The sequence below is a fragment of the Pongo pygmaeus genome, chromosome 10 (genome assembly GCF_028885625.2).
Source record: "Pongo pygmaeus isolate AG05252 chromosome 10, NHGRI_mPonPyg2-v2.0_pri, whole genome shotgun sequence".
NCBI classification, from domain to species: Eukaryota; Metazoa; Chordata; class Mammalia; order Primates; family Hominidae; genus Pongo; species Pongo pygmaeus.
The window spans coordinates 88968050-89256407 of record NC_072383.2 but is presented as its reverse complement, the minus strand read 5'-3'; positions in this window follow the sequence as shown (position 1 = coordinate 89256407).

The window sequence follows — 288358 nt, the reverse complement described above, 5'->3', positions numbered from 1 at the left end:
ATTCACAATAGCAAAGACTTGGAACCAACCCAAATGTCCAACAATGATAGACTGGATTAAGAAAATGTGGCACATATATACCGTGGAATACTATGCAACCATAAAAAATGATGAGTTCATGTCCTTTGTAGGGACATGGATGAAATTGGAAATCATCATTCTCAGTAAACTATTGCCAGAACAAAAAACCAAACACCGCATATTCTCACTCATAGGTGGGAATTGAACAATGAGAACACATGGACACAGGAAGGGGAACATCACACTCTGGGGACTCTTGTGGGGTGGGGGGAGGGGGGAGGGATAGCTTTAGGAGATATACCTAATGCTAAATGAGGAGTTAATGGGTGCAGCACACCAGTATGGCACATGTATACATATGTAACTAACCTGCACATTGTGCACATGTACCCTAAAACTTAAAGTATACTAATAATAAAAAAAAGAAAACCAAAAGTTTCAAACACGTTTCTATATTTAAGTTTGTTACAGTAGGAGGAAACTCAAGGGTGAGAGAATAAATACATTGGTGAGTCTGTGATCTAAGGTCAAACTTTTTTTTTTTTTTTTAAATAACCTCCGACAAATAGTTTCACCCTCCATTCAACTTGTGTTAAACATGACCATTTTGATTTGTCTTCTACCAGATGTACTCGTTTAATGACTTACTTATTACAAACCTAGAAAAATGCTATGCCAGCTTCTGTGGAAGAAATTTAAAATATATTTGTATGTGTGTATATATTTGTGTGTGTGTTTGTGTGTGTGTGTGTATACATATATATGGCATAGTCATTTATTTTAGGCATTTTACAATCTAGAGAATGAATAAAGTCTATGTAAGGAATTCTATGCTCTGTTTCTCTCTTTTGTGAGTGGTAGTTACCAGAATAACTGTAGGAAATCATAAAGATCCCTTCCCATCAGGTGATCATGAAAGACTTCATGGAGTGGATGTGTTTTGAGCTTTGATCTTGATACTTTTGAAGTCAATAAGAGCATGAGTTCTAGAATAAGACTGCTTCTGTCCAAACTTCAGCTTATTTGGAAAATGTGCTTATGTATCTTTAGATACAATAATATCTACTTTATAGATCTCATTAAATACTTTAAAAAGTTAATATATGGGAAAGCTCAGAATAGTGTCTTTTATATTGTATGTGCTTCAAAATGTTAACTATCATTTCAGTAGGTGTAAAGATATGGTGAGAATTCCAGCAAAAGAAACCCTCTCAAGCAAAGGATATCTGCAAGAACACGTATCTTCATGAGGGCTAAGTTGACTCATTGTATTGGTTTCCTAGGAATGTCACAACTCATTACCACAAATTGGATGACTTGAAACAAGAGACATTTATTCCCTCACATTTCTGAAGGCTATATGTCCCAAATTAAGGCATCAGAAGGGCCACACTACCTCCAAAGGCTTTAGCGGAGGATCCTTCTTTGACTCTTCCAGCTTCTGGTGACTCCTGGCATTCCTTGGTTTGGGTAACTCCAATCTCTTCTCTATCTTCACCTGGCTGTCTCCTCTGTGTCTTTTCCCCCTTTCTTCACTTACGAGAACACTGGTCATTGGATTTAGAGTTCACCATAATTCAGAACATCCTCATCCCAAGATCTTTAACTTAATTACATCTGCAAAGACCCCATTTCCAAATAACTTCATATTAATAGGTTCCAGGTTGACATACCTTTTAGGAGGCCACTATTCAAAATAACAGTTTTATTTTTGGAATTAAAAAGTACATAAAGAGAAACTTTGGAATATAATTAGAATATAAAAAGTAGCTTTCAATACCTAAGGACAAACTTCATAATTCATTTTATAGACATTGGTAAGTCATTGAAAATTTGAGTGACAAGAAGAGGACTATGGTTTAAAAAGATTAATCTGGTTGCAAAAGGCAGAATTTGCTGAATAGGAAAGACGCTGGAAACAAAAGACCAGTAGGAGTTATGTGTGGAAGATCATAGAGAAGCTAAGACTTGGTCCAGTGTCATGATGCTAGACCAGTGTCATGATGCTAGAAATAAGAAAAATATTAGGAAGCAAGGATTTAAATAACTTAGTTTAAAAAATGAATGTGAGTGGTTAAGGATATGGGATAAGTTAAGGGTGCCTCTCAGAATTAAGTCCAGAAAGGAAGTTGTTTTTGGAGAAAGTGATTTTGTGTGTGTGTGTTGGAAATATTGAATTTGTGTTGGAGATTCAGGACATATGCCAATAAATCACAAGTCTTGAGATGTATATATATATATATCTCAAGTCTATATATATGTGTTTGTATATATATATATATATAGAGAGAGAGAGAGACTAATTTTAATCTCATTGTTTCAAGTATCATAATTATAAAAATTCAGGATTTTGAGAAACACTAAACTGGAGACAGTCCTCTGAGTATACACTTGCTGGTAAGAGTTCCTCATGCAAAACTTCCTGCAATTAATAATTATGATAGTTGAAACAATGAGATTAAAAGCTTACAGCCCAAAGGCTTTGAGAGACTCTATCCAGAGGTAGTCCTTAAAATGCCACATATAGTAATGTTGTTATTTGGGAACCTAGGTAATAAAGCAGAGAAACTTAACTCCTATTCAACCATACAGCCAAAAGTCATCCACATAAGATAAAATAAATATAACAACATGCCTCTCTATATTTAGAAGGCAGGTGGCCTAATTTTATCCAATCAGCTTTGTTACTGAGCTGTAATTACTTCAATTTACTGTGGTATCCAGTTATCTCGGCAAAAGTATTCTTTCAACATTTTGGGTCATTTCAATCTACCATCTTGATGTAGGTCAAGCCAGACCAAATATAAAAGAATTGTTTTTCTGTTCACTTCACCAACATTGTGTTCTTTGGTTTTTGGAGATGGAAAGTGTTGATATAGCATATTAATAGGACAGCTGAAACCAACTTCACAAACCCTCTCATTATTAATAGCATGGAGATATGCTTTGCCAAGAGCGTAATAATTCTTTTAATAAAGAAATTCTGCTCTCTCATTGAGAGAGTACCACATTGTTTTCAAAAGCTGTATCATTAGAGATTAAAAAAACAGTATGTAGTGTATAGAGAGAAATGGCAAATAATACACTGGAAATTAAAATAATGTCAACAAGTCGCCAAAAGAAGGGAAAGAAACTCAGGTAAATATGATCAAAAAGACGTAGAAATACAGGAAGTTTTGCATGAGCAACTCTTACCAGCAACTGTGTACTCGGAGGACTGTCTCCAATTTACTGTCTCAAAATGTGATTCCTATCTGCTCTGTAACTGTAGAAACATTCCCCTAAAGCCCTTAGAAGAAGTCAGTGAAGAAAGAACCCTGGCTACCCTACAGTCACCAGTTGCCTGAAATAGGTAGAGAACTTGCCATCTCTCCTGTCCTCAGGTGATTCTCTATTGAGGAGAAACCCAACCTGATGGGACACATGAACTTCCTTTCAGGACAGTCACCTTCAAAAAGGATTAAGTGAATTTTTCCTGCCAAGGCAACCAACTCATTCCGATATGCTTTTCTAATCCTCCACAGCTCATCTGAAATCTGAAATGCTTTCAGCAAATTAGAATTCTACTAACTCTTTGAAGTCACAAGGAGATACAAAACTGTTTAAAACAAATAATATCTTATCTTAGGCAAACATTTGCTGTTAAATCATTTTGTCAAAGTGTGAATTAGATTGTGTAAAATAAAGATAAATAAGTTTGCATGTGCACAGAGGAGGCAGTAAAGAGATCTGAAAGGCGACAGATAACTAACTCAGGACGGAAGGGAGAAAATGGGCATTAGAATGAGACATGGATTCAACTCTGAACTCCCAAGACATAGGAAAAAAATTCATCCTTATGGACCCTTAGTTTCCCAACCTGTGAAACAGAGATTATTATCACCTCTATCAGGGTTGCCGCAAGGATTAAATGTGACAATATTGTTCTGGCACATTATAGGTAATCAATGAAAAATGTTCCTTTTTTTCTTTCCTGGATTTGGGGAAATTTTTTTTCCTCAAGGGAGACAAATGGTTCAGAAAGTAGAGAATATGATACAATCCCAGTTTTAAAGCTTCACATTTAACTCAAGATATGGAATACATTTGCAACATGGAGAATGGGGCATGGAGAATTTGCAAAATAGTGGGAATGATACAACTGAGACTTTGAATATAACCTACTCCTGTGCATTAGCATTATGACCTAGCTCTTGAGTATTATCCAGCAAATAACATTAAATAGCCAATTTTAGGGAAGAAGTCCTGACTTGGTTGTTTTTAATGGCCAGCCTCACCAATTTTCTTGTTCCTTTCACACTTACTTTTTGATATGTTGACTTTTAAATCATGCTCCTGATCTAGGATGTCTAATTAGGCTCCTTTTCCTCTACCAAGATCAATCAAATTCCTAACTCTGTTCACTCAGTTTTAGCATCTACTCCGTATATCTCCTCAATCCACATAGCTCCCTCTCATAGTAGGGGCAGGGATACTGGTATCAAGTGAAATGCCTTACAACTCAATTTTTCTACAATTTTTATCAATAATCTCAATGTTATCAATGAGCAAGTTGGATATTTTTCTTATAATTTTAAAGCCTGAAATATTTTTCTCACATGATTTATGATTTTTTAAAATAAGACTGATTTTATGGAGAGAAGGTTTGGGCTTTAGGTTAGTAGATTAACAACAGAGGCATCTCTGTATACTGATTAAGATGCCCAGCTTTTCCTCTTGCTTCCAGCCAAATGCAATAGTCAAAATAAAACGTGTTCTCACTTGAGGTCAGTAAATCAAATACATGCTTAAGAAAGGTTCAACTGCTTGTGAATACAGTGTACCAAAATGTCTCGAATGTATTTAAGGGTGGTTTCTAATGTTCTTATATATGGTTAGGCCATAATTTTAAATATGTATAATGGTCAACTATTGGCCGACTTAGCCACAAACAAAAAACGCTAAGTGCTATTAAAGTTTGTAATAGGGAACATTGTTTTAGTTTTGCAAGTTACTCTTGCCTTCCTGAAAGAGTATTGACTGAGCAGAAATCTGAAATATGAGTCAACTCAGATATGGAATTGGGAGTTTTACACAAAGGGAAGGCAGCATATACAATGGTCCTAAGATGTGTAGGGCCATGATACATGCTAATTGACCTGCAAGAAGTTGGATGGGGAGGTAGTAACTGAGTACTAACTGGAAAGACAGGCAAGAATAATTAGTATATAAAGGCTTACACTCCATTTAACGGATTTAGGTCTCTCTCTTAAGAGCAAAGGGAAGCCACAAAAAGGTTTTAAGCAGAAAGTTGACATGATCAGATTTCTATTTTAAAAATACCACTCTTTTGAAAGAATATTTATTAAAAAGGCAAAAGTAGATAGTGGGAGAGCAGATAGAAAGTCTTTTGGGAGTCCATAAACAAGGAGCTAGCATCACAGATGGCGGTGAGAAGAGTCCCATGAGTAGATGTAGGGGTAGTGGTGAGATTCACACTTTGGTTAGAGAGAAGTGAGTATATTTTAGAATATTTGTAATAGAATATAACAATAATTTATTACATTGGAGAAGTGAAAGGGAGAGGGAGCACTCTATGATAACTCTAGAGTTTTGGTTTCTGGCTTGTTCATCTGATGGATAGTATCTTAGTTATGGATAAGAGCTTTGACTCTGGTGACACGTGTGGGGATAAATGGATGAATGATGGATAGGTAAACAGATGGATAGATAGATTTTACATTTCAGATGTTATTATTCCAAACATACTAACAAAAAGCAATATAGTACGAGCTTGGGCAACCTCTTGACACCCTAGGATAAAAGATCTTTATTTTTGGTTGTTGGGAGCTGACGTTCCTTTCAGCAAGTCGTAACAGATATAAAAATGATAGTATGCTCAAGTAACATGTTTATGTCCATTGTGGTTCTTATCAGTAACAACAAATATGACCAAGTATTTATTTTGCCCATCAATTTCAATGTAATACATTCACAGTTCAAACCAATACATGCACGTATCAGTGAGGCAGTATGATAACAAAATCATCATGTGCATTTCAAGACAGAACTTTCTGTTGTGCAAATCCTTATTTTGATATTAGGGCCTTAGAAAACTCATGTATTTCTTTGTATGGTAGTTTTCCATAAGAATAAAAATATATAAAATCTACTCTATGACGTTATTATGAGAAGTAAATTAGTTAATACATGAAAAATGGATAGAAAAATGCCTGACCTTAGACATACAACTTTTCTACTTAGCATTTCTGCTGACTGTCTTAACAGAGTCTTGTAGAAGATGCTAAGAAAAAATTTGGATCAAACGTATTTTATTATAATATATTACAGTTGCGCTAAAACAAAGCTAGAGGAAGACAGGGTTTCAGAGAGAAAATCATGATTTCCATTTTTGGCATGTTTATTTTTAGCTTGCTATGGGGTATCCAAGTGAACATTGTATACATCTGTGCAGTAAATCATCTGGAGTTCCAAGGTCATCCGGGCTAGAGATGCATATTAATGATTGCCAATATGCAGATGGGGGAAAAAAACTATTAAGATAGATGAAAATTACCTATGGAGACAGTATACAACAGCATTGAACTTTGAGTTCCCCAGGAAATAAGACTCTGCGGTGGAGATGAACACACTGGCAGTTTATTAGAAAGTGTTTATAGGATCAAAATAAATGAAAAGGAGGCAGGATTGGGCAGCAGGAGAAAAAAGACCATGGTGAGATATCAACAAAGACTTCAGATGACCCAACAGGGAAACTGAAATCAAGACAAATCTTCAAAATGGTCAAAGTTAAGGGATGTTTTGAGGTCTTTGTAGCACTCTGCTGACCAGTCATTGAATGTAGACTGTCCCAACGATAACGGCTTTCTGCCCAGTGACTGGCTGAAAGGGTACTTCCATGACACTTTTGAGAAGTGCATGACAGTATCCACCACAAATGAAAGAAAAGAGTGTAAGGATGACTCTTGAGCATCTCCCAGCTTTTAAAGGTCCAGAAGATGACGATAAGCCAGAAAAGAAGAATTAGAAGAGGAAGCCATACCAGTAGAAAAAATGAATGATGTCGGGTAATGGACACTAAGAAAGAAAGTATGTTGTAAAGGATGAAGAACTTCAAAGTATCAAATGTTGCTGAGTTCAAAATTTAAAAATACACTGTAAAGAGCAAGCTAAATCCAAAGGAAGGAGATTGAATAAAATATTTAAAATTAGAGTGAAAATAAAGAAACTAAAAAATAGAAAAATAATAAAGAATAAAAATGAAACCATTTTTTTGAAAAAAAATGAACAAAATTGACAAAGTATGAGCAATACTGACCAAGAAAAAAAAAAGACAAGACTCAAGTAACCTAAATCAAGAAGGAAAGAGGAGATATCACTAATCCAGTTGAAATAAAAAGGCTTATAAGAGAATACTATGAACAACTACACACCAAGAAATTAGATAATATAGATGAAATGAGAAAATTCCTAGAAGGACACAAACTACCATGACTGACTTAAGAAGAAATTGGATAGCTGATTAGACATATAGTAAATAAAATGATTAAGTTAGCAATTTGAAATTTTTCCACAAAGAAAATCTCAAGACCTAATTGTTTTACTGGTTAATTCTATAAAAAGCTTAAAAAGGAATGAATATAAATCCTTATCAAACTCTTTTAAAACATGGAAGAGAAAGAAACACATTCCTTTTTATTCTATGAGGTTAGTATTAATCCAATAATAAAACCAGAAAGAATACATTACAAGGAAAAACTACAGACTAATATTCCTTATAAATATAGATGCAAATATCAAATCCACAGCATCTAAACATTTGTACATATTATGACCAATTGGGATTTATCCCAGTATTACATGGTTGGTTTAATACTTTAAAAATCAATCAATTTTCACAAAGAATTAATATAGTGAAAGCAAAAACATGATTATTACCATAGACGCAAAAAAGCATTTGACAAAATCCAACAGTTTTTAATTTTTGTTGTTGTTGTTATTTTACAAAAAAAAAAAAACTCAACAAATTAGGAATAGAAGGAAACATCCTTAACTTGATAATGAACATTTATAAAAATCCTACAGTTTACATCACACTTCCTGGTGAAAAAATGAATGCTGTTTCCTATAACATAGCTATACTGAATGTTCTAGTTAGGATGATTAGGCAATAAAAAAAAGTTAACTAGACTAAAATAAAGTTGTAAATCTATTTCTACTTTTGGATGATGCAATCTTGTACATAGAAAATCCTAAATAATCCACTGAAAGACAATTAGAATTAATAAATGAATTCATCAAGGCTACAATATATAAGATTGATATACAAAAATAAATTATATTCCTATACACTAGAAATTAACTACCTAAAAATGAAATTAAGAAAATTTTATCTTCAATAGCATCAAAAAGAATAAACTATTTAGGGAAATTTTAACAAAAAAGTTCATAACTTATACAGTAAAAGCTATAAAACATTATTGAAAGAAAATAAAGACTTAAATAAATAAAAAGATATTTCAGATTAGAAGACTTAGTATTGGTTAAATGGCAATATTCCCCAAATAGATCTACAGATTCAACATGATTGCTATCAAGATCCAGAGGGCCTAGTTGCAGAAATTGACAAGCTGATTCTAAAATTTATGAGAAAAAAACAAAACCAAGAATAGCCAAAATAATCTTTTATAAAAAAGAACAAAGTTATAGGACTCTACATAATCTGATTTGAAAATTTACTGCAAAATTTTAGTAATCAAGAAAGAGACTGTAATGCTATTTTAAGGAAATACATACAGGTCAGTGAAATCGAATTGAAAGCCCCAAAATAAACATTTACATTTATGATAGTTGTCTTTGACAAAGTTTTCAAAACAATGTAATGCTGGGAAGAGAAATGTGTTTTCAACACATGGTACTGGGACAACTGGATAGCCACAAGAAAAAAATAAAGTTGAAGCTTTATCCCACAGCATATACAAATAATAACTCAAAAAGAATTGCACACTTTAATGCAAGAACTAAAACTATAAAACTGTTAGAAACAGAGGAGCAAATCTTTGTGACCTTGGATTAGGCAATAGTTCCTCAACATGACAACAGAGTACAAGTAATGAAAGAGAAATGGATAAATTGGACTTACTTGAATCATTTTGAAAATGTGCTTCAAAAGGACTCCAACAAGAAACATTAAATAAAAGAAATTAAGGTTACTTAGAACAAAAGTCCATCGTATTTAGCAAGATAAAGGTCATTTCTGACTTTATCAAAAGTTATTTTTGCTTGAATTGTGGAATTATAAGCCAGAATGGAATACATTGACAAGCAGATAGTAAAGATGTGGGTGCAGAATAAATGGACGACACTTTGAATATGTTTGGCTATGAATGTGTGAAAAAAATTGCATTGTAGTTGTTTCTGTGAGGTAAAATGTAATAAAGGGAGAAATTTTATTTCATGATGGAGACATAAAAATGTTTAAATGATAATAGGAAGGGGCTAGTGCAATGGAGAGATTAATAGGAGAGAGAACAGATTATGGAGAAAGCTGTCTGGCAAAGTACGAGAAGAGACAGTATCCAGAGTATATTGCAGAAGGAGATGTCCTCATGCAACTTACATTTATTGGGTTAAAGAGTATACATCTGAAAATATCATCGCTAATAGACAAAGGACAAATAAACTCAAAATACATAGTTTTAGATTTCAGGTATACATGAGATAATTCTGGACTAATGTATTTTGGTAAATTTTGTATATTATACGAATAGACTACGTCCTAGAACCAACAACTTCAAAATATCACTAGCTTTACAAAATTAAATTTTATTTCTTACTCATGTAGTAGTTTGTTGTGGATATTTGAAAATTAACTCCTTGGGGTGTTGGAGTCTTGCATTAGATCCTTGAAATCTGGCCTGCAGACAGAAAAGAAGGAAACCACATTCCATAAAGAACATTTTTATGACTCAAACTTGGAAAAGGCTTACATAACTGCTGCCCTCTTTTCATTGGTTAAAACTTAGTTACATGGTCTGACTTAACTGCCAACCTGAAGGTCCATCCAGTCACTGCATCTAGTTCAAACTCAAGGATCTCTCGATGATCCAAAGTGCTTTCTGTCAGTTTTGGATTTGGCTCCTCTTGGTCTGGGGTCCCATAAACTATAAAACAAACAAACAAAAAACATCCAAATGACTTATTTAACACCCAACCATCCCACCAAGTAAACAAAGATGGACCAAAAACTGCAATTTTACATAAAGAAGGCAAAACAATAAGATATACACAGTCATTACTATTCAATAGCAATTTTTAATTTCTGCAGGGTGAGCATTAAGAAAGTCTCCTACACACATGGACACACACACACACACACACACATTTTTCAGCTGTCCAGCCTCAGATTTCAGTATCTTAATTGCCTGCTTCTACCAGACTGCTAAGCCAGTCCCAAACATTTTAGGTTTATGTTATGATAGCAACCGTCTTCAAGTATATCACTTTCTAATTAAGGTTAACACTCATTGCTATAACCTACAAATCCCCAAATCTCAGCAGATTTTAACACAATATGAGTAGTACAATATACCTGGAAAAACACAATATGACTTGTGTTATAATTCAATATATAACTTGTTCTATATATAACTTATGAAATATATTTGTATGTACATATCACACTATATATAACTTGTGTTATAACACAGTATTACTTGCATAACAATTCAATGTGGTTATTTGGCAAATGGCCACAGGTTTAGATCCTTATAACTTACCTTTCTGTCATTCCGTATGTCTTTGGAATCGTCTACTGGATCCTCTAAAGTTGCAAGGTGACAGGGGAAGAGTATGGAGGATCCCCTTTAAGTTTTTAGGGATAGAAGTATGTATTAATTTCCTGAGGCTGCTATAACAAACTACCACAATGAATTACCCAGTCATGGGCAGTCCATTTTCACACTGTTATAAAGAACTGCGCAAGACTGGGCAATTCATAAACGAAAGAGGTTTAATTGACTCACAGTTCCAATTTATAAAGGAAACAGGTTTAATTGACTCATAGTTCCTTATGGCTGGGGAGGCCTCAGGAAACTTGCAATCATAGTGGAAGGTGAAGGGGAGGGTCTGTGAGTGAGAACTGACCCAAAACAAAGTGATCAGACAAAAGAGAGTGAATGTGCTCAGGAGGCAGATCTTGAGCAGAACATTCATTGGAGGTACTGTTTGTGTAAGATGACAGCCTCCCATGGAACAATTGTAGCAGAATCTTGACTGAGGTGATGTACAAGGCTGTTAAAAATGCTAAAGACTTGGTTGAGACGCATGTATAGAAGTCATGAAAGGCAAAATTAAATGATAATATAACCAGATTTCTCACTGAAAGCTGAACAAGCCATGTAAAATGAAGCCAGTGGACATTAATGAACCAGTATGTATTTTTGAAGATAAATTATATGATAAAATTCTTTGAGATAAATTAATGATGTTTTATAGAGAGTAGTGGTAATGATGGTAGTGTTGACAGAGTAAGTTAATAGGAAAATTTATTAGTACATATTTGAATGAGTATGGTATGGTAAGGGACTTGGATTGGGGCCACAGCGGTGGAAATACATTCAATTTTTTGTTCATCAAGCACAGATTTAGTAGTTTCTTGGAATGCAAGGTAGACAAATCAAAGTCTCTGCCTACATGAAGCTTACACTCTAGGTAAAAAGCAGATTATAAATAATTAAAGAGTTATGTGAAATAATGTCAGAAGCTGAAAGGTGTTATATGTAAAAATAAAGTAATTTAAGGGGACAGTTAAATAGGTTGCTATTTTAGATAGGGTGGGATCAATAGGCCTCTTAGGAGAAACAGTGTTTAAGTAAATGTTTAGTTAAAGCAAAGGATTGATCCATTATGCTTTCCAGGGTAGAAGCTTCCAGGCAGAAAAAAAACTCATCTACAAGAACCCTGAGTAAAGGTAGGGAAAGGAGTAAGTGACAAGACATTAGACAACAAGTAGAAAATTGAGGCTGGGTGCTGTGGCTCATGCCTGTAATCCCAGCAATTTGGGAGGCCGAGGTGGGCGGATCACCTGAGGTCAGAAGTTCGAGACCAGCCTAGCCAACATGGTGAAACCTCGTCTCTACTAAAAATACAAAAATTAGCGAGGCATGGTGGTATGAGCCTGTAATTTCAGCTACCCACGAGGCTGAGGCAGGAGACTCGCTGGAACCTGGGAGGCAGAGGCTGCATTAAGCAGAAATCATGGTACTGCACTCCAGCCTGGGAGACAGAGCAAGACTCCGTCTCAAAAAAAGAGAGAGAGAAAAAAAAAAAAAAGAAAACTGATTGAAGTCAAAGGAATAGTCACAGTTAAGTCATATAGGCCATGGTGAGATTTTTAATTCTTTTGAAAATGTTGACTTTGAGACATTTGTTGGACAATTAGATGAGAATATTGCTCAGCCATGTGGATTTACTAGTTTGGAGTTTAGGAGAAACCTGAAGCATAAAGGTGTACATTTTGTACGCATTAGCATATATAATATATTTAAAGCTAGAAGACTGGATATAATGCAAATTGAACATTATAGAATCTATGAAAATGATTTACTCAGTAGATGTCTTATTAGATATATTGGGGTTCAAGAGATGAGTATATTTTGCAGCATAGCAGACTGATTATAATAAAACTAAAAAAATTGATTTATGTAGGAAGTTGCATTTTAAAGACAATTAGTGACTTTGATTTCAGCTATGTTATGTTTAGAAGACATAAGATAAATCTTATAAAAAATGTAGAGTAGGCAACTAGAGAAGAGGGAGCAGAAATTGGAAGAAAGAAAAGGAAAAAATGTAAAGATTTTGGTGTTCTCAGCCAAGAAATGATACCTGAAGTTAAAAAAAATAGGATATAATGTCATTTTATCAGCAGGATACAGTATGGTGAGAATTCCAGATTCATAACTGATTGTGTTAGTCTGAATAATAGCGTCCCCCCAAATATATCCATAACCTAATCTCTGGGACATGTAAATTACCTCACATGCAAAAATAACTTTGCGGATATGATTAAGTTAGAGATCTTGAAATGCGGGGATTACCATAGATTATCTGGGTATGCTCTAAATAATACATGCACATTCATAAGAGGGAGGGAGGCAGATGGGAAATATATATATATATATATTTATATATACACACATATATATGTGTGTGTATGTGCTATTTCTAGCACTTGTAAAGATTCCTTGAATAGTAATTTTTTATATTTAGATCTCTATTAAATTTTATTCTGTGTATATAAATGTACATAGTACAAATCTGAAAACTTTCATCAATAAGTTATCAATAGTTCCAAGAATGCTTATGGGAAGAGACTAAAAATTAATATATATAAGCATTGTAAAGAAGTACTTTAAATGAATTTCTATATAGAAAAATTAACCATAAAACAATATAATGAGAAGCTTGTAAATAGTGATGTTAACAGGAAAGTAGGAATCTGTCTTAACTAGAGATGCAACTGAAATATATCAACTGATGAAAAATGAAATCAATAATCAACATGTATTATATTTACTGCTTGCCTGTTACACACTTAAACACCTGATGGCTTGAGCTACACAATGAACAAGACATCATAGTTCCTCCATTTTTTTTACCAATAGTTTTAGGTTTACAGGAAAATTAAGAAGAATGTACAGAATGTCCCCATATACCCCTCATATATTTTTCCATATTATTGACATCTTACATTAGCATGGCACATTTGTTACAACTAATGAACCAGTCTTGATGTATTATTATTAAGTCCATATTTTTCAGATTTATTTAGTTTTACCCTCATGTCCTTTATCTGTTCCAGGGTCCCATATGACATTTAACTGTCATGTCTCCTTAGGCTCCTCTTGGCTATGAATATTTCTCAGATTTTCTTTATATTTTGATGACCTTGACAGTTTTGAGGTGCACTGGAGAAGTGTTTTACAGAACGCACCTACGATGGGATATATGGAATTTGTCTGAACATCTTTCCATGGGTAGACTGAAGTCATGGGTTTAGGGGAGGAATACGGCAGAGGTAAATGTCTCTTTTTATCATATATCATATGTATAAAATGTCAACATGACTACTGATACTGTCCTCAGTCACCTGGCTGAGGTTGTGTTTGGCAGGTTTCATTGCTGTAAAGTTACTGTTCCACCACCTACCTTTCCATGATGTGTTATTTGGAAGGAAGTCACTATGCTCAGCCCATACTTAAGAAGTGGGAAGTTATGCTCCACCTTCCTGTGTGTCTACATAAATTATGTGGAATTTTTTTTTCGAGACGGAGTCTCTCACTGTCGCCCAGGCTCGAGTGCAGTGGCCCAATCTTGGCTCACTGCAAGCTGCGCCTCCTGGGTTCATGCCATTCTTCTGCCTCACCCTCCTGAGTAACTGGGACTACAGGCACCCGCCACCACACCTGGCTAATTTTTTTTGTATTTTTAGTAGAGTCGGGGTTTCACCGTGTTAGCCAGGATGGTCCCGATCTCCTCACCTCGTGATCCTCCCGCCTCGGCCTCCCAAAGTGCTGGGATTACAGGCATGAGCCACCGCGCCCGGCCAATTATGTGGAATTTTTATGCATGGGAGATTTGCCTCTTCTCCCCGTTTATTACTTTATTCAATCATTTATTTTTTAATTTTAATTTTTTTAATTTTTAATTTTGGGGAGTACGTAGTAGGTATATATATTTCTGGAGTACATGAGATGTTTTGATACAGGCAGGCAATATGAAATAAGGACATTATGTGAAGAATGGGGTATTCATTCCCTCCAGCATTTATCCTTTGAGTTACAATCAACCCAATTACACTCTAAATTACTTTAAAATATACAATTAAGTTATTGACTATAGTCACCTGCTTGTGCTATAAAACAGTAGGTCTTATTCATTCTTTCTATTGTTTGTATCCATTAACTATCCCCACCTACTTCTTATTTGTGGGATTTAAAAAATCAAATCAATCATTTATTTAGATCAGTATGGACTCATGAATATTTATTTTATACTTTGGGTTATTATCCAATATTACTTTATTTATTCTGTTGCTCCAATTATTCCAGGTTTGGCCATTAGGAGTTCTTTCTGTTATCCCTTAGGTCCCATTGACATTCTCCATCAATGTGTGTGTGTGTGTTTTAACAGTTTATTACTTTCTGGTAATCCAAGGTGCTTCAGGGTCACCTTTCCCACCCTGGTTCTAGAATAACCAATTTCTCTGAGAAGCTGTGCTTCCTTTTATCAGAGAATAGTATTAGACACAAAGATCTCTGTGCTAGGTGTGCTTGTTGCTACTTGGGCAATTTTTAAAGTACTTTCAACTAACAGAACAAGGAAATATACATGTTTATTTTACCCTTCTGTATATACACATACCTGTAAGTATTTTCATAAGTAAACTGTGTCTATGTTAATCTAAGCATGAGTTTTTATTGATGTCTCCAACTGTAATCCTTCATCACATGGGCCTTTCTAGGCTTCTCTTTTTCTTAAATTTAAATTCTCACTCCAACAGTGAGAAACCTGGCTCCCACCACTCACCCTCCATTTACTTATTTCTGCACTTCCAATATATATGTGTAGCAGTATCAGAATTGTAAACCTTGTATCTCATCCTACACTTTCTTAGCAAGCTTCTCAGGTGATTTTTGTATACATGAAAGTGATATGGTGGGTCAACCCCATTGAATAATTAATTTCTGGTTTTAATTACATTCAATTTTCCTCCCATTATAAGATTAAAAAAATTCATCTTAATTAGGACCACAATTTTCCAACTTTGTATTTTAAATATTATATATTAAATATTAAAATTAAATGTTGTCTATTTACCTTTAATTTATAGACTTATCAGTAATAAAAGTAAATAACCATAGCAAAAATCACAATAATAAATTTGTTTCCACATTTAATCTCATTTTGCTAATAATAAGTGATAGATTCCTCACTTTGAATGTAGTTAGGTAATATCGTTCACCTCTGCAGGCTTTCCTTATTAATAATAGCAAATGTAATTCATTAGGATATATAAAAATGAAAACAGTTAACTGCCTACCAGAAGAAATACCTTAGTCAAGATTTAGGATGTAGGTAGCAGTGACCTGCATAAACTAGCTTAAGGGGAAAAACAGAGTGGAGGTGGCTTAGATTAGAGCTTTCTAATGGGAACACAGGGGACAAAGGTAGGTCAGAGAAATATGCAACAATGGGGAACTGCCAAGCCATATAAACTTTTGTTTTCATATTTTTGTTTCTGTGTACGTTGTTTATTTTTCCCACTTAGCCTCTCTGGTTCATATGTCTGATAGAAGATGGTCATTCGTGCCTCCTAAACTTGTGCTTTACTAGTTCAGCCATTCAAAACAAAGGTCTTTTCTATGGACTGTGTTAGTCAGGGTTCCCTAGAGGGACAGAACTAATAAGATATATATATATATCTTATTATACTAAGACATATATATATTTATCTTAGTATAATAAGATATATATGTCTTAGTATAATAAGATATATATATGTCAGTATAAGTTATATATCCACATATATATGAGTTTATTAAATATTAACTTATACCATCACAAGGTCCCACAATAGGCTGTCTGCAAGCTTGAGGAGCAAGGAGAGCCAGTCCAAGTCTCAAAACTGAAGAACTTAGAGTCCAATGTTTGAGGGCAGAAAGCATCCAGCATGGGAGAAAGATATAGGCTGGGAGGCTAGGCCAGTCTCCCTTTTCATGTTTTTCTGCCTGCTTTATATTCACTGGTGGCTGATTAGATTGTGCCCACCAGACTAAGGGTGGGTCTGCCTTCCACAGCCCACTGACTCCAATGTTAATCTCCTTTGGCAACACCCTCACAGACACACCCGGGATCAATACTTTGCATCCTTCAATCCAATCAAGTTGACACTCATATTAACCATCACAGACAGTGAGAGACTCTTATTGGCCTCTGATTTAGCCAAGCAAGGCCTTAAGGGCAGGAGATACATTTGTCTAAATGGCTGGTCTAATCATGGTAAGGAAGCTGGGCACTAAATAACTGGTGTCTGCGACTAGGCAGTATATTCACATTGTGAGCTACAAAACTTAATAAGACATTGAACATCAATAAAGGAGCACATCTACTTAGGTTAAAATGATTTTAGGTTAGTGGGCCTACAGTGCTGCCTGAACCATTTCTCTGGTATATTATTTCATCTAATATATTTTATATAAGTTCTAAAACACTACATTCATTTATTAATATTTTTCCTTTCAAATAAATTTTATTTTTTAGGGAAGTTTTAGGTTCACAGAAATATTGGGCAGAAAGTACAGAAATTTTTCAAATACTCGTACTTCTTGCCCCCACACATGCATAACCTCCCCCACTGCAAATATTCCCCACCAGAGTGGTACATTTGTTACAATTGAAGAACCTACATTAACACATCTTTATCATCCAAAGTCCATGGTTTACAGTAGGATTCATTCCTGGTTTTTACATTCTATGGGTTTTCAGAAAATGTATAATGGCAGTATCCATCATTGTGTTATCATACAAAATGGTTTCACTGCCCTAAAATCCCTGTGGTCTGCCTAGTCATCCTTCCCTCCCCTCAACTTCTGGCAACCGCTGATCTTCTTACTCTCTCCACAGTTTCGACTTGTCCAGAATGCTATGTACTTGGAATCATGCAGTACGTATCCTTTTCCTATTGGCTTCTTTCACTTAGTAATATATGTTTAAGGTTGTACCCCATAAATATGTACATCTAGTATGTACCCACAAAAATTGAAAATAAAAAAATTTAAAAAGATTCCTCCATGTCTTTTCATGGCTTGTAGCTCATTTCTTATTTCTCTTATTTTTTTATTTTTTTGGAGACAGGATCTGACTCTGTCACCCAGGCTGGAGTGCAGTGATGGGACCTTGGCTCACTCCGACCTCCACCTCCTGAGTAGCTGGGATTACAGCTATGCCATCACACCTGGCTAATTTTTGTATTTTTTTGTACAGATGGAGGTTTCACCATGTTGGCCAGGCTGGTCTCAAACTCCTGGGCTCAAGCGACCCACACACCTTTGCCTCCCAAAATGTTGGGATTACAGGCATGAGCCACCACACGTGGCTCATCTCTTTTTAGTGCTGAATAATATTCCCATTCATTCACTGTTGATCAGTCATATCCAGAGTCCTCACCTCCATAAGAATTGTTACTACTCCCAGTCGTGTATTTAGGAGTAGGAGTTGTTCATGTCAAAGTTCCCATAAACGAATAAATCTCTAAGCAAGAGAGATACATCATTGTTTGCCTTATTCCAAAAGATAAACATCCCAGCTTTCCTAAGTTTCTCAAAACTCACGTTTTCTACTAATAAACATTTACTGATCATAAAATTGCTAGTATTCTAACACCCCAGAGACTCAGCGATCCCAGCTGAACTCAGTGAATATCTAAAAAGAATAAAATAAAGGTCAACAAATACACAGCCCAGCACCTATGCAAATACACCTTCAAAATTACTTTTCTCACTTGAGGCAATGTTCTATCATTAAATTTCTCAAGTGAGAGAAGGATTAGCCTGAGTGGTTTAAAGTTAAAGTGTGTACTTTATGAGTTAATGAAATATGAGGAACACATATAATTTTCCTGGAGATGATAAAAAAATGTACTGTCCAATCAAAAGATAATTAAAATTTATCTTCCTATGTCCCACTTGACTTAAAAAAAATCAGTGCTATAGAAATTATAAGATGTATCCTTATATTCCTAAAATTATATCACTCTTCTTCTTTAACTTCTGGAGTTTACCTAGTTTCCAAGTGAATAAAAAGTTTCCAAGTAAGAGGGCATACTTACTATTTGATAACAGAGCTGTATTATTAAGCCATAAATGTCCGGCTTTCTGATGTCTGACACACAGTGGCAAAGTCTTATACATTCAAGAAGAGCACTTTGTCTCTAAAAGGTTTCCCCTGTAACTCCTTCCAAGATGCTAACATTCTTTTTGAACACTGGATTCCATCAAGAATTGCTCTTGCAATGTCAAGTTAATTATTAATTTCATAATTTATTCTCAAGGGCAAGGCTCCCTAAGAATGATGCTCCCTTAAAATGAATCTTAGACTAATTTTACAGTTATACAGCCACTAAAATGTAAACAACCTAATACCAACTAGAAACTAACTGCAAAGAAAGAGAGAGACTAGACAATTTTCTTTCTGAAATAACAAGAGTTTAAAACCTACACATGGAATATATTACTTACATTCATTTTTAAGTCTGAAAACACTGAATCATATGGATGGATGGTTTTGCTGGCAGCAAATACGGAGAAGGCCTTAAGGCAGCAAGTATATGCTAAGTATTAGGTCCTAGGGGAATACTATAATAATTACATATAGCCACTAGCCTTAAGAATATTATAATGACATTAAAAGCAATGCCAATTTTAAAAAATTAATATCCATTAAATTAAATTTATTTTGTAAAGTATTCTTTAATGTGAGAGCCAAAACAAGCATACTAGAAAATATAAATAAAAATATATTTCTAACTATATTTATAGGGTTCCTGAGCATTATAGAAATGGAAGATGGTAAAAGTGGGGAAATTTCTATTTTAGGCGTATGTGAATATATTATGTAACTTCTGCAGCATTCAAATTTTTGATTTGCATATGGTGTCACTTGCCAGAAGCAGATATTTTATGCATAACCACAGATGGGAGCTGTTAGCTGGGATTTTGTCTTCAGCTCATCATCATTAGATATTAACTGGAATGGATCAGTACCTACCTGCAGGCTCTCACAAGCAGAAAAAAGAAAAAAAGCAGAGTTAATCAGTTTGAAGATCACAGCTCAACTGGCTATAAGGAAAGCATCACAAATTATGGAAAATATTTGGCATATATTCTTCAAAATTAAATTGGTTGTACTTGAGTAATTGTAGAGTGTTTAAAAGGAAACTCTGATACTCTAAAAAGTCCAGGTCAGGACTGTGAAAGAAATGAGAGTTCACCATTCCCTTGTACTAGTTCTGGGACAATACCCCTGAAAATCTATCAAAATAGAGGCAAGAGTGTAAAATCGATGCAACATTTCAAAATAATTTCCCTTTAAATTTTATCAAGTTTGAAAATGCTTATATCAATGAAATTTACAAATAGGCTTTAGCAAGTTATTGTTCATATTATAGTATAATACAGGTTTGTTTCATTCACATAATAGAGTATGATGACTTTTTTAAAAGATTGCTCTATGTCTTATGTCTTATACCTTCAGAATGTTTAGTATCTTTTATTGATTATCTTGTATTTAAACAACACAAGTATAATGGGAAACATATTTGAGAACAAAAAGTTAAAGACAATTCAAAAGAAGCAAACAGGGAAGAAAGGTTATGTTACTATTATTTGGCTTCTGGTTTTACATAGTTACTTCAAGAAATTTTCTTTGGGAGGTGTGAATTTTTAATTTTATAGTTTTTTTTTTTATTTTTTAGGGACTAGTCTTGCGCTGACATGCAGTGGCACAATCATAGCTCACTGCAGCCTTCTGCCTTGAATTCCTGGGCTCAGGTGATCCTCCAGCCAACCTTGGCTTCCCAAAGTCCGGGAATACAGGCATGAGCCACTACACCCAGCTTGGATTCTGATCTCAACTCCGTCACTCTAAAGTTCAATTTCATTTGTGTGGCATTCAGATGCTAAATTCTATATTTATTTCACAAGCTTCTTAGGAGGATTGAATAAGACCATAAGCTCCAGAGCGCCATTCAGATTACACAATAAAATCATTTCCAGAGCCTTGTGCAAGGATGGGAGAAAAGATAGGGGAGAAAGACATATTCAGAATGAGAAGAACTATTCCAGATTAATTGATAGGGGAAGGAGAGGTGAACTAAAAAAGAGAACACTCACATAGCATTTCCCATCAAACTGCCATTTCCTCCAATTGTTTTTTATTTTTATTTTTATTTATTTTTATTTTTTATTTTTTCTTCTGGCAGGGGTTGGCAACTTCTGAACAGGTAAGCCAGATTTTATTATTTATTTCTTTGAGGGTAGTTGTGAAAGAAGGTAGTTCCTAAAGAGAAAAGGCAGAGACGTGTTTCTGACACACTATATTTAGGAAGCTCCTCTGGTCACATGTGTTTACTGGGAGAAAGCAATGAAAAGTTTTGACAATTTTGTACACTTCTCAAATATTACTTATTTGGTAAAGCAATGGGTCCGTTTATACAATAATATTAATAGTTGTCATCTAATTTTTTCTAAGTTTAAATTTTTGAACAATGGCTTTATTAAATAAACCCAGAAGTATCAACTATGTCTTAAATATTGTTGTAAGTGAGAGAGAGACAAGTGGAGATTAAGTACAAGACTTTCCTTGAAGAATTTGCAATTTGATTTAGAAAATAAGACATGTATGGCCAGGTGTGGTGGCTCACGCCTGTAATCCCAGCACTTTGGGAGGCCAAGGCAGGCGGATCACAAGGTCAGGAGATCGAGACCATCCTGGCTGACAGAGTGAAACCCCGTCTCTACTAAAAATACAAAAAATTAGCTGGGCATGGTGGCGGGCGCCTGTAGTCCCAGCTACTCGGGAGGCTGAGGCAGGAGAATGGCGTGAACCCGGGAGGCAGAGCTTGCAGTGAGCTGAGATAGCGCCACTGCACTCCAGACTGTGTGACAGAGCGAGACTACATCTCAAAAAAAAAAAAAAAAAAAAAAAAGAAAGAAAATAAGACATGTATACAGGCAATAAACAAAGAGAAATCCATACAAACTTAAATATATTGTTTTCCAAGCACCAGATTATATGGCAGTGGGTATGAAATGCTGTAGGAATTCAGCAAAGAAATGCTAAGTTAAGAAAAAACACTGCAGTTCCATGCAACTCTTAAAGTAGGAACAGAACTTAGAAATCACATATGTAGACAATCCTCTTATATACAAACAGACTTCAAACTCAAGCAGATAATGTGGCTTAAGTTAGAGGTGACTTGAGAACTAAAATCTTAATTTTCAACACTCTAGTCACCTTGTGCTAAACAAAACTTGACATTGGCAGTGGAGGCTGGGCAGGCTTTGGATGATAAGGGGAGTTAGTATTTTAGGAAAGCAGTTGGGTAAACTGTAAAATGAACAGCTTTAGGAGCTGGCTATATTTTATTATAGCAATAGATCCTTTATGAAAGTAGTTTTATTGATTTATAGGATTAATCACATTAACAAAGAACTTTGTTTCACACATTGGAGAGCCATCAAATAAATATTTGCTGAATATAAAAGCATAAAGATAACTTGATTTATGTAATGGAATCTATTTTATTTTTTTTTCTTTACGATTCTAGAAGAATGGATGATAGAAACAATAGTAACCTCACAATTAATGTTTTTGACTAGGAAATAGTGATTGTGAATTTAATATTTGGAGATTACCATCTCTCCATCTACCACAAATGAACACCTTTTGTGTTCACCTTTATATTGTGAACACCTTTTGTGAACACTTTTATATCCTCAACTGAAAGGGAAAAGTAAGTAATCTCATATTCCCTTTCTGAGTCATCATTCAGACTTTAAAATGAACATCTGTTTGGGTGATGGACAAACATCATTTGTGAGCTAATATTTGAAGAAAACAATGCAATAGAGGTCTTAAATGCTTCCATTATATACCTCAGACTAGTTTTTTCTTTGATTTCTAATTGTTTAAAATTCCTATCATAATTTTGAACCAATTTTATTGATTTTTTATTCACTTTAAATAAATTAACATTTATTTAGTGCATACTCTGGGTCAAATACTATGTTTGGTGCTAAAAATATGGAGATGGAATGGCAATTCCTTTGCCAAATAAAACAGTAATTAAGGCATACTACAGTGAGACATACTTTAGAATCCATTATACCTAAGGTACTTTAAATATGCTATGTAATTTAATTTTTATAAAAATATATAAATTATCCCATTTATAGAAGATGAATATAAATATTGCCTAGCATAAAGTAAAACCCACAAAAACATAGGCAGAAAAATGTATAACATCTTATTAATTACAAATAGAAAATGTTTTTGTATTTTAAAAACTTCTAAAAAACGTTATCTTTATTTTCCTGTGTTTGAATTTAAACATAAAATTTACAAATACAATACAGATTTTTCAAAAATAACCATTGAAAATCGTTTACATACTGGAATATTTACATTTAAACAAATTATCTGAAAATAATAAAATGTACTTTACTTATTCTCTCAATTGTTTTTGAAGAGACGTCGGCTTGGGAGATGATTAAGCGTTTACAGTGCAGTGAATAAATGTAAACTATTCCTTTATATGTCTTAAAAACAAAAAAGAAAATAGTTTCGTGACTGCAGTTATTAGCACAAAAGCTATTTAGCCTTTATTCCTGTGCTCTGACTGGGAAACTTTAATAATCATTTAAGAACTATTTCATATGCCCCTCTTATTCAATTATTAACACATTTTATTATTAGTAATATGTTCTGCTAGAAGATGCAAAAAATAAGAAAATATAGGTCCTATAACCTCAGGATGCTACTGATCTGTTAAAGAGGGAGACATCAAGAAAATAATTAAAATATAATCAAAAAGTTGCTTATGTCTATTTATCAATCAAATAAAAAAGCCACTTTTAATTATTCAAGAATTAAGTTTTAATATAAGGAAATAGAAGCTTAAACAATCATTGCAAGGTGTGGTAGAAATGAAAGGGCTTCATCCCATTCCCCCTCAAAGGATTTCGGCAGGTAGTTTGGTCAGCAGATGGTTTCCAGCTATTTGCTTTTTAAAGGTCTGCTTCCTTCATTCATGGTCACACCATTCCTGGAGCAGCTCACATCTGGTGACAGCCAAGAGTGGTTATAAAACCAAGCCATTTTAACCCAGTATAGAGCAACTTTAATAGCAATCATCATTCCATAGCTCCCTATCAGATTGACTGAAAATTTTCAGGTCTGCGTCACGGTTTGACCTCTTTTTTTTCCCCTATCTAGTTATTCCATCTTCCTTTCACAGTGGATCCCTGATAAACATCTTGCATCCTAAATATGGTCTCAGCCCCTGGTTCTGGAAAATGCCAACCTGAACAGAAGAGCTGGGGGACCCCAAGTCAGGAAAGTTGCCATGGAAAATCTCAGTCTGTTCTTGCACTGCTATAAACAATTACCTGAGACTGGGCAATTTATAAAGAAAAGGGGTTAAATTGACTCACAGTTCTGCATGCTATACAAGAGGCATAGCTGGCGAGGCCTCAGGAAACTTACAGTCATGGGAGAAGGCAAAGGGGGAGCAGGCACATATTCACATGGCCAGCAAGAGAGAGTGAGTGGGTGGGAGAGAGGTACTACACTCTCTTTCTTTCTTTCTCTTTTGTTCTTTCTTTCTTCTTTCTTTTTTTCTTTCTTTCTTCCTTTCTTTCTTTCTTTCTTTTTCTTTCTTTCTTTTTCTTTCTCTTTCTTTCTTTTCCTTCTTCTTTCTTTCTTTCTTCCTTTCTTTCTTTTTTTTTTTTTGAGTTGGAGTCTTGCTCTGTTATCCAGACTGGAGTGCAGTGGCATGATCTCGGCTCACTGCAACCTCTGCCTCCCAGGTTCAAGTGATTCTTCTGCCTCAGCTTCCTGAGTAGCTGGGACTACAGGTGCACACCACCACACCTGGCTAATTTTTGTATTTTTAGTAGAAACGGGATTTCACCATGTTGGACAGGATGGTCTAAATCTCCTGACCTCGTGATCCACCCGCCTCGGCCTCCCAAAGTGCTGGGATTATAGGCGTGAGCCACTGTACCCGGCCTAGAGAGATGCTACAAACTTTTAAACAACTAGATCTCCTGAGAATTCTACAATGAGACAGCACTAGGGGGATGGTGCTAAACCATTAGAAACCACCCACATGATCCAATCACCTCCCACCATGTCCCATCTCAAACACTGGGGATTACAATTCAACGTGAGATTTGGGTGGGGTAAAAGAGCCAAACCATATCAGTTGGCAACACCAAAGACTGTCTTTCTATCTTTATCTCCCCATCAAAACTATTTTAATAAATGTTATTAATGTTTCCTTGTTGCTGAAACCAATGAACTTCTTTCAGACCTTTATTCGACATGCAGGAACTGATGCTGATAGCCACTCCTTTCTCTCAGGCTTGTTTCTTCTCTTGTCCAGATGGTGATTAAGAGCCTCAACTCAGGCTCTGAATCCCATGTCTACCATCAATTAGCTGTGAGACCTTGAGAACATTACCTAGCCTCTTTGTGCCTCACTTTCCAGTCTGTAATATGGTGATAATCGTTATATCTACTTGACAAGACTGTTGTAATGATTAAATCTCTGTATGTATGTAAAGTGTTTAGAATAGTGCCTGCTACATAATAATCACTATACGTGTGTCTTCTATTTTCATCCTGTTGTTCCACGTTATCTTGTTTTTCGTTCCTTCTGAAATTTCCTTATAAGCCTATTCACTTTATCTCCCTTTGTATCCCAACTGCTGCCTTAAATTTTGATGCTATCTTTTCTTGACTCTTTCCTTGTGTTTCTCTAAATCATCTGACACATATCTAGTTTAAAACAGGCCTTATTTCTAAGTAGCAGACCCAAGTTTTCAACTTTCTACTGAATACCTACTTCTTAGTATCTCATAGGCATTGAAACACAACATATCTTCATATGGATTATTTTTCTTCCCCATCTCCTCCCAAAAAGAGCACAAAACAAAACCCAGTGAATGGTACTACTAAGGTTATGTATATTCAGTTGCCTAAATCAAAGTACAGACTGAGATCCCCCTAACCCATATTTGTCACATCCCTAGAGCATACAAAAAAAGTGATCAGCAGCATTAATATGTATATATTCCATAGCACTCTTTGAATTTCTTACCTCCTTTCTACACCCATTGCCACTACCTTAGTTTCGGCTTTTTTTTTTTTTTCCAGCATTTCCAGCTCCTAACTGGTCATTCTAAAGTTCAGTCACATTCTCCAACCCATTTCCCATACTACAGTCAGTCAGCGTGACTCTTCTAAAATGAACGTCTCTTTACATCTCCTCTTGCTTAACGCTCTCTGCTTATTTGCCTACATCCTTCAAGAGCAACTCTTAAATCTTTTGTGTGACATACAATGCCCTGCATAATCTATCCCATATTACTTGTTTTACATCATTTCTAGCTAATCTCACATTATGCCCCAACTTTATGCCCCAGTCTATCTGAAAAGCCTATAATTTTCCAAGTGTTATTTAATCCTGTACACATGTTCTTCTGTTTGCCTAAAATGCCACCTCCATCACAAAAAAGTTTCTGCTTTGCAATTGCTGCTTATCGAACAACCACAAATGTGAGTCGTGTCTATGTACACAGCTGGGATTCAGCTGGCTAGTCAGCTTATTTAAGCTGGGCTTTACTCGAAGTGTCTCTCATCTTCCCCTTGGAAGTTGTGGGCTATTTCCATGGTGATGGTAGAGGTGCAAGAGGGAATGTGAAAAAATGCAAGATCGCTTAAGGCCCAGTCACAAAACTAGACAACTATCACTTCTGCCTAATAATTGGTCAAACCAAATGACATGTGTCTATTCTGAGTAAAAACGATGGGAAATATGTCCTCCCTCCCTCTTTTGTGGGAGGGACTGCAAGGTCATATGGTAAAAGTGTGAGTACAGTGAAGAAAGTGTTAGAACCAGTAATACAATCTACAACTGCCTATCCTTTGCCTTGCCTAATGATTCTGTAGGTTTCATTTCAGTCACTGCTTCTTCTAGATAGGTTGGCCTGGCTTTCAGTCTAATTTTGGTGTTCCTACGTGCTTTCCTAGTAGCTGGAACAGTTTATTTTGTCATTATGAGCACATTTATAATTGTTATTTGCCAGGACCTTTATTTTTTCTTTCCATTGTACTAAATGTTCTTTTAGGGTAACAATTGTGTTTTGATTTTATCCCACTCAGCAACCTAGAACATAGGATATATACTCACTAATTGTTTGGGATATTGTTGAATAAATGGATACATAAACACAAGAGTAATTGAATGAAAGAATGAATGCATGAGTGTTGCAAAGAGAAGGTGATAAAGACCTGAACCAGGGCAGTAGTTATTAGAATAGAGGGGAGGTAATCAATGTAAGCCATGTTTAGGAGATAGAATTGGCAAGCCTTGGTGATGATTGATTGTAGGGGAAGAGAGTAGTAGAAATAAGCAAGATATTTAGGATGTCTCTTGGGTATATGTTTAGAGCAGTTGAGTTAATTAAGGACCATTCACCTGAATAAGAAAAAAAGGAGGTAAGAAAATACCGGAGAGGAAAAAAATAAAGATTTAAATATGGTATATGGCTCTTCATTTCAACATGAACCCTACAATTAAACAATGAGTTACTAGGAATGCATATTTGGATAAAAACTCATCACATTAATATGGTGTAATTTATGTGGCTATACATTTCAGAAGTTACTCACATACTGAGATAAAGGAAAGACAATTCTGCCTATAATCTTACACTTAAATTTCAAGACCTTAAGACTGCCACCTGTCCTTAAGAGTCATGGAAAATCGGGCAACTCTGAACACTCTCAACTTCAGTTTCCAAACTTGCAAAATAGGGACAAAGTCTAGATCAGTGCGATGTCATGGGTTAAAATAAGACAATGTACTGGAAAACACAGCCTTGCAAATAACAAATAAACATAAGTATTTTATAACACTCCATTTCAGGGTTTCTCAAACATGATTGACATTTTGAGCCAGATGATTCTTCATTAGGGTGAGGAGTGGGAGTTGTCCTGTGCATTTTAGCACTTTTAGTAGCATCCCTGGCCTCTATCCACCAGATGCAGTAGCATTCCCTAGTGTTACAACCAAAAATATCTCCAGGCATTGCCAGATGACCACATTGGGATGGCAAGTGGGTATATCAAATCAATACTCCCCACTCCTTTTGACAACTACCACTGTATCTGAATCTGAACCTAGGAGGTAGATGGAAGTTGCAGGGTATTTTAGGAGGCAAGGAATTATTAAGATATAGACAGGAATATTTTCCATGCACAATTCACACTAGTAAACTGACTAAAGGAATCTTAGATAAAAATGGTCTATAGTCAATGCCATTCCCATTAAACTACAAATGACATTCTTCACAGAATTAGAATAAACTATTTTAAAATTCATATGAAACCAAAAAAGAGCCCAAATAGCCAAGACAATCCTAAGTAAAAAGAACAAAGCTAGAGGCATCACGCTACCTGACTTCAAACTATACTATAAGGCTACAACAACCAAAACAGCGTGGTACTGATGCATAAACAGACACATAGACCAGTGGAACATAATAGAGAACTCAGAAATAAGACCACACACCTACAACTGTCTTATCTTCGGCAAACCTGACAAAAACAAGCAATGGGGAAAGAATTCCTTATTTACTAAATGGTGCTGGGAGAACTGGCTAGCCATATGCAGAAAACTGAAACTGGACCCCTTCCTTACACCTTATACAAAAATTAACTCAGAATGGATTAAAGACTTAAAATCCAAAACTATAAAAAACGCACAAAAAATCTAGGTGATATCATTTAGGATGTGGACACAGGCAAAGATTTCATGATGAATATGCCAAAAGCAATTGCAACAAAAGCAAAAATCGACAAGTGGGATCTAATTAAACTAAAGAACTTCTGCATAGCAAAAGAAACTATCATCAGATTGAACAAACAACCTACAGAATGGGAGAAAATTTTTTCAATCTATCCATCTGACAAAGGTCTAATATCCAGAGTCTAAAAGGAACTTAAACAAATTCACACACACGCACAAAAAACCAAACGACCCCATTAAAAATTGGGCAAAAGACATGAACAGACACTTCTCAAAATAATACATTTATGCAGTCAACAAACATAAGATAAAAGGCTCAGATTCATTGATCATTAGAGAAATGCAAATCAAAACCACAGTGAGAGACCATCTCACATCAGTTATTATGTTGGTGCAAAAGTAATTGTGGTTTTTGCCATTGTAAGTAATGGCACCAGCCCAATAGAATGGCAATTATTAAAAAGTCCAGAAACAACAGATGCTGGCAAGGTTGCAGAGAAAAAGGATTGCTTTTACACTGTTGATGGGAGTGTAAATTAGATAGACCATTGTGGAAGGCAGTGTGGCAGTTCCTCAAAGATCTAGAGACAGAAATACCATTTAACCCAGCAGCCCCATTACTGGGCGTATGCCCAAAGGAACATAAATCATTCTAGTATAAAAATACATGCACACATATGTTCATTGCATTATTCAATGCACACATATGTTCATTGCATATGTTCATTGCATTATTCACAATAACAACGGCATGAAATCAACCCAAATGCCCATCAATGATAGACTGGATAAAGAAAATGTGGTACATGTACACCATGGAATACTGTGCAGCCATAAAAAGGAAAGAGATCATGTCCTTTGTGGGGACATGGATGGAGCTTGAAGCCATTATCCTTAGCAAACTAACACAGGAATAGAAAACCAAACACCACATGTTCTCACTTCTAAGTGAGAGCTGAACAATGAGAATACTTGGACACATGGGTGGGAATAACACACACGGGGGCCTGTCAGGGGTGGAGTTCGGGGAAGGAGAGCATCAGGAAGTGTAGCTAAAAGATGCTGGGCTTAATATGTAGGTATTGGGTTGATCTGTGCAGCAAGCCACAAGGGCCCACGTTTACTTATGTAATAAACCTGCACATGCTGCACATGTACCCACAAACTTAATAAAAGTTGAAGGAAAAAATAAGTGGTCTAAATATCCAAAGCATAAAGTTGGTAGTATATCCTTCCACTTCTCCCATTTCTAACTCCATGTCATGAATTCAATTGCTATCATCCATACGTTCTAAGTCTCCAGGTTATTTTTTAAAGCTAGAATATTCATCTCCAAGCTTCCTTTGGTCTTTTCCCCCCAGGATCTGTAAAAGTCAGTTCTCCCATTTTCCAAGCCTGAACTCTATTCTCCACTATCTCCTTCCAAAAAATTTATCTCTTAGATATTTCTTGCTCTATGTAAGGTAATTTTGCACAGTTGCTAGATATTAGCAGCAGCTCTGATTTGTTTGCATAATTGATGACATTTCTAATGTAAAAACTGGAATTCTTTCATGGCCTTAAAGGTTATAGAAAATCAGAGGTCTCTTTAAAATGGAAGATGGAAGAAGGACTGTAAGAGATGGGAAATCAGAAAAGTTTGAAAAGAATGAATTTTTCAAAATAAGGATGTATTTCTTTTGAAAATTCAAAGATATAAAAAGAAGAAAAATATGCTTAAAGCACAGGTGGATCATGATAATATTTAATGTTCAGATAGAATTTTTATGATTAAACATTTTGTGAATTGGAGACAGATAGCTTGATCTGGCCAGAGAAACATATTTTTAACCTTAAATTACCTGTCACTCTAAGTCAGATAAAAATAGTTGGACCAATAAAATATTGATTTTCACTCCCTAGACTGGATTTTAAGTGGAAATAAGTCAATGAAAAATAAGTTCCCACTTAGAAGATATTCTCTAGGGAGAGAAGGATCCAGGAAAAAAGACAGATGTACTCTGATAGGCAGGACCTGGAGTTGATGACCATGAGTACACAAAGGAACCCTGAGTCCCAACCAAGGGGTAAGGAGAATATGTAAGATGGGTTGTTCCTTCAGATTATGCTGTGGTATCAAATCTACTGCTCAGGTCTCCTTTTTTTTCTGTAAGAACAGATCCAAAATAAACTTTGATCCCCAAGCACCCAAGTCCTAGCATAAGAAGGTCATCACTATCTGTCCTTTGCCGAGTGCCCATCTTGAGTACAAAAGCCCAGACAAGGAATATCTTCCATTTGAAACCAGGATGGAGACCATGGATAGCTCACGTGTTTTATAGAACAACTATAAAAGTTACCCATTTTTTTTTCCGATTTCAGCCAATAAATAAGTCTTCTTGCCTTGTACAGAAAAACTTCTGAACAATTTGAGTTTTGCCCAGGCGACAACTACATGGGAATACAAGTATATAGTTAAATATTTGAACCTTGAACTCACTAAGAGCCTTGGCTAAAGATAAATATTTGGAAGCAGTGAATCAATAGGCAGTAATTGTAACCATGGCGATGTACATATGGATTATTTATGTATGTATGATGGATGGGTTTCCTCAGGCTTTCAAGTTAGTTATTTCCTTTTATGGGTCATTAAAGTGATTTGTCTATACATTATTAAAACATGCTACATTCTGTGTCTGTTTACATGTTTATTTCCTCTGTAGAAATAGGAACTCCTGTGGACAGCTTGTGTATATTAATATTTCTGGTGTCAAATGTTTAATAACTAATTGAAGAAAAGTTACAGAGAAAGCTTTAAAATATACTCTTACATTGAGTATGACGTTCTCTATCTGAAAGTTCACTCATAGAGCCAGTAATGATGCGTTTTTTCTCCACAGTTTAGGGGGCTTTCATAAACTCATTTATATAATCTACCTCAGATTATTAAAGGAAAGGGCATTAAAATTGCAAGCTGTTGTTTCAGAAGAAAGTTCTTTGTATGCAACTATAAAATATGTCCGTTAGCTGTATGTACTCTGTTTTCCCTAAACAATCCCATCGAGTAGATGATATAAATGAAAAACTATTTATAACCAAAAGTTTCTAAAATTTTTATTTGTTGAAATTCTGTTTTCCAAATGTTAAACACTTTAAGCAGAAAATGTTTAATCATATTATCAAATGAAGAATAATAAAATAAAAGGTATGATTTTGTAGCCATGAATATTTAACAAGAGGAATCTGAAACAATTATTGTAATAAAAAATTTTTAAAAAGCACAACTTTCAATATTTTTCTCTCCCTCATTTTTGTTTGCTCATGTGCAAATAAAACAAATGAAGTGAAATTTCTGTCTATAGATGACATGGTTTGTGTTTGTCTTTTTCTAGTGTAGTATTTCTTGTACTTGTGCAGAAAGTAATTATTATTACCAAAGGATTAGAGAAATATAAATTATAGTTAGAAAAACGGGTCATTATTCACAATAGCAAAGACTTGGAACCAACCCAAATGTCCAACAATGATAGACTGGATTAAGAAAATGTGGCACATATACACCATGGAATACTATGCAGCCATAAAAAATGATGAGTTCACATCCTTTGTAGGGACATGGATGAAATTGGAAATCATCATTCTCAGTAAACTATCGCAAGAACAAAAAACCAAACACCGCATATTCTCACTCATAGGTGGGAATTGAACAATGAGAACACATGGACACAGGAAGGGGAACATCACACTTCGGGGACTGTTGTGGGGTGGGGGGAGGGGGGAGGGATAGCATTGGGAGATATACCTAATGCTAGATGACAAGTTGGTGGGTGCAGCGCACCAGCATGGCACATGTATACATATGTAACTTACCTGCACATTGCGCACATGTACCATAAAACCTAAAGTATAATAATAATAATAATAGTGACAATAATAAAAGAAAAAAAAAAAGAAAAACGGGTCATAAATAGACATAAAAAATAACATTTTCACAGGAACTCAACAAATAAAAATACATTAATTAACCTCTTAAAAGCAACATTCACTTACAAAATTCTATCATGTAACTTAGCTAGTTTCTGCAGAACTCTTTAGCAAGCCATCAATTTGATACAGAAGAAAAGGATAAACATCAATTAGGTAAACAGTTAAGGCTGGTCTTCAGAGGAGCACACTGCCTGAAAAATCACAGCTACAGGCAAAAATAGAACTGGCTGGGGAAAATTTGGGCTGCACCTGCACAGATAAGCAGGCAAAGCAGGCATGGTCCAACACAGAAGCCTTTTGTTCTTTGTGTAATTGGCAGGCACCCAGGAAAAGTTTCCTCCCCTTCTCAGACATGTACACGATGGGAACTTGCACAGGGAGGAGAGGGGCTTATCTAAAACAAACCCACAGTTATACAAACAAAAGAAGTGCACACTGTGCCTGTCTAGAGACATACCCAGAACTACATAGGGAAGGGGGAATTATGCAGACAGTTTTATGGATAAGAGAAGTTACTCAAACAGCTATAGAGATGACAGAAGTTTCTCATAAAAGCTTTTGGATTCAACTGTAAAAACAGCAACCCACTTGGGTTCCCCTCTCCACCGAGGAGAGCTTTTTCTTTCACTTATTAAACTTTCACTCCAACCTCACTCTGTGTCCTCAATTGTCTCAGTCATGAGACAACAAGATAAGATAACACCTTAGATGAGACCAGTGACCTTCCACGGTTTCAAATTAACATAGTAATCTGAAATACTCATTTGAATATAATTTTAGTTTTTTTAATCACTATGAAGTTAATCTCTGCATAATTATTTCAATATAAAGCAGTGTCACATAATCCACATCATGTATCTTTTGACCTTTAGGTTGTGGACTCAAACCTTGGAATTTATTTCTTTACCCCAAACCTGATAGTTCTCCTAAAGTCAAAGTTTTGCTTTCAATACATATGCAGCACTTTCAAGGTAAACCATGTCACCTTGGAAATTGTTATAAGATTTTTAACTGCATTCAACTTTGTGCAGTTTAGATCAGAGTGTTCCAGCTTAATTTCTGAATCTCATATGATTATTAAGATAATAGAGAAGCAGGGAGTGGGGATTGTGAATCCAGGTTGCAGAATTTCAAGTTTTTTAGTTGCTTCCCTATGACTAACGACATCAGCATACAATAGTGTTCATTTTGGGGTAACTCTGACCTATGAAGTGGAGGAATTTATAAATATTTAAAAATCAATTCTAATTTTATATCAAATAGCAGGTTGATAGAGCTAAAAGATGTAGTAGCAGTGAGATAACTGAGCCATTTGTATCATTTATGCAGAACAATTCTATAACCAAGGCTTTCTGTATTCTAAAAGCTGATAATTATAATTTATTCTGAAGCATACACTTAACACTTGTTTGAGTACATAAAACAGCGGACAATGTTTGAGTGTTTTATCAATCATTTTACCTACATTTTTCCTCTCTCATGATAAAGAGACTTTTAGAAATAAAATTCAGATGAACCAAGCAACAATCACAGAGACAGTGACCAAAAACCCCAATTAAAATGGAGAACTTAGAAATTACTCAATGAATTTCAATTCCTTAAAGTATATCATTTTTTTTCACGAAACAAGTAACCAGCCTGCCCTCCTTTTCCCTAACCTATAATTTCCCTACTCCCATCTTTGCCCCAAATAATCTTATTGCCTGATTCATTTTTCTTATATAATAATAATAATGTATCACCATTTACCTAGCTCTTAAAATGTAAAGCTTTCTGTGCAAAAGAACTTGGCATATTCTGTCTCTTCTAATCCTTTGAATAAATGCAGAGTTAGGTAGTATTTTACAATTAGGAAAATAGATTCAGAGACTAGACATATCTAAATTAAAGGCACACAGGTACTAAATAACACAGCCAGGATTCTATTTAGGTTAGTCTGTTTACTCCATCTTTGATGGTGTTAACCACCAATCTATAAGGCATCCTTGAAGGATCAGGACTCAGAAGGCCTAAAAAGTTAGATAGAAATCTCTAACTTAAAACTTTACAACCTAAAATAATGCATGATTTTCCCTTTCAGCATTTATGTGCATTAATGTGGGTGTGTTTTATTGTAGCCCCAACTGTATGCATGGCATTGATGATCTTACCAAGTATTTTTAACTGCTAAAATAATTTTTGATTGTATAATAATATTACATTAGACTAAAATCTTTTGAATTTTTAGGTTGGCACAAAAGTAATTGAGGTTTTTGCCATTGAAAGTCAATGTATGCCAACCTAATATTATTTAGTTTTGGAATAGAATGCATTTTCTCTCTTTCAGTCTTCTTTCTTCATTCTTAATAAAATTTCTAGAATATATCCTAAAGTTTATACTGAGAAAAAACTCAGGTATTTAATATATGGTCAAGATGCAAATACATAGAAATGTGTGTGTGTGTTTGTATGCAAATGTATACACACATATATGTATATTGCATGCATATAATAGCATATACAATTATGAATATATATACTGCAAATATATGTATATCTTTTTATTTAAAGAAATTTTCTGAAGTCAAAAGAGCATTAAATATTATAAAAGTAAGTGAAGAATAGAGAACTAATATTCTTTAACACAATTCAATGCATTAAAATAGGTAGTGGCAAATGAATTCTGAAAAGCAGAATCTTAAATAAAACTGAAAAAGATGCTATGTTACTGCCATGAATTTAACATGAACATAACTTGTCTCTACCTGCAGGTGTTAAGTGTGATATTTCTTTGTTTTTACAGTGAAGTAGAATAAGTATCACAACTCTTAACTGTACACAATAAAGGAAATTTTGGTTGCAAAAGAAGCATCTAATTGTGTATTTGACTTTTACAATATCATGATACTTTAACCCTGATTATCAAACTGAATATTCTCCTTCCAAAAAGAAAAGAAAAAAAGAAAAATAAAGATCTTAGCAACTCAGAGTAAATTATTGAAAAGTGATCTGTTTTATCTCTGCCTGCCTTGAAGAAGTATTGTGCTTTAAAAGGTTTTCATGTAAACAGGACACATTGACTCTTTTCTTTCTCCATCCTTACTTCTTTTTTGTTATCCTTCTCCTTTTTCTCCCTTTCCTTTCCCTCCCCTTCCTCCCTCCCTCCCTCCCTTCCTTCTTTCCTTCCTTCCTTCCTTCCTTCATTCCAACTAACTTGTTCATTTTGAGTCAACGCTGTCCCCACAAACTGCCATGGTTTTTGCAACAGAATATTGTGGAGTGAATAAGCACACATACTGTCTAATTTCCCATTCCTCGTACACAGAACTAATCCCAGAGCTCTGCAACCATACTTCAGTCAGAGGTTGAATTGATAAAATATTATTATCAATTATTAAACAAACATAGATTACTTCTACTGTAGCAAAGTTTTGATTTTGTTTTGTTTTGTTTTGTTTTTTAGATGGGTGGGGCTGTAGGTGCAGTGGCTCATGGCTGTGATCCCAGCACTTTGGGAGGCCAAGGCAGGAGGATCATTTGAGCCCAGGAGTCCAAGACCAGCCTGGGCAACATAGGGAGATCCCATCTCTACAAGTTTTTTGTTTTGTTTTGTTTTTAATTAGCCAGGTATGGAGGCATGTGCCTGTAGTCCAGGCTACTTGGGAGGCTGAGGTGGGAGTATCCCTTAGACCAGGGAGTTTGAAGTTGCAGTGAGTCATGATTGCACCACTGCACTGTAGCCTGAGCAGCAGAGCTAGACCCTATTTCAAAAATAAAGAAAGAAAGAAAGAAAAGAAAAGAAAAGAAAAAGAAAAAGAAAGAAAGGAAGATAAAAGAAACTCTAGGGGAGACAGCTGCTGATTCCTTTTTGGATATTTGTGCATTAAGCTATGAAAATGAGTCCTAGACGCACCTTAGTGCCAGGGGAGCTGTGACATCCTCCTAAAGACCACTATTTGTTATGGCCAAGAACCAAATAAGGTCTAGTGGATGGTATAACAGGTATTATTTGTAATACCTTCAATATTGAGGGGGTTTTCTCAGGAGGATTATCTGTCCAGAAACATCAGGAAGCTTTGCTAAGAGGATGACAGTGCAGGAGGTAACTGCACTTGCTCTTCAGTCTGAAACGGCAGAGTAATTTCTGTCCATCATAGAAACATTATAACAATGGGGCACTCCCTTTTAAAGAAAATGCCAGGGCTCCAGTAAGAGGGGGCTTGCTGAAAAGAATTAAGGTGCAATGGAGAAAGATATTGCAGGGCTTGCAGAACTTTGTGCTATGACTCATTTGCAACCTTTTGCAAAACTTAATGTGGCAAAAGTACTGCGTTATTATGATGTACCATGTGGTATCCCAATTTGTCATCTTCACTTGACATAGCTTTTATTGAGGGGTACAAGAAGAAACCCCACATTGGCTGAGGAAAATTTCTCTACTTACATCCCACACGGAGATTTAAAAATATATTCCTAGAATATGGCATTTACAGGAACATGTTTCACTTTAGTACTTCTGAAAGAAGACAGCTTTTTTTACCCTTTCAGTGGGAAGAATCGATGATTCTAACACATCACCACTAGAGGGCCAATGGAACACACCTTATTTGGTAAATGGTGGTGGGTCGGGGCGATGCAGTCTCCAAACATTTGAGTTTCCTTTGCATCTTTTATCTTTTTGCAGTATTGACTGTTTTATTATTTAAAATGATATTTTAATTTCTTTTTTCTTGTCACTTTACTGCTTGTAATTTTAGAAAACATTATGTCCATTATTTTAAGCACTGAGTCAGGAGCAAATTAGAATATTTTATTCTGCAGAGAAAAAATTATTGCATGGAAGACTATTCCTTCCCAAGCCCCATTATTTTCCAATATAATCACTTAATTTAGTTTATAATATAGTTGTTATAATGATATGAGATATGGGAAGCCGAAAAAGGAAAACATAAAAACCTGTACAATGTAACAATGATTGGAGAAAGGCATCTCATTTCTTTCTTTCATTGCAAAAGATGGAATACTTTCCATGAGATAGCTCATAAATGAGAACATCATGGTAATGTAGTGGTTTTGGAATGTACAGAAATTAAACTTTATAAAGACAAATATAAATATATCTCAAGCAAAATGTCTGCCCAAAGTAATCAGTAGCAAATGTCTTCATATATTTATTACTAGACTATTTCTAATTTCAGATAATAATAGTCTGTTATGTAAAGCATAAGACAATAGAATTTCTGCTTTCAGAGACTAATTTTTATGAATGGTAATGTATAGAGATGACAGAAATAATGGGTTATGAAGTTTTCAATGTTAACTTTGTTCAAAATTCTTGTTTATAATGTTAGGGAACATCATATTTCTTGAGTGCAATAAATGTGTCAGAGATGACCCCAATGTAAAAGACTTAGGTTACTTTCTGGGTTTTATCAAACCTTACTTGGTTTGATTTTCAACTGAACATTTGGATCAAGTAATTATATAATGATTTGTATATGATGACAATATGGTGACCTGACTTGCAAGCATGCTTAAAATGAATGAATGAGTATATATATATAGTCTCTCTATCTCTTTCTATATGTAATAAATACTCCTACTAATAACAGGTTTCCTCTCCTTTTTCCTTTAATAATACTTATTATATATATATAATGAATATATATGTCTTTATGATGTGTATACATAGTTTTTCACATATATGTGGGTTTTCATATATATGTAGTGATTTTAGAAATATTTGTAGTTTTTCTTCTTCTACTAAAAAATTAATTATATATTATCCTATTATTCTTTACCGATTTCTGTTTTAGTAACTGCCACATTGCATAGATTATTTGCCCAAGTGTTAGTTGCTCCTACTCTTCCATGAACTCTCTGAGGGGCAAGACAGTGTACATTATTCATCCCCAAATCATCACATCTATTTAAGGTTTGGTTCTTAATAGAAATTCAGTAACTTTAATTAGACTTCTTTTAGTGATGGTAAATTTGGGAACAAATGAAATAGACTTTATTTCATTTTTTTTCACTCCAGTCTCCTGTGTGTAGATATTTATTGTTCTTTGCAGATGACTTATAACCTAATCTCAAAAGCACTGCTAATTAACACCTCTATGATGTGTGATGTGCACTGGTGTCAGACAGAACAGATTCTAATCGTTGCTTCACTACTTAGCAATATTGATAGTAATAGGAGCTAACATGCTGAACATTTGCTGTATGTCAGGTGCTCTTCAAAATACTTGATGCATTCTTTAACTCAATAAATGCCTTGATAAAATTTGGCAAAATGCCCATTTAAAAAAAAACTTTAAACTTGCAGTATCCGTATGTCTTTGTCTAGAGTTAATGACATACCGAATATAAAGCAACTGCCACTATTAGCTTTCCTACTAATAACAGGTTTCCTTCCCTCTTTCCTTTAATAAAACTTTTTTGTTCATCGATGATCATAATTCCAATGTTCACTGCTTCTACCACTGACTCAACACTTGCATTGAGGCAGTAACTCACTAGGTATTTTATGTAAGTATCTTGTCTCATTTTTAAAATAACTGCATGTAGTTGCTAGCATCTTCTTTCTTTAATATGCTAGGAAAATGAGACAGAAAAAGGGTAATGTATAACTTGCCTATTGACCCTATGAAAGAGCAGTGTATAACTTGCCTATTGACCCTATAACCATTTGGGGATTTAAGCACAGTCACAGTCTGATACAGAAGACTGTTGTTTGTTAACCTCTATGTGATACTGTTCCCTAAATCCACAAAAACAGAGTTCATCATTGATATGTTGTGCTTCAGTAAATGACTTCTGGACCAGCTTTATATACGGATACCTTTTTGTTTACACTATATTGACTCATTATTTTGTCACTCTGTTCTGTGGCAACACACTTAAATTTTTTTTTCTCATGTTCTTCTTTTAAAATTTTAATTTTAATTGACAAATAATAATTCCATATATTTTTGTGGTACAATGTGATATTTTGGTATATATTTACAATGTAAATAATTAAATCAGGCTAATTCACAAACTTTTTATTTCAAATGACATTATTTGATTTAGCATTGACTTAGGTTATTAGTTAGAAGAATGTAGACTGATTAGGTGTTCTTCCTCTGCCTCTCTCTTCATCTGTCATGCATAGTAGATCATATTCTCTCGCCTCATAAGGTTGTAAGAATAAAATGAAAACAAAAACAGGTGAGAAGTTAAGGAAATAACTTCAATTAATTATTACCACATATTTGATTTTAAAGAAGAGATTTAGAATATCTTTAAATCTTTGTTTACAGAAACGTTACACAACATGATTCCATGTCAGGTCACAATATTTTCAATGTAGAACTGCTGCCTCAATATAACCAAAAAATCAATCTCATTAATGGTTTATGAATTAAAATATATCTTATATCATTATGCTCTTTAATCAAGAGACTTACTTGAGACTGAAGGCTGAATTGAGAGTTACATTGACTTTGTTTGATCTCCAAGCAATTATTTGAAATATATGCTGCTCTTTTTTGTTACCTTTATAAACAAGCAAGTAGCCCTTGTAAGCTATAGCACGAAATACAGTTTGAATTAGAATATCCACATATATCTAGTTAACAAAAATTTAATTTTGTACATACATATTATATTATACATATTTTTATGTTTATAATAATTTATGAGGGTTTGAATGTTGGTATTTAATGTATGATGTGAAATAATTTGTAGTGAACTTGCTGTTTACTAATATTGATTATTTTGGAATGTTACAAGATTATTTTCTAAAGTGTAACTTGCATAATCATAAGCAAAATCCCACTTAGTTATGGGCCACATGCAGCCAGAAGAAAAGTAAAAGGTGTAAAGATTCAGGATTAAGAGTGAGGAATTGGGCTGGGCGTGGTGGTTCGCACCTGTAATCCCAGCACTTTGCAAGTCTGAGGCAGGGGGATCACGATGTCAGGAGACTGAGACTATTCTCCTGGTCAACATGGTGAAAGCTGGTCTGCACTAAAAATACAAAAATTACCTGGGTGTGGTGGCAGGCACCTGTAGTCCCATCTACTTGGGAGGCTGAGGCAGGAGAATCGCTTGAACCAGAGAGGCGGAGATTGCAGTGAGCCGAGATTGCGCCACTGCACTCCAGCCCGGTGATAGAGCGATACTCTGTCTCAAAAATAAATAAATAAATTAATTAAATTAAATAAATAATAAAAAAAGACAGTGAAGAATCAACTGTCAAAACCAAAATGGTTCAAATTCTAACACTTCCTTAATAATCCTGTCATGATGAGCAAATCATGTAAATTAATTCTGCCTTAATTTTCTTATTTGTAAACTGGAGTAATAACTATATTTACCTTATAGTTTATAAATTAAACTTTTTATTTTGAGATCATTGTAGATTCACATGCAATTGTAAGAAGAAGTACAGTGAGATTCCAGGTACTCTTCACCTTGTTTTCCCCAATGGTATTGTCTTGCAAAATTATACTACTGTTTCACAACCAGGATATTGATATTGACACACTCTAGATACAGAACATTTCCATCAGAATTCCTCCTGTACACTTTTATAGCCACATTTATTTCCCTCCCACTTATACACTTTCCTCAATTCCTGCTGGTAAAAATAAATAAATTTTAGAGTCTATTTGTGCATTCAGAGTTTCATGAATCCAGGCAATACAAGTCCTCAAGTGGCTAGCACTTTGCTGGGAGAGGTGAAAGGGAAAATTTTTATAAAATCTTTGTAGAAGTAAGAAAAATAGAATAGTTTTGACTGGTTAGAGTGGAAAGTTTCTAGTTACAGGTTAGTTGGTGGTTTCTTATTGGTGCAGTTTCTAGTTTCTGTTTACTATTGACATTGCTCTTTGGTCTGCTTATATAGGAATTTAAAGTGAGATCAACAGCGTCCCAATTCGATTTTTTTTTTTTAAAATAATTCTCACCTTTTGATGAGCCTCTTATTTATGAGAGATTGACCATTTTGGGCATGAAAGTCAGTCTGTATGATCATCATGCCAGAGTTGTCTTTGTCTCTGTGGAACTCATAAGTCAAGGCATCAGGCTTGTTGAAGAGATTTCTTTTGTTGTTCATTTTATTTTTGTTGCTCTGATCACAGTGAGACCATCTGGCATACTGTCGATGTCTGCAAACACACATTTAAGACCCTTGAGAAAATATAACATACCGGGACGATTATAATGATGGCTATCAGGCGGATAGTACCAAGAGAGTGGAGTGTGCCCCTTAATCAAGGTCCCCATGAACCAAATCAACTATTTCTAAAGAAACAGAAGAAAAGCAAAGGTCAATGACGAAAATAAACCAAAAATTCAGCTCTGAGTCCAGAGGGTAATTAGTTAAGAAGATTTCTAGATTTTAGCTCAAGGCATATGTTCCCAGTTTGCAGTTTGAGTGTCCCTGCTTATGGCATTGGACATTTCAGGCAACTTCCTGAGTGGCCCGCACGTCAGGCATGAGGAATATCCTTTGAAATTACATCAAGTTGTTGATCTACAGCTTGTCGTGTTTCACAAACAGAGCAGTTCTTCTTTTTAGTGATTCCAAGTCAGGAAAGTGGGAGAAAATTGGATTGTAGGAATCTATACCAATTCAAGATCCAGTTTAATTTATAGGTAAATAATAAAACTCAAAAGCAATGATTAGAGCCATGAGCTAATAACAGGTGTACTATAGTTTCTTCTGAAACATAGTTTTTCTCACTATAGTCATCCAAATTTTTACTGAAGATAATCAGAGTAAGAATAATTTGATTACCAAATAAATTTAGTCTCATCCAACTTGGCCTATTTATGTTAAGTGCAGCAAGACAGTAAGAATAGTGATTGGCCATATAGGTGCTTTTATTTATTTATTTTTCTGTTGTTGTTGTTGTTATTGTTGAGATGGAATCTCTCTCTGTCACCCAGGGTGGAGTGCAGTGGCACAACCTCAGCTCACTGCAACCTCTGCCTCCCAGGTTCAAGCGATTCTCCCACCTCAGCCATTCAAGTAGCTGGGACTATAGGCATGCATCGCCACACCCAGCATATATATATTTTCACCATGTTGGCCAGGCTGGTCTCATCTCCTGACCTCAAGTGATCCGCCCACCTCAGCCTCCCAAGGTTCTGGGATTACAAGCATGAGCCATGGCGCCCGGCCTGAGGCTCTTTCTAAGCTTGCTTTGGTGAAACTGATAAAAAACCTCAGATAGACTTCTAAAAATCCTCTCCAGGGTGAGAAGCCAAGCTGAAGACTCACTATCAGACTGTGCCTCTAATACCTATAGACTTGAATAAACTCTTCTCAAAGTCTCTAGAATATTTAGAGGTTCTTGGGATTGCCAGAAAGTGACATTCTTAACTCACTGTAAGGTGAGGAACCTTGTAAGGAAACCATGTATGTACCTGATACATTCAAAGTACCGGGTCAGTTTTTCCAGGGGGCTTTTATTATCTGTATAAAGTCAATCTCAGTTTCTTATAGTTGTTTGGTTACATCTGGTTCTATGCTCATTCTTCTATATGGCATTCCAGTCAAAACATTGGTAATATGAACAGTTTTTCTAACTGTCTTGTCACAAAAAGAGCAGATTCTTATTGAACTTATGCAATTAACTACATAGCCATAAAAATAACAATACTCACAGACAGTTTCCAAATTCTGGGGGGATCAGGTACATAGAAAAAAGTAATCTTTTTTTTTCCAAAAGTATAATTTGCAAAATTGCCGTAAGTTATAGGTAGCTTTAAAGAAAAAGAAAAAATATTCCTTAAATCTGAAGAGTAAAGCATTGAAGAACTAGCAATGTTTCAAATAAAAAATCATAAAAACATTGTCTTCATCAGTTATTCAGTCCCATGCAATTAAGACTTGTTCTGCTTGATCTTGGTTAGCAGTTTCACGAACACAGTTTCTTTATTAGGGTCCTGGAAATTCTTACCCAGTCTGATAGAAACAATTTTGGACTGTGGCTGAGTGCAAATGCTTTTGAGAAAAATCAAAACAATAACTGTCTATGAATGACAAAGAATGGCCATGGTTAAAAATCTGAGAAGAGTTTGTTGTAATAATAACACAACTGGCAAATAAAAGTAGCCCTTTTCTGTATCATACAGCATTTTAACATAATAATCAAAATTATGATTGGTAACATTGGATTTCTAAAAATTTCATACAGTTTCTGGAATACATATTAGCATTGTATTGATACGGGTTAACATACAACTCAAAGAAAGTTAAACATCATTTCTCATTTGGCAATACTTCCCACATAATTTAACACATCAAATGAACCCAATAAGTTTTATATACTTTTCCCCACCTATCATGGGGTATATGTTCTAAGACTCCCAGTAAATATCTGAAATCATGGATGATACTGAACCCTATGAGCACTATGATTTTTTTCTATGCATACAAACCTAGAGTAAGGTATAATTTACAAATTAGGCAAAGTAACAGATTACCAATAATACCTAATAATAAAATAGAACAATTTTAATCATGTAAATGTGCTCTCTCTCTCACTTTCAAAATATTTTGTTGGCCTACACTCACCTAATATCAGATCACTGTTAACTGTGAGTAACTAAACCCTTGGAAAGAGAAAAACAGATAAAGGGAGGATATCTCTCATTTAAAGATTCTTTCAAGCATTACAGGAACCCTCTGGTATGTTGCAAAGTTAGTTTGAGGACAAACAGACTTAAATTACAGTTTTATTTTAAGAAGTTTGTAAAAAATGTCAAAAGGTCTAAAACACTTGATTAAACAGAATCATCAGTTATTCTGAAACAAAAGGCAAGTACAGGAAGGTTGCAGAGTTGTACAAAAAAGCTTAGTTCTTCTAATATTGAAAAGACTCACTTTTTTCAGTTATGAAAGTCCTAATAAAAGACAACAGGAAGCACAAGAAATTATGTTGATAAAACACAACTCCTTGTTTCCTGCGCCAATTACTTAAAGGTAAGGAAAACGTTTTACCAAGTAAACTTTACTTTTTTTAACAGGGAAAAATCCAGCTTTTAGTTTTGTGCCAATGTACTTTCGATTTTATGGCTCATTTTTGAAGCAATTCTTATAAATTCATTCAATTATAGCTAGCTTCACTGCACATGAGATTATTCTTTCAAATTTTCTTTTTTTAGAAAGCTTCTATAACTTTCTTATAACAATTCAGTTTGTCCTATATTCTTTATCTTTTTAATTGTGGAGCAATTAGTCACTCTAGGACAAAAACTACTCTCTTTTTTCGTTAAACAAAACACATCCTCATACTTCTTTCTTTATAAAACATGCCTACTTCTCTTGCATACAGTCATTCTCCTATTGTTTCTAGAAGTTTGTATTACATATAGTAATCCTAATTTTTAACTTTTAGTAACTTTAACTTTTACTAAAAACTAGTAGGCATTGTTAACTGCTTTAGATTAGCATTTTGTAGTAAACATCCTCTCATCATACAATTTTTATGTCTTTAATTAATGGATTTATACACATTCAACTTCTTTATTCCATATAAAAAACGAGATGCCAAAATATATATACTTTTTTTTTTAATATATATATATTTTTTATTATTATTATTTTTTCTTTTATTATTATTATTATTATTATCATTATTATACTTTAGGTTTTATGGTACATGTGCGCAATGTGCAGGTAAGTTACATATGTATACATGTGCCATGCTGGTGCGCTGCACCCACCAACTTGTCATCTAGCATTAGATATATCTCCCAATGCTATCCCTCCCCCCTCCCCCCACCCCACAACAGTCCCCGAAGTGTGATGTTCCCCTTCCTGTGTCCATGTGTTCTCATTGTTCAATTCCCACCTATGAGTGAGAATATGCGATGTTTGGTTTTTTGTTCTTGCGATAGTTTACTGAGAATGATGATTTCCAGTTTCATCCATGTCCCTACAAAGGACGTGAACTCATCATTTTTTATGGCTGCATAGTATTCCATGGTGTATATGTGCCACATTTTCTTAATCCAGTCTATCATTGTTGGACATTTGGGTTGGTTCCAAGTCTTTGCTATTGTGAATAATGCTGCAATAAACATACGTGTGCATGTGTCTTTATAGCAGCATGATTTATAGTCCTTTGGGTATATACCCAGTAATGGGATGGCTGGGTCAAATGGAATTTCTAGTTCTAGATCCCTGAGGAATCGCCACACTGACTTCCACAAGGGTTGAACTAGTTTACAGTCCCACCAACAGTGTAAAAGTGTTCCTATTTCTCCACATCCTCTCCAGCACCTGTTGTTTCCTGACTTTTTAATGATTGCCATTCTAACTGGTGTGAGATGGTATCTCATTGTGGTTTTGATTTGCATTTCTCTGATGGCCAGTGATGGTGAGCATTTTTTCATGTGTTTTTTGGCTGCATAAATGTCTTCTTTTGAGAAGTGTCTGTTCATGTCCTTTGCCCACTTTTTGATGGGGTTGTTTGTTTTTTTCTTGTAAATTTGTTGGAGTTCATTGTAGATTCTGGATATTAGCCCTTTGTCAGATGAGTAGGTTGCGAAAATTTTCTCCCATTGTGTAGGTTGCCTGTTCACTCTGGTGGTAGTTTCCTTTGCTGTGCAGAAGCTCTTTAGTTTAATTAGATCCCATTTGTCAATTTTGGCTTTTGTTGCCATTGCTTTTGGTGTTTTAGACATGAAGTCCTTGCCCATGCCTATGTCCTGAATGGTAATGCCTAGGTTTTCTTCTAGGGTTTTTATGGTTTTAGGTCTAACATTTAAGTCTTTAATCCATCTCGAATTGATTTTTGTATAAGGTGTAAGGAAGGGATCCAGTTTCAGCTTTCTACATATGGCTAGCCAGTTTTCCCAGCACCATTTATTAAATAGGGAATCCTTTCCCCATTTCTTGTTTTTGTCAGGTTTGTCAAAGATCAGATACTTGTAGATATGTGGCATTATTTCTGACGGCTCTGTTCTGTTCCATTGATCTATATCTCTGCTTTGGTACCAGTACCATGCTGTTTTGGTTACTGTAGCCTTGTAGTATAGTTTGAAGTCAGGTAGTGTGATGCCTCCAGCTTTGTTCTTTTGGCTTAGGATTGACTTGGCGATGCAGGGTTCAGCAATTAATGCTAAAGTATTTTAACTTAGGCCGGGCGCAGTGGCTCACGCCTGTAATCCCAACACTTTGGGAGGCCGAGATGGGCGGATCACGAGGTCAGGAGATTGAGACCATCCTGGCTAATACGGTGAAACCCTGTCTCTACTAAAAATACAAAAAAATTAGCCGGGCATGGTGGCGCGGCCTGTAGTCCCAGCTACTCGGGAGGCTGAGGCAGGAGAATGGTGTAAACCAGGCTGGCAGAGCTTGCAGTGAGCCGAGATCGCGCCACTGCACTCCAGCCTGGGCGACAGAGCGAGACTCCGTCTCAAAAAAAAAAAAGAAGTAACTCAGATATTTAATGACAATCTGTTGTCATTAACAGTTGTTTAAAAATGTGTAGCACTTCCCCCTTTGTTCTCGCTCTCCTGCTCTGCTATGTGAAGATGTGCCTGCTTCCCCTTCGCCTTCCACCATGATTGTAAGTTTCTTGAGGCTTCCTCATCCATGCTTCCTGTACAGCCTGAAGAACTGTGATTCAATTAAACCTCTTTTTTTCATAAACTCTCCAATCTCAGGTAGTTGGTTATAGCAATGTGAGAATGGACTAATATATTCTCCAAGTGGGCTTTGAAATCAGTAGCAATTTCTTTTCTCTGCAGGTCTAGTTGATGGATCAGTCAGCGTGGACAGGAAACACTTTAGGAATGGCTTTCAAAAGACTATGTGTGTGTTTCTTTTACTGGCTCATACATGGGCCAGATAGGGGTTTGTGATCACTAATATCTTAAAGGCAATACCATTCTGACTCTTGAGTCCAATTTGAGCTTCTCTGTGTCCTATCAACATGGATTTAACTAGATTACTAAATTTAGAGTGAAACTCATTAATGCATAGGACAGACAGAGCCTTTCCTTTGCCAACAGGGATACCTTTCATTACTGCTCTGAGCGCCAAGATTTTAATCAATGCATAAGGGTGGCTAAAAGCAGACCTGGGCCTGGCATGGTGGCTCATGCCTGTAATCCCAGTAGTTTGTGAGGCCAAAGCAGGAGAATCACTTGAGTCCAGGAGCTCAAGACCAGGCTGGGGATCATAGTGAGGTCCTGTTTCTACAAAATCAATCAATAAATAAACAAATAAATAAATAATTAGTCAGGTGTGGTGGCATATGACTATAGACCCACTACTTTGAGGTTAATGTGAGAGGATTGCTTGAGCTTGGGAGGTCGAGGCTGCAGTGAGCTGAGAACGTACTGCTGCAGTGAGCTGAGAACATACCACTGCACTCCATCCTGGTTGACAAAGCGAGATCCTGTCTCAAAAAAAGCATACCTGGTTGATCTGAGAACCTGTCATTAGCAATCACTTATCTAGCTCTTTCTCCACCAGCTCTTTGTTGTGGGGAGGCAAGAAAACCAGTAAAAATGTTAGCAGATTCAGAGTACAGAGGAGGATAGAGAGACAGATACAGTGCTTAGAAGCATCTATATGCCAATTCAAAATACATCCCATTGTTTTTGAGGCATTCACGATGTTTCATTTTTTTTTTTTCTTTTTTTTTCCCCCTGGAGATGAGCAATTTGGTTTGGGTTACAACTTCATTGTGACCCAAAAAATTCTAAATTTTGGTAAGATTTACCTATTTTTCTAGAGGTTATGATGCGGAGTCTCAGACTCCTTGGATTTAAAGAAATCCATTATGTGCTGTCTTTCTGGAAGCTTTTTCTTTTTTACCAGAGGTCTTTCATTAAACCCAATTCAGTTTCTGTCTGACACAGTCAGAAATCTGAAGCCTCCCTACCGGACCCAGTCTTATTTCTGTTGCAACTTTCAAACCCAGTTGAAATAAAAAATGCTCAAGTAAACTTGGAGAAACGACAGAAGCTGTGGGGCTCTTGTATTCTATGAGGATTCCCAGTGATGACTTGCAAATGTGCAGCAAGAAGCAGGGAGCATGAGGTCAGTAGGGGGTCTACACCTGCCTGCTTGTTGCTCCCAGATGTCTTCACTGGGTAGTGTCCTTCAGATTCTCACTTCTGACCCCAGATACAACAAAAGAAAAACTTGAGCACATTTAAATTTTAAAGAGTTTATTTGATCACTATTTCTTTAAAATTTAAATATTCTTACGTTTTTATTTTATCATTGCCAATCACTAATTTGTTCTTCATGTCTCTAATTTTATTGTTTCAATAATGATATATAAATGAAATCATAAAGTATAAAAATTTTTTGGATTTTTTTTTCTTAGCATAATTCTCTGGAGATTAATCTAGGTAGTAGACTGGATCAATAGTTTGTTCCTTTTTATTACCTAGTAATATTCCATGATAGGTACTACAGTTAGCCACATACCTATTGAATGATAGCTGTGTTGTTTCCAGTTAAGAGCTGTTCAAATAAAGCTTCTATAAACATTTGTGTACAGGTTTTTGTATAAAAATAAGTTTTCATTTCTCTGGGATAAATACCCAGAATGCAATTTCTAGGTTATATAATACTCACTTTTTTTTTGCCTTAAAGAAACCTCCAAATTGCTTTCCAGAGCAGCAGTTAAATTGCCACCAGCCAAGTATAAGCAACTCAGCTCCTCAGCTTCCCCACCAGCATTTAGTGTTGTCACCACTTTTTGTTTATTCATTCTGATAGATGAACAGTGGTATCTCATTGTAGTATTAATTTGCATTTCCCTAATGGCTGATGATGTTGAACATCTTTTATGTGCAAATTTTCCACCTGTGTATACTGTTTGGTGAAATGTCTTTTCTTGTCTTTACTTGTTTTGTAATTAATTGGATGGTCCTTCTACTGTTGCATTTTGAGGTATGTAATATTATATTCCATATATGATATGAATAAATTATATTCCACATATAATATGGGATATATAGTTATATATTTTAGATACAGTATTTTTGATACACATGTTCTGCACCTATTTTCTCCAATCCTGTAGCTTCTCTTTTTTATATTTTTAACAGGGTATTTCATGGAGCAAAAGGATATAATTTTGATGAGTTCTAATTTATGAATTTTTCTGTCAGAAATCATGTTTTTGGTGTCAAGTTTAATAATTCTTTGGCTAGTCCTAGATTCCAAAGATTTTCCTCTTATTTATAAATGTTTCATAGTTTTACATTTTACACTTAAGTCCATAATCCTTTTTGAGTTGAAAGTGTTTTTGATTTCCTTGAGACTTCCTCTTTGGTTCTTGGATTATTTAGAAATGTGTTGTTTAGTTTCCAAGAGGCTGAAGATTTCTCTATTTTCTTTCTATTATTGATTTCCAGTTTGATTATATTTTGTTCAGAGAACACACTCTGTATGGTTTCAATTTTTAATATTTTTGGTTATTTTATGGCCCAGTATTTGCTCTGTCTTGGTATATTACATGGGCACTTAAAAAGATTAGCTCTCTGTTATGCCAATATAGAAGTCTGATTCTGAATATATTTAACACGAACATGAATATATTTTGTCAAAATTTCTCAATTTATTGAAAAAACTCCTTTTAAGCAACTGTATGGTAGAAAGAGTATTAATTATAACTGCTAGAGAACTTGTTTCTCTCTGGCAGTTCTTTCAGCCAAAAAATTAAGCTAAGAAATTCGAGGCATAAATGCACTTCATTCATTCATTTGACAAATATTATGAAGTGTGTAGTACTACATTTTGAGATACCAATGTCAGTCAAACCCACCAGTTTGCTGAATGAGACAGGCTTTAACAAATAATCATGGTAGTGGATCTAAAAATTTCAATTCCAAGACAGCATGTAACAAGTAAATTTCCACTAGTCAGGAAAGTTTTGCTGAGCAACATCTGCAGAATAAGCAGGAGATGAGTTTTGGTATAACTAACTCTACAAGGAGAAATTTGCTGAATTTTGAGCACCAGTTCTCAAAGTGGACATAAGTGGTTATCATAAGGGATGACAGTGTGACTTTGATGAAAGATAGGAAACCACCGTAATAACAGAACATGAAATATGTCTTTAGCATTTGTTTTAGTGGTTGTTGACTAGTTTTCTCCAAATAAATCTCCAATAAGCACTTCCTTCCTGTTTCTTCCATTTGGCCAACAGTTAGCTCATATCCTTATGATGTATTTTTTTTCCACAGGATACACTTGAGATGATTTAATATATGATGAATATTTCCTCTGTATTCTACCTTTTCATTAGTTCCTCATTTCTGATTTTTTTAAATGAGTGTTTCTATATATTATGGAATCCATGTGATTATTTTTTGGATGTATGTGTATGTATATGATGTGGTAATATTTATCATAGAGGACAGAATAACCTTATTGCAGATGAGATGCTTGTTGATGGGCGATAGGGAATGGGATAAGAAGTTATAATCAGTAAGCAAAAAACAGTCCACAAATATAGATATTTAGATTCAACCTTTGATGTTCTTATATTTCTCTTTCCACAATATGTTTCCACAATCTTTTCTCGCTAATGATGTATCAGATGTATTCATGATCTTCCTAAAGCAGCGTTTTCTTGAATTATTCTTTCAAAAGCCAAAAGATTTATCTTAGTTTAGGACCTTTGATGTTAAACTGCAGAAGCTTTTCTTCAAGGGTGAAAAGAATTTTCATTTCAATTTCCATCTTAACTTGTTTACAACATTCAAGATATTTGCTTGCAATTGAAATGTTAGCCTTGGTCTTATGAGAAAAATTTTATTTATTTATTATTTTTAACAATTTATTTTATTTTATTTTAACTCCTGGGATACATGTGCAGGACATACAGGTTTGTTATTTTTTTATTTGTTCCACATCTCTTCACTACCATTCCTCTCCCAATGCCCTCACTTTAGAAAGAGTAAATTAAATTGGCTCAGTTATTTTTAAGATATGAGACAGTGAAAAATATATTTTTCATCCGCTTAAAAATTGCTTGAAGCTTTATTTGTACTGATTTAACTCAAGAGTACATATAAAATTCATACTTGGCAGTATTACACAAGGGAATAAAAATAAAGCCAAACTAAAAAAAAATCCTATATGATTTAAACCTTAAAACATATAACAAATATTTTATTCTTAATTTTGGTTATCCAAATACAGTATGTGCATTTTCATGTAACAATACAAGTATCAAAGGACAATACTTTTGTTTATTTTGCATAAATAATCATCAACTACCTGCTACATAAAATGCATTCAGAAACCAGGAGAAAATAGAGGTGAGCAAGGTTTAGTTTCTGCTACCAAGAGTCTAAAATGGGTGTACAGGATTATTATAGTACAAAAAAAGGGGTATAAACAAAATGTTACAGGAATTCAGAAGAGGAAGAGATCCCAGACATCCTAAAATTCCACCACAACTATCCTGTTTCAACAGCCATCATCTGCTGTTTGGATCAAAGCAATAGTCTTCTGATTTGTCACTCTGATTTCGCTCCTGTTTCCCTTTAATTCATTCTCTCCAAGTGCCCAGACTGACTTTTTTAAAAATGTAAATCCAATCATATCACTCCTTTGCTTAAAATCTTCTGGTTGTTTCCTACTGCACTCCAAAGTCTTCACTAAACCCAGGAGGTCCTACATGATCCAGACCCTGCCACCCTCCCTTTCAGTTCTGTAAATGCAAGCTCCTTCCTGCCTTGGCCCTTGATTCTTCATGAGCTTGGAAACTTTTCTCCAAAACCTTGCCTTGACTTGCTCCCTTACGTAGTTCATGTCCTAGGTCAAGTATGCATGTAAAATGCTCACGAACACCTGCCACTTCTATGAGGCTAATTATGCCTTATAGAAGTGTTTGCTGGAGATGACCATGTAATCTCACATAATCCTTGCATTGCTTTTTTTTTTTTCAAGAAGACATTACTTGGTGTTATCTCTTAACGCACTGTAATACAGGACATATGTTTTGATTTATTTGCTGGCTTATAATTTATCTCCCCTTACTAGTATATAAGCTCTGTGGGCAAAAACTATGTGTTTTGCTTTCAATTGGATTTCCAGGGCCTAGATTAGTGCCAGCTATCTTGTGGACATTTAATAAAAAATATGCCACAGGAATTTTTTGAACAAAACATTAATAAAAATTTAATTGTCTCAGTTTGGTTTAAAATTAGGAATCCTCTTTAGACAAGGTGAGTGTGCATGTTATTATTCTTGGCTCTAAAACTGTGTGTTAGGAGTGGAATTAAATGGGAGAGATTTTTTTAGGCTGTGAAGGATGTAATGATGTTACTGTGAAGACCACCCCTGGCTCATAACTGCTCATCACAGTGTCCCCCAACCTCTATACCATTATGATGGTTTGTCTCTGAGACCTGAAAGCTTTAAGAAGGTTAAGATTTTAATTCTTATGTACATTCCACAAGGCCAGGGATGATACTTTTATTGACCATGAAATTGATTTTCAGCACTACTTGCTGAAAGGGCCTTCTTTCTGCATCATAACATGGCAATAGGGCAAGTCACATAGCGGTAGCTCAATAAGTATTTGCAGAATGATTGAAGCAACTAACATCTTGAAGGAATTATAGGAACTAATAAATGAGTCAGGCAATAGGCTCTTAGGTCCAAGCAATAGACACATTTTTCCTCGGGAAGAAAAAGATTATAGAATATTACAGACTGAACAGCATAGTAATTCATCCACAAACTTGGGTGACAGATGTGGCAAAGTTTAGACCCATTTTCTGTTATTGATGACATTGGGGGCTTATTCAATAAGTATGTCACTACAACTTGTGACTTTTATGACAAAGTGGTCCTAATTCATTCAGTGGGAATACCTTCAAGATGGCTTTGGTACGTTTTCAGTTATAGGCCTGTTGTTAGTGATTACTATGTTGATTACAAATATATCTTTAATGTTTCATAGCCTACATAGAGTTAGTATTAAACTCTTAAATATTAAATATTAAAATATAAGAACCTTGCAACCACATAGCTCCATTTATATTGCCCTCCATCCTTTATGTTATAGTTGTCTTATGTATTTCCTGTACATACATAATAAATCCCACAAAACAAAGTTACATTCTTTTTGCTTTCAACAGTCCTGCATATTTTTTAAAAATTGGGAGAAAAAAGTTATGTTTTCTCAAATATTTGTTATTTCTGGTACTCTTTTGTCCTCCATGAAGATCCAGATTTCCCTTTGGTCTCATATTCTTTTCACTTAAGCGACTTCCTTCAGGCCTTTCTTACAGTGTAAATCTACTGGTGATGAATTCTCCAAGTTTTTTTGTATCTAAAATGTCTTCGGGTTGCCTTTATTCTTGTTTTGGACTGAATGCCTATGTTCCCCTGCCCCTCTCAAGCCCCCAACACACACCCAAATTCAAATGTTGATGCTCTGACCCCTAGTGAGGCTGTGTTTGGAATAAGGAAGTAACTAATGTTAATGAGGTCATAAGAGTAAGGCCCTGATCCAATAGAGCTAATGTTCTTACAAGAAGAAACAACACAGACCTCTCTCTCTCTCTCTCTGTCTCTGCCTCTCTCTCTCTCTCTGTCTCTGTCTCTCTCTCTCTCTCTGTCTCTCTCCAACTGCATGATCAGGGAAAGGCCATACTAGCACACAGCAAGAAGGCAGCCATCTACAACCCAAGAGGAGAGCTCTCATCAGACACCAAACCTAATGACACCTTAACCTTGGACTTTCAGTCTCCAGGACTGTGAAAGATAAATTTCTGTAACTTGAGCCACCTGGTCTGTACTAATTTGTTATGGCAGCCTGAGCAAAATCATACAGTTTTAAATGGATATTTTGCTGGATATAGATTTCTGGGTCAAAATTTTCTTTTGTGTTTTTCTTTCTTTCAGCACTTTAAACATATTTTACCATTTCTTGGTCTCTATAGTTCTATCGTTTCTGATGAGAAATCAGTGGTTATTCAAATTGTTGCACTCCTATATGTAATGTGATGATTTTCTCTGGGTGCTTTCAAAATTTTCTCTATACCTTTGTTAATCAGCAGTTTTACTATGGGATAAGAAGGTATGGTTTTCTTTGTATTTATCCTGTTTACAGTACACTAGCTTCTTGCATTTATAAATTAACATGTTACATCAATTTTGAAAAATTTTAGGCCATTATTTTCTCAATGATTTATTTGTCTCATATTTTCTTCTCCTCTCAATATTTCAACTAAATGTATATTGGATCTTTTGGCATTATTTCTCATATCCCTTGTGTGTTCATTTATTTTTTTTCAACATTTTTCTCTGTTCTTTGTATTGGATCACTTATATTCATCAATTTTTATACCCATGGACTTCTTCCCCTGACACCTCAAAATGCCCATCCAATGAATTTTTATTGGTTTTTCTTTTAGTATTTTTAACTATCTTTTATAGTTTCTATTTTTTTTTCTGCTGAGATTTCTTACCTTTTCATTTATTCTGAGAAAATTTAATTTTACCTGATCAAGCATAGTTATAATATCTTCTTTGAAAATCCTTGTATACTCAAGAAAACATCTGGATTATTTCAGGGTAGATATCTGGTGATTGTCTTTTCTCTTGAGAATGAGTCAGATTTTCCTGGTTCTTTGCATGTTGGCTAATTTAAGATTGCAGTCTGGATATTATGTTGTAGATTCTGTTATATTTTTCTAAAGAGAACTGATTGTTTTTTGTTTGTTATAGTAGGCAATTTAAATTTGGCTGGATGCAAATTGTAAACTCTATTTTAGGAAGGCAGCTCAAATTTTCATCAGTTCTTTTATGTTATGCAAGAATTTGTCCTTATATTTATTGAGAGTCAGCCAGAGCTTCTGGTGGATTTTGTCAACAGAATTTTGGTAGGTAGTCTAATAAAATATGCTAAAACAGGTGTTAATCAGGGGTTATAAAATAACATTAAGGGCCTATATTTGTCAGATCATGGCAGGGAAGTATATACAGAACCACATAGTATCCTGTTACTAATTATAGACCAGAATAAGTCATTTGAGCAGTTGGCTTTTCATGTCTTCTACATGGATGTGGGTCTTCTACTGAAAGCTACCTCAGGGAATATCAAGCAGATGGACACATTCCTACACCTTGAAACTTTGTCATGCCACTTTTACTTGTCCCATAAGGGCTATCCACTACATTTTCAATGGTTAAGGTTACTCAAAAGCTGCCAGAATCAATGGGTTGGGTACTTGATGCAGAGTGCTTTTCAGGGTATGTAAAGTAAAATATCTAGGGTCTGCACTTGACTTGGACAGTGTAACATTAAAACCCACCTTTAATCAACCCCTATCACCTCATAACCAGGTAGAAGACCAAAATATCATATTTTGAATAGCTCTGTGATTTTAGACAAATCACTTTAACCTCTCTAAGTCATAGTTTACTTGTTCACAAAATGAAGGTAATAATATCTACCTTTAAGAGTTATTAGAAAAAGATAAGATGACTTTTAAAAAAAAAAAAAAAAAAAAAAGAAAAGAAAAAAAAACCCTGGCACATAGCATGTACTTTAAAAATGGTAATATTTTTACCATAAAAAAAATTCAACAAGTAGTTCATACTACCTCAAAAGTGATCCTGTTCAAAGGACAATCAATAATTAAGTGTCATACTTTTCTACTCCTTTTGTTAAAATGTTTATATTTAATTCATTTATTTTTTATTTTTTTTGAGACCGTCTTACTCTGTCACCCAGAATGGAGTACAGTGGCACTGATCTTGGCTCACTGCAACCTCTGCCTCCCAAGTTTATGTGATTCTGCTGCCTCAGCCTCCCCAGTAGCTGGGATTACAGGTGCCTGCCACTACGCCCAATTAATTTTTGTATTTTATTTATTTATTTTTTTGAGACGGAGTCTCGTTCTGTCGCCCAGGCTGGAGTGCACTGGCGCGATCTCGGCTCACTGCAAGCTCCGCCTCCTGGATTCACGCCAGTCTCCCTTTTCAGCCTCCCAGGTAGCTGGGACTACACGGGCCTGCCACCACACCTGGCTAATTATTTGTATTTTTTAGTAGAGACGGTGTTTCACCGTGTTAGCCAGGATGGTCTCGATCTCCTGACCTCGTGATCTGCCCGCCTCGGCCTCCCAAAGTGCTGGGATTACAGGCGTGAGCCACTGCGCCCGGCCAATTTTTGTATTTTTAATAGAGACAGGATTTCACTATGTTGGCCAGTCTAGTCTGGAACTCTTGATTTCAAGAGATCCACCTGCCTCGGCCTCCTAAAGTGCTGGTAGTTTAGGCATGAACCACCACCTGGCCTGAATTCATTTATTCTTTAATTCATTCATCAAATATTTATTGCTGTGTCCAAGACACTCTGATAAACACATGGGCTCAGCAGAATGACTGCAAACATTGTCTTGTTTTTTTATGGACCTTACAATATAGCACAACAGACATTAAAAAATGAATTAATAATCATTAATTACGATTGTGAGATACATTGCAAAAGTGATAAGACAAGGCTTGCAGTTCAGACTTGGAGCTTTTGGAACTTTCCATTTTGGAGCCTTTAATTTCTTTTTAAGAAGTTTGACTCCCTGGTTGGAGAGTGCAGGTGTAGCGACTGTGAGACCACGTGAAAAGAAGGAAGAGCCCAGCTGAACCCAGTCTTCTACTTGTTTTCAGCAAGGTGCCAGGCATTTGAGTAAAGCCTTAAGCATTAAGCACCCTGCAGACCAGAACAGACATTAACTGGAAATGAATCCCTAGTTGATATCATATGGCACCAAATTACTCAGCCAGACCTAACCGAATTCCTGTCCAAAATGGTGAGATAGGATAAAATGGTAGCAGTGATTATTTTAGCCCTAAGATTTGGGGGGATGTGTTATGCAGCTATATATACTAAGAGAGATGTTGATTTTTATTAAGAGAAAGAATTATGCCCAATTTATTTTTTAACATTATAAGAAACATTTATAGATAAGATAAGTAAATAAACAGATAAACAAGAAAATGTACATGAGTACGAGGTTTGTTTTATTGGAAAGAGCTGAGGTGATAGTCTTCCTGCTCCAAGACCACTGCTGTAACTTTCCTTGAGACGAGTGGAAGAACCATGTTAGATGTGGAGTTTCCTATCATTGAATGAGGCCTGTTATATTTCTGGCAGAGGTCACTTTCAAGTAAATACTGTCAAACAGAAAGTCTAGGAAGAAAGCATGTTGATATAAAGCAGATATTCTTTCTCTGGCTCTGTGCAGTGCTTGAACTGCTGACTTCAGATAACATTCTTGCTGACAGGCCTGCAGAAGAACCACAGTGTAGCACAGACAGAGCGCCAATAGCCTCACACATCCAACACTTTTGCAATGAAATTCTAATCATCTGATTTTTGGTTTGGCTCTGTTTATCACAGTGCTCCATGTGTCTACACAGACAGGAGCTCCGTGTGATCACAAAGATACAAGGATATCAGGAGTCGGAAAAACTTGGCTGATGATCTGAGCTCTACCACTTACCAACCCTGTGGCTTTGCAAAAGCTACTACAACTCTCCTCTACAGTTTTCTCAACTGTAAAATGGGAACAACAATATCTGTCTCATAAAGATGAGGTTCGAATGAGTTAGTCTACATGTGAGTGCTTTATTGAAAGTAAAGTAACAAGCATTTTCTTTTTTAATATCCCCAAGTCGTTTACCATTTATTCTTACACATAATATGTCAGCAGTGCTTTCAGAAAGTCAGTGTAAACTATAATTGCCTATTTTGATAATTAGCAATTTTGTAATAACTTTTCCCTTTGCTGCTGATTGCTCATCTAGATGACTGTGCTTGCTTTTTAATTGTATGAGTGTCTATTAAAGTGAGGGAAGAGCATTTTGCTTTTGAAAATAAAGAACCTTAGTTCTTTCAGAGCTATTCAGCAGTTTAAAAAATCCATTGAAATGTTCACTAAGTAAAATAGGGAAAATCAAATGCTTATGCCACTTCATTAAGGTACTTTCAAATCAAAATCACAAAATCAAGGAAAGTTTATAGCCATTTTTCACTAAGTTTTGAGATATATTTTGAGTTCTAAGAGGTAGTAAAATTGAGAACATGGAAAAGTATTTATTTTTATTATTTCTAGCAGAAAATTTGAGGGTTTTATGGTATTTATTTATCTAGAAGTCACATAATATAAACTACCTATTTTACTGGAACCTTAAAATAAAGTCCTCATGTATAATAATTTTATAAGACTTAAAAAGGATGAAGTTATATAGCTCATTTTCTTAAACTATTGTGTCTGTGAAAGGTACAGATACAATAAAAATAAAGTTTACTATAATTTGACTTAAAATATCAATGACTTTGCTAATGAATTTGCTAATCTATGGGCTAAGAAAACTTTTTTGAAAGCTGTAAATTAATTATTTTCAGATTATTTTTCTTATCAATTTAAAGATAAAATATCTGGTAGTTGATATTAATACTTTTCTCATTGCAGTTCCAATAATACAAACATAACTGTTCTGTCAAATTACAAACCTCGAAAATCTGAGACAGGTGTCAGTTAATTTAGACAGTTTATTTTTCCCAAGGTTGAGGATGCATGCCCATGACACAGCCTCAGGAAGTCCTGACGACATGTGCCCAAGGTGGTAAGGTCATAGCTTGGTTTTATACATTTTAGGGGGACGTGAGCCATCAATCAATATGTGTAAGATGCACACTGGTTCAGTCTGGAAAGGTGGGACAACTGGAGGCAAAGGCAGAACAACTCAAAGTGGGGAGGGACTTCCAGGTCATACATAGATAAGAGACATGGTTGCATTCTTCTGAGGTTTTGATTAGCCTCTCCAAATGAGGCAATCAGATAAGCATTTATCTCAGTGAGCAGAGGGGTGACTGAATAGAATGAGAGGCAGATTTGCCCTAAGCAGTTCCCAGCTTGACATTTCCCTTTAGCTCAGTGATTTTGGGGCCCCAAGATCTATTTTTCTTTCATAAAATACTACTACTTAATACACGTTAAAGATATATGTTGCATTTAATGAAAATTTTGCAAGCAGTCAATAATGGAGTGTTTATAAAAATGAAGGCAGTAATTAGGACTATTGGATGTTTTATTCAAGTTATTTTGAGAAAGGAAAACATAATACTTCAATCGTAACCCTTTGATATACCCTCTTTTAATATTAAAAAAGAAAGAAAAAAATTACAAATATCAAAATTACTCCAAATTTTCAGATAAGGCTTATAATGTGATCAAAGGCATTTGTAAAGGCCGTTATTAATATTTACATTGTTTAATGATACATCTAAAGGGAGAGAGTACTCTGATATAAAATAGTTAACTCATCCTAGGAGTATTTGTATTAAGAAGAATTTTACTAATTTGATTTTCAATTTCTGGCACTATGCTCATTGAATGCTTGTGTTCCTTATGCAGGAGGGGCTAAGATGATAGAGTTCCAAAGGTTTGAATCAGAAGTAACCCAGGGACTAAAGCTGTGACAAAACGTGATTCAGGATATTATCATAAATAAGCTATTGCAGAGCCTGATATCAGATTCAATTCCTATGATGAAGCAGATGTTTTCCCCATATTTACGTACTCTTTTCCCCTAATATTTGTTTTCATCTTCAAGAATGTGTTTGATTTGTGGACAATCTAGTGGCAAATACATTTGTACAAAATTGTTTTCAGTACTTTAATTGCTAAAAGAATGATTAGGTTTTAAAGAAAACAATCTTCAAGTAACCTTGGACTTGCTCAAACTGTGTAAAATATTAAAAAAAATAAAAGGCCAGAAAAAAGAGACAACTATACAAGGCAGATACTACAATATCCTTTATATTTCATTTCAACTTAATTCTATAGTCTGGTTATGGGGATTTTCTTCTATCCCATATTCCTTCCTGAATATAAAATATTATCATACCAAGATTAAGAATGGAGAATATTAGGTTCTTTTTCTAAGATTGTTCTTTATATACACACAGCTAAGCATAAATTTAAAACTGATAATATAATCTCTTCTATGACTCAAGTAATAAAAACTTCAATTTAAGAAAAAAAATTGAGTATGTACTCTTTACATGATACTCTAAATTACTTAGTGAAGTATGATAACCTTAAAAGAAAATAATTTTTCCAAGGAAGTCTGCAATCTATTCACGGATACCAGGAATAAATATATGTGGAGTTAAAATAATGGAATAGGCAGAAAACACATAGCACAGAATAGTTCATCATTAAATTGCGGTTACCCTAACATTAAGGAGCAGCCCTCAGTCTCCCCAGTATTTCAATCAGGTCTGAGAGCTTCACCCTGTTAAAAGATCAAAATAAGCACCTCAGCCACATTCCCATTTATAATAGTTAAAACAAGAGGTGTTTGCCTTTGAGTCCATCTCTTCCCATACTTGATGCATCTCTTCTGATCTGACTCAATCTGTCATAAAGAAAAGGAAAAGTGTCTCTCTTAAGACTTTATCTCTCCATCCTTTTGAGCTCTTAGTCTGTAATCAGTGAACATCTTTAAATTATTACTCTTTTCTCTGATTGTTCCTTTCATGTCTGTGTTTTTACTGAAATTGAGCTGTCCCCTGAGGAAGCTACTTCTCTTCAAATAGAATCAAAATTGTTTTTCTTTTCTCTTTTATACCATGTTCCTCAGGGCCAGGAGGAAGTTCGCTTCCCCTCCTGGCCCACACTGACAGTTTCCAAGTGTAACAACCTGTTGCTTTTGCAAACCCTTGCTCATTTGAAGCATATGCTATCAGGTTATATTACCCACTCCTTTGCCTCCCTAATTACCCACTCCTTTGCCTCCTACAATCTCTTGTCGAGCTCTCCAGGCATTCAAACTTTTAACTGGCTTGTTTGCTCGAAAGTCCTCAATATAATTATTTTTATTGCTGTTCTCACCAAAACCTCTAATCTGCTGACTGACTGCTTTCTTATTATTCATCAGCTTTCACCTGTCTTCACTTTCTTCATTGTCTAGCATATATTTCATAACCCATGGTAATATGACAGTAACAATATTTGGTGTTTATTAAATACTTTACCAGACACACTGTTTAAAGAGTTGTACATGCTTTACATTCAACTCACCCAACTGTATGAGGTAAGATCTATTATCCCCATTTCAAAATGAAGAAATCAACAGTCAATCATTTAAATATATATATGCAAATGATCCCCAATTTCCTCACTTGCTTCCTTCTTGCCATTGTTCTAAACTTGCACAACCTTGATCCTGAAGCAACCTAATCATGTTTCCTCTTATTTGCCCACAGACAGGTGAACTTTGCTGGAATAACTAACACAATTATTCAGACAGATTGTACTTTATGTTCTCAAGTGGGGACTCAGTACTACTGACAAGCGTATTTATGTTTTTTTGTGGGGCTTACTTCCCATTCTTCGGGATAACTACTACTTCTAGGGTCTCTTCTCACATGTCACACATCTCCGTGCCTACACTTCCCTCTCACCTGATGACCTCACGTCATACGTTGTTTAGAAGTAAGATGGCATTGAGGAGCAGACTCCCTCATTTTCATACTAATCCATCTGTGAACATACCTGCCCCTGCCACCTTTTGTCTCTCCCTGCTGCTGATGGACCTTTTCTTCCTCCTGTTGAAGGCCAGTCCTGCACTTCTGAGCTGAATCTTTCTTCTCAAGTATTGTGTTTCCTTCTCTCTTTGGAGCTTTTAACATTCCTTTAAATCTAAGCTGCCATTAAATATAGGTTGTGCCATCACTTTATGTACATTTATTTTATTTTCTTTAATTCTGGTAAAATATACAAAACATAGAATTTGCTATGTAAACCATTTTTAAGTGTGTAGTTCAGTGACAACAAGAACATTCACATTGTTGTATGATCATCGTCCATCTCGAGAACTTCTTTCACCCTCCCAAATAGAAATGACATACCCATTAAATAATTACTCCCCATTCTCCCCTACTCCTACCTCCCTTACCCTAGCACCACCATTCTGCTTTCTGTCTCTATAAATTAGACCTTGTGAGATACATCTTGAGGTACCTTTAGGTATCTCAGATAAGTGGAATCATACATTATGTTTTCGTCATCACTGGGTGATTTCACTTAGCATAATGTCATTGAGTCCCACCTGTGCTATAGCATGTGTCAGCATGTCCTTCCTTTTTAGGGCTGATTATACTCTGTCATATGTATGTACCACATTTTGTTTATCCAGTCACCTGTTGATTGACACTTGGGAATATTCTACCTTCTGACTATTGTGAATAATGGTGCTATAAACATGGGTGTGCCTTCAATTCTTTTACATGCATACCTAGTAGCAGAATTGCTGTATCATATGGTAATTCTATGTTTAATTTTTTTGAAGACCTACTATATCATTTTCCGTAGAGACTGCAGCATTTTACATACTCACCAGCAATGCAGAAGAGTTTTGATTGTTTTTTTTTTACATCCTCATCAACATTTCTTAATTTGTTTTTTGTTACCACTTTTATAATAGCCTTTATCTGCATTTCACAGAGATAAAAAGCATATGCTTGAAGACAGGAAAGCTAATAAAAAATTCCCAAATACTTGAACATCAAAGGCCTTCATCTTCAATGTAAGGATGTGTGAGGACAAAAGCCTACTAGGCAGAAAGGGAAAGCAATGGAATGTGCCAATTTTAACCTTGACACAGAATGAAAAGAGGAGGGGGAAATAGCCCAAGAATTGAACACAAGTGAGCTTCAAAGACCTCAAGTGGAAAATTTAATCTAAAAAGGATTTTGGTGAATATTGCCTCAAGATGACTCGTAGAAGCTAATGCCAATCCTCTATACTTCATTTAATGGATTATGAAACATATTCCAATTTCAGAATCACTAAAATGTGAAAAAAACCCTGTATTTTAAAATTGAAGAAATATGATATTTCTACCCAGAAAATCATTCCCAATTAACGTATACACAGTGTCCTTCATCTTAAAAAATATAACAAATCTGAACCCCTATTTTCCTCAGCTATAATTCAATTTATTTGATTGTCTTTGTTGATACAGGTTTTTCAAAAGTAATCTCTACAAGGCTCTATCTGCTTTCTTTACCACGATTTACAGTTTTTAAAAAACACTTTTTTTCTTTTTAAATAATATAAATAATACATTACCATTGTATAAGGCAGAAAAATTACACAAGAATGCAAGTTTTAAACCATTCTCTAATGCCTCCTTCCCTTCACAGTATAAATAAATAAATATATATTTATTTCACCGTGTTAGCCAGGATGGTCTCAATCTCCTGATCTCGAGATCCACCTGCCTCGGCCTCCCAAAGTGCTGGGATTACAGGCATGAGCCACCGCGCCCAGCCATATTTATTCTTTCAAATCTTGATTTTAAAAAAGTCATTCACTAAGAATATGTCTTGGACAACTGTCCTTGTTAGTACATTTAAGGCTACCTCAGTGTTTTTATTGATTGTCTATCTTACAGCAGAGATGCACACTTCCATTACTGAGACAAATTAAAATTATTTCTAATCTTCACTATTTCAATGCTGCTAAGAATAGATCCCTAGAAGTAAAATTTCTGGCTCTGAAGAGTGCATTTTACATTTTGACAGACATCACTAGTTGATGCTACAAAAAATACTTTCATGACTTACATTCTGAATGAAAGTTTAATAGACAGCCAGGAGCTGCGGCTCACACCTGTAATCCCAGCACTTTAGAAGGCAGAAGTACGCGGATCACTTGAGCCTAGAAGTTCAAGACCAACCTGCACAACATGGTGAAACCCCATCTCTACAAAAAAACAAACAACAACAACAAAAATTTCAGTAGACTCCCCATCTCATCACATCACTAATTAACTCCGTGCCACTTCAACTTTTGTTAAGAACTAATCCTTCAAGCTGCCAAATTCACAAGCACTGTTCTGTTCTGTTCTTACTTGGCACTTCTTCCATCTTTCATAAAACTGACTGATTGATTCCTGCCGAAAAAAGTGAGAGCTGAACTTTGAACAAAGTTTATGGAGAAACATTAGCAAAAGTGTTTCCAGAATTCCCTCAGAATTCTTACCTCATTGTCCAGGACTGAGTTTTATGACCATCTCAGCTGCAAGGGAATCTGGAAATTTGGGTAAGATCGTTTCCATGTTGGTTTAGATCAATCTTAATTTATATCCTTTTATATATTTACTTAAATTATGTTAAACCCTTAATTAAAGATAACTGAAGTCATTTTACCAACCAGGGGCTACTGATGAGAGGTCAGTATTACAATATTAATAAAAGAAAATTATATAAAATTGCCACATGGCATATTACCATGTAGTTATACAAGTTACACTAATTTGGTATCAAAAGGTATGGATTTGGTCTCAGTTCTCTCACTAGCTACATAATTTTGAGTATGTCGGTAAGCTTCCTATTTTTTCATCTGTTAAATGAGGTTGATATAGCCACCTTAAATAATTCTCAGAGGTGCTAAAGGAATTAAAATGAGATAGTAGATGCAGAAGTCACTCACAAATACTTATGTATCATATAGAGTGGTCTTTATTACATATATATACACACACACATATATAAACTTTAATTTTGTTAATGGAAAATACTAGTATTCTAAGTTTAAACAAGGAGTATAATATGACAGCTTTATATTTGAAAATGAGTATGTCTGACACACAGAAACTTTATACAACTACAAAAGAAAAATGTACAATTATTAAAATTACTACATGGGGAAATTGAAACAATTTTATTTAAAAGACACATACACACACGAAACACACACAAACAAATAAAAAAAAAAAGCCTTTGTATATAGCACTTCCTATATGCCAGGTGCAATTCCTAGTCTTTTACAAATATTGACTTCTACCTCATTAAATCAATTTGAACTGGTAAATACCATTTAAGTTTCACATATGATGAAACTAAGGCAAAGAGGGTTGGGAAACTTGCTCTACATTATAAAGCCAGTCAGTGGCAGGACTGGGATTTGAAGCCAGATATTCTGCTCCAGAATCTGCACTCTGCTACTGTACAGGGTGCCCTATTATTATACAAGTTGGGATCAGGCTTAACTGCAAGAATACTGTGAATTATGAATTACATAAATAGGAAGTTATTTATTCTATAACTTGAGGTCTCGAAGTGGGCCATGTTGGCTTGACTATATAGAAAAATGGCATTAGGGACCCAGGATTTTTTTCTATTTTGTTTATTACCTTCCCACGTTAAGATGGTTTCCCTACACTCACAAACACATTCAAACAAGAGAGTCAAAGGTAGGACTACAATGCTTAGAATTTGTCTCCTTTCTGCTCAGATCTAGGCCAATGTGGTTTCTTTGCTTTGCAGCTAGTAGGTGGAGAGTCAGCATGGGGCAATAGGGATAAAATGGGTTTGCATATCAAACTAACCAGAGTTCAAGTTGTTCTACCTTTTTTGTTCTGTTACCTGGAACAAGTTATTTTTAACCTCTCTGAACATCAGTTCTCTCTTCTTTATAATGGAGACAACAGTTCCTTTCTTTCAGGTTTGTGGTACAGAATAGAAATTATAACGCAGTGACCTAGAGCCAAGTTACTACCTCTTTAACCTACAAGGGGCCATCCCTTAATATCTGAATTGAAAAGGCCCTAGTACAATCCTGAATGGGCCTTGCCAGGCACTGGATTTATTTTCTTGCATTCTGAGGTGAGATTAGCAGAATGAACCTATATTAACTCAAACTAGCCCTGCTGCTCAGTAGTATTTAGCCTTTCTTGTTTATTTAGCTTCATCACCACCTCACAATTTATTCTTAACTGCCCTTTCCCTATATCTTCACTTGCAAAACTTGGTTAGAGAATTAGAAACATCTTTTCTTCTTGAAGACCCTACCCTATTGCTCCCTGAGATCACAATTATCCTGAAATAAATATCCTCATTTTCAACTCAGCAAGGCTTATCCACAATGAAGGACGGATATCTTCTTGGAATACTCATTCCCTGAGCCCCTGAAGTCTGAATTTCCTCTGAAATAAAGAAGTTAACTTTTAACTTTGCCTTTTGTAAACCCTGAGTCCCACTGTTATCACCTATGTGTCCCTTCGTCTTCCTCTACAGAGTTTAAGGAGAAAAATAAAATGATAAGAAAAAGAGGACAGGCAGGAATCTTTGAGCGCACAGCTATTTTTCTTTCCTTGCAGCAGAAAAGCCCCTTGAATTTTCAAAAGTGGCCAGTTCTGGGATTACAGAGTAACAGGAAAACTCCAGGACTATTCTTGGCACCAGCATCAAGCCAGAGAAGGAAAGACACAGTGAAGCTGAAAAGAGAAATAGTGCAGAGGCTACTTCCTGTGTTCTTCATGAGGAATGAGCAGATGGTATGGAGCCAAGACTTAACTGGGAGCCACTTTAGATAGCTATGTTAGCAAGAAGTCCAGGTTGTCCACACAACCACAGTTCTAAATTCTTTTGCACCCTTTGAGCAAAAAGCCCTCTTCTTGAGAACATGCCTACTTATACTGAATTGTTTTTGTGTGTGCAGAATATGTTTCTATTATGAAAATGTTGCTAGGGTACCTTAAAGGGTCACCTTGGCAGATGACCTGATTATTTACCGGGTTCAGACACTGTCGGCAGGCAGAAACTTAGATGGGGGATCTAATATGATTAAAATGTAAGAGAAATGAGTCCGTTGTAGGATGTTGGAAACTGCCAATGGAAAGCAAATAGGTTCTAGCCATAATGGTGCCTGCTACCGGATCACAAGTGAGACTGGACCCAGAGGCTGAAGAAAATAGGGAAAGAAAGAAAGCTTTTTCTAAAGGAAGAATCAGCTTTAACTCTGGTTAGTGATCATGCCTCAAATAAATTCAACAGATCCAAAAAACTTAGACAAATATGAGTTGTAGAGACTCAGTCCTTTAACCCTCCAAGACAGGCATAAGAAGTAATTTATATATTAGCTCTGGACGGTCCTCTTTCTCATTTAGGTATCAATGACTATCATATATGTCAATGTCTTTCACACTCATGATACTCTTAACCTACCTATCTCTTGACAGTTTTCCTGAAACCCCTAGACACTAATTGGGATCCTGACCACTCAGATCCATGTTGCTAACACCTGTATGCAATACTTTATGTCACTCACTGAACTGACTCTCCCTTTTCCCATATATACCAAACATAAGAATGGCGCTGCTGACTGAGTCATATGAACACTATATATTGGAGTATCCAGTTGCCTTCTTTGCAGTCAGTATCAATTGAACACATTGCTAGTACCTAAGCATATCAATCATGATTTTAGTAAGTTCGATGAAGATAGGAATTAGACTTGTATCATTGGCCATGTAGTCCCACCTACAACTTATTAAGTGTTCAATGAATGAATGAATCAGGCTAACAGCATGTATGATGCATGTCTGATTATTTTTTCAACCAACATATTATTATAAGTGATGGATTCAATATCATTTGTATATTAGTTATATCAGGCACATTCTGGATTAAATAGGATCTTATGGCCTAACCTGGGTGCCCAACTGACAAGTAAAACATTGTTTTTATGGAGGAATACATTCCCATTTTGAAACAACTCATCTGCAAATGAACTTTTAGAATACGAACCATCTGTATATTGGAGACTGCGTGTCTTTAAATTTATTTGAGTCATTTTTTTCCCCATCTCAAATTTTTTGCCTCACAGGATGTGTCTTAACATGTTGCACTGAGCTTTTTTTTTCCTTTTCTTCCTATTTTTTCCCTTAAAAATCAATCCTCTGAAGGTCTTGGCCACGTGTCAGTGCTATATTCACAAAGATTAAGGATCAGCAGGGCTGCTGTGCAGCAATTCAGAAATTGAGTACATCCTGTGGATTGGCAGCACATAGCCTGCTATTGTGCAGGAGGCACTGGTGTTCCAGTAAAGGCATGTTAAATTTAGCAGCTGTCTTGTATTTGTCACTGGAGATAGGGTGGAGGCAGTTGGCTGTAATTTAGATCCATTTGGGAATTTTACTTGAAAGTTTACTTTAAAGGATTCATCTGAGGGAGAACATATTTCACTTAGTCTTATTTTCTGTAAATTGTAATAACTGCTCTGAAAACGCACACACACGGACGCACACACACTCACACACATGCATGTACTGCGCAACCTATGTTCTTTGTGGTATCTTCCTTGTTGTAAGGATTCCATTCAATTTCATATAAACTACCAGGCCTTTCAGTGAGAGCTTATGGAGGCCATCATTCTGGTTATTTTTATTCATACTCTTAAGTCTGTTCACGACAGATGAATAAATCATTTTGGAAAGAAGTGAGAGAGGGTAACAAAGGAGTTAGCAATGAATCAATTGTCATGATGACAGCTGAGTTTTTTTTTTTTTCCTCTTAATAGACAGGTGGGTGGGCAATGATGCTAAACTCATTTATTTTATAGTCCCTCCTTACGCCATCTATAGTCTAACTATGCTAAACTATGATAGGCTCAAGGAAACTTCAAGATGGAAGTCAGCCTTGGAAATCATCTAAATGAAGCGTTTACTATACTGCAAAGAAGACTGAGGTACAGAGGAAGGATGAAGGAATTAGAATAAGGCAGTTGTGGTATACATGACAACAAGATACTTAATTTCTAGTCTAGTGCTAATTTAACTGCTTAACAATAATTAAGGGGGGGTGGGATAAAACCTTTCTCTACACCAAGCTATGAGAATTGGGTGTTTACATTCTTGAAACCTGCAGAAGCACAAAGTATTTCTGGAATTGGTTTTCTTATGGTCCCTCACTAGGCCTTTCAATGGATAGAAAACAGCATTGGCCAGGTGTGGTGGCTTTCGCTTGTAATCCCAGTGTGTCCAGAATTGGTGGGTTCTTGGTCTCCCTGACTTCAAGAATGAAGCCGCGGACCCTTGCAGTGAGTGTTACAGTTCTTAAAGATGGTGTGTCCAGAGTTTGTTCCTTCAGATGTTCAGATGTGTCTGGAGTTTCTTCCTTCTGGACCTTCGCAGTGAGTGTTATAGCTCTTAAAGGCCGCGCTTCCGGAGTTGTTCTTTCCTCCCTTCTGTAGTTGTTCATCTCTCCCGGTGGGTTCGTGGTCTCGCCGGCTTCAGGAGTGAAGCTGCAGACCTTTGCAGTGAGTGTTACAGCTCTTAAAGGCAGCACGTCCTGAGTTGTTCTGTCCTCCTGCCTGGAGTTGTTGGTCCCTCCCGGTGGGTTCGTGGTCTCGCTGGCTTCAGGAGTGAAGCCGCAGACCTTCACGGTGTTACAGCTCTTAAAGGCGGCACGTCCAGAGTTGTTCTTTCCTCCCGTCTGGAGTTGTTCATCCCTCCCGGTGGGTTCATGGTCTCGCTGGCTTCAGGAGTGAAGCTGTAGACCTTCTCAGTGAGTGTTGCAGCTTATAAACGCAGCACACACCCAAAGAGTGAGCAGCAGCAAGATTCATTCCAAAGCACAAGAGTACAAATATTTCACAGCATGGAAGGGTACCCCAAAAGGTTGCCGCTGCTAGTTTGGGTGGCCTGCTTTTATTCCCTTATCTGGTCCCACCCACATCCTGCTGATTGGTCCCTTTTACAGAGCGCTGACTGGTCCATTTTACAGAGAGCTGATTGGTTTGTTTTTGACAGAGTGCTGATTGGTGTGTTTACAAACCTTTAGCTAGACACAGAGTGCTGATTGGTGCCTTTATAATCTTTTAGCTAGACACAATAGTTTTCCAAGTCCCCACCAGATTAGCTAGACACAGAAGCCTGATTGGTGCCTTTATAAACCTTTAGCTAGACAGAAAAATTCTCCAGGTCCCCACACAACCCAGAAGCCCAGCAGGCTTCACCTCTCAATGGCACTGGCTCAGGACTTTGCGGCACCTAGCCTGGGCACTCTGGCTCCCCCAGTCAAGCCCAGCAGGCGCCTGCAGACCAAGCCAGAGTGCGGCCCTCCAAGCCCGCCCCACGTGGAACCCGCGCTGGCAAGCGAGTGCGGCGCACAGCCCCAGCTCCCGCCCGCGCTTCTCCCTCCACACCTCCCCGCGAGCAGAGGCAGAGGGAGCCGGTTCTGGCCTCAGCCAGCCCCAGAGAAGGGCCCTCACAGCGCAGCGGCAGGCTGAAGGGCTCCTTGAGCATGGCCAGAGTGGACGCCTAGGCCGGGAAGGTGAGGAGGTGCGGAGAGCGGGCAAGGGCTGCTAGCACGTTGTCACCTATCACCAGCACTTGGGAGGCTAAAGGGAGAGGATTACTTGAGCCCAAGGGTTCGAAGTCAGCCTGGGCAACATAGCTACACCCCGTCTCTAAAAAAAAAAAATAAATTGAACAAAATTTGCTGTGCATGCTGGCACATGCATGTAGTCCAAGCTACTTGGGAGGCTGAGGCGGGAGGTGCACTTGCGTCTGGGAGATTGAGGCTGCAGTGAGCTGAGAATGTGCCACTGCACTCCAGCCTGGGGCAACAAAGTGAAATCATGTCTGGAAAAAAAAAAGAAGAAGAATAAGAAGGAAAAACAGAAAAAAGTAAAAGATATTGACCCCAAACATCATCCTCACAGTGTTCAACCCATTGGCATTCAATGCTATGTGCAAAGTGAGGAAAAAGAGATGCTAGAAAAAGAGGGAGTGTAGAAACCATAACTCCAACAAACAACCTAAGTGTGGAGTCTGCATTCTACTCCATGTACCAGGTAGGTGAAAATGTGTTTACATAAAGTAACAGTTTGGAAGTTTCTGATTTAGGCTATGGTAGTTTAACAGGGATGATCAAGCATTCTAAGGAAATACAATGTGAATAACTTCAGTCTTAAGGTGTGCTGAGGAAAGAATGGGCAAAGCTGGTAGTGGGGGCACCTAAAGCTGTTTCATGCACTTATAGAGCACAAACCAATTTTTTCCTTTTTAAAAAACTCATCGAGAATCACAAGCTCTTCTTTTAAAATACTTCTGTTCTTGAAGAAGTATTTTTATAGATCAAGCATTTCACTCTTTGGGGTAAATTTTTCAGATCATATAATCCACCATAAATGAGACAAAGCATTCAATATTCAAAGAAATGTAATACACATAATGTGCTAATTATGAAGCTTTGGAGATTCAAAAATGAAGAAGGCACATCCCTTGTCCTTATGGAACTCATGATTTTCCTGTCCCATCTGCACTATTATTTACTTTGAATTTTTTTCTCACTTTAATTTAAATTAACTTTTTTTTAACTTTTTTTTTAAACTTAGTTTAATTCTTTTTTTTTTTTTTAATTTTTGCGACAGCATCTCACTCTGTCACCCAGGCTGGAGTGCAGTGGTGCAATGTCAGCTCGCTGCAACCTCCACCTCCCGGGTTCAAGCAATTCTCCTGCCTTAGCCTCCTGAGTAGCTGGGACTACAGGCCCGCACCACCACGCCCAGCTAATTTTTGTATTTTTAGTAGAGACGGGGTTTCACCATACTAGCCAGGCTGGTCTCAAACTCCTAACCTCGTGATCTGCTCACCTTGGCCTCCCAAAGTGCTGGGATTACAGGTGTGAGCCACCACGCCTGGCCAACTTAGTTTAATTCTAAGCAATTTTATGCCTGAAAATCATGAGTTTCAAGTGCACAATATATTTTTCCTGTCATGCATGAAAATACACATAAAACTATTAACATAACATAGCATATTTATTGATGTGTCATCTAGAGTCACTCAAATACCATTAATGTTATACACACCCTGTTTAGGAAAATATGTTTTTAGAGATAAAAGCCCATAAAGAAGTACTATATTGTCTCAATTCCATAACACCAGTGTAAAAACACAATTGATACAGTCACATCAGTTAAACACATTAAATGTAAGATTAAATTCAAATACTACTAATTTTTTTAAAAATGTGCATTTTAGAATCATTAGAATGATGGATAAATGTATGGAGCAGGTATAGTAATATCACAAAACAAGGCATGAATTACTTTAAAGATGGCATTCTGATTTTAAGGAGAATTAGAGAGAGGGAGGGATAAATTTGAAATGGACACGTGTGATGAAGGGAAGTTCTAGGTGACATTTTGCCATTGAGATTATATTTTAAAAGGGCCAGAGGGCAGCCCGAGAACACTGAGTGCACATACGAATGAGATCCTATAAAAGAAACAATGTGCCAAGATGTTGGAAAGGTAAAAAGGAGTTTTATCCAGGACGTTGAAGGCCTGGATCCAAGTGCCGGTGATGTTCACAACCAGTTTGTTCACTGCTGACACCAGTCCTGTAGAATTGCTGAAGTTTGTCCTATAATTTATTCATCTGGGAATTTTGGGGGCTTTAGCTGCAACATTTTCAGCAAAGGGGGAATATTTTTTTCTTGCTCTTACAGTGGTTTTTTTTTTTTTTTTTTTGTAGCTGATTTTCTTTCTTTTTAAATGATTAACATGTTTGTGTCAATGGTGTGAAAGTTAGGCCTTAACATAGTTCCAGATTATGAAGTCTCTAAGGAAAAAATAGTCTAGAAATCACCCGTCATCTTTAGGATTTCACATGTGGGTTAAACCTTATCTAAATTACGATATCACATATCTAATACAAAAAATCCCCAACTTACAATGATTTGACTTAACGATTTTGGGACTTTACAATGGTGCTAAATTGACAGGCGTTTAGTAAGCGCTTCAATTTATGATGGGTTTACATCTGGAAACACTCACCATAAGTACAAAATATTCTAAGCAAAACATACTTTTAATTTACAATATTTTCAAATTACGATAGGTTTATTGGGACATAAACCTGTCATAAATCGAAGAACATCTGTAGTAAGTCTTTGTTTTTGTTGTTGTTTCGGTTTTGCCTTTTCATTTTAAGATACGCTATTTAAAAAAGAATCTGAAATCTGTTTCCCTTAAACAAAAAATAGTAGTTTTTAAGATGGCAGATATTAGAAAAATCAAACCATTTTAAAATTTGCTTTTTGAATGAATTTGATCACATCTAAATAAAATGGAAATTCAAAGATTATAACTGAAAGGCTAGATTCTTATTTTAGTCTTAAGCTTGAGCCAACCCATTATGATAAGTTCCAAAGTCTAATAAATTTACTTAAAGTTCTAATTTATTTTAGAAAATTTTAATTGGAATCATCCTTCAACCCATTTAGAAAGATACCTAACAATCATTTTGAATGGAAAATGTGATATACTGAAATTCTGTGTGTGTGGGTGTGATATGAAGCCATGTAATATAATTCTTACTTTCAATAGCTATACAGACTGTCTTTCATTCATATTACTTTGTCCAGTTAAGTACTAATTCTGTGATTTTGAGGACATTTTAAAACATTTGTTCAGTTGATTAGGTGGCGGCAGATTTTTGTTGTTGTTGTTAACCTGGACTATGTTTCCATAGTTATAATGCACATTAATTCATCTGGGGTAGGACATAACATGGTTGCCAGAAGGTCATCAAAGATACGCAATAAATAGAAACTCAACATATAAATATGAAATGCCAAGTGAACTGTAACCTATTTTTGAAAGCTCCTCTTATAAAAATAATTTAAATCAATTTCAACAAATTCAATATAGCAAATTATAGAAAGGAAATAATTTAGAAGAAGATTATTGAATGATGACTTTTTAAAATCAATTTTTTGTTTCTCTGACTCATAAAAATAAACCTGGAGCTGAAGTACTTGAATTAAAAAATAGACCGCTAAGTTGGATTTCAACTACCTGGATATTTAATATAAAAGATCAAGACTTAAATAGTTCTGGCTGATTTTTAAAATCAAGTTAGTGGCAAAGAGGGTCTTTTGGCTAGTCTTTGGTCAACTTGGTCTTCATCTTTATTGTATATCAGAATGAAATCATTTTGACTACCTTAGTTTTGGCAAAATGACATTTATTTTCTACATAAGAGTACCCCAACCCCCAGTGCAATGTATTCATGTCCACTGATGCTTTTTTTCTCTGGGATTTCTGAGCTCTTTTTTCATCCTCACTTGTAGCATGGAATAATGGATTATATCCCTCACATGTATTTACATCATTTTGGTTGATTTTCACTCATATGCAAAAGGCAATATAAATGGAGCTAAATAGGGCTGTAAAGCAATAAGATGTTGACAGCAAGTAGTCAAAAGAATTTGTATGCAAGGCAGTTTCATTTATCCCCATCAATTTTCAGTGCAAACAAGAATATGCAGCTCAGTTAACTGTACTATGAATATTCATGCTGGATTGACTGTATTTAGAATCCAAAGAACTATGAGCATATTTTCACATAATGTTGCATTAACATATGTTTGTTTATATAATTTTGTTTTTCTTTGAATAAAAATAAATAAGTGAATACATTACAAGATTGGCAAGATGAAGACAGTAATGGGGATTTAGCAGAGGGTCTGTAGTTCTCAACTCTGATTGAAGGTCAGAATCACCTTCAAGGCCTTTAAAAACTAGGACTCCACGTTGTACCCAGTAAAGAAGGTCTACAGGACAATAGTGATATCTCTTCTCTGTTCCAGCCACTTCTTCCCAGTATGTGTAAGATAGCCAACAAATTTTAATGAAGATATATAAGGCTTCCTTTTTATCATCAGTAATAATGGTTCCAAGTTGTCAGAATGTCACCATTCTTGCTGAACTAAATTATGGAGTCAGTGGACATTGTGGATTAGACAACTGAGTAAATAAGTTGTAAAGATCTTCCTCCTAATGTTCTGAACTAACTATGATCTCCAGGTGCTTTGCTTTGCTCAAGCTAGGCCAGAAACCACCACAGTACTCAGATTAAATGTCCTATTGGCTAGAGGCCTGGTGACTTCCAAAAGTTAAGTGAATCAGATTTATAATAGCATTTAAAACTGAATTATTTAGTGATAAGTTAGCAAAATATTTGTAACACTTTTATGCTCAAAACTGTAAAATATTGATGAGAAAGTAAATAGCAACTAAATAAATTGAGTGATGTAATATGTTCATGCATTAGAAAAATTAATATTGTTAAGGCATCAATTTCATTCAAGTTGATCTCCAAATACCAATAAATATCTTAGATTTTTGTAGAAATTGATATGCTGAATCTAGAAAAGCAAAGAAACTAGAATAGTCAAATAATTTTGAAGAAGAAGAAGAAGAACATGAGAAAACCCACACTACCTGATTTGATTATATACTGTGACGTGATCACAATGAAAACAGTGTGGCACTGGTATGAGAACATACATGCAGATCAATGGAACTGAATAGAGCACCTAGAAATCAATTGACACACAAAGTGGTCAATTGAGTCTTCAAAAAAGATGCCAAGATGATTCAATGAAAAAAGAAAAGTCTTTTCCAAAAATGATGCTGGAACAATTGGTTATTTATACACCAAATAAGCAAACAAATAAAGACAACTTGAAATGGAACATATACCTAAAATCTAATGCAATAAAACTTCTAGGAGAAAACATAAAATAAATTCCTAGTGACACTGGCTAAGCAACAATTTCTTAGAACACAAAAGTCATGAACCACAGGAAAATTTATATACTTCACAAAACTACAAAAAAACCTACCTTGCCTTGAAAGATACTGTTAAGAAAACAAAGAGTTAAGCCAAACACTGAAATAAATCTTTACAAAATGTATTTGATAGAAGACTTGTATTTAGTATACATTAAAACTCTTAACTCTCTGTACTCAGAAAAAATTCCAACTTAAAAAAAATGGACAAAATATTTGAAAATTCACTTCACCACAGATGAGATACTAATGTCATGTAAGCTCATGAGAACATCCTCAACATAACTAATCATTAGATAAATACATATAAATTCCAAAGTGAGATACTACTATATATGTACTATAATGGCTAAAACTAAAACAAATACAACTGCTGTTGAAGATAAAAAGTAACTGGAACTCTCAACATTGCTGGTAGAAATGCAAGGTGGTACAGATATTTTGGAAAACAGCTTGGCAGTTTTTTATAAAGTTAAACCTACATATATATCAGATAGTCCCGCAATCCCACTCCCAGCTATTTTTTTTTAAATGGAAAGAATATGTATAGCCATAAAAATGACTGTATGTGAATGATTTTTTAGATATTTCTTCACAATATCTGAAAATTGGAAATAACCCATTGTTCACCAAATGAGGAATAAACAAATTGTGATATATATGGATATACTTCTCAGTAATAAAGAATAGCAAACTACTACTATACACAAAAACACAGATAAATCTACATAGAATTATGCTAAGTGAATGAAGTCAGATTCAACAGACTTCATTCTTTATGTCATATCCGGGAAAGGTAAACCTATGGTGACTGAAATCAAATCAGTAGTTTCCAGGGGCAGAGATGGCAGCAGAAGATTGATGACAAAGGAACATGAAAGAATTTTTGAGAGGGAGATGGAAATACTCTATGTCTTGATTGTTGTGATGGTTAGATGATTATATATACACAAAATGAAAATAGCAGCTCAGAGAAGAAAAATATAAATCTAGAATGTAATTAGACTCATAACAGACACAATTTTAAATTTCTCTGCTCTTACCTGGTGGATTCAAAGAGGCTATCAGCAAGAATATAAAGCTGCAGCAAGGCTGGGAATTGGAGATGGTTCCCGTGTGGCTTTATAGCACAAGATCTAGTCCAGTCTTGAACACAGCTTCATCTGGAGGATTATCATAACAGAGCTGTAGGACTGCACTGTAGGACAATTGATAAGTTACTATGGGACTCTACAGCTCCAATTTCTGGAATCACCCAATCAGTTCTACAGCTTCACTTATCTCCTGGCCATTCTATATTAAGATGAAATACAGAGGGGTAGTAACAAGAACAGGGAAACAAGAAAACATATTTGTTCTGTAAATTGGATTTAAGTTCCTTACTATTTCTAGATCCAAATTGTTCTTATCTATAAAATGAGAGTATTTGAGTCCACTTCACAGGGTTGTCTAATAAGTAGAATGATGCATTTGGAAGCATTATGTAAGCCTCACAACTTTACTCAAATAACATTATTAGTAGTAGTGTGAAAGCTACCCTTACAGAGTCTTGAAATTGTTCCACTATGTTTTACGTTAGTCATCAACAGAGTATTGTGTCAGTTTTCAATAGTTCTAGGAAGAAAAAAAGAATCTGGTGAATAATAAAAATGAGTCAGGGTGTGGAGGAGACACTATGAAGGAAGGTTAAAGTGGTGGGAGGCAGTTAATCTGAAGAAAATATAATTATTTGAATTGGCTCCATTACTGTTTTCATATGGAGAATGGAAGTCAGTTATTAGTCATCAAAGAGTCATAAACAAGATTGAATAGGCACACCTTGACCAATTGGAGCAAACACAATAGAGCATAACAACTTCTTGAATATAATGGCAATTACATCCTGGAACACCCTTCAAAAAGAAGCTTTACTTTACTGGAGATAGGTTAAAAAGCCATCAGTAAAATGATTTAGAATTCATATGCACAGTGAATGTGTGGGCCAAGTCATTTGCTGAGGTGCATCTATCTGTCTGCTTTAACAGTGAACACAAATATAAATGCTTATGTGCTAAAGGTAACTACACAGGGTTGTCTGAGAGTTCAAACTTGGCTCCATTTTCAAGGTTGCTTCTCACAGTCTGGTCTATGCACTAGTTCTATCCAAATCATTCTGGTTTTTTTTTCTGTTAAAAACAGCAAGTATCTGGATGTTGCCACACCAGTGCTACTCAGTCAGATTCCCAGAGAGTCAAACACAAAATTTAAATTTGATAAATACTCAAAGTGATTTTTAATACACAATAAAGATTGTTAACCATTGTTTTAACAAGTGACCTAATCAATTTGCCATGACTCTTTTCATATAAAAGTATATATTTTAAACTTAAATTGTATTTTCCAGATAAAGGTTCTCTAGCTCATCTGGTTTAGTGAACCTCCATAATAGTTTAATTGGTAATTAATATTTTAGTCATCTTTATGAACAATTAATAAATGTTGCTTATATTTCATTTGGTTCTTTAATTGTCCAGTTGTTCAGGGAGCAATATCACCCCACAAACATACATACACTTTTCTATACATGTCATATCTGGTTGGCTTTTCTAAAGACAGTAGGGAAAAAAGTGTTAGTTAAAGTAAATATGTGTTAAATGCACAATAAAATTTTGACAGGACATACAGTTACTTTAGTTTTTTTTGTTTGTTTTTCTTGTAAGATTATAAGCAGGGAACATTTGATACTGTAATAGTAGATACAAGTCATTACACATTTGTCCAACCACAAAGTCAGGTTGACTATATAAGAGTGACACAAAGAATGAACCCTAATATACGCTATGGCCTTTAGTTAATAATAATATATCAACATTTCCTTATCAATTATAACATGACAATTATAGAAAAAACTGTATAGAGAGAGGGTAAATGCATAAACACTCTTATATTTTCTGCTAATTTTTTTTTTTTTTTTTTTTTTGAGACGAGTCTCTCTCTCTTGGCCAGGCTGATCTGGCCAAGAGAGAGAGACATGCAATGGCGTGACCTTGGCTCACTGCAACCTCTGCCTCCTGAGTTCAAGCAATTCTGTCACCTCAGGCCTCCCAAGTAGCTGGGATTACAGGTGGGTGCCACCATGCCCGGCTAATATTTGTATTTTTAGTAGAGACAAGGTGTCACCATGTTGGCCAGGCTGTTCTTGAACTCTTGACCTCAAGTAATCCACCCTCCTTGGCCCCCCAAAGTGCTGGGATTATAGGCATGAGCCAATGTGCCTGGCCCAATTTTTCTATAAACCTAAACTTCTTCAAAAAAATAAAGTCCAACAAATGTAGTCTATTATAAATTAAATCTACTTAAAAAGAAAAACATTGATATTTCAGGCTATCACTGATGCTATGATAATTTATATCACTAAATGTCATTTATTAAAAATTTACTTGTTATTTTACTAGAAAATGTGACTGTTTTTTCTAAAGTCCTACAGAAATTATAAAACTTGCAAACAAAAATAGTTTAGTATAGCCTACCTATAATACATATTTTGATTACATTTTCTTCACAAATAAACCTCTTGTCATTCAAAAATATTGTGTGGTAAGAAAAAGTTAATAATGACTTGTATATTTAGTTAATGTCATTTTAAGACTGTAAATTGCAAAAATAATTGAAATGAAAAACTAGTAACTCTCCTAGTTTACGACAAAGAAATATGACTCTTATTTTAAGATTAAATATACCGTCTTTCTTAACATTTTCTCTGCATTAATGCACAACTTTTATTTCATATCGAAAAGCCAAGAATTAAAGTCTGGTTGAAATAAATAGTTTACTCTTGAACAACACAGAGGTTAGGACTGCTGACACCTGCATAGTTTAAAATTCATATATAATTTTTGCTTCTCCAAAAACTTAACCACTAATAGCCTACTGTTGACCAGAAGCCTTACCAATGACATAAACTGTCAGCACATATTTTGTATCTTATTTATATCACATACTGTATTCATACAGTAAAGTAAGCTAGAGAATAGAGAATGTTACTGAGAAAATCATAAGAAAGAGAAAAATATATTTACTCTTCATTAAGCAGAAGTGGATCATCATAAAATTCTTCATCGAGTAGCCTGAAGAGGAGGAGGAAGAAAAGAGGTTGGTCTTGCTGTCTCAGATGTGGCAGGAATGGAAGAAAACCAGAGTATAAGTGGACCCATGAAGTGCAAACTCCTGTTGTTCAAAAGTTAATTGTACTTCAGGTTTAAATGAATTCATATTTCTATAAGAGGTACAACAGTTAAGCTAAAGAAAACAAGACTGCCTTCTTCTCTGACTGGATCTTATGAGATAATAAGGCTTGATACATTTTTATTTCTGATTTAATATATTTGGGAAGAGGAGACCAGTGAAAATGGTGGTCAGTGGAACGCCCGATACAAACATTAAGCCCTGGTGACAGACCAGTGCTGTTGTTGTTACATTCTGTCTGTTTGATTGATGCTCTGAGGTTCATTCCTTTAAATCTAGCTCAGGTTTCTGCAGAAAGTTTCTCCCAACTCTGTTTATGTTAGTTGCTTCTCTATCATAGTCACTTGCATTCTCAAAAGTGGAAGCATCTGTGCCAGTCTCTTTCAAATCCCTGCTTTCCTGGAGCTTATTTTCTGATGGGGGAAGACTGACATAAAAGAAGATCATGATGGAGAGGAAATACAAGCTACTTAATATAGTCAAATGGCACCATGTGCAATGGTATGAACACCAGAGAAAAGAGAACAGGTTGTGTGTATGAAAGGATATTCAGTTTTGAAACAGGATTTGTAATGCCACATTAAAATATGACATTTCATGGAAAATAAACTGGAGGACATGAAGGAGTAATCCCTGTGGATATCTGAGGTGAGATTACTCCAGACTGAGGAAAAATCAGGTGCAAAGACCTTGAGGCTGTGGTATGATGGGCACATCCCAGAAAGAGCTGGAGTATAGTAAGCCAGGGGCACAGTGGTAGGTAATAAAATAAGAGAGTCAGTGGAACAGGAGGGTTAATTGAGGGGGACGGTAGTCTGCAGCAGAGTTTACCAACAGACAAGGATTATAGCCCAAACTAAAAACATTAGAACAAAGAAGAAAGAAATTAAATACTATTATTGCATACTTCCAGATACCAGAAGTATTTGTGGGCTATCTTCTCTTACTAGATCTTAAGTCCTTTGAGTATGAGTTACTTAGTCCTATACATCTTCAGTTCCTCTGGAAATTGGGAGAACTGCTTCCACAGAATAAGCACCAAATATAAACTTCTTGAATAAATGAGTACCTGATTGGATGAACTGAGCAAATGAAATGTATTATAAATAGATAAATAAGCAAATACAATATCTTAAACAGAGTGGGAGTCTGTTGGTCTGTTGGCTTGCTTCGTTGAGAAGTCCAGGGTCTGGGGTTGGCTTCCAGAACTAAAAGAGCACCACAGCCTGATTCCTCTCCTACCTGTTCTCAGTTTTACTCTGTTCCATGTATTGACTCAATTCCCAGTTTTTATGTAGTGAAAGTAATAAACGAATAGACATTATTTTTTAAGGACAGTTTTTGTTTTGTAGGTAAAATAATGGAGCAGAAAGTTCCATATGCTCTTCCCAAATGCCTGTTTTTCCTATTTTTAACATCTTTCCTTAGTGCGATATCTTTGTTACAGTCAATGAGTCAATATTGGTACAGTACTATTAATTAAAGTCCATAGCTCCAGCCTACATACTTTTAGATTCAAGACTACAGAAAAAAATTTTACAGAGAGATAGAGAAGAAAAAGTTTATTCTCTCCCTTATCATTGAAGTGGGTATTTGACATGGTTAATATGGGCCGAAATTGAGTGAACTAATCACTGTAGCCAGGAAGGAGGATTATGAAGCTTGACTAATTGACTAATCAGGTCCCACTTCTAGTTCTAGTTCCTCAAGAAAATTCAATTCATATTTTACAACAAGAAGAGCTAGATCCACAGTAGTAACATAGCAGATGTTAACTAAAAAGAGAAATTTAAATTAATCTTAAATCTGTGGATCTCAATGGGTCAGACACTATGAAATCACAGAGGACTTGATCATCTTCCAAACTAGTTCTAAAAGGAACTCTACTAATATGGCAGCACACCTTAGTGGTTAATAGAAAGCAAGTATTACCATTAATGGCATAATGTGCACAAAGATCAAAGTTTAAAATAACACATAAAATCATTTTCTCCAACTTTAGGAACAAATAAATAATCTAGTAAAGATTCTGGTTGTTAAGAATTGGCTATTCAGCTGCTCATTTTGGATCATTAATTGTTGGACTTTTGTGTAATATTCAATTAAAATCATAATTTATTATTAAGATCTTGTGAAGATGAACCATGCTGTGTGTATTAGCTTTCCACTGTTGAATAAAAAATTACCCCTAAACTTAGTGGCTTAAAATATCAAATATATATCTCACAGTCTATGTCTATTAAGTATCTGGGTTTGGCTTAGCTAGAGTACTGTAGCTCAGAACGAGTTCTCTTATAGCTCAGAGTGTTGGCTGAAGCTGAGTTATTGGTCATCTCCAGGCTCAGTTGTGGCAGGCTTTGAAGCCAAATGCATGAAGCTGTTGTAAGGCCTCAAGGTGGATCTTCAATGATTGGTCATAGACATCAGTTCCTTGGCAAGGGGTTCTTTCCATAGGGCAACTCACAACATGGCGGCTGGCTTAACTCAGAGAGAGGGCTGTCAGAGAATATGAGCAAGAGAAAGTGCCCAAGATAGACGACAGAGTCTTTTTAAAATTTAATCTTAGAAGTGACTCCCGTGGCTTTTGCACTGAGTTATTTGTTAGAAGCAAGTCACTAGGTCAAACTCACACTCAACAGAAAGTGATGTTACAAGAACATGAATGTCAGGAATCAGAAATCATCTTAAGGCTGTCTACCACAATTTTGGCATCTCACCGATCTATGTAGTAATGAACAAAAGGAAGCCCTCAATAAATGCTTATTAGTTGATGGGTGCATCTTAAAAACTTGATATCTTCATAGAAAAATGAAACATTTTTTCTCAGAACTTAATCTAACAATTTAACTTTAGAAAGGGTCATATATGTCTTCAAAAGGCTTTGGTATTATTTCATGAAATAATGGCATTAATGTATTTAGGCATGTATTCAGGGTGTTATATATAATTTTGATGTAATATAAGCAAAATTAGGTGATACTTCTTTTGGAAAATATTCTATTAACAGGTTTTTGCTCTTTCCAATTGAATACTCTGATTTGAAATGCTTTAGTATATTTGTTCTTCTCTTAGGTTTATTTTATCCTTAAATTATCTAGCATTTGTAAAGCTAACACAAATATCATTGGCATTTACTTTGGGATTCTCTGGAATTCCTGGAAAATAGACTTTCTGAATTTTTATTTCACATTAGAGTTATGATCTGTACAGAAAAGTGATTGAGTGCTATTAGAATTAGCCTTTGAGTATACTTTCAAATTACAAATTTCTTAATTTGTTACATAGATAAATGACTAGAATATATTATATTAAAATTGCATCATTATATAGATTCCATTTCAGGTTATAATACATTTCAAATACAGCAGTAATTTTATTTGAAAATCTTTGAGAATTCTCTGAAGACATACTATTTTTTGTAATATACATGAACACTGAGGATGTTAAAAATTTAGGAATCAATATTGACTTAAGAAAATTATTTCCTCTCAACTATGTTAACGAAGGACAATATTTTGTCACTCATTAAAAACCAAACTTTTCTAATTGTTTGGGAAAGGGAAAATAATCATTCATTTATGTATATAATAACAATGTATCCATTATAACACATGATCATCATAAGAAATTGTATTAGTCAGCTTTTTCTGAGGTAAGAAACAGCCCACTAAATCAAAATGGTTTACACAAATAAACATCAATTTATTTCTCATGTATGAAGCCTGAAATTTGTCTGTGGCTCCACTGTAGGTCTATGGGTTGACTAAAGGTCTGCTTCACTTGAAATTCCATTCTGTGATCCAGGTTAAAGGAACAGCTCTTGTCTGGAATATTCTGTTCCTATAGGAGAGGGAAGAAGCACAAGACAGATCAAGCTGAAATAGCCAATTTGCATTAAAGCTTTTATTATACATGTGTGAACCCCGAAAATCTGAGAAAGGTCTCAGTTAATTTAGAAAGTTTATTCTGCCAAAGTTGAGGATGCGCACCTGGGACACAGCCTCAGGAGGTTCTGATGGCATGTGTCGAAGGTGGTAGGGTCACAGCTTGGTTTTATACATTTTAGGGAGACATGAGACATCAATCAATATGTTTAAGATGTACATTGGTTCAGTCTAGAAAGGCGGGACAACTCGAGGTGAAGGCAGGACGACTGGAATCAGGGATGGTACTTCCAGATCATAGCTAGATAAGAGACAAATGGTTGCATTCTTTTGAGTTTCAGATTAGCCACTCCAAATGATGCAATCAGTTGTGAATTTATCTCAGTGAGCAGAGGGGTGAGTTTGAATAAAATGGGAGGCAGGTTTGCCCTAAGGAAATATATATTTTGTTTTGTTTTACCTGTTTCTGCCCAACTTCAAATGAAGTAGCGCTTCTTTTGTCCAAAGCCAACCCAGGCATTTGTATTTTGAACTTCATTCTTCTTCTATCTTTGCAAATTTTCATCTTGATTCCTTTTGCTTTATCAGTTTTCCCTCCATTATCTCTTCAATCTCTTTATTCTGCCTGTAACCTCTTGCTATTCAAACTAAAAAAGTTGATTTTTTTTTAGTCTGAGCTTAAAAAGATATTTTTTAATCTGATATTTATTAGCATGAACTAAGTAAAGACAAACATGCCAAAACCAAAATTATACAACTAAGTAGAACTCTTTCTAATGACCTCCCAACAATGAAACCCAATTTTATTTATGTATTTATGTATTTATTTATTTATTTTTGCCTTTAATTTATTGTACTTCTTGGCACTCAGCCTCTGTTGATACTTTCTACTCCCCTGGGTTTTCAATGCATCTCTCTCTTGGTTTCCTTCACAACTTTCTGGTTAGTCCTTCTGTTTATCTCTTCCAAGATTTTGCCTTCTCTGTTTGTCCCAGAGAATTGAAGTTTCCTAGGATTCTGTCTGTAGAGTACTGAAGTTATCACATTAACTATAGATGAACTTATAGTTGTATGTTGTTTTAAATGTGCTTTTTTTTTTGTTTTGTCTTGAGTGTCTGAAAACTTAGAGGTTAATAATTGCAAATTTGGGAGTCAGGTTATGAATTAAGTTTGCCACTTCTATTTATGTACAAGCTTCTGAAATCCTCCTCTATCCCAGGCTTAGATGGATATTTCTATTCTGGGTCGGGTCGGCCTCTATTCTTCTGAATTCTAATTAATATTGTGACATATGTATAATTAATATTGTGATGATATGCTTGGGTCTCCCTCAATTCCATTAGGCCATGAGAATGTGTATGGGACAGACACAGGAACTTCATTCTATTTATGTGTGTATCTTCAACAAATGGCACAATGACTAGAACATGGTTGTATGAAGCCTTCAACAGCATTAACAAATGGCTTTTTAATGAATTTAACTTTAAATAAATAGTTTCTAAAATGATTTGCTCAAAGCACGTCATTGAGGCACTGGAGGAAAATAAGGTTGTGGGTTCACATGGCTGCTGCTGGTCAACTTTGCACTTTTGTGTGAATTACAAATAAGCTTCCCTTCCTGCAGGCAGATGCAACTGCACACCACGTCTTACAGCTTAGTAAGCAGTGTATACCTGCCCCAGTCTTCCTCTTGGGAATAGATTTGGTGTGAAATAAAACCTGTATGCATTTATGGGATGTCTCTGAGTGTTCAAAAATATTTTGCTGATGAGTAATTATTTTCTAGCCTTGAGCAAATATTGACAATTTTCAAAGTAATTCTGGATTACTACAGTTTAAACTGTAAGTCATCAGTACTGATCATTATTTCTAGATAACATGACTTCCTTACTAGTAAATAATCAGAAATATATAGATAAAAATAGTTTTTTTAATGCTCGTGGACATAATAACCTCATTTAGAACTAGGGTATAAATTACTTAAGTTCAATAGGTTTAATTTATGTATGTGGTGAAATAATACAGCATGATAATTTATATTTATATAAACTATATGGATTTATTATGAGTCAAGCACTCTTCAAGATGTTTTACGTGAATTATTATTTTTTCTTTCCTCAGAATAAGGTAGGTACTCCTATGGACAAGGTTTTCCACAGAAGAGGGAAATGAAGCACTTAACTTGCCCAAGAGCACATGCCTACTAAAAGAAGAATTCTATGAATATTTAAAGGGCAATTTAAGAAGTTGGTCTTGATTCAACTTAAGATGACTACAAAACTTGTTTGAGAATTATAGCCCATTAGAATTATATGTGGGCTACCGTGAAAGACAATTACTTTATCATCTGATAGCTTATTCATTAATTCACTTAATAAAAACTATACTCATTAAGGGCCTACAATATGCTGGTCATTTTCTAGGCACTGAGGATAGAACTATGAAATTATTTCAAATCCCAAAACCTCATATATCTCAGTAGGGGTGGGGGTCTTAAGCAGCATATTCTTTTTTTTTATTTTTTTTTATTTTTTTTTATTTTTTTTTCTTTTATTATTATTATTATTATTATTATACTTTAGGTTTTATGGTACATGTGCGCAATGTGCAGGTAAGTTACATATGTATACATGTGCCATGCTGGTGCGCTGCACCCAAAATTAATAAAATAGAGTAGAGCTATTGCGCCCTTCTTAAAGTACACTCTAAAATCTTAAAGAAAAGGAAAAAAAAGTTTTCAGTTTTTTATTCTGTTTTGTTTTGTCTTACACATTTGATGTTCCCTGTGTAGTTATTTATATGCCTGGAAGGGGTTTTATATATATTTTTTAGATCATTTAACTTTTTTATAAAAGGCTACAGGGTTGAAAAATGTGAAACTAATGTTATTTTCATTATGATGCTCTTCACTTCTACTATTTTATCCACCCACCTTGTATTATCTTTGATCCTGCAGAGTCTTTCAAGTCTCAACTTGAAAATCCACTTTGTATGCTACTGTGTTTGGTTAAAATCAACACACTGTGACACTAAGCAAAGTGGATATTAAACACAGAAGAGAAATATTTTCAAATAACTATTTAAATTCCTGTGATGCAATTCAGTTTCCTATCATTTTACCTTCTGAAGCAATGTACAGGTTGATGAAACCAAATACTGAGTAATTTTTTGGTGAACAGATTTCTGACAGCTTCAAGCATCTAGAACATGAATGCAAAATGGGAAGTGAACAACAATAGTAAAGTCTATTTATCCAGCATCTAGAATGGCACATTTGTTACAAAAGCTCATGGATTTTGTTTTGTGAGTGAATAATATAGCAATTGATGACTAAACTGTCAGAAATTTTAGGTTTATAAAAGATTTGTTTCTGTTTTCTTCTGTACCTTAAGTCTTTAGTAGAATTGCAAAAGACAGAATATTAGAAGCAATGATAGAAATAATTAAGACTCATCAATATAGTTATTCTGACAAGTGAAAGAAAGAAAGAGAAGAATAGTCAAAGTCATGATGTGCTGGAAAACAGCCTGGAATCATTAGGTAGAGGAGAAAATAACCTTTCACAGCTCAATAACTCCTGATGGCATTACTGTTAAACATTATAGGATGGTAAATTCAAATAATCAGGTATTATTCACTCTACCTAAACATTCAAGAAAGTGAGTAATATAGAACTCTAATGGCAATACAGCTAGAATCCACATTCTGTGACATTAACATTATAAAATATATATCGTAAAATGAAAGTTAGACCTTTAGAACTGGACAAATTGTATGTTTTATGTGTCTATTTCATGCTCTAATCATTCTCAAACATTTATTTCTAAAGGTATAATTCTCCTCCAAGACTAAGGATGTTCTCTGACAGCAGCTGCATCCATGTTAATGTAAGTTCATTATACTTTGATGAGCTAGTAATGTAATTCCTCATAAGGGAAGAGAAAATGATACTTTTTAGTTAACAGACTATTGTATGGTCCTTCAAACAACCAGACAACATTTTGTATCCTATAGATCTATGTGATTTCTACAGTAGATTAAAAAGGATTTAAAATGAAACTACTGATGTCATTAAACTAATCAAAATCCAATATGGGATACTAACTTACAGGAAAAAAATACTGTCGTATAAAATGAATAGGATTCTTGATAAAAAGAACATTATTTTATATTAGAGTCCAGATAACATATACTAAATATACATGTAATTTAGTGGAGTCTGGAATATAGGCAAATATCAAATCATTCTATAATGTTATGCCACAATATATTTTCTCAGGCAAAAGAACTTTTAGTACTGATATGTGAATTTTAAAATTTTTACTTTCAGAGTTTCCCCAGTTAAACAAATTGATGAGTGTCAAACACTAAAATTGGTGGTATCCCACTTCTGATCATTTATGTTACAAGGAATTACTACTCTAATATATCTGGTTTGGATTTTTAATCTTGATATGGCTAATTAAAACCTCTTCTCTTGTCTATCAATAGCTCAATATGCCTGTTACTCTGCAATCTTACTCTATAATTAAAATATGTTATTTTGAAATAATTACTTGGATATTTGAATATAGGTGGAAAATGTGATTATTTGATCCCATTGGCATCATCACCATGGTATATAGCTTAGAAACAATGTGATTATGATTACATAAAACATTCTTAAGCATATAAAATAAAACTACCATTCTCATAACTCTATTATTTAAAATAATGTGACCATGTTTGCATAACATATCTTTTGGCACTTTTTCTTTGTTTCATGCGTTATCACTGCCGGAAATACAGCATAAAAGTTCAAAAATGTCTTAATCAAAAGCTATGCTAACCAAAATGTTAAAGATATTTCTACTTAGTGGTAAAATTTGCTTATAGAATCAACAAAGCTTTCCTTTTTAAAAAACATTTTAGGGATTTGCCAGTATATGAAATGGTATCTTGAAGCTATGTAAACGTAAAACAGACATTCCATAATAAAAAGGTTATCTTTTCAGTAATCATGCTGGAATAAATTTAGAAAACTGCTACTTTGTTGAAAGTTAGCATTGCCTAAACAAAATTTTCTTTGATTGATTATAAATGGGTCAGATTTGTATTCTGCCTTAAACTTTACATAAAAACTGGTTCTATTTTTTTTACATTTAATTATAAGCCCACATAATTCCCACATGCTTTCTATAACTCTCTAATTGAGTAGTCTCATAATTTATATCACTGAGGGCATTTTTTGGGATTAAGGTATTGTATGAAGTTTTCTGTTAAATCCAACACCCAAGCCCAGTCAAATTAAAGGCAGTTAAAATATTTTTTAGATTGATACATAATAATTATATGTATTTATGAGGTACATATCATATTTTGATACAGTATACAATGTGTAATGATCAAATCAGGGTAATTAAGATATCTATCACCTAAAATTTATCATTTCTTTGTGTTAGAAACATTCCAAATCTTTTCTAGCTCTTTTGAAATAGACAATAAATTATTGTTAACCAACACTTGGCAAAAACACATAAAATGGAATTTAAACTATATCACAGACTTAAAACTAGAAGATAAAATCATAAAACTTCTAAAAGGGAACAGAGAAAAAATATGGGTAACCTTGGGTTAGGCAAATATTTCTTAGATAGTACACAAAAAGCATAAACTATAAAAGAAAAGATAGATAAATGTGACTTCATCAAAATTAAATCTTCTGTTCTTAGAAAACTTCTATGAGAATGAAAAGGTAAGACACAGACTAAAGAAAATATTTGCAAAATAGTGTTCTATATTTAATAAAAGACCTGAATCTAGAGTACATAAGAACATTTTAAATTAAACAACATGAACATAAAAAATGCAACTTACAAATGAGCAGAAATATTTGAGCAGGTAATTCATAATGTATATGGATGATAAATGACAAGAAAAGATACTTAGCATCAGTAGTCATTAAGAAAATGAAATTTAAATCAGGTACTTCTACCTACACACTAGAAAGGCTGAAAAAATAAAAAAGAAAAATTATACTAACAAACAACCAGACAATGCTAATTGTTGGTAATGATGTGGAACAGCTAGATACTCATATATTGCTGGTGGAAATGTATAATGATGTGGCCACTTTGACAAACAGTTTGCAAGTTTTTTACAAAGTTACAAATACACTTATAACCTAACCCAAGTATTTAACCAAGGAAAACGATAAGTACATATAAATAGTTATATGCTAATTTTCATTGAAAGTTTTTTTTAAAATATAATAATTGCCAAACACAAGAAGAGTTCCCAAACTCCATTAACTGGAGATAGATAAACAAATTGTGGTACATCTATTAAACAGAATACCACACAGCAATGACAAGGAATGAATGCTGAGATATTTGACAAAATGGATGAATGTTAAAAGCATTATGCCAGCTAAAAGAAACTAAACACAGAAGTCTATGTGTTTCCATTGGTTTGACACTTGAGAAGAGATAAAACTATAGGGACAGGAAACAGATAGGTTAATAATTGACAAGACTTTAATTGGGGAGAGGGGATTAACTGCAAAGTGATCCGAATAAATTTTTCAGGTTTATAGCATGATTTATATTTTGATTTTAATGATATTTGCATAATCACATAGAGCTGTCAGAAACTCATCCAACTATAAACGTAAAATGGATACATTTTATCCTATTTATAATATGGCTTAATAAACCTGACTAAAAAATATGTAATAGGCCAGGTGTGGTGGCTCAAGCCTGTAATCCCAGCACTTCAGGAAGCCAAGGCAGGAGGATCACTTGAGGCCAGGAGTCTGAGACTAGCCTGGGCAACACAGTGAGGTCCCATCTCTACAAAGAATAAAAATAAAAAATTAATTGGGCGTGGTGACACATATCCATAGTCCCAGCTATTTAGGAGGTTGAGATGGGAGGGAGTAGGGCTTGATTCCGGGAGTTTGAGGTTACAGTGAGCTATGATCACGCCCACTGCACCCCAACCTGGGTGATAGAACAAAACTCTGAGTCGGAAAAAAAAAAGTGAAAACAAAAATCTTACCAGTTCATTCCCTTTCATCTTAATATTACTGTATCATTCCACAATCTACACTTTGGGGCTTCATAGGATTGGCATTCCCAGAGCACTAATCTGGAGTATAAATATAGAATATAATTAAAGGGAGAAAGAAATGACGATTGGACCGAAATTAAAAATAATCATTAGATCTGGCCAGGTGTGGTGGCTCACGCCTGTAATCCCAGCACTTTGGGAAGCCGAGGCAAGCCGATCACTGGAGGTCAGGATGAGGCAGGAGAATAGGGTCTGGAGGCAGGAAACCTAAGGCTGTTTCATGCCGACATTCTACAACTAAATTGAAAGGAAAATCCTGACTTTCCACTCTAAGTAATACAAGGACCAGAGGCTACTCCCTTTGACGCTTTCTGCATGGCAGATGGGAGATTGGCTGTCTGCAACAAATCATACTGAGTGCGGGTGAGTTTTGGTTTGCAACTTTGTAACTTCACTCTAGCCTCTGAATGGCTGCTGTCTGCAACCAATCAGACTGATTGAGGGCTACTACTTCGGTTACATGAGGTGAGCATGAAGTAGCCAATGGGAAACTTCTAGAGGGTATTTGGACCCAAGAAGACACTGTATCCAGGCCTTTGAGCTGCTGCTCGTGTTTGTTGCTTCATACTTTGTTTGCCTTGCTGGATGTTCTGTCCAATTCTTTTTTCAAAATGCCAAGAACTTGGACAACTTGCAGTCGCGATCCTCTACTAGTGACAAGGAGTTCAAGACCAGCCTAGCCAACATGGGGAAACCGGCGCCTGTAATCCCAGCTACCCCGTAGGCTGGCAGGAAAACCGCTTGAACCCAGGAGGCAGAGGTTGCAGTGAGCCAAGATCGTGCCGCTGCATTCCAGCCTGGACGACAGAGCCAGACTCGGTCTCAACAAAAAAAAAAGGCCCCAAAACAATAATTATGGTCGGGAGCAGTGGCTCACGCCTGTAATTCTAGCACTTTGGAAGGACAAGATGGGTGAAACACTTGAGGTCAGGAGTTCGACACCTGGTCAGTATGGTGAAACCCTGTCTCTACTAAAGAAAATATAAAGATTAGCCCGGCATGCTGAGGTGCACTTGTAATCCCAGGCACTTGAAAGGCTGAGGCAGAAAAATCACTTGAACCTAGGAGGCAGAGGTTGCAGTGAGCCAAGATGGCACCACTGGCACTCCAGCCTGGGTGACAGAGGGAGACTCTGTCTCGAAAACAAACAACAAAAAAACCCCACAATAATCATTAGATGAAAAACCTTAAAGATATCATTGCCAATACAGGATACGAGGTTAGGAACTACCAATAGTAAAATAGTTGGGAAATAATCAATGCCACGTGGAGAATGTAAATAAAATTAGTGTGCTGAGAGATCATTACTGGGTATTGATACAATTGCATGTGACCTGGTAAAGATTAAACTGGTAGTTACTAAAAAAACACAATGTTGAAAAGACACAAGTATGCAATCATTACTTGTTTTTGTTTTCCACTTGCTAGCTATCATTAAACAGGGATCAAAGGCTGTGAGATAGTGCATCATACAATAGGCATGATTCAGTGTGAAGAGTGAGTCAGGAAATAACTGTAAAGTGAGAGTGGGCCATGGAAGCCCAAGTTGGCTCAAAGGAGGTCCTGAGAGACAAGGAGCTCATTAAGGATGCTTCTCTAGGGAAGTGGCACAAATATGGCAAAACAAACATGGTAAAAGGGACTCGCAAATTTCATTTTACAGTTTCATGCTTTCTATATATTCATTGTTAAAAACATATGAAAAATGCTTTAGAAAGGCTAAGTGTAGAACACCTATTATTTTAGATACAGTGTATCTATCTGATGTAGTTTGGATCTGTGTCCTCGTCCAAATCTAAATGTAGTCCCTAATGCTGGATGTGAGGCCTGGTAGGAAGCAATTGGATCAACGGGGTGATTTCTAATGGTTTAGCACCATCCCCTGAGTGCTGTTCTCATGATAGAGTTCTCAGGAGATCTGGATGTTTCAAAGTGTGGAGCACCTTCCCCCCTTCTCTCTCTTCCTCTTTTTCTGGCCATGTGAAGATGTACCTGCTTCCTCTTCACCTTCTACCATGATTGCAAGTTTCCCGAGGTCTCCCTTGCCATGCTTTCTGTATAGCTTGCTGAACCATGAGCCAACTAAATCTCTTTTCTTTATAAATTACCCACTCTCAGGTATTTCTTTATAATGGTGTGAGAATGGACTAATGTACTATCTCTATGTCTATCTCTGTAGCTACTTATCTATGTATAACATATGATATAAAACATGATAATTGATATAAAACATATCTATGATATAAAACATACAATATAAAATTGATATAAAATATATGATCTAAAGCATGATATGAAAACATATGACAGTATTGCAAAGTTATAAAATGCTATCTTATGTTCATAATCTATTTTTATCTGTTCTTGCATTTTCTCAAGGATTATGTTAAAAATAAAGTGAATAGTCACATATTGTGTTACAATAATTACAAATGTCTTGTTTATAATTGAGACCTTAAACTTTTTAAAATTAGGTGTTTTAAAATTTCATAGTCAACATTAAATTCCAAGCAATCGGCAATAAAATTTGCTTTTCCACCCTAAAGACTCAACTTTTTGAGTCACCTTACTGGTTTAGCTGACTCATTTACTGAGTAGCACTTGTGTCACAATAATTGTTTTAAACAACATCTTTATATATATATATACTTTAAGTTCTAGGTTACATGTGCACAACGTGCAGGTTTGTTACATATGTATACATGTGCCATGTTGGTGTGCTGCACCCATTAACTTGTCATGTACATTAGGTATATCTCCTAATGCTATTCCTCCACCCTTCCCCTACCCCACGACAGGCCCCGGGTGTGTGATGTTCCCTACCCTGTGTCCAGGTGTTCTCATTGTTCAATTCCCAACTATGAGTGAAAACATGCGGTGTTTGGTTTTTTGTCCTTGCGATAGTTTGCTCAGAATGATGGTTTCCAGCTTCATACGTGTCCCTAAAAAGGACATGAACTCATCCCTTCTTATGGCTGCATAGTATTCCATGGTGTATATGTGCCACATTTTCCTAATCCAGTCTATCATTGATGGACATTTGGGTTGGTTCCAAGTCTTTGCTGTTGTGAACAGTGCTGCAAAAAACATACATGTGCGTGTGTCTTTATAGCAGTGTGATTTATAGTCCTTTGGGTATATACCCAGTAATGGGATGGCTGGGCCAAATGGTATTTCTAGTTCTAGATCCTTGAGGAATCGCCACACTGTCTTCCACAATAGTTGAACTAGTTTACAGTCCCACCAACAGTGTAAAAGTGTTCCTACGTCTCCACATCCTCTCCAGCACCTGTTGTTTCCTGACTTTTAATGATTGCCGTTCTAACTGGTGTGAGGTGGTATCTCACAGTGGTTTTGATTTGCATTTCTGTGATGCCCAGTGATGATGAGCTTTAGCAGATTAGGTCTTAAAATAATGACATTACATACTTGTTTTCATGAACATCTCTGCTAGCTCTGTTATTTTTCAAAAAATCAATCTAAACAATTATCTTTTAACTAAAAAATATTGTATTAAGCCTGGATTTTTTGAATCATTATGTGGAGAAGTTTTAGTTTTATTACTAAAATTGCTAATGATGTGTTGAGTTATATGTAAAGATAAGTCACACGAACTCAGATTTTTAGATACTAAAATAAATTAACAAGGCTAGAACCAGCATGGGGTTAATATACCAGAGTAAGAAATACACAAGCTAGAGTAGGAGAGAAAATGGCAATATCAAAGTAAGATCTAAAGTTTTGATAAATGAATCAGGTAAAGAACAGCTCAGAAAAAAAAAAGGCATGTTTAGTTTCAAGCTGACCTTGGATTTCAATCTGACTCTGACTGTGGAGTTGATTTCTTTATTTTTAGCCTGACTACTTCCTAGCTCAACTTCCACATATTTGGTCATTTTTTTTCTTGCTCTCTCCTGCTTTCCTGCTGTCTTTCTTGCTGTCTTTCTTTCCTCAGTTGACAAATATTTAATGAGCACTTACTATCTGCTAGGAACTTTACTAGACACATGCATTTAGGTTGTTTTTTTTACTTAAAAGGCATTATTTAGTTAGCATTCAATAATATTACTTAATATTAGGAATATTATATATTTTTAATAATGCCTATTTTCACATTATAACAATATATTTGAGTGTAGCATGGTACGGATTATTAAATAGAAGTCAATGGTTTCATTTATTTTACTTTTTCAATCAATTGCTTGGAAATTTTTACTCTCAAAATTTGCAGAATGTTCAGTGTTCTCCATTTGAGGCTTTCCTCTTTTCTAATTCTAGACTGCCCAAGACTCTAGATGGTTACTCTGTCAATGGGAAATTTGTCTTGTGTCTGATACATGGTGCATAGGTGAATGGCAAATGTATAGCTGTGGCTCCTCCTGTCACCCTGATGCTGTCTAATTTGGTGGAGGTGTCAGTGCAAAGATGGAACTGTGTCCTCATTGAAGGCATAATTAAAATGTAAGCTTCTTTCGTGTTTAGGAATACAAATCACAGAGATCTACTGGATCAGATCTTCTTTCATATGTACCCCTACATACCCCTAGAGCAGGCTTTTTGACCTAGGCATTATTGACATCTTGAAACAGATAATTTTTTTTTCCTGTGGAGCGGAGGGGCATTCTGCGCATTTCAGAAGATCTAGCAACATCCTTGGCCTTGCTAGATACTACTAGCAACCCTTCAGTTAAAATAGTAAAAAATACCTCCAGACATTGCCAAGTGTCCTCTGGAGGTGGTGGTGTAATGGCAGAATTGCTCCTTGGCAGAAAAACACCAACCTAGACTTAGGAAAGTATAACATTTAATTTAATTATCTCTCACTGGAGACTTAATTTAAATTTTTCCTTATGATTGTTCTCCTTCAGTAGGATTTGAAAATTTTATGAAATAAAAAAAAAGTAAAGTCTATGCATAAGTGGCTAACCAGTGATAACTAATCACTGTTGGCCCCTTCAAAATTTCCTTATGTTTTTCTATAAATATTTACACATTATATAGATTTGTGTATGCAAATTATTGATTCCTATTTTTGCAATGAATAATATTCTTTGAAAAATACAAGAATTGTGAATGCTAATGTATGTGGTCATGCATTTAATCACTTGATTAGCTGTTAAACAAATCTTCTCTAACTCAGAATTACAACTATTTTTAAATTTTGACTATTAGACAAAGATAAATATTACTGTGAAACTAAATATTTAATTATTTCCTTAGGAAAAAAATCCTGAAAAGGACAAAGGATATAAACTTGTTAAAAACTTTTAATATAAATTGATAGAACACTGTCCAGAAAGACTAACATTACTATAATGTGCAGAAATTCTTGTTTACATGTATATTCTCTAACACTGGAAAATAACACTGCAAATTAAAACATAGTGAAGCAATACTATCAATCACGTGAGGGGATGTACTTTAAATTTATATGTATCCCTAAATAATCAGTCAAATGTAACAAAGAAATAAGAACATGATTATTTCTGAAAAATCACAAAAATTGAATTTCTCAGCTATTAGAGAATGTACTTAACAAAGAGGGGGAAAATAAAAATGAAAAAAAAAAAAAAGAACATAGAATATAGGAAAGAAAGAAACAAACATAGGGGTTAAGGGAAAAGAAGTCCCAGGAGAGAGGTCTCCTGGAAAAAAAAAAAAAAAAAAGGATCTAAAGGATTATATAATACATTTGTCTATATGATTAATTATATTCTGGGTAGTCAACAGGCTGAATCCAAAGTGGCCCCCAAGGATTCCCACTTTCTAATATTTACATCTTGTGTAATTTCCCTATTTTGAGTGTGGGCAGGGTCTGTAACTTGAAACTAACCAACAAATTTAGGCAAATATCATCGGATGTCACTTCTGTGATGACATTACATACAATTTCAACTCATTTTATGAGGCGACACTCTCCCTTGCTGGGTATTAGAAAGCATGTGAGCATCCCGGGAAGGGCCATGTGGCAGGGAACCAACGGTAGCCTCCAGTACCCTTAACAAATCCTCTAACAGCCCGTAAGAAACTGAGTGCTGCCAAGAACGACCTGATGTTGGAAGCAAATCATTCGCTAGTCAAGCTTCAGATTAGACAAGAGTCCCAGTTTTCTCTTTCACTGTAGCTTTTTGAAAACCTCCAGCAGAAGACCCAGCAAAGCTATGCTGGGACACTTGACCCACAAATGCACTAAAATAATAAATGTATATGTTTTAAGCTGCTAAGTTTGTAGTAATATTTTACTGCAGCAGCAAAAACCAATAGTAATAGATTAATAAAGTCAATTGTATATGGAAAAATTAATAATATATGGAAACTAAGCAAATATAAAAAGTTGATGATTAGGGAATTTTATAAAGAAAACTGGGCCAGGTGCGGTGGCTCATGCCTGTAAACCCAGCACTTTGGGAGGCCAAGGGGGCAGATCACGAGTTCAGGAGATCGAGACTATCCTGGCTAACATGGTGAAACCCCGTCTCTACTAAAAATACAAAAAATTAGCTGGGCGTGGTGGCGGGCACCTGTAGTCCCAGTTACTCGGGAGGCTGCAAAAGGAGAATGGCATGAACCCAGGAGGTGGAGCTTGCAGTGAGCCAAGATCAGCCACTGCACTCCAGCCTGGGCGACAGAGTGAGACTCCGTCTCAAAAAACAAACAAACAAACAAACAAAGAAAACTGAATAAAGTCTTACGCATGCATGTGTTCTTTATTTTGTATTACTCTTGGTTTATTTCAAGGGGTTTTTTTTCCAGGAAGTATATATATATAACATTATTATATATATATTATAAGCCTTTATCTCTGTGAATTGTGACTTGTCTTAGAACAGAAAAAGCTAGATTACAAACATTAACTGTCTAAATTCCTTTTACATCTTCTGGGATTCAGTGTTGCAGATACCAACCAGATATTTTCCATTGTCAGTGACCACTTTGATAATTTAGTATTTTTCATAATGCTTACATATTTCTTTATTATTGTTTTGCCTAACTTTGTCTCTCTTCTTGTTAATTTTACTCATATGTTATAAGCTGTATTTCCATTCTATTTTCAAGCTTAGAAACTATTTTTTAAAATACATATTTTTATTATTTTTGTTTTTTTTCCGTTTGAGAACATACATACTTTTTATGTTGATCCTGGATTATTTTGCCTCCATCCTCCTTCAATATCTATCATCTAATCTATCATCATGTTTGTCTTCTATTCTTGTCTAAATTGCATCTTTTGTTTTAGTGATTGAATTTTCCAGTGTTAATCGTGTTCTTTGGGTTTACCTGTGCCAACTTCTCACTTAAACCAACTCGAACATTATTTTGAACTTTGTCTCAGCCTATTTGGTCCCTGTAGTTTGTTTCCATACCTCCCAGAATCTGTGTTGTCTTATATCCTGAAAGGACAACCTTTGGGTTGTTCCAGTACAAACAAACAAAAATATATTCTCTTCTCCCTTAGCTCATGGCTGCACAGGTACAGACTACATTTCCCAAAAATGTAACTTGATGTGACCATATTATTTTATTCCAGCAAAAAAGATTAAGTAGGAGTTTCCACTTCCATGTAATTTCTAAAATATACATAATTCACTTTCCTTGGGCCGTATCTTTTCTACCTTCCTGCAGTCTGCCCTGTGAACATGGCAATGACCTTCAGCCATGGAACCAAGTATAACAATGGCAGAGCAATAAGATGGCAGAAACCTGGGTTCCTAAATAACCCCGTGGAAGACTGCTGACTCCTGCTGTAGATTGGCTGTACTGTCACATCAGAAAGAAACCCTCGTTTTAATTATTGTGCATCAGAGATTTATAGTTACAGCAGCTGATGCTTTGCTCAGATCAATACCATTGCCAATTTACTTCTTAAATAATTTCTTCTCTTTATGTATGAATTACTTTTTGGAGGTAGGCCTCTACATCTTCAGGATTGTTTTATTTTATATTTTTCTTTTAGGAGAAAATGCTTTTTAGAGGCCCTACATAAGTCTTTCTTTTCTTTAAGACTCAGGCTTGATGAAACAAAGAGTTCTCCCAGTATCATTGTTGCCCAAAATTTAGGATATGCAGCTTGTGCTTGGCCCTGATCCCTGGACTAGTCCTCTTGTATAGTATCAGAGGGAAGGCTGAGAAGGAAGCAGACCGGGAGCAAAATGAAAGATAGAACAGTCCCAGAGATGACATGGGCCAGTGCCTACAAGAAACATTATTGCATAGCCTTATTTTCTATATAAACAACTCAAATGGCAGAATGTTCAATTTAAAAACAAATCCCTAGAAACACCACAATCAGAATTAACAAAACCTGACTCTTCTGTTGATCCCTGCAGAACTGAAGAAAGGTCCCAGCCCTTATCCCCATGTTTAGTGTTTCATAGCCATTCACTTCCTGTAGCTTCATTGGGTTGCAATATTATCTTCACTCACTCTATTATTTCTTTATAAAACTTTGAAATGACGAAATACAAGGGAGAATATATTTTACAAGATGCAGTACTATTCATTCTTTCCCTCTCCTTAAATATGTTACTTATTTGGTGTCTTTGTCAATTGGAATTGCTGTAACAATGTAGCATTGACTGGGTAGCTTATAAATAAAAGAAATTTATTTCTCACACTTCTGTAGACTAGAAGCCCAAGACCAGGATGCCAGCATGGTGAAGGCCCTCTTTACAGCTGCAGACTGCTAACTTCTTGTTGCCTTCTCCCATGGTGTAAAGGGAAAGAGATAACTCTCTGAAGTTCTTTTTATAAGAGCACTAACCCCATTCATGAGGACTCCACCTCATGACCTAATTACCTCCCAAAGGCCCCATTGCCTAATACCATCACAGTGGGGGTTAGAATGTCAACATTCGAAATATGGGGAGACACAAACATTTAGTTGGTTGCACTTGTGCACCATCTGCTAAGATGTAATGTGAAGCTGTTATTTCTCCTATTCTTGAGGTATTCATTATTTGCACTAAGATTTTGGAATATAGGAATAAAAAAGTAAAATGTGATCACGTGTATTTTTTGGGGGGTGTGGAAGATTAGGGGATGCATTCCTGTTGCCTCATAAATTGAAATCAATATGATGTAGAGAAGACTGCTCTATTTTCTTGATTATGCAATCCGTGGACCCACAAATCAGGAAGAAAATGTGTGAGAAAACATTTTCTGGCCATCTTGCAGACAAATGAGTCTGTTTACTTTCCAAGGGTAATTTTTTTCAGTTTTAACTCACAAAATGATTCTTGTTTTTCACGTTGTAGGCCTTATAATTAGTGCAAATTGTCTGAAATTAGATTGTTGTCATTCTTACTTTCATATGTTGTTATAATTGTGGGTTGTCATACTTTTGTTAAGTCCTCATACATGTCCTGAATGGAATTTTGAGATAATGAGCCAGCTTAAATAGGAAGGATGGTTATTACCATATATAGTATCAATATAATTTTTAATTATTTGGGTAGAAAGCATTAATAATTAAAAGAAAACTTTTAAGAATAAAGTTTGGGAGTTATATCATTAACATTGTACTTTTAGCACTTTATTGAAATTAGCTAGCTATTTAATCAGCTATAATGTATAAATTAAAATCAGCTACGTATTATAGTTAGTTTCTATTGCTCCTGTCATGGGCCAAGATATATTTTTGTCACACATATTTTACATTTGGGGAGCAGTAGACATGGGGAATGAAATTCTGAAGACTTGTTTAATACCATTTTAATTCTCAACCTGGGTATGTTTAAAATGTTTTTTTTTCTCAGTTGCCCATGGATTTTTTTTTCAAGACAGATTGAGGCAAGAGAATATGTACACATATTCATTTGAGTTTATCTACACAAACTACAGGTAGACTCTTTATTCTGTAGAGATAAAAGAAAATCTAAAAATCCTTGGTATGACTGTTGATATCTAGAATACTGTACTACATGTTAAGTAGACTGAATATCTATCAACAGCAGGTTAATGACAACATAAAACATAATGTGGAGCAGGATCATCTGTTTAAATGATGTGTATTTTTTTCAGTCCTATAAGAAACTCAAAATAACAAAAAGCAATTTCTGCATATGAAAATACCCACCAGATTCCACACTAAAGAGAGCCAAAAGCTTGTCTCAGGTTTTGTGAGTCCTAAAAATTAATTTTTAGGGCCCTCTTTAAGAAAAATAATACAAAATTATGAATTCATAATAAAGTATGAAAATGAACATTTACTTAAGACTAAGAAAACAAATCATAATACACTATAAATTTTAAAAAGTCAGGAAACAACAGATGCTGGAGAGTATGTGGAGAAACAGGAACACTTTTATGTTATTGGTGAGAGTGTAAATTAGTTCAACCATTGTGGAAGACAGTGTAATGACTCCTCAATGATCTAGAACCAGAAATTCCATTTGATCCAGCAATCCCATTACTGGTTATATATCCAAAGGATTATAAATCATTCTACCATAAAGATACATGCACACGTATGTTTATTGCAGCACTGTTCACAATAGCAAAGTCTTGGAACCAACCCAAATGCCCATCAATGTTAGACTTGATAAAGAAAATGTGGCACATATACACCATGGAATACTATGCAGCTATGAAAAAGGATGAGTTCATGTCCTTTGCATGGACATGGATGAAGCTGGAAACCATCATTCTCAGCAAACTAACACAGGAACAGAAAACCAAACACTGTATGTTCTCACTCATAAGTGGGAGGTGAACAATTGGAACACAAGGGCACAGGGAGGGGAACATCACATACCAGGACCTTTTGGGGAGTTGGGGGCTAGGGGAGGAATATCATTAGGAGAAATACCTAATGTACATGACGGGTTGATGAGTGCAGCAAACCACCATGGCACGTGTATACCTATGTAACAAACCTGTACGTTCTGGACATGTATTCCAGAACTCACAACAACAACAACAAAAAAACTGAAAAGCATCACAAAATCCTGAAAAAATGTGTAATTTACTACCCAACCCATCTCCATAATGCTATTTGTTCCTTTATGCTTTTCTTGTATATTGTTTGATCCTTTTTATATGAAAATGACTCTACAATATCATTTATAGAAAGAAAATGGTAATTCAGTTGTCATCTAGTGAAGTTGGTCACAATTTACTCTTATTAGTAGTGATTTAGAAAGCTTTTAGCTTCGCAACTATCCCACTCCCTAGCCTGTGAAACCATGCTAGCAATATATCTGGCAGTACTGCAAGCCAATAAATATATCCATTCCACCAAACTTAACTCCTTTACCAAATTTCTAAAATACTGTCATCTACTCTAATGTCCCTCTGTCAACCCCTGCAACCTTCACCCCCCCACATTTGTGAAGAGAATCTACCTAGAAGTTCACAGAGGAAAGGATATTAGTTTAACCAAATGTGATTAAATTTCTTTACTTTTGTGAATTTTGCAGAAACATATGACTGCCACATGAGCAAATTGCTAAAATCTTTCCAGGGATTTGGAAGGGACTCAGAAAAGTGAAGTTCTGAAGCTTAACCTTCTTTGACTTCTCAGTATACCTGCTCCTGGTGTTATTACGAATCCTCCTACATCCTCCAAACACACACGTACGCTGAGATTAACAATGTGGTATGAAGAAAACATCCTAAAAGTCTTATTTTGGAATGTTTGTTTGTTTTGGTTTGGGTTTTGTTGTGTCTTATCAAGAAAGGGGCTGCAATTGCCACAGATAAGCAGGAGGAAAATGAGTCAAAGATGGTGGCCCTATGAGGAATGGTTCTATAGGGAAGAAGTTCTCCAGAGGCTGAAAGAATACATACTGCTGCTGATTACACCAATAATGGGAATTTAAGCCCCAGCCAAATGTAGTACCTCTCAGACAGTGATGGTTAAATGTGAACCAGATGTTAGATGCTATACATTAGAAACTTTGGATAAAAACTATGGACATGGTATGGAAAGACTGAAGAAAGGGTTTTTGAATGGACCATCTCGTCATGCCCAAGGGGTAATAGGAGATAAGTGATGGCAAAAATGATAACGATTAAATTTCACAACCAGCTGGTGAACAGAGACTATTCCAGAGTTAATTTGCTTAAGGAAAATGACTTTTATTTTTTAACCTCAGAATCTATGCAGCAGATTCACACTTGTTACAAATACTTTGCATATTCATAATTATCAGTAGCATTTAAAAATAGATCTGTAATCACATGAACCTCTTCATCCCTTAGCTTGTAAATATAAAATTGTTAGGAAAATACATCTAAAACTTAGAAATAGGCAAGGAAGATCACTGTTTATTCTGTCAGGGTCATGCAGTGACACTTTATGTCTCTAGGTGAATATGCCTTTGTTTAATTTCCCATTTACTACTTATTAATATATTTTACAGCTCTAAAGTAAAGATGTTAATTTGTAGATAAGCAAAAAGTATGCAAATAATACTTGTCCTATAGCAATGATGACTCCTCTCTCATAGCTTTGCAAATGAATTTTATTTGGTGGAGATTCAAATGATATCAGCAAAATTATGGCTTTAATGTCCTTTAGGACATTAACCAGCTTTGATTCTATATTAGCAATCTAATTGTAGCGTCCTGTTTTTCTGCCATAATTACTTGTGCTCTCTCCAATTCACTTTGGACCTGCCTTACCAAGTCGCTGTTCCTTCGTTAATGAATTAAGTAAATCTTTGACATATGCTCACTTTATTTGTATCACAATGAGGCTCTAAAGTTTTGGAAATTATAATCAAAACTACACATACTTGAAAGAGAACATTTTGGTTCTCTGAATCGTGGGCTGGAAATGGGGATGTTGCTTCCTGCTAAACTGACTGCCAAAATTAACTACTCCTGAAAAGAAAGCATCACATAATTCTCCTTGTTAGCCATGGCTTCCACATTTGTTTAAATAACAAAATATCTATAAATGAAAACAGAAAGTTGGAAATTGAATAACCAAAAAGATAATGATGATTTTTATTACTAATAATAACTTTGGCCATAGGTCTTTAGAAAATTAAATGAAGAAGAAAAAGCATAGAGTGAGCACATATTTATTTAAAAATCTTACTGAATTAGAGTGAGAGTACATCACATAAAAGATGTGACAGTGTGTTTGATTTCTTTATTTTTTCTGTATTTCCTAATTTTTCTATAACAGGCAAGAGTTTGGTTTAAAATGTTTAATTAAACATTTTAAATGTTTCTATTATAAACCAAGAGTTTGGTTTAAAATGTTTAAAACAAGGTTTTTGTCTTAGACTTTTTTCTTATTTCTCTGTTTTACTTGTTTTAGACTTAATTTTTTAGAGCGGTGTAGGTTCACAGCAAAGGACAGGAAGTTTCAAAGATACCCCATATACTCTGTCCCCGCCACATGCCTAGCGTCCCCAATTATCAACATCCCCCACCAGAATGGTACATCTGTTAGAGTCAATGAACAAACATTGACACGTCATTATTAACAAAGTTCATAGTTCATATTGGGGTTTATACTTGGTGTTTTACAGTCTATGGATTTGGACACATGTATGATGACAAGTATCCAACATGATAGTTTCATTTAGAGTATTTTCACAGCCCTAAATATCCACTATGCTCTGCTAATTCATTTATCCTTATTCATTCCTCGACCCCCGCAACCCCTGGTAACCACTAATATTTTCACTGTCTCAGTAGTTTTGCCTTTTCTAGACTGTCATGTAGTTGAAATCATACAGTATTAGTCTTTTCATATTGACTTCTGTCACCAATATGCATTTAAGTTTCCTCCATGTCTATTTGTGGCTTTATACATCATTTCTTTTTATCACCTAATAATATTTCTTTTTTTTTTTTTTTTTTTTGAGACAGAGTTTTCCTCTGTCACCCAGGCTGGGGTGCAGCGGCATGATCTTGGCTCGGCTCACTGCAACCTCCACCTCCTGGATTCACGTAATTCTCCTGCCTCAGCCTCCTGAGTAGCTGGGATTATAGGTGCTCACCACCATGCCCGGCTAATTTTGTATTTTTTGTGGAGATGAGGTTTCGCCATATTGGCCAGGCTGGTCTCAAACTCCTGACCTCAAGTGGTTCCCTGCCTCAGCCTCCCAATATGCTGGGATTACAGGCATGAGCCAATGTGCCTGGCATCACCTAATAATATTTCATTATTTGGATGTACCACAGTTTATTTATCCATTCACCACCTGAAGGAGATCTTTGGTGATATCCAAGTTTTGGAAATTATGAATAAAACTGACATCTGTGTGCAAGTGTTTGTGTGGACTTAAGTTTTTAACTCTGTTGGGTCAATATCAAGAAGTGCACTTGTTGGTTCATATGGTAAACCTGTTTTACTTTTTATCATATATATGGATTTTTTAGGTCAAACTTTCTGGCTTTTTACTATAAAGGAAGTTGAGCCACCAAACTATGCCCCAAGAATTGTGCCAAGTTCTCAGATGGTATAAAATAATAGATATTTTATTAAAATTTTACCCATTTTGTTACATATACCATGTTAGTTTTCTAAGTTTCTTTAAAGTGGAGATTTATTTAGACTAGAGTACATCTGAGCCTTTGTGAAATCAAAACAGAGTATGTTTATGCTCATTTTGTGCATGTTGGTTCAAAATTTTATTAGCTTCAACAAATTGGCTTATTATTTTTGTTTCATGGCATTTTGTTGATCTTATCTGTCAAGACTGTAGACCTCAAATATTACACCTTTCTATGGGAAATAATTTATAAGATGGATATTTACATTTTAATATAGCTTTAATTCCATATGTCACATTTAATGGTTTTATTTCTCATATGGCAAAAAAGAAGAGACTGCCTGAATACATTTTCATATACTATGCTATTGGTATAAATTTTTATTTCCCATTACACAATCAGTTTTGAAGTCATTTGAATTAGTGATTCCTTCAAAATTATTACCTGTTAGATTTGATTTTGTTTTCTTAGGACAAAGAAGTGAGATGTAACAGTAGGCATCAGTCTGGACACACTTTTCTTCTTGTCCATAAAGAATCTATTTTAATTATATTACTTAGTCAAAGATATTCAAAGGATTAGGTGTTGGTGTTTTATTTAAATGGAATGTTTCCAAAATGGGACTATTTACCCTGATTTGATTATTAGATTATACACATATATTGAACTATCCTACTGTATGCCATAAATATGTACAATTATTATGTGACAGTTAAAAGTAGTAATAAAAGTACAAACTGCTTTTATTTGAACCCTCGAACAGGTACCATACAAGTAAGGAAAATTTCATTATCTTGACACTGTGGTGTCTAGTTACTACATTTCTAAAACTATCACTTATAGTTAAAAGTTAAAGTCAAAAAATTGACTTTTTCCTTTGACATAAAATTCTATGAGTCTTAACACATGCATAGCTTCATGCAACTACTACCAAAATAAGGATACAAAATTGTCTCATTACTCCAAAAAAATCCATCATGTTGCCCCCTTGAGTTACTACTTTCCCCTATCACTTTTGGCTGCCAATGATTTGTTCTCCATCTTCATAGTTTTACCCTTACCTGAATGTTATGTAAATAAAGTTTTACTGTATGTTAATTTTGAGGACAGGCTTCTTTTGTTATGATTCACTTGAAATTCTTCCACATTGTGCATGTTCAATCATTTGTTCCTCTTCATTGCCGAGTAGTACTCTATTGCATGAACATGCCATAGTTGATCTATTAATTCATTGAAGAACATTTAGGTTGTGTCAAGTTTTGGGCAAATGTAAATAGAGCTGCCATAAACATTCATATACAGGGTTTTTTTGAAGATTTTTTCATATTTTTAAAGTAAGTACCCCAAAGTGGAGTTGCTGTGTTATTTATAAAAGTAGATTTTACTTTACAAGAAAGCTCCAAACTGCTTTTCAGGGTGACTGTGGCATTTTTCAGTTTCATTCCCAACAGAAATATATTTGAGTTCCAGCTTCTGCTCCACATCCTTGCCAACACTTGCTAATATTTGCATATTTGTGTGCGTGTTCCTTGCTAATAATAGTGTAGCGGTGTCTCATTGTGGTTTAAATTTGTATTTTGCTAATGGTTAATTATGTTCAACATCTTTTCATTTGATGCCTCCTTGCCATCTTTTAAAATTTGTTGTTGTTTTTTTTTAACTGTTGAATTTTGACAGTACTTTATAAATTCTTTGTAGAAGATATTTTCAGATAAGTAATTTGTATATATTTTCTCCATTTGTATCTTGTTATTTCATTCTCAACATACAATTTATCAATGTTTTCATGCGTCATGTTTTCAGTGTTGTGTAGTATCTGAGAACTCTGCTTAACCCCAGGTCTCAAAGATTTCTTCCAATAATTTCTTATGATTTACTATTGTACTTTAAGATCTATGATTCATTTTGAGTTAACTTTTAAAATAAGATGTGAAGCTTGAGGTTCATTTGTTTTTGCCTATGTATGGTTTGCCAATGGTTTCAGCACCATCTGTTGGAGACTAATTTTTGCATATTTGTCAAAATCAAAGGGCCATATTAGTGTTTATTTCCAGAGTCTGTTTTCTATTGTGGCCCATTGATCTATATACCTATCCTTTCACCCATACCACACTGTATTGATTACTGTCTCAAAAACCATCTAGTGTGAGTCCTCTAACTTTATACTTTTTTACATATAATTTTTATACAACCGTTGGTTTTTAATATTTCATTGACTTTCTATATACATTTTAGAATCAGCTTTTTTATATCTACTAAAATCCTGCTAGAATTTTGATTGCAATGGCATTAAATCTATAGACCAATTATGGAAGAATTGCCAACTTAACAATATCTATCTTCGTAGTTCATGAACATAATAAATCTAACGATTTCTTTGGTTCTTGTTTGTTTCATGTCATCAGCATTTTAGTTTTCAGCATACAAATCTTGTACATATTTTTAGAATTATACTCAAGTATTTCATGTTATGTAAGCTACTATAAATGGTATTATATTTTTAAGTTGCTTTTCAGTTGTATATTGTTAGCATAAAGAAACTTATTTTGTATGTTGACTTTTAACCTATGGTGTTAACCTCAGTTTTACTAGTTCTAGTGTGTCCGGAATTGGTGGGTTCTTGATCTCACTGACTTCAAGAATGAAGCTGCGGACCCTCGCAGCGAGTGTTATAGTTCCTAAAGATGGTGTGCCTGGAGTTTGTTCCTTCTGATGTTTGGACGTGTCCAGAGTTTCTTCCTTCTGGTGGGTTCGTGGTCTCATTGGCTTCAGGAGTGAAGCTGCAGACCTTTGTGGTGAGTGTTACAGTTCATAAACGTGGTGCGTCTGGAGTTGTTCATTCCTCCCGATGGGTTCGTGGTCTTGCTGACTTCAGGAGTGAAGCTGCAGACCTTCACGGTGAGTGTTACAGCTCATAAAGGTGGCATGGACCCAAAGAGTGAGCAGCAGCAAAATCTATTGCAAAGAGCGAAAGAGCAAAGCTTTGACAGCACAGAAGGGGACCCCAGCAGGTTGCTGCTTCTGGCTTGGGTGGCCAGCTTTTATTCCCTTATTTGACCCTGCCCACATCCTGCTGATTGGTCCATTTTACAGAGTGCTGACTGGTGCGTTTACAGTCCTTTAGCTAGACACAGAGTGCTGATTGGTGCATTTACAATCCTTTAGCTAGACACAAAAGTTCTCCAAGTCCCCACCCGACCCAGAAGCCCAGCTGCCTTAATCTCTCACTAGGAGTGAGTTTATTGGTTTGTTTGAAAGATTATTTGGGATTTTCTACATAGGCAATCATGTGGTCTATAAATATGATCAAAAAAAATTTTTTTTTTTTGAGATGGAGCCTTGCTCTGTTGCTCAGGCTCGAGTGCAGTGGCACAATCTCGGCTCACTGCAAGCTCCACCTCCCAGGTTAACGCCATTCTCCTGCCTCAGCGTCCTTAGTAGCTGGGACTACAGGTGCCTGCCACCATGCCCGGCTGATTTTTTTGTATTTTTAGTAGAGATGGGGTTTCACTGTGTTAGCCAGGATGGTCTTGATCTCCTGACCTAGGGATCCGCCCGCCTCAGCCCCCCAAAGTGCTTTGATTACAGATGTGAGCCACCATGCCCAGCCTATTTAGGATCAATTTTATTTCAAATTTTCAATCAGAATTATTTGTATCTTTCTTGCCTTAGTGCTTTGGCTAGGACTTCCAGCATGACCTTGAATAGAAGTTGGGGGAATGAACATCCTTGCCTTATTTTCCCCACTGTGTTTAAGTTTTCTTGCCATATAAGTAGTTATCAATGTCTTGGCAGCTTCAAGCAACACAGATTTTTTTAATCACAAAGCTTCCATGGGCCAGGAGTCTGAATATGGCTTAGCTGGTTCACCTGCTCAGGATATGACTATGCTGAAATTATAGATTTGACTGGGGCTAGAATCTCATTTCAGGTGCAGTGTTCTCTTTCAAACTCACATATGGCTGTTGCCAGAATTTTGTCTCTTGAGGTTGTGTGATTGACGTCCCCGGTTCTTGTTAGCTGTTGGCTTAAGATTGCTGTCACCTTCTAGAACCTGTTCTCAAATTCTTGCCACATGGCCCCTTCCATCCTTGCTGTCTCAAAATGCCAGTTTACTTCTTCAAGGCAAGGAAAACAACTCTCTGACTCTCCACCTTCATTTAAAGGGCTCCTGATTAGGTCAGGCCCTGCTAAGATAATCTCCCTTTTGATAAACTCAGTTAACTAATAGTAATGTAATCACAGGAGTGATGTGCCATTATATTGTCTGTTCTCACCCACTCTCCATGGCAGTAGAATATTTAAGGTGTGTACAGCAGGGAACAGGAATCTCAAAGGCCATTTTAGATTTCTATCTACCACATCAAAATCTTAGGAAGAAACCATTTAGACTTTCATCATGAGATGTGATGTTACCTGTTGTTTCATTTTAGATGCCTATCAGCTAAAGAAGTTCTTCTTTATTTCTAGTTTGTTGAGTTCCTTTTTGTTTTGTTTGTTTTGGTGAATAGATGTTGAATTTTGTCAAATGCTTTTTCTGCATCAATTGATATGATCACATGGTTTGATCTTTAATCTGCAAATATGATGGATTACATTGAGGTCTTTTTTTTTTTGAGATGGAGTCTGGCTCTGTCACCCAGGCTGGAGTGCAGTGGCACAATCTCGGCTCACTGCAAGCTCCACCTCCCAGGTTCACACCACTCTCCTGCCTCAGCCTCCCCAGCAGCTGGGACTACAGGCACACGCCACCATGACTGGCTAATTTTTGTATTGTTAGTAGAGACAGGGTTTCACTGTGTTAGCCTGACCTTGCAGTCTGCCCACCTTGGCCTCCCAAAGTGCTGGGATTACAGGCGTGAGCCACTACGCCCAGCCTAATTGAGTTTTTTTTAATACAGAACTAATCTTGTTTTTCCTGGATAAATTGCACATGGGCATGGTATATTATTTCTTATATATATTTTTAGATTTTATGTACTAGTGTTGTGTTGAGAATAATTTGCATATAGATTCAAAAGAAATATTTGGCTAGAGTTCTCTTTTCTTGTGCTATCTGGGTACTAATAGCCTCACAAAATGAATTATGAATATTCACTCCAATTCTATTATCTGGAAGAGATTGTATAGCATCGATGATATTTCTTATTTAAATGTAGGTTTATTTCTTATTTAAATGTTCCCGTGAAACAACTTGGTGCTAGAAACTGTCATTTTCAGAATGTTTTGCACTACAATTTAAATTCCTATAATTATTATACAACTATTGACCTTCTCTATTTCTTTGTAAGTCAATTTTCATAATTTGGGACTTTCAAGTAATTGGTTCATTACATATAACTTGTATTTATGTGTTTATATTTTTCATATTATTCTTTATTTTTTTTGTTAAATGTCTGTAGGGTCTGCACTGATAGCCCTCTTCCACTTCTGCTATTGATAGTTTGTGTCTTTACTATTTTTTCTTTGTCAGTCTAATTAAAGGTTTTTCAAATATATTGAAATTTGCAAATATAAACAGCATATATTGCACAGAATATGAAATTTTCTGAATCATGATACATTTGTTGATTGGTAGATATACATATAGATATTGATTATAATTATGAGAACAGAACACTATACTATATCTACCAAATTCCACTAAAAGATTTATTTTTTTCACACTCATTAACATGATTTCCATATAGCATAATCCAATGAATTTAGAAATGACCAAAAGTACTATATGATGTTGATTATCATTCTATATATTCTGGTGTTCATAAAAATTGAAATAAATAATAATTGGTTTTAATTGCAAAATATTGAATTTCAATTTAAACTATATGGAAAGACACATGGTTATTCACTGAGAATACAAAAGCAGGATTAATATTAAAAGTAGCAAAAAATAATATGGGCACTGTCTTTGATTTAGCTATGAATATAAATTTACTTTTTTACGTGATCAAGGTTGACAACATATAGAAAGTACAAGAATTTTAAATAATTCTTTAAAAATATTATTTGAAGCTTTTATTCAGAATAAATGCAGATGTGTCTTGCCAAAAATAAGACTCATTAGTTTTGAAATATTGCATTAAAGAAACCAGGCATTCTTTTAGGGGCAGGGAGTGATGGTGAAATTTTATATTACATTTCAGTAAGCAAATAAATACATTATAATGGCTAGAATTAATAACTTCTCATCATTCAAGCTTCAAAAATTAAACATTTGTATCAAGAAAGAAAGAAATCAGAATATTTTGTTAAGTTATTCAGTCTCTTATATATAACTGTCCTTTACTTTGAAAATAAATAGTGCTTTCCAAAAACTGATTTTTTTTGTTTAGGAAGCATTAAAATGTACCCTTTAAAATACTGCTTGCTTCAAGTCTGTCAAGCTTAATGACAGTGACACATAACATATTGAAGAATAAACAAAATAGCACAGCATAATTTTTCTTCTAATGCTATCTAAGCAGTTTCTTTACTTGTTAAAAATTGTTTTTGCCCTCCTAAAGTTCACTTGTCAAAATGATAAAAAATAAAAATGAATTTCATGCTTCAAATTATGCTAGCCTTAGGTAAAATATCTTTTAAAGCCCACTGCTTCTTTATTTTCCAGTAGAAAAGGTTACTAGCAATATGGAGATACATTAAAAAGTCACTTTTCTAATATTGTAGAAACTCAGGGAAAGAATCCATGAAGTAGTAATGTGTAAACTAAGTAGAAGTTATACACCAAGGGAGATGGCACTTATTTTTTAATTTGTAAGATTTTTTTTATTTTTTAGTATTAATAATAAACCCAAACTATGAATTAAATAATTTTTATTAAGGCCACCAACAGAGCATTGACAAGTTATTATAATTTCTTTCTAATTTCTTTCTCATTGTAAGTTTGGATATAAATGATATAAAAAGTAAATGATTAATTAGATATATAATATTGAAAATCATTTCTATCTGGTATGATTATGATATTTATTTAGTACTAAATCCAACATCACACTGTGTACAGTCTATAAAAGTAAGTTGAAGAGTTCTTAGTTATTCACATGTTCTGTAATTAGCTGAAACATTCTATCTGGCCATCGATCTGTGGGTATCTAGTGGTATAATTAGACGTGAAACATTCTCAAAGTTGTTTTCCAAATCAAACACAAACCAAGAAGATTGTTTTAAGTGCCTGGATTTGTAGAGAAGGAACACTCTTTAATGAATAGGGATGGATATCTTTACAGAAGTAAATGAGAGGTTGATAACAGAGAGTAATTGTATCACTTTGATGAAAATATTCATTTCCATAAGAGTATGATAGAGCTGTAAGAAGAAGGTTTTAAAATGTAGATATATTCTTAGTTTGCCCTGGGATATTCAGAAATTATGAATAAATGTAGCAGAAGTTCAGTGGACAGCCGAGATGGCCGAATAGGAACAGCTCCGGTCTACAGTTCCCAGCATGAGCAATGCAGAAGACAGGTGATTTCTGCATTTCCATCGAGGTATTGGGTTCATCTCACTAGGGAGTGCCAGACAGTGGGCACAGGACAGTGGGTGCAGCACACCGTGCGCGAGCCAAAGCAGGGCGAGGTATTGCCACACTCGGGAAGCGCAAGGGGTCAGGGAGTTCCCTTTCCTAGTCAAACAAAGGGGTGACAGACGGCACCTGGAAAATCGGGTCACTCCTGCCCTAATACTGCGCTTTTCCAACAGGCTTAAAAAACGGCGCACCAGGAGATTATATCCCGCACCTGGTTCAGAGGGTCCTACGTCCACGGAGTCTCACTGATTGCTAGCACAGCAGTCTGAAATCAAACTGCAAGGCGGCAACGAGGCTGGGGGAGGGGCGCCCACCATTGCCCAGGCTTGCTTAGGTAAACAAAGCAGCCAGGAAGCTCGAAATGGGTGGAGCCCACCACAGCTCAAGGAGGCCTGCCTGCCTCTGTAGGCTCCACCTCTGGGGGCAAGGCACAGACAAACAAAAAGACAGCAGTAACCTCTGCAGACTTAAATGTCCCTGTCTGACAGCTTTGAAGAGAGCAACGCAGCTGGATATCTGAGAATGGGCAGACTGCCTCCTCAAGTGGGTCCCTGACCCCTGACCCCCGAACAGCCTAACTGGGAGGCACCCCCCAGTAGGGGCAGCCTGACACCTCACATGGCCGGGTACTCCTCTGAGACAAAACTTCCAGCAGAACGATCAGACAGCAGCATTCGCGGTTCATGAAAATCTGCTCTTCTGTAGCCACCACTGCTGATACCCAGGCAAACAGGGTCTGGAGTGGACGTCTAGCAAACTCCAACAGACCTGCAGCTGAGGGTCCTGTCTGTTAGAAGGAAAACTAACAAACAGAAAGGACATCCACACCAAAAACCCATCTGTACATCACCATCATCAAAGACCAAAAGTAGATAAAACCACAAAGATGGGGAAAAAACAGAGCAGAAAAACTGGAAACTCTAAAAAGCAGAGCGCCTCTCCTCCTCCAAAGGAATGCAGTTCCTCACCAGCAACAGAACAAAGCTGGACGGAGAATGAATTTGACAAGTTGAGAGAAGAAGGCTTCAGATGATCAAACTACTACAAGCTACAAGAGGAAATTCAAACCAAAGGCAAAGAAGTTGAAAACTTTGAAAAAAATTTAGACGAATGTATAACTAGAATAACCAATACAGAGAAGTGCTTAAAGGAGCTGATGGAGCTGAAAGCCAAGGCTCGAGAACTACGTGAAGAATGCAGAAGCCTCAGGAGCCGATGTGATCAACTGGAAGAAAGGGTATCAGCCCTGGAAGATGAAATGAATGAAATGAAGAGAGAAGGGAAGTTTAGAGAAAAAAGAATAAAAAGAATCGAACAAAGCCTCCAAGAAATATGGGACTATGTGAAAAGACCAAATCTGCGTCTGATTGGTGTACCTGAAAGTGACGGGGAGAATGGAACCAAGTTGGAAAACACTCTACAGGATATTATCCAGGAGAACTTCCCCAATCTAGCAAGGCAGGCCAACATTCAGATTCAGGAAATACAGAGTATGCCACAAAGGTACTCCTCGAGAAGAGCAACTCCAAGACACATAATTGTCAGATTCGCCAAAGTTGAAATGAAGGAAAAAATGTTAAGGGCAGTCAGAGAGAAAGGTCAAGTTACCCACAAAGGGAAGCCCATCAGACTAACAGTGGATCTCTCGGCAGAAACCCTACAAGCCAGAAGAGAGTGGGGGCCAATATTCAACATTCTTAAAGAAAACAATTTTCAACCCAGAATTTCATCTCCAGTCAAACTAAGCTTCATAAGTGAAGGAGAAATAAAATACTTTACAGACAAACAAATGCTGAGAGATTTTATCACCATCAGACCAGCCCTAAAAGAGCGCCTGAAGGAAGCACCAAACGTGGAAAGGAACAACCGGTACCAGCCACTGCAAAATCATGCCAAATTGTAAAGACCATCGAGGCTAGGAAGAAACTGCATCAACTAACGAGCAAAATAACCAGCTAACTTCAAAATGACAGCTAGCATCAAATTCACACATAACAATATTAACTTTAAATGTAAATGGACTAAATGCTCCAATTAAAAGACACAGACTGGCAAATTGAATAAAGAGTCAAGACCCATCAGTGTGCTGTATTCAGGAAACCCATCTCACATGCAGAGACACACATAGGCTCAAAATGAAAGGATGGAGGAAGATCTGCCAAGCAAATGGAAAACAAAAAAAGGCAGGGGTTGCAATCCTAGACTCTGATAAAACAGACTTTAAACCAACAAAGATCAAAAGAGACAAAGAAGGCTATTACATAATGGTAAAGGTATCAATTCAACAAGAAGAGCTAACTATCCTAAATATATATGCACCCAATACAGGAGCACCCAGATTCATAAATCAAGTTCTGAGTGACCTACAAAGAGACTTAGACTCCCACACATTAATAATGGGAGACTTTAACACCTCACTGTCAACATTAGACAGATCAACGAGACAGAAAGTCAACAAGGATACCCAGGAATTGAACTCAGCTCTGCACCAAGCGGACCTAATAGACATCTACAGAACTCTCCACCCCAAATCAACAGAATATACATTGTTTTCAGCACCGCACCACACCTATTCTAAAATTGACCACATAGTTGGAAGTAAAGCTCTCCTCAGCAAATGTAAAAGAACAGAAATTATAACAAACTATCTCTCAGACCACAGTGCAATCAAACTAGAACTCAGGATTAAGAAACTCACTCAAAACCACTCAACTACATGCAGACTGAACAACCTGCTCCTGAATGACTACTGGGTACATAACAAAATGAAGGCAGAAATAAAGATGCTCTTTGAAACCAACGAGAACAAAGACACAACATACCAGAATCTATGGGACACATTCAAAGCAGTGTGTAAAGGGAAATTTATAGCACTCAATGCCCACAAGAGAAAGCAGGAAAGATCCAAAATTGACACCCTAACATCACAATTAAAAGAACTGGAAAAGTAAGAGCAAACACATTCAAAAGCTAGCAGAAGGCAAGAAATAACTAAAATCAGAGCAGAACTGAAGGAAATAGAGACACAAAAAACCCTTCAAAAAATTAATGAATCCAGGAGCTGGTTTTTTGAAAGGATCAACAAAATTGATAGACTGCTAGCAAGACTAATAAAGAAGAAAAGAGAGAAGAATCAAATAGACACAATAAAAAATGATAAAGGGGATATCACCACCGATCCCACAAAAATACAAACTACCATCAGCGAATACTACAAACACCTCTACGCAAATAAACTAGAAAATCTAGAAGAAATGGAAAAATTCCTCAACACATACACCCTCCCAAGACTAAACCAGGCAGAAGTTGAATCTCTGAATAGACCAATAACAGGCTCTGAAATTGTGGCAATAATCAATAGCTTACCAAACAAAAAGAGTCCAGGACCAGATGGATTCACAGCCGAATTCTACCAGAGGTAAAAGGAGGAATTGGTACCATTCCTTCTGAAACTATTCCAATCAATAGAAAAAGAGGGAATCCTCCCTAACTCATTTTGTGAGGCCAGTATCATCCTGATACCAAAGCCTGGCAGAGACACGACCAAAAAAGATAATTTTAGACCAATATCCTTGATGAACATTGATGCAAAAATCCTCAATAAAATACTGGCAAACCGAATCCAGCAGCACATCAAAAAGCTTATCCACCATGATCAAGTTGGCTTCATCCCTGGGATGCAAGGCTGGTTCAATATATGCAAATCAATAAATGTAATCCAGCATATAAACAGAACCAAAGACAAAAACCACATGATTATCTCAATAGATGCAGAAAAGGCCTTTGACAAAATTCAACAACTCTTCATGCTAAAAACTCTCAAGAAATTAGGTATTGATGGCACGTATCTCAAAATAGTAAGAGCTATCTATGACAAACCCACAGCCAATATCATACCAAATAGGCAAAAACTGGAAGCATTCCCTTTGAAAACTGGCACAAGACAGGGATGCCCTCTCTCAACACTGCTATTCAACGTAGTGTTGGAAGTTCCGGCCAGAGCAATTAGGCAGGAGAAGGAAATAAACGGTATTCAATTAGGAAAAGAGGAAGTCAAATTGTCCCTGTTTGCAGATGACATGATTGTATATCTAGAAAGCCCCATCGTCTCAGCCCAAAATCTCCTTAAGCTGATAAACAACTTCAGCAAAGTCTCAGGATACAAAATCAATGTACAAAAATCGCAAGCATTCTTATACACCAATAACAGACAAACAGAGAGCCAAATCATGAGTGAACTCCCATTCACAATTGCTTCAAAGAGAATAAAATACCTAGGAATCCAACTTACAAGGGACGTGAAGGACCTCTTCAGGGAGAACAACAAACCCCTGCTCAATGAAATAAAAGAGGATACAAACAAATGGAAGAACATTCCATGCTCATGGGTAGGAAGAATCAATATCGTGAAAATGGCCATACTGCCCAAGGTAATTTATAGATTCAATGCCATCCCCATCAAGCTACCAATGACTTTCTTCACAGAATTGGAAAAAACTACTTTAAAGTTCATGTGGAACCAAAAAGGAGCCCACATCACCAAGTCAATCGTAAGGCAAAAGAACAAAGCTGGAGGCATCACACTACCTGACTTCAAACTATACTACAAGGCTACAGTAACCAAAACAGCATGGTACTGGTACCAAAACAGAGATATAGATCAATGGATCAGAACAGAGCTTTCAGAAATAACGCCACATATCTACAACTATCTGATCTTTGACAAACCTGGGAAAAATAAGCAATGGGGAAAGGATTCCCTATTTAATAAATGGTGCTGGGAAAACAGGCTAGCCATATGTAGAAAGCTGAAACTGGATCCCTTCCTTACACCTTATACAAAAATTAATTCAAGATGGATTAAAGACTTAAACATTAGACCTAAAACCATAAAAACCCTAGAAGAAAACATAGGCATTACCATTCAGGACATAGGCATGGGCAAGGACTTCATGTCTAAAACACCAAAAGCAATGGCAACAAAAGCCAAAATTGACAAATGGGATCTAATTAAACTCAAGAGCTTCTGCACAGCAAAAGAAACTACCATCAGAGTGAACAGGCAACCTACAAAATGGGAGAAAATTTTTGCAGCCTACTCATCTGACAAAGGGCTAATATCCAGAATCTACAATGAACTCCAACAAATTTACAAGAAAAAAACAAACAAACCCATCAAAAAGTGGGCAAAGGACATGAACAGACACTTCTGAAAAGAAGACATTTATGCAGCCAAAAAACAGATGAAAAAATGCTCACCATCACTGGCCATCAGAGAAATGTAAATCAAACCACAATGAGATACCATCTCACACCAGTTAGAATGGCAATCATTAAAAAATCAGGAAACAACAGGTGCTGGAGAGGATATGGAGAAATAGGAACACTTTGACACTGTTGGTGGGACTGTAAACTAGTTCAACCATTGTGGAAGTCAGTGTGGCGATTCCTCAGGGATCTAGAACTAGAAATACCATTTGACCCAGCCATCCCATTAGTGGGTATATACCCAAAGGGCTATAAATCATGCTGCTATAAAGACACATGCACACATATGTTTATTGCGGCACTATTCACAATAGCAAAGACTTGGAACCAACCCAGATGTCCAACAATGATAAACTGGATTAAGAAAATGTGGCACATATACACCATGGAATACTATGCAGCCATAAAAAATGATGAGTTCATGTCCTTTGTAGGGACATGGATGAAATTGGAAATCATCATTCTCAGTAAACTATCACAAGAACAAAAAACCAAATACCGCATATTCTCACTCATAGGTGGGAATTGAACAATGAGAACACGTGGACACAGGAAGGGGAACATCACACTCTGGGGACTGTTGTGGGGTGGGGGGAGGGGGGAGGGATAGCATTAGGAGATATACCTAATGCTAAATGACGAGTTAATAGGTGCAGCACACCAGCATGGCACATGTATACATATGTAACTAACCTACACATTGTGCACATGTACCCTAAAACTTAAAGTATAATAATAATAAAGTAAAATAAAAAAATTAAAAAAATTAAAAAAAAAAAGAAGTTCCTTCTACTGGGATGTCTTTGCCCATGGAATGTGCATCATACATGTTTGTATACCATCAATTAATAAATATCATTGAACACCTTACTCAAGCAAATATAGTAGTCTAGGAACAATGTACACAGAAGTAAACTAGACAAGGTCCATTCCTTTCAGAAGGTTGAAACTCGCTGGTCTGATTTAGGGCCATCAATACTCACTGTAGTCTATGTTTTGGTTTTAGAACACAGCCCCGTGTCCTGCCAAAGCGGTGTTATTGCCAGCCTGCCAACTAATAGAACCACGCTTTGCTCTGTTTCCACTTTGGGGCTACATCTGAAAGACTTTGGATCTTACTCTGTTCTTGTGGCACAGAAGACTCTGCCTACTGTAGCCTTGGATAATCATAGTGTTGATTGTCAGTAACACTCAATGCCATATGGATTAATTTACTTTACCCAGGACTAATTACATACTAAGGCAGATATAGGCATTTAAGGAGGAAGAGCCTGGGTGATATTGTCATAAACAGCCTTTCCCATTGTTTGGGAAAATCTATTTTGATGGTTTAAAGCTGAGGGGCAGCAAAACCCATTATTGATGCAGCTGTAAGTAGTATTTGTGGTGGATGCAAGGTTTGAAATTGATAAAAGACGAGAAAATTCCCTTACTTTCTGTGACACAATTACCAAGGAGCTTAGGTTGGAGAAATGGTGGATGAGAGAGGTCTAAAAACATCCATGGAACTCCCTAAATCTCTGAATATCCTTGAACGTTCAGGGCTTTCCACGTGAGACCACTAATATCAGACTGATGCCTTAATTAGGTAGGAATTCCTCCTATTGGATTTCAGTAGACATTAATATACATTTCCTGGAATTGGGTTGGAGATGGTGCTGTGGCAGTAGCATTTACCTAGTTCAGAGATTAATGAGCCATCTATCTAGTACATTTGAATGAAACTTCCAATCAGTAGGTCATATATGGTCCAAATTAAGCTACTCCTGTTTTAGCTACATGAGTGATTTTCTGAAAGGAGGCACCCAAAATCTCTCAAAGGATGTTTTAGGGAATGCTTATATGTTACAATGTTAAAAATTGTATTTTAAGGAGAAATAAAGTTGCTACCCATTGATATAGTGATGTAATTTTAATATTTTAAGACACATTATTGGAATAAAGGAACCTGAAAAAATAATTTTATATCTGCTTTTAATATTGTATTTTATCTCTAATTGTAAATTAGATTTAAAGTTACAGAACAGTGTGTTCCAGTTTTGTATCTGAAGAAGGGATGTTTGTGGTATTTGGAGAAGCTGGGCTATAAATGTATTATGCTGGTGTTATGGGATAATGTGGCATATAAAAATCCTCCATTAGTGCATTGCTTTCATTACCCTTTAATTGACTATATTACCCACTCATCGGCAATTATAAGGCATCTAGCAGTTAAGGCATTTTTTTTTTTTTTTAGGATGGATTCTCACCCTCTCGCCCAGGCTGGAGTGTATCAGGGTGATCTCGGCAGACTGCGATCTCTGCCTCCCGGGTTCAAGCAATTCTCCTGTCTCAGCCTCCCAAGTAGCTGGAATTTCAGGCGCCCCCCCACCACACCCAGCCAGTTTTTTGTATATTTAGTAGAGATGGGGTTTCACCATGTTGGCCAGGCTGGTCTTGAACTCTTGACCTTGTGATTGGCCCGCCTAGGCCTCCCAAATGCTGGGATTATAGGCGTGAACCACAACACCTGGCCTAAGGCATGTATTTTAATATCATAATTATTTTATGAATTATTAGTAGCCTGGATCTATCCTATTCACTTTACTAACTACACCATCAATGTATTTTATTAAATGCATCAGAGAATGGTTCAGCAAAACTTACTGATATTGTATCTGGTTAAACATCACATGGTGGTAATTCACTCAAATTGTATACAAACTACTCGAGTGAAATGAATATGCTTTTCATTCTTAAATTTGAAAGGGCAAACCTATAAAACGAAGGCAGATTTGTTATGTAGTTATGCCTTTAAATGTTTTAATAAATGACGCAGATGGAAATGAATCATTAACAGCTACATATTGCAAGACAAATAAGGTCCAGAGGTGTCAAGGTCAACCTTGGCTAGAGAGTAATGAGATGTACATAACTAAAAGGGATATTGTTAGATATATAAACGAAGTGAGGTAATGAGGTATTCCAAAAGGGAGGCAATTGGAGAACCACACATATGTATGGTAATGAGATGCCGAAGCCTTTGAAAAGTTAGATTTTAAGAAGAAAGAGCCACAGACTGCCCAAGGCAACACATTTTAATCTTTGCTACTCTAGGTAACCACAAGGAAAGGCTCTTCTCATCCCCAAATCCCAAGTATGTTCCTCACCTTGCCCCCAGCAAATCACTTTCTGATCTTGTTTTGCAATATTGTTTGCATTTCTGTGATAGCACCTCCTAGCAGGGTAAGGTGATGTGGGCAAGAGGTGGCTGATGCAATTGAATTAATTAAAACTGCACTTTAACTGAGGTCATTCTGTGTGAAAACTCTTGCATTTAAATGACAAATGGATCTAAATGTCATTGCCCATAATGAAAAATGAAATAAAAACTACAGGCTCTTTCTACTGAATCAAATTACAAATGAGAATTTTATTTCAATAGAAAATATTTTTGAAAGACTTCAATAGCAAAACTTATTAATACAATGAAGAGATAATAATTAGGCCAATAATGTAGTTACATGTAATTTATCAATTTTAAAACTGTTTATATGTTTTTATTTTAAAAATAAATTCACAAAGAATGAGCATTGCTCCTAGTTCTCCCTTTTGTTAGCTTAAATACATAAAGTAACTTATTTTACATGTCTAATATATATGTGTTGATTATTAGAAGAACCAAAACAAAAACACAGATAACCAAAAAGAAAAAAAAAATCCTCACATTTAGTTTCAACAATGAAAATAACAGTTAAAACTTTCACATATATATATCATGATATCAGTTCATTTCCTGAATATTTGTAACATTAACTTCACTATATGCTCTATTAAATAATTCTCGTTCTTTAAAATACTGGAGAAAAGCATATTTATATATAAATATATATGTAAATGATGGAGAGTTAACAAGAAGCTGGTCAAAGTCAGTTTGTTTTCTTGGGATCTGGAGCATGATACTTTGCTCAAAATGAGCCGTGTTGTAAACCATAGCTAGTTGCTCAAATAGAGCATCTGGGTGGTCAGGCATCTCCTTAACTACATTCAGCCTGTACAGAGGATTAGCAAGTGAACATGTCTTCATCATGCTCCCCGTTATATAGATTGTAGGGTATACTATCAGAGCCTACTGCTCTAACTTCCATTGGCGGAGTCACTAATATAGTCTCCTTTTCTCAGAGGCAACTGGCCCAGGGGATCCAGCTGGTATAGGCTTAGCCTGGCTAATCCAGTACCTGGGGAAATCAATAACTCTGACATCTTAGTGCAGTGCTGCTCTGCCCACTATTTAAGTGTCTTAAGGAACAGTTCTGGTCTCTTTTTCCACTTTCTTTTACCTTTTTGTCCTAGATGAGCTCCTCCATTCCCAGAACTTTCATTACCATCTATATGCTAATGAATACCAAATTTGTATCAGCAACCCACTTTTCTCCTTCGAGTTCCAAATTGGAACATCCAACGGCCTAATTTACATCTACTTTTAATGTCTCACAGATATCTCAAATTTAACATGTCAAAAATCAAACTCTTAATTTCTACTTGCCTTCTCCACAAACCTCCACCTTTTCCAAATTTTCTCTATCTAGTTGTTCAGAACAAACTTGGGATTTGTCTCTCTTTTAGTAAAACAAAACAAAACAAAACACGACTTCTAGAAATCAACAGTGAAAGACAAATAACCCATTGGAAAAGCAGTCAAAGAATGTGAACAGATAGTTGATTGGACAAATGTATGAAAATATATCAAATTGCACATATATAAAAAGGAACACATTTATTCTAAAACTAACAAACTATCCAAAAAATTGAAAACTGCTGTATCTGTGAGGTCAGCTCATACACAATGAAACAGTTCCTTTGAAGAAGGTAGATGTCTGAAAATATTCACCAAAATTGAACATGCATTTACCCTTTCACCTGGAAATTCCAGTCGTGGAATTTAAAAAATTGGGTCATGTATATGTGTGTGTATATATATATATATATATAATATATATATATATATATAAAACACACACACACACACACGAAGTTGGTAAGTGTGGCACGCTTCAGGATAACAAATGATTGGAAACAATTTAAGTATCCAGCAATAAGAGTCCGGCAAAATAAATTGTCTTTTATTTAGTAAAGAAGTACACAGTTAAAATATTTTCTAAGTCCAGGTATGGAGAGATTTGGGGAATATTTTTGTTAAGAGAAAGAAAAAACAAGTTGCATAATCATGGACATATTATGCCACATTTTATAAGATTAGGAAGGTGCTAAGTAGAAACATATTTGCTTTTATTTATATAAAATGTGAAAGAATAAATGAGAAACTAATAAAAATTGTGGAATGAAGTGAATGGACAGAGATGGAGTGACGTTTCTCAGAATATATTTTAAAAATAGTTTTGTTTTTGAATCACATAAATATATTACCTAATCACAAGCTTTTCATGAATTAAATTAATAAAATTTAACAAGAATAACAGAAAAATTAAAAATACATGGTAGCCAAGAAGATTTCAACTAAGAACCATTAAACATTAGAAAATACATTAATGTAATTTACAACATTAACATATTACAGGATAAAATTTTTATGATTGTTGTCATATTTCATTAAAAAGAGGATTGTTAAGGTTGGATATCAACTTTCAAAATACATCTCCTAGCATTTTCTCTCTTTTTCCTGATTTTATCTTAAGAATTCACGTGGTATGTTTTTAAACTTCAAGAAATGAACAGTAAAGCATCACTTGAGTGAAAACCATACCTGTTTATTTAGCAAACTTAGTACTGACAGTTGACAGATAATTAGTAACTACTTTCAAGAATTTCAAATGTCTCTGAGTATCCTTTCTTATAATCAAAATTTTAAATATTTTAAGACATTTAAACATGGCTGGCCATGCGTAAGAAATCTTAACATTATAAAAGAAATGCTAAAGGAACAGAACATACAGGTCATACCAAACAATAAGCATGCATATTAATAAGTTAGGACGGCTTGTTACAACACTGATTCTTCACGTCTCCCTCAGAGATTCTGATTTGGTGATTCTTGGGTGGGGCCCGAGATGTTGCATCACTAACAAATGTTAAACAAAATGTATAGGAGGTCATTGGTCTGGACTGAGCTCCTGCACTAGGCCCAACAAACCAAACCAAAATGGAATCATTCATTCTGAAGTTCCAGGCCACCAAGCAGAAACTAAGTTATTTGACCTTCCAAAAAATCAAGAGAGAGAAACAGTCAAATATCAAAACAGGCCAGTGAAAACTGGATAAAGAAATCCCCAAATCCCCTCTGCTTTGAGTTGTACAAGAAAAGTAACTTTTAAACGACATTTTGTTTTCTGTTTCTGCTTTCCTCTGCCCTTTTCTGTCTATAAAACCAACCTCCCCAGATCGGCTCATTTGAATACACATTCTGCCTTACAGAATGAGTTGCTGCATGATTCTAGAATTGCAAATAAAAGACAATTAAGATCTTTAAACTAAATTTATTGTAATTTTGTCTCTTGACACAAACTACCATGTGATGCTGAAGATGCCCGCCAGAGGATGATATGTGTAGTTGCACTGAACTAGACCATGAAGCTAAGATATAAAGATGAATAGAAAGAAGACACTGGGAAAAGAAAAAAAAAATTTTAAGGGTAAAAAAAGTATTGATTGGATGAATATATGTCACCTAATTTCCTATATTACAGCAATACAAAAGTCTTGGGAATCTCAAAAATTTACCATACTTTTGGGTAAATTTTGGGTAAAAAACACACCTTTTGTGTCCTTGCACATTGTATACCTTTCTTTTCAATAGGCCCCCCTCTACTATCCAAAATTGTGAAGGATATTTTGGACAATGTGAGTGTGCCTTGAATTTATTCTGTTGGGAGTGTGAAATCACTAAAATATTCTAAGTAGGAGAGTGGGATGACAATATTTTTATTTTATATGGGTCAATAGGGCAGCAGTGTAGAGGATGGATTGCTAGGGTCAGAAAACAAGCATTTAAAAATTACAAATTATAGATTCATGTTTAAGCAGTAAATTGATTTTTGGAATTATGTGCCAAGATAATTTAACAGGGAAAAGATAGTCTTTTCAAAAAATAGGGCTAGACTAATTCGATAACTGTATGGAAAAATAAATGAGCCTAGATCCATATTTCATACTACCCCCATAAATTAACGTGAAATAGACTACAGACTTAATGTAAGAGCCAAAACTCTTAAATTTCTAAAAAAAAAAAAAAAAGGCAGAAAGCTTTGTGCTATTTGGTAAGGTACAAATTTCTTTACAAAGGCCAAAAAAAGGTACAAACTATAAGAGAGAACATTTACTAGAATGAACTTTATGTGCTTTTCTAAAGATACAGTTGAGAGAACGAAAAGGCATGTCAGATTTTGAGAGAAAATAATGTAAAATACATATTAAACAAATGTTTTTCATCCAGAATAAAAAAATACTCATATGACTCATTAATAAAACTAACAATCCATTTTTGGAAAAGCAAATTATTTGAACAAGCACTTTAAAAAGAAGATATCCTAGAACTTAAACTATATATGTATAAACTATATATATATATATAAAGATATCTGAATGGCCAATGAGCTCATGAACAGATACTCAACATCACAATCATCAGGGAATGCAAAGAGAAACCACAATGAGATCCCATTATCCACCCACAAGACTTGCTAAAGTTAAAACAAAAACAGAAACAACTGACAATGGCATTTGCTGAAGATAATGTGGAACACGTAAAGCTCGTGTATTCTTAATGAAATACAAAGTGGTATAGCCACTTTGGGGAACAATTTGGTCAGTTTCTTTTAAAGCTAAACATATTTTCCATATGACTTAGGCATATTTTCTGCATTTTTTCAAAAATAAATGGAAACATATGTCTGCAGACTTGTATGTAAATTTTTTTTTTTTTTTTTTTTTTTTGAGACAGAGTCTTGCTCTGTAGCCCAGGCTGGAGTGCAGTGGCATGATCTCGGCTCACTGCAAGCTCCGCCTCCCAGGTTCACGCCATTCTCCTGCCTCAGCCTCCCAAGTAGCTGGGACTACAGGCGCCCGCCACCACGCCCAGCTAATTTTTTGTATTTTTAGTAGAGACGGAGTTTCACTGTGTTAGCCAGGATGGTCTCAATCTCCTGACCTTGTGATCCACCTACCTCGGCCTCCCAAAGTGTTGGGATTACAGGCATGAGCCACGGCGCCCGGCCGACTTGTATGTAAATGTTAATAGCAGCATTATGAATAAAAGACAAAAACTGGAAACAGATGTCCATCACTTAATTAATAAAGAAAATGTGCTAATATCTATAATACAGAATACTATCTTATAATTGTAGGGGTTCTACAGGATTTGGGAAGTTATCAAGAAAATACATATGATCAATAAGTCAGTAAAACAGAACAAGCTTTATTGGTTGATGTTTGGACAGAACTGCAAGAGAGGGGCGGTCTCTTATAGCATGAAACTGTCCAGAGGCTTAAGGTGAGGGACACCGTGTAGACAGAGAACTCTCGGGGCAAAGGGGAATCAGAGCGAGAGCTTACATGTCTAGGTATTGTCATTCAGCAGCAGGGGAGTCTGTTAGTAAGTTACCAATGACCTCTGAATGGCAATGGTCATTTGGGGTCTTATAACCAAACGGTTCTAGGTTATCAATGACCAACAGATGTTGTGTGTAGTTTTGCAGAATATGCAAAGCAAGCAGACCCTAAATGACTAAAAACTCTGCTTGTTTGGCTGTTTTAAAAAACAATTACACGTGTAAAAATTTGAATGTGGTGTCAGTAGGCTTTTGTGCTAATGGATCTCAGAGTGCCCTGAAGAAACAAACAACCTATGGGCCAAAACACATGGTCCAAATTGGTTCATTTTATATTACAGTAATGAAAAGGGGAAAAATTACTAATACATTTATCCATATACATAAATCTCAAAAGCATTATTTTAAGTAAAATAAGTTAAAAACAGAATATACGTTTGTCCGCCTTATCCATGGTTTTGTTTTCTGCAGTTTCAGTTACCTGCACTTAAGTATGATATTTTGAGAGAGCAAGAGAGATATCACATTCACATAATTTTATTATACTATATTGTTATAATTATTCCACTTTATTATTAGTTATTTTTATTAACCTCTTATTAGACCTAAGTTATAAACTATATATAGTTTATAATATATAAATCATACACACACTATACATATACTCTACTATATATATATATGTTTACATATATAAATATACTAGGTATATATATACACACCTAGTGTGTGTATTTATGTGTTTATGTATATATATATAGTGTGTGTATATATATATACATATACACGCACACACTTAGGGTATATATACATGTGTGTATACACACAAACATATATATATATGTTTGTTAATAGCCATGGTTTTAGGCATTCACCGGAGGTCTTGGATTGTATCCTTCACACACACACCCATATATAAGGACAGTTTACTATATACTGTTTGATTAAATTTATATAAAATACTAGCAAAGATAAAACTATAATGGCAGAAATCAGATCAGTATTATATATCTAAAGACAATGATCGAGGAAACACAATAAAAAGGGAAGAAAACATCTGAAAGGGAATAAAGCTGTTCTATATTTTGATTGTGATAGTTGTTATACAACTGTGTATAATCACCAAAATTCATAAAACTGATCATTAAAATAGAAGATGTTAGTTTATAAATAAATAGAGCTAAAAAATAATTAATAAGGAAATCTGTTTTACTTAAGAATTGTTCTCCTGGAGAAATATGAATTAAAAATCAAATTTTGATTTTTTTCTGTCATAAGAATTGTTAGCCATTAAAATAATAGCAAACACCTTTATCAGTTAGTGTTACAGTTTAAGTGTGTCCTCCGAAAGTTCTTGTGCTGGAATTTAATCCCTCTGCCCTCATGAATGAATTAATGCCAGTAACTATCATGAGAGTTTGTTATTGCTGGAGTAGCTTTGTTATAAAAGAGAGCTCTCTGTGGTTCTCTTACTTTTGTTCTCTTGCCATATAATGCCTTCTGCCATGTCATGCTGCAGCAAGAAGGCCCTCACCAGATGCCAGTGCCATGTTCTTGGTGTTCCCAGCCTTCATATCTGTGAACTAAATAAACTTATTTTCTTTATAGATTACTCAGTCTGTGGTATTTTTTATAACAATAGAAAATGACTAAGACAATTAGATACATGCCATAACAAAAATTATATTCCTTGAAATGGGATGTGGAACAGGTATATTTCAAAAAGTTAGGAAGGAAAAGTATGGTTATTTACAGGAAACTACTTTGTTTAGACAAGATAACACTGTACTCTGGGCAAACAATGAGAGCCACACACTTCCGGCGAACACACTGGTTTTTGTTGATTAATGGATTGCGTTTGAATGAGCGGTACAACATGCCACAGATTAGAAGGTAACTTAAGTGGGAAGTCATAAAGCACCAGAAGGAAATATCTTATGTTTAAATTCTTCTTAACTTTACTTCTATAGTATTACAGTTTACTTGTTATTATTCCCCACTGTATTATGATACAACTGGAATGGTGCATGATCCACGATCATTAATATTCTAAAAAAACTTTTAATTGTCTTTGTAGTGCACCTTTCCACCCAATTTTATGTCTAGAAAAGTCTGTCCTACTAAAATGATGAGAATAAAATTAAAAAAAAAAGAGAGAGAAACAGCAATAGTTAACTTTTCTTTCTATCCCCAAACCTTACCCACTTACCCCCTACAGCCCAGTTTGTATACCCTTAGCTCTAGATTAGAACAGATACTAGATTTTTCAAGTCTTCCAAACTTTCTGTGGAGTAGGGCCTCATTAAATTGTGTGATTTCAAAGAGGATCATCGTAGACAAAACAAGGCTTAACGCATACTAAGCTGTGAACACAACTAGTAATTATGTTCCTTAGTTTTAATGTATTTCTATTGCATCTTAGAAGGAATTCTTCTAAAATTGCAGGTAATTGCATGGAATAAAGCAAATACGAAACCTTAAAAGACTTTCTGAAGGGATACTTTGCAAAGATAATACAGTGTTCAAAAATGTTTCAAAGTTGTACTTTTGAAAGTGCACTGGTATTTACAAATTCTCTTAGGGCAGAAATCGGCAGAAATTATGATTTTGTATTTCTTCTTTCTCCACTGAGAATTCAAAATAGATAGTTCACCTTATTTGGTAGTAGACAACTCAATTTTCCCTTGTCTATATGTAATAGATAACATAAACTAGAATGTCACTTTATATTTTACTATTTATGAAGTCAAGAGATCTGGGTTCTGGTGTAGTTTTTTATCTTAGTTTATTTAGTCTTTTTTGCTCTAAACACCAATGCCCTCATCTCTAAAATGAGACAATGATATCAGCTCTGTCTGCTTCACAGTGAGGTTATGAATATCAAGTACTTTTGAAAGGACTTAAAATATGGCAAAGCCATCTATAAAAAGAAGATGTGCTTAGCTCCAAAGGGGAATAATAGTAAACATACCATACAAGGTCATTTTTATTCATTCAGGTATTCAGTAATACAATCCCTTTTATTCCCCACTAAGCAAATATGAAATACTCGTGTTGTAGGGGCTATTTTATGTGCTTGAGATAGAGAGATGTAAAGGGCACAGTGTTATTCTTCAGGCACTCGATGTCTAGGCTAGGAGAATGACATGTGAGCTGCTAATTAAAATACAATGTCCCAGTTGCCATACTAGACATGCTAAACACCATAAACAGAATGCTGAAGAAACAGAAAAGTCTAGTAACTCTGCTGAAGAGAAATTCTTCATAACAAGGATAATTAGAGGTGCATTCTGAAGATTGATGTGATTAGAAGCTTGACTTGTGATAAGAGGATAGAGTTGAAAGTAAAGATTTAGGTTGGAAAGTAGTTGTAGAAGACCCAGTAGAAAACTCTTGACTGAAGTTTCGCATGAAAGATACAAACCTTAGTCAATATTGCTAAAAATTGAAGCGAAGTAAATCAGGAACAGTCATCAATAGCAGACTTCTGAATGGTTCAGAGTAATAAATTCAATCACATAATTGTATGCTCTTGGAAGATTATGACAGCGAACATCACTCTAGGAGCCAGAGAGAAAACAGGAGTCTGGAGTTACTGGAATGATAAACACATATGCTGTCCATTGAGAGTGATTACTGTGTCTAATTGCAAAGTCTTACAAAAATTTCAAACCAGTCTTAAAGGAGTCCATAACAGGAGTAAAGGCAAGACCTGACTATAAAACTTCCTGAATGATGGAGGTAAGTACAGTAGTCTACAGATTTCTTTAAGCTGTCGAAATCTTGTTTGCCGATGGAAGCACTTTGTAGTTTCTTCCTTTTCCCAGACTTAGACTAAATGGGAAAATAAAAGTTTTTTTCCAGGTGATATTATCACTTCTAGACTTAAATGTTAATTTTGCTACTAAGTTATGAGAAATTTTAACCAGGAAAAGTGATCTGAGCATTAATATTTGATAAGGAGCTTCAATTTAATCTTATAGGCAATAAGGACTCTAGCGAAAAAGAAAAACAACAATTTATTTTGTCTTCAGACAAAATCATATTTTCTGCCGATTTCTGCCCTAAGAGAATTTGTAAATACCAGTGCACTTTCAAAAGTACAACTTTGAAACATTTTTGAACACTGTATTATCTTTGCGCAGTATCCCTTCAGAAAGTCTTTTAAGGTTTCGTATTTGCTTTATTCCATGCAATTACCTGCAATTTTAGAAGAATTCCTTCTAAGATGCAATAGAAATACATTAAAACTAAGGAACATAATTACTAGTTGTGTTCACAGCTTAGTATGCGTTAAGCCTTGTTTTGTCTACGATGATCCTCTTTGAAATCACACAATTTAATGAGGCCCTACTCCAGAGAAAGTTTGGAAGACTTGAAAAATCTAGTATCTGTTCTAATCTAGAGCTAAGGGTATACAAACTGGGCTGTAGGGGGTAAGTGGGTAAGGTTTGGGGATAGAAAGAAAAGTTAACTATTGCTGTTTCTCTCTCTCTTTTTTTAAAATTTATTCTCATCATTTTAGTAGGACAGAATTTTCCAGACATAAAATTGCTAAATTAGTTTTTTCAAATGATTATCTGGAAGCATCAAGATAGAAATAGAAATGGGGATGAGGGTGCAGTTGAGAGGAGAAAAAGAAAATAGTTGAGAGTGATTTACTGACTTAGACATAATATCATCCATGAAGGAGTAATGATGGTGGTAGTAGTGGTAAAACAGTGATAGGGAGAAAGGATTGTACTTAGAAATACTTCAAAAGAGGCACTGACAGAATGCGATGAGGCTGGTGTGAGGTGGAGTTAGAAAGAGGCGTTACGGATTCTGGTTTTGGAGTCAATGTAAAAGGCAGTACCCCCAATCTCAGATCATTACAACCTCTGCCTCCTGGGTTCAAGTGATTCTCCTGCCTCAGCTTCCCAAAGAGCTGGGATTACAAGCATCTGCCAATATGCCCAGCTAGTATTTTTAGTAGCCACACTGGTCTTGAATGACCTCAGGTGATCCACCCGCCTCATACTCCCAAAGTGCTGGGATTCAGGCATGAACCACTGCACCTGTTAGTAACCTTAATTAAATATAGTACATAAGTGGGATGGGTAAGGCAGGAAAGATAATAAGTGCAATTTGGACATGTTCATTTTCCAGGGGCTTGTGGGGTATTCGGGTATAGATGTCAACATGACAATTAGAAATATCATTCTAATATTCAAGAGAAAGATAGATCACTGGAAATAAACACGTAGAATCACTAACATATTTCAAGTCATGGAATAAGATGGAGTGATCAAAAACATCATTTTAACTGAAAAGAGAAGGAAAACATTAATAGTTAATCTCAAAATGAAGCACAAGCAAATAATTCTGAGGAAGAATGTTGCAGAGTAAAGGAAAGTACTATAAAAGAGGGTTTTAAGAAAAAAGAGAGAAACTGGTGTAGACAAAAGAGCAAAGTGCAATGGTGAGATTGGTAGGTGAAAAAAATGAGAGTACAAATGCAGAAAAATCAAGGTCGTTGTTAACCTTAATACAATATTTTTGTATTATGGTTGAAATAAAATTTAGGGTTTAATGGCTTGAGAATTTAATTGATGCTGAGAAAGACTGTAGAAAATGCAAAATGGACATCGATGCTTCAGAAGGTTTGTTTCAAAACAGTAAAAAAAATTGTAACTTGGAAGGAAATTGAAATAAAGAGAAAGAGATCATTTTCTAATTGATTAATCAATCATGAATTGATTTCATTTCATGGAGGGGATAGATTGTTAATAATAAAGGAGGCCAAGACTGAAATCTGGATCCAGTTTTTCTACTGTGGGTGATCTATAATAAAGATGGATTCCAGCTGGGCATGGTGGCTCATGCCTGTAATCCCAGCACTATAAGAGACCAAGACGAGTGGATTACCTGAGGTCAGGAGTTCGAGAACAGCCTGGCCAACACGGTGAAACCTTGTCTCTACTAAAGAAATACAAAAAACGAGCCAGGTATGGTGGCCTGTGCCTGTAATCCCAGCTACTCGGGAGGCTGAGGCAGGAGAATCGCTTGAAGCCAGGAAGGGGAGGTTGCAGTGAGCCGAGATTGTGCCACTGCGTTCCAGCCTGGGAAACAAGAGTGAAACTCCTTCTCAGAAAAAAGAAAAAAGAACAAAAATGGATTTTAAATAAGAGAAAGAGGGGAAGAAGAAGAAGCAGAAAGAGGAAGAGGAGGAGGAGTATTGAAAAAGTAGGGAGTGGAAGAGGCAAAGGGGAAGAGGAGAAGAGGGTGAGGAAGAAGATAATGAGAAAAAATAGGCCGGGTGCGGTGGCTCACGCCTGTAATCCTAGCACTTTGGGAGGCCAAGGCGGGTGGATCACGAGGTCAGGAGATCGAGACCATCCCAGCTAACGCGGTGAAACCCCGTCTCTACTAAAAATACAAAAAATTAGCCGGGCGTGGTGGCGGGCGCCTGTAGTCCCAGCTACTCGTGATGCTGAGGCAGGAGAATGGCATGAACCCGGGAGGCGGAGCTTGCAGTGAGCCGAGTACGCACCACTGCACCCCAGCCTGGGCGACAGAGCAAGATTCTGTCTCAAAAAAAAAAAAAAAGTTGGGGGGGGATGTTGGGTATGTATATAGAGCAACAAACCTGCCACCATCACTACCCAAATACACCAATTTCATGAAAGAGCAAATTTTTAAATCCTGCATTCATAAGAAGATATCCTAACATCATAGCCCAATTGGGTGTACAGGAAGATACCAATTTATTCTTGCCTATACCAGAATTCCTCCTTCTTCGTGGTTGAGTAAGGGGCAGGAGAAATCTAAAATAGCACACTGACAGTTAAGCACCTGTAAACAAAGGAGATATTTGAACAATATAAGCTCAAGTCTAGAAAACAAAGTAAGATTAAAAATAATAGAGAAAATATTATACTTATGAAATGAAATCTTAGGGAAAGAAGAAGAAATCTATCTTTAAGCATGTGTGCTGAAAGGAGAATAATATATGTTGATGAAAATATGTACATTGAAAGGATGGGAGTATGGACCTGATCTTCCTATGGCCTCTGATTCTCTGAAGCGTGTAAGAATATCTTATGTACTCAGAGTGAGAGGGCTTCAGGAGATATATAACTGTTTACAACAAATCATGGAGCATCCAAATATTAAGATTATTTAATGGGATTACTCTCTAGCATTGTGAAGTGGGGAGAAATTATAAGAATCATAAAGACTAGTACATTTCTTTCACTGGATCTTGTTCTTCTCAAAGGCAGGAAATAGATCTTATCTGTGACCTCTATGCTGAACACAGGGCATAGCATATTGCAGTGATGAAACTAAAATTAATGTAAAATTGGATCATAAATCATTATAACTTAAACAGATATCAATTCAGTTTCTGTATTTTAATTTTTAATACTACATCTGTATATACATTAGGGTTCTCTAGAGGGTTAGAACTAGTAGGATAGATGTGTATGTGCAAGGGAGTTTATTAGGATAATTGACTCACACAATCACAAGGTGAAGTCCCACAGTAGGCTTCTGCAAGCTGAGGAACCAGGAAACCAGTCCGAGTCCCACAACCTGAAAAGTAGGTAAGGCGATACTGCAGCCTTCAGTCTGTGGCGGAAGGCCTGAGAGCCCCTGGCAAACCACTGGTGTAAGTCCTAAGGTCCAAAAGCTGAAGAACTTGGAGTCTGATGTTTGAGGGCAGGAAGCATCCAGCACAGGAGACAGTTGGCAGCCAGAAGACTTAGCCAGTTTAGTCCTTCCATGTTCCTCTGCCTGTTTTTATCCTAGCCATGCTGGCAGTTGATTAGATAGTGCCCACTTAGATTGAGGGTGGGTCTGCCTCTCCTAGGTCCATTGACTCAAATGTTAATCTCCTTTGCAAATACTCTCACAGACATACCCAGGAACAATACTTTGCATCCTTCAATCCAATCAAGTTGATACTCAATGTTAATGATCACAGTATAGACGTAAACTTTCTCCAGTTTTTAAAACTCATATAAAGGGGCAATGAGAAGGCTTAAAAAAAGTTAGAGGTAATAAACTATTCTCATTGTTACAAGTAAAAGCTGTTATTATATATATAAAGCCCATTCATTAACTTAAAAGTATGAGATGATCTAAATAACTTCAGGCACTCATAAAATTATCCTATGTTACATGTTAAATTGTGTATTATAATTTGTATATTAATTAAAAATTGATTTTTTCAGTTATAGAACAACCATGGAGGAAAAAAAAACCCTAATAGCTTAGCAATACAATGAAAATTAATGTATTTTATCAATGAACTATTTTCCATAGTGGCAAGCAGTTATAAAACCGTTGACTTTTAGAAACTGGAACTGTGAATGAACCCAAGCTTAATACATCTTCAAGAAACTTTTCCTAATTAGTCATATTTGGATATCCATATTTCATTTGACAGATTTTGCACATTGCTTTCTCCCACCCTCAGAATAACACAGAGAACATGCTACAGGTTAATTTCCTCATTTTTCTGAGCAATTGTTGGAGGCAAGTGTGGGAAATGAGGAAAATGTAGCAGTGACAAGGGACAGAAGTTGAAAAAAATCAGAAAAAAAACCCTTACCAGTTCCTATTAAGTTAAAATAGAAGTTTCATTCTTCGCAGTCTCAACCCACTGTTGAGTGTTGATTTTGCCAGAAAATAGTGAACTAATAAAAATTTAATTATTTCATGATTTGTCACATCACTTAAAATGTGCCAGTGCTGCTAACGTGATTTTCATAGTGGAAGTTCCGTTCGGTGATATCTCTACCCATCCAACGAAAATTTTGTTTTTGACTTCTCTGAAGATATTAAAGCTAAAAGGCTGTAAGAAGTCAGATGGCAACTGCTTTCCAATTTAAAAATCCTTAAAATCTACTGTATGTGCCTTCTTCTATAGCTTATGTTTTTATTTATTTATTGTTTTGTTTTGAGAAGAAAAAGGGCAGCAAACACTGAATTCAAGTCTTAATAGCATGAGTATAGGTGCTAATTGTATCAGCCTGTCTACTTTAAAGGCATGATTAAGAGGAACAAAACATTTTTTTTCATTTTTATCTCAAAAAGCAGGAACATTTGAGGCTATTTACATGAAGATGGTTGTAATACACCGTTTCTTGGGGAAAAATATATTTTTTCTTCAAGATGAGGTGCAATTTATCCTTGAGGCACTACAGATGATTTTATGTAAAATTCTAATCATGATATTGTTTTTAGATAATTTTTTTTGGTGACAATATTTAACACTTTATCTTAAATATCTTATTCATCTAATAATATAATCCTTGCTTCTGTTAGTGTTCTTTATGATGAACCAAAGAATGACTCTGGGTTACTGAGGCACAAAGGGAAGATTCATTGGAAGAGCAGATGGTGGCTTGGGCAGCCTGGGAAAATCTAATGGATGGGAAAATGAGTGTCATAAATAATACGAAACAAGACAGCTCTAAGGATCCAGGTAGCAGGAAATAAGAGAGAGTTTCCTAGAGCCCCTCCTATTTGAGGAATCAGCTCTAATTCTTACTGTCTTTGTTGTTCTGCTGAAGACAAGACTTAGAAGAACGTGTCTGATGGGCTTCCATTGAGTCATAAGTCTACCCCTTAGTAAAAACAAAACAGAATACATGGTAGTTCCAACCAGAAGGCAAAATATATAGGAAAGAGGCATTGCCTTATAGGAATTTGGAAAGCTAAAGGAAAAGATATAAATTGGAGGAAGGGAGATGGTTCTAGAAATACTATATTCTTGGTTTTTTGAAACCAAAAGTTATTCATATGTTCATAAATAAGAGCTCCCTAATTTCTGTTCAGGTTTTGAATTTTTTAAAGTTTTTATTTCTTTTTTAATAGGTCTTTTTGGAGGGTATTTTCTTTAAAAATCATATCAATCATAGAAAAGTTAATTTTGTCTTTTCAAATTATATCAATAATGTAATCTTGTTCTAGTTTAAAATTGTTTCAGTTGAAATCTACACCTGGAAGGGAAGAACAAAAGGCACAATGGTGTTAGATTGTGTTTAATCTAAGTAATGAATGGAAATAATAAACTTTTCTAATTTAGTCTAAGAACAGAATACTATCAAACAAGGTTCATCAGACAAATCAAAAATGAATCAGAATAACCACCAGTGTACAGCCATTTTTTGACAGAAATATTGTCTTGCAAAAGTATTCTTTTTTGATTTGGTACACTGGAGATAAATTAAATGCTTCCTTTGACACTTCTGTCTATTTGATATCTGTGCTAGTAATATAAACTAAATAAAAATAAAGAAATGCCATTTTGTTTTTCATAGTCATATAATACCACTTAAATTACTATAAAGTAATTAAAGTCCATTACAAAGATAATGGGAAAGTTAGTTTGGTTTGCTTTTCCTGATGAAATACACAAACTCAAGAAAGGTATATTTTGAAGTGAGGTTATGTTAAATTAGTTCAATTTGATTTAGTATGGAAACAGATCAACCTTCTAGTGGGAGGCATTTTTTTCTGTAAAAGTTAGGTACTAAGGAAAAATATAAAGTACATACATTTTTGTGTGAAAATATATGTGAGTTCCTGAGTCAACTTTGCTCTGTCACCTTGAGTGATTTATTCATTTAATTTCTGTCTTCCTTTCTGCCTCCCTAGGTGATGCTTAAATGTTCCCTAAAGAGTTAAACATGTACCCGAATTCTCTACAAGATACAATGCATTTTATGGTTGTGTCAAACATTCTGATGATTACTGTGATGATCAATCACAAAGTGAAAAAGTTCATTGGGATATTAAAGCAGCAGCTACAGTTCTAAAGAATATGTGTTAATTTCATCTGTAAGCACCAGCTTTCAAGCCACTTAGCAAATCTTTTTTGTGTGAAATCCTCTATTATTTATAGCATTTCTACTTTGAGAAGCATTTTATTTTTTAGGAATGAATTTTTAATGTCTTACAAAGTGTGGAACAATTCAAAATGGTGATATTACTACTAATAATTTTTGAATTAATAGGTTTTCCCAGCATGTCTTCATTAGGAGTAATTTACTAAAAATAAAATCAAGTTAAGCTTATATCCACACATGCATCTTAACACATGTGCAGAGTAAAATGACTTGGAAAAATGAAATAAACCAAAATGTTGGCAAGTAGTGAATTTGTGGATTTTTACTTTCTTTATGCCTTTCTTCATTTTCCAGATTTCCTATATTTGCCACTTTTGTAAGTAGTGAAAACCTTTGCTAGACTGGAACTTGACATGTCAGGAAAAATTTTGATGCTTCTGTTGGAAAGTTTTTGTAAGTTGGCAGGCCTAAAAAGACTACTGAGTTTCTCTTTCTTCCCCATCACCAGTTTTGGAAACACAAATTTATCAAAGTTCAGGACTACTGTATTAGTCCATAATCATACTACTATAAACATACTTTCTGAGACTGGGTAATATATAAAGAAAAGAGATTTAATTGACTCACAGTTCCGCATGGCTGGAAAGGCCTCAGGAAACTTACAATCATGGTGGAAGGGAAAGAGGCATGTCTTACATGGAACGAGGTGAGAGAAGTGAGTGTGTGAGAGCGCAAGAAAAACTATCATTCGTAAAACCATCAGCTCTTGTGAGAATTCACTCACTATCAGGAGAACAGCATGGCAGAAACTCCCCTCATAATCCAATCACTTCCCTCCAAACCTTTCCCTAGTCACGTGGGGATTATGGAGATAAGATTGAAGATGAGATTTGGGTGGAGAAACAGCCAAACCATAATAACTACTAAAGGAATTCTCTCAAGTACAGATCAACAAAATTTCTCTATGAACAGAAGTGAAAATTAAAAATTAAGTGACTATGAAACAAGGTTCTGCTTTTGTTACTGTGTTTAGAATAAATTTTTGCCTGTAGAGGATATAAAATTCGTTTCCTTGGTAAAATTTATTAGGTCATTCAGTTTTATGACTTTCTCCAATTCAGCTTTTTTTCTGCATAACTTCTTTTAACAATAAAAAATTACATTAGCATACTTTCAACTTAATGTTAGTTAAAAATAAACGCTAATGGACTAACTTTCTCTCAAAAATACACTGCGATTAAGTCTTCCACCTTCTGGGGTTTGAAACAGTTCTTGGAATTAGGCAAAATGGTTTCATTTACCCTCCAAGGGTTCATTGTAAATTGATGATTTAAAAATTATTTAAAATTTCAGAAGACATGATTTGGCTCTTGTACAAGCAAGAAGATCAAAGATATACAAAGTAAGACAAACAAGATTTTAGAACTAAGAATGCCAACCAATTTAAACATCCAATAATATTAATGAACAATTTTTTAAGTGTATTCTAGACAATTGGTTTATGCCATCGAGTAATTTTTTTTCTTTTACTTCAAGGTCAATAAGACAAATATTTGAAGCAGTTGTAGTTCAACGTGCAAAAGAAGAAAGTGGAGTTGCTTGGTTTGAAATGGGGCCTGCCTACTTGTCTCTTGACTTTTATTACAGTTTCCAAACTGGAACTTAGGGTTTCTTCAGAAACCTTAGGATTTCTCAAAGCTCAGTTAGCAAACGCACTACTCAATTTAATATTGTTCATCATTTTTAAATTGTAACCAATAGTTTTAGTTATATTTTGAGGATGGTTGGAAGGAAGCATGTGAAACACAGAAACAGCTAGTCAGGCTCTAATGTCCACTTAGCCACAATTCGTTGCTATTCTGAGTATTCCATTTCAGTCTAATAGATCTCAAAAATATTACTTTGTAAATTATGTCTCTGCTAGTAGGAGTGCCCTCAGCAAAATCACATTCTGTTACTCTTGAAGCAAATAAAGTTATAAAAAAATTAGTTAATTTAATTGCACGTTACCATTTCAGAAACAGGAACTTATGGGGAGCTTTCAGTTAATCTGGTGATTAACAATCTGTAAAGGCTATGGCTTTTGGCTAAAGTTCGTTGGTCATTTAAGTATATTTTTTAAAATGCAAAAGGAATTGGGGCAAGTATTTACCTTGTAAAAGAGACCTGAGGATAGGAGGGATGTGCTCGAGTCTATAAAAAGCTGTGAAACTACCTCAACTGGCACTGCTACCCCAAAATGTTTCAGGGAGAGAGAAAATAGTGGATGTGAGATCTGTTGGAAGTTAACCATGAATAACTTTCTGCTGAAAAAAGAGAAATGATCACCTAATAAAGTTGAACCAGTTCATGCAGGTATTTCCTTCCCTACTTTATTCCCATTTTCCTATATACTGGTCCAGGATTTGTGTTTCCTCTCTACTTACTAGATTGAAAGAAACAAGTCCATAGACCTGGTGTTGTTGGCCAGGTGACCAGGCTTTTGAAAACTGAATGTATAGCTATGTAATGACAACTGATATGTACACACACACTTACATTTAGGCCTCTTTAAATTCTACCTGAAATCCACATCTTCTTTAAATTAGGATGAAGGTGTCACTAAATCAAATGTTTTCACAATTTAAAATTTGATCCCAAAGTAGAGTTTTTTTTACAGCCACCACATAAGTAGATGCTTAACAAATATGACAATAATCCCAATACAGCCATTATGAGTACAAACTTTTTTTTGGCTAAAATGTATAAAACGATGACTCTATGTGGGCCATTGGTTTTCATTCTCTACTGAAGAAAGAGCCAGTAGAATTAGGCTTAATATCCTGAATGATCATAGACTGCATTTAGAAATAAGCCTTTTATCACACTGAGAGATTTTAAATATTCAAATGACTTATGAGGCCTATAAAAGGCCCTTTTCTAGGGGCATCTGTGTGATTTGTAGCATTTGTGTAAATGATCATATTTATTAACAACTACTGACCTTCATTATTCTGCCCTAACAGCCAGACAAAAGCAGCACATTCTCATTTCTTGGACTATAAATATATATTTCTTTCTGTATATTTTCTGAGCTTTGAGTGGTTGAGGCAGTTTTTTTGTTTGTTTAAAAGGATGGCACTAACAGACAGCAGTGTTAGGAGTGACATTGATGTGAGCAGTCTTCCTTTTACATGGGCTATTTTGGGGAAAATATATTTATGTTCCTGTTTGAACACCAGTTGTACAAAACAAAAATAGCCACAGTTACTGGTATTCCTATATAAGCTTTATTATTCAAATCCCCAAAAGTTCAAATACAAACCTTATATTATAGTGAGTAATTGGTCTGTGTTTTCTTTGAATTCAAGCATCTCAAATATACTCAAAGGAAAAGACAGAGGTGCTTACTTTACCTACTTTTACTTAAAAATTCTCTTCTCATAGTCTACATCCAATAATCACATGGCATATGCATTCAGAGAATGTTGCAATAAATAATAAGTGTACATCTTATATATATATATATTTTTTTAAAAAAAACGGAGAGTTGTTGATCCTATTTGTAGTTTTGACTGGTTATATGCACCTGATCATTTTTTATATTGATCATATAGTCTTATTGTTAAAAAGCTTAAATCAGCTTTAATTCATATGCAGTCTTATTTGCTTCATAAAGTGAGCAACATCCACGTGCTTATCATTTAGAGAAATAATCTCAGCAATTTCTCTTGAGATTTGTTCACTGGAAAAAAAAAGGCTTTTTAAAAGCCTCTGGACTTTGAGGCAAAACAATTGGCATTGTCTATTACGCTTGGATAAATGTTTGTACTTTATAGCAGTTTCCTAGCATTCTCTTTTTAAACAATGCCTAGTCTCAAAATCAACATTGCACTTAATAATGCTTCTATTTTTGTTTTCCTTGATCAGAACCAGGGAAGAGAATATAATGGATTCTCCAGTAAGACTTTTCAGGGAGACATGAAACTCAAGGGAAAGCTAATCATCTAATGATTTCAAGGCAGTTTAAATTCTTGCTACCCCGTTCACTTCTGTAAACAATTGGTGCCTGATGGGTGCCCAAGGGGCTAAAACATTGACTGCACATTTCAGCTACATTTACAAGAGTAAAGCAGGACACATGTACAAAACATGTGAGACAAAAACTACCCCATTCTTTTGCCAGAGCTCAGCTCAAATATCAAGACAGAATGAAATAGAATGTAAAATAGGTTATAAATATGAATATATGTGCTAGTTTGAATTTTTCTAAATACAAGAGAATATAATAAAGAAAATATATACAATTGTGTTGAATAAGAATATGTTTTGCACAAATGAAGATTTGGAAGTGTTTAATATTGTATTTAAAGGAATTACAGATTAAAATAACCCAATGTGTATGAAACCAAGTTTGTATAGGGAAAATACTAAAGATTGAATAGGAATTGTCAAAGAAAAACCAGATATGGATAGTAGTTAATGTGGTAAAACAGGTTTTATTTAGGAACTATTGTAATAGGAAAAAAAGAAATCTAAATGTAGAACTGGCCTCAATTCAGAATACAACAAGGAAAAGTGGCAATTTGTAGCCACAGAGGAGAGTAGAGTAGGGGAGTTGGTGGATGGAATTATAAGAGGAAATGTCTTGGGTAAGAAGGTTTCTGTTTAAACTGACTTATCAGAATTCTTACTGAAGGTAGGCCAGAGTGATGAAATAACTGTTCTTGATAAACTGATTTAGCAAAGCTTTTCCCTAAAGCTGGGTGGTGGATGCCCAACAAGGACAGACATTGAAGGCTGGGACAGACATTGAAGGCTGAGGCCTTAGCAAAGCATGACTAAAGTTAGGTCAAGGAGAGTCTTTGTTAGGAAGCATTAGAAATAAAATGCGTTTTTATCTAAAAGCATGGTAACTTGGATTCTAAAAATTCTTCCAATAAAGTTATTTATACAATTTTGTTTTCTTACCTAAATTATTTTTAATGCTGAAAACCTGCATTTGTTGGTTTTTCAGTGATACATTTCAAAAGAGAATTGTGAGTTTCATAGTTTTCTTTTCCTAGAACCACAATGAAATCCTTTAACAAAAAGTCTTTTGGTAGTGAATCACTAGCAATGAATAGCTCAAGGCTTTGTTTAAAGAACCTCAATAATACCAAAAAACAGAAGAGGTTATGAAAAGGAAGAAAATCTGGACCAAGTACGGTCTAAAAAATTAATTTAAGACATTCTTTTTCCCCTTGTTTCTTCCAACAAAGTAACAACAGTTGGGAGTCTTTCACATGGAATTGGCCTCAAGCAGTCCATGAAATACAGAGAGCATAGAGACAGAAAATTTAAGCTTAAATTGTTTCAAAGACCTCTAACTATATTGTCCTTAAATATGTAGAAGACTTTAAAGATGGATTCAGGAAAATCTGCCTGTTGGGGGAGAAAAATGGATTCCCATTTCATTACCCAGACTTGATAATGAAAATATATTTTAGATTATAAGATCTGAACACTTTACCTTACTTTCTAAGGTAATTATTGAACATATAATTGTGATAAAAATTAGAAATTAATAATGGAGTCCCTATTATTTGTTTTCTAAAATTACAGATTTTACATTTACCATTTATTTGCACAAAGAAATTATATTAAAAGATTTTTACCTTATATGGTGGTAAAAGCTAAGTATTTTATACATAAATATGTATATGTGATTACAAAAATGTAAACATACAATGTATCTATACTACAAATCATGTTCTTCCACACCACACAAAAATATGTATTTGTGTGAATTTGTGTATATGTGTATATACACACACACACTATATAACATGTAATATTTTATATAGTATATGTATTACTCCATTTTCATGCTGCTGATAAAGACATAACCAAGACTGGGAAGAAAAAGAGGTTTAATTGGACTTATAGTTTCACATGGCTGGAGAGGCTTCAGAATCATGGTGGGAGGTGAAAGGCACTTCTTACATGGCAGCAGCAAGAGAAAAATGAGGAAGAAGCAAGAGTGGAAACCACTGATAAACCCATCAGATCTTGTGAGACCTTTTTACTATCGTGAGAATAGCATGGGAAAGATTGGCCCCCATGATTCAACTACCTCCCCATGGGTCCCTCCCACAAAATGTGGGGATGCTGAGAGATACAATTCAAGTTGAAATTTGAGTGGGGACACAGCCAAACCATATCAGCATATAACATATATAATACATATACATGCATTATATATGTACATATAAATTATATAAATCTCGGGGATTTCCAGCAAGATGGCCAAATAGGAACAGCTCGGTCTGCAGCTCCCGGTGAGATTGATGCAGAAGGCAGGTAATTTCTGCATTTCCAACTGAGGTGCCTGGTTCATCTCATTGGGACTGATTGGACAGTGGGTGCAGCTCACAGAGGGCAAGCCAAAGCAGGGCGGGGTGTCACCTCATCCAGGAAGCATAAGAGGTTGGGAGATTTCCCTTTCTTAGCCAAGAGAAGCCATGAGAGACTGTACTTGGAGGAACTGTACATTCCTGCCCAGATACTGTGCTTTTCTCATGGTCTTTGCAATGAGCAGACCAGGAGATTCCCTCTGGTGCTTGGTTTGGCAGGTCCCATGCCCATGGAGCCCAGCAAGCTAAGATCCATTGGCTTGAAATTCTCACTGCTAGCACAGCAGTCTGAGATCAACCTGGGACGCTAGAGCTTGGTGCAGGGAGGGGCATCCACCATTGCTAAGGAGTGAGTAGGCAGTTTTACGCTAACAGTGTAAACAAAGCCTCCGGGAAGCTCTAACTGGGCAGAGGCCACCACAGCTCAGCAAGTCCAACTGCCTCTCTAGATTCCACTTCTGTGGGTAGGGCATCTCTAAACAAAAGGCAGAAGCCCCAGTCAGGGACTTATAGATAAACCCGACATCTCCCTGGGACAGATCACCTGGGGGAAGGGGCAGCTGTGGGCACAGCATCAGCAGACTTAAACGTCCCTGCCTGGTAGCTCTGAAGAGAGCAGTGGTTCCCCCAGCACAGATTTCAAGCTCTGATAATGGACAGACTGCCTCCTCAAGTGGGTTCCTGACCCCCGTGTAGCCTGACTGGGAGACACCTCCCAGTAGGGGCCAACAGACACCTCATACAGGAGAGCTCTGGCTGGCATCTGGTGGTTCTCTCTGGGACGAAGCTTCCAGAGGAAGGATCAGGCAGCAATACTTTCGTTCTGCAGCCTCCGCTGGTGATATCCAGGCAAACAGGATCGGGAGTGGACCTCCAGCAAACTCCAACAGACCTGCAGCTGAGGGGCCTTACTGTTAGAAGGAAAACTAAAAAACAAAGGAATAGCATCAACATCAACAAAAAGCACGTCCACACCAAAACCCCATCTGTAGGTCACCAACATCAAAGACCAAAGGTAGGTAAAACCACAAAGATTGGTAGAAACCAGTGCAGAAAAGCTGAAAATTCCAAAAACCAGAATGCCTCTTTTCCTCCAAAGGATCACAACTCCTCGCCAGCAAGGGAACAAAACTTGATGGAGAATGAGTTTGACGAATTGACAGAAATAGGCTTCAGAAGGTGGGTAATAACAAACTCCTCTGAGCTAAAGGATCATGTTCTAACCCAATGCAAAGAAGCTAAGAACCTTGAAAAAAGGTTAGACAAATTACTAACTAGAATAACCAGTGTAGGGAAAAACAAAAATGACCCGATGGAGCTGAAAAAACAGCATGACATCTTTGTGAAGCATACACAAGTTTCATTAGCCAAATCCGTCAAGCAGAAGAAAGGATGTAAGTGATTGAAGATCAACTTAATGAAATAAAGCAAGAAGACAATATTAGAGAAAAAAGAGTGAAAAGAAATGAACAAAGCCTCCAAGAAATATGGGACTATGTGAAAAGACCAAATCTGTGTTTGATTGGTATACCTGAAAGTGATGGGGAGAATGGAACCATGTTGGAAAACACTCTTCAGGGCATTATCCAGGAGAACTTCCCCAACCTAGCAAGGCAGGCCAACATTCAAATTTAGGAAATACAGAGAACAACACAAAGGTATTCCTCGAGAAAAGCAACCCCAGGACACATAATCATCAGATTCACCAAGGTTGAAATGAAGGAAAAAATGTTAAGGGCAGCCAGAGAGAAAGGTCAGGTTACCAATGAAGGGAAGCCCATCAGACTAACAGCAGATCTCTCATCAGACATTCTACAAGCCAGAAGAGCGTGGGGCCAAAATTCAATATTCTTAAAGAAAAGAATTTTCAACCCAGAATTTCATATCCAGCCAAATTAAGCTTTATAAGTGAAGGAGAAATAAAAACCTTTACAGACAAGCAAATGCTGAGAGATTTTGTAACCACCATGCCTGCCTTACAACAACTCCTGAAGGAAGCACTAAACATTGAAACAAACAACCAGTACCAGCCACGGCGAAAATATGCCAAATTGTAAAGACCACTGAAGCTATGAAGAAACTGCATCAACTAACGAGCAAAATAAACAGCTAGCATCATAATGACAGGATGAAATTCACACATAACAATATTAACCTTAAATGTAAATGGGCTAAATGCCCCAATTAAAAGACACAGACTGGCAAATTGGATAAAGAATCAAGACCCATCAGTGTGCTGTACTCAGGAGATCAGTCTCATGTGCAAAGACACACATAGGCTCAAAATAAAGGGATGGAGAAATACTTACCATGAAAACAAAAAGCAAAAAAAAGCAGGGGTTGCAATCCTATTCTCTGGTAAAACAGACTTTAAACCAACAAAGATCAAAAACGACAAAGAAGGCCATTACGTACTGGTAAAGGGATCAATGCAACAAGAAGAGCTAACTATCCTAAATATATATGCACCCAATACAGGAACACCCAGATTCACAAAGCAAGTTCTTAGAGACCTACAAAGAGAGTTGGACTCCCACAAAATAATAATGGGAGACTTTAACACCTCACTGTCAATATTAGACAGATCAACGAAACAGAAAATTAACAAGGATATCCAGGACTTGAACTCAGCTTTGAAACAAGCAGACCTAATAGACATCTCCAGAACTTTCCACCCCAAATCAACAGAATGTACATTCTTCTCAGCACCACGTCGCACTTATTCTGAAGTTGACCACACAATTGGAAGTAAAACACTCCTCAGCCAATGTAAAAGAACAGAAATCACAACAAATTTTCTCTCAGACCACAGTGCAATCAAATTAGAACTCAGAATTAAGAAACTCACTCAAAACCACACAACTCCATGGAAACTGAACAACTGCTTCAGAATGACTAGGGAATAAATAACGAAATGAAGGCAGAAATAAAGATGTTCTTTGAAACCAGTGAGAACAAAGACACAACGTATCAGAATTTCTGAGACACATTTGAAGCAGTGTGTAGATGGAAATTTATAGCATTAAATGGCCACAAGAGAAAGCAGGAAAGATCTAAAATCGACACCCTAACATCACAATTAAAGGAACTAGAGAAGCAAGTGCAAACGAATTTAAAAGCTAGCAGAAGACAAGAAATAACTAAGATCAGAGTAGAACTGAAGGAGATAGAGACACAAAAAACCCATCAACAAATCAATGAATCCAGGAGCTGGTTTTTTGAAAAGATAAAAAAAAAAAAAAAGATTGATGGCTATCCAGACTAATAGAGAAGAAAAGAGAAGAATCAAATAGATGCAATAAAAAATGATAAAGGTGATATCACCACCGATCCCACAGAAATAAAAACTACCATCAGAGAATATTATAAACACCTCTATGCAAATAAACTAGGAAATCTAGAAGAAATGGATAAATTCCTGGACACATACACCCCCCAAGACTAAACCAGGAAGAAGTGGAATCGCTGAATAGACCAATAATGGATTCTGAAATTGAGGTAGTGATTAATAGCTTACTAACCAAAAAAAGCCCAGAACCAGATGGATTCACAGCCAAATTCTACCAGAGGTACAAAGAGGAGCTCATACCATTCCTTCTGAAACTATTCCAATGAATAGAAAAACAGGGAATCCTCCCTAACTATTTTATAAGACCAGCATCATCCTGCTACCACAACCTGGCAGAGACACAATGAAAAAAAGAACATTTTAGGCCAATATCACTGATGAACATCGATGTGAAAATCCTCAGTAAAATACTGGCAAACTGAATCCAGCAGCACATCAGAAAGCTTATCCACCATGATCAAGTCAGCTTCATCCCTGGGATGCAAGGCTGGTTCAACATACACAAATCAAGAAACATAATCCATCACATAAACAGAACCAATGACAAAAACCACAGTATTATCTCAATAGATGCAGAAAAGGCCTTTGACAAAATTCAACAGCCCTTCATGCTAAAAACTCTCAATAAACTAGGTATTGATGGAATGTATTTCAAAATAATAAGAGCTATTTATGACAAACCCACAGCCAATATTATACTGAATAGGCAAAAACTGGAAGCATTCCCTTTGAAAACCTGCACAAGACAAGGATGCCCTCTCTCCCCACTCCTGTTCAACATAGTATTAAAAGTTGTGGCCAGGAAAATCAGGCAAGAGAAAGAAATAAAGGTATTCAATTAGGAAAAGAGGAAATTGTCTCTGTTTGCAGATGACATAATTGTATATTTAGAAAACCTCATCATCTCAGCCCCAATCTCCTTCAGCTGATAAGCAACTTTAGCAAAGTCTCAGGATACAAAATCAATGTGCAAAAATCACAAGCATTCCTGTACACCAATAACAGACAAACAGAGAGCCAAATCATGAGTGAACTTCCATTCACAATTGCTACAAAGAGAATAAAATACCTAGGAATCCAACTTACAAGGGATGTGAAGGACCTCTTCAAGGCAAACTACAAACCACTGCTTAAGGAAATAAAAGAGGACACAAACAAATGGAAGAAAATTCCATGCTCATGGATAGAAAAAATGAATATCATGAAAATGGCCATACTGCCCAAAATAATTTATAGATTCAATGCTATCCCCATCAAGCCACCACTGACTTTCTTCACAGAATTGGAAAAAACTACTTTAAATTTAATATGGAATCAAAAAAGAGCCCACATATCCAAGACAGTCCTAAGCAAAAAGAACAAAGCTGGAGGCATCACGCTACCTGACTTCAAACTATACTCCAAGGCTACAGTAACCAAAACAGCATGGTACTGGTACAAAAACAGATATATAGAGCAGTGGAACAGAATATAGGCTTAGAAATAACACCACATATCTACAACCAACTGATCTTTGATAAACCTGACACAAACAAGCAATGGGGAAATCATTCCCTATTTAATAAATGGTGCTGGGAAAACTGTCAAGCCATGTGCACAAAGCTGAAACTGGATCCCTTCCTTACACTTTATACAAAAATTAACTCAAGATGTATTAAAGACTTAAATGTAAGACCTAAAACAATAAAAACCCTAGAAGAAAATCTAGGCAATAACATTCAGGACATATGCATGGAGAAAGACTTCATGACTAAAACACAAAAAGCAATAGCAACAAAAGCCAAAATTGACAAATGGGATCTAATTAAACTAAAGAGCTTCTGCACAGCAAAAGAAACTATCATCAGAGTGAACCTATCATCAGAGGCAACCTACAGAATGGGAGAAAATTTTTGCAATCTATCTATCTATCCATCTGACAAAGGGCTAATATCCAGATTCTACAAAGAACTTAAACAAATTTACAAGAAAAAAACAATCCCATCAAAAAATGGGCGAAGGACATGAACAGACACTTCTCAAAAGAAGACATTTATGCTGCCAACAAACTTATGAAAAAATGCTCATCATCACTGGTCATTAGAGAAATGCAAATCAAAACCACTATGAGATACCATCTCACACCAGTTAGAATGGCAATCTTTAAAACGTCAGGAAACAACAGATGCTGGAAAGGCTGTGGAGACATAGGAATGCTTTCACACTGTTGGTGGGAGTGTAAATTAGTTCAACCATTATAGAAGACAGTGGGGCAATTCCTCAAGGATCTAGAACCAGAAATACCATTTGACCCAGCAATCCCATTCCTGGGTATATACCCAAAGGATTATAAATCATTCTACTATAAAGACACATGCACATGTATGTTTATTGCAGCACTGTTCACAATAGCAAAGACTTGGAACCAACCCAAATGTCCATTAATGATAGACTAGATAAAGAAAATGTGGCACATATACACCATGGAACACTATGCAGCCATATAAAAGGATGAGTTTATGTCCTTTGCAGGGATGAGGATGAAACTGGAAAGCATCATTCTCATCAAAGTAACACAAAAAGAGAAAACCAAACACCGCATGTTCTCACTCATAAGTGTGAGTTAAACAATGAGAACACATGGACACAGGGCAGGGAACATCACACACTGCAGCCTGTCAGGGGGTGGGGGGCTGGGGGAGGGATAGCATTAGGAGAAATACCTAATGTAAATGACGAGTCGATGGGTGCAGCAAAACAACATGGCACATGTATACCTGTGTAACAAACCTGCACGTTGTGCACATGTACCCCAAGTTTTAAAGAATAATAACAATAAAAAGAAAAGATAAATCTCATATATATATATATTTTGTTAATAGATGCCAACTTCTTTCAGTTGAAGGCACACAAACATGATTTTTTCATATAATGGCATGAAATATGAGGCACAAACCACCAAGACAAACTTAAAAACTTGTGATGCAATTATTAACCTTAATAGCTAAAATTAAAATCAAAATTAAGATGCCAAGAGCCCCAAACTTAGAATACTATATATCGTCTTTGTAAAATAATTTCAGGATCTGTTATATTTCACAATTTTTTTTTCAGTATCTAATTTTTTACTTTGTTTCTAACTGAGGATGGTATACAAAATCATAAGAAGTGGAAGTTTCTTATGGAACTAGGATTATATTATTATACAATTAAATGCAAAATAATTTTTGCAGCTTTCCAAATACTCAATATCTCCCATATTTTCAGTAATAACAATAGCAAACACTTAAATTACACTTATATGTCAAACAGCGTTCTATAAACTTATTATTCATGTCAGGGAGGCTAAATTTTACTTCTACCTTCTTACGCATTTTTGTGAGAGCCTAGGAATTAAATTAACATAAAACAGCTTAGCAGGAAAAAAGCAAACAAATATATTCACTGTAAGCTTGATGAGGCACAGGAATCCTCATATGGAAATAATGACCCAAAATGAAGTGACAAAAAACCTGAATGTTTTTCCTGAACCTGAATGTTTAGTTCGAACAAAGACAGACAATTTTAAAAAAGTAACTGAACTATTTGGACAGGCTAGTGCAATAAAAGAAGCCCTGGCCATCACTGTGCAATCTATCCATGTAATGAAATTACACTCGTACTCCATAAGTTTATGCAAATAAGAAACAACTTAAAAAATACGAATTCTTTTGAGGAGATCTGTTTGTACAGGATTCTCTTGATCTCAACTTCTTGTTCCCGGTAACAATAATTTTACTTTTTTTCCTAATATACCTAAGACATCTTCCATCTTCTGCTTTTAGGAAGAGAAACAGAGTGTCAGAGTGTCCTTCCTACACCTGATGTTTTGTTTTTGTTTCAGTTTTAAAAATATATTTAGCTCAAAATATACCTATGCCAAAGTGGTGTATATTGGGGTGGTGTATTCTGCTCCTCCACTCACGTAAACCTATGATATTTTATAGTTGACAATAATAATAGTTTCCTTTCCTTCCAACCTTGATTAATGCCTGCTAGGAAACAGTGTAGTATGGTGTAGTTTGTTATTATTGAGCAATGTCCAGCTTTCTTCTTAGGAAAAACAATTTTCTGATACTCCATCTTGTTGATTTAACTTTCTTTTGTTGTGATTTTAAATAAATATGATCAAACCTACTAGCTATAAACTCCTTATGCTTACGAATTTAATAAAAACAATGAAACTAAATGTATTTACAAATTAAAAATGAACAAATCTATAAAAGTAAAATGACCACTGCTTTAGTGTTTCTTTTGTGTAATGAATAATTTTTAAATCTAATAATTATTATTTAGATGGGTCCATCAATCAGTGTGCCCTAAAATGTAACTGCAAAATTTTAAAGTTGCTACATAATGAAAAATTGTTCCTTGAAGCAAATAAAAATACACCACACACAATACTGCCATGGTAACAAATCACATTCTCATTTTATTAGCTTAATTAAGAAATAAAATATTGCTCTCTATAATGTCTTTCTGTTAGGCTTGGAGGCCACCTCTTGATTCAAACCTCTTAGTGAGATGACTGGTGACCCCAAGTTGCTAATCCAAGGCTTAGTTGTTAGTCTTCCTCATATTTAACAACCAGCAGCATCAGACACATTTGATTACAATTGAAACATTGTTGTTTGGCTTTCAGTAGGCAGTACTTTCTAGCTTTTCTTCCATTTCTCTTGTTGCTTCCTCATTTTCCTTTTCTTTCCTTTCCTTTGCTGATTCCTTCTAATTTCCCTGACCTCTAAAATTAGAGGTGTATGGCTAAGTTCTCCTAACTCATTCCTATCTATACACATTATTCAGTGTATCCTTCTCTTTCTTGAATATTCATGCCCATATATCCATCTTTATGCTATTAGCTTCCAAAGTTACATCTCCAGCCCACATCTCTTTCAGGCTCGTATACTGAACTTCACTAATAACTCCACTTGGATGACTAATAGGCATTCCAAACCTAACATATCAATGACAAACAAAAACATCTTCAAATCTGTAAATTTGTTTCTTCCTTTCCCAAACTCTATTTTCACAAAGATTTCCTCATCTCATAAATGATAACTTACTTTTAAGTTCTTAGGCATTAAAACTTGGAGACATCTTTAGCCATGCATTCAATACACACCCTCCTACTGTGTCTGGAATTGGTTACTTCTGGTGGATTCTTGGTCTCGCTGACTTCAAGAATGAAGCCACGGACTCTCACAGTGAGTGTTACAGTTCTTAAAGATGGTGTGGCCGGAGTTTGTTCCTTCAGATGTTCAGATGTGTCTGGAGTTTCTTCCTTCCGGTGGGCTTGTGGTCTTGCTGACTTCAGGAGTGAAGCCGCAGACCTTCACAGTGAGTGTTACAACTCATAAAGGTAGTGCAGACCCAAAGAGTGAGCAGCAGCATTTATTATGAAGAGGGACATATCTACAAGTATCTGATCTTTGACAAACCTGACAAAAACAAGAAATGGGGAAAAGATTCCCTATTTAATAAATGGTGCTGGGAAAACTGGCTAGCCATATGTAGAAAGCTGAAACTGGATCCCTTCCTTACACCTTATACAAAAATCAATTCAAGATGGATTAAAGACTTAAATGTTAGACCTAAAACCATAAAAACCCTAGAAGAAAACCTAGGCATTACCATTCAGGACATAGGCATGGGCAAGGACGTCATGTCTAAAACACCAAAAGCAATGGCAACAAAAGCCAAAATTGACAAATGGGATCTAATTAAACTAAAGAGCTTCTGCACAGCAAAGGAAACTACCATCAGAGTGAACAGGCAACCTACAAAATGGGAGAACATTTTCGCAACCAACTCATCTGACAAAGGGCTAATATCCAGAATCTACAATGAACTCCAACAAATTTACAAGAAAAAAACAAACAACCCCATCAAAAAGTGGGCGAAGGACATGAACAGACACTTCTCAAAAGAAGACATTTATGCAGCCAAAAAACACATGAAAAAATGCTCACCATCACTGGCCATCAGAGAAATGCAAATCAAAACCACAATGAGATACCATCTCACACCAGTTAGAATGGCAATCATTAAAAAGTCAGGAAACAACAGGTGCTGGAGAGGATGTGGAGAAATAGGAACACTTTGACACTGTTGGTGGGACTGTAAACTAGTTCAACCCTTGTGGAAGTCAGTGTGGCGATTCCTCAGGGATCTAGAACTAGAAATTCCATTCGACCCAGCCATCCCATTACTGGGTATATACCCAAAGGACTATAAATCATGCTGCTATAAAGACACATGCACACGTATGTTTATTGCCGCATTATTCACAATAGCAAAGACTTGGAACCAACCCAAATGTCCAACAATGATAGACTGGATTAAGAAAATGTGGCACATATACACCATGGAATACTATGCAGCCATAAGAAATGATGAGTTCACGTCCTTTGTAGGGACATGGATGAAACTGGAAATCATCATTCTCAGTAAACTATCGCAAGAACAAAAAACCAAACACCGCATAGTCTCACTCATAGGTGGGAATTGAACAATGAGAACACATGGACACTGGAAGGGGAACATCACACTTCGGGGACTGTTGTGGGGTGGGGGGAGGGGGGAGGGATAGCATTGGGAGATATACCTAATGCTAGATGACAAGTTGGTGGGTGCAGCGCACCAGCATGGCACATGTATACATATGTAACTTACCTGCACATTGTGCACATGTACCATAAAACCTAAAGTATAATAATGATAATAATAATAATAATAATAAAAGAAAAAAAAAAAAAAAAAAAAAGAAAGAACAAAGCTTCCACAAGGTGGAAGCAGACCCGAGCAGGTCGCCGCTGCTGGCTTGGTGGCCAGCTTTTATTCCCTTATTTGGCCCCAACCACATTCTGCTGATTGGTCCATTTTACAGTGCTGATTGGTCCTTTATTACAGAGCACTGATTGGTCCATTTTACAGAGCACTGATTGGTGCATTTACAATCCTTTAGCTAGACACAGGGTGCTGATTGGTGCGATTTTACGGAGTGCTGATTGGTGTGTTCAGAAACCTTTAGCTAGACACAGAGCGCTGATTGGTGCATTTTTACAGAGTCCTGAATGGTGCATTTACAATCCTTTAGCTAGACAGAAAAGTCTCCAAGTCCCTACCTGACCCAGAAGCCCAGCTGGCTTCACCTCTCACTACCAAAAATCCTCTTTGCTCTACCCTTAAAATATATCCAGATTCTAGCCACCATCTCATCATTCTCATTCTCTTCTAAGTCACCAACGTCTCCCATGTGATGGCAACAAGCCGCCAAACCTCTCTTTCTTGGACATTTGCTATAGCATCCTGACTGACTCACTGCTTCTTATTTTGTACATTTACTCTCTTTTTTTGAAAGTGCAGTCAGAGTAAGTTTTTTCCAAATATCCCACATGAGTTTAATGCTCTGCTCAAAACCTTCCAAGTGCTCCCATTCCTTCTTAAACTATCCACATTCCTTCTTTCTCCTACTACTTTCACCTTGCTCATTTTGCACCTGTACAATAAATTATTTGCTAATCCTCTATTTCAGCCAACAACTTGAAGCCTCACGCTCTCTACTAGGACTGCCCATAATCTGGATTTCCAGATAACCTCAAGACGTGCTCCACTAGATTATCCCACTCAGTTTTTGGATTAAATATCACCTTCTTAATGAGGTCTTTATTAACAACTTTATTTTAAAATGTAACCCCATAACCCCTTGGATCTCTTTGTTTCCCCCATGCCCTGTTTTATTTTTTAATAACATCACTATATTATATGCATTTTTATTTATTTATTGTTTATTGTCTGTCTTACATCACTGAAAGGCATACTGCATGGGACAAGTATTTTTGTGTGCTTAATTTCTGATCTGTCCCCAATGCCTATCAGAGTGACTGGACATTCTGATCAATGAATACTAAAAAATATGGAGGCAAAATAATTCTTTAATACAATGTTAGATATGGGCCAATTATTGCTTCTTTCATGAGAAAATGCTGAACTAATGCCAGCCATGCATTGTTACTTAGATAGAATTCTCAAACCCCTGAGAATATATCTGCAAACTTTTAAGTAGGAGAAACACTGGCATAAGGCTTAATTTCATAGCTTTTGGATTTTACAGACTTGGTAGAAATCCTGGTTCTGACACTAGCTTGTAACATCTGTCAGTTTACTTAACCTGCAAGCCTTAACGTTATCTGCAAAATACATAAAAATTTTATATGATGAAGTGAATCATTTGATGGCAATTATTTATTACAGCATAAAGTAATATTATTTTTAGTTTTAATGTTATATGATTCTAAGGCTTTTAGGACAGGGATCGTAGTTTCTAGATGGGGACCAACTGTGACTAGTTATTTTGGAGCAAATCCAGCTAACTCAAGGAATACTCAAACCAGTGATAGGGTCCTCAGTAGCATCACACTCTAACCTTTTGAACAATCATTCTTCATAGGAAAAAGATGTTGGGCACTAATCCTAATTCTGTTCCTGCTAAGAGACTGGGAGATAAAATAAAGCTTTAGAAACTACTTAATTACTTTGTAAAAGTTGAAAGAGTCTCAAGTGGACTCTTTATTTTGCCTTTATAATGGCTTTGTACGACTAAGTGAAATAGTTCTGATGTTTATCAAGTGAATCCTGGGATTCTGACAGACTAAGACTTTCCTACCTTCTTTGACTGTGCCTCAAAATATTAACCTTAAATTAAGTAGGATGACCACATTTGTCAATTTATTTATTTATAAATATTTGGAAATAATTAAGAATTTATCTGGTTTATATTCTAAACATAGGTATATTGTAGAAAGGCTATGTATTTTTAGTTTAAAGACTTTTTTTCTGAAATGATCAATAGAAAACTGGAACATATAAAGAATTACACAAGAAAATCTTATACAGTATTGACTTGGAAACTTCCTTGACCTAGCTATAGATCCTGTGAAATGGTTCCGAAGCTGAAAGATTCCCCCTTTTAAAATTCTGATTTTATTAATGGGTCATGCCTGATATAATTAGCATTTATGACACAAAAGTAAATTGTTATATATAAAATATACATCATATTTCAGTATAGAAAAGCTCACAGCCAAACAAAAATTTCACCAGAATATTTTATAATATCACAAACGCTTAACTTGTTCAAATGCTTAATTTGTTCCTCTAGAATTCATGAATTAATTCACTTACTTTTGTCTCCTAAACAAAAATGGGCTTTTAAATTAAAACTTTCCTTTGCTTCTGAAGTAAGATATAGCTAACTTCATATATTATTTCCCTCATATCAGTTCAAAAAGAGATTGTACAACTAATGAAGTTACTCCTACCTGTCTGTTTTCACTATTGGATCATACCTAATGCAAGAGTTTCCAAACTCTGACCCTCATTTATTTATTGTAGCCTCCAAATGAGCATTTTCATAATCCATGGTAGTTGCTTAATTAGTTAGTTCAGTTCTATTACAAATCATTTATTGAACACTTACGGGCTAGGCACTGTACTATGTAGAAGAGTAGCAAAAAAAATAAATTCTATAGACGTATTTATGGCATCTTTATCCCCCATAGGATCTGAGGTATGTTACAAAATGTATATACAATATACAAAGTATAAAATAATCTTCTTACAATTGTTTTTGAAGTAATATGAATATGAAAAGAATAAAAAACAAGATAAAATAAAATCAATAGGAAGGTGTAGCAGAAACAATAATACTCAATATTTTTAAGGGTTGCAGTTTTCCTGCCATTGGGACTGAAGCCATGAAAACATTTTTTTACTTATTGGTTTCGATGAATAAATAAAATTTAGTATATCTTAAAGAATAGATATATCTCTTTTAAGCCATCTTTATTGAGTACTTATTATATGTTTGGAATTTTCTAAATACTAGACATTTGAGAGTTATGGTATATTTTCAGGGTGAGTGCCTAGAAGGTTAATATTCTGTGTTACTTTCTTCCTTTTTTTTTTTGAGACAGAGTCTCACTCTATCTCCCAGGCTGGAGTACAGTGGCTCAATCTCGGCCCACTGCAACCTCCACCTCCTGGGTTCAAGTGATTCTCATGCCTCAGCCTCCCAAGCAGCTGGGATTATAAGGCTTGCCACCATGCCTGGCTAATTTTTGTATTTTTAGTAGAGATGGGGTTTCACCATGTTAGTCAGGCTGGTCTGGAACTCCTGACCTCAGGTGATCCGCCTGTCTTGGCCTCCCAAAATTCTGGGATTACAGGCGTAAGTCAACTCACTGGGCCTCTGTGTTTCTAATTAGAGACATATCCATGGGCTTTGGCAGTTTATCAGACATTGGGTTGGATTAAGGCTGTTTTGTGAAATGTAGACATGATAGTTGGCTTCAGTCATATTTCTATGGAAGAGGGGTTGCAAAGATACACAGCAAATTGGGAGAAAACTATAATTGAATGCAACTATACCTTAATACAACCATATCTGGAAAATATATTTCCAAGCTAGTTGTATTTATTTAAACAGCCATCATCGAATACCCCTTATATAACTAGTACACAGGTTGCAAAAATGAAATAAAACAGTCCCTGATTCCAGCAAACCAGAACCATGCACCCTCTTAAAATCTTCTGTTCCCAACAGCTGTCCCAGGAATAACAGAGTAAAAAATATGACTTATCAGGACCCCCACAAGAGGTGACTTTTCTCCTGAAATTTTTACAAAGAAAAGCAAAGTCAGGGATCATATGCATTGTCTGTATTCCCATTTAATTAAAAAACCTTCATAAACATATTAAATCATATTTGCTTATATGAAATATTTACATTTTATAAATAGACATCCTAATCATAAGCTACACTGAAGGCTCACAAACTCTTACATCAGAGAGGATAAAGGAAGACTTGGCATGTCCTTCCCAAAAGGTTCCCAAACATTGATTTAATTGTTGAATGCTAAAAGTGGTATGTGCCATATTTGTAATGAAAACCAAAACAAACTCAAAAAGGTAAGCACATAGGGCAAATACTTTGATAAATGAAACTTTTTTTGTTGTTCATAGGGAAAAAAAAAAGACTGCTTGCCTCTGTATGGAAAAATCTCATTAGCATTTCAAAGACCATAAGCTGGTAACTTGATCAAACTGTCCCCTGAAGATAAAGTGTCATATACATAAATGCAATTCATTTGTGAACACCTTTGTTTTCTGTCTTTGAAAAAACTGAGATTCTCATCATTTTCTGTGACAGGGAATAAAAATAGAATGAGGTAAACAGCACCATTCCCTTAATGAAGTTTTTCTTATTAGAAACCCCAGTGTCTCTGTGTTCTGCTGACGTTTGTGCCTTTTGATTTTAATGGTGCAGCTCTATCTTTTGGGCAGAGTGCTCTGACACAGAACCTAATATATATTTGCCTAATTAAAATTCAGAAGGTGATGAGAGGCAGGACGTCTCTTAAGCTGTTTGCCAAATACTATCCCTTTCATGGCTATAATTCAAATTATTTAATTGAATGAAAATTTTATTTAATATCTTCTGGTTAAAGAAAAAAATACCAAGATAGAACAAACATGACAAATAGAAACCAAGAGCACACCATCCTTATTTTAATGGGTAACTTAACTGTTGCTAAATATATATGAAATTGGCTTTTCATTTTGAGTATAAAAATATCAAATAGATGTTCACTTGAACGTCTTACAGAGGATCAACTGAAAAGTCATTAAAGCTAAAATTTGCTTAGTTTTTTAGTCCTTTAAAATAATTTAGAATAAAAGATACATCTAAATCAGCATATTCAGGATCCCGGTTGGATGCCACTTCATCTAAAGCTTTCATTTTTCTCATTCTACTCACTCCCATTGGTATTGTTCCTGGATCACACCCAAGACATCTGCTCAGCTGTGCTCTCATCTTTAAATATGATGATGTTGTGATTAGTGGGATACAGTGCTTAGCTCTGGGATTGTGTTTTATACTACAGTCCACTGTTACCTACTGTGCCCTTCTGCTCATTTGCTAAGCAGATGGTCAGGATTAGGGGCACATGTGTAAGCACGAAAGAAATATGTCTTCAGTGTAACCCTGACTGACCTAAACAGGGAATGAACTTCTGGTCCTCACCTTATTTAGCCCTTACTCTAACAAACCAAGATAATCAGTCCAGGTGCAAAGTAAATAAATTAAGGAAACCCTAATTTTTACCCAAGAAGAAAATAATCAGGGTCAGAATGGTATTTTTGTTGCATCAATATTTATTCAGGACAACTTCCCAGAAAGAAATGCTGAAGACTTCAAAGGTAAAGGACAAAACTTGTCAGATGATTAAATTAATATATAATGAAGAATAGTTGAAATACTATAAGCAGTTACCTGGAGTAGCAAAGAAAGGAGGGACACAATTTGGAAGACTTAAAGAAGCTACGCTTTGAAATATGAAACCAGATTAGTGATTACCATGGACCTTGATGTTGAGCACTGTGCTAAGTTCTTTACACACATTATTGCATTGAATTCTTACATAATCCCTCCAGAGTAAATATCTTTATCTTCGTGTTACAGGCTGAGGAATCTGGGACTCAGAGAGGTGAAGTGACTCTCCCAAGATCACAAATATCTGCAAAAGTCAACATTATGAATAACTGAAAAGAAGATGACATAAGAAATACAATAAAGTCAGCAAGTAAGAAAGAATAGCACCCTTAATGTGCCCATGTTTTAAAAGAATTAAAGGGAAAAAAAAGGCAGAAATGTACTAGGTCATTCTATAAAAGAGGTAGCTGCAAAAGATAGAAGGGGGGTTTGGGTGCTTCCAGGCTGGCTTGTTATGCCAAACATTTACATTTATTTACATGTCTGCACACGTGGTTGACATCTTGGTGTTGACAATGGGTGAAAATGTGTGAAAATGGGCACGTTCTGAATGTCAGCAACATATGCTTGAACAGGTGGTTCTACAATAAATGACAATAAAAGTAGCAATTCAGTTGGGTCATAATGACAAAAGAAACAGAAAGCAATGCCTTAAGATCCTGGATAGAATAATCTGATTAAGATTCAGACAATTGTTGCACTTTGGGTATTAAATATTTCAATTTGGGGAAAAGGTAGAAATAGATGTTTATATTGGAAGTGTTTATACACAGATAAAGCTAATCATGCTCATAAATCTCACAGTTTAGGCTAAAGTAATATTATGTATGTCTACATATAAATACATAAATCACATATATATAAATGTTTTATCTTTTAAATCACATATATAGTACACATATAGCTTTATGTAAAAATTACCATCCTACATATTACAAATATATGTATAAGTTAATTAGGCTATTACATATGTCATTATACACAATTATTTTAACTTTATCTTGGCTTTTATATGTATAAATTGATTTCATTATTGCATATTATATATGCTGTATATACGATTAACCCTTAGTCAAGAATACATATTATTTTCATCAGCTTTTTATAAAATCAAGGAGGAAAATTTTTGTTGGGTTAAAATAAGAACAGTAAAAAAAGTTTTGATATTATTCTCTTTTTTTATTCAATGTATATAGGACTTATTATGCTATCAATATCTGTCTCTCCCACTAGACTGGTTTATGAGGTCTGGAACCCTACGTAAGCCGTGGTTGACCACAAGTAACTGAAACGACAGAAATTACAATTGTGGATAATGTGGGACTACTGTGTAACTTGGCAAATGCTTCCTTTGCCCTCAATAACAATGTGTATACTGCAAAATGGTTATAATAGTCTATAAATGTGAATCATCTATATTCTTACTGATTTTTCTTCTCCTATTTGTGTTACCAATTAATAAGAAAGAGACATTTAAATTTCCAATAAAATTGTGGATTCATCTATTCTTTTCCCTTCAGTTATAACCATTTCTGCTTTATGTATTTTGAAGCCTTTTTATAAGAGTTACTTAGGATTGTTATTTCTTCTTGATGAACATTATTAAATGTTCTTATTTTTACTGTTCATGATCACTTTTTGAAGTCAACTTTCATATTAACATAGCCACACAGTCTTCTTTATGCTTATTGTTTTCCAGATGTATCAATTTCCCATGTTTCTTTCTACTTCTTGGTGTCCGTAAATTTAAAGTGTATTTCTTATAAACAGTATGTAGTTAAGTTCTGACAATCTCTGCTTTTTTAATGGATTCTTTTGTATGGTTACATTTAATCTAATTGTTAGTGGTACTTTAAGTCTACTATCTTGCTCTATTTGTTTTCCATTTATTCCTAATGTTCCTGGCTTCTTTGTTTCTTGTTTCCTGTCTTCTTTTTGGTAAATGAAATCAATGTTAGTATTCCATTCCAAATCCTCTGTTGACTTTTAGCTATACCTTGTATCATGCTTGTTCTGGATATTAAAAGTACAGCCCTAACTTATCAGAATCTACCTTTAAATTATTTTTAAAGGACTTCAAATGTAACAATCCTGCAAGAGTTTTATTTTATTCACCCATTTATCCTCATTCTTTATTATATATATGTTGTTAACACACATTTTATTTACATATACTAAACCACAAAATGCATTGTTAATATTTTTACTTAAATTGTGAGTTGACCTTTAAATGTTTCTTAATAGAGAGAAAAACATTTATTTTTATTTATCTTCACGGATACCTTTTATACCATTACCAGTACTCTCGATTTTTGTCTATATATTTTAATTTCTATCTGGTACATTTTCTTTCAGTTTGAAGAACTTCTTTTTGCATTTCTTTTGTGGCATATAAAGGAAAGAGATTTGATTAGCTTTTATGTATAGTTTTTCTTTTATAATTCTAAACATTATTTCATTATATTTGGCATTCAATTTTTCAAATGAGAAATCAGTTCTCATATGTATTGTTGCTGTTCTTTACATAATGTATTATTTTCCTTGATGATTAAATATTTTCTTTTTATCCTTGGTTTTAAATAATTTGGTAATGTACCTAGATTTTTAAAATATTAATTTATATTTTTTGTTGTTTTGGATTTGTTGAACTTTCTTGATCAGTGGTTACTCTAAATAGCCCTAGAGATTCATAAAACGTTGGTATGAGGCTGATTCTGTGCTTTTAATGTCTTGAATTCAACTCTCTTAAGAACCTGATTGTGTAGCACATTTAGGCATTAAAGGTATATGTTCTTAGACCTAGAGAATATAACTCACATTTTGTTCCATTAAAGTTCAGTAAATTACTAAAATGATGTTGGAAAAAACAAGGCAAGTCAATGTAGAAATGAACCATTAAAATAATAGTAGAGAAAGTATTTTTGATAGTAGAAAAGCAAAGGAAAAATAAACAATTTGATTTCAAATAAAGTAGAAAAAATATGATTTTAAATTACATTTTGATATAAACCTTAGAAGTTTTTATGCAGAAGATAATTTTTGTGATACAGGGAAGGAAGCTCATGACAATTCAGTCAGTTATTCTAGTAAAAATATATTTACAAAGTAACAGCAAAAAAAGGATACTACATTTTTGTTTATCTCACATTGTGTAATGGATACTTAGTGAAACATAAAACCCACTGGTCCATATAGTTAAAGAGATTAATACTTAGTCCCCTTTAAAGGATAAATGTAAAGAAACAAAAACAAAACAGGTTGCAAATAACTACACCCGCACTATCCAACTAAAACTATATACATCTTACAATAGCTGCCTCTCTATATATTACTATATAAATTTTATAATGTGTTTATATATAATTTTATCATAATGGTAAGTTTCTTTTGAAGCAATCTTAGTTTGGGGTCATTTTTACTGCTTGCTTTTTTCAATTGTCATAAACTAATGTAAACCGAAAATAAAATTATAACCCCCACTCAACTGAATGCATCCCTCCTCTCTGCCATGGTCATTTCTAAAGTAAACCTGAAACATTTGTTCAGGCCGTGATGGAAATGGGTGGTTGAACCTGCCTTTCTATACCTCTCTCCCTTTGGAATTCATACACAGTTGACCAGCATTAACATTAAAACAGTTTTTAAGGGTGACAAAATATAATCTTTGTAGCAATAAAATACCAACCTGACTGATGACAGGCCCTGAAAAAAGATCATTTTACCCCAAAATATATTGGACATATTTGGAAATGGCCCTCCAAACCTGTCTCATGGGGGAAAAATCTACACTCTGTAGATAATCGTCTCCTCTTTCCAGGTCTTTTTCCTGATCCAGGAGAGAATTAACTAAGCATCTAGCACTTTTTGAAGTCTGAAAAGAAACATTTACAATCTATTCTCTCTGAAGTCTGCTACCTGGAAGGCCCAGTTGCATAATAAGAGAAGTAATGAGAACCTTGGTCTCCATGGCCCCTCATCCTAAATCAGACCCTTCCTTCTATGGATTCTATATCTTTAGATAAATTCTTTCAACCAATTGCCAATAGGAAAATATTTGAATCAACCTATGATCTGAAAGTACCACTCCCCACCACACTTCAAGTTGTCCCACCTTTACAGACTGAGCCAATGAACATTTTACACGTATTGATTGATACCTTATGTCTGCCTAAAATGTATAAAACCAAGCTGTAGCCCAACCAGTGATGCAGGAATTTCTCAGCCACTTTACCAACTGGGCAAATCCATGGCCAGCAATGTTCCCCTCTTCCCCCTCCCACAAACTCCCTTCCCCCTCCCCCAAACCCCTCTGTCCCCTGCCCCCCTCCTCCACCTCAGCCTGCTGCTGGAGGTGCCCCACCCACTAAGCTCACCTGTGTTATAGCTTGTGCCCACATTCAATGGTTCCTGAGCTCTTGTTCCGCTTCCAAGAAAAATGAGGATACACTGAAAATCGAAGTTTGAGGACGGGCAGAGAAGAATTTTTTGAGTAATGGAACAGCTCTCAGTGGAGAGGGGATGCCCTATGGTGGTTCCACATTCCTGCTGTTGGGTGGTTTCTGTCTCCCTGTGGCTGGGTCTGTGGCATTTTACGGACTCAGAATGGGAATTGCATGCTGATTGGTTTGTGAGTATGCAAAAAGGTTAATGCGAAGACACCACTCAAAGGTGGGTACAACAGTATATAAAACCCATTAGGAAAAGGCAGGTATATGTCAAATCTGTCAAGGGTAGGGATCAATTAGAGGAAAGCACACCAAACAGGAAGACAGGTTCTCAATCCTGTCCATGGATTTGACTTGTAGCTTGGCTTTCAGGCTGTAAACTGTCTTTGGCTTGGGGTGGGCTTTCACCCCTGTCTGCATAGGCATTTGCCTGCCTCCTGCGCCATCACCACCTTGGGCACATGTTCTCAGGAGCTGTGTGTGTGTCTTTGTGTGTGTGTGTAATTACTGTTTATATTATGAATCTCCCTCAAGAACAACTCTTCTTTAACATCTTCAATTTGTCATTCTCCTTTGACCTGTCGACCCAACATGTCACATCCTCAAGAAGATTTAAGTACACTGACATGAAATGAGACTTTTTCCTCATTTTCAACTAGACAACTTTATTTCTGGATCTAAGCTCTCATCTTTTTTCTATAGCTTTAGGAAGAAGAAACTTCCCTCTGGTGATTCATTTATATTTGTTTCCTATTTCTTAACTGATTTTTTTGGATCTGACTACCATACATAATTCAATTTCTGTATTAGGCCATTTTCATACTGCTATGAAGAAATGCCCGAGACTGGGTAATTTATAAAGGAAAAGAGATTTAATGAACTCACAGTTCCACATGGCTGGGGAGGCCTCACAATCATGGTGGAAGGTGAAGGGGGAGCAAAGGCACATCTTACATGTTGGCAGGCAAGAGAGAGTGTGCAGCAGAACTGCCCTTTGTAAAACCTTCAGATTCATGAGACTTATTCACTATCACAAGAACAGCATGGGAAAAACCCAGTCCCATGATTCAGTTACCTCCCACTGGGTCTCTCCCACAACACATGAGGATTAACAGAGCTAAAATTCAAGATGAGATTTGTGTGGGGACACAGCCAAACTATATCAGCTTCCTAAATTTTTTTTCTAATTTACATTATTTTGTTTTTGTCTTTCTTTCTCTCCTTGAATTTAGTTTCCTGAGAACTACATCATCTTCTTGTTCTTATTTTAAGTTGTGTCTGTTCCTGCATAGGGATTTGCCCCAGTGCAGAAGAAGGGTGTAAAGACTTACTGGATGGAGAATGCTAGAATAATCTACTGATTTTTTGACTCTTCCTGCCTATTGTCCAGATTCTTGATTTGAACGTTGGTCTTTACTTCATCTTTAACCTTAAATTCTGACACTTCTAGCACAACTACATGCTGATCCGTAAACACTTGGCTCAACATTTCAGGACTGTGTCAACTCTGACTCCTGCCTTTTTTTTTTTTTTTTGACCCCTTCTGATATTGTTTGACTCTGCATCCTCACCCAAATCTCATCTCAAATTGTAATCCTCACCTGTCAAGGGAAGGACCTGGTGGGATGTGATTGGATCATGGAGGCAGTTTCCCCCATGCTGTTCTCATGACAGTGAGTGGATTATTATGAGAGCTGATGATTTAAAAATGGCACTTCTCCCCTTTGCTCTCTCTCCCTGCCACCCTGTGAAGAACATACTTGCTTCTCCTTCACCTTCCACCGTGATTGTAAGTTTCCTGAGGCCTCCCTAGCCATGTAGAACTATGAGTCAATTAAACCTTTTTTCTTTATAGATTACCAGTCTCAGGTAGTATCTTTATAGCTATATGAAAATGGACTAATACAGAGAATTGTTACCAAGATAGTGGGGCACTGTTATAAAGATAACCCAAAATGTGGAAGTGACTTTGAAACTGGGTAACAAGCAGAGGTTGGAACAGTTTGGAGGACTCAGAAGAAGACAAGAAGACATGGGAAAGTTTGGAACATCCTAGAGACTTGTTGGATGGTTTTGACCAAAATGCTGATAGTGATATGGAAAATGATATCCAGGCTAAAGTGGTCTCACATGAAGATGAGGAACTTATTGGGAACCGGATCAAAGGTTACTCCTGTTATGTTTAGTAAAAAGACTGGTGGCAATTTGCCCCAGCCCTAGAGACCTGTAGAACATTGAACTTGAGAAAGATGATTTATGATATCTGGTGGTAGAAATTTCTAAGCAGCAAAGCATTCAAGATGTGACCTGGCTGATACTGAAAGTGTTCCATCATGATCATTCACCAAGAGATGGTTCAAAATTAGAACTTATGTTTACAAGGGAAGCGGAGCATTAAAGTTGGAAAATTTGCAACTTGACCATGTGGTTGAAAAGAAAACCCATTTTCTGGGGAGACATTAAAGCTGGCTGCAGAAATTAGCACAAGAAATGAAGAACTGAATGTTAATAGCCAAGACAATGAAAAAATGTCACTAGAGCATGTCAGAGATTTACAAGGCAGCCCCTTGCATCACAGGCCCAGAGGCCTAGGAGGGAAAAATAGTTTCGTGGGCTGGGCCCGGGGCCCTGCTGTACAACAGCCTCAGGACCTAGTTCTCTGTGTCCCAGCCACACCAGCTGCAGTTGTGGCTAAAAGGAGTCAATGTACAGCTCAGGGCATTGCTTTAGAGTGTGCAACCCCCAAGCCTTGGCAGCTTCCATGTGGTGTTGGGCCTGCATGTGTGCAGAAGAAAAGAGCTGAGCTTTGTGAGTTTCCACCTAGATTTCAGAGGACGTATGGAAATGCCTGGATGCCCAGGCGGAAGTCTGCAGGGGTATAGCTGTCATAGAGAACCGTAACTGGGGCAATACAAAGAGGAAATGTGGGATTGGAGCCCACACACAGAGTCACAACTGGGGCAATGCCTGGTGAACCTGTGAAAAGAGTGCCATTGTCCTTCAGTCCCCAGAATGGTAGATCCACCAAGAGCTTGCACCATGCATCTAGAAAAGCCACAGGCACTTAATGCTAGCCCATGAAAGCAGCTGTGGGAGCTCTACCTCACAGAGCCTCAGGGGCAGAGCTGCCCAAGACCTTGAGAGCTCACCCCTTGCATCAGCATGCCCTGGAAGTAAGGCATGGAATCAAAAGGGATTATTTTGGGGCTTTAAGATTTGATGAGTGCCCTGCCAGGTTTTGGACTTGCATGGGACCTATGGTCCCTTTGTTTTTGCCAATTTCTCCCATTTGGAACAGGAATATTTACCCATTGCCTGTAGCCTCACTGTATCTTGGAAGTAACTAACTTGGTCTTGATTTTACAGGATCCTGGGTGGAAGGGACTTCCCTTGTCTTAGATAAGACTTTGGACTTGAACTTTTGAGTTAATGCTGGAATGAGTTAAGACTTTGGGGGACTGTTGATAAAGGATAATTGTATTATGCAGTGTGAGAAGGACATGATATTTGGGAGGGGCCAGGGGCAGAATGATATGGTTTGGCTCTGTGTCCCCACTCAAATCTCATCTCAAATTGTAATCCTCATATGTCAAGGGAAGGACCTCATGGGAAGGACCTGGTGGGATCATGGGGGCAGTTTGCCCCATGCTGTTCTAGTGATAATGAGTAAGTTCTCACAAGATCTAAGGTTTAAAAGTGAAACTTCTCCCCTTCGCTTTCTTTCTCTCTCCTGCCACCTTGTGAAGAAGGTATTAGTTCCCCTTTGCCTTCCATCAAGATTATCAGTTTCCTAAGGCCTCCCCAGTCATGTGGAACTGCGAGTTAATTAAACCTATTTTCTTCATAAATTACCCAGTCTCAGGCAGTTTTTTTATAACAGTGTGAAAATGGACTAGTACAGTTTCCCACCCCATTATCTAATTTTTCTTGTGTATTTCTTAACATTAAACCAACTTCCTGAGCATGAACCCTCACAATTAAATTTAATTCACTTCAGCAGATGTTTTTGATATTCCCACTAAATGCCAGGTACTTTCATAGGCCCTGAAAACACAAACCTGAAAAGGTATTCACATCTGCCTTCTGGGAAGTCACAATAAATTGAGAGAGAATGGAAAATAAAGAAATAACTAAGACCTATCTAGAAAGTGATCTCTTACATCCATCATCTCAAGACTGGCATACTAATTCTCCCTTTTTAAGTCCACAATTGCCTCTACTATGTTAACAATAGAAAAATCAAAAGTTGTTCATTTGACCTTGATCATCACTCAAATTTTATCGTTCTCTCCTTATACCGCCGCTCCCTAGTGCACCCCTTCCAGATTTCTCCACTTATAGCTTTGCTTCATCTTCACTCCCCTTACTGCCTTAACCTTCTGCCAGCTCGCTTCTATCATAACTACTCTAATGACATTGTTTTCTTGAAGGTTGCCAATGGATTATTTCTTCTAAAATTAAAAAGGTGTGAAGTTTTTAAACTTATTAAAAAAATTCTCTTTCTCCTTAACTTTCTCCTAATTTTGCCTCTGTTGAGCATCCACTTGCAACTCTCTCCATCTACTATAGATAGGCAGCATCCACTTGCTGCCTCACTCTATCTACTATAATATTTTGGTTGTACTCTAATCTCTCTGCTTCATTGTCTTTTCCTTGATAATAGTTTACTAACCCAATTGATACTAGATCTAATATTAGATGTAATATTAGTTCTTGATTTTCTACTCCCACTTTGCAATGTCTTCCTAAAGCAAAATGTACAAACAGCAAAAAAAAAAAAAAAAATTTAAAGATAATAATTCTATGGCAATGCAACAACGAATTCAACCTCTCTCAAGCTCCTCATTTAAATTTATAGGTGCTTGCTTGACATCAGGATTTCTATCACTGATAAATGTTCTATCACAAAGTACTTTATCTTTTAATATATCCAAAGTTTAATTATTTTTCTCCTTGGATACAGCATCTCTTTTATGTATCCAAATTTCTACTAGTAATACCTTGAAGTAGACCTGAATTTAAGAGAAAGCAAATTCTATTTGGAGAATACTTGAGAAGCTCCATCTTTCAGAGACATTTTGATTCAGTGTTCTAATAATCTAGATCTGGAATCTTGGAATAATTTTTCCTTTCCTTTACTTCACTTTCCAAATAAAAGAAGTTGCCAAATGTTTAAGATTTAGCCTCAGCGATACATGCAAGAAAAAATACTACCACATATTGGAATATGGCTTGAAAATTAACAGTGCTTCCTTTCATATTTGATTTCCTTAAATGAAGAGGAGACAGATATGTAGATAAATCACAGCATTACTTTATCATAATCCTATGAGTTTGCTTGTGCCATTTAACATATGAGAATGTTGAGGCTGAGTTTGGTGACTCGTAATTCACAATTTATGCGAAGACTATCATGCCATATGACAGTACTTCATGATGTAGTGATTCTCAAATCGGTTTTCTCCTTCCCATATCTACTTATATAATTTAGGTCCTTATTATCTTCATAGTAAATTATTAGAGCAATTTGTTTTGTATTGCTACACCTTTGTTATGCCTCCATGTTGTTTAATCCTGCTAGCTGTTAGCCTTCTCTGTCATCTCACATTCCCTTTTAAAATGTTTTCTGACTACAAAATGGATAAAGACATTCCCGAATACCTGAAGATGTTTTATTTGTTTCTCTTTGGTATTTATTCTTGTGGAGAAAGAAATCTGAGGCCATTTAAAATTTAATTTCTTTGAAGGTGACTATTTTTTCTTAACTGTATGTAGAAATCTACTTACATTTGTGCAAGTCAATATCTACTCATTCCATTGTTTTTATCTGTGCTTTAAATTACTTGTGGCATCTGTTATATTTCTTTTCTAATTCTAAAATTTATGTAACAAGTATATTTTATTCCTGAATTTGTTTTCATAGTGCTTATATTTTTTTCTCATTTTAATTTTCATAACTTTCCCTGTAAGTTTGGGGAAATTTATCAAGCCTGTCTTTCACACAAAGTTGCTTTTCTGATTTTTCTTCTCTTACTGAAAGTTTGAATTCAAATAAATTGTTTTTAATTTTATGCAGTCTTTTCAGATTTTACACCACACTTGTTTTGACTGCCTTCTTCATTACTGCAGCTTCACTATCCTCTTGAACCGTGTTCCAGAATGATTTCCATGTCCATTCTTATGAATTTATTCTTATGAATGGAATTTCCAGAATGATTTCCATTTATTCTTTTGAATGGAATTTCCAGAATGATTTCCTTGTCCATTCTTATGAATTCATTCTTATGACTGAAATTCATAAGAATATATTTTCTCTGATTATTAAAAATGGTATTTTTCAAATGCAGTATTTTTTCAAAAATGATATGACTATTTTTTGTTTTCCTTTACAAATGAAGACTCTTTAAAAAATTTGTTTTCTGAAGCAACTGTTTCTTACCAGCTCTACTGCAGGATGGTGAAAGCCACCATCCTCTCTCACTGGGTCTTCTGCAACATCTTCCTCTCTCACTAGCAACCCTTCTTCCCATATCTTTCCTCCTAAAAACTATTCTCCACACAAATTCCATAGTAGTTTGTCAAAATTCTAATCATATCCCATTGCTTCCCCACTTAAAAAAATACACTATTTGAATAAATTTCAAACTCTTTACTACATCATACGAGGCCCTTCATGATATGCATTCTTACCCTCCTTGCCATTCGACTTGGTTCTTCACCTATTTTATTTATTGTCTTCTGTTTCACCCTAAGCTTTCCTGACCAACCTACTTCAAATAGAAATCTCCCACCCTCCATATCTCTCTAAGTTGTTTCATTGCTTTTCTTTGCTAGTTTTTTCATTATGTTGGCTATCACTACCTGATATTATATTTATTAAGTATCATGTTTATTGCCTGCTTGCCAAATTACAGAGTGAGCTTATAAATGCCAGGGAATTGTCAGTTTTATTTTCATCTGTATCCCAATACATGAGAGAAACTCAGTATTTTTGGATGAATGAAAGGGTAATGACTACAGGCTTTATGTGCATATCAGTTTTTGTCAAATGCACAACAGGACGCTATTACAGACCATCCATTCACAGTTGCCTCCAATGTCAGGGCTGCTTTCAAGTCAGGTGTTTTTAAGTGTTTATTATTGTGAAAGAATATTTCCATGTTCTGCCACATGGCTGGCCATGTATTTGAATATTTTTTTCACTACAAACACCTGGTGTTTCATAGAATTAAATAAAACTGTAAGCTAGAATTATCAGGCCGAACATGAACAAAAGCTGGATACACTGAAAAGTAAACTGAGAACAGAAGCTGCTTCTTCCCAAGGTCTTTTAGAAATCTCGAAAACTTGAGCTGTAGTTTAAAAGAATATTTGGATAAAGGAACAGATGACAAGCCCATTGTGTGACCAGAGTGAGGAATCTAATGAGAGTATGTTCTTCAATAAAGCTTGGACTTGGATACCCTCAGCATCAAAGTGACCGCAAAGTCAAACTACAGAAACCCAACATTCAGAAGGTTACAGGGAAAGTTATCTTGGTATAGAACAAAGGGAAAAATGTCCCCAAGTTATTATGATAACAAATGAGCCCACTTGTAATTTTCAGGAGAAATTCACATAATGAAGGTGATCCAAGAAGTTCAATAAGTAAATTTGATTTAAGATTTTCCTGGACTAATAATATATTTGGAAATTTGTCAACAGTAAGCACAGATAAATCACTGGAAAAAACTTTCTTTAGCACAGATCTAAAATAATAACACAGTAGGCCTGTGTGGTGACTCATGCCTGTAAACCCAGCACTTTGGTGGGGCCTAAGTGGGTGGATCACTTGAGGTCAGGAGTTTGAGACCAGCCTGGCTAACATGGTGAAACCCTGTCTCTAGTAAAAATACAAAAATTAGTTGGGCGTGGTGGTGCATGCCTGTAATCCCAGGTACTTGGGAGGCTGAGGCACAAGATTCTCAAGCCAGGGAGGCGGAGGTTTCAGTGAGTCAATATCATGCCACTGCAATCCACCCTGGGTGACACAGCAAGACTCTGCCTTAAATAAATAGATAAATAAATAGCAGCACAGGAGAGACTTCCAAATATTTATCTATAACATACACATGTACACACACATCAAAATTTCTCCATGGCTCCATTTCTAGTGAGGGGAAGGAGTCAGAAAACAAAACAAATAAGATAAGTAATATGTTAAATGATGAAACATGCCATAAAGGAAAAAAAATAGTAGGGTAAGGTCAAGAAACTGTGTAATAAAAGAGTTTTGAGCATTGAGTAGCTAAATGGCCTCATTAAAAAGGCAGAATTTGAGAAATGGAGTGCTCTCAAAACGTTTTGACAGAGTAATATGAAGAATAGATGGAAGTGGAGTAAGGGCTGAAATAGGAAGATACTTAAAAGGCTACTGCAATAATCCTGGTGAGTGGTGATGAAAACTTGACCCAGGGAGGTAATGGTGAAGATAGTGATAAGTGCTTGAAGTTTGGAAATATTTTGAAGACAAAAGCAATAGAATTTGAACACAGAGTTGATGTGGATATAAATGAATGCATTCAAGAGTTTGGAGATTAGGAACTACAAGAATAAAAACCTCTGAAACAATGTGCTCTAAACCAGACCTCACATAACTTTCACAGATAAAGATGTAAAATAATGAGCTCAAAATAATAAATCCATATGAAGACAAATATTCATCATTACTAGGAGGCAGCAGAAATAATACAAGGAATTAGACTTTCAACGTTTGGGATATTGGGATTAAGATATGCAGGATACAAAATACATATAGTTGAAATATTTGATTAAATTCAGGAGAATATAAACAGCATGAAAAGTGAATCAGAGGCTTTCAAAAATTACCATGAACACTTGAAAAAGAAATATTTATAATGTATGAAAATTTAAAAAATACAGTTAAAATAAGATAATGAAAAGAAAGTATAAATACATCTTCAGTAACCCTTATCTGAAATTCTTGTGATAAGAAGCATTTTGGATTTCAGAGTTCTTTGGATTTGGGAATGTTTTCATTATAGTTACTAGTTAAGCATCCCAAATCTGACAATCTGAAATTCAATATCCTTCAGTATTTCCTTTGAGCAACATGTTGGTGCTCAAAAAGTTTTTATTTTGGAGCACTTCAGATTTTAGATTTTTGGATTTGGGATCTCAACCTACTATAGTATATTAAATATAACTGATATAAGAATTAGTTCATCAGAAGATGTACTTGAAATAATTACCTATATTGCAACACAGCAATACTAATACTAACTAGAGAGAAGATAAGGAGTGAAGAAATGCAAAATTCAAAGGGATGGCTGTGAATAATCCAGCATTTTATCAGACAAATATTCTCAAATTCAAGAAAATCAGTGAATAACACGCATGAGAAATGCAAAAGATATATACATCTAGACACATTGTAATCAAGTTGCAGAGTACCACTCGTATAGAAATATATAGAAATGAGCTTAAATATCACCAGTGAAGAAAGACCAGAATGAATGACACTTAGATTAGCAGCAGGTATTTATATCACAAGGGAAGTAATAAAATGGTAAATACTATCAATGAGCTGAGAGAAAACAAAAGACAACTTAGAATTGCATGGCCTGTGAATTTTTCATAGAGGAATTAAGATAAAATAATGATGTTTTCAAAACAAAACAAAGAAACAAAGAACTAGGAGTTTAGTACTAACAGAACCGCAGAAAAAGAAACTTCTAAATTACATATTTTGGGAATAAAGAACATGTTCCCATAATAAAGGCCTGAGATACAAGAAGCAATACTAAGAAAAGAAAGTAGCAAATATTTTGATAAGTCCAAACACTGACTACATGAAATATCACTGACTACATAACAACATGAGCAACAATAATATCTAATTGTTGGAGATAAAATAAGAAAAGCATCAAGATAAGAATAAAACATTGACCAGTGATGATGAGCTTTTTTTCATATGTTTGTTGGCCGCCATAAATGTCTTCTTTTGAGAAGTGTCTATTCCCATCTTTCACCCACTTTTTAATGGGATAAAGAAAATGTGGCACATATACACCCTGGAATACTATGCTGCCATAAAAAAAAGATGAGTTCATTTCCTTTGCAGGGACATGGATGAAGCTGGAAACCATCATTCTCAGCAAACTAACACAGGAACAGAAAACCAAACACTACATGTTCTCACACATAAGTGGGAGTTGAACAATGAGGACATATGGACCCAAGGAGGGGAACATCACACACTGGGTCCTGTCGGGGGGTGTTATGTAGCCTGTAGGGAGGGATAGCTTTAGGAGAAATACCTAATATAAATGACGGGTGGATGTGTGCAGCAAACCACCATGACGCATGTATACCTATGTAACAAACCTGCACATTCTGCATATGTATCACAGGACTTAAGCATAATAAGAACAAAAGAGAAAAAAAGAATAAAATATTGAAAGCCATCAATATACAAACCAGGAGATGGTTTAGGAGATTACATACATTTAAGTGTCTTTTTTCTTTTGTGGGTAAAAGTTAAAACAAAAGATTAACTTTAAACTATATTAAGTGTGACTGTTCAAATATCTCATGTTACCACTAAAAAGAGTAGTGCTTGCAAAATGTGAAAATTGGAAAGGAGAATAAAAAAAAATAGCCTGAAAAGTAATGAAGTTAGATTTTACCTTAAGAAGTTAGAAAGAAATTATAAACATTAAGAAAGTAGAAGAAATTGCACTATAAGACTTTGAACAGAACTTAATGAATAGAAAGAAAAATACAATACAGCTTCAATAAAACTGAAAGTTAGCTTTCTAAAAAGATGAATAAAACCAACAAATCTTTAGCAAGGCTAATGAAGATTTAAAATCACCCTAAAATTTGGGAGACAGATAAAACTGAGGGATAGTGTAAATACTTCCCTGGACTTTACTAGCTAATGTCTATATCCCTTCAATTCTTTTAAGATGAAAATATTTAATAACTGTTTCTGCTCAATAAAATGTAAGTATGCCACAGGATCTAGCATTACACTGCATTTAAAGATAAAATTGGTGTTAATAATATGGAAACTAAATATTGTAGATTAAAAATTGTCAAATAATAAAGAAATTTATCTTTAGATTTCTGGTTCTAAAATTGGTTGAAGTTGCAACTTTCTGGAGGCAAATGAATTAGTTTGACTTATTCAGGAAAGTCAAAATTTCAGCCGAATAAATCTTTGTTAAAGTGTTTCAGAAATTGTGAAACATTTAAAGAGCTTTCTCTGTGGTAGTTCCCAAAGAAAGTACCCTGGTCAAACTTCAGGAAAGTTGTGAAACTATCAGATTTGCAGAAAAAATAGGATCTGTAAAAGAAGGCAATGATGGAAAAGAAAAAAAAATTAAGAACTCTAGGAAGAAAAGACACAAATGAAGACTTATCTCCTTCAATCCTAATTTGTTCAAGTTACACTTTTGTCAAGTTAAGTCAGAAATTACTAGATTCTCCAAAGAGGAGATTCTTAGTAAACTATCGCAAGAACAAAAAACCAAACACCGCATATTCTCACTCATAGGTGGGAATTGAACAATGAGAATACATGGACACAGGAAGGGGAGCATCACACTCTGGGGACTGTTGTGGGGTGGGGGGAGAGGGGAGGGATAGCTTTAGGAGATATACCTAATGCTAAATGACGAGTTAATGGGTGCAGCACACCAGCATGGCACATGTATACATATGTAACTAACCTGCACATTGTGCACATGTACCCAAAAACTTAAAGTATAATAATAATAATAATAATAATAATAATAAAAAGAAAAGAAAAGAAAAACAGGAGGTTTGGGGATGGTATTTTCCAGGAATGCTAAAAATACGATGCTCCACCTTTCCCTTCATTCCACCCATCAAATGTTCTGCTTTCCTGTCTAGGGCACAAAGAATGCAGAACACATCTGGAAGGCTTTTTCTACTCTGAGTTTTTTGGTTTTTCTTTTAATCTTTGTCTTAAATAAACCTGAAATATTGAAAAATTAGAAGAAATTATAGAAACGTGTAGGTATGCTTTGTGGCTAGCAGCAGTGCTCAAATTTTAATATAAAATAGATTGGTTTTATAGTTAATATCCAAATTACTCACGATAAGTGAGCTTTAGAGCCTATTAAGCAGAGCTCAATTAAACATGTTAGCAAAAGGAGACATTTATTTCTTATATCAAGGCAGTTCTCCTTCATAGAAAACAAAAGGCGAACACTCATTTTATTCCTCCAAATCTGAAATCAAATAGAATATAGGAATTTGAAAACATGAAAATGTGTTTGATGCAGAAATTTGGCACAGATTTTGCTTGCTTGTTTAATGAACACTGTTGCTTCCATCAGTAAGACACTGAATATCACGATAAAACCATTGTCCAGAAACAAAAGGCTGAATTTAAAGGCCACCAGCTGGCTCTAATTTACACACATACCTCACCCTGAAATCTGAAAACATGTATAGCATCAAGGGATGTCATCATTATTACGAAGTTTAAAGATAGCATTGTTCAATGAAATCAGAGAAAAATCTAGTTTGAAGGCATTTGCCTTGAAAAGTTAGGAAAATCAAATAGTTATATGTATATATATATTTCCTTTCATCAAAAAGATAACACATGCCATATATGAAGAAAATTACAGATGTTGTTATAATTAATCTGCCATTGAAATATCAGGATTTTTAATGTCAGTATCTTTCATAAATAAGATTGCTCTGTGACTAATTAATGCTCTAACATCAATTTGGTAGTAAAAAGTTTAAGACAACCTAAATTCATTTCTTCCTCAAATATTGTTTTGGAATTTTTTTCCCCCACAAACTTTAAAAATAATATTCTATTTCATATTTAATATGGGTCATAGACAAAATATGCTTCTGTCTAGGGGTATACAGAATATTCCATAGCTTCTAATAGAGCTATGCGAATTCAGTAGCCTTTAACCACATGTGGATATTTACATTTCAATTAATTATAATTAAATAAAATTTGAAAATTTGGTCCCTTGGTGCTTCATATTTTAAGTACTTAGCCATATATGGCTAGTGGTTACTTTTTTGGACAGCACAGATACAGAACATTTCTATTATTACAGGAAGTTCTCTTGGACGAGGCTGCAAATAGAGAGACCTAGAAAGGATTTGGGGGGTAGGCATTCAGAGCTTCCAGAAGAGTTAAAAATGGCAGAATTATTTAGCCTAGAAAAAAGAAACAGGAGGACTGGCCTTACGAAGACTTTTGAATGACAGAAAAGATATAAAAAAAGGCAGCCAGCTGTTTTTCATATACTGGTCAGAGACAGGAGGAACTGATTTAAAATATAGTGGAGAGATTTAGAGTAAGCAGAAAAAGTGGGAGTTATTAAACAACTAAATGACTTACAGGAATTTCTCCTTTCAAGACTTTCTACGAGAAAGCCACATACTTAGTGACAGTCAGTGAATATTTATCATTGATAATTAAGCCAAATTCTCTGGTGTCCTTTCTAAACTCAGAGAGATGTAGTCAGTTAATTAATCAATAAATAACCATTGGATTTGTATTATGTTTCAGGCAGTGTACTAGAGAGAAGGTACATGGCAGGAGCACTGAACATTATTTACTTAAATCCTACCCTTACAATATCATGCTTTAGGAGTAAGGAGAAGTAGTGACTACATAAACAAATACATTTTAAAATAGTTTCAGGTAATTAATGGGGTTCAGAATTAGTTAAAGTAGTGTAATAATGAGGAAGTGACATTGAAGAGTAAATGGATTTGGAAAGACAAAGAAGATCGCTGAGTGGCTGACATTTGTGTTGATATTTTATTAGAGGGGAGGAGGTAGCCATAAGAGAATCAGATAATCTAGGGGAAGCCTGGTCCAAGTATAAGAAACAGCAAGTTCCAAACTCTCAAGCGTCACATATTAGGGAAACAACAAAAGCCACTGTATCTGGAGATGAATGAAGGCGGGGATGAGTGATTTGGGGTGAGTTGGAGAAATGCAGAGGCCAGTTCATGTAGGGCCTTGTGGACCAAACTATGGAGTTATATATTACTCTGTTGAAATAGCAAGTCAATGGAGGATTTAACAAGATCATTCTGGCTCCTCTTCCACATCTCCTCTGGAATGTGAGGCTGTGAGGGGAGGGTCAGGGCAGGGAGGACAGTTAGTGAAAGATACTATAATTGGACGGCAGTTTTATGAGTAGAGATGACAACAAATAGATTTAATATGTTTAGAGGCAAAATGGAATCTATTGATGGATTGTATGAAGTATGTAGTATAAAGAGAAGTAAAATATTTACTCATAGTGTTTTGACCTGAGCAAGGGGCAGAAGAATGGATGGTAATGGAAATTACTGAAATAATGGAGGCTTGATGGCAGGACCAGGGAGGTATATTTGGGCAGAATATGCTAAGTCTAAGATAAATTTTAGACATTTAAGGCATTTGAATATGTGAATCTGTGAATGAGAGGAAGGCCCACTAGAAAGAAATCATTAAGGATTTCGAAAATTTGAACACCTCTTTCAAACATCTTGATCTCACATTTTTAGAACACTACCACAACAAGTGTCAACTATGTAAATTTCATGTGATCATAAAAAATTCACCACAATAAACTATCTGTGGGGCCATAAGTCTACTTAGTTCAAAGATTAAAATCTTACAAACTTTGATGTAAAAAGTTATCAATGAATTACATTAGAAGTTAACAACAACAAAATATCTAGAAAATACACAAATATTTGAAGATTAAGTAATAGATTTGTAAATAAACCATAGCTTAAAAGAGCAAAAAGTAGGACAATATTTTCACAAAATAATGAAAAAACAGCACACTAAGGTTTAGCAGATTCAGTTAAAACTTTTCTTAGAAATTTATACTTTTAAATTTATGTATTAAAGAAAGGATTAAAGCAATGACCTAAGTTTTCCACTTAAGAAACAAGGGAAAGAAGAACAAATTAATCCCAGAGTAAATAGAAAAGGAATTAAATGACTAAGAGAAGAGCAGTGAAATAAAAAACAAACAAAAAGTAGATAAAAATTTCAAAAGCCAGAATCTGCTTCTTTTTAAAGGTTAAGAAATTTGCCAGTTTGACCTACAAAAAAGAAGAGATGATACAAATAACCCAGTAGGAATAAAGATTGAAATAAGTGAATTATAACTGTGTTTATTCACAGATGATATAATTGTTTTCAAATAAGCTTCTAACAAATGTACAAAAATAGTACTGGTACTAATTAGAAGTTAAAAAATATATTACATACAAAGTTAATATGCAAAACTTAGTGTGTTTTTATGTACTAATTGCAAACAATTGCATAATAAAATTAATATACGCATTTACAATAACATCAAGAGGGACTTAGAAATAAATATAACAAATGGCATGCAAGACCTCTACACTGAAAACTAACATATTGCTAAGAGAAATAAAAGAAAACCTAAATCAATGAAGAGATATACTATATTCATGAATTGAAAGGCTAAATATCATTAAGATTTCACTTATCTCCAAATTGATATTTAAACTCAGTACAACCCCAATCCAAATTCCAGCATTCTTTGTGTACAGTCAGCTGTCACATGTGGAAATTTCGGCCAATGACAAACTGCATATATGATGGTGGGCCCATAAAATTATAATGGAGCTGAAAAGTTTCCATTTCATAAATACTTACCACTGTTACCATTTAGTACAGTAACATGATGTACAGGTTTCCTAGCCTAGGAACATTAAGCTACACTGTATAGAATAAGTGTGGAGTAGTCTATGCCATTTAGATTTGTGCAAGCACACTCTATGATGTTCACACAATAATAAACAATGCATTTTTCAGAATGGATCCCAGTTGTTAAGCTATGGATGATTGTATATGATAATAAGCTGACCCCCAAATTGTTATAGAAATTCAAAGGATAATAATCACGTAAAATAACAAATTTGGTTAAATTACATTTCCTGACTTTAAGACTTACTTTAACACTATGATAATAAAAAAAGTATAGTTAAGACTAGACAAAAAAAAGGACAAGAATTGACAGTTTTATAATATATCAATACTTGTATGGTCAATTATTTTTCAACCAAAGCAATTAAGTGGATGAATAAATGTTTTAAGCAAATGATGCACAAAGTGGCTCTCTAAATGGATCAAGTTGTAGCTAATCTATACTTCACAGTACACACTAATATTACTTTCAGATAGTTTATAGACCTAAACACAAGTTAAAGCTATACAAATTTTAGAAGAAATCACAGGAGACTACCTCCAAAAACTTGAGGTATGCAATATTTCTCTGGAAGTAATGATAAACCACTAAAGACAGAAGAAAAGAAAAGAAAAATTTATACTGGATCAAAATTTAGAAAGTCTTCTCACGAAAGAAATCATATTAATGCATAAGGAGGCAAGTAGCATTCAGAGAGAAGCAACACTATATACATTATACATATAATATATGTAATATATATATCTTACATATACTTGACAAAAGATTTCTACCCAATGGATATAAAATAATCACTATATATCGATATTGAAAGGATAAACTAATTAAAGATGTGCAAACAACTTGAACACCTGTTGGAGGAGTAAAAACATCTGTCCACAAAAAACGCTTGTTAAAGGATATTAACGTCATTTTTCTTCATAAATAACCCCAAACTGACAATAATCCAAGTTGGACAATCCAAAAGAAAAATGTATATACAAATTGTAGTGTTTTCAAAATATGGTGTATTTCTTAACATTAAAAGGAATGAAATATTGATATGCATAACACAGTAGACAAATTCCAAACTTTTTTTTTTGTCTGGCAAAAAGAAACAAGCTAGATACAAGAGACTATATACTGTGTAAGTCCATTTACATAAAGTTCAGTAAGTACAGCTAATCTACTGTTATAATAGAGGAAATGGCTGCCTATAGAGATTTGGGATTGACTATAAAAGGGCACAAAGGAATGATCTGAGATGATGAACATGCTCTGTATCTTGAGTGGAATATTGATTAATTACATTAGTTAAAATTCAATAGTTTTGTACTTAACATCTTTAATAATAAAAAGAAGCAAACAAAGATGCAATAATGGGCCAGGTTCCATGGCTCACGCCTGTAATCTGCAGCACTTTGGGAAGCTGAGGCAGGTGGATCACAAGGTCAGGAGATTGAGACCATCCTGGCCAACATGGTGAAAACCCGTCTCTATTGAAAATACAAATATTAGCTGGGTGTGGTGGCAGGTGCCTGTACTCCCAGCTATTCAGGAGGCTGAGGCAGGAGAATCGCTTGAACCTGGGAGGCAGAGGTTGCAGTGAGCTGAGATTGTGCCACTGCACTACAGCCTAGGCAACAGAGTGAGACTCTGTTTCCTCCCCCCGCCAAAAAAAAAAGATGAAATAATGACAAAATTATCTGAATGTACTATAGCTGTCTTTTGATTCCCCTTCAAAAAACATATTGTCAGATCCAACCAAAAACCTCAGTCTCTAGTGTTACCTTCTTTCCCCAATTCTAGTTTGTGTGTGTGTGTTTGTCTATTTCACAAGGTTACTTGCCAATGTGCTGGATTGAAAATCACACTTAAAATAATTTTAATCCCTGCTCCACTTCATAAACTTCAGTTCTTTTCTCTTCATAGTATCAGTCTTACCTATATAAAATAAGTGTGAAGAAACCGATGGAAATCTTGTTTCCTGAGAATAATCAGGCTCACAAGTGGCAGTTGCTTGTCTGTTCAGGCCCAAGTTCTTATTCCAAAATTGCCAATCAGGGAAGTCATTTCTTTTCCTCAGGGAAAAGCAAGTCAAGAGGTATAATGCAGCTAGGATTCTAAAGCAAAGAGCATGACTGTTCATGCGAAAGTAGACATTAGCAGTCTTAATTCGAAATGGGATGGTTTGGCAGTGTTGAATGCTCACTTAAAGTTTTTGGTCACAGATTTGACATGAATCTAAACTGTATAGCTGTGCAATTTTTCTACCTCCGTATTTCTCTGCTCAAATGCAGGCCTAGAAGAGAAGGATATTAGACTTTAACCAAGCTTGGGATTTTGCTGATTGAAGGTGTCAGAAAGATGGGAAAGTAAGTGAGTAATCATATTTTGTTATGATTTTGGATTATGGAGTCCAACCTACCCCAAAGAGGAATGCAGCGGCTTGCTGGGGTATGAGTGTCAGTGAACAATGAGGTTACGTTATTTGATTTCGGAATTTGGCTGCTTTAGGAAGGAGCTACTCATGCACTCCACTCATTCTCCTGTTTTTTGTTTTTATTTTCTTTTTCTTTTTTTATATCTGCCTAAGGCAGCATGTATTCCTGACGCTTCTTGATCATGAATTAAGCTTTGTGGGACAGTTTCTCTTCTGGAGGAGTAAGAAGAGGCTTGAAAATGTTGAGTGCTGTCCATGATTTACTCTAATTTGGTATTAGGAAACTCCTTGCCTAGCAGATTTAAAGTTCTCCATTTGTCTATTCCCTATGTCTATCTCTCAGGTGTCCACAGAATCATGTAAAGAAGAATATTACAATTATATCTTCAAAACCTCAACACTGGAATGTGTAAACTCCAAAATAAAATTTCCTGTTCTTATACTTGCATTAAAAGGAATGCATTGAATCACTGAATTATTTTTCGTAACTCCCATTAGAAAAATGTTTCATTCATTCATTCATCTCACAAACTTTCACTGAGAATTTTGTGTCAGGTACTGTGCTAAGAACTGAGAAAATCAGAAGCTAATACAGTCTAGTAGAGTTTTGTTACACAATAAAGTTATGTTAACAATTCAGGATAGTAAAAGTTCAAATCAATATAATGCATTACTGTGTAACTATAATAACAGAATGTTTGTTGAGCTGCTCATAGTTTCGTTGCCTGGGCTTCAAGGCTCCTATTAATACTTGGGCAGTCAAGGCAGAAATAGTCAACACATCTCTGAATGGATCAGTTTTCAAAAACTGGAGCATAATAATGTACAGGATACATTTCTTAAGGAATATTGGAGTCATTGTCAAATGAGGGCTTTTTGCAGGGAGGGTGGGGAATGAAACGCGTTGTAATTATGCGCATTGTATGTGTTAACAATTGTCCTAGATAATTTAACATAATCATGTAATATTGTCTTCACAGTACTCTCAGATTTTTTATTCCTGTTTTCATAGAAAAACAAGACTTATGCAGGTTGAGGATTGTCTAAATTCATTTAGGCACTGTAAAACCTTGTCTACAAGATGTAAGAGAACAGACACTTCATTCTATCACATTTGTAATTCATTCTGAGGACGATATTGAGGATTCATACAAAAATAATTGCAGCACCGTAATATATATTTTACTTTAGAGTTTATAAAGCGTTTTCACATATATTATCTCAGATGATCTTTGCAATGACTCTTGTTCTTGGCACTTACATTGATAGAAGTGTTTTGAAAATAAATGAAAATCTGGAATCCTTTTGATGACTTCTCGATGGGAGTTAAAGGTAATTAGGTGTATTTCAGAACCAGAATAATGAAACAAGGATCAGAGAGCTTAGTTAAGAAAACACAATGGCGCTGCAATCCCAAAAATATTTCAGAAAGATATTCCGGACCACCTGGTTATTTTTTTAGAACTAAGCACAAAAGATTACTTAAGTAGTTTCCCAGGTAGAATCATTTCTGTCTTATGTCAAGCTCACTTAGTGACAGCACTGATCGAGAGGTTTGGCTATAACACAAAGACATATGTGTTGAAAATCATGAATATTATGGTGAATGGTGATTTATGATCTGATATCTTAATATGTGGACTGAGTTTTCCTAGGAGTAAAATATTTTAATTTTAAGTATGTTATCACTGTATTACATTAGCTTTGAAAACAAAAACTTTGTATTTCAAAATAACTGTAAACTCTACATGTAAGTACAAAATAGTACAGAGTTCATGTGTCCTTCACCCAGCTTTCCTCAATGACAATATCTTACATAACAATAATACAGTGATCGAAACTAGGAGACTGGCACAATGCTACTAACGTAACTACATATTATATTCAGTTTTTACATGGGTAACCTTTAATTTTATTTATATAAATTTATTCTCTTATTTATTTATTAGTTGATGCTTTTGTTGGGGGTAGTTTTAACCTATTCTGCTGAGTTATCATGAGATGCCAACTTTTATATCTATAATCACAAACGGGGAGATAAATAGAAGACTTCTTTCTGGAGAATAAAAGAAAATGTTTTTACATTTTTCCAAAGGAAAAAAGACACCTTGTCTTCCGTTTTGTGACTCAGGTAATAGAGAAGTTCTCTTCTTTAGATTGGCTGGTGCTATTCAAGAAGAATAAAAATACAAATAGAAGAATAAAAATACCATCTGCACTGAATATAATCTAGTTTGTAAAACAGAATATAATATATTAAAATGCATAATTAATATTTTGTATTACTCAAAACTGTTAAAAAGATTTTTTGGGGGGAAAAATTAATGTGTCTAAAATCAAGTGATACAGGCACTGCTCAAGTCAGGCAATGAGGCCAGGTTATTTATTTTAAGAGAACTTCACAAGGGGCTTTTGGGAAAGCCAAGTTCCCTTGGTGATTATTGGTTGGAATACCTGGAGGAGAAAACTGTTAACATCCCAGGACCATGTGCCTTGGGAAGGAGGCATGAACACTCCACTTTCTGCCTTCCTATAATGATGTCAAATGATTTGCCTCATTAAGTCAGCTGTGTGAGAAACCTGGAGCAAACAAATATATATTTAAATTTTCCTCTCTTTTCCCATCGCTAAACACACATGGCTTTTTAAAAATATTAAGAGAAATAATTTCTTAGGATAGATAATTCTGGACACCCTTATGATATTACACATTGAGGCAACTAATCTGCCTTAGACTAATCTTCCTCATATCATATGTCTAATTCTCTATCATTAATTATGGGACTTTTGCTACTTTTATTATATTTATTACTCTTGCACATATATTTTAAGATCAGAAATAAAGAAAAAAAATGGCAAATAGTTGTTTCATTGGAGGTTTTATAATTTATAGTTGTGTAAAAGGACAAATATCATTTCTTATTTATTTATTTATTTTGAGACAGAGTCGCTCTGTCGAACAGGCTGGAATGCAGTGGTGGGATCTCAGCCCACTGCAACCTCTGCCTCCCAAGTTCAAGCGATTATTGTTCCTCAGCCTTCCGAGTAGCTGGGATCACAGATGCATGCCACCATGTCCAGCTAATTTTTGTATTTTTTTTTTTTTTGGTAGAGATGGGGTTTTGTCATGTTGGCCAGGCTGGTCTAACTCCTGGCCTCAAGCAACCCACCCTCCTTGGCCTCCCAAAGTGCTGGGATTACAGACTTGAGACAAATATCATGTAAATATCCAGAATTAGCTTTAAAATCACCTATTTGATTAGGACTCACTTTCAAAATCTCCTTTTCTATATTTTAAGCTTGTATGTGGTTTTATTTTTGATCACTTCTCTTTTGTATTTTTCAATAATACAAACTTTTTATGCCGTGAAATTTTAAGTATATTATTATAAAACAATCATTTTTATTAAGGCCATTCAGTTCACATCAATATAACTAATACAATGAAGAACCTTCTGCATATTAAAACATTTCCTGAGTTCTGGTAAATAACCAAACAAGGGTTTAGTTCTGGAAACATAAAGTTCATAAGATCCATATTTTTTCATCATAAGCCTTGGACCAATTAATGATAATTATCAGTAGAAATACATTTACATAATATTTGAAGTACCAACGTTAGATCTCTATAACTCATTGATTTATCAGAAAGCCAAATTACTTTTTAAATTTATTTGTTCTGCATAATTTTAAATCTTATCTGAACTCTGAGAAAGTTATTTATATTTCCAACCTAGATAAAAATATCTTTCTAAAGTGTACATTACATAATAGGAATTATTCTGGGTATGTTAATATACAATATAACTCAATCATTCTAAAATCCTCTTATGTAAGTATTCTATTCTCCTTTTCCAGATAAATAAGCTAAGGCAGAAAGAAGAGGTGGATTCCCCTATTGCTTTGGTGAATTTTGATATCTTTCAGCTCCAAGATTCTGAGATTTTATTAAAACAAAATTACCTAATATGAAGAAAAGAAAATGTGAATAATATTGAATGGAACTATATACTTACCCTATAAGAAACATAGCAGCAATTACACTTGCTAATGTACTTGCAACAGAGGTAATACCTCTGTTCTCTTTTCAGAAATGTAACTTCTAGTAAAGTAGTCTTTATAATAAAATCCTCTGAAATAGAGGAAGTAATATCTGCTCTCTTAAACTATTTTTAAATAAGAATTCAATGGAAGTATTTAAAACATAATAGTGGAAAGAGTGAACTTACAATGCAAACAGCAGACGTTGCTTTCATTCTAGCTTTGTTATTTTCTGCAAGTAATTCACTTACCACTGAGCTTCAATTTCTTTCTTTATAAAACATAAAATGTAAAAATCATACCAACCTCATAGGGTTGTTTTGATGATTAAAATTAGATAAATGTAAAAAAAAAGCCTGGGAAATAGTAGAGGATACATTTCATAATAATTACTTTTTTTTTTTTTTTTGATGGAGTCTCTTTGGCCAGCCTGGAGAGCAGTGGTGCAATCTCGCCTCACTGCAACCTCCAACTCCCTGGTTTAAGCAATTCTGGTGCCTCAGCCTCCTGAGTAGCTAGGATTACAGGCACACGACACCACGCCCAGCTAATTTTGTTTTGTATTTTTAGTACAGACAGGGTTTCAACATGTTGGACAGAACGATCTTGATCTCCTGACCTCGTGATCCGCCCGCCTCGGCCCCCCAAAGTGCTGGGATCACAGGCATGAGCCATCGTGCCTGTCCGAATTAATACTTTTTGAAAAATTTATATTGTAGTGGCAACACATTAGTGTTGGATTACAAAAGACCTTTCTAAATTCCTATAATTAGACAGGAAGTAGTTGTTCAAAGTAACATGAAAAATGAGTAAACTTGCGTCCTGCACTTATTTATAATTACAATTTTAGACCTCAAAACTTTGTTATTACCACTTTCTTTTAGGGAAGCTTTATTGCATTTATTCCCACTTTCTTAACATGACTGAGAGTTCTCATCTGGAATAGCACACATGTATTTCTAACCATCCTAGTGAATGAAAATTTGTATTTAATTACCATATAAGTGCATATATTTCGAGCTCAACTTTAAATCCCAAAACTTAGAGAAATGGAATGCATTTTATGTTTTGTAATATATTCCTCTTTGAACACTTTTGCCTCTTATGATTGACTCTGTATCCTTTTTCAATCTTAAATATTTTGACTACATTGATGATTTTTACTTTTACATAAATATTGCGGTGGGCGTTACATTTCAAGAAAATTATGTCTTGAAGGGAGTTCTACAAATGAAAAACTGATGCAGTCTCATGCCAAGAAATACCTGCCATGGAAGCTTTTTTGTGTTTGCCAACTAATACAATCGGCTTTCTGATTTGAGGAAAGTTCTCTTAGATCCTACCGCTCAGCCTGAAGAAAATTAAATTTATCTATAAATGGAATGAAAAATGAAAACACTTCCTTCTCTATTCTTCTTTCCCTCACTAATGTTTAATATTCAAACGAATGTCCCAGAGCAGTATGTCCAACCTAGATTTCACATGATGAGAGTTTATGTTGGAATTCTGTCAATATCTTTTAGATTTTCAGAAAAAAAAATTGTAGGTTGCTTACGTAATACTTTGTTTTACTTTTTGCCGTCTTATCTAAAAGAACTTCCTTAATGTGTCTTTTTCCAATTCATTGGTATTTTGTAATTTCCAGCTTGAATCTTATTTATTCTCTTTTTCATTTTTTTCAATCATTACCATGCTGTGGATGCATGTGAAGGCATAACTCTAAAATCAAATCTTTATGAATCTTTATTATAGCCAGTCTTTTTGTTTCTATATTAGAGAAGAAGAAATGGTTGGAAATAAATATAAATATTTTGACTATAACTGGTTGCTAGGTAAACCAGTGAGAGAACTAGACATAATATTTTATTTATATTAGAAACTGCATTTCTAAAGCAGTGTTTTTTTGGTAGACTAATTACTTAACCTAGAAGCTGTACACAAGAATTTTATAAAGACAATGCAGCTTCCAAAGAAGGTGCAACTGGGAAAAAATACTGGACTTTAAGTTTAGAGAAACAAGCTTTATTTCTAGTTTGACTACTTGTAACCTTGGCCAAGTTATTTAACTATCCTAGGTCTGTATTGTCATATATGTAAGGATACAGTTGGAGTCATAGAAGTCTGAAAATTTGACAATGCTAAAATTTATAATACTCTTGTTTAATGTTTCATTAATATACATCTATATTACAGTGTTTTACATATGAAAAGAAATAGAGATTAAAAATTAAATGTCAACTCTTGCTATATATTGGTTGATTTGTTTTATCCTCATTGTCAGATAGACAATTTTTAGAGAAGAGTATTTTATAATCTGTTCAAGGGCACACAGCTAGTAAATTGGGGGACTGCCATTCAAACCTAGGAATTGGTTCTCAAACTCATTCTCTTTCTTCTGTACAGCAGTTTATCTCAAAAGCAAGTGAATGTGTTTATTTTGCAATAGAAATTAACATATACTTCAATATATCCATCTGTGTTAGATGAATATATTTGGGTGGTCAGGAGTTAAAAGTCTTTAGCTTCTATTTGCATATTCCATTTCTTAAAGATTGCAGAAGTGCACGTTTATTAATTAATAAACTTAAATTGACTTATAGGGCTTAAACTAGGTCAGTAATAAGACTTATTCTACACAGTCTACTAAAATAATAACTTTACATTTTAAAAATAATAGAAATTGCATAATTTCTTATCCCACAATTGCAAAGCAAAATTCTGAGTATTATTTGACAGCAAGTCCTTCTGTATTCAGTTAACAAGACAGCTCAAAACTATATCTGATTTATGATACTACAAGCTTTTTCAAATATTGGTCAATTATATGGCTGATTAGAGCCCCAGAAAAGTGGGTATAGACTAAGCATAGCTTCTAAGTAAAATATCATTTAATTTGTTCTGAGTTGAAAAAGAAATGTATTGTAACTCTTTATATAAGATTATTGCATCAAGGAAAGGAGTATTCCTTCAAGAATACTTTCGATTAAATTCACTTTATTTGTGTTGTGCCATCCTTTGTCACTGTACTCTGAACCTTGTTAGGAAATTCCTTTGGACACACTGTATGTCCCGAAGCACTTAACATTCCTAAATTGTTTTCTTGGAACTTGCTTTTCATTTCCTCTGCCAGGCATGCCAGTGAATTTGACCTTTGATCTATAAAAAATGCACTTCAAGATAAATGGAGGTAGGAGAATTGTGGTTCCTTGTCACCTTTTATATGTTGAAAAAGTACATTTTTAAAAACATTTTGAGCAAACATACAATTAAACAAAATATATAGTTAGGTTCATAGCACATCTCCTCCACATCCTTCTTTAGTGAATATATTTTTAGATTAGGTTACAGTCAATGACTTATGCATTCTTTATGTCACCACAAAGACAAATAGCGTTAATTTGCATTCTTATTTTATATATTCTTCTAGTCATCTTTATTATTCAGAAGGCAAGAACAATTAAACAAGTAAATATTCTGCTATGTACTTCTAACATTTTTAGTTCATTCTTCAAACAGGATATATATATATCATTGCAGGTATGCATTTAATTCTCCTAATTGAAAATAAATTCAAGTCATTTTAAATAACAAATGCATTCATTTGAAATACCCTAAGTAAGTCTCCACTCCATCTATGACTAAGTGACAAAATTTTTGGCCACTTATCTTCTTCACATATATTCAATAAAAAGAAAACAACAGGCCGGGCGCATGTGGCTCATGCCTGTAATCCCAGCACTTTGGGAGGCCGAGGCGGGAAGATCATGAGGCCATGAGATCGAGACCGTTCTGGCTAACATGGTAAAACCCCGTCTCTACTAAAAATACAAAAAAAAAAAAAAAAAAGAAATTAGCCGGGCGTGGTGGCAGGTGCCTGTAGTCCCAGCTACTGCTACTGGGGAGGCTGAGACAGGAGAATGACGTGAACCAGGGAGGTGGAGCTTGCAGTGAGCCCAGATCACGCCACTCCACGCCACTCCACTCCAGCCTGGGCTACAGAAGAGACTCCATCTCAAAAAAAAAAAAAATGAAAACAACAAAAATAAAAATTAAATTAAAGAAAAACAATTGAGTGGCAGCATTTACTAACTTTATTTTACTATATAGGAGTAACATTCAAATTTGTCATTTGTATTTAATGCAGAATTCCTCACTTTACTTGGATTGTGCTTTGTACTTATTCTAAAGTAGAAGTTTAAAATGATTTTACAAATACAGACTAATATTTCATTCATTCAACATATTTATTGTACATGTATTAATGCTGAACACTAGGGAAGATGTTGGAGATACAATGTGAATAAGACAGAGTTCCACTTTCAAGGCCACTGATATGATGGTTTGGCTCTGTGTGCCCATCCAAATCTCACTCATCTTGAATTGTAATCCCCATGTGTCGAGGGAGGGGCATGGTGGGAAGTGATTGGATCATGGGGACCGTTTCTCCCATGCTCTTCTTGTGATAGTGAATGAGTTCTCACAAGGTCTGATGTTTTAAAACTATTTGGCAGTTCCCTCCTGGCTCTCTCTCTCTCCTGCCACCACGTAAGACTTGCTTTGCTTCCCCTTCACCTTCTGCCATGATTGTAAGTTTCCTGAGGCCTTCCAGCCATGTGAAACTGGGAGTCAACTAAACCTTTTCTCCTTATAATTTACCCAGTCTCAGGTAGTTCTTTACAGCAGCGTGAAAATGGACTAATAGAGCCACGTATAAGGAAATACGTAATTAACAGAAACCAATACATTCTGTGATGGGAGTAAGTACAGGATGCTATGGCAGCATATAGGAGACACATAAGGAATCTCATTGGGGTGTGATGGATAAGGTGAAGGGATTTTACATAAGACCTGGAGGTTGAGAAGAAATTAACCAGATAAAGAAGAATTATGCCAAACGAATAAACACATTAAAACTTTAAGAATTTCTTCAGATGTACCTCAATTCCTCTTTCAGGCCTGAGTTAATAAATGTTATACTGGAGTGTACCTTGGAGAGCAGAGCCAACTCTTCACTTCATGATTTAGGACTGTGGCATTGGTGTGACTTAAGTTAAGTGAAAGAAGTTAATGCAGTAATCAGAACATTAACCCAAGGAAGATTCTAGGCCTGCCCATTTCCCTGAAGTTTCCCAGTAAATCATTACTGCATGACTCCTCCAGCAATTTCAACAGAAAGCTTTAATAATTTAGATGTTTAATAAGATTATAGAAAACTTTATTTAAAATACATGAGATTTCAATTTATAATTTTAAAAATTATTGGTTCTAGCCAGTTTTCTAGATTGCTGAAAAATACAGTAATTGACCAAGTTTGTGAATTAGTTCTTCCATCTTAATAACTAGATTATATTGAACAAATATAATTATATAAGATTATATATAACAGATCATTGTGTGGTGATCAGCTGATATTACTTGCCACTATTATAACATGAAATGTTCAATTATTCACAGTTTAATTCTGTCATGTCACAATGACAACCATGAAATGAAAATCATTTAGAAAAATAAAAGAAGTTGCAAAATATGTTTTAGTTTAATTTCTTAAATTAAATTTAATAGGGAGTATATGGAGGTGGCCGGGCTGAGGAAATGAGAGTAATAAGGAGTGATCATACGAAAATGTGAAAACGATCTCACTGTATTTCCAACAGTTGCCTATTTGGTGAATAAGTTTTGTTATTCCTACAAAAAACAAAATAATATAAGACTATGATTTTTATTAGTTTCACTATTTGAAACACTATAGGAGCAATTATTATGGGCCCCAAAACACTTTCTTACAATTAAAATTGTTCAGGTCAAAGGGAGAGAAATCATAGTCAGTAGTTGAGTCATTCCATTAGAAGATAATAATTTCTTGATGTATGTCTATTTTACAAAACACACATTCAGGTTAAAAGAGGTGTCCAGTCTAGGTGCGGTGGCTCAGGCCTGTAATCCTCGCGCTTTGGAAGGCCAAGGCGGGTGGATCACGAGGTTAGGAGTTCGAGACCAGCCTAACCAACTTGCTGAAACCCCGTATCTACTAAAAATACAAAAATTAGCCGGGTGTGGTGGTGCATGCCTGTAATCCCAGCTACTCAGGAGGCTGAGGCAGGAGAATCGCTTGAACCTGGGAGGCAGAGGTTGCAGTTAGCCGAGATCGTGCCACTGCACTCCAGCCTGGGTGACAGAGTGAGACTCTGTCTCTAAAAAAAAAAAAAGAAGAGATGTTCAACAGGATATCAGTTTTCAGTTTTACTAACGCCACCAATCAATGGCACTGGAGATATAGTCAAGGTATTATACTGTAGAATTTCCCCAAGTGACATATGTTTGGAGAATTGAACACCAAGTGTTAAATCAATGGAAAATTTGCCAACTCCAATTGGAGACCAAAGAATCATGTAATTACCACTCACAAAACTAATCTGGTGAATTATATATCAAATTGAGAAGGCTACTAATTTGTTATCAATTTAAACAGACTATGGCAGCATGGCGTTTATTAGCCAATGGAAAAAAATAATGAATGCTAACTATTCTTCTGTGATGGTTTATTTTAGGTGTCAACTTGACTGGATTAAGGAATACCTAGAGATCTGGCAAAGCTTCTGTGTGTTTGTGAGGATGTTTCAAAGAGGAAATTGGAGAATAAGTCAATGGACTGAAGGGGAAAGATCCGCCCTCCATGTGAGCAGATACCATCTCATCAGCTGGAGGACTGATAGAATAAAAAGGCAGAGGAAAACAAAATTTACATGTCCCTCAGAGCCAGGGCATTCATCTTCTCCTGCCCTTGGGTTCAAACCCTAAGATTTACACCAGTGCCACCCACCCCACTTCCCCCTGCCCTGGGTTCTCAGGCATTTGGTTTTGGACTGAGAGTTTCATCATTGGCTTCCCTGGTTCTAAGGCTTTTGGTCTTGGACTGATTCATGCAATTGACTTCTCTTGTTCTATAGTTTACAGACAGCCTGTTATGAGACTTCTCAGTCTCTGTAATCACATGAGCTGATTCCACTATAAATCCCCTTTCATATATTATCTATATCTATATCTTTATCTATAACTAATCTATCTAAATCTCCCATTGGTTCTGTCTCTCTGGAGAATTCACACTAATACATCTTCCAGTTACTCTATCACCCACCTAGAATTATCTGACTTGCAATATGCTCTGCTTAGGTTTCTCCATAGTAGCCATAAAAGAGATTGATAGGGAAAAGTGCACTGCATTTTGGTCTGTAAAAGTCTTTATCTTGCGAGTTTTATTCTTTAATAAATAATATGTGTATGACAACTTACACATAATTACAGGTACCTTAAAGACGTCTTACACTGTACACCTGGGGTCCCAAGATTTCATAGGCTTTAGCGTCTGTCCCAGAGTGTTTATTTTAATACAATATTATGTTAGTTGTATTAAAATAGAACAGAATGTGTTATGTAGACCAACATTTTGTACATTCTGCTTTGGTCATAGTCTGACCTACTGGTGTAAGATGCATGTGCTACATACAGTTCTTATTTTAGCAAGGTAAATCTGAGAGCTGACCAGAAATAAGCTCCTTCTTTTCTAAGTTAGAGAAAAGTAAGATCACTAACACCTCCCTTTCAAGGACAGTGTGCAGAGTTCTAACTGATAAATAAAGTTCATTCATAATTAAGTGTCTAGATACAACTAACTCCTTCCAGTAGAGGTAAGATTGGGAGTTCTTGGTCCTGCTGCCACTACAATGTTTTGATCACTCTTACTATGGCCTTTGCTGCATCCTGTGAAATGTACTTGATCAGCGTGTCACAAGTTAGTGGAATCAATGGGAAAGTTTATCATAAACAACTTATACACACTGGTAATACTGACCATTTACTATGGTAGCCTAATGATAGTACTGAACAGATGAAGCCCAGAAACTGCTGCAAAATTCAGCATTTATTTCAAAATCTGAGAGTCATTGTAAGAAGCCAGACAACTTTAGCAGGTATATTTGTAATCTACTTTGTAAAGGTTGATTTTGCATTTAGATGAAATTGCTTGCTTTTAATTCCAATTGTCTTGTTCACATATGAAAAGTGAAGCAAATCTGTTATGTTTGTGCCATTAAGAGTAGGAAAATTTTAGGTCAGGCACAGTGGCTCACTCTTGTAATCCCAGCACATAGGGAGGCTGAGGTGGGTGGATTACTTGAGAACAGGAGTTCGAGACACAGGCTGGCCAACATGGTGAAACCCCGCCTTTTCTAAAAATACAAAAATTAGTAGGGTGCCGTGGCGGGCACCAGTAAGCTCAGCTAGCTACTCAGGATGTTGGGAAGGTAACCGCTTGAACTCACGAGGCATAGGTTGCAGTGAGCTGAGATAATGCCCCTGTACTCCACAGCCTGGGCAACAGAGTGAGCCTGTCTCAAATACAGCAACAACAACAAAACAACAAAACACATACACACACACAAAGTAGGAAATTTTCCCAAGTACTGAAATAATACAAATTTCATATCAGTGTCATCAGATATTTCAACTAGAATATCAAGAAAGTTAATTCAGATAAAGATGATATTATTTAATCTGATTTATGTATTCTATGTAAAGCTTTAGAAAATTCATTAGGTAAAATGTGAAACATATGACATTATTTTGAATGTTAATATCAACTAATTTAACATTCAAAATTCAAGATAATTTATTTGAAGTAATAGTGTGAATATGATATTTGGTAGAGCAAAGTAGGGAGACAAATTAAGGATCCTACTGATTAAGAAAATCTAAGAAATGGAAAGGTACTTGGAATTTGTTGTGATGAATCCCTAATTTATAATTGGGTAGAAGCTAGCTATAATATATTACACCCATTGAAAGAGAAGTTGAAGTGCCAATATATACAACTATTTTTGTACATACATGATGAAAATAATTTTTTATAATGAAGTTGATGTTGAATACAAAAGAATACTTCAACATTGCAGACTTTGTGACATAGCCTTCTTTTATGAATTGATTTTAAACATATGTGAACCTTTGAAATCTACTTTGTAAATCAACATATGTGTACTACAAAGATTTTTAACTTTTTTTGGCATATAAGTCTACTTTTGTTTGCATTTTTAAAAATTTCTTTGATTTATTGAATCAAAGTATTTACAAATAGAGTACCAAATGACTAGCTTTTAAAGCTCTTATTGAATCAAAATTCCTGTTAAAATAAACATGCAAACTGGAAAGCATTGAAATGTATACCCACAAAAGTAAGGGAGGAATGGAACAAATTAGATGAAGAGAGCTTACACAGTGTTTAAGATTTATTTTTGTAATTGCTCCTTAAAATATTTCCACTTGTAGAAGTTTCTTTTGATTGCATTCCTATTTTTAATTTGATAAATTTATATTCTGTAAAGGAAAGGATCGAAATTAAGAAGCCTTACAATTTCACAGCACCTAAGTTTATCAAGTCATTCAAAACAAACATAAATGATGACATTATTTAATGAGCTTTATTTTGCAAAAATATTTGTCAAAGAAAGGTACTTAATAAAGCAAAAATACAATACATATAAAAACTCATGGTTTAAACTGTGAACACATTTAATTAAAAAGACCCCAAAATTAAAAATTGAGAAATTTTATTTTACAGCCTTTACTCTGATCTTGCTAGGTAGCAAAACATCTATCGAGAGAATGTACTTTGTCAACTGGGTGCAGCACTTTGGGAGGCCGGGGCTGGCGGATCACTTGAGATCAGGAGTTTGAGATAGCCTGGCCAACACAGTGAAACCTCGTCTCTACTAAAAATGCAAAAATTATCAGGGCATGGTGGCAGGTGCCTGTAATCCCAGCTGCTCAGGAGGCTGAGGCAGGAGAATTGCTCAAACCCAGAAGGCGGAAGTTGCAGTGAGCCAAGATTACAGCACTGCACTCAAGCCTGGGTGATAGAGGGAGACTCCATCTCAAAAAAAAAAAAAAAAAAAAGGAGAATGTAACTTGACTTGTCAATACTATAATCTCCAGAGAGGAGTCCATTGAAAATGTCAATTTTTCTTCACAGTGTCAACTAGTGATGAAGTATATGATCTCTGTGTTCTGAAGAGGCTACGCATTTAGAAGTCTAGAACATTCTAACTTTTCCAACAGCAACAGTGCATATTATACACTAGATGTTTTAGTGGGATCCATTAAAAAATGTACACAATCTTATGTATTTTTAAGCATTTTTAAAATTAAACACAGACAGAAATGTGCACAAATTGTAAGTATACAGCCTAATGAATTTTTACAAAGTTAGTACGTCTGTGTAACCAACACCCAGATCAAACACAAAACATGACCAATATCCCGTAAGTCCTCTGGTATCGCTCTTCAGCTAATTTACCTGTACCCTTAGGGTAACCTGACAGCACACTTTTCATGTGTGTTGTCATAGGCAGATTTTTAAAACTTTATTAAATCACCTCATATGACATGCCCTAAATTATTTCATTCAATATTACTTTCATTGAGATTAAATTACATTGTTATGAGTATTGTTAGTTTCAATATTCTCATTCTTTTATAATATTCCATTGTAAAAATAAATTACAATTCATTTATACATTCTACTTTTGATGGACATTTGGGCTACTTCCAATCTGAGGCTATTGTCTGTAATGCTGATATAAACATTTGGGCGTGAGTTTTTTAGGCTTTTATGCATATTCCTAATGTAGACTTTCAAAATCTCATTTTATTTTTTAAATTCAATTTAAATAAATTAAATCCTTTATTAAAGTAACCTCTTTCTTTTTTTTTTTTTCAATGTATACTAGGACAGTCTAATGCCTTGAGTAGGTTGGTAAAAATTTTACACTTTTCTTTCTGTAAGCTTCTTCTACTTGTGTTTGTTTTTATAAATATCCACCCATTTATTCATTTTCTTCTGCCCCTAAATGGTATCCAGGGCAATCACCATATAATTGTGTGACCATTTATGAAACACTTTCCTATTACTCTTATTCTCAAACTGATTGTCTTAATAATTTTGCAGAAAAAATATCATCTATCAGTGTAAATATCAATAATACTATGCTCATTTCAACCTGATTTTAGAGTTTTTTCTTTGGAACAAGGTGGATTATAAATAAGTAAGTTACTTATACAAATAATCTGTCCCAAAGTATACTTTACTGCAAGAAGAAAAGTTTAGGTGAGACAATTAAATTGTGGTTTCAAAATTCTTTATGTAATCTTTTAGAAAATCTACTTACTCTTTCACAAAATATATAACAATATATAGACTAGGTATCGATTGCCTTGTGTGAGATTAATTGGAAATTGGGAGGTTTTCTTTTCTTCTTCTGAGCAGCAGCAGGGCATTTTATTGAAATGAGATCAGTTATTTTGATGCTACACTTTATATTATCTGTTTTAGTATATTTACCTCTTTGAAATATGAAATTTCCTATTGGAAATCCTATGAACTTCTTGGAAACATTAAGGACTCAGAAAGTAATCTTTTTTTAATAGATACTAGAAATATAATGGTGATTAGCAATAAACTACCAGTAACTGATGAAGTGTAGAGAGAATTAAGCCAACCTAATATTGCTTAACTATCATTTTGTATGCCTGAACTATTATGTGGTTAGCGGTATTTTCTTTGTTTTTAAATTTTGAGTAAATCAATTTTAACCTCTGTATTATTTAATAAATTGCAGGTAAGCTTAGATATATTTAGCCATTTTAATGTAAATACAAATTATGAAATAAAACAGCATTACATTAAAAATTAAAATCCTGATACATGAACAAAATGGAGTGAAAAATTTCTAACAAATAAAATCAAATAGATTTAGACCTAATACATCATAAAAGCAAAGGCAATAGCAGCAATAAGAACAATATTAATAGCCAGTGCTTTTGTAGTCATTATTGTGGTAAAAATATATTTAAATAAAAGAAAAAAATACCCAAATGCTTAATGGGGGCATATAATCTGTGTGCTGAGACTGGTGCTAATCCCTGTTTATTCATTCATTGACTCATTTTATCCCATCAAAAACTGAGATTTACGGAGATTAAGTTCTTATATAATGTTACACAGCAAGTAGTAGGAAACCCACAACTGGACCCTAGACTGTCTAATTTAAATGTGTGTCCTTTTAACCATTCTATTGGCTCTCATTAGGATGAAGAGGAATCTTTAACAAGAAATAATAAAAGAAAGAGTGTTTATTCTGTAGTGCCTTTTTTTGTTCTTCTCAAGTAATTTTATATGTTATAAAGTGTCCATCATGCAAAAAGAGGTCTATGAACTGATTGCCTTAAATTACAGTGGCAGACACATTTTTTTTGCCCACTTTGAGGTGACCAGGTGTGCACTATCCCTCAATAAGCTGTGAACAGGCCTACTGCTGTTTCACAATGTGCATTTGGCTTTCCTGGCCCTACTGTGAAGATCTTTTAAATCTCAGTTTTCTTCCAATTATCTCTCATTGTTATTCTTATTACACATTTTTCACTGCCTTCTACTCACCGCCCACATCAAGGTCAAATATCTTTCTAACCCACTGCTGTGCTTTTGCTTCAGCCTACATCATTTCACTCATTCCTCCTACCTACTTTCCTAATGTCTCTTTTCATTTTAAACATTGCATCTTCCACCTACCTACTCGAAGATTTGAAGATTCCCTTGGAGGATTCTAGCTACTAGCTACTTGTATATAAATAGATAAGTTTTTCCAAGGCAAACTTACTCTAAAAAATTAAAAATTTGCTTTTTCAATCATGCATAGGCCTAATATTCTATACTTACACTTTTCTAAATGCAAGTATAAAATAAGAATACTTCCTTATAGAGTTTCATCAAGAAATTATTAAATTATTCTTCATATGATTTTGAATACTCATGATTCTTCATACTTTTATAATTAAGAATAATAATTATATTACCATATTTATGCATTAGTAGACTTTATGCTAGTTTGTAATTTTTGTATTACCCTCTTATTAACTAGCAAGTAAGAAATCTTGAACTTCACTGATTGGTATGTCACTCTATATTGTATTCAAATTTAAAAATGTTTTAGTACAAACAAAAAGACATATTCTATAACACGTATTTTATTATTTAGTAAATTCATTCATTCATTCATTCATTCAACAAATACAATTTGGCACCTACTCTGTGCCAGGTAATACAATTTGCACAAGGACTACAGTGCTTTGAAGGCCGTGGAAAGTCTCAGTTTTTATGAAGCCTGCAGTCTAGTAGACTAAATAGTAAAAGTGTTAGCAAAAGACAAAGTAAATATGTTTTAGAGGTACTAAAGTTTTTTGTTTTGTTTTTGTTCTTTTTTTTTAGTTAATGATTAGTGGCTCAAGGATATAAATAAAAAGAAGGGGATGGATGTTAACAGTGGTGAGGTCAGATACAAATATGTTGATCCTTAATTTCATATGCAGTACTTGAAATTCGAAAGACCTACCATATCACTGCTACATCAAAATAAACTTCATGATGTTTGCCAGCAGTATCTATTGTGAGTTTCCTCCCACACCTGGTGTTTCACTTATTTTGGGCACTGTACTTTGCCCTTCAGCACTGGAATAAGGGTTGGGAGAGTCAGCATTCAGTCCAATCCTTCCTTCACCCACCTAACTTACATGGACAAACAATTAGACTGTCAAAAGAATGCATTACTCATGAAATGCGGGATTTAGACTAGTCATGGTTCTTAACATGGGTCCATAGACTCTAAAATTTGTGAAAACTACGAACTTTGATTAAGAAAAATTATATATTTATTTTCAAAAACCTCTAACTGACATTCAGCTTTTCAATTATGAATAACTTTAATAGTAACAGCATTTCCTATGAATACTTCACCAGTAGAAGTCACAGACATCTTGTATTACATTAGTGTTGTCATAGATATCTCAAATTATTATTTAGTACCATCACTATTGAAAAATTATGGCAATTACTACATCTTCCTATTAAAGCTTTAATAAAGAAGTACATATATTACCAAATCAAAAAAATTATTTTAAATACTATAATGGCACAATTTTAACAAAATTTGTTTCCTGTCTAATCCTATGTGTTTTATTTTGTGAAATACAAAGATCAGAATGCTGTATAAAAATGATTATATGAAATAAAATACACAGATATAAATTTAAATACGCATATTCTGTTTAAAAATTTCAGTTAGGGTGGAACTGCACAGAGACTGATATTTGAACTGAGAGCTAGAGAATGTGGGGTAGTGAATCCTAAGAAAAGTGAAGGAGACCCCAGGGCTAGACAAAAGTCCCAAACTGAAAAGAACGTGGTTAATATATATGAGAGGCAGAAAAAGAAAATGAGTGTGGCAACAAGTAGTTATATGTTTTTTTCCAGGCATGCTCAGCTGCATGGATCCAAGAGCAGAATTGATGAAGAGATGAATGTGAACTATGATTGGGTTTTAGCTGAGAGTTTGACAGTGGGAGCCTATGTGCTAGGCATTGATGACAATGTGTACCATGGAAATTAAGCAAAGTAAGGAGAAATATGAATATCACAAGTGGAGAGACTGAAAAGGATTAGTGAGAAGATGGTAAAATTGATGGGTTGCAGGTTATAGTGAGATCTGAGGCTGGTTGGAGCTGGATATTAGAGATAATATGTAGGAAGGCTATTGTAGTAGTACTAGTAAGAGATAACAATGGCTATGGAAATGCAGAGAAGTATATAATTCAGGATATTTTAGTGTTATTATTGTTAGAATACTGGAAAATAAGCTCAGTGAGATAAGTTAGCTCAGTGAGGTAACTTACTTCAGTTATTCCCTCTACTGGGAGTAAAGGATTCACTGCTTTATTTCTAGTCAATAGAATTGCTTCTAGAACACAGACGATAATAAATATTAAAAATTAAATGAATGATTATATGTGAAATCAAGATGTATAATGACTTGCAGGCTTCTGAATGGATACAATTTTTAAAATAGGAAAGAGAGATTGGATAACAGATTTGTAACAGATTTGTGTTTTTTTCTTAAAATTATTATGAATCATACATATTATTATAATCATCTTCCTTATCAATAACAATGGTTTTTAAGCATCTATTACAGTAGAAATATTGTGACCAGTACTATAAGAAAAAAAGAATGAGATATACGATTCTTTATTTAATAAAGTTAAAAGCATGTAAGGACTTAGTTAAAATGTAGGCATATATGGTACAAAACAGTAATAGGTTCCCCCCCACACATACAAAACTAAATATTTAAAGAGAATGCTGAAATATTTTCAGGGTCTTAATTGAAAACTGCTTTGAACTTTGAATTCCATTGCCAGCCTAACTATCAACCAAGTATGAGCAAAACAACAACATATTCAGAATACAAGATAAAGGAAGTCTGTACTCTCTTAAAGTATTATTTGCAGGTATACTTTAGCAAAACACCAAAATAAATTACATAATCAATAAACTAAAATCAATAAAACTCAAAGCAATTAACAAAAATCTCTGATTTATTGCCTTCTTGAAGTGGAAGAAGTTTGTCTCAAATTGTTATTTTAACAAATACTATCAGTGAGCAATAAGTCAACTGAGTGATATGTTGGAGATAATTGTTTTTGTTATATCAACAATTAAGAAACAAAGCAAAATCAAAGACAATTAACAATTCCAGGAAAAATAAACTGCTATACTAGAAAGCCATAATCCCAATAAGAAGTAAACAAAGCATAACATTATTTGGAACAAATTAATAAAAAACAGAAAAAGATAACTCAATTGGTTTTGATGATTAAAACATTTTATTTGTGACATTAGATTTATCAATGTGGAATTATTTCATATTCTCTTCAAATTATGCTCCACTAGTTATGCCGTTATTCAGAATTTTAATATTGGGTACACTTGATATTGCAAAAACTGTTTCTTATTCGATTTAATAATGAAATATCCTCAAGCATAGCATAATTATCCCACTAAATTGGAGGTTTTTAGAGGACAGAGATTCTGTCTTGTTAACTGCTGTATGAATATCACCAAGAGTAGTATTTACCCTGACACACGGTAGGCACTGCATAAATATTTCTTGATAATCATGTGATAACACATATCTGTTATTCACTTTGATAGTTCTAGGAAGGGGAGGTGAAAGGAAATGTAGGAACATAATTTGTTATATGTATTCTTTGGTAAGAGCAATAAAAATCATAATAAACACTACTGTAAAAAATGAATGAACAGGAAACAGCTACTATCTCCGTGGAACTTACAGTGCAACCAGAGGCCATACATAAATAATTGAAAAAATAAAATGTGACAGGTCCTGCGATGCTGACATTAAAAAAATATAATGGCAAAAATATAAAAGGAAACTTCAGTTCACTTGAGAGAGGCTAAGATGGCTGAGAAAGGGAAAAACCTGTGATGAATCTTGAAAATAAGTAAGAATCCTTAAAAAAGTTGAGGACGGAAGGTGGTGAAGAGAACAGCAAATCAAAACGAATATCACAGGGAAACAGCACAGCCTGTAAACAGTTTGGTGTGGAGGAAGGACTGGACAAAAGATTGGAGAGGTTGCTGAGGACTTAGCCAGCACATGAAAAGAGTTTAGACCTTACTTTTTGTACCTATTGCACAGATACAGTTTTCTAAAAACCTGTGAACTTACTGATTAAAAAGAAATCATTGTGAGAGATGTTACTGAAGAAAGACAACTTAGAAAATGAAGTTAAAGCTCATTTGGAATAAGGGTGAGAATAGAAGACAGATAGTTAGCCAATCATGGAATGAGAGATCACCTTCTCAGAACAGTGGCTCTAAATAATCTTTCATATAATAACAGTGCTATATGTGAAGAACAGCTTTTTTCCTTCCAACAAAACACAAACAAAATACCACATATGTAGAACAAAGACAAATTATTAAGGATAGCTGCTCATAGGCCCCAGTGGCTCCTGAAGCTCAATTTTATTGCATGTATTCTTCCTTAAACTCCTATGTAAATGTGAGATTGTAGGGCATTAATGTTGAATAGCTCTTCATTCTATCAATTGTATTATAAAAGTACAAACTATCACTAAAAATTAAAGAAGGAAGGAAGGAAGAAAGTCAAAAAGAAAGGAAAGACACAACAAAAGAAGAAAGAAAAAGATCAAATTGATTAATGTGCCAGGATTTCCTTCACATTGCTGTACTTAAGTGTTTATAAGCAGAAAGGCAAATGTGCATCTTTCTTGCTTTCATTTTCCCAAAACACAACTTAATTAATGTTGTCATATAGCTCCTGGTAATAGACTCACACCAAAACAGTTCTCCCATGCCACAAGATCAATGGAACCCTGGAAGCTACAAGAGAAAGAAATTAGAATGTGCATCAAATTTGTGAAGCTCATAAAGAAAACACATTTGCCCTTCATGTATTTTTAAAGAGATTCTTGTTTCATTATATTTTATAAATGGTTTCTCTGTTCAGTATAGCAGATAGAATTGAATTTTGGTGGTATCCCATTTTTCAGAATAACAGGATGCCATTCAGTTTTAATAAAGATGTTAGTGGTGATATTATTATGTTTAGGTGTCCAGTTATTCTATAGGGACTTTGCAGTTCTGAGAAAAAATCTTGACATATAACCTCATTTATTTGCCCCATTTTCTTCTTTCCTATGTCTTTAAGACTCAAGAATAATGTCTGTTGCCAAAAAAAAAAGGTGATTTTTTTTCGATCAGCTATATCTCATGTTTTGTTTTCAGTAGCATATTGGATTGTATAACAGAAAAAAAACCTGATAATTTAGAATAGCACTTTGGAATATGCATTCATGTAAATCTGTTTGCTTCTAGACTTTGTAATTTTTAGATGAAAATACTGGTTTATTAATTATAACTTTGGGATCAAACTACCTGGACTGACAGGATTGAGGTTTTTTTAATACTGCTTATGCAAATAAAAAAATTGCACCTCCCTTATTTCATATGTATTGATTTATTGCATCACATATTCATGTTGATTTTCAACTTTAGGTATTTGCCATTTGCTTTTTCAATATGGAGTCATTCCAGAGCAGAATTAGTCAAAACATGAATAATTTGTCACAAAGTTCTATTTTTTCTTTGTTTATTTTCATATTTTATGGTTTTGACAGCACATACTATGTGAGAAAAAAACAGATTTAACTTACTAGGAAGTTTATATTTTTGGTGTGTTTGAAAAAATAGCATTGTTGAACTCAATATTCTCAAATTTATTGAAAACTTTATTAAAATAATTTAAAACGTGATTTTGGTATCTAAAATTATTAATAGTTTTAATAATTACTCTACAGAAATGTGATAGGCCTATTATACCCATGGTTCTGAGAGTTCTTAAATTGATTGGAAGATCTAGCATGAGGTCAAGAACTCCATATATATTTTGATATTTTGGATTTGTAACATAACAACAATAGCATTACATGCTCATTTAAAAAAATCACTACCCAGATTTGTAAACTCCAGTTGCTTTATCCAATGACCAGTTTTAGTGGGCTATAGGATTTTTAATAATAGATTTTATGACCCTGTATCTACATGTTCTGCTCAGGCTATTAAACTAGTTTTAATTCACACTATCAGTACAATTTAGAAAAGGCAAATGGTTCATTAACTTTCTTACTTCCAATGTAAGATTAAGATTCCTTATTTCCTTTCTGTTCTAAGTAATGATGCAAAATTTCAAGAGAGTTTGCTAAAGCTATCTTGGTTATATTGAAGGAATATTTTAAGAATTTAGTATCAGCAACTAATTTTAAATAGTTCTAGCATCTCTGCAACACAGATGAAAAGGAGTCACCATTAAAATGATCAGAAAAATATGTGCTCTAGATTAATACTTGCTATTGTTCATTTAATATATTAAATCAATATTTTGTCAGAGCAATTAAATTCAAGTTTTTATAGTTGAGTGTGAATAAGAAAAGTGACATCAATAATTAATGAAAATTAGATTGTGTTAATGAATTGCAAAATTGCATTACCTTACTGCTGTATGTAATAAAAATTAATGCCTAAATATCCAAATCGCTAAATTATTCTCTTTTCTGAGACTGTGTGAATACAATAGATGTAGTTCTGATTTTTCTGAGCATGATAAAGCACAAGAACAAAAAAAATTATTCTATGCATATGTATGTATTGTCTACACAATATGGATTATAGATAGGAAACATACTTCTTAATTTTCTGGAATTACTTAATAGATATAGTTGAGAAATATAGTAATGTTAAAAACAACAAATATGAGCGTCCTTTCCTATTTTATCCACCAAATGTATTTATATTATATCCACAAATTTGGCTCAAAACTGGACCAGTTTCAAGAGTAATCAAGAACTAGATAAATAGCATTTAGCTGAAGTTGTGTGATGAAGATTCAATTACTTTTTGCAATATTGGTAAGCTATCCAAAATCTTGGCACTAATTTAAATTTTTAGCAAGTGTAATTTAGCCAGCCTAATTTAGGTAATTACAAATTAGTAAATTTGTAGTATTGGTAATGTGGACCATTGTCACCTCATATGAGCCATCTGCTAATTCTTATATATCATTTTCTGTTGACTTATTTTTGGTTAAAAGTGCTTCAAAGTAAATGTATGTATGTGTATCTGTGTGTGTGTGCGTGCACGCATGTCAAATGATTCCATATTATTTTGAGCATCTCTTTCATGAAGCAATTTTAAATAGGTTAAGGGATTAGATAGTCCCAAGTATTTCACATACCAAAGAATGTTGCCACAACCTAGACTATTCATGGCAGAGATAAATAACACAAAAGTCACATAGGGTACAGGAAAGTGGTTTGTAATACACCGAAAATGACATCTGTAAATGATTTTAGAGACACTCTTTCCGTCCGGTATAAATTGGAAATTCAGAGAAAGATTTTTCTTATAAAATTTTGGAATACATAAAAATAATGAAAAATGCTGGAGAAGATATGGAGAAAAACAGGAAAGTGTTGAACTTGATGGACTATATTTATTTTACTGTCATGCCCATGACAAGTACATGGCAAATCATTGGGGATAATAGCAGCATTTACTAATAGCACTGAATGAGTAAGCACATATTTTATTCTAGGCATATTAATAAACACTTTACATATATTATCTCATTTAATCCTCACAGAACTCCCACAAGATACATGTTATGATTATATCCACTTTACAAATAAGAATACTAACACAAACAGTAGGTAAGTATTAGTTATTTACAATGCCTGGAAGCCACTGTTTACATTAGAAAAAATATAGTATTCAATAGAATGTAAATTTTGCCCTCTAGTGTTATAGGAGAAGCAGCTCTACCAAGATTATAGCTAGCGAGAAAAAGAAACTGGAGGTGAATTTATGAAGTCAGACTTCTGAGTGTTTTTAAATACTTTATCCATGCTATCTAATATTGCTCTTCTCATGATAGTGAGTGAAGTCTCATGAGATCTGATGGTTTTATAAGGGGTTTTCCCCCTTTTGCTCGGCACATCTCCTTGCTGCTGCCATGTGAAGAAGGATGTGTCTGCTTTCCCTTCTGCCATGATGTTAAGTTTCCAGAGGCCTTCCCAGCCAGGCAGAACTGTAAGTCAATAAGCCTCTCTCCTTTATAAATTACCCAGTCTCAGCTATTTCTTCATAGCAGCATGAGAACGGACTAATACATATACAATCTATCAACGTGTGTATAAATCTACCAATGTTGTTAAAAATCACTACAGTTTTTTCTTTCCTATCACAACCACTGTGATTATTAAATTGAATAATCCCATTGTCTGTCCATTTGACCATTAATTTGTTAAGTTTATTCTAGTAAATTATAGCTCATCTTCATATGTCGTTTTGAGTGTCTCTTTCATAAAACATGAAAATATTGGGAAAATATTGGAAAAATTACTGTTTATGTATTCATAATATATTTATGTCTACATGTATATGGATTATGAGAGATAAATGGTTTTCTTTTTTAGAAACAGATTGGCATGGTAACTAAGCAAATAGCATGAAAAAATAATTATTAACAAGTCTATTCATGAATATACAATTGGGGGAAGGAAGTTGACAGGAAGAATAATAAATACATGTGTGGACCATCTTTCTTCTGAAGATCTAATTTTTGCTGAAATCTGAAAACAGAGGTGTGTTAATAGGTCAATAACCTACTGGATGTTGTATACAGAAGCAATAAATCATCACAATTAAGATAAATCATAAATGGCCGGGCGCGGTGGCTCACTCCTGTAATCCCAGCACTTTGGGAGGCCGAGGCAGGCAGATCATGAGGTCAGGAGATTGAGACCATCCTGGCTAACACGGTGAAACCCCGTCTCTACTAAAAATACAAAAAAATTAGCCGGACATGGTGGCGGATGCCTGTAGTCCCAGCTACCCGGGAGGCTGAGGCAGGAGAATGGCTCGAACCCTGGAGGTGGAGCTTGCAGTGAACCGAGATCGCACCACTGCACTCCAGGCTGGGAGACAGAGCGAGACTCCGTCAAAAAAAAAAGAAATTCACAAATACAGGTGGTATTTAAACAGGTATCTCACTTGGATTATCAAATGAGATATTTGGTCAAGGCAGATACAAAACAGGTCACGTTTGTAGGTAGACTTTGGGTAAATGAATAGAACTTAAGACATAATCAAGCAAATAATAAGGTCCTGGGTTAAAATTTCATGTGACAGAAGAGAAAATTCTTTTCAGAATCCAGACAGTACTGTGAAGGGAAGGACATAATCCCAAACCTCTTAGATCATTAGAAAAAAGGTATACAGTCCTCAAAGGTAGCAGTGAAAGAAAATAGGAGAAATCATGTAAGTATTGTAACAGGCACTGGGCAGAGGCCCAGAAAATAAGGGAAATGAACCCTAAGAACTGAGATCTGTTGTCCAACAGGATTACTGTGGAAGTTATTGGAAGGCTTGGGTCACCTTGTTTGGGAAGATATCTCAAATAGATAAAATAAGTTGAATTATTTGAGTGACAGCATATTCTCGTTTAGCAGATGTTAGAAAGCTTCTTATAAGACACTGATCCATAATTTGTACTTCATCATATGTAACCAGGTTTCTAATACTGAGCATCAGGCCTTGTCCAGGAAGAGTAATCTCTTTTAAAACCTTTTTTTCTTCTAGGAAAAGAAATTTAAGTTAGATTATTTTTACTTATGTCCCTCTTTTAAGGAGCTACCTTCTAAGTTTTGAGAGCTGATTAGATATGTGATATTATAAGGAGAAAATAAAAATAACTCTTTATGGAAAAAGATTTTTAATGAGTGCTTTCGGAAACTGTTCTTTTAGGTCTTTGTTGGCCATTGTTCTGTGCCATTCTTTTTTGAGAAGATCTCTTGTCTACAGGGATAATTTCATTTCAATATTTCACCTAGTCGGCCTGAAGTTCTGATTAAACATTTCAAATTTCACAATAAAATATTAACCATATCCCCTAATCTGGTTGTTCTTTAGGGGATAACTATGTACTAGTTTGGAAACATGGAATCATTGCAGTCCATATACTTTACAGAGAATATGCCACTATCTTGATGCTCAACATTTATTAATCATTTTAGATAAATAATTAGGAGAATAGCTTAATAGCCAAGTTATTTTCAAAAATTATAAACTGTATTCTAATATCTCTATAAATTCTTGTTGGAAATATCTTTATTTGAAAAATACATTTCTAGCTTGCAAGATAGAGTTCACTCTGAATTGTATATATGACCTTATCAAGTTAACAATATCATGAGCAGTTTGATTCAAACGTGCCACTCATTTGTCCTAGAAGAGCATGATACATTTATAGAATGAAAAATGCCAATTATAAGAGAATATCATTTATCAATTAATGATATTTATAAAGAGAACAAAATTTATTATCAATAGCAACTTGAACTTACAAGAAAAAGCAAATAGGTACTATAAGATAAAAGCATTACAAAGTGGGAAAATAAAAATATAAGAAAATCATTTTACTACTTGCAGCAGATATAATAATGTATTTCAATAATTTAGCTACTCTTGCCTTGACAAATTTGTACAAATATTCACTAATACAACAGTAATGGAAGTGTATATGAGGCAGATACTGCTGGTTGCTCATTATCAATTATATAGCAGATATTCAGTAACGGATTGAGATTTTCTTGAGGTGGCAATGTGTCTTGCTAAAAAAAAGAAAACCCTGCTTCTTGATTCACTTGCAACTAAGGGTAGTCATATGATATGTTTCTGGGCTAATAAGACACAAGGTAATTTATTTCAAGAAAGCCCTACCTGTTCCTACTTACCTCCACTTCTTTCTGCATGCATGGATAACTGCTATGCTTCGAGTTGGAACACTCATTTTGTGATCTTAAGGACAAATAAAAGTTAAAATATAACAAAGTAGCTAAAAACTATCCTAACATCATATATAAAGGAAAATCAGGGAGGTTTAGAGCCTTAGTCAGGTAGTATCAACTTAGGAAGCAAAACCAATAAAGTCTGTCTTTCTAGACTGCATAATGTTTTGGCAAGTCTGAGTCAGGGTCTTGGGGTCTTCCATTTAAAAGTAATGTAACATTTGACAAGATAATATAATTGTTGATAACTTTGATCATATCTAAACTCAAGAGGCTAATCTAAATAATACATTTTTAATGAAGTGGATGGGAGATCAAAATCTCTAGATTGTGGTTTGATGTTATATATTCAATATTATGTTATGATAGTTGCAAAATTCAATTATGTAGATTAGAAATTAATGACCTCTGTGCCAGTTTGAATAGAAAAACATATTCCAGTGATGATCAATAAAACATGGTAAATACCTTATAGAAGATTTATCATATTCTGGGTATGGGAGGGGTGGGTGCATCAGATTTTTAAATTTATCAAAATTTTCTGATTGTTTGATTGTTTGCTAAGGGGCTTTTAAAATTCCATGATTTGTGATTTCATGAGTAACATTATAATGTATTTGGTGATAGAGCTGGAATATTTCTTTATTTGAAACTCAAGGTTCTTTTCTCTAGTATATTTAAGCAATTATTTATAATTGGATTCAGAACTTAATATGAATATGCAAAATTTGGAAATTACTCCTTGAAAGTTTAAAAAGGAATTTTTCCTGATTCCCTTTGCCTTTAAAATTTTATAGTTAGAACAGTATATTTTTGTTTAAGAACTCAGAAGTAGACTAATATAAAAGTTGAAACTCTGGTTCTTTATAGCTATGACCTTGCATTTCTCTATGAAAGTGCTTCTTTATGTGTTTTCAATATACTGTCAAATTTTTATAGCCCAATCTAATAACTGTCACAGAGGCTTAGAGGAAATATAGGTATATATAACCAGCAACCTAGAATAGTCTCCTTGATTTCAAATGGGCCTCAAAAACTCTTTGATTCACATGTAGGCATTCTGTAGTGCATAGTGTGCCTTTTCTCAACTTTACAGTGAATGCCCATGAAAGTTTACAAAAAAAATCACCTAAAATGTCAAAAACTGCAAACAGCAGAAGAAAATACAAGAAAACTAGTTAGCAAAGTCCAAGGGGTCACTCTTAGTGCATTATTAATGAAGATGTGTTGAGAAATACATTACTGGAATACCCATCACGCCTCCATCCTCATGAACCAATTACTGTTAGCTTCAAGCTTTCCTTCTGCAGCTCCCTCACCTCTCTCTGCCTTCATAGAATTGGAGTGAGTTAGGGCCTTGCTCTGGATTGGGCTTTCAACCTCTCTCAGCTTTTGACATGCCTTCCTCACTACATTTAATTATTTATTGCTTTTGATATAGAGTGAGAGATGTGTGGCGTTTTCTTTCACTTGAACACTTAAAGGTTGTTAGTTAGGCCTCAGTAGGACTATTAATTGGTCTAATTTCAAAATTCTTGTGTGTCGGGGACTAGGCAGGCCCCAGGAGAAGGAGAGGAATGGGGGGAATGGCCAGTTGGTGGAGCACTCAGAACACAAACATTTGTCAATCAATTTCACTATCTTGTATGAGCGCAGTTTGCAGTGCCCCAAACAATTGCAACCCTAACATCAAAGATCACTGATAATAGATCATCATAATGAATATAATAATAATAAAACAGTCTGAAATATTGTGGGGATTACCAAAAACATGACATGGAGACATGAAGTGAGCAAATGTCATTGAAATAATGGCACCAGTAAATTTGCTTGACACAGGGTTGCCACAAACCATCAACTGGTAAAAAACACTGTATCTGTGAAGTGCTAGAAAATGAGGTAAGCCCACAGAACACTACAGAGAACTACTTCCCTCCCTGCCTCCTACTTGCTTCCTAAGAATTAAAAAAAAAAAAAAAATTAAAGGCATTGATCACAGCACTGTTCTGTGGTTTCCTAACTCCATGAAACACAAAATTGTCATTCATACTCCTGAATGCTTAGGAACTATTTTTGGAGATAGAGCCAGTCTCCCAACCAAATAACTCCCATCAGGTTTTATCTGCCTGGATCCCTTCAATGATACCACTCAGTAGGTAACATGGCAGGAACTAGGATACTACACACAGAAAGCAATGATACCATGTGATGATAACTGCAAAAGTAAAAATTTATTGTTGGAAATGAAATAGAGAGGGCACTAGAAGCACTATGTGTTTTCAGATGTGGTGTTTCATATCCTTTTTCTGTAGCAAAGAACAAGAAATCTCCCAGGTTAGAGAACCTAACTGAGGTTGAACCTCAGTCCAACAGGCCCACTTTAATACATTTCTCTTGGATATCACAAAGTGATTTATGATACTTGTGCATTAACATAGCCTCTTGGTTTAGATCTAAGTGGGGAGGTTTATAATAGAGCCTAATAAGCACCCGGTAAGACAGCTAAGGACTCAGTGCTACCAACACTGCCAAATGGAAAATTCTAGGTCCGGAATCATCACATTCCGTCCAAGGATAACTGAACATTAAACAAAGAAAGCAAAAAAACCCAATGTAATGGGACCTTGAAAAAGTCAAGAGCTATCATGAAAAATAAGAGTAATAACTTAATTTTGAAAATTGTTTTCTAAAGTAAGTACAAGGACATTTAGAGTACATGATTTCTGTGTTTTTGGCAAGATAGGAAGACCTGTTATCATCTGTAGAAAATAGATATTTAAGAAATATCTATTGTGATGTAGGAGACACACACACACACACACACACACACACAAATAAAATTCCACCACTCTCAAAAAATAACAACTTAATTCCAAGAATGACATTGAGAAACTAAAATATTTGATTACTTCTAAAGAGCACAATTGATGCTGAAGAAAATCAATTTAGAGGAAATACAAAAGGAATGGACAAAAATATAAAGCAAGGGAAGAATTATGAAAACTGAAAGCAGTTTTAACCTAAATGTTGGAAAAGCATAAACAGAAAACAAAACAAAATCCTTTGATGAAAAAGAACAAATGAAAACAGAAACTATCTCTGTAGGAAAGAAAAAAAGTCTACAGAAAATGAGCATAGTTTCTACAAACTGAAGACTCATATACCTTAATAATTTTATTAATTTCAAAGCTACAGAGGATCTCCTGTATTTACTGAGAAAAGAATGCACTAATTAAATTGGCTTTTAATCTAAAAGTTTCATTTTATCATCTCATTTTTGTTCTCATGAATGTGTACATAGTTGTGGCTTGTCATCTTCATCTTACGGAAAAGGAAACATAGTACATAAGGACACAAATGACCAGATTAAACAGTTAATTAGCCACATAGCTGAGATTATATGCCTGATCTGAATGAATGCCAGTTCAGAAATCTTCACGACATGCAATCCCTTTTTACTTGCTTACTAAGAATCTGTTCAACAAGCAGTTTTGCACATGGAATCTACTTCAATCCTGCTGATTTTTCAAAATATAAAGTTATAAATGAAGAAGCAGAAGGATATTTAATGGGTAGTTGAGGAAGAACAAAAGACTAAGTTTGTCCACCTCTGTTATTTTTATTTAGTGACAGTTTTTCATACCGAGACTTGAAATGTTGCTTTAAGTTCTATCACAAATACTCAGCAATTATTAAATGACATGTCTAATATTTACAAGTTTTGCCTCATAAGAGTTATTGGCTGAAAAATTGTGCTTGCCATTTTACTTACCTTCAATTTATAAAGCCCTCAAAAATGCCCTATAAGACTTTTCTCTCTCCCTTTGACAGAATTACTTTAAAATGAATATTTCTAAACACTCCATTCTGAACAGTGATGAATGATCTAAAATATTAAGCAAGACACAAATTGTCCATTACAGTTTATAATATCCAGTCAGTGATATGGTAGTGTTCAAGAAAAGTTTATTTGATTTTCACTTATGTTTTCATAGATGAAATGCCTTGTGACATAGCTAATTCACTTTTTAAAATGTGCCCACACATTGGGAAAATTCGACGAGCATTGAGATGAATCCCTTGCCTACTGCTAACTCTTAATACAATATAATCAATGCATTTATTGTTTATCCAGAAAGAGTGAAGTAGTATACCATATTCTTGCTGTCTTAAATGTGTTAATATTTACACATTATAACTACTGTTATTTAATTTTCATCTCTCTTATCTAATAAAAATCCTTGAGCTCTTCGATGATTTGAAAACAATGCCATATAATTTGTCTTTGTAAAACCAACAGATGCTAGAATCCTAGAAAAAAAGAAAATAAAAACTACTTTTATCTCCAGTAAAAATGAGCAGAAACTATCAGTTGTTTTCATAATTTCCTTCAAAAAATTAACTGCTGTATTCAAAGCTTACTTTCTAATTCTAAAAAATGAAAATCAGCATCCAATGATATTTCCTAATAGTGATAGTAAGAAATAAGAGCAATTTGATAATTTTAAAAAAAATTTGGTTCCTATTCCCTTATTCCTTGGTTTGCTTTTTCTTTAGTTTAAGAATTCTACAACCAGAATTTTTGCTAACTAAAGAGAAGAGAAAAAGAATTACTTTAAAAGTTCACAGAAATATTTTTACCATGTTGTACTTTAAGTTCATCATGTTACTTTTTTATAATAATGCTTCTGGATAGTCAAAAAGTTGAAGATAAAACATTTAATTTTAAGAGTAGAGATGATACAAAAATTTCTTTGACAATAAATTATTTTTTAAAGTAGGTTTTAGATAATTAAGGATAGCATGATCTCATTTTGTAAAATAAAAACTATCCCTCACAGAAACACACACACACACACACACACACACTAATATAGTTGTTTATGTATATATATATCTCTGAATAATCATAGGATAAATTTATTGAATTCCCTTTTATTTTCAGCTTCAAAGAACCATATTCACCTACTTTTTCTCTTACATCTCAGGCCTTTATTCCTATTTTCCTTTGCTAGCGTCTATTCCTTCTAGCTCTTTAAACTTCAGAATCAGCCAGGGCTGTGTTCTTGTATCTATTCTCATCTCATCTATAATCACTTCCTAGATGATTTTATCCACTCACTGTCTTTAAATACCATCTCCATGCTGATGATCCCTGGGTTTATATCTCCATTCTGAATCTCTTTCCTGACCCCAAACTCATATCCAATAACCTACTTATATTTTCACTTGAATGACATATAATCATCTCAAAGTTGACATGCCTAAAGTTAAACTTCAGATTCTTTTTTTAATTAATTAATTAATTAATTAATTTATTATTATTATACTTTAGGTTTTAGGGTACATGTGCGCAATGTGCAGGTTAGTTACATATGTATACATGAGCCATGCTGGTGTGCTGCACCCACTAACTCGTCTTCTAGCATTAGGTATATCTCCCAATGCTATTCCTCCCCCCCCCCACCTCACAACAGTCCCCAGAGTGTGATGATCCCCTTCCTGTGTCCATGTGTTCTCATTGTTCAATTCCCACCTATGAGTGAGAATATGCGGTGTTTGGTTTTTTGTCCTTGCAATAGTTTACTGAGAATGATGATTTCCAATTTCATCCATGTCCCTACAAAGGACATGAACTCATCATTTCTTATGGCTGCATAGTATTCCATGGTGTATATGTGCCACATTTTCTTAATCCAGTCTATCATTGTTGGACATTTGGGTTGGTTCCAAGTCTTTGCTATTGTGAATAATGCTGCAATAAACATACGTGTGCATGTGTCTTTATAGCAGCATGATTTATAGTCCTTTGGGTATATACCCAGTAATGGGATGGCTGGGTCAAATGGTATTTCTAGTTCTAGATCCCTGAGGAATCGCCACACGGACTTCCACAATGGTTGAACTAGTTTACAGTCCCACCAACAGTGTCAAAGAGTTCCTATTTCTCCACATCCTCTCCAGCACCTGTTGTTTCCTGACTTTTTAATGATTGCCATTCTAACTGGTGTGAGACGGTATCTCACTGTGGTTTTGATTTGCATTTCTCTGATGGCCAGTGATGGTGAGCATTTTTTCATGTGTTTTTTGGCTGCATAAATGTCTTCTTTTGAGAAGTGTCTGTTCATGTCCTTCACCCACTTTTTGATGGGGTTGTTTGTTTTTTTCTTGTAAATTTGTTTGAGTTCATTGTAGATTCTGGATATTAGCCCTTTGTCAGATGAGTAGGTTGTGAAAATTTTCTCCCATTTTGTAGGTTGCCTGTTCACTCTGATGGTAGTTTCTTTTGCTGTGTAGAAGCTCTTGAGTTTAATTAGATCCCATTTGTCAATTTTGGCTTTTGTTGCCATTGCTTTTGGTGTTTTAGACATGAAGTCCTTGCCCATGCCTATGTCCTGAATGGTAATGCCCAGGTTTTCTTCTAGGGTCTTTATGGTTTTAGGTCTAACATTTAAGTCCTTAATTCATCTTGAATTAATTTTTTTATAAGTTTTAAGGAAGGGATCCAGTTTCAGCTTTCTACATATGGCTAGCCAGTTTTCCCAGCACCATTTATTAAATAGGGAATCCTTTCCCCATTGCTTCTTTTTCTCAGGTTTGTCAAAGATCAGATAGTTGTAGATATGCGGTGTTATTTCTGAGGGCTCTGTTCTGTTCCATTGATCTATATCTCTGTTTTGGTACCAGTACCATGCTGTTTTGGTTACTGTAGCTTTGTAGTATAGTTTGAAGTCAGGTAGTGTGATGCCTCCAGCTTTGTTCTTTTGGCTTACGATTGACTTGGCGATGCGGGCTATTTTTTGGTTCCATATGAACTTTGAAGTAGTTTTCTCCAATTCTGTGAAGAAAGTCATTGGTAGCTTGATGGGGATGGCATTGAATCTGTAAATTACCTTGGGCAGTATGGCCATTTTCACGATATTGATTCTTCCTACTCATGAGCATGGAATGTTCTTCCATTTGTTTGTATCCTCTTTTATTTCCTTGAGCAGTGGTTTGTAGTTCTCCTTGAAGAGGTCCTTCACGTCCCTTGTAAGTTGGATTCCTAGGTATTTTATTCTCTTTGAAGCAATTGTGAATGGGAGTTCACTCATGATTTGGCTCTTTGTTTGTCTGTTGTTGGTGTATAAGAATGCTTTTGATTTTTGTACATTGATTTTGTATCCTGAGACTTTGCTGAAGTTGCTTATCAGCTTAAGGAGATTTTGGGCTGAGATGATGGGGTTTTCTAGATATACAGCCATGTCGTCTGCAAACAGGGAGAATTTGACTTCCTCTTTTCCTAATTGAATACCCTTTATTTCCTTCTCCTGCCTAATTGCCCTGGCCAGAACTTCCAACACTATGTTGAATAGGAGTGGTGAGAGAGGGTATCCTTGTCTTGTGCCAGTTTTCAAAGGGAATGCTTCCAGTATTTGCCCATTTGGTATGATATTGGCTGTGGGTTTGTCATAGATAGCTCTTATTATTTTGAGATACATCCCATCAATACCTAATTTCTTGAGAGTTTTTAGCATGAAGGGTTGTTGAATTTTGTCAAAGGCCTTTTCTGCATCTATTGAGATAATCATGTGGTTTTTGTCTTTGGTTCTGTTTATATGCTGGATTACATTTATTGATTTGCATATATTGAACCAGCCTTGCATCCCAGGGATGAAGCCCACTTGATCATGGTGGATAAGCTTTTGGATGTGCTGCTGGATTTGGTTTGCCAGTATTTTATTGAGGACTTTTGCATCAATGTTCATCAAGGATATTGGTCTAAAATTCTCTTTTTTTGTTGTGTCTCTGCCCGGCTTTGGTATCAGGATGATGCTGGCCTCATAAAATGAGTTAGGGAGGATTCCCTCTTTTTCTATTGATTGGAATAGTTTCAGAAGGAATGGTACCAGTTCCTCCTTATACCTCTGGTAGAATTTGGCTGTGAATCCATCTGGTCCTGGACTTTTTTTGGTTGGTAAGCTATTGATTATTGCCACAATTTCAGCTCCTGTTATTGGTCTATTCAGAGATTCAACTTCTTCCTGGTTTAGTCTTGGGAGAGTGTATGTGTCAAGTAATTCATCCATTTCTTCTAGATTTCCTAGTTTATTTGCATAGAGGTGTTTGTAGTATTCTCTGATGGTAGTTTGTATTTCTGTGGGATCAAATGGAAGAAAGGGTATCAGCGATGGAAGATGAAATGAATGAAATGAAGCGAGAAGGGAAGTTTAGAGAAAAAAGAATAAAAAGAAACGAGCAAAGCCTCCAAGAAATATGGGACTATGTTAAAAGACCAAATCTAAGTCTGATTGGTGTACCTGAAAGTGACGGGGAGAATGGAACCAAGTTGGAAAACACTTTGTGGGATATTATCCAGGAGAACTTCCCCAATCTAGCAAGGCAGGCCAACATTCAGATTCAGGAAATACAGAGAATGCCACAAAGATACTCCTTGAGAAGAGCAACTCCAAGAGACATAATTGTCAGATTCACCAAAGTTGAAATGAAGGAAAAAATGTTAAGGGCAGCCAGAGAGAAAGGTCGGGTTACCCTCAAAGGGAAGCCCATCAGACTAACAGCGGATCTCTTGGCAGAAACTCTACAAGCCAGAAGAGAGTGGGGGCCAATATTCAACATTCTTAAAGAAAACAATTTTCAACCTAGAATTTCATATCCAGCCAAACTAAGCTTCATAAGTGAAGGAGAAATAAAATACTTTACAGACAAGCAAATGCTGAGAGATTTTGTCACCACCAGGCCTGCCTTAAAAGAGCTCCTGAAGGAAGCGCTAAACATGGAAAGGCAAAACCAGTACCAGCCGCTGCAAAATCATGACAAAATGTAAAGACCATCGAGACTAGGAAGAGACTGCATCAACTAACGAGCAAAATAACCAGCTAACATCATAATGACAGGATCAGATTCACACATAACAATATTAACTTTAAATGTAAATGGACTAAATGCTCCAATTAAAAGACACAGACTGGCAAATTGGATAAAGACTCAAGACCCATCAGTGTGCTGTATTCAGGAAACCCATCTCACGTGCAGAGACACACATAGGCTCAAAATAAAAGGATGGAGGAAGATCTACCAAGCAAATGGAAAACAAAAAAAGGCAGGGGTTGCAATCCTAGTCTCTGATAAAACAGACTTTAAACCAACAAAGATCAAAAGAGACAAAGAAGGCCATTACATAATGGTAAAGGGATCAATTCAACAAGAAGAGCTAACTATCCTAAATATATATGCACCCAATACAGGAGCGCCCAGATTCATAAAGCAAGTCTTGAGTGACCTACAAAGAGACCTAGACTCCCACACATTAATAATGGGAGACTTTAACACCCCACTGTCAACATTAGACAGATCAACGAGACAGAAAGTCAACAAGGATACCCAGGAATTGAACTCAGCTCTGCACCAAGCGGATCTAATAGACATCTACAGAACTCGCCACCCCAAATCAACAGAATATACACTTTTTTCAGCACCACACCATACCTATTCCAAAATTGACCACATACTTGGAAGTAAAGCTCTCCTCAGCAAATGTAAAAGAACAGAAATTATAACAAACTATCTCCCAGATCACAGTGCAATCAAGCTAGAACTCAGGATTAAGAATCTCACTCAAAACCACTCAACTACATGGAAACTGAACAACCTGCTCCTGAATGACTACTGGGTACATAATGAAATGAAGGCAGAAATAAAGATGTTCTTTGAAACCAACGAGAACCAAGACACAACATACCAGAATCTCTGGGATGCATTCAAAGCAGTGTGTAGAGGGAAATTTATAGCACTAAATGCCCACAAGAGAAAGCAGGAAAGATCCAAAATTGACACCCTAACATCACAATTAAAAGAACTAGAAAAGCAAGAGCAAACACATTCAAAAGCTAGCAGAAGGCAAGAAATAACTAAAATCAGAGCAGAACCGAAGGAAATAGAGACACATAAAACCCTTCAAAAAATTAATGAATCCAGGAGCTGGTTTTTTGAAAGGATCAACAAAATGGATAGACTGCTAGCAAGATTAGTAAAGAAAAAAAGAGAGAAGAATCAAATAGATGCAATAAAAAATGATAAACTTCAGATTCTTAAACCACCCCAAACTTGCTCTAACAGTCTTCCCATCTCACTTTATGACATCTCCATCTTTTCCATTGTTTTGGCTTAAATATTTGGAGGCATTCAGAAATCCCCTCTTTGTTCTATACCCCACATCTAATTCATTAGCAAATCCAGATGGCTTTTACTTTCACATTATACCCCAAATTCAATCACTTGGCTAGTACTACACTGGTTCCAAGCCATAGCTGGCCTGAATTATTGCAAATCCTTGTCTTCTTCCTCATCCACCTTCTTTCCTTTTAAGTCTTTTTTTTTTAACACAGTCAACATGAAAATGCAAAACTAGAGGGAGATAATTCCACTCTTCTCTCTATGTTATTTAATCTATTTTTAAAATCTACTTCATAGGAAAAAGCAAAGTACCATCATGCATCACATAACAGTATTGTGGTCAACAACAGACCACATAATCAATGGTGGTTCCATAAGACAGTAATGGAGCTGAAAAATTCCTATCACTTAGTGGTGATGTTACAGCCCTTGTAAGGTCATAGCACAATGCATTACTCACCTGTGTGTGGTGATGCTGGTATAAACAAATCTATTGCACTGATAGTCTTAGAAAAGTATAGCAGTACAATTATGTACAGTACATAATACTTGATAATGATAAAAACTATGTTTATGGTTTATGTATTTACTAGAGTACTTTTAAAATAATTTTTAGAGTGTACTTCTTTTACTTATAAAAAATAAATAAAGTTAACTCTACAGCAGCCTAAGGCAGGTCCTTCGGAAAGTATCCCAAAATAAGTTATCGTTATTATATAAGATGACAGCTCCCTGCCTGCTATGTCTCTGAAGACCTTCCAGTGGGATAAGACCTGGAGGTGGAAGACAATAATATTGATGATCCTGACCCTAGGTTTGATAAAATTCAAAGAAATTTATCCTTGAATTTAGGCTAATGTGTGTGTGTGTTTGTGCTAATTTTCTGTGACAAAGTTGAAAATGTAAACAAGACTTTAAAAAGTTAAAAAAATGGAAAAAAGCAATAGAATAAAGATATAAAGAAAAATATTTTTGTACAGTTGTACAATGTGTGTTTTAAGCTAAGAGTTATTACCCAAAAGAAACAAAATTTTTATAAAGTAAAAAGTTTAAAAAGCAAAAAATTATAGTAAGCTAAGGGTAATTTGTTACTGAAGAAAGAAAATAACTTTTTATAAATTCAGTGTAGCCTAAGTGTACCATGTGTCTAAATTCTGCTGTAGTGTATAGTACAGTAATGTCCAGGCCTTCATATTTACTAGTCAATTACTCACTGACTCACCTAGGGCAACTTTCAATCCTGCAAGCTTCATTCATGGTAAGCGCCCCATACAGAGGTACCATATTTTATCTTTTATACCATATTTTTACTGTACCTTGTCTGTATTTAGATAAGTTTGGATCCACGAATACTATTGTGTTACAATTGCCTAGAGTATTAAGTGCAGTAACATGCTGTACAGGTTTGTAGCCTAACAGGAATAGGCTATAGTCTATTTGTGTAAGTACACTCTGTGATTTCACAAGAACATAATAGTAATTGCATAACGACATCATTGCCTAACAACACATTTAGAACATACCACTGTTCTTAACCAATGAGTGGCTATACTTATTATGATATGGATCCTTGGTTCTCCTCCACCCCATACCCACCAGGCAATTCAATCACTTTCTTTTCTTTCCTTTCCCTTTATTTTATCCATACAAGTCTCCTTGCTGTCCTCATATATGCTAATCAGACTTCCAACTCAGAGTTTTTACTCTTACCATTCCATTTGCTTGGAATTTTCTCTGCCAGAGATCTGCATGGATGGTCTGATCAATTCCTCTGTGACATTTTCCCTGGCCACTGAATCCAATATTTCAGTATGTTCTCCCCCAACAATTCCTATATCTAACCTAATGTTATTTTTCTCCTTACCATTTATCTTTTATTTTTCTTAATTTCCATTTGCTTGTATGTATTCCTCATCAAAATATAAGGTTTGTGAAGGCACCTAATTTTTTTGGTCATTTTCTAGCCTCAGGGCCTAGAACAGTTTCTGGAACATGGTAGGGCTCAATAAATACTAACAATAATTTTCTCTAAACAATAGAATTAGTAAAAGGGAGACTTTCAGTTCTTTACACATCATTTTAAAGAATAAGATAATGAGTGCATTTTAGTTTTCTTTACTTACATATTTCAAAAATAATATGATAGAACATTTCTTATAAAATTAGAATTTCTAGTAACAACTTTCCCACTGGTTTATCATTTGAAAATTTAGGGTCTGAATATTTAATATTCTTGTCAGATCATGTTCACATAGATTAAAAATGAAAAGCAATGTTAGTTGCTCACATAGGTGCAATGAATGACTTATTATTACAACTCAGGACAACCTGGCAAATGTAATAATGTATTTATACCAAGCTAAGGAAGTTTTAGGTTACTGTGCCTGTCAGGCCTGTCCATAAGTGGAGATTCCATCAGAAGAGCAAGACAGCAAGAATTCTGCATAGAAAGCAGCTCCATAAAGAGCAACAGGATGGGAAAGCCAATGTGCAAATTCAGAATTCTAGGTAATAAGATAAAATTGTGTGGAGGAAACTGCTGATGATGGATAATGGGGCCTTGGCCTTTGGATTGAGATTTAGGTGAGGGGTGTCTGTACATAATTATGGGACTCTGAGAAATCTACTTAAGTGTACAATCACCACTGGGATATGGTAGAAGCTGGCAACTGACTTAAGTCAGAATATAAAGCAGTGATTAAAGCAGAAACCTGACTGTAAGTGGCACTCATAATAATAGGGAGAGAGAAGACTCTGAAATGAGGGATTTAGAGGTGAATTGTCTGAAACAGAGGGTCAGCTTTGACTAGAGAAGGCTAGTAGTCAGCACTGGAATTAAATAACTCCTACTCACTCTGGTATCAAGAAGGACTGGGGATCCAATGAATTAATGCAGTGGTCACTCAAGAGGCAAAGTGCTGTACTGCCTAGATTCTGAGGCAGATACTGCATTGTTTTATTCTGTCTTATGTTTATATTGGCCTGGACCCTGAACTTACAGGGTTGGGATGATATGGGATCATAGGAATCTAGCTAAGCAGTTTTTCTTCCCACGAACTTTTTTTTCACTGTTACCAATTATCTGCATTCAATAATTCAGCCAATAGTTATTTAAACACTTCTTAAATGTCACTTTGAGCTGAGCACTGACAATAAAACAATAAATAAGACAGACTCAGTTCTTACCCTCATAGAACTTTGCTTTCAACCTAACTTTTATCTTTGATGTATTGTCCTATATGGAACAAAGTTTAACATGGTATTTTTAGTTTTGATGTCTTTTCCAATCTTTATACATTTGTGCATTTCAGTCTGAAATGCAATGGCCTTTGGATGGATTTCCCAATGGACTGGAGAACTGATCAGTAATCAGGGGGGTCCTTCCTTCAGTTAATAATAGTGTTAATAATAGTCTGAAGTAATTCTCAACACTGAGTGGTCATAGATGTTCACCTTGGAAAGGATGCTTGAACTTTTGCTAAATCAGCATCCTCATCTTGTATATCTGAAGCCCAGAGAAGATAGAATGCATGACAAAATTGATGTAAAATACAGCTGGGATTAAAATGAAAATCTCTTGATACCATAAATGAAAGCATTTTCCTCCATCATGTTCCCTATGAGGCTTCCTACTAAAAGCCATATCTCAGCTAGAGTAGATTCTGTATTGGCCAATCATACCAGTACATACCCTACCATTCTCCTCAACTTACAGCATTCAGGATATTTCTCTGTAAAGAAAAGACAATTGGCTTTCCCTTATCTATCTATATTTCTATGTAACATACCAAAAGGATTTCTGCCAGAAACCAAAATAGAACAACTGGAAGCCATTAAAAGTAAAGAGTTACACTATAAATTTCAACCTGAAATACCAAAGTTTTTAGTTTGACTTTGTACATTGAAAATAAAGTCAAAGTTGACACTGAAAACATTATTTATCAATAGGCTTTGGAGAAAAAAATGAGTAAAATAATAATTAGATTCATAGGTACTTCCTTCATCATAGTTTTCTCTTTGTTTTCAGCAGTCAGAACCATTTCTATGCAAGAATCAGTGATAAGGAAAATCTAAGTGTTGGGGGAAGAGGAGAGGGAGGCAGGTGTCTCTTTGCCTAACTGACCATTGGTGTAATTCTCAGTTGGTTGGTGCTGCTGCTGGTAACCAGTGACTGCCCATGGGTGGTTCTATACAACAGGTGACTGTTCACTGACTCCTATGAAGACATGGGAGAGTTATTCTCCTGATAGCACACTTACTTGAAGTGGCCATCAGTCTCTACCACTATCTGTCCATCCTTCCCTTACTTCCTTTTCCCTCATGTTTTCACCCAGGTGAAACCAGCTCAACATGCAGTTCAAAGACATTCTGGAAGGTAAAGGGGGCACCCAAACCACAGCATACACGTATTGCTGCCTTCCATCTCTGTGGGGATTTATGTTTTATTTAGCAGTTTGATTTGATCTTTCCCCAAAATTCTCCACTGACAGACACACTGAGAAAAATGCTCCTTGATACTACAGAACTCACACTGTAACCACCTGAGCAGTGTTGTCTTCCAGCCATATTTGCTCTCATCACAATCTAGTTTCACCGTGGAACACTGAAGTCTCTGAATCAGCAGAGGCCACTGTTGATTCCACTGGAGAGAAGCATCCTCAGTGCTGGTGAGTTTTCCCAGTACTTATGCTGAGAACTCTTGGGGCTACTGGAAGAAATTCTCTGCAAATTTCTTTGGAGACTTTGAGCGGACTGCTGAAAATGGATGTAGGCCAAGCAAAACAGGTAACTGAATATTTGGGTTTCAGGCCTAATATGTCTAGAACACCAAAGCCAGCTTCTTCCTCTATTATTTCTTTTTTTATTATTATCCTCTGCCATATAAAATGAAAAGTCCTTTAGCCACCCATACTCTATTATTGAGGACCCAGTTCTAAGCATTGTGGGTATAGTGGTAACAAGAGAGTCATGTGGAATGTACATAGTACACTAATATGCTGTAACTAGTGCATTAAGGACTCTCACATCTATGGTATAAAAATATTATTTTTTTCTCTGATGTGTTTTCTATTGAATCCAATTTTTGTTTCTTAGTGCTTTCTTGGGATGATTCCATAGTTCTCTGGGCATTTTTGCTTATTAAATGTTACTTTCTTCTCATTTAAAACTTGTCTCATATTTGATTCATAGCCCTACAACTCTCCTTTCATTCAGTAGGCAATAGCTTATCCAAATTATTGGGCACAGAGAGGAGTGGGGGGCAAAGAGACCAGTCCTTTTCCCAACTTGTGATTGTTGTCACTTTTCTAACAGATACTCCTTGGCGGCTGGTACCTTCTGTATGGGCAGGTATCCAAATTCTGGTATATTTTCAGGCTCTGATATGAGGTTTTCACATGTTATTATTAGGCTTCTAACCATAGATCTTCCATAATTTGGGGGATATTACTTTAATGCTACCTCTTTCATTATCTCAGCTCCCAGTACACCTCATAGTCTCTAAATGCTGGTGTCACCTGGATTAGATACAAGTAAAACAGCTAGAGCCTAATAATCTTATAGTGTATTCACTCATGGGAAACAGCCACATACCTGCCTCACCAATTGGTAAGACTTCAGGTGAGTTTGACATTATCTCTCCTCCCTTTTTGCTAAATCATTCCCTGCCCTTTAAATAGGCACATTGCCATAAAGCATGAGTAATCACACAGTGGAGAATCAATGCCAATCCCCCATTCTTGTAGACACTCTTGATTTCTACTAGTTACTTCATCGGGCTTTGGAGAAGGGGTGAAGAAGAGTGCCCCTTTTTCTTTTTCTCAGCCATCTCTGTAGATTGTTTATGGAAATGGTGCATGTTGCAGGGTTGGGAGTAGGGCCAATTTTGCTGCCTTTGAGTAAACCTGAAAGAGAACTGTCTGCCTTCAGTTACGGGAGTTTCCTTTTTCATTTCATTAACAAAGAAAAAGAATATAGGGATATTTAATATCTCTTGTTTTCAACTGTGAAAACAAGTTGCCAATTCTGGTAAATCCAATAAGCATCCTTTGCCAACAAAATCCTAAATAGGCAAATATAAAAAATAATAAATATATGAAAACAAAACAAAGTAATTTGGCAGGTATGGCAGATTAAGAGGTTTTAAAAGTTCTCCTTGTGAGCTCATTCAGCTAAGACCCAAATGATCAAAAGTTTTAATGAGGTGAAGATTTGAAAGAAAATATCTCAGATAATTGTAGGCAAAATAAATAATTAATGAGTAAGTGAAAAGTTCCCAGATTGTGAATGAAACTAGCATATATGAAGAAGGGAAACATCAATGCAGATGTAGCAAAGTTTCACAGAGTGAGGTGGTGTGAGAGTGGATGGAAGTGAACGCAGAGAGACAATGGTGGCTTAAAATTAAGGGGTAGAGTTGACTCAGTTGAAGTTGGATGTATTTCAAGGTAGAGTTAAGAGAATTTGCTAATTGTTTGGATCCAGGTGCAAGCAGTGAGACAAAAGGAAAATAAAAAATTACCCTATGGTATTTTACTTCAACAGGTGTAAGGATGAAGATATCATTTACTAAAAAAACACTGACTAGAGGAAGAAAATACTATTTTTTTTGTATTAGTTTACTAGGGCTGCCATAAAAAATTATCACATACTGGGTGGCTTAAACTACAGAAGCATATTTCTCACAGTTCTAGAGACTAGAAGTCTGAGATCAAGTTGTTGGCAGAGTTGGTTTCTTCTCAGGCCTCTCTCCCTGGCTTGTAGATAGCCATATTTTCCTGTATCTTGACTTGGTCTTCTTTCTATAACTGCTTTTTGTCCAAATTTCCTCTTTTTATAAGGACACAGGTCATATTAGATTAGGGCCCCGTCTAATGACTTCATTTTAACTTATTGTATTAGAGATTAGGACTTCAAGAAAAATTGTGTTACACAATAGTTTATTTATTTATTTATTTACTCATTCAGCAAGTCTTAAACAATCATAGCTACACTGTTGAATGCTAGCATTATTTTACATGCTTGACATACATTAACTCATTTTAATCCCCCTAAACTCTATGAGGTAAGACCAATTATCATTCCCACTTTGCAGTCGAGAAATATATTAAGAGGCTAAATAAGTTGTCCAAGGTCAAACAATTTGTAAGTATCAAAGCTGAGAATTCAGGCCAAACAGCCTGACTCTAGAGTCCATTCAATCACTACACCATGCTGCCTTTTCTGTAAGTACAATTATGTAACTCAGCATCTTTGAAATGATACCTATATGCCTGTTATGGGCTAACACAAAGAAATAGCAACTGTGCTACTAGGTTAGGCCAGCCTAGCATCCAGAGGAGATATTCATCCTTGGACCAGCCTTTCAATTTGGTAGTCATTTATGCCCTGCAAATAATAGGTTATAGAGGAGAAAAGGGAGTTTGGGCATGATGAAGTTAGAATTTTGGTAAAGGTGTTAGAACAACATGCAATAAACTTGACTGGAACTTTAGTGAGTTTACAACTTTCTCAAGAAGGGCTCACATTTAGTATCACTGTCAAGCTAGAATGAGCCCCAAGAGTGTGGATGGGTCTGAGTCTAAGGGTTAAGGAAGCAAGAAGACCAGGCATAAAAAGTTAGAACAGGACTGGATAAAGCATGCAAACTCAGGATAGTTCCTTCCTTTGCTCCCAATTAAAATGAATTTCATTTCTCTGCAAGGTGAATTTCTGCTCCAGCTCTACATTCCTTATATTCAGCTGCAGCACTTGAAGTTAAAATTAAATTTGGAATCGCTTAAGAAAGAATTTGAACATAGGCCAAAGGTAGTCGGAAAGTGAATGAAAACCTTTTTGAATATTTTGTTGATGATGAAAAATCTGGCACAGGAAACCTGTCTGGCAGCAAACCTATCTTTTGTAACAAGAAATCAAATGTTCGTGACAACATTCTTTGTTTTACAATGGATTATTTGTGTCTTTACTATTAATGCCTTCAGGAAATATATTTATTGAGAGATAATCATCTTTATATCGCTACACTAAGTACCATGTGAATAAGAAGACTCTTACATCTGAGATACGCATTTGGAGTGGAATAGATGTGAATAAGAAGCTCATGCTTTGAAACAGGAGGAATACTTAGCTAAGTGACCATGAACACATTCTATAACTAAGATCATACTAAGTACATGTTTAGTTTAGAGGGAGGAGAGAGGGAGTTTTGTGGAGTGCTGTAATACTGTGAAGTTTGAAATATATAGTCGAGGGTTAGGAACACAGATTCTGAACACATAACCTTGTATTTGGCTCAACTTTGTAGAAACAGCAACTGAAAATAAGGCCAAGTTAGGTTATCTCCTCTTTCTATCTCAGTTTCCTTTTTATCTCTTTGAAGTTAATGAGATGGTGTGACACATTTAGCACAATATCTAGGAAAAGTATTAGCCATTAATTGTATTACCATTGTCAGTATTATTTTAGAAGAAGCAAGGGCTAGTATATGAAGGTCTTAATAAGTGTATTAGGTTGTATTTGAAATTGTAGACAGTGCTAAAGTCTTGAGTGGAGTGGAGTGGGGGGAGTGAGGAGTGACAAACTGAATAAAATGATACAATTTCATTTTATAGTACATTGAAACTAAATTCAAAAAGAATAAGAATACATTACTTTTTTTCTTCCCAGGTATGTGAATCTTCATAAATATAGATTATCTAGTTAGAAGTTGAGAAAACTATTTGATTTCTTAGAAATGCCCTATTTCTATATTTTCAATAATCTAGGCATTTAAACCAATGCCCCCTTTCTTTTTCTGACTATTTGGGGCTATTTTACTAATTGTATATATCTTCAAAAGTGGAGTGTGGAAGCTTGGAATGGAGGTAGAACACAAATTAGATTTTTCTACTTGCCTGGAGAAGTGCAATACTGTTGACCAACTCAGGACTTATTTGTGGCTTTCATTGTTTCTCATTATTTCCTCTATCGTGAATGTACTGATGGGATTCTTCTTTCACGCTTTGGGAGAAGAGACAGTGAGAGAAATGACCAGACAATGAACAGTTATGCAATTTCAGAGCACAAGTTTTCTGGTATATATTAAGTGTTTTGTGTTTAATTCATAGTTTAATAGATCAAATTGCATATTTTTAATTGCGCAAAGCTGTAATGAAAATAAAAAATGCCTGTATCTCATTTTTTTCATAGGAACATTACTAATTACTAAATAATGGTTTCATGACTTGTAACTGGGTTAACCAGTTATATATCAAGTATTTTGTGTTTAATTACTAGTTTAATAGATCAAATTGCATATTTTAATTATGCAAAGCTGTAATAAAAAGAAATAATGCCTGTATCTCATTTCTTTCATAGGAATACTACTAATTACTAAGTAATGGTTTCATGACTTGTTACAGGGTTAACCACATACATGGCATACTATAATATACCAGTTTTATATCAGTATCAGATATTATATAATCAAAAATAGTGTCCAAATGCATATATTTAGGACAGAAGCATTTCCTACACCAGTTAGAAAATACGATTATCCAATTACAGTCATATTTAGTTTTAAAAAAGTACTGTTAACTACCAGAGTAAATAAACTCTGCTTTAGCTAATTCAAGTATCCTTAGTAAATTTTGGTTACTTTCTGAAATATTAATTCTTTACTTGTAAAATGTGAAAAATACTTCATATACTGAAATAATTTGAGAATAGGGACTTAATACATACTGTCTGATGATATCTGTGAAGAATAAGTCTCTAGGCTAACTCAAATGCATCTATTTGTCTTTGTATTGTTATAATGGCATATAAATCAGTCCAGAGAGCAGCTTAACCATATTTTTTTCTTAGAAGTTCATTTATTTGTGCAAGATTTCTTTTCAAATCCATGCAGATAAGTCCAGAGTCATTGGCAGTGTTCTGGAAGAGTTCCTTTATTCTTCTTTTCTATTCCTTGCAATATTATTTGTGTCCAATTTTGCATAAACATTCCAGTACTATTGTTCAAGAATGTTAATGCGTTTTGATTTGCACAGATGGAACCAAAAGTAAGTAACAAAAACATTAATTGAAAATAAAACACTTATGTTTCTTCAAAAGATTGTAAGAGATTAAAAAACGTAAAGACCTGTAACAAATTTCCTTACCTTTCTCCACTTAGCAGTGTGACACTGGTCATTTACAATTCTAGATGGCATCAGTACAGAATGCAAGCATCTCTTTGAAATCAGATATTTCTGTGGACTGTCACATTCTAGGGAGGCTGCAAAAGAAGAACCGGCTGGGTGGAACAAAAATAGTGAAGAAGTATGGGAAATGTAGTAAGGTATGGTAACTCAGTAACAGTGTTGCAAGTAAAGGGGGAACAAAAATAACATTTGAAATGTAGAGATACTAATACTTCAACTGACTTAGTCTGTGCCATCGTATTTCCTCATGCCCCCGGGATAGGAAAATATAGTAGAAGACTATAAAATGATTAGCTATAATCCACTGTTGTCATGCTTCTGGACTTGGAATTTTTGGAAAATGGATTTGTACGTGCTTGCACTTCAGCCTGGAATATTCAAACAGCCTCCTACCTGGGGTGAAACTAAACTTCCTAATGTACTGATTTAGCACTTTCCATCCTACTCAGAGCACTTAAAAGCAGATTAAAATTCTGATGGCCACTGCTACAGATTGACAGACTGTGTTTTTTTTTGGCTCATACTATATGTTTTAAAAGCCAACATATTAAAATTGCTATGAAGTCAACATCTAGCCCTTTGTAGAAATTGTTAAATCTAGCAGTACAAGCCCAAATTTCCTCATTGCCACAATAGAATGGATTGATAAAGGCATGCCCTTGAGCCATGGAATATATTCTCTACTATCCACATTATTCCCTTTTGTCTCCCTGACACTGTGACCAACTAATATATTAATTGGTATTTATCATTAATCTTATAGCTTATTTTTTAGCTTTTTTAATACTAGAAGATCCTTGTTAAATCTGCTACATTTTTGTCATCTTGGGAACCTACTAGTAAACTGAATTTGTGGCACCTACTTTTTTGACTCTTCATTATCCATGGTCCATGATTAAAAGTACACTAGTCAGTCTGACATACATTTAATATTCTCTGATTGTGTCTCAGCCATTCATTCAGCATGTGTTTATTGAGTGCCTACCATGTGCTACATACTTAGACAATGGTAATAGTGTTATTGGAAGGGATACAAGGATGAAAAAAAGCACAATTTCTGCTCTCGAGAGTCTCAGACTCTCAGACTCTATGAGGAAAGAGAGATTGTATAGCATTTTAATTCCATCCTGTAAGAAGTAAGGAGAGTGTTCATAAAACATTATTTTTATAGAAGTACACAGGAGATGAATATCAGTTGAAACTCAGGCTGGAAGATCTAGGAAACTTGAACGGAGGAGGTGAAGGACACCTAGACTATGTTCTAAAGAACTTCATGAAGCTTTTTAGATAAACATTTAATGTTTGTGAAAATAATAATATCCATAATTAGTTCATACCCCCTTTATTTGAAGATACTCCTTGCTTTTTTTAAAAAAAGCCACCAGAAATCCTAGAATCTCCCTTTCCCCCCTATAACTTTATCTTCCTTAGAATAAAATTTCTGGAGGTTCAGCACTGTTTCTACCTCCTTCTCTTGCCGTTGAAGCCTCAGAGCTCAAAGACACTTTAAGGACTTCACCCAATTCTAGCTTGGCTGTTGTATGAATAAAATGCTCTTGTGTTGGCCAGTCTGGAGGAATTTATATATTAATAAGTATGCATTTTCTAAGTTTTGAGCAACTTCTTTGAATAACCTATATTTCAGGATGTGTATATGTGTGTATGTGTCTGTGTGTGTATGTTTAGAGGGTACAGAAATTGACAATAATGAAACATTTTCTGAACTCTTTGCATCATTAGGGATTCAAAAATAGTGACATTGGCTGGGCGTGATGGCTCATGCCTGTAATCCCAGCAGTTTGGGAGACTGAGCGGGGCAGATCTCCTGAGATCAGGAGTTTGAGACCAGCCTAGCCAACATGGTGAAACCCTGTCTCTACTAAAAATACAAAAGTTAGCGGGGCGTGGTGGCTTGCACTTGTAATCCCAGCTACTTGGGAGGCTGAGACACGAGAATCACTTGAACCCGGGAGGCGGAGTTTGCAGTGAGCTGAGATCACACAACTGCACTCCAGCCTGGGTGACAGAGCAAGACCCTGTCTCAAAAAAAAAAAGTAACATTGATAAATTGTTTTCTAACACCAAGAGTTATCATTAATGAAATTAGATGTTTTATTGTAGAATCAGATTGTTTTTTCTTATATTTTTTAATTCAAGAATGAGTATCTTTAAAAATCTGTAATGTATGAAACAAAATTAATGCATCTTGATTCATTTTGATTTCAAAGGATCTATTTATAAATCTCAGAAGAGATAATATTTGTAAAGATAATTGACAGAAGATGAACAGCAAACATTAGTGCTTATAGTAGGACTGGCCAAACATTAATACTTACCTTGGTAAATGGATTTGTCTTTTGAGTTGAAGCAAACTCTATCTCATTCAGAATGTATATTTATTTATTGTAACTAACCAAAAACCAAATTATCAAAATCATACTTTGAAAAATAAAAATAAAATATGTGTATATGATTTTTCCTTTTTTTGCCTATCAAGAAATAAAACTCTCAAATGAACTCTATAAATATTTCTTACAAGTGAGCCACAATGTAAATAATAGTTTCACAGTATTCCTAAATTTAAATAATTTAGTGCTCTCCATTTTCCCTTTACATGTTAGAAAAGGTATCAAGTTATACTTCAAATTAAACAATTCTAGGTTCTTAACCTTTTACCAGTATTTATTTAATCATCCTGGCATTTTAAGCTATACACTTGTATCCTTTCTTTCAATAATTTAACTTAAGTCAATGGCACTCAATATAAAAATTGATTTACTCTGGGAGGTTCAAGGACAACTAATGTACTTGGTATTGAATCATAAATTGAAAGCTATCAATCAGTTTATTGGAAGAAGCTTTGGCTCTACCACTTTGAAAAATGAAACCAGAATTTAATGAAAGATGATTGATTGGACAGTACTTTTCTTTCAATACTTTTTGGGCTGCTTTGTAAATCACAGTTCACACTGGTCACAAATAATTTTACAATTCACTGAAGAACAGGAAATTCCACTTAGATTGCTGCCCACATTCTTCTGTTACATTTCTCTGTATTGTTTTGTACTATTATCGTGGCTGTATTCTTGATCCCACTGTGTGGTAGAAATGCCCGTGTTTTAAGTGTCTATTGTTAGAATATGAAATAGGCTTTGTTGTAAAAAATTACTGGTTTCTTGAGTGAACACAGAGTAGTATCTGGAATTGGATGAATAAAACAGAAACAAGCAGGAAACTGTTCTACAAGACAGGTATGGGTTACAAGAAACTGATTTGGTAAGAGTCAAACACCAGAAAGCTTTGATGGGCTTATAATATAGTGTTCAGGTGTTATATGAGATTCATGCACTGTCAGGATGTCCAACCATATGGACAGGGTACAAAATGGAAAATTTAATAGGCCCAAATTTATTAATTTGTGATCTGGCCATGTAAAATGAAACTCTAGCCACTGGATTAGAGGCAGTCTTAGACTATCCCTATGGAAGTGAATGACCATACATTAATAGGGTCAACAAGAAACACAGGTACAGAAACCAGAAACAGAAGTTCAAAGTGAGTCTTTGCTTAAGAGTAGTTTACTTATTTGGCACATATTTATAGATGATTACTACATGCCAAGAATTCTGCCAGAGCTCAAAATGAAAAGTGAGAAAGATACTTATCAGGGATCTCACAGTTTTAAGAATTATTTAAGCACTTTCTCAGATTGTTGTACACAATGAAATAAATCACTGATTGACAAATGCATACCAGAGATTATGCAAGTTTTGATGAGATGCTCCTAACTCATCCTTAGAAGTTATGGAGTAAGGAGGGAAACATGTTTCAGGTGGGAAAACATAATGAACAAAGATACTGAATGGAATACCCTTGTTTAGGGTCCAGAAGTGTTTTACTCTTGGCTGAGCTTAAAATGGAAAGCAATGTGTGGCCAGAGTGATAGCAATTGAAAAAGGCAAATTTCACTTAGTAAGAGAACCTTGTTTTTCCACTCGATGACATTTCTACCCTGTATGTGATGGGTCACTGAATGGATTTAAGCAGTGTTGTTTAGTATATGAAATCTGAATCTTTTTTTGATTATTCTTGTAGCCTGGAGGGGTTAAAGCAGAAGACGAAGATTGCAGTTTAGAGACTATTGCAGCAGTTCTTCTGAGAAATGATGGGGCCTGATCCATGAGAATAAGTTTAGTTATGATAAGGATAATGGTGCAACATATTTGAGACTTATTTAGGAAGTAAAAACAGTAAAACTATTTGGAGTGCAGCAGTTACATTAATGAGGTTCTGTGTGTTCAGTGTACCTCTTCACTTTTACTCCACGGCTCATGGAAAAACTACAGGTTTCAGCCTTCATTGTAGGTAGGGTGGTTTTATGATTGTGTCTTGGCCAGTGGAATATGGTTAGAAATGTTATTTGTTACTCCTGTTTCCAACTCATGAAACCTTCACTTGGGATCTTGCAGTCATTCTCTTCATCTGGATACATTACTCTGAGGAGTATTCCAAGATCCTAGGGTGGAGCATGGCATACGAGAAGTATGCGTCCCTGAATGACTCCAAGCAGCAAAGCCTAGAGAAGCTACAGATTCAGTATTGATGTCTATTAAACTTTACTTTATTTAATTTGACATTTGTTTGTTATAAAAGTAATTTATCTTGACGAATACACTAGTGAAAAAAAGGAACCAAAAGGAACATATTTAGGTGGGAGGAGACTATTCCATTTTTTAACATGGTGAATTTGAGGTGACTATGAAGTGTTTAGCTAAGTGGTAAAACCCTAAGGGCAGATAAGGTTATTCAGGAGAGAACTTGACTAAGGAAAATCATAGATCAAAGATGAAATTCTGAGAGCACCAAATGTGAGGAGCCAGGAATATTTCTTAAAAATGAGGAGCTCAGGCTGGAAAGAATGGCAGGGTCAAATCTAGAGGGACTTGACTTTCTATTTTAAGGTGTTAGAATTTTGCTTTTCAGATAATGAGAATGTTGGATTTACTCTGGGGAGTCGATATAAGACTTGCATCATGCCTCAGGAGAAAATACAAATGACACATGTAAATATAAAAGCTTTGAGAAAAGTTGGGAGGCCATTACAGTGGTTAATGTGAAGCTGTCTTGGAAACTAAGTAAGTAAAAATGTCAGGGAGAGAAAAATGCTTACAATGGAGTTCCAAATGCAAGAGAGAGTTTCATTTTTATAATGTTGAATTTGGCAATATGGCAGTCAACAAAGACTTAAGCCATATTGTGATGGGATAAAGCACAGCCAGAAGTAAGGTTCTGGAGACTGCAAAAGCAGACAACTTTTGTGAGATTGTAAGGAAGGAAGCTGAAAAACTGAACTGTAGCTGGAGGCATGCATTTAGTGTTAAGTGATTGTTATTGTTGATTTTCGTTAGGAGGAAAAATATATAAACATGTTTATATGCTCGCTCTGTCCTTTTGTGCAGCTATAAATGAATATCTAAGATTGTGTAATTTATAAATAAAAGAGGTTTATTGGGCTCATGGTTCTGCAGACTGTATAGGAAGTGAGGCATCATTATCTGCTTCCAGGGAGGACTTCAGGCAACTTCCACTCATGGCAGAAGGCAAAGGGGAGCTGGCATGTGCAGAAATCACACAGTGAAAAGAGGAAGAAGAGGGGGAAGACTTTTCAAACAACCAGCTCTCACAAGAACTAATAGAGTAAGAACTTATTCATTACCACAAACAGCAACAAGCCATTCATGAGGGATCTGCCCCCATGACCCAAACACCTTCCATTTGGCCCTATCTCCAATATTGGGGGTGATATTTCAATATGAGATTTGGGGGAATAAAAATTCAAACTATAGCATGTGCTAAATGAAAAAGAGTCAAAAGAGGAGAAGAGAACACAACGATTTTGCAGAAAAAAGGGATAACTAAGATAGCAAAATCTCAGAAGTACAGAGAGAGTGGAATCAAAGTCTATATTGGTGTTTGACTCGAGTGAGACATGAGGGACATCTTATCATCAGAGACTAGAGGAAAGGAAGTGAGGACCTATAGCATCAATGTCTATAGGTGTGGACGCCAGAAAATTGAAATGGCTCATAGCTGATTTGCTCTATATTCTATAAAGAGAGGAGCAAAGATAAGGAATGAGGTACTGGAAAATTCATGTATACAATAGTTGTTGAAGGTACCATTAACGTTACAATTAAGGAAAAACAAAAGCTTTTTTTGCATTACCAAATACTATTAATTTTTATTGAAGAAGCTTTGCTACCAGGAATAATTATTGGCATGAAATGTCCAAATCTTCATTTTAGTGATTAATTCACTTGTTTGATTTCAATTTCTAATACCAATTTTTGCAGCAATTTTGATATTTAGACACAATAATATTTTGTACTGAATACTTCTATTGCTGAGCTATTGTTTCTATTGACCATGTACATAAAAATATTTGCCATAGAATTAAACAAAAATAAAATAGCACAAAATGTATAATCACTTATATAGGGGCTTTTTTCTACCTTCATTTATTAAGCATCTGTGGGAACACAGGTAGATAGGAAGGAGTTCATCCCTTGAGTAATTCTACCTCTCAATTCTCATTTCCCACATATCATCCTAAAGCATGAACATTGGACAAGAAACAATTCCTCCTGAAATAGAAAAACAGAGGATATCAGCTCTTTCTTCATGAAATAATTTTATAAAATGATTACCTACAAAATAAGTTGCAGGTTGTGCTGATGACAAAAATCAAGACCCTTATGGAAATATAAAACATTAGTTTTTCTAGAAGACTTTTTCTGAAATATCCCAGTTAAGCTGGAAGCTTCTCAGTGCTCCCCTATCAAACCAAATATGCCTCTGACACAGTACTCTGGGCAATAGAATTGGGCTCCCTTATCTGCTTCCCATAATCAACTCAGTTCCTTGAAAATAGAGACTATAGCTTGTCCATCCGTATTTCTAGAACTTCGAAGACTTTTTGGTACATTGTATGCAGTCAGTAACTGGTAATTGAATCAAATATGAAAACTAAGTGAATTACTAAATAAATGAATAGATGATTGTTGTTATACTCAGAGAAATATACACTCTTTAGTCTGGCCTCAGACCATACAAGTAAAGCTACAGTTATTTCTTCAAAACAGAAATGAAACAACAAGAAAAAGAAAATAAGAAAAAAAACCTTGGTTGTTTGAAAGAATATGACTAGGAACATATATCTAATTTATACTTACAATAGCTGCTATGATATCCTTTTTTATTTTTTAGAAATACTAAAAAGAAAATAGGGTAAATGCCAAGAAGTAAAATATGCTACTGCATTTAGGAGTAATGGTGCACTACATAATACAACTGGCAAAAAGTTCTTCCTGGTCTATTCTATGTCTCACAAAGAAAAACTTCAATTAACACTTAAAGTCACTGAATCACAACAGGATGTAAATCATTCAGTATACAGAGCTTTTAACTTAGTTTTCCTGGGCTTTCAAGGGAAAGAAAAAAACCTAAAAAATCTTTCTGCAGGTTCCTAATGGTTACCAAATATTTCTGAGCTCCTTTTTTTCAGTTTTCATTTTAAATTCAATTTAGCTTCATGAGAAAAGATGGAAAAGGTAATTGAATACTCATTTTATGGCAAATCTATTAAGCTTAGAAATAAGATTATTCATTTCTTAAAATATATTGCTTTGTCATATTAATAAGGAAATACTACCTCCAATAATTGTTATTATTATACATGGTTGAACTCTTAGTAAAATCAGTTCACACCAAATACTTTCTTATGGGATCAAATGTTTAGAGGCTATGTTTGAACTCAAAATTTGCAAATTTTTCTAAAATGATTTTTTAGACTAATTTCCAAATTATTGATAATTTTAACACATTACTTAATGCATTAGCAATAATTTTGAATTGTTTTCCAGTGATATCCTGTCCTCAAGTTAATTCATATTATTACTACCATTAAATTTAACCTGTCACAAAAAGACTTTATATCATAAAGTTCAAAGAATATTAGAAACACAAATATTAAGGAAAGCACAACATTCTGTAATCTCCGGTGATTTCTTATCAAACCAAATAAAACTCTGAGCCTTATTTTTGTTCCATGTATAAAATATGATTATTTTATACATGGAACAAAAATGTATTATGTATTATTTAACCATGTATTATGAATTATCATCCTATCTCTCTCTTTTTTTTTTATACATATACTTTAAGTTCTGGGATACATGTGCAGAACATGCAGGTTTGTTACATAGGTGATTTGCCATGGTGATTTGCTGCACCCATCAACCAGTCACATACATTAGGTATTTCTCCTAATGCTATCCCTCCCCTAGCCCCCCAACCCCCAATAGGCCCCGATGTCTGATGTTCCCCTCCCTGTGTCCATGTGTTCTCATTGTTTGACTCTCTCTTATGAGTGAGAACATGTAGTGTTTGGTTTTCTGTTCCTGTGTTAGTTTGCTGAGAATGATGGTTTCCAGCTTCATCCGTGTCCCTGCCAAAGACATGAACTCATCATTTTTATGGCTGCATAGTATTCCATGGTGTATATATGCCGCATTTTCTTTATCCAGTGTATCATTGATGGGCATTTGGGTTGATTCCATGTCTTTGCTATTATGAACAGGGCTTCAACAAACATACGTGTGCATGTGTCTCTATTGTAGAATGATTTATAATCCTTTGGGTACATACCCAGTAATGGGATTGCTGGGTCAAATGGTATTTCTGGATCTAGATCCTTGAGGAATCGCCACACTGTTTTCCACAATGGTTGAACTAATTTACATTCCCACCAACAGTGTAAAAGTGTTCCTATTTCTCCACATCCTCACCAGCATCTGTTGTTTCCTGACTTTTTAATGATCACCATTCTAACTGGTGTGAGATGTTGTCTCATTGTGGTTTTGATTTGGATTCCTCTAATGACCAGTGATGATGAGCTTTTTTTCATATGTTTGTTGGCTGCATAAATGTCTTCTTTTCAGGAGTATCTGTTCATATCCTTTGTCCACTTTTTGATGGGGTTGTTTGTTTTGTTCTTGTAAATGTGTTTAAGTTCTTTGTAGATTCTGGATATTAGCCCTTTGTCGGAAGGATAGATTGCAAAAATTTTCTGCCATTCTGTAGGTTGCTTGTTCATTCTGATGATAGTTTCTTTTGCTGTGCAGAAGCTGTTTAGTTTAATTAGATCCCATTTGTCAATTCTGGCTTTTGTTGCCATTGCTTTTGGTGTTTTAGTCATGAAGTCTTTGCCCATGCCTCTGTCCTGAATGGTATTGCCTATCCTATCTCTTTAGAGAGTTTTTGTGATCACTAAGGAATAGACTAAAAACATTAGCTAAATGAAAATTATTATTAAACACTAAGGTGACTATATTTTCCCATATACTTACAGTATTTTGGAAGTATTTCTTGATTGTATGCATGCTAGCCACATCTTATTTTCTTCTGTTATATTTTTGGGATTTTCTTTACAAATACAAACATTAATAAATGGGAATTCCACATATATGCACACACATAAGTCTCTCTTCATTTGTTTTAGTCATATCTGCTTAATCTTATTATTTTTTCTTAAATACTAGTTGTATTATGAGTGAATTAAGGGAGAAAGAAGAAGCAGTTGGATACTTCTTATAGTGGAACCATGCTGATCTTCAGCTGGATTAGAATATCATTGATTTCTTATTGGTAGTAAGTGTGGAAACTGGAATTTGTCTTTGAGATACACTTCTTAATTGATCCTAGTGGAGGATGATTCGTTAAACATAAAATTGTGTCACCTAATTATTTACTTAATGAAGACCCGAGGCAGTAAAACAACCCAAGTACAGGTGTTTCAGATTATTAAATTCATCCTTCCACACAATGATGTTGATAGGTCACTTCACTAGTAGAGGGTGCCTCTCTGAAGAGATGATTATGATGCAACCTTCTTGTGTTGGTTTGTTTTGGGCGACCCTTGTATAATCCATGAGATAATGTTGGGTTACTGGAATAGGAGCTAGAGAATATACCAGAAGAGAACACATTCATGCAACATCTCTCAAATATATTGTATTAGTCTGTTTTCATGGTGCAGGGTGCAGATAAAGACATTCCTGAGACTGGACAATTTACAAAAGAGAGAGGTTTAATTGGACTTACAGTTCCACGTGGCTAGGGAGGCCTCACAATCATGGCAGAAGGCAAGGAGGAGCACGTCACATCTTATGTGGATGGCAGCAGGCAAAGAGAGAGATTGGACAGGGAAACTCCCCGTTATGATACTGTCAGATCTCAAGAGACTTATTTGCTATCACGAGAACAGCACAGGAAAGACTCGCCCTCATAATTCAATCATTTCCCACCGGGTCCCTTCCACAATACATGGGAATTATGGGAGCTACAAGATGAAATTTCGATTGGGACACAGTGCAAAACCGTATCATATATATTGATCCTCTATTGTCTGATAGGACAGGTTCTCTGTAATGGAATACCAGCACGTGGATGGAGGAAAACTGTCTGTAATAACTGCCTATAAATGATCAAGTTTAGTGGCCATTAAGGGGATAGATACTGATATCTGAGGTTTTTTCTGCATTTTCTTTACTATCTTCAAGCCTTACGAAAGGTAATTACACTAAAAAAAATGTGTTTGCATTAGCTTCCCGTGGATGCTGTACCAAATTATCTCAAGTCGGTGGTAAACAACAGAAATTTATTTTCTCACAGTTCTGGAGGCCAGACATTCCAAAGAAGTATAACTGGGCCAAAATCAAAGTGCTCCCTCTTAAGGCTTTAGGGGAAAATCTGTTTATTGCCTCTTCCAGTTTCTGGTGGCTGGCAGCATTCCTTTTATTGTGAACCATCACTCTAATCTTCAAGGTCAGCATCTTCAAATCTCCCCCTGCTTTGTCTTCACAACACCTTTTCTTCTGTGTGTTTGTCAAATACTGCTCTGCCTCTCTCTTGTGATTACATTTAGGACCCAACTGGATAATCTCTTCATCACAAAATTCTTAACTTAATCACATCTTTAAAAGTCCTTTTTTGCTTATAAGGTGACATTTACAGTTCCCAGAAATTAGGACTTAATATCTTTGCAGGGGGCCGGTGTGTGGGGGGGATTATTGCACCTATCACACTCTCTCTCTCTCTGTTCTTTATTTCTTTCCTTCCTTCCTTCCTTCCTTCCTCCTTCGTTCCTTCCTTCCTTCCTTCCTCCCTCCCTCCCTCTCTTTCTTTCTCTCTTTTCTTTCTTTCTCCTTTCTTTCTTTTCTTTTTCTTTCTTTCTTTCTTTCTTTCTTTCTTTCTTTCTTTCTTTCTTTCTTTCTTTCTTTCTTTCTTTCTTTCTTTCTTTCTTTCTTTCTTTCTTTCTTTCTCTCTCTCTCTTTCTTTCTTTTCTTCTTTAAGGCAGAGTCTCACTGTTGCCCAGGCTGGAGTGCAATGGCATGATCTCAGCTCACTGCAACCTCCGCCTCCCAGGTTCAAGCAATTCTCGTGCCTCAACCTCCAGAGTGGCTGGGATTACAGACGTACGCCTCCACACTGGCTAACATTTTTGTATTTTTAGCAGAAAGGGGGTTTCACCATTTTGGCCAGGCTGGTCTTGAACTCCCAACCTCAGATCATCTGCCCACCTCAACCTCCCAAAGTGCTGGGATTACAGGTGCGAGCCACCATGACTGGCCTCTTTACACCTTTAGAGTTGGTATCCAAAGTAATGCTGAACATTTAATTGAAATCTTCCAACACACCCTTCAAAAAATGGTAAAGTATAAAGAGAACAAATGAGGCAAAACACATGCATAACTAAAAGGAAGAAAATGCCCAATCTTTAAATTACCTGTAATCATGAAAAGCACTCTCTCAATGCATGGAGAGTCAGTGCAGCCCATATAAAAACATCACAGAAAAGAGGGGAGTTAGAAGCAGCCCTAAGATCAATCTAAAATAGATACCTAAAATGAAAGTCATTCTTAAATCAACAAACAAAATGTGAAAAGGGGGTCATGGGAGATAAGAGCACATTTTGAAAAGGAATATAAATCCCATATGTCTACACAAAAACTTGTACATAAATGTTAATAGCACATTTACTTATAATACTAAACATTGAAAATATTGCAAATGTCTATCAATAGATGAATGGATAATCAAATGATGGTGTGTTCATCCAATGGAATGTTCAGAAATAAAAATAAATGACCTTAAACTTAAATGTGGATTATTTTTCCAAGTGTAAACTCACTCTGTGCCATTCCTACACACACACAAAATTAGAAAGTGAGCAAAGAGAAACTGAACCTATACTAGCATCAGAATTCTCCTTCAGGTCTGCTGCTCATTAATACTACTGTCTGAGTACTAATATTAGTATTTAATATTTGTCCACATTTTCTCAAATATGTCTTTTAGGATATCATCTCTTGTCACTTAAATCTTAATGAATTAACTTCCTGGCTGTTATAGCTCTGTGTCCTTCTCTATAATGACTGTATTGTTTATTTAACAATGGTACTTATAGATTTCTTCTATGGAGTTATAATTTGAATCTCGTCATCCGGGATAGCCACTATGCCATAGTACCCCCAAATCAATCACTTATTACCACATTTACTGCTACAATTTTGATCCAAATCACCACAAGTTTCCATTTACATTGTTGCAATATTTTTTCCCTGTTTATTTGCTTCCCTACAGTCTGTTCTCCAATTTAAATTTTAAGTCATATGATGTTGCTTCTCTGTTGAAAACTCTCCAATAACTTCACATCTCATTCAGAGAAAGAGTCAAAATCCTCACAGTAGCTGCTATAACGTCCTTAGATAACACAACAGATCAGACTGCAAAAATCAGACTCATGTGAATCAGGGGTCTTAGCATCAGCTTTACTAATGCTTTCAAGGACAAAAGGAATTGTGAGGCACAGGCGAAGCAAGGAAAGGTCTAGGGTACAGCTCCCCATGTCCTTTCTCACTACAACAGGATTTTCTGTGGTGCAGATAAATATATGAAATCTCCAAGTAAAATATACAGCTTTGCTCAGTCTTTCATTTGGTTAATGAAATATCTCTACATTCTTCTCAAGTTCATGACATTTTTTCCTAGAACTATGCCCTATAAATCAATTCCAAGTTTGTTTATTCTCTGCAATTATTTATATAGTAGGTACATCCTGCTGAAAGCATCCCATAGACAAGGACTCTCTCACTATCAAATACAGATAGTTTGTTTGCCAGAAAGTTTTGTTGTTGGCATCTTTGCAAGAAGATTTGACTGGTTAATCTTCTTTATTTTCCACAGATGTTTCTCAGTAAAAGGAGACGATGGGTTGCAGGCCTCTGCACAACCCATTCTTCCCCAGGTCTTGACTAGATTTGGCTTTTAGTTTCTTGATAATTTTCTATCTGCCTTCTTTTCCCTAGATCTTTCCACATCAGCATTTCTAGTATGTTCTTGTCCTCAGAGATACCATGTTTCTGCCCCAGGACTTTTGCATTTGCTAACCCAGAGAGCTGTGCTGCTAGTTTTCTCTTTTTATTGAGGTTTGCATACAAGTCTCCTCACTGAAGCCTTCCCTAAACATTTTAATTATATTAGAATTATCTTTTTTTTCTATCCAATACTCCCTATCCCCTTCATCTACTTTATTTCTCTCTGTATCATCTATCATGATCTGACATATCGATATTTTCTTTATACTTATCCTTACCGTGTATCTCTCACCACTAGAGTTAAGACCATGAGGCATTCTTTTTCTATTTTGTTCATTGTTGTATTTCCAGCAGTTTGGATGGTATGTGAGACTAAGTGATATGTCGATTAAATGTTTTTTTTGGATGAATGAATAACAGGGTATATAAATAAACATTACTCAAAGATGATATTGGAATCCATATTAGCCACAATTTGCTATTTAACTCTCCTCTCATATCCTATATAAGAGGCTGTTTCCAAGTCGGTTTCCAGAGAGTAATCCTATTATATTGTGTTATTAATTTTGTATATATTCATTTGGGAAAACTTTCCCCAAATACCTCTTTCATCTGGTTAGCAACTTATATCCAGATTTTAATAATGAGAATGGCACACTTTCTTTTTTTCTACCCATGCCTTTCCATATGTAATTCCTTCAGATTGAGTCAAGATAACCCTTGCTTTAATTTCTATTGCCCAAGATACACCCATATTGTTACCTGTCCTTACTGGGATACTTTTGTAAATTCTGTGGCTTGGTCTTGGTCTAGGTGAATCCATTAAGACTCCCATCTAGCTTATCCATTCTCAGTCTTTGATAATATGACATAAAAATCTAATGTATCAACACAGACATCAAAGATCTACTGATTCTAGATGTTGTCATTCATTAATTTATTCAGTCAATTATATAATTAACAGTATTATAAAGTACTTACATATATTTGAAATTTTAACATATTCTGGAATTTACAATATTAAAAAAGTATGGTCCTTTCCACTGTTTTAACAGATTCTAGACTCATAAATAAATTACTGCAATTCAATTTAAATGCTATATTTGTAATACATACAGAATCGCTATGGAAACTCAAAAGAAGAACCTATTTGCCTTGGCCCAGTAATTTCTCTATTTAGTTGTTTAATCCAAATCAGAAATAGCAGGTGTAGTTCCTCTTACAAGCTTCTCCTTTTTTCTTTTTAAATTTTGTTCTCTTCATATTCTATACATAATACTAGAATAGTAGATATATCTTTTTAATGGTTATTATATGATTCAGTAGGTTCTATAGCTTATCTAACTTGCTTTATGGCAAGAAAGAAAGGACCCCTATTAATTTCCTCTTCTGTAATATAGTGATAACAATGCGCAATCAGCAGAGTGATGAGTACTGAATAAGAAAACATGATTGAAATGGAATACAATCTCCAGCCAGGAAGGATTTTTGAGAAAACTGTACAGTATTGTGAATAAGCATCCACGTTCTGGAATTAGCAAATCCAGGCTTTGCCTTTTACTGTCTGTGTGATCTCGAGTATGTGGTTTAACCTCTCTAAGTGTATTTATGTATAAAATAAGAATAAAGGCAACACTCAGTTCATAGAGGTTTTTAAAGATTAGATGTGATAATTGCAGGTAAATCACCAAGAAAATTGTTTGATACCTAAGTAAGAAAGAATAAGATTATTCTTATTTTCTTCTCTTTTTATTCTACACTTATTTTAAAGAGTATTATGAAAATAATGATCAAAGAAAATGCTGCATAACAAATACAGTGTGTACAGTGTGTTACTACGTACAAATACTCTGTGTTCTTCTTCTGGCTTATAAACACCTTTACTCTGGCTAATGCTTAATCTTTACACCTCATCCGTATATGTTTGCCTTTTTATTTTTATTTCACCTCCTGCCATGTAATTTAACTCAGCATAAAATTCATTCTTTTGTAATCTTTTTAATGCTTTCCTGTCTGCTAATTGTGTTGTCTAATAATAAATATCAATTAGCACTTCCAAATACATCTCTACAAATGCAAACATTGAAATAATAGGAAAAGCTGAAAAATGTCCAAAATAAGGAGCATCATTCATATTTTCAGTAAGAAAAATGCATCCTGTTTGAGATTTTACTTGGAGCATTACATCATTATTGTATATACTTGTTTTGTTTCTGCTGTTCTCTTAACAACTGGATGAACATAGAAATGATGCATTTCTGAAATTCCTTAACCTTGTCTTCTTCCCAATATTACCGAAATGGCTTAAAAGGAACCCACAAAAAACAAAGGCATCTTAATAAACACTCCTCAGATAAACAGAAGATGGCCTTTTGAAATGTTTAAATAATTCCACAATTTTACTGAGCCACAGAATAAAAATGGGAATGATTTTTAAGGACTAATGCTAAAGGTTCAATCTCACTAGAAAAAAAAATCATCTCAAACTTATTTAGAATTCATTTATAGGAAAATTCTTATCTTTCCAGAGTACATGCTAAGTTCCTTTCTTTTCAAAATAAAGAGCTATTAATGTCATTATATTTTCTGATTTTCTCTGGTTATCATAAATCTTAAAAGCAAACATATTGTTTAGTCCCAAGAAGTATATTAAATATAGAAAAATTGTATGTACATCTTTTCATTACTTTTGACTTTTTCAACAGGATTTATTTTTAATTTAACCTTATTTCACTTTTTTATGAACTGACTGAACTCTCTGGAGAGAGAGAAAAAATAATACATTTAGTAAACATCAAAATTTTAGTGACTGAAGATATTTCAGCCTCTTTTCCTCACATCAGCAAAAAACTCCTGTTGACCTCAGTGAAAATTATAGGTAAGACAATGCAACAAGAGATGTCCTACAAATAATCCAAAAATTTCCACCCCTATTTAGCTGTCAGTTATTAATTGCATTTTGAAATGAAAATTAGACTGAGGTCTGATTTATAGAACAAATCGCCCTGGCATTAATGCCCTCAGAATGAAAAATGGTATACTAAGAATACTTTCCTCTTGACGTTTATGAAAACTTCATTGTTTCTTTTTCACTTCCATTAGTCAGTTCTACAAAAGTCCAATATTATTTTTGTAGGCATCAGACCATAGTACTAATAAAGTTGAATTGCTGTCTTTCACTGACATCACAAAGTTTTATTCTACTAAATAGTGTAGGCTAGAGCCATGTTACACTAATTAGAAATATCTATAGCTAGAATCCAATAGATAACAAAATCATCTGAAACATTAATATTAGATATCCTTCCTCAGCGTTTCTCTTCTATACATTCATCACTTTAAATAAAGCAAAACCACGAACCAGAAGACAATGTGTGCAACTTGTACGTTAATCAACAGTGTTAATATCAGTAACATGCCTACACACTTACCAAATGATAAAAAAAATTAATTTAAAAATGCAAACAGTATCTGAGCAGGTCATTTACATAAGAAGAAATGTGAATCGTCAATGAACTATGGCCAACATCACCCACAAATTTTAAAAATGTTATTGGAATAATTTAAAGTATCACAAATATTCTCATAAATTGCGTATCAGAGTGTTAACTGCGACTTTTTAGGGTAAGAAATCTGACATTACTGTTTGTTTGCTTCGGAGACAGGGTCTCCCTCTGTTGTCCATGCCGAAGCACAGTGGCACAATCATCTCTTTAAACTAAAGGAAAGAGAGACAGAATACATTTGACTCTAAAATCCCAATTTTGATAGTAAATCATGCAGTATAAAAGTACCAATATATTATATGGAAATAAACAAGAGTGCTATTGCAACACTGTTTGTATAATGAAGAAAAAAATTAAAAATGGGGTAGTCATCTGCCATTTACACACCAGTTCCTTCCTCTATTCTTCTCCCTTGTTCTGTGCTGTAAAAACTGACCTACAGGAATCATATTAGATAATCTCTTGGAGACCCTTAGATAGTGAAGAAAACGAAAAGAGAAGCACAGGCCCATGACATTTATTTCCCAGACTTCCTACACTGCTAGATTTCCAGGAATTGGTTATGTCCCTCTTCCAAAGGCCTCAGCTGTTATCAAAAATCACTCTTCGTGCTGTTGTCTTTGGTTTCTGATTTGCTCCCTTCTCTCGCCCATTCAGGTTTCCTGGTGGTACTAGCTTCCTAGAGTTACTATCCCTTTTTTGTTGTTGTTTCAAACTGCTTTGTAAGTAATCCTTTTATCAAATTATCTTCAGCTTGAGTGTGTCATTTGTTGCAGCTGGGATCTTATGCATCTCTCAGTAAAAGAATGCTTTAATAAATTTTAACATGGCTACATCCATAAAGTGTATTAGATGTATATGTTAACTTAGAAAAATGTTTTTAATCTAATGTATGGTAAGAAACTCAATGTAACATCGAAATATGCCATTAGAGAAGTGAAAAGTTAGGAAGCACTAGGAACAAATATAAGTAACAAAAATAAGTGAATACAAATCATTCTCCAAATTAAACAGGGAATCTCAGAAATCAATAAGAAAAAGGCAAAAGCCTCAATTTTTAAAATATGTGCAAATAATATGAATAATTCACATAAGAAAAAAGTTGAATGGCTAACACATGTATTAAAAATTTCCATTTTACTTAGAATCAGGTAGATGTAAGTTAAAAGAAAATGCCACTTCACACACACCAAATTGACAATTAGGTCTTGGAGATAATATGAATCAAACAGGGCTCTCATATATAAATAGCTAGAATATAAACAGATAGTACCAATAAGTAAAGAATTATATATATATATATACACACACACATATACATACATATATGTATGTATATATTTTATATATATATATCTGATAAAATGAGTATGTGTGTGTTTCAATGCAGTAATTCCAAGCAAGGGTCAGCAAACTTTAGTCTGCATTAGAACAAACCAGAGGGCTTGCTAAAACACAAATTGCTGTTCTTATCACCAAAGATTTTAATTCAGTAGGGCTGAGGTCAGGCCCAATAACCTGCGTTTCCATAAAGCTTCCAGGTGATACCCAGGCTAGTGGTCAGTGCTCACCTTCTGAGAATAATTGCTCTAGAGAAATTCTTAGCCATGTGCAGAACAAAATAAGTCAAAGACTGTTCACTGTATCGTTTTTTGCAATAGTGAACAATTGGAAAAAAAAATCCTTAAAGCTTATCTGCAGAACAGATGTATAACTTGTATATATATATTCATGCAATTAAATACTATAAACTGATTAAAATAAATGAACAAAGCATCTGCATCCATATTATTAAAACTCTCCAATATAATAGTGAGTAAAATAATCTAGTTGAAAAAGGAAAAATTCAGTATAAATTGTTATACATATAAATTTTATATAAATTGTTATTACAAGTAAAACAATTTTATTTGCTGTTGGTCTATAAGCATTTATGTAGCAAAATTATTTTTAAAATGTGGAAATGGTAGACTCTAACTTTGAAATAGTAGTAAACTCTGAGAAAGGATAAAATAGGAATGGGGAGGAATTTACCATGGCATTTAACTGAATCTGTAATATATTGTATCTTAAGGTGCATGGCTGAGTCACATGGGCATTCACTATATTAGTCTCTATAACATTTTATGCATGAAATATTTTATTAAGTAAAAATAAGTTAGGAAATAATAACATTTTTTCATAGTTGTACCACTCTATACCATTGAACTCAGCTGGCATATAGGGATACCACCGTATACTATGTGGGAATATATTTGACTTTTATGTATTGAGTTTGGATCCTGCAAACTTACTACATTTACTTACTAGTTTTGGGATTTTTTTGTAAATTTTTTGAAATTTTCTATATAGATGTGCAAATCTTCTGTGAAAAGAGAAAGTTTTATTTCTACATTTTATTTTATTTTTATTTTTTACAATGACAAATAAAATTATATATATTTACTATACACAACACGATTTTTTGAAGCATATAGATGTTCAAAATAGCCATTCCTATATATATAGTCATTCCCATATATATATATATATATATATATATATATATATGGGAATGACTATGGCTTATCTCACATATTTATCATTTTTGTGGTGAGAACACTTTACATCTATTCTCCTAGCATGTTTCAGGAATACAATATATCATTAAATATAGTGACCATGTTGTATAATAGACCTCTTGGATTTATTCCAATGGAAAGTTTTTATCCTTTGACCAACGTCTTCCTGACCCCTTCCCTTCTCCTCACCAGTCATCCCAACCCCTGGTAACTACAATTCGATTCTGTACTTCTATGATATCAACTTTTTAGATATCACATATGAGTGAGATCCTTTGGTCTTTTTCTGCCTGGCTTATTTCACTTAACACTATATTTTCCAGGCTCATTTGTATTGGTGGAAATAGCAGGATTTCCTCCTTTTTATGGTTGAATAATATTTTATTGTGTTTATATACCACATTTTCTATATCCATTCATACATTGATGGAGATTTAGGTTGATTCCATATCTTGGCTATTGTGAAGAGTGCTGCAATGAAGATGAGAGTGCAGATAAGTCTTCAATATACTGATCTCATATCCTTTGAATATACACCCAGTATTGACATTGATGGATCATGTGGTAGTTTTAGTTTTAATTTTCGAGGGACGTTCATACTGTTTATCATAATGGCTGTATTAATTCACTTTTCAACGGTTAATGTAGAGAGGTTACCTTTTTTCTACTTCCATGCCAACACTTGTTGTCTGTTTTTTACAATAGTCATTTTAAAAGATGTGAGGTAATATCTCACTGTTGTTTTAGGTTAAATTTCCCTGATCATTAGTGATGTTAAGGATTTTTTTTTCATATACCTATTGGCCATTTGCACATATTCTTTTGAAAAATGTCCATTGAAGTCCTTTGCTCATTTTGTAATTAGGTTATCTGTATTCTTACCATTGAGTTGTTTGAGTTTCTTACATATTTTGAATATTAACCCCTTATCAGACACATAGTTTGCAAATATATTTCCAATTCTATAGATTGTCTCTTCATTCTGATGATTTTTTTTTCTTTTCTGTGCAGAAACTTTTTAGTTTGATCCTATTTGTCTATTTTTGCTTTTATTCCCCAAGCTTTTGGGTTGTTTCCAAAAAGTTATTGCCCAGATCAATGTCATAGAGCATTTCTCCTCTGCTTTCTTCTAGTGCTTTCATAGTTTTGGGTCTTGCATTTAAAACTTTGCTACATTTTGAGTAAATTTTTGTTTATGGGATGAGACAAATGTCTAATTTCATTCTTCTGCATTTGGATATTGCTTTCTGAACATCATTTATTTAAAAGACTGTTCTTTCTCTATTGTGTGTTCTTGATTTTTGGTTGAAAATCAGTTCAGTGTAAATGCTTGGATTATTTCTGGCTGTCTTTTCTGTTTTATTGGCCTATGTGTCTGATTTTATGCCAATACCATGCTGTTTTGTTTTTGTAGTGTATTTTGAAGTCAGGTAGTGTGAGGCCTCCAACTGTGTTCTTTTTGATCAAAATTGCCTTGGCTATTTGGGGTCTTTTGTGGTTCCATATGAATTTTAGGATTATATACTCTATTTCTGTGAAAAATGTCATTGGTTTTTAATAGGGGTTGTATTGAATCTGTAGATAGCTTGAGTAATATGGATATTTTAACAATATTTATTATTCCATTCCATGAACACAAGGTATCTATTAATTTATTTAATACATAAAGATATCTATTTCTTTATGTCTTTCTCCATTTTTTCATCAATGTTTTATAGATTTCATTGTAGTAATCTTTTATCTCCTTGGTTAAATTTATTCTTAAGTATTTTATTATTTTTGTAGCTGTGGTAAATGGAATTTTTTATTTCTTATTTGGATAGTTTGTTGTTTGTGTATAAAAATACTGCTAGCTTTTGTATGTTGATTTTATATCCTGCAACTTTGAATTCGTTTGTTAGTTCTAACAGCTTCTTAGTAGAGTCTTAAGAGATTTTTTACATATGTAATCATGTTGTCTGAAAATACGGGTAATTTAATTTCTTCATTTCCTGTTTAGATTTCTTTTATTCCCCTTGCCTTTCATTTCTTTCCCTTGCTTTACAGCTCTGGCTAGGACTTCCAGTATTTTACTAAATAGAAGAGATGATAGGCATCCCTATCTTGTTTCAGATATTAGAGTGAAATTGTTTAATTTTCGCTGAGTTGTGGGTTTGCCATATATGGCCTTAATTGTATGAAGGTGCATTCCTTATATAATTAAGTCATTGAGAGCTTTTATCATAAAAGAATGTTGAATTTTGTCAATTTTTTTCTGCATCTATGGAAATGATTATATAGTTTATGTCCTTCATTCTATTAATGTGATATATGACATCTGATTAGCCTATGTTGAATTATCTATCTTTACATTCCTGAGATGAATCCCATTTGATAATGGTGAATTATATTTTTAATGTTTTATTAAATTCAGTTTGCTAATATTTCATTAAAGATTTTCACATCTAGTTTCATCAGAGACATTGGCCTGTTGTTTTCTTCTTTTATAGCATCTTTTTCTAGATTTGCTATCAGGGTTATGCTGGCCTTGTGAAATGAGTTTGAAAGTATTCCCTTCCCTCTAGTTTTGAAGAACTGAAAATAATTAGTATGAGTTATTTTAAATGTTTGATAGAATTTGGCAGTAAAACCATCAAGTCCTGGTGCAGCTTTGCAAGAATCCTGGGCCTCTTATGGCAGATGTGATGCTAAGGTTGGTCAGATACCTGGAACCACAGTGTACTGTCTGATGCTAAGGGCTGCTTGGAATGCAGTGCTGCTGACATCAGCCCAGGAGACATCAAGCCTACCGTACAATCCTGAAGCCTGGGGCTGTGTGAATGTGCCTGGAGCCAAAGGTCTAGCAGTTCAGTCCATGTGTACTGGCCTAGCATATGAGTCCATGGGCCTCTGCCCAGAACTAAGTTTTACTGACGTGGGCCCAGTGTTAGGGATCAAGGCAAAGTTCTGTGCTCACTTCTCTCTTTTCCCCTGAGCAGACAGTAGTTCTCTATGTGCTGTGCTGCCTGGAGTTGTGGGAGGGGTGCCATGGGTAATGTAAAACTGTCCTTGCTATCCTCCTCAATTTATCTTTTTAAATTATTGTGCTAAAACCAGGTGCTGAGATATCCTATCTGGTTTCCTTAGCTTTTGTGAAGGTATTTTATCATGTGAAGAGTTGTTAAAAATTGATGTTTCTGTGAATGGATGATGGCTAGAGAGCCCTACGCCACCATATTCCTGCTCCTCCTTCTTATTTCATAATATATAATATGTATGCCTTTTTTTATTTTTTCTTGCCTTTTGCACTGGCTGCAATTTCCAGATGACATTGAATAAGAGTGATGCCTGAGTCCATTTTGTGTTGCTATAAAAGAATACCTGAAGCTAGGTAATTTATATAGAAAAGAGGTTTACTTGGCTGATAGTTCTGCAGGCCACAAGAGGCATGGCAGTGGTGTTAGCTCAGCTTCTGGCAAATGCCTTAGGCTTTCACTCATGGCCGTAGACAAAAGGAGCTGGTATTTGCAGAGATCACATCATGAAAGAGGAAGTAAGAGAGAGAGAGGGGAGGTGATAGGCTCTTATTCACAACCAGCTCAAGCAAGAACTAATAGAGCAAGAACTCACTCATCTGCTTTCCCCAGGAAGGAAATAAATCTATTCATGAAGGATCCACCCCCATAATCCAAAACCTCCCAGTAGACTGCACATCCAACAATTGAGATCAAATTTCAACATGAGATTTGGAGAGGACAAGCATTCAAATTACAGCAAGTGGTAAGAAAGGTCATCCTTTCTTGGTCAGTAGTCTTTGGAGGTGGGGATGGGGCTGAAAGCCTTCAGTCTTTAACAATTAATTATGATGTTATCTGTAGGTTTTTAAAGGTCCCACTACAGGAAAATAAAGTACCCATCTTTTTCTAGTTTCCTGAGAATTTTTAATCACAAATTTGTCAAACGCCTTTTCTGCACAGATTGAGATGATTATATAGCTTTAATTATTCACTTGTGAATATGATAAATCACATTGATTTTCAAATGTTGAATTATCTTTATATATTAGTTTCCTTGGGCTACTATAACAAACTGCTATAAACTGGGTTGCTTAAAACAACAGAAATTCTAGCACAATTCTGGGGCTACAAGTTCAATATTAAATTATTAACAAGATCATTCTCTTTAAAGGTTCTATGGAAGAGTGTTTGCCTCTTTTTTTCTAGCTTGTGGTAGCTTCTTGGCAATAATTAGTGTTCCTTCTTCTACAGCAAGTGGTATCACTCCAATTTCTCCCTCTGTGGAAATGGCCACATTTCATTGACTTGTGTCTGCATCTCTGCATATCCTTCTTTTAAGGACACCAGTCAAGGAATTCCGCACCCACCCAAAAGCAGTATGACATCATCCTAATTTAACTAGTTACATCTGCAAAGACCCTCTTTCCAAACAAGGTCACATTCTGAAATTTTATGTATATAGGAATTTGCAGGGAATACTATTCAACCAAGGACTCCTTTCGTTTCTAATGTAAACTCCACTTGGTAATGGTATATTTTCTTTTTTATATATGTGAATTTTATTGCTAATATTTTGTTAGAGAGTTTTGCATCTATGATCGTGAGTGATATTTGTCTATAGTTATTTTTGCAATGTATTTGTTTTAGTATTGAAATACTACCAGTCTCACTGAGTTAATATTAGAAGAATCTACTCTTTAAAAGATGTTGTTAAGAGGATTAAAAGACAAGCCATTGACTGAAAGAAAAATGTTTGAAAACCGCATATGTGATAAAGGTCTTAAATTCAGAATTTACAAAGAGCCCTTAAAACTCAATAATGAGAAAAAAATCAATTAAGGAATGGGTAAAAATTTGAACAAACACTCACCAAAGAAGTTAAAGATGGCAAAGACATGAAATGATTCTTAGTATAATCACTGAATAAATTTAAATTAAAGCCACAACAATCCAACACTATAAACCTAGTGTTTTATAAACCTAGAATAGCTAAAATTAAAATACTTACCATATCAAGTAGAGGTCATGAATGTAGAACAGATGGAATTCTTATATACAGTAAATCAGAGTGTGAAATTGTACAACCACATTAAATCTTCATCTGCCATATGACCCAACCATTTGACTATTTAGTATTTAAACAAAAGAAATGGAAGCATATGTCCATTCAAAGACTTGTAAATGTATGTTTATAGAGCCTTTATTTGTAAGAGCCAAAAACCGGAGGAAAAAAATAACAAATATTTACCAAGAGATGAATGCAAAAACAAATTGTGTTATGTCCATACAATGAAATACTATTCAAGAACAAAATACAATGAACTATCAATACTATGCTAAAGCATTGATAAATATAAAGGATATTATTATAAGTGAAAAAGTTATAAACAGAAGAGTACATAATGTAAAAATTTTATTTAAATAGAACCCTAGAAAATGCAAGTTGTTGCCTGGATATGAAGGAGGATTCTGGGATGTACAATGAGAGATTACAAGGGATATGAGAAAAGTTTTCAGTACAATGAATATGCTTCTTTTCCCCATTGTGGTGATGGTTTCAGTAGTGTACACAGATGCCAAAATATCAAATTTTACAATTTAATATGCATAATTTATGTCAATTACAAATTTAAAAATGGATGTAGGAAGGTCATGGGATATAAGTTTAATATATAAAAGTATATTTTATCCTTCCATATCTCTACAGCCATATCCCTATATGCCAATTAAAAACAGTGACAAAAATATGGCAAGATACACATGAATCTGTCACTTGTTTTCATTTATGAAATATTTTAATGTTAAAATATATATAATATTTGAAGTTGCCTACTTCTGCTTTCCAAGTATAAAGATTCTTTTTTTTTTATTATACTTTAAGTTTTAGGGTGTATGTGCACAATGTGCAGGTTTGTTACATATGTATACATGTGCCATGTTGGTGTGCTGCACCCATTAACTCATCATTTAACATTAGGTATATCCCTAATGTTATCCCTCCCCCTCTCCCCACCCCACAACAGGCCCCAGTGTGTGATGTTCCCCTTCCTGTGTCCATGTGTTCTCATTATCCAATTCCCACCTATGAGTGAGAACATGCGGTGTTTGGTTTTTTGTCCTTCCGATAGTTTGCTGAGAATGATGGTTTCCAGCTTCATCCATGTCCCTACAAAGGACATGAACTCATCATTTTTTATGACTGCATAGTATTCCATGGTGTATATGTGCCATATTTTCTTAATCCAGTCTATCGTTGTTGGACATTTGGGTTGGTTCCAAGTCTTTGCTATTGTGAATAGTGCTGCAACAAACATACATGTGCATGTGTCTTTATAGCAGCATGATCTATAATCCTTTGAGTATATACCCAGTAATGGGATGGCTGGGTCAAATGGTATTTCTAGTTCTACATCCCTGAGGAATCACCACAGAGCCCACATTGCCAAGTCAATCCTAAGCCAAAAGAACAAAGCTGGAGGCATCACACTACCTGACTTCAAACTATACTACAAAGCTACAGTAACCAAAACAGCATGGTACTGGTACCAAAACAGAGATATAAACCAATGGAATAGAACAGAGCCCTCAGAAATAATGCCACATATCTACAACTATCTGATCTTTGACAAACCCGAGAAAAACAAGCAATGGAGAAAGGATTCCCTATTTAATAAATGGTGCTGGGAAAACGGGCTAGCCATATGTAGAAAGCTGAAACTGGATCCCTTCCTTACACCTTATACTAAAATTAATTCAAGATGGATTAAAGATTTAAATGTTAGACCTAAAACCATAAAAACCCTAGAAGAAAACCTAGGCAATACCATTCAGGACATAGACATGGGCAAGGACTTCATGTCTAAAACACCAAAAGCAATGGCAACAAAAGCCAAAATTGACAAATGGGATCTAATTAAGCTAAAGAGCTTCTGCACAGCAAAAGAAACTACTATCAGAGTGAACAGGCAACCTACAGAATGGGAGAAAATTTTTGCAATCTACTCATCTGACAAAGGGCTAATATCCAGAATCTACAATGAAGTCAAACAAATTTACAAGAAAAGACAAACAACCCCATCAACAAGTGGGTGAAGGATATGAACAGACATTCTCAAAAGAAGACATTTCTGCAGCCAACAGACACATGAGAAAATGCTCATCATCACTGGCCATCAGAGAAATGCAAATCAAAACTGCAGTGAGATACCATCTCACACCAGTTAGAGTGGCGATCATTAAAAAGTCAGGAAACAACAGGTGCTGGAGAGGATGTGGAGAAACAGGAACACTTTTACACTGTTGGTGGGACTGTGAACTAGTTCAGCCATTGTGGAAGTCAGTGTGGCTATTCCTCAGGGATAAAGATTCTTAAGGTGGGTATTTTACTTCATAAGATAATTCCATCTTTATTGTGGTTATCCCACATATAAAATTATAGGATTTGTGAGTTAATTGATGTATAATATTTTGGTAATAAGAATATATATATATATATATATATATATATAAAAAATAAGAATATATTCTTATTTGGTAATAAGACCATAAGAAAATTGAGTCTAGTATTGTATGTTGCTCTTGTGGAAACTATTTATAAAATTAAGGGACTGGGTCTTGGGATAACGGTGGAAGAAAAGACATAAAATATATACAGCAGTTCTTCAGTTAAAACTTGGGAAATATAATGGAAGATGGGAGAAAGAAAAGTTAACCATTCTAATGATGCTTTATTGCAAAGGAGGAAGGTTGATGAGAAATGTAGAAAGGAGTCCACTATTTGTGCTTTTGTGCAGTTTTTTTTTTCATTTTTTAAAAATACAAATCAAAAATGTTTTTAAGGACAGTAGATTGCGTACTGTTCTCTCCTTTAAGCCAGTAATCCAAATAATTCCAAGTCTGACTCAGACTATAATGCCATAATAACTGAAGTGAAAAAAATATGTGATGAGAAATCAAACACAGAAACATAACTTAAAAACATTTTTCATGTGCCTAGTGTCTGCTAAATATATAAGTAATTTGCTAGTGTCTTAATAAAAGCCACGAAAAAGGTATTCTGAAATTCTAATTGATGATTGACAACACTTGGGAAATAATTGCATAGTGCCTAGTTATAATAATTTGAGATGTAAAATGTCTTTGATGATGTATTGACAAAGTGTACAATATTTAGTTTTATTTTTGGTATTTGTAAAAATACAAAATAAAGGTTTCCATAGGTGCAGGCATTGGCTCCTGTAAATATCTGATTTGGTTTTGCTGTGTCCCCACTCAAATCTCATCCTGAATTGTAGTTCTCTTAATCCCCATGTGTCATGGGAGGAACCCAGTGGAAGGTAATTGAATCATGGGGGCAGTTACCTACATGCTGTTCTTGTGATAGTGAGTGAGTTCTCATGAGATCTGATGATTTATAAGGGGCTTGTCCTCTTTTGCTTGGTACTTCTCTCTTCTGCTGGCATGTGAAGAAGGATGTGTTTGCTTCCCCTTCAGCCATGACTGTAAGTTTCCTGAGTCCTCCCCAGCCCTGCAGAACTATGAGTCAATGAAACCCCTTTTCTTTATAAACTACTCAGTTCTTTATAGCAACATGATAATGAATTAATATAATATAATTTTACATTTAAGAACTTAATTTTCTCAATTTTAACTTTTTTTTTATCTTTAGGATTCTCAGAAACCTTTGCATTTGGGGAGAGACAATTTCACACTCTTGTATCTCAAGCAGAGCGCCTGACTCCTGGGAGTTGCACATGAAACTACTGTAAAAATAAATAAAGGAACAATGGATGTGTAAATTAATTATGATTATATAATCTTAATGCTTTTAACATTTTTACGATACCTTAAGAATGCTACAAATTTAGCACAAATATGCCTATGCTTTTAGTTTAGCCACAGTTGAGTCACCTAATTGTGGCAATCTTCTTTGCTGATTACAAAACAGAATTTATTTTAAGATAGAAACGTTAAGATTTCTGAAATTTTCATGTTTCTTTTGCTACAAAGACCCTTTGAAATCTTCACTTAGAAATTTTCTGTTTTCAGAGGTATACTTATTGAGTGGTTGCTATACATGAAACAAAAGTCTTTTAAAAATTATACTATATTCTATACCTTAAAACAATTTTTCCTTAGGGTCATGCTCATGTATAGGTGTAATGTGTTTGTCAAATGGCCAATATCAGCTCTCTTCATTCTTAAAAATATCTTGAAGGGGCTACTGCATCTGATTAGGGGAGTCTTATTTTCTTCTTCTTAATGGCTTTTTAAAAAACACAGGATACATGTGCAGAACATGCAGGTTTGTTACATAGGTATATGTGTGCTATGGGGGTTTGCTACACCAATTGACCCATCCTCTAAGTTCCCTCCCCTTACCCCCCCAACCCTCCAATAGACCCTGGTGTGTGTTGTTCCCCTCTCTGTGTCCATATGTTCTCATTGTCACCTCCTACTTATGAGTGAGAGCATGTGGTATTTGGTTTTCTGTTTCTGTGTTAGTTTGCTGAGCATGATCATTTCCACCTCCATCCATGTCTCTTCAAAGGACATGATCTCATTCTTTTTATGGCTGCATGGTATTCCACAGTGTGTATGTACCACATTTTCTTTATCCAATCTATTGCTGATGGACATTTGGGTTGGTTAAATGCCTTTGCTATTGTAAATAGTGCTGCAACAAACATATATGTGCATATGTCTTTATAGTAGAATAATTTATATTCCTTTTGGTTTATACCCAGTAATGGAATGACTGGGTCAGATGGTATTTCTCATTCTAGATCCTTAAGGAATCACCATACTGTCTTCCATAATGGTTGAACTAATTTACATTCTAGCCAATAGTGTAAAAGCGTTCCTGTTTCTCCACAGCCTCGCCAGCATCTGTTGTTTCCTGACTTTTTAATAATCGCTATTCTTACTGGTGTGAGATGGTATCTCATTGTGGTTTTGATTTTCATTTATCTGATGATCAGTGATGTTGAGCTTTTTTCATATGTTTTTTGGCTGCATAAATGTCTTCTTTTGAGAAATGTCTGTTCATACCTTTTGCCCACTTTTTGATGGGTTTTTTTTTTCTAAATTTGTTTAAGTTCTTTGCAAATTCTGGATATTAGACCTTTGTCAGATGGCTAGATTGCAAAATTTTTCTCCCATTCTGTAGGTTGCCTTTTCACTCTGATGATAGTTTCTTTTGTTGTGCAGAAGCTCTTTAGTTGCAACAAAAGCCAAAATAGACAAATATGGGAGTCTTATTTTCTAAATAGGATATTTGGTTTGCAAACCTAATCCTCTAATTTGTGGGCCACTTATTTTCTAAAAAGTATAGTTGTTTGGCAAACCTACTGTTTGTAAGGGACTGACAGATAATATAAATGAATAGGGGGTTTGGGGGCTAACAATAAGGCATGGTGGGAACTGTGGCAACCTGGATAATATATGCCTCTCCTTAAGTAAAGTCACTAACAGACTTGAGCAGATATTAACTAAGCCTCCTAAATTTTCATGAAAAATATTAAATATAAACATTTTTAAATGTCAAATCTCAAAGCTTTGAAATATTGGCATTTAAGTAAAATTGCTTGATAAATATCTGTAAGCCAAGCAAGATATAATTATGGGTTACATTAGACTAAATTACTGTCAGACTCTTATCTCTGTTATTTATTTTACATATGCACAGGTGAAAGTTCACAATTTTAATTTTTCCAACATATGTTTTTAGCAGTAGCTTAATAGTTGTTCCCTTTAATAAAGGAACACATATTTAAAAAATACAAAGGTAGTTTTCAAGTCATAGGTTTTTAAAACTGAAAGAAACTCAGTAATAACATAAAGCATTTATCAAGTAAGGGAGCAACTAAGCATATAGAAAATATCAAACAAGTGAGTTATTTGAGGTTTTAAATTAGATTTTAAAAGATCTGGAAGGATAACCTTAATCTCCTACTTTGTAGTCCAGAGATCATTACAACACTTCATGAAACCACCTAGTTTCTTTTTTAGCTATATACACTTGAGAATATTAAATTAGAAATATAAGATTAGAACAAGAAGCTACAGGAAAGTATCCATCCCACACATCATTTTGGATTTGTTGTTGATATGATCTCAGTTGTTACAGAAGACTAAGCAGTCATCCCATCATTCAGGATGAAAACTAAATATAAATTTTAAAACAATGATAAGAATTCAAATGAAAGACAATCATTTTCTCAGACATCTTGGCTTTATGGAGATTAAATGAAGTAATGCATATGAAAGGACTTGGTGTAATGTAACTTCCTATAGAAAATTTAAGAAATTGTTATTTTAAAAAATGCTACTTCAAAATCTATGTACTCAGCACTGTTGAAATGCAAAGATACACATAAAGCAAAATTAATGTCATAAATGGGAGGAGGTCCACAATAATCAACAAATGAGAAAAAGTTTTCCCAAATGATTAACTACTAATGAACTATGTTTCATCTTTTATTTAACTATTCATGAAGTTTTTTCCTCTATATAGTTTTAGTATTTTTCCCCCTACTGTTGCTTACTTCTTCCACTGTTTTCTATTGAATTTATTTCAATTAGCAATTTTTCCATTTTAGAGTATTACATATTAGTTTTAGGTCCCACTTGTAAAAACACATAATGCAAGCTTTCTAATTCAAATTAACTTTTAATTTTATTTAATGAAAAACTCTTACTAACATATCTCCGTGAAATGCAGGCATTTAGAAAATAATTAAAGGATTGGCAATTGTCCTGTGTTTTACTTTTTGATGCAATATACCATTGTAGACAATCAATTTGCAAAATTTTACAAATTGTGATTTATGATTTAATGATTCCCATGCAAATCTAAAAGTAACGAAATCAAGACCTAATCCAAAGGGCAGATCCTAATGCAGAAAAACAAACAAACAAACAAACAAGTTCTTTAGAATTGGAGACACTGACAGATTTTGGCTTGTTTTCAATTTAGTGAAATACTTAAGCATATTATAATATTTTCTAAGCTTCACAGGGCATTTAGAAGACAATGAGTTTGAAAAAAACAGAATCTTCAAAAAAAGACACTTGTTTCCAAATTCAATATTATATAGAAAAGTTGCCTGCAGAGGACATTAGTCAAGTGTCGCAAACTTCAAAAGAAGAAAGGTTTTCCTACTGGGTTTTATCTCACTGGAATCCAAGAAAACTGCCGTGTTCACTGTGTTTGCAGATATCTGAAAAGAACATTTAGATTTTTTTTTTTTTTTTTTGGAAAACTCATCTCTAAAGGACTATTTTCTTAAACTAACCTTTTGAAAAAACTCAGGGAAAAAGATTTTTTTTTTTTTGGTCTATTTTAAAGCTGGTGATGTTTAAAGGTGTTTAGCCTTTCTTCCCTTCGCAGTTTTTTAATTTTTTTCTAATTTTGTCTTTGATGAATATCAAACATATAGCCCTTTTACATTCCATTATTAAGATATTTGTTCTCAGTTCTGAAGGATGGAGATGTTTCAGGAGAATTTTTTAATAATTATATTGGATTTTTAGAGCTGTTAGTGCTTCACAGATGTGGCTTTACTTAATTATATAAATCAGAGCACAGCATATTAGGGCTTCTTGGATTAACAAGCTAATTGTAATTTATTACTTCTTAAGGATTATTTCCTGGCAGCCAAGCCAAATGATACACCTCACAATGAACATTCAACAATTCTTTGTTCAATACAGTTCAATTGTTCATTTTTTATTTTAAATGTTCTCAACTTTATGGCAATGGCCTTTCTCCTTTTACTTTGAATAAAAGATTAATGATAATTACTTTTAAGTGAAAGGTGGTGTGTTTCATTACACTTAGCTCAAATAAGACAGAATTTTCTTGAATCACTGATTAAAAGTGATTAGTACATCATCATGCAAAATGAGACTAAATTCACCAAGTTCTGTGAAGTAGCTATTAACTATGTGAGTGATATATTCTACCAAAAGTCCCAGGAGCAAGGTAATTACTGAACCAAATGTAATCTGAATCCAATACTTAATTATCCATGATAATCAGTCCTGTACAGAACTTTCTGACTTGGTCACATGTGGGAGCCTGTTATAAAAAAGAAAATACACCAATTATAGTATTTTGTGGGATAGCCAAGTAGAAAATAACTAACAATTTCCAGCAGGGAATAAAAAATGTACCTAACAAAGCCTGGTATCTGCCTTTGCAAATATTTTAGATGGCATGTCTATCTCACCATTTATAACATACATTAGTCTTTATAAGCAGAGAAACACACCTAGGCTCCGATCCAAAGTATATTTCAGCAAAAAATAAGGAATTATATTGTTCCTCTACTTCCTCCTATTCTTTTTGTTAAATCTTTTTACTGTTGTATCATCAGACATTCTCGTAATGCCAATCAATGTTTTAAAAAGTGCATCAGCCTTCTACTCAAAGTTCTGTGAAAAACTGTCATTATTACCTCTCTGTAGTAATAAGAGAAGTATTGTATCATCTGCTTGGATTGACCAATGTATACTGGCCAAGAAGAGATTTCCATTTCTACAGAAACAAATTTTAATAAAAGAAAAATGAATAAAATTGCCAAAGAAATGGTTAGAATCACTAAAATCCTGTGTTGTTAAAATCATTATGTCAAATAATATTCAGAGATCTAGCCTCTTTATTCCTTTATTATACATTAGGAGACGGCTGTTCACCTATCCCCACCTATAACTATAATGTGATGTCAAAGGAGCACTGTTGACAGACACTAAGAGTTAATCGAGCTCACCAAAGGCTGAGGATGTCACTCATATATTCCTATTGTTACAAATGTATTTTTGTTAGAAGTGACACATTCCCTCTTGTTAAGGTTAACGACCAATAAAAAAATATTTCTGATTAGAGCCATAGTCTACCACATGGCATTCAGAAATCCAGGTACCTTCTACAATGTGGCTCTTTCTTTAGGGCCTCAGAGATTTTGTATTTAACTTATGAGTAAAGCAGTGGTTCTTAAACTAGTGTGTACCATAATCATCCAAAGGGCATGTTAAATAATTTTTTTCCTACTCTGAAAGTTTCTGATTCCATGGATCTGGAGTGGAGCCCAGGAATTTATATTTCCAGCAATGTCCCAAGTGATGCTACTGCTCATCTGGGGACCGCAATTTGAGAACATCTGAAGTGGAGAATAAATACAGAGATCACACACAAGACGATATTATAAAACAGGACTTCAAGTAACACTTCCATTCATTCAAGTAGATACCACTTGGGCAAAAGAGGAGGTTGAGAAAGGTAGTTTAATTTTTTGTCCAGTAAAAAGAAAAATTAAATTTTGGTAAGTAGCTAGCCAGACTCTGTCACGGGTAACAATCAGTTCATATTATTATTATGCCCTTCCACAGGCTCCTAAATGGAAAAATGAGTTTTTTTTTCTTCCTTCCTTCCTTCCTTCCTCCCTCCATCCCTCCCTGCCTTCCTACCTTCCTTCCAACCTTCCTTCCTCCCTTCCCATGCCTCCCTTCCTTCCTTCTTCCCTCCCTCCCTCTCTTCCTTCTTTCCTTCCTTCTTCCCTCCCTCCCTCTCTTCCTTCCTTCCTTCCTTCCTTCCGCCCTCCCTCTCTCTGTGCCTTCCTGCCTTGCTTCCAACCTTCCTTCCTCCCTTCCATGCCTCCCTCCACTTCCCTTCCTTCCTTCTTCCCTCCGTCCCTTCCTTCCTTCCTTTTTTTCCTGCTTTCTCTCTTTTTTTCATTTTTTTTCTTTCACTCTCTCTTTATTTCTTCCCTTTCTTGTAACTTCTTATTACCCTGGCCATAACAGAAAAGGAAAAGGAAGTATAACACTTAAGAAAGAATTTTAAAGGAAACAAAACCAATTTTCTTAATTTCTTGTGTAACTTATTCTCATTTCCTACTAAGTCCTACAGAATTTCAAACAGTTGAAGGAGATGAAAATTAAAGATATCTTGGCAAAAATACAAAAAGATGCGTTTGCAAGTTTTTCAATACAGTATTATATGTAGACGCAAAAGTCTGAAAACAAACCAAATACACATCATTAAGGAGACTGGTTGAATAGGCTATGGTAAATACAGAAATGTAGATCCAAAGTTTCTTCTGAAACTCTATATTGGGGTCAGTCCTCTTTAGGGATCCCAGACGTTGATTTAAAGATGCTCTATGGAAGTTAAGAAGGAGCAAGTGAGGAGCAACTGGCTGGGCACACCATGGCATAACAATGAGACACACACATTAGCTACTTGTACCCCTTTGGCAGATTCATTAATGGAGTTTGACTATTTTCCATGGTAGATTTGTGTTGGGGAGATTGATTTACAGAGTCTTTAAAACTGATTGTAGGCTGGTGTGCTGGCTTATGCTTGTAATCCCAGCACTTTGGGAAGCCGAGGCAGGCAGATCGCTTGAGGCCAGGAGTTCAAGACCAGCCTGGACAACATGGAGAAACCCTGTCTCTAAGAAAAATAGAAAAAATAGCTGGGCATGATGGTGCACACCTGTAGTCCCAGCAACTCTGGAAACGCTGGAGTCTGAGACGCAAGAATTGCTTGAACCTGGGAGGCGGAGGCTGCAGTCAGCTGACATTACAGCACTGCACTCCAGCCTGGGTGACAGAGTGAGACACTGTCTGAAATAAAAAATAAAAAAAAAAATCTGAAATGTGTGTGTAACTAGAATGTCAATTAAGTATTTTTCAGAAGTATAATTTTTTAAGGAGACCAGATGTTTGGATTAGCTTAACTATTACATTTTCTTCTTTAGAGCCACAGAGTACTGGGAGATTTCTGAATAAAAATTTCTTTAAAAAACTTGTTGATATTATTATTTACTTTTGCCTGTGTGTATGATGAACTATCTTCCAGCACTACTGTTTATCTGTTTAGTTCTTCTATTTCTACTGATTATAGTTTATATGATTCAACAACATAATGTTTATACTGGAAATGTCTCCAGCAGTTCTTTCTCTGTTGTAATTTTTACCCTTTCTAATTATAAAGTATTAGTAACAATCTTCTTTTTTTGTTTTGAATGCTCTTTGCCTAATGTATCTATTGTAGTATTGTCTGATTCCATTTTGTTTATATATATCTTATACACTGCTTTCTGATTTTTCACATTTATAATTTATGTGTCTTCCAAACTAGCATTTGTTTTGTTTTGTAATTAGAACTAAGAGGCTTTAATTTAATTGGAAGAGCTTATTACATTGACATTTTTATTATAATCAGTATAAAGTGTTCAGTCTTATGTCAACCATCCTTCTGTTTAATAGAGAAGCAGTAGAAGAGTATGAGCTGCCTAGATTCAGATTTTATCTACAACACTAGCACGAGATCTTGGGCAAGTATGTTACAGTAACAACAAAGATAGTAACAATATCAATGTCATACCGATGTTGTGAGGTTTAAACAAATTAGTACATGTTAATCATTTGAAACAGAGCCTAATACGTACTATATATTATATAGTTCAACTGTTACTATAATTTTTGTTTTTACATTTGATTCTTATTGAAAATACACTTTTTTCTGTGTGGTTTGTTTTCTCTTTTTTTCATATTTTCATATGCATATGTCTTGCTTTTCATTCAATCAGTGAACACTGTTAAGATTTTTAACATTGTATCTATTTTTCACAATCATATCCTCAAAATAAGAGGAAGAGTTTTCTGTGTCTTAGCTAACAGAAATAAGGAATTCACAATACTCTATGTTCCTCTATCACCATGATGACCACAAATCACGTGCTGTCAATAAATTAGATGCATAGAATTATTATCCATTATTCATTGTTGTATATTATTGATCTGCTTTCAAAAATAATTTATGTTTTATTCAGGTTCATAACCATATGTACTCTTAAATATGTACATTGGTTAATTGTAGTGATAAGTGCCACTAATAATTTTGAGATTATTATACCTTTTTTAAGTTATGCTTTTTATTTTGAGATAATTATATATTCATATAGAGTTGTCAGAAATTATACAGAGAAATATTGTGTATACTTAACCCAGTCCCTTTCAATGGTAACATTGAAAAACTATGGTACAAGAGCACAACCAGAATTTTTTTTTTTTTTTTTTTGAGACAGAGTCTTGCTCTGTCGTCTAGGCTGAAATGCAGTAGCATGATCTCAGCTCACTGTAACCTCCTCCTCCTGGGCTCAAGTGATTCTTCTGCCTCAGCCTCCTGAGTAGCTGGGATTACAGGTGCAAGCCACCAGACCCAGCTAATATTTTGTATTTTTAGTAGGGACGGGTTTCGTTATGTTGTCCAGGCTGGTCTTGAACTCCTGGCCTCAAGTGATCTGCCTGCCTCAGCCTCCCAAAGTCCTGGGATTACAGGGGTGAGCCACCACACCCGGCACAACCAGAATATTGATACCGACATAGTCAAGATACAGAACATTCCCTTCATCACAGGATTCTTCATGTTGCCTTTTTTAAAAAAAATCCTACTTTAGCTCCCTGGAAACCATTTATCTATTCTCTATTTCTATAAATGCCAAGTCATTTTGGGACTGGCTCTTTTCACTCAACATAATCCTCTACAGGTTCATCCAGGTTGTTGCATGGTATGGGTATTTAACCATTCATTTCTTGAAGGACATCTGTGTTGTTTGTGGCTGTTATGAACAAAGCTGCTGTACACATTTGTATGCAGATTTTAGTGTGAATACACATTTTCAATTCTCTAGAATAAATGCCCAGGAGTGCAATTGGTGGATCATATGGTAGTTGTAAGTTTAGATTTTTAAGAAACTGCCAAGCTATTTTCCGAAGTACCTGTATCATTTTATATTCCCATAGCAATGCATAGGTGATTTGGTTTCTACACACCCTGGGCAGCATTTGGTGATGTCACTACTTTATTTTTAGTCATTGTAATAGGAATGTAGTGACATCTCATTATAGTCTTAATACGCAAGTCTCTAATGGCTAATAATGTTGAAAACATTTTTTTTTTCAAGACAGTGTGTCACTCTTTTGTCTAGGCTGGAGACAATTGGTATGATCACAGCTCACTGCAGCCTTGACCCCTTGGGCTCAGGCGATCCCCCTGCCTCAGCCTCCTGAGTTGCTAGGACTACAGGCAACTGCCATCATGCCTCACTAAATGATTTTTTGTAGAGATGGGATCTCCATTTTCTTCCCAGGCTGGTCTCGAGCTCCTGGACTCAAGCAATCCTCCTTCCTTGACCTCCCAAAGTGCTGGGATTATAGGCACGAGCCACCACACCCAGACTGAATACATTTTTATATGATTATCTGTATAACTTTTTATCTATATGAAATCTGTACATTCCTTCCCTTGAAGTGTCTCTCCATGTCTTTTTTATCTATTTCCCAACTGGATTTTTGATTTGAACTTTCATGTTGTGATAAAGTTTATACAGTCTAGATACCAGTTGTTGGATATGTGGTTTGCTAATTTATTATCTCACTATGCGGCTTATTGTTTTATACTCATAACAGAGTCTTTCAAAGTAGAAAAAAATTAATTCTGCTGAATTTCAATTAGTCAATTTTTCCTATTATAGATTGTTCTCTGGTGTCAAGTCTAAGAGCTAAGAATCCCTTTCCCTGAGCTGTAGATCCAGAGAAATTTCTCCTTTTTTTTCCAAAAAATTTTATAGTTTTACATTTTATATTTAAGTATTAGATCCATTTCAAGTCATTGTTTTGTATAGTCGCATCTCACTTTTTGCCTATGAGTGTCTAATTGGTCCAGAAATATTTGCTTGGAAGGCTACCCTTCCTCTATTGTATTACTTTAGCACCTTTGTCTAAAATTAATTGGGAATATTTGTGTGGGTGTATTTCTGGTTCTATATTCTGGCCTATTTGCCTATGTATCTGTCCTCACGCTAATTTTTACATAAGTCTTGATTACTGTAGCTACATAATCCTATTGGTCTTAAAATCAGTTTATCTAATTGTGCTTTTTCAAAATTATTTTCAGCTATTCTTATTTCTTTACTTTTTGACATAAAATTTCAAATTATCTTTTCTATGTCTACCAAAATCTTCCAGGGATTTTGATAAGAAGCATGTTAAACTTGTGTATCAATTTGGGGAGAATTTACATTTTTATGTTGTCTTCTATGAACAAAACGTGATTCCCCATTTATTTAGGTCTTGTTTGATTTCTTTCATTAGTTACATAGTTTTCAGCATAGAATTCCTGTACCTGTTTGTTAGATTTACACATAAATATTTCTTTCTTTCTTTTTATTGTTAAGTGGTAATTAATGGTATTACATTTTTAATTTTTGTGACTCGTACATAAGAACACAATTGATTTCAGTAGGCTTACCATTTATCTTGTGACCTTGCTAAATTTATTTATTTATTCTAAGATATATTTAATAGATTCCTTGGGATTATTTATTGAAATAATTATCTCTTCTGCAAATAGGGAACATTTCCTTATTCATTCATGTATTTATTTATTGAGACAGAGTCTTGCTCTGTCACCCAGGCTAGAGTGCAGTGGCATGAACTTGGCTCACTGCAATGTCCACCTCCTGGGTTCAAGTAATTCTCGTGCCTTAGCCTCCTGAGTAGCTGGGATTACAGGTGTGCCTCAACAAGCGCAGCTAATTTTTGTATTTTTAGTAAAGATAGGGTTTTGTCATATTGTCCAGGCTGGTCTCGAACTCCTGGCCTCAAGTGATCCACACACTTAGGCATCCCAAAGTTCTGGGATTATAGGTGGGAGCCACCACGTCTCGCCCTTATTTTTTTTCTCTCTCTCTGTCTCTTTTTTTTTTTTTTTTTTTTTTTTGATACACAGCCTTGCTCTATCACCCAGGCTGGAATGCAGTGACACAATCTGGGCTCACTGCAACCTCACATCGAGGGCTCAAGCGAGTCTCCTGCCTCAGCCTCATGAGTATCTGGGATTACAGGTATGGGCCACCATGCCCTGCTGATTTTGTATTTTTAGTAGAGACAAGATTTCGGCATGTTGGCCAGACTGGTCTCAAACTCCTGACCTCAGGTGATCCACTTCCTCAGCCTCCCAAAGTGCTGGGATTACAGGCTGGAGCCACCATGCCCAGCGCCTTATTTATTATTTCTAATCTTCATGGCTTTTATTTTATTTTCTTGACTGGTTTTATTGGCTAGAATTTTGAGTTATGTCCAGTAAGAGTGATGAGAGTGGACGTACTTGCTTTGTTCCCAGTCCGAAAGAGAAAGAATTTTCTTTCATCTCTGAATATATTACTTTAGGAATTGTATAGCTGCCCATTATCAGGCTGTTGAAATTCCTCTCTATTTCTCTCCCTATTTCTGTTTTTCTGTTTTTTTTTTCATAGATGCTCTACTTTGTCAAAATCTTTTTTCTTGTCAATTGATTTGATGATATAATACGACTTCTGTTGACTATTAATACGGTAGATTACACTGATTAATTTTCAAATAGTTAATCAGCTTTGCTTACATGGCTAGAATAAACCCGATTTGGTCATTGCATAGAATTCCTTTTATACATGGCCAAATTTTATTTGCTAATATTTTCTTAAGGAGCTTGGTGTTTATATTCATGACAAATATTATAGTTTTCTTGTGTGTTTGATTTCGTTTTTGGTACTGGTTTTGGTTCATGGAAATACAAACTTCATGAAATAAACTAATAAAGGTAATTCCTATTATATTCCCTATAAAACTTTATGTAGAATTGTTAATTTTCTTTAAACTTTTGGTGGGATTCTCCACTGAAACCGTCTGGGCATGGATATTTCTTTTTGAAGGGGTGAGTTAAATTATAATTTCAGTGTCTTTATTTTTTTAGGGTTATTCAAATTATCTATTTGAGATTGAATGAGTTGTGATACCTTGGTTCATTTAATCTACAGTGTTAAATTTGTACATTTAAAGTTGTTCATAATAATTCCTATCATTCTTGCAATATTTTCATGGCTTATAGTCATATTCTCTATTTTATTATTGATATTAGTAATTCATGTCTTTTCTATTTTTTGTTACCAATGTTGATAGAAATTTATCAACTTTATTAATATTTTATTTTTTACAATTTTACTTTAAGTTCTAGGACACATGTACAGAATGTGCAGGTTACACAGGTATACGTGTGCCGTGGTGGTTTGCTACCCCTATCAACCCATTATCAAGGTTTTAAGCCCCACATGCATTAGCTATTTGTCCTAATACTCTCCTTCCCCTTCCCCCCGACCCCACCACAGGCCCCGGTATGTGTTGTTCCCCTGCCTGTGTCCATGTGTTCTCATTGTTCAACTCCCACTTTCGAGTGAGAACATGCAGTGTTTGGTTTTCTGTTCCTGTGTTAGTTTGCTGAGGATAATGGCTTCCAGCTTCACCCATGTCCCTGCAAAGGACATTATCTCATTACTATTTATGGCTGCTTAGCATTCCATGGTGTATACCACATTTTCTTTATCCAGTCTATCATTGATGGGGATTTGGGCTGGCTCCATATCTTTGCTATTGTAAATAGTGCAGCAATAAACATATGTGTGCACGTGTCTTTATAGTAGAATGATTTATAATCCTATGGGTACATACCCAGTAATGGGATTGCTGGATCAAATGGTATTTCTGGCTCTAAATCATTGAGGAATCATCACACTGTCTTCCACAATGGTTGAACTAATTTACATTCCCACCAACAGAGTAAAAGAGTTCCTGTATCTCCACAGCCTCGCCAGCATTGATTGTTTCCTGACTTTTTAACAATTGCCATGCTGACTGGTGTGAGATGGTATCACATTGTGGTTTTGATTTGCATTACTCCAATGATCAGTGATGTTGGGCTTTTTTACATGTTTGTTGGCCACATGAATGTCTTCATATGAAAAGTGTCTGTTCATATCCTTTGCCCACTTTTTGATGTGGTTGCTTTTTTCTTGTAAATTTGCTTAAGCTCCTTGTAGATTCTGGATATTAGACCTTTGTCAGATGGGTAGATTGCAAAAATTTTCTCCCATTCTATAGGTTGCCTGTTCATTCTGATGATAGTTTCTTTTGTTGTGCAGAAGCTCTTTAGTTTAATCAAATCCCATTTGTCAATTTTGACTTTTGTTACAATTACTTTGGGTGTTTTTAACATAAAGTCTTTGCCCATGCCTATGTCCTGAATGGTACTGCCTAGGTTTCTTCTAGGGTTTTTATGGTTTTGGGTTTCACATTTAAGTCTTTCATCCATCTTGAGTTAATTTTTGTATCAGGTGTAAGGAAGGGGTCCAGTTTCAGTTTTCTGCATATGGCTCATCATTTTTCCCAGCACCATTTATTAAATAGGGAATCATTTCCCCATTGCTTGTTTTTGCGACGTTTGTCAAAGGTCAGATGGTTGTAGATGTATGGAGTTATTTCTGAGGTCTTTGTTCTGTTCCACTGGTTTATATATCTGTTTTGGTACCAGTACCATGCTGTTTTGGTTACTGTAGTCTTGTAGTATAGTTTAAAGCCAGGTAGCATGATGCCTCCAGCTTTGTTCTTTATGCTTAAGATTGTCTTGGCTATACTGGCTCTTTTTTTGGTTCCATGTGAAATTTAAATTAGTTTTTTCTAATTCTGTGAAGAATGTCAATGGTAGTTTGATGGGAATAGCAATGAATCTGTAAATTACTTTGGGCAGTATGGCCATTTTCACAATATAGATTCTATCTAAGAGAATAAAATCTTTTTTCATTTGTTTGTAACTTTATTGATATTTTTAAAGAAGCAGCTGTTTGTTTTATTAATGTTTATATCCGTGACCCATTTTTAATTTCATTTATTTCTGTTCTTACTGTTTCCTTTCTTCTACTTAATTGAGTTTATTTTTGCACTCCATTTTTTAGATTCTTGAGGTAGGAGTTGACATTATTAATTTGAAATCTTGCCTCTTTTCAAATGTATGAATATGCTTTTTTTTCTTTTTATTATTATTATTATTATTATTATTATTATTATTATACTTTAGGCTCTATGGTACATGTGCGCAATGTGCAGGAAAGTTACATATGTATACATGTGCCATGCTGGTGCGCTGCACCCACCAACTCGTCATATAGCATTAGGTATATCTCCCAATGCTATCCCTCCCCGCTTCCCCCACCCCACAACAGTCCGCGAAGTGTGATGTTCTCCTTCCTGTGTCCATGTGTTCTCATTGTTCAATTCCCACCTATGAGTGAGAATATGCAGTGTTTGGTTTTTTGTTCTTGCGCTAGTTTACTGAGAATGATGATTTCCAATTTCATCCATGTCCCTACAAAGGACATGAACTCATCATTTTTTTATGGCTGCATAGTATTCCATGGTGTATATGTGCCACATTTTCTTAATCCAGTCTATCATTGTTGGACATTTGGGTTGGTTCCAAGTCTTTGCTATTGTGAATAATGCTGCAATAAACATACGTGTGCATGTGTCTTTATAGCAGCATGATTTATAGTCCTTTGGGTATATACCCAGTAATGGGATGGCTGGGTCAAATGGAATTTCTAGTTCTAGATCCCTGAGGAATCGCCACACTGACTTCCACAAGAGTTGAACTAGTTTGCAGTCCCACCAACAGTGTAAAAGTGTTCCTATTTCTCCACATCCTCTCCAGCACCTGTTGTTTCCTGACTTTTTAATGATTGCCTTTCTAACTGGTGTGAGATGGTATCTCATTGTGGTTTTGATTTGCATTTCTCTGATGGCCTGTGATGGTGAGCATTTTTTCATGTGTTTTTTGGCTGCATAAATGTCTTCTTTTGAGAAGTGTCTGTTCATGTCCTTCGCCCACTTTTTGATGGGGTTGTTGGTTTTTTTCTTGTAAATTTGTTGGAGTTCATTGTAGATTCTGGATATTAGCCCTTTGTCAGATGAGTAGGTTGCGAAAATTTTCTCCCATTTTGTAGGTTGCCTGTTCACTCTGATGGTAGTTTCCTTTGCTGTGCAGAAGCTCTTGAGTTTAATTAGATCCCATTTGTCAATTTTGGCTTTTGTTGCCATTGCTTTTGGTGTTTTAGACATGAAGTCCTTGCCCATGCCTATGTCCTGAATGGTAATGCCTAGGTTTTCTTCTAGGGTTTTTATGGTTTTAGGTCTAACATTTAAGTCTTTAATCCATCTTGAATTGATTTTTGTATAAGGTGTAAGGAAGGGATCCAGTTTCAGCTTTCTACATATGGCTAGCCAGTTTTCCCAGCACCATTTATTAAATAGGGAATCCTTTCCCCATTGCTTCTTTTTCTCAGGTTTGTCAAAGATCAGATAGTTGTAGATATGTGGCATTATTTCTGACGGCTCTGTTCTGTTCCATTGATCTATATCTCTGTTTTGGTACCAGTACCATGCTGTTTTGGTTACTGTAGCCTTGTAGTATAGTTTGAAGTCAGGTAGTGTGATGCCTCCAGCTTTGTTCTTTTGGCTTAGGATTGACTTGGTGATGCGGGCTCTTTTTTGGTTCCATATGAACTTTAAAGTAGTTTTTTCCAATTCTGTGAAGAAAGTCATTGGTAACTTGATGGGGATGGCATTGAATCTGTAAATTACCTTGGGAAGGATGGCCATTTTCATGATATTGATTCTTCCTACCCATGAGCATGGAATGTTCTCCCATTTGTTTGTATCCTCTTTTATTTCCTTGAGGAGTGGTTTGTAGTTCTCCTTGAAGAGGTCCTTCACATCCCTTGTAAGTTGGATTCCTAGGTATTTTATTCTCTTTGAAGCAATTGTGAATCAGAGTTCACTCATGATTTGGCTCTCTGTTTGTCTGTTATTGATGTATAAGAATGCTTGTGATTTTTGTACATTGATTTTGTATCCTGAGACTTTGCTGAAGTTGCTTATCAGCTTAAGGAGATTTTGGGCTGAGACAATGGGGTTTTCTAGATATACTATCATGTCATCTACAAACAGGGACAATTTGACTTCCTCTTTTCCTAATTGAATATCCTTGATTTCCTTCTCTTGCCTAATTGCCCTGGCCAGAACTTCCAACACTATGTTGAATAGAAGTGGTGAGAGAGGGCATCCCTGTCTTGTGCCAGTTTTCAAAGGGAATGCTTCCAGTTTTTGCCCATTCAGTATGATATTGGCTGTGGGTTTGTCATAAATAGCTCTTATTATTTTGAGATACGACCCATCAATACCTAATTTCTTGAGAGTTTTTAGCATGAAGGGTTGTTGAATTTTGTCAAAGGCCTTTTCTGCATCTATTGAGATAATCATGTGGTTTTTGTCTTTGATTCTGTTTATATGCTGGATTACATTTATTGATTTGCGTATATTGAACCAGCCTTGCATCCCAGGGATGAAGCCCACTTGATCATGGTGGATAAGCTTTTGGATGTGCTGCTGGATTCGGTTTGCCAGTATTTTATTGAGGATTTTTGCATCAATATTCATCAAGGATATTGATCTAAAATTCTCTTTTTTTGTTGTGTCTCTGCCAGGCTTTGGTGTCAGGATGATGCTGGCCTCATAAAATGAGTTAGGAAGGATTCCCTCTTTTTCTATTGATTGGAATAGTTTCAGAAGGAATGGTACCAGCTCCTCCTTGTACCTCTGGTAGAATTCGGCTGTGAACCCATCTGGTCCTGGACTTTTTTTGGTTGGTAATCTATTGATTATTGCCACAGTTTCAGCTCCTGTTATTGGTCTATTCAGAGATTCAACTTCTTCCTGCTTTAGTCTTGGGAGGGTGTATGTGTTGAGGAATTTATCCATTTCTTCTAGATTTTCTAGTTTATTTGCGTAGAGGTGTTTGTAATATTCTCTGATGGTAGTTTGCATTTCTGTGGGATCGGTGGTGATATCCCCTTTATCATTTTTTATTGCATCTATTTGATTCTTCTCTCTTTTTTTCTTTATGAATCTTGCTAGCAGTCTATCAATTTTGTTGATCCTTTCAAAAAACCAGCTCCTGGATTCATTTATTTTTTGAAGGGTTTTTTGTGTCTCTATTTCCTTCAGTTCTGCTCTGATTTTAGTTATTTCTTGCCTTCTGCTAGCTTTTGAATGTGTTTGCTCTTGCTTTTCTAGTTCTTTTAATTGTGATGTTAGGGTGTCAATTTTGGATCTTTCCTGCTTTCTCTTGTGGGCATTTAGTGCTATAAATTTCCCTCTACACACTGCTTTGAATGCATCCCAGAGATTCTGGTATGTTGTGTCTTGGTTCTCGTTGGTTTCAAAGACCATCTTTATTTCTGCCTTCATTTCGTTATGTACCCAGTAGTCATTCAGGAGCAGGTTGTTCAGTTTCCACGTAGTTGAGCGGTTTTGAGTGAGATTCTTAATCCTGAGTTCTAGCTTGACTGCACTGTGATCTGAGAGATAGTTTGTTATAATTTCTGTTCTTTTACATTTATTGAGGAGAGCTTTACTTCCAAGTATATGGTCAATTTTGGAATAGGTGTGGTGTGGTGCTGAAAAAAATGTATATTCTGTTGATTTGGGGTGGAGAGTTCTGTAGATGTCTATTAGGTCCGCTTGGTGCAGAGCTGAGTTCAATTCCTGGGTATCCTTGTTGACTTTCTGTCTCATTGATCTGTCTAATGTTGACAGTGGGGTGTTAAAGTCTCCCATTATTAATGTGTGGGAGTCTAAGTCTCTTTGTAGGTCACTCAGGACTTGCTTTATGAATCTGGGTGCTCCTGTATTGGGTGCATATATATTTAGGATAGTTAGCTCTTCTTGTTGAATTAATCCCTTTACCATTATGTAATGGCCTTCTTTGTCTCTTTTGATCTTTGTTGGTTTAAAGTCTGTTTTATCAGAGACTAGGATTGCAACCCCTGCCTTTTTTTGTTTTCCATTTGCTTGGTAGATCTTCCTCCATCCTTTTATTTTGAGCCTATGTGTGTCTCTGCACGTGAGATGGGTTTCCTGAATACAGCACACTGATGGGTCTTGAGTCTTTATCCAATTTGCCAGTCTGTGTCTTTTAATTGGAGCATTTAGTCCATTTACATTTAAAGTTAATATTGTTATGTGTGAATTTGATCCTGTCATTATGATGTTAGCTGGTTATTTTGCTCGTTAGTTGATGCAGTCTCTTCCTAGTCTCGATGGTCTTTACATTTCGGTATGATTTTGCAGTGGCTGGTACCGGTTGTGCCTTTCCATGTTTAGCGCTTCCTTCAGGAGCTCTTTTAGGGCAGGCCTGGTGGTGACACAATCTCTCAGCATTTGCTTGTCTGTAAAGTATTTTATGAAGCTTAGTTTGGCAGGATATGAAATTCTGGGTGAAAATTCTTTTCTTTAAGAATGTTGAATATTGGCCCCCACTCTCTTATGGCTTGTAGGGTTTCTGCCAAGAGATCCGCTGTTAGTCTGATGGGCTTCCCTTTGATGGTAACCCGACCTTTCTCTCTGGCTGCCCTTAATATTTATTCCTTCATTTCAACTTTGGTGAATCTGACAATTATGTGTCTTGGAGTTGCTCTTCTTGAGGAGTATCTTTGTGGCGTTCTCTGTATTTCCTGAATCTGAATGTTGGCCTGCCTTGCTAGATTGGGGAAGTTCTCCTGGATAATATCCTGCAGAGTGTTTTCCAACTTGGTTCCATTCTCCCCATCACTTTCAGGTACACCAATCAGACGTAGATTTGGTCTTTTCACATAGTCCCACATTTCTTGGAGGCTTTGCTCGTTTCTTTTTATTCTTTTTTCTCTAAACTTCCCTTCTTGCTTCATTTCATTCATTTCATCTTCCAGGGCTGATACCCTTTCTTCCATTTGATTGCATCGGCTCCTGAGGCTTCTGCATTCTTCACGTAGTTCTCGAGCCTTGGTTTTCAGCTCCATCAGCTCCTTTAAGCACTTCTCTGTATTGGTTATTCTAGTTATACATTCTTCTAAATTTTTTTCAAAGTTTTCAACTTCTTTGCCTTTGGTTTGAATATCCTCCCATAGCTCGGAGTAATTTGATCATCTGAAGCCTTCTTCTCTCAGCTCGTCAAAGTCATTCTCCATCCAGCTTTGTTCCATTGCTGGTGAGGAACTGCATTCCTTTGGAGGAGGAGAGGTACTCTGCTTTTTAGAGTTTCCAGTTTTTCTGCTCTGTTTTTTCCCCATCTTTGTGGTTTTATCTACTTTTGGTCTTTGATGATGGTGATGTACAGATGGGTTTTTGGTGTGGATGTCCTTTCTGTTAGTTTTCCTTCTAACAGACAGGACCCTCAGCTGCAGGTCTGTTGGAGTACCTGGCCGGCCGTGTGAGGTGTCAGTCTGCCCCTGCTGGGGGGTGCCTCCCAGTTAGGCTGCTCGGGGGTCAGGGGTCAGGGACCCACTTGAGGAGGCAGTCAGCCCGTTCTCAGATCTCCAGTTGCGTGCTGGGAGAACCACTTCTCTCCTCAAAGCTGTCAGACAGGGACATTTAAGTCTTCAGAGGTTACTGCTGTCTTTTTGTTTGTCTGTGCCCTGCCCCCAGAGGTGGAGCCTACAGAGGCAGGCAGGCCTCCTTGAGCTGTGGTGGGCTCCAACCAGTTCAAGCTTCCAGGCTGCTTTGTTTACCTAAGCAAGCCTGGGCAATGGTGGGCGCCCCTCCCCCAGCCTCACTGCCGGCTTGCTGTTTGATCTCAGACTGCTGTGCTAGCAATCAGCGAGACTCCGTGGGCATAGGACCCTCTGAGCCAGGTGCGGGCTATACTCTCCTGGGGCACCGTTTCCTAAGCCCGTCGGAAAAGCACAGTATTCGGGTGGGAGTGGCCCGATTTTCCAGGTGCCGTCTGTCACCCCTGGAAAGGGAACTCCCTGACCCCTTGCACTTCCCGAGTGAGGCAATGCCTTGCCCCTGCTTTGGCTGGCGCACAGTGCACTCACCCATTGACCTGCGCCCACTGTCTGGCACTCCCTAGTGAGATGAACACGGTACCTCAGATGGAAATGCAGAAATCACCCGTCTTCTGCGTCGCTCGCGCTGGGAGCTGTAGACCGGAGCTCTTCCTATTCGGCCATCTTGGCTCCTCCCCCATGAATATGCTTTTAAAGATTTTCCACGCAATGTAACTTTAGCTGTTTCACACAAATTTTGATGTAATACATTTTCATTTTTGTTTAGTTCAATGCATTTTTAATTTCTTTTGAGACTTTTTATTTAACCACGGGTTATTTCAAAATGAGCTGTTTATTTCCCAAGTGTTTTTTCTTTTTAATACTTAAATTTTGGCTTCTTTTTTGGTTAAGGGGATTATATGTATTTTCTTTTTGAAAATAATTAAGTTATTTAAATGTATGAGTCAATTTAATTTGGTTATATGAAATTAATATCTGATTTCTGAATTAAATTTTCCATCCATATTTTCACATGTACTCATTTTTATTCTATTTTTATTGTATTTTTCCAGTTAGTGGAAATTTAGCTTGTTCTCAATCTTTCTTAATGTTAATAATTATAGTTAGAATTCTATAGTTTCCTCTGATTAGCTCATTGACTCCATTCTGCAGGTTTTAAATTCCTCTTTCATTACAATTCAGTCCTACATACCAGAGAATTATCTAATTTCAAAAACATAACCAATTATATGAATTAATTTCTTCTACTTTTTTTGCACACTTTTACTTTTAAACTTTATGTCATTTTGTTTGATGTGTGAATCTTGCAAGTAAAATACCTGATATTTTATTTTGTTTATTATTAGTATTTTGAGGTGGTCTCTAATTTCACTTTATTGTGATTGGTAAACATCCCTTTTGTGATGGAGTTTATTTACTTGTCAGAATTATTTACATATTCTTGATACTTCCACTTTACAGTTTTTTTGATTAAAAAATTCTCAAATTTAATGTTAATAAGTATCAGCCTTTTCCTGTATGTTCAGCCAGCAAATATCAAGCTGCAAAGGAGAAGAATATATTAGCAAATCTTATACGATGTCAGAATAGTTAGGATACTAGTTTGTCATAGTGCCACATCAGCATATGCACAATTGCAAATAATAATGTCTGAGTGACTTAGAGTAACTCAACTCTGTAGAAGCACACATTTCTCCAAGTAAATAAGATAAAAGTAGCCCTATACTTGGTATAATCTAGACATCTACCAGTGACCACCCCACATTGTCCAAGAACACTTGGTAATGTATGCGATGCAACAGACAATAAATCCAGGAATGAAATAGCCTAGTACAGTTCACTGTGGGTACATTCCTGAATTCCCCAGAGATCTCCAGAATTTCTGCTAACAAACCTTTGGTCTAATAAATTGTTTGCTTTAAATATGTTGACCATGAGTAACGCACAGAGTTGTACAGGGAAGTATTTTCAAAAGGTTTTCATCATATTAATACTTCCAATTTTTACATGAAAATACATTAATCTATTATTGTTATAATTTCAAAACTATAATATAAACAGAATGTATTTACTATTTAGCAAATCTTTTGAATTCATAAATTTTATTTGACAATTATTTTATTTACTAATCTAAAATAGTATCTGTAAAACGCTATATGTCTTTGCAAGGCTGACCAATATAATGAAGTAATTGAGAGTTTGAATTCTGAAAATCAACTTTCTTCAATTGAATTCAATGCTTCCTCATGAATGACACTATGATCCTGTGTAATTTTAGGCAAAATTAATCTTAAAATGGTAATTATAATAGTGTCTTCATCACTAGGTCATTTTGTATATCAAATAAGATTTTCTATTATACATTAAGTCTTTAGCCCAGGTGCACATAAAGGTTAGACATTACTAGGTGATAGAGATGGAAAGAGAAAGAAGGCCAAAAAAAATCTTTAATTTTTAAAATGTTGTAATTAATGTGCAACAATATCAAATTTATTTTCATGTAGTCCTGTTTGATTCATTGGGAAACTTTCAGTCATGTGTCAGAATTATGTGCCCTTTTCTTAAAATGTGTTGTGACAATTTTTGGTGCCCAAGACTCCATTTCATTTGAGAGCTTGAGAAAAATTGTCTTTTGGCAACCAATGTTGTTGATATCTCTGCGAAACTGCATAATATTTCTTCTGTCTTCAGATCTCCTTTCTCATTACTGAAACAAGATAGATATAATTAAGGTATGGTCTGAAATTCAAAATGGTATAAGAAAATAGAATGGTTACAAATTGTCCTTGGACAGGATGACTTGCTCTTAGTGACTGCATTGTTTATACATTTGAGCAAAGACATGGTGATCTGAATTTTTTCCTACCACCTGACATTAAAGGGCTGAAACTTTGTAGAACTTGTTTCTGTGTTTGGTTAAATACAGAAAAAAAGAAAGGGACTAAAGTTGTTTTTTTAAGGCTTAGTTGAATATATAAGATAAAACTTTCATCTCAGAATAGTTGATCCTTAAAAAAAATAAGATTGGGAGAATCAGAACACAAGAGCGCAATTTTCTGGGACCACAAAATCATGTTAAATAAATCAATAAAATTGAAGTGAACTGATCCTTTTTAATTTAAAGTAAAAACTCATTATGGAATAGGAAAGTTAATATTTCAAAAACAATATAGCTCAGTTTTGCAATAAAGGAAAGTTATATTCAACAATCTCATTCTCTGTATTTTTTTGGAAATAGTTGATGAGGCAATGAAGACTAGGATGCTTTTTGTTCCTTTCATTTGAAAACCCCAAGAGGCACTCATCAAATAAGCCTATATTTATTTTACTTCCAGTATCCATTAAATATGTGAGGAGCCTGAGATTACAATGGAACCTGAAAGAAGCAGCTACTACAGTAGGCTTTTGACTAAGTGCCAGCTGAGCACTCTGCCTTTCCTAAGTGCAAATACTCTTTGAATTAAATTATTTCCACAGTAATTTAGCAGCATGAACATTTAGAAAAAAATGTTCTCTAAAATAACTGTTATTATGTACATCTATAGAAGTGGTGAGTCAAGATGAGATGAGGCTTTACTGAGGTTTGAAGTATTGATTAAGTTTCAGAAGAATCATAGGGGAAATAATGATTAAATTTTAAAAATAAAGACAGGCTTTTTTTTTCTGATTTTTCCCATAGGCAGTGCTGAACAATCTTGAGCCTGTGGAATTCCATTAACTTCTAGAAACATTTTTGATGACAATATTCTCAGACTAGGGGGAAATAAGGGTGAGATTCTTATTGTTTTCTAATTTCACTCCATAATTTAACAATGCAACTGATTTTTCTATTTGTATCCTTTCTTTTTCTTTAAGTATTTGTTTAGAGTACACTTTAGTTCCCTTATTCTTTGTAAAATATTGTCATAGGAAACATTTTCACCTGGATATTATATTATATATCTCAATTTAGATATTCTTCATGGCTGTCTTCATCTTTATAACTTTAAAAATTCAGATCTAAGATAATTTGATGCCAAAAGTTTTATGAACTTAATGAAACTGTGCTGTGGGCTTTTCATGTGCTGTGGATATTCTTCTAAAACATCACTAAATTTTGGGAATCTTTCCAAATTGATTACAGGAGCTCCCTGAATATCTAAATAGTCTGATCTTCATCATTCATCATGTTGGCTTCTAATAAACAGATCAGACACAATAAATTTAATTGAAAACATTTGCATGATACTAAATATTAAATAATATGTGTGGGGGATACATACATATAGATAGATGATAGAGATGATAGCAATATGATTTTAAAGTGTTTATTTTTGTTTTTATTTTTCCATTGTCCCACTCATTTTAATGAAATAATCCTTTTTCATATGCCAAGGTTCCCCAATTTTTAAGTAATTTCAGCAGTAATTTTAATTCCATGTACTTCCTATATCCCATGCACCTGTCCACATTGGTCTTTTTCTTTATATCAGTTGTCAAACTTTAGCGTCCTTAGAATCCCTGGAGAGCTTGTTACAGCATTGATCGCTAGACCCCCATCTTCAGTTTATGATTAAGTAGGTATGAGGTAGACCCAGAGGATTTGCCTTCCCAAAAACTCCGAGGCGATGATGACGATGATGGTTCAGGGGTCAGAGTTTGAGAACCATTGTTTTCATACACATGATTATTATTTTAGTTTGGCCCTTAGAAGCTTACAATGATTACCTGTTTTTTTTTTAACCCCTCATCATTATTTCCATCCTAAGCGACTCATTCTGCTGATTGTAGATGCATGTAATTTTTCTCAGCCATTGCTTTAAAATGCTGCACATAATATTTCCATTCTCATTTTGGAAGCTTCAGCAATTCCCCAATTCTTATCCGGAAATTGTTTCCTGAATGCCTAGTGTGTACCAATTATGAATCCAGACAGTGAAAATGTAAGATTGAAGCAAGGAAACAAAATTCTATGTTCTTAATGAATTTATGTTTTAGTGGGGAGGTAAGAAATAATCTTTCAAAAGTTTAGTATGTAGAATGTTAGTGATAGGGCTAGTCAAGGATGATATAAACGTTGGAATGAGTTTGAACCCCTAGATAGAATGGTGGGGAATGAGGCAATGAGGAAGTGACATTTAAGTAAAAACAGGAAGGAATAGAGAAAATTAATGATACTGAAGGCTAAGCAAGTGAAAAGGCCTTGAGGTGGAAGCATTCTTATTGCTCCTGAGCAGCAAGCATGTTGGTGTGCGTGGCTAGTGCATAGAAAATTAGGTAAAAATTTTTATGAAATAACTCCTTAGCCTGTTATTTAAAGTGATTCATAGTCTTATCTTCCTAAATTAACACTTTATGGGAGAGAAAGGAGTTTGCTCATTCCCACAGACTCTGTGAGCACTCCTGACTTCCAGATTTTATTTTTGCCATTCTACCTGCCTGATTACGTACCCTTTTCTTTATCTGGGTAAACAATCTATAACTGTCAAGTGAAACACTATTGCTGATAAAATGTACATGATTTTCCGAGCCCACAATCCATTCTCTTTTCTGTAAACTGCTTAGTACCACTTTTTTTGTCACACACACACACACACACACACCTTTATAGAAACATAATGTATTTATATTTGCAAACCCACAATGCATTCTCTTTTCTCTAAACTGCTTAATAGCACTTTTTAGACACACACACACAAACACAAACACACACACACACGCCTTTATATGAACATAATATATTTATATTTCTCTATCTTCAGATCTAAAATTATCAGCTGAGAAATGGAGAACTATCTTAATAGCTTTCTGTATCCTATAGCAACCAGAGTGCCTTGCAGTAAGTCAATTTTTTTAATGGATTCAGTCGTGTTTGTCTGTAGGATTGAAAGCTTGGTAAAGTGAGTGATTCTGTCTTTCATTTGACAGACATGTATTGAACGTTTCCTAAATATTGCACTGAGGATAGAGAAGAAGAAGGCCCAATTCCCAGTGACAAAAAAAATTATAACCTAGTCTGGAAAACCACCTAATAAATGTGCAAGTACAATGCAGCATACTGGGGAGTCTAGTTAGAGAATTACATGGGAACTTGTATATGTTACTCTGGGCCCTCTGAGAACCAGATGCTAAGACAAGATTAAACATGCAAAGATTTTCTTAGGGAAAATGGCTGTGAGAGAACATAGGAAGGAAGTGAAGAAATTTAAGAAGCAGTCAGCAAGTCTGATTCAGAATGAAAAAGAGAGGAAGGTGGTCTGGGTGAACATTTCTTAGCCTGCCAGGTAGTCTGAGAAAAATCCAGCCAAGCAGAAGAGGCACTGAGGCAACGCCAAAACCACAAGTGTGCATGTTCCCCAGGATGAGTCTGCCTTAGTCTCACTACACTCAGTTGTTGACCAGACAGCCTAGGAGGGGCGGCCTTCACACAAGTGCAGCCATGCAGTTGAGTACAGCAGTTGGGTTCTTGCTCAGTGATGCTCCTGTAGTGGAAGGTTGGCCAGACAGGACCTCATGGCTGCTACCCTGTTGGAAGATGCCAGACCCGGAATGTAATTCAAATGGAGCCAAGGGAAGACTTTCCAGAGCAACCTACACTTGAGATGAGTCGTGGATCTGTGTCAAAAGTCATTTCCATGAAGATGTGAGGAAAAAAAAGAAAAAGAAAAACAGCCTATGAAGGCACTGAGGCATGAGGCCCATTGTAGGTATCAGAAACCTACACCTACAATAGAGTGCATAGGGCATGTGGTGAGTGAGCAAAGTGAGATTAGAAATATGGCACCCAGAGGGGAGATCATCATGAACCCCACAAAAGGCATGCATGATTTTACCTTGAAGAAAAATGGTCAGAAAAGGATTCTTACCAGAGTAATTGCATGACTGCATGCTCTTAATATTATGAAGGAAAAGAAAGTAATCTTGCTACCATATCAACACTAGCCAGGTTTTCAACTGACAATAAAACGATAGATTTTGAAAAAGGTAAATTGATTTTTAAAATAATTTGCATTTTAGTTTCTGATGTTTAAAATTATTTTGAAAGATTAGTTATCCATTTCCTGTAAGAATCTAGACCTTAAAATTCATGACTTCTAGAAAAAGGCATTTCAAATTAGAATTTAGATCCTTTCGTATTAGAGGCTATTTTGTTAAAAACAGTTTTATAAAAATCTCTGAAGAGTTTTAGGGAATGTAAAGAAAAGGGCTTAATCAGGGAGACAGACTGAGCAGAAGTACTTGTGAATCTTTGGGGATTCTTTGCCACTCTTTTGAAGGACTTTGAGAGTATTCGTTATCTACCATTAACGAACACAATAGAACATTCTTGGCCCTCCCATAGTCTGGGATTCCTCAAAGAGAGTTTCCCATAATACTGGCAACTCCCATTAGATGGTAATAGAAAAAGTTCTGGGAATGCTGCTCAAAGATTATTTTCTTAGTCCTGTTAATTGAGACCCAAGAGATTATTCATACTGTCCAAAATATTAATTTGTTCTTTCTAATAAAATGTTTTATTTTGGTAAAAATTGCTGCTTGATCCCTGTCACAAGCTGCCAGACTAATGTTCTTAGTAATTAGCCATACCCGTCTATGAGAAATACACAGTCACGCTTTGAATAAACCAATGGCAAAAAAGTTTTCTACTTACTACATACATACATAGAAGCATCCAGAAAATGAGGCCATGCACAGAATAATTCCTATACACTGCATTTGGATGGTTGCAGGGCAGTGGTTCTGAACTGCAGGAAGAGAAACAGTTTATGCCTTGCACTGCCCAAGGACATTTGGAAATATGAGGATACTCTTTAGGCTGTCACATCAAGGAGGTTGCTACTCACATTTAGTTAGTAGAGGCCAAGGATGCTGCTAAACCTCCTACAGTTCACAAGATAGCAACTTCACCCCTCAAAAAAGAATTATTCAACCCAAAATATCAATAGTTCCAAGGCTCAAAAATCCTGTTGTAGGGTTTCCCATCAATCTGATCTTCACTGTATGTCATCAAGGCATATATCTGAGAAACAAACATACAGTAGCCCAGCTCAGTACATAGAAGATACAGACAAGCACAAGCCCTTGGATGAAAGAAGATCCTGCCTTCAGTCCACACAGTACATAGGTATGTTTCACTTCATACATATCTCAATGACTAGTAAAACATTGGACCAGTTGCTTTTAGCTCCAGTGACAATAGAGCACAGGGACAATGTGGGAGAAATTTCACTTGTATTTCCAGATAGAAAGTGGCTGCATATGAAATCCCATCACCCAAATAGACACACAGACTTGTCCCTACTGTATATTAAACAATTACTGTATCTGGTTTTATTGAATATTTACTATAATTTTTAATATATTGAAGTGTATACAGACATATGTCACTTAATGACAGGTTTATGTTCTGATAAATGCATTGTTAGGGAATTTCCTTATTGTATTCATATTATAGAGTATACTCAATAAACCTATATGGTATAGCCTATCACACATCTAGGCTATATAATATAGGCAACAAACTTGTATAGCATTTGACTGTACTAAATTCTACAGGCAATTGTAACACAATGGTAAGTGTTTTTGTATCTTTCTATCTAAACATAGAAAAGTTACAGGAAAAAATATGGTATAAAAGATAAAAAATGGCACACCTATACATGGCACTTACCATAAATGGAGCTTGTAGGATTGGAAGTTGCTCTGAGTAAATCAGTGAATGAATGGTGAGTGAATGTGAAGGCCTAGGACATGACTATAGACTTTATCATCATTGTACACTTAGACTACACTAAATTTATAAAAAATATTTGTAGATTTGATAATATATGAATCTTAGCTTACTGTAACTTTTTTTGCTTTACAAACATTTCACTTTTTTAAAAAAACTCACTCTTTTTTAATAAAGCAGCTTAAAATACAACCACATTGTACAGCTGTCCAAAAATATTTTATTTATTCATATCCATATTCTATAAGTATATATTTTAAATATTTATCTATTTTTTACTTTTTAAAATTTCTTGTGAAAAATTCAGACACAAATACACACATTAGCATAGGCCTACACAGGGTCAGGATCATCAATATCACTGCCTTCTAGCTCCACATATTGTCCCAATGTAAGGTTCGTCAGGGGCAATAATAAACATGGAGCTGTCATCTCCTATGATAACAATGCCTTCTCCCGCAATACCTCCTGAAGGACCTGCCTGAATTTCTTCTTGAGGAGGTGTCTTTCTTTTCAGAAATATGGTTGTAAAGTTACTAGGCAATGGAAATAATTCAGTTCTATTATAATATTATTACACTACTGTTTTACATGCAGTTAATTGTTGACCAAAAGTTCATTATGTGGCTCATGACATGCATACATATATACACATATATTCACATATATATGTGTGTGTATGTGTATATGTGTGTATATATACACACACACGTATAATCCTTCAAAATACATATGTTATCCCTACTACATAAATGAGGAAACTGAGATAGAGATTTATTCATTTGCCTAAGTTCTCATAGCTTATAAGCAGGATGGTTTGATGGCTTGTATATCCTCCCAGCATTAAGATTTGTGGTGGTTTTCCCCCTTGAGACTGCTGTTTTGAAGTTTTCTCTTTTTAAAATTTTGAAACCATTTTCCGCACACACATCTCTATTTCAATAAACCCATGTCTCCTTCCAAGAATATCCCCAAGTATCTTCTAGTGTCCAAATTGAATTACCTTTACCTTGGTTTTCATCTTCTCTGAGGTTTCTGATTCATTACTGCTATTGAAACTGTCCTCAGCAACATGATAATTGGCTGGTTCTATTGGTGTTGCCACCTGACCCCTCAGCCTTTAGTTTGTTTCCTTCTTGTCTGTTAGGACTACTTTTATCCTCCTTTTCTTTAAATTTGGCTTCTTTCTCTGATTCTGTTCTTGAACCTCTTTACCTCTCTACTGTCATATTATTGACAGTTCTATCTCTTTCTTCAGTACAGATAATTCAGAAGTCAATTTTAAGAAACAAGACTTGTGAGTCATCAATATATAGGTGGTTACTGAATATAGGCAAGTATTATTTGGGTAACAAAGAGAGCCAAGGAGTAAACACTTAAAAAGATTTTACTTTGAGGGGTAGGAAAAAGCATAGTTGCTGAAGAGTGTGTGATATTTAATTTTATATATCAACTTGGCTATTCAACAATGCTTAGATACTTGGTCAAACACCAATCTAGACGTTGCTGTGATGATATTTTTAGATGAGATTAACAGGTTAATCAGTAGAAT